At 39.1% G+C, this 204,785-nt stretch overlaps 1 protein-coding gene, 2 non-coding genes and 3 pseudogenes across 11 annotated transcripts; 4 read left to right on the top strand and 2 right to left on the bottom strand.

The window, feature by feature from the left end:
- The first annotated feature begins 2,001 nt into the window (after nt 1-2,001).
- RAPGEF6 (Rap guanine nucleotide exchange factor 6) lies at nt 2,002-193,824 on the top strand. Of its 9 annotated transcripts, XM_056124226.1 has the most exons (30): nt 2,002-2,282; nt 26,326-26,396; nt 28,018-28,074; nt 33,144-33,227; nt 42,027-42,096; nt 53,927-54,070; nt 86,064-86,195; nt 95,731-95,908; nt 98,867-99,003; nt 100,870-101,028; nt 101,590-101,742; nt 105,745-105,909; nt 114,381-114,488; nt 122,122-122,325; nt 123,573-123,681; nt 126,990-127,230; nt 135,153-135,310; nt 137,990-138,004; nt 141,172-141,412; nt 143,710-144,093; nt 154,309-154,520; nt 157,039-157,162; nt 160,484-160,507; nt 165,685-165,905; nt 172,578-172,769; nt 176,587-176,721; nt 183,114-183,342; nt 186,831-187,336; nt 188,913-189,227; nt 190,381-193,824. In XM_056124226.1, the coding sequence occupies exons 1-30, from the start codon at nt 2,214-2,216 to the stop codon at nt 190,404-190,406; spliced, it is 4,863 nt and encodes a 1,620-aa protein (XP_055980201.1). In that variant the 5' UTR covers nt 2,002-2,213; the 3' UTR covers nt 190,407-193,824. The 9 variants fall into 9 exon arrangements, with proteins under 9 accessions (XP_055980201.1, XP_055980202.1, XP_055980203.1 ...); XM_056124227.1 differs by lacking the exon at nt 137,990-138,004; XM_056124228.1 differs by lacking the exon at nt 160,484-160,507.
- On the top strand, nt 11,178-20,799 carry LOC130032999 (deoxyribose-phosphate aldolase-like; annotated as a pseudogene).
- Nucleotides 72,648-72,754, top strand: LOC130033248 (U6 spliceosomal RNA). Its single transcript, XR_008793949.1, has one exon. It is a non-coding gene; the product is annotated as a U6 spliceosomal RNA (small nuclear RNA).
- On the bottom strand, nt 165,118-165,191 carry TRNAT-AGU (transfer RNA threonine (anticodon AGU)). Its single transcript has one exon. It is a non-coding gene; the product is annotated as a tRNA-Thr (tRNA).
- On the top strand, nt 185,027-185,987 carry LOC130032718 (deoxyribonuclease TATDN1-like; annotated as a pseudogene).
- A 3,149-nt stretch (nt 193,825-196,973) lies between the features above and the next one.
- On the bottom strand, nt 196,974-197,111 carry LOC130033210 (uncharacterized; annotated as a pseudogene).
- Between the last annotated feature and the right edge of the window lie 7,674 nt (nt 197,112-204,785).

Below are 204,785 nucleotides of genomic sequence, written 5' to 3'. Positions count from 1 at the left end.
CAAGTTCGGGCTGGAGTACAGCGGGTAGGGCATTTGCCTTGTGGTCCCCTGAGCACCGCCAGGAGTAATTCCTGAGTACAGAGCCAGGAGTAACACCACTGAGCATTGCCAGGTGTGACCCAGAAAGCAAAAACAAAACAAATCCCCACAAAACCCTCACAAGTTCAGGTGACTGACTGCTGCTGAAGTCCAAGCTCATAGTCTTCATACTTTAAAATTTTTCCCTTTCTGGTAGTAGAGATAAGGGCCAGGAGAATTTCTCCATGGGTTGGAAGCCGGCCTCACATGCTAGGGGAAAAGGCAGATGAGATAGAGAAGGGACCACCAAGTAAATGATGCTTGAGGGCTTGCTCAGGATAGGAAATGTGTGCTGAAAGTAGACTGTAGACCAAACATGATGATCACTAGTACCTGTACTGCAAACCATAACACCCAAAAGGAGAGAGAGAGAGTAAAAGAGAATGTCCCTGCCATAGAGGTGGGGGGAAGGCGGGGATGAGGGGGGGTAGCGAGAGGGATACTGGGAATAGTGGTGGTAGAAAATGGGCACTTGTGGAGTGATGGGTGATGGGTACTCGATCACTGTATGACTGAAATGTAAATCACGAAAGTTTGTAACTAACTCATGGTGATTTATTAAAAATTAAAAAATTTAAAAATTAACAAAAACCTTTCCCTTTCAAAATGATTGTATTGGCACTGAAAGTTGATCCTTGAAGAAATGGGAAGAATAACTTTTCGTGATATTAGGTAGATCATTCAGCAGATATGTTTACACACAAGAAAAGTTTACCAAAATGAGTATCTCAGTTCTTTTGTGATCTTGCCACATTGTCTTTTGTTTGTTTGGGGGCCACACTTAGCAGTGGGCTATCAAACTATCACACACTAAATGTAGTATTATGTAAACTTAATTTGTATGTAAACTTAATTTGGTCCAGTTTAAGGATCAGTGGAAGCAAAACCCTTACTTGCTCTCATTACCGGATTTCAGAAATGGCAAATTTCGCAACCTGAGCTCTCGTTTACTCGTGTCTTGAAATAGTAACGTCGTACTAACTAGTGAACTATGCTAACTGATGAACCTAAATGTAATACAGCCCTCAGAAACTTTTTAATTCTGGAGAAATGCTAGCTCTGTAGTGGCTTCAAAGTAACATTGTATGAGCTCTGAACTGAATTTAGGTGTCACAAGATACTCCAGAAAGCGATGGATTCTAGAAATCTGTGCTTCGTTTCCAAATTAGCCTTTGCAGCTAGCTGGCCGCTCGGATAGGGGACAGTAAATAAATGGAATCTGACTGTATTTGGTCTGTTGGGTAGTACACTAATAAAATATAGTGGAAAACAGGCTTCTCGAGTAGGGGGCACCTCCCGTGAGTAGAGCGTCAAGCAGAAGGCTCTGCGAAAGTCTAGGACTATGGACGAGGCCCTGCTTCAAGGAGCACCAGTAGACCTGGGCAGCACCTGTGCTGCGGGCTAGGCAGCTCACTGCCTCAGCCTCGGAACGCCCGTCTCAGAAAATATTGGGGCCCTTTTCATTACAGAAGGGTTTCACGAAAAGAAATGCGGAGTAAAGCGTGTGCAGACTTCCGAGTTTGCCAAATGGCGGCTCTATTTCCGCACGTTCTCGAGGGAGGGGCGTCGGAGTTGCAGAAAGGGAGCGCTGTCCCAGACGTGGTCACGCCCTGGGCTTCCGGATCTTGGCACAAACATAAGCCTCCACCCAAAGGGCCTAGCCTCTGCTCAGCCTCACTAGCTAGCTCCCTCCCTCCCGCCGCGCTTCCGGCCGCTCCACCGGAAGCTGCCGAAACCGCAACTCCGAGACCGATGGGGAGATAAGCTTAGGTGAGGTCTCGCGACTAGTCTCTAAGTCTCACGAAAAGTTGGAAGCCGCTTCACTTCGCCGCCCCAGTCCTTACGTCATCGCGAAGTCACGCCCTTGGGCGTTCGCTTGCGTGCTCAGGCTTGCCGCGCATGCGTGCTTCCCGTCCCTCCGCCCCCGCGCGGGCTTCTCTCTGGCCAGTCGCGCGTGGGCTGAGGCCCTGGGCGGGTGTTGTGAAGGCTTGTTTGCCTGGAGCGCGAACCCCCAGGGCCGACGGGAGGTCCCGTCCTCCCCGGAAAGGGGGTCCTGACCCCCGCCGTAGAGCGAATGAGTTGTCGCGTGCGCTGCTAACGGCAGGCTGGGGAGCACGGGGGCCGGAGCCGCGGCCATGAACTCACCCGTGGACCCCGGAGCTAGACAGGCGCTAAAGAAGAAGCCTCCCGAGCGGACCCCGGAGGTAAGGACGGCCGGCCCGGCGCGCTTCCGGCTGTCCGGAGGACCGCGCCTTGGGGTCCGAAACCTGCGGCAACTGTCCCCTCGCCGGCCCCTCGCACCTGTTGACGGGGTGCCCGCCCTGCGCCCCTCGCGCCGGCCCGGGGCGTCCTCGCGGGCTCGGTGAGGACCGCCTTTCCTGCTCGCGGGCCGCCGCCCCACGCACCCGTCCTGGCCCGCCACTTCCGAGTGTTTTTGACAATTTCGCACCGTTCGTAAATCGTACCTTACGTTGAAGTGTGGGTCTCGGAGCGAGACTGCCCGAGTGGGAAATAGACTACGAAAAGGGAGGTAGACTTTGTAAATAGTTGTCACGTCGAAAGGTTCCTGAAGTCTCCCTGCTTGAAAGTTTCCAAAGTCGGCGTCAAACTTTTCGTTCCTTCAGACGGTGTTGCGGAGGATGCTTATTTAAAAGTTCAGTTCGAGAGGGACTTTTTCAGACTGTCAGTGGGAAATTTTACGGTACTTTATGTTGGAACTCAAGACTTTGTGTCTTGAGTTAGAAAAAATGGCATCAGCGTTAATGATTTTCACTTGAGCTGAAAACTAATTTTCAGGCACATGACTTAAACCTGTTAGTTTTGCAGTCCTTTTAGTGTGCTTAGGTTTGGAGGTTTAGTGTGCTTAGGTTTATGTTTCCCACCAAAAGCTAAAAGAATGTGAGTGTATTGTTAAATTGCTTTATGTATAGGTGGATGTATAAATGAAATGCTTTGGTTAATTCTGAGTTATTTTTAATTTTTTGGATTAGTGTATTTTTCATGTATTTACATCTTCCTGGCTTTGGGCTGACTTTTTAATGACATGATTTTTATTTCAAGTCATAATTATAGTCGAGTGCCAAACTGTTGTGAGAGAATCTTATGCATGTATTAAAAACAAGACAAGTTCTGCCATTGTCCAGTCTTCCTTTGAGACATACATTTATAATCCCATGTTTCCTAATTTCCCTGTAATGATTCTTGAAGTCAGCTGTGAGCTAATTGAAGGCATTCAACTTGGAACAGGTGAATTCAGCCATAGTTTTCATAATAGAAAGTACACAGGCCAGTAATGTGTAATGTAGGTTTTAATTTTAAATACTGGATTTAGAGTTTACAAGAAAGCTTTTTGTTATGTTTTGTGGCCACACCCAGCAGTGCTCAGGGCTAACTCCTGGCTCAGTACTCGGGGATTATTCCTGGCAGGAAACATACAGGGTGCCAGGAATCAAACCAGGGTCGGCTGTGTGCAAGGCTAATGCCCTACCTGCTGTACTCTCTTACTGACCCCTAGATTTGCTTTTTAATTTATTTATTTTTCAATTAAATCACTGTGATATAGACCCTTAAAAAGCTATTGATGATTAGGTTTCATTCGGTGTTCCAACACTTATTCCTCCAAGTCCACTTGGCTTTAATTAGCTGATTTTGAGCCTTTGTGAATTTTCTAAATCAGTCAAAAGTTGTGTTCATCCGTGTGTGCTGTTATAAATACTTTATCTTCTTGTACTAGAATAGCAGCTTTTAAGGAATGTTAAACAATTGTCAATGGTATTCGAACTAGAGACCTAATATCCAGCAGCAGGGTGTTAATTATTTAATTCATTGAATAGTGTACAATTTGGGGTATGATAGTATGACTATTGAAATTACTACCTGAATTTCAGTGATGATTTGTGATAAGTAACTTGATGAAATTTATTTATTTCTGATTTTATAAGATCTTTATTCTTCTCAGTAGATCTTTAAGACCCTATTAAAATTATATTGAACACTTACTGAAAGCTTACAGTTCAGGGTACTAGGATCTATCTGTGAACAAAATACAGGCCTGCTCAAGTGGCGCTTATGTTATAACAGGGAAGAAGTGAGACAAATAAGTAAACAGTAAATAGCATAATGTTAGATGATTTTTGAAAAATGGGAGCAAGTTAAAGGAGTTGAAAACATGAGGCAAGGGTTGGGTTGTAATTTAAGGTGGTCACTGTTGGTGGTGGTGGTTGATCAGAGAGATGGTACAGTAGGCCTGGGCACTAGCTTTGCATATAACCAACCCTAGTTCAAGTTCTGGAACCAATTATGGTCCCCCAACAGTGATCTTTCAGTACAAAGTCAAGAATAGCCCCTGAGTACTGACAGGTGTGACTTGGAGACAAAGTAAATAAAACAAGTGTGCTGGTTGAGAAGATAACTTGATTGAAGCCTTGATGAATGTGTTCGAATTAAGTGTGGGGATGATTATGGAGGGAAATCTTGATCAAATGGACTGATCATTGCAAAGGCCATAAGGTGGGAGTATGCCTAGTGTGTTCATAGGCTAGCAAGGAGCACTGAATGACAAGAGAACAAAGAAGGGTTGTAAATTCTTTGACTTTCGAGTGATTGAAATGGGATGCTTAAAAGATTTTGAAGCAGAGTGATACCACCTTGTTTACTTGTTGATGGTGGTGGTATTTGGACCACTTCTAGTGTCGTTCAGGGCTTAATCCTGCTTTTGTGCTTAGGGATCTCTCCTGGCAGGGCTCTGGAAACATGTTATGCTGGGACCTGAACCTGGGTTGATCTCATGCAAGGCAAATGTCCTATTCTCTGAATTATCTACGGCCTGCCATTGTTTTTGTTTGTTTTTTATGTACAATCAAGTACATCAGGTGATTGTGGGTGTACCTAAGCCGTAGAGTACAAGCCTCTTATGTTTGAGGCCCAGAGTTTGATCACTGACATCCCCACCAGTGTCCTGTTTGCTAGGTCGTATGTGGGTACAAGGGAATAAAGAAACACGCAGGAAGGTTTTATTTTTTTCTGTTTTTTTTTTTTCTGGACCATTGCTAGTGTTGCTTAGATCTTACTCCTGGCTCTCTGGTACCAGGATCGAACATGGGTCAGCTATTTACAATACAAGCACCCTAAATTGATGTTTCATCTTCTGGGCTTCGTTTTGCAGGTTTAACCAACAACTGGTGAATCAGATTCTTTTTGTTTTTGGTGGGGAGGGATTAGGCTACTTCTAGCACTGCTTGGTAATTACTTCCAGTGGTGGGTGTTTGCTTTTTGGGGGGGGGGGGGGGAGGCGGTGGCAGGCATCCTATGTCAGGGATTAAATTGTCTTTGGCTCTTGTGAGGCAAGATTAGCATTACTCCCTATACTGTCTCCGGTCCTGTTTTAAAAATAGTCCTATCCCACTGTGCTGTGGATCTGTGGTACTAAGTTTGAAAAAAAAAAAAAACAAACAACTCAGGGCCTTGCACATGCTATACAGGTATAGTGCCACTTGAATAGAATCCAAGGCCCCAAGATATGTGCATATGATTTCAAGGGTTTCAGTCAAAATGGTGTTAAAGTTACCATCAAAGAGTCTGAGATGCCTTCAAAGAAATGGGAAATGCAGCAGGAGAACAGGTTGTGGGGAGGGGCGAATATGAAATTCAGAACTTATGTCAAGATTGAACTATCTTTTAGAATTCTTGAATAAGATATTGTATACACATTTATAGAGAGAAGACTAGACGGTACATAGAAATTTTATGGTCTTTAGCATGTTAAATTTATTTACTGTTGTGAACTTAGATGAAATTACTAAGATAGTGAAGTTCATTGAGAATAAAACCTGGATCACTTCATCATTCTATAGGTCAGGAGATAAGAGTAGACACCAGAAGGAGAAGGGGCAGTTAGAAACTGAATAAAGAAGGGGAAACCAAGCAAATAAAATGTATAAATAGGGGATGATAAAACTCATTCAGTATTTTATCACTGACTGGATGCAAAACATGAAAAATACAGATAATGATCAGATGTTAAAGATAAGAGGAGACAGGAATCAGTCTGGTAATCAGATGTTTGCATCCTATTATTAATGAATAAAGAACTCTTTAGTTTGTCTCAGAACAAAATTAATGGTTTCTTTATTTTGAACTTTCTGTTGTCGTTTTGTGCATCTATCAACTTAAGCAAAATCTAGTGAGCCAGACACTGAGTCTCGAAATTTGAAAAGTATGCCATTTAGAACTGCATTCTAACAGTTTGAACTTTTCTGGACATTTCTCATTCTTTGAAGCTCTAGCTCTAGCTTCTTCATCATACTGTGCTTCCCTGAACTAGTACTCTGATTTTCTTCTCCACTTCATAAAGTATATTGCTTTATTTTTTTAACTGCTGTTTTGTTTTTGATCTACTCCTGGTTCCTCTCTTGGGATTTGGAGCCCAGTGCAAAGCTGAGGATTGAATCTGTGTCTGCATACAGAGCATATGCTTCCAGTATTTTGAACTATTTTCCTGTCCCTGCAAAAATATTTTGTAATGGGAAATTTTATACCTATAGACTGCATGGGATGATATTATTTTAAAGTAAAGTAAAGGCCCTCCCGTTGTTCATCGATTTGCTCGAGCGGGCCCAGTAACGTCTCCATTGGAGACTTTGTTGTTACTGTGTTTGGCATATCGAATACGTCACGGGGAGCTTGCCAGGCTCTGCCGTGCGGGCGAGATACTCTCGGTAGCTTGCCGGGCTCTCCGAGAGGGGCGGAGGAATCGAACTTGGGTCGGCCATGTTGGCTGCGTGCAAGGCAAACACCCTACCGCTGTGCTATCGCTCCAGCCTACAAAAGTTGTAAAGGTACTCATTTTGAGTTCTTATATGAAAATAAAAGGAAACAGCTAAAATTGAGACTTGAGGGAGACTTTAGGGACCAGGAATATGACTTTAGTGTAGAGCACATGCTTTGCATGTTTGAGTTCCTGGGTTCAGTCTCTAGCAACACATTCTCTGCCCTCACCATTGCATGCTTTACCCCAGTGTCTCACAGTATAAAAAAAATTGAGCCCCTATTAGAAAAAAAAAATTGAGCACCATGAGTTTGGCAGTTTCTCAACTCAGTCCATATTCAACATCATTCTTAGGATAGTTTTTTTTTTAAACCTCAAGATTCTGTGTCTCTGACTTTTTTCACTAAGAACTTAATACCATGGTGTGCTCATATTAAACTATCAATAAGCATGTTAAAATGAAATTTAGAATTTAAGTCCACACATACACAATCATAATAATAGATACTTTCTGAGAAATGTATTGTGGGGCATTCTTGTCATTCTGTGTAATTATGCTATCCTAAATATAACCTACTGCATACCTAGGTTGTATGGTAGAGACTTTGGAACCATTGTCATCTTTGTGATCCATTCTTTACTGAAGTGGTGCAGGCAATACTAAGACCTGAAAAAAATACCTTTAGCAGTGATTATTGATTTTTTTTTTCTTTTTTAGATCTTGGACTCCCTCGTTCAGTAATCTGCTTCAGATAGTTTTTGTAAGCCAGCACCTAGGATTGGAGTCCTTTCTAGTTTCTTCTAATCTAATTACTAGTCCTAATGTTTTGGTCACCAATGTCAGTATGTAGCACTGTCCTCCCGGTTGCTTGAGTGGGTGCCAGTAACATTTCCATTGTGAGACTTGTTACTTTTTTGGCATATTGAATACGCCATGGGGAGCTTGCCAGGCTCTGCCATGCAGGCTGGGTACTCTCAGTAGCTTGCCGGCTCTCCAAGAGGGGCAAAGGAATCGAACCCGGGTCTGCCGCGTGCAAGGCAAATCCCTACCTGCTGTGCTATCACTCCAGCCCAGTGTCAATATACTGTGTAGTTTTTTGTATTTTGAGGTTTTTTGTTTGTTTTTGGTGAAGCAAGATAGTTTTTATTGACACTTTTGTAGATGTGAGGGGAGTGAAAGAGAGGAATTAATGTGTTCAAGAGTGAAAACAGGCATCTTCAGAGTGGAAAAAGCAAAGAGCCATAGGGACAGGCAGGAGAGATATTTGTTCATATGAGAACAAGGGTTGAAGAGCCGTAATATACTGTTAGCGACTGTTTTAAACAATTCAGAAATTTGTACTTTAACTGTTTTCTTTTCCCATTTTTCAAGTCTGTTTTAATTAGTTAACCCATGATCCTAGGGTGGGGATCACTGTGTTTCCAGCCCCACCTTTATTCATCACCCTGGGTAAAGAACAGAGAGGCAGGGTAGAAGCAGCTCAGGTGTTTCTAGGAAACATGCTTTCTGCCTGGCAGTTGTCCCAGGTTTGACATCTAGGTAGTTCTGCCAGTCCTGATCTGGTTCTCGATGGCAAAATGACTGTCAAAATTAGCAGTCTGGTAATTCTTGATTTTGGGATTGATGTCTTTTGCCATGGTGTTAATTCCTAAAGAATGCACTGAAACACCTTGCAGCTCAATGTGATCCTCAGGAGAGTCCTGTTTTTACTTTTGATTTTTTTCTGCTGTCTTCCTTTGTAAATCCATTTGGGCAATAAATATTGACTCTCTACTTCAACTAGTTTGCTACCCTCACTCAGAGGTTTTATTATTTTGCTGCTGATTTTTTGCTTGAATGATTTATATTAGAGTACTCTAAGACTCAGGTATGGTCATATTCTACTCTTGCTCAGATTTAATTTATCTCCCACTTCCTAGATAGAGGTTAGCAGTATAAATTATGACTCAATTCATTTTTTGAGAATTAAAAGAGGTGTTATTCATGTTTATGCTAGAATAACAGGTTAATGAGGTACCTGAGCTTCAGATAAACCGAGCTATATGGCTACATAATCCAGATGGTAACATGGATTTAATTCATTCATTTAACAATGTATGTTTCAAACACAGTATAAGAGTCAAGGTTGTAGAGAGAAACTGGACGTGGTCCCTGTTGTCGTGACTTAGAACACAGACCTCAGAACATGAGTGAAACATTAGCATTATTGTGAAAAAGGTATGTTGGACACTTTGGATTGTGGAGAAGAACATAAAATTCAGTCTTAAATATTGTGAACAGCTTTGTGATTGTTATCAAGGAGGGACTTTTTTCAGGCATAGTGCACAGGAACAAAGGCAGTGGTGGGGTACGGTCATGCATGTTTGTAAAACAAGAAACCTATAATGGAACCTGAGAAAATGTTCTCCAGAAGGTGGTGATACCACCCTCAAAGAGACAGAAAGGGTTTTCCTTTGAGGGGTGAGGAAAATCTGGGTATAATTATATTTTGAGGCTATCCTCAACTCCACTTCTAGCAGAGAAAATTGCATTCCTTAGTTTTTAAAGCAAAATATTTTTTAATCGAATCACTATGAACCACGAAGTTACAAGGCTATTCATGATTGAGTTCCAGGCATACAATGATCCAGCATCAGTCCCTTCACTGTTGTTCACTTCCCTCGACCAATATCCCTAATTTCCCTTCCACTCTCCTTATTACTAATATTCTAATATTACTAATATTCTAATATTCCACTCTCCTTATTACTAATATTCTAATATTACTAATATTCTAATATACTAATATTCCTTAGTATTTAATTGGGATTGGGGGCAATTATGGGGCGGTGGAGTCTGAAAGTACTCTTTTAAAGGAGTGTGATAATGAAAAGTTTTACTTGGTCATATAAAGGAGAACTTATCAAAGTCTTATAAATGGGAATCGCTGGAAGGTTTAACACATTAACACCTGTAGGTACCACGTGTGGTTCACACAAAAAATAAAAAAATAGAACATTTTGTCCAAAGTAGTATTTTCTTTTTCATAAAAAGACTGTTATTAGGATATCATGGAAACTAGGAGAGATGTTCGTAACTATAGGATGCAGCTGTAGTAAAGAGGGTATAGTAAGATACTGAAGAAGTAGACTGTGTTGGTCTAACATAGTTACTACTTGGTGTGGGAGAGTCTAACTCCCACTGACTTTTTGATTAATTTTGAAATTAACTTTAAAAATAAAATGCATATTTGTACAAATATATGTGGGTATCCACCACTGTTACGTTAGAAGCTTACCCATTGCTTCTTCACTAATACTCTTCTTAGGTGAAACCACTGTTAAAATATTCATCATAAACTTGCTCTGCTTGCTTTTAAATCTCATTTAAGTGGAATCATACAATAAGTATTCCCTTTGGCGACCGAAAGGACTATAAGCTACCTTGTTTTTTTGCATATTATCTCTGGACTAGATTTAAAATATACCTTCTTGGGGCTCTCCTTGATTTTATCTGCTCAAGCTATATCCTGATTCATTCTCTGTATGCTATTTTTGGGGTGGAAGATAAGGGGTGAGGGACAGATTTTGTGGCCACACTGAGTGGTGCTTAAAGGCCACCCATATGCGGTGCTGGGGATTGAACCAGGGTTGGCCTAAGTCACATGCAAGACAAGTGCCTTACTTCCTATGCTATTTGTCCCATTCCTGTCTATCTTTTTTGGATTGTCTACTTTGTCTAAGCCTACTTTTGGGATAACTGCCTCTAAGTCCCAGGTACTGAAGGGCAAATCAAGATATACCCTCTGCTTAGGTTTCTCTCAAGCCTTTGCAACAGCATTGGGTCAGTTCTGACAAAACTCACCTGTCACTTCTTGACAACACGTTTATGTGTAGTGCAAGAGCAAATCAGAAATTGAGAAGGATATCTGATTTGTTAACTGTGTGCATTATTATTATAATAGGAGCAGAATTAGAAAAGAAATGCAGTTTTGGAAACTTTGAGGATCCCTACAAGGGACACAACATAGACTGGGGAGATGTCGGTTAAGTATTTGGAATATCAGATCACACTGGGTGGATGGGTCTGAGTTGTTTGGAGAGTCTGCAGCATCTGGTTTATTTGTGAAGCCAAATGAGATTGGTAGGAATGCTTGAGAATGAAATGAAATGAAGAAGTGAAAAAGTGAAGAACAATCAGTACTGGAGAAATAGGACAGAGGTTAAGTTGCATGCTTTCTTTGTGGCTGACCCTGGTTTGATCCCCAGCACCATACAGTCTGCTGTGCATTACTGGGTGCAGACCTGGAGGCCACTGAGCACTGCCAGATTGGCCCAGATAATCCTGGGCACCATGAGGTGCACTGCATCTTCAGACCTTCACATTAGACTGCCAGTCCAGTTGACTAAAAACTGCTGGGAACTCTGGAACCAGCTACTCACCCACCCAACCATGAGGTGGGAAAAAATAGAAAGAGAGGATGCTCTAACAGTAAATGGGATGGGGAAGAAAACTGCAAAGAGAATGGATAGAAATTCTTAAAGAGGTAGGAAGAGAACAGAAGAATACTGTTCCAGGAAGGCATTTCAGAAAGAAGTCCCTGATGTCAGCTGCTGTAGTGAGATCAAGGAAAATGAGGACTGATAAATTCTTTGAATTGCTTCCAGTTGAGTGATTTTAGTGGATTGATTAGAAAGAAAAATGATTGAAGAGAGAATATGACCCAAGAAAGTGAAGGCAGCAAGTATATTATTGGTGAGCTTTGCTTCTAAAGGAAGGGAAAGATAGACTCCTTGATCTTCTGCTTGGTATTATAAGATTAATATTACCCTTGATAAGATTAATGTTACTCCTTGATCTTCTGCTTGGTATTATAAGATTAATATTACATTTCGAACACATGCTTGTAAACTATTTATAAATATCATAATAGTACTTCTCAACATGGGCTATATATTTATCTCTACCTAGGGTTTTTGTTTTGTATTTTAATGCCCTTGATCACTCTTCTTTTCTTGAATTACAGCCTTATGAAATGGTTAAATATTGGTATTTATAGAAAGCTCCTTAAATAACTGTGTTATATAGCCAGAGGTGAGATACATTGCCCTATTCACTGTTCTTTTTTTCCTCTACACATAATAGGAAAGTGTGCTATGTTTTCATGACCCTAGAATTTTGTATTTTGTTGAGCTTTCTTCCCATCTGGGCTTCAATACTAAGAACTTGAATAATCTGAACAAATTACCTAGTTTTAAGTTTCAGTCTGAATGTTACTTGTATATACATAAAGAAGTAGTATATATTAGTATTTAGCAAAATGTATATGATAACAAATACTCAATAAGCTATAGTTATGCGTGTTAACTTGCTTTTCTTCTCTGCTGTTTGGTAAATTCATACTCCTTGTTGATGGGTCCATTGCTCATCTGCAAAATGTATATCCTTCAGTCCTCATTTTTTTCCATTCCTTTTGTTCCCAGGCTACATTGCACTTTCCTCCATTATAATTACTGAACTCTATAGTGATTACTGCATGTTTGTCTCCCTGGCTTAATTGTAAACCGCTTGAAAACAGTGCCTGTATTCTTAATCGCCTGGCTCCCAGTATGCACTACTTAATAAATAGTAGTAATCTCTCTCTCTCTCTCTCTCTCTCTCTCTCTCTCTTGCTTTTGGGTTACAACTGGCATTGTTTTGAGGCTTCTCCAAACTTGATGCTTGAAGTGGCTCCTCTGGTAGTGTTCAAGGATTCATGTGGTACTGGAGATGAACCCAGGATTCCAGTCTGCGAAGCGTGCCTTTTATACCATCTCCCTGGCCTCATAGTAGTGTTAGCTTCTGTTAGTATTTGATGTTCTGGGATAAAAGGACTGATAAAAGTTTGACAAAGTGGCAAAGATTGGTAGTATCTCTTACTAAAATATGAATAAAGTAAAATTTTCATAAATTCGTATTTTGCAAAGAACCTTTCCTTTAAATATAGAAAAGTCATTCATATCTTGAATCGGGAACTCCCCTTCCCTCCCCATGTCTATATAACACCTTTGCAGGAAATGTCACAAAAAGATACAGATGTCAGTTTTAATTTTTTGTGTTTTAATGAGGTTACTTAAAACTGGACATGGGGCCAGAGCAATATAGTACAATGGATAAGGCTCTTGCCTTATATGTGGCTGAGTCCTGCCAGGAGCTGAGAAGAGCCAGGAATAAGCCCTGAGCACTGGTAGATGTGGCTCCAAACTCAAAATTAAACAAACAAAAACAAACTTGAGGGCAGAAATTTCATGCTCAGCCAGAGGATATTGATAATTTTTTACAATCGAAGTATTTTTTTTTAATTAATTTTGTTACTAAGCATGAAAGAGGGAGCTAGAATTAAAAGCACTGTAGCACTGTCCTCCTGTTGTTCCTCAATTTGTTCAAGTGGGCCCAGTAATGTCTCCATTGTGAGACTTGTTGTTACTGTGTTTGACATATCAAATACTTCACAGGTAGCTTGGTAGCTTGTCAAGCTCTTCAAGAGGAGAGGAGGAATCGAACTTGGGTTGGCCGGGTCGGCCACGTGCAAGGCAAACACCCTACCTGTAGAATTTTATTACAATTTGTCTGTTTCAGAATTCATAATAATACTGATGGTTTTGTGGGTTTGTTGGTTAGTTTGCTTTTTTGCTGAATTGATGAAAGAGCAACATTGTAATTTGGGGTCATTTTTGATTGAGTCACTGCACACATCTGAAGGTGGGAGAACAAAGATTATGTTGTCCTTTTCTTCAGTAGATGCAAATTTAAAAGGTTCCTTGAAAAGTTAACTTTTTATGCCTTGCGGAAAGTATTTGACCTTCATAAACTCAACTGGATAGAAATAGAATTTAGATTTATACAGGACCTTTATTATATAACAACTTTGTTAAGAAACTCATCTTAAAATTTTGGAGACTTCTAACTTGAGAAAAAAAACTGGCCATTCAGTTATTAAAACTTTGTTTCTGAGAAACTGAAAATTCCTTGACAGTGAATTCTGCAAAGAGGAGGAGTAAGGAGGCTTGATGAACCTGATTACTTGACAGAGTCCTAGGAGATGTGAACTCTTAAACATTGTGATTAGCATATTGCTTTACCTTTGTCCACCTTTGTCCATAAACTGATAACTGACTGAAAATGAAAACTGAACAAGCCACTTTATTAACAGCTCAAAGTTAGGGATAAGTCACACTATTTGTTCTTGGAGAGAGATATTCTTTGCCAATTTACCATAAACTGAAACTTTAGTGAATTGAGAGTTTTTAGATTTGATTATATGACAGAGACAGTGGGGTTTGTTTTACAGGACACTTACTACATTGAGGTGGCAGTACCATATATCTTGTGTTTGTGTTTATGTACACATACATTTATAGCACACCCAGAAGTAACTTGAGTTGTGGGGTCAAGAACTGGTGAAATGAGTTGCATACAGACAAAGGAACTGAGCTCTAACGACCTACCAACATTGCTCAAGGTTGCAAGATTCGTTTTTGACTTCCTCAGTATGACAGTACTCCACTGTTTTCTCATTATCAGAATAGTAAATTTAAGATTTATATTTTCTGGAGGAGGGCCATAACCAGTGATGATCAGGAGTTACTTCTGGTTATGCACTGAGTAATCATTCCTGGTGGTGCTCAGGGGACCATATGGGATGTTGGGGGAATTGAACCTAGATTGGCCATATACATTGGCAGGTCCCCTCCCCGCTGTCCTCTCTGGCTCTTAAGATTATATTTTAAACTTTCAGCTTTCGTATCAGCATTTGTGTGGATTCCTAAATTTCCCTAAACTACCTGGGTATCCTGCCTGCATGACAGAGCCTGGCAAGCTCCCTGTAGTGTATTCGATATGCCACAAACAGTAACAAGTCTCGCAATGGAGACATTACTGGTGCCCCTCGAGCAAATCAGTGAACAGTGGGACAACAGTGCTACAGTGCAGTGCTACAGTGCCTCTTGTTTAATAGTTCCTACATATGAAGTATTTAAGGGTGCCTTTGTCAAATGAATTTCCAAAGGTTTGTTAGTGTCATAGTGCTGGTTGAAGTTTGAATAATTTATTTTAGTTTTCAATCTGAGGCAGAGGTTTGGTTTTAAATTTTTTTTAACTTTTTCTTTTTAAGAAAGGCAGTCTAATGGCATAATAATATTGGTGTTTTTTTTTTTCTTTTTGGGTCACATCAGCAATGCTCAGGGGTTGCTCTTGGCTTTGCACTCAGGAATCACTCCTGGCAGTGCTCAGGGGACTATATGGTATGGGATGCTGGGAATTGAACCTGATTCAGCCACATACAAGGCAAACACCCTACTCACTGTGTTATCGCTCCAGCCCCTGCTGTGTTTTTGGGTTTTTGTTGTTTTTTTTTTGTTTTGTTTTGGTTTTGGGTCACACCTGGCGATGCACAGGGGTTACTCCTGGCTCTGCATTCAGGAATTATTCCTGGTGGTGCTTAGGGGACCATATGGGATGCAGGGAATTGAACACGGGTCGGCAACATGCAAGGCAAACACCCTACCAGCTGTGCTCTCTCTCTAAACCCTGGTGTGATATTTTTTAAGCATTACTTTTGGAGGGGTGGTTGTGCCACACCTGGCCATGCTGGGGGACCTTGTGCGAGGGATCAAACTGTATTCTGCCTTAGTCCCTTCAATACCTCTAAGTACTATATTTATTTATTTATTGAATCACTGTGGGAAAAGTTACAAAGCTTTCAGGTTTAAGTATCGGTCATGCAATCATCAAACACATTTCCCTTCACCACCAAGAACCCCAATATACCCCCCAACCCTCCCAATGCCTGTGAGGAAGATGAATTCTAGTTAACACTCTATCTATTTTGATTAGATTCATTGTTTCGACAAAAGATACACCACTATTATTTAGAATTTACACCCCAAAATCAGACCTGCTGAAAAGGCATTGTGAAATAATTTGTTTTCTTTTTGGGGGGGGGGGGGAATTCCAAAATTTTTTTTACTTTCTTTTTTTTAAATTTTTTTTATTAAACTTTTTTTTAATAGTGAGACATCATGAGGTACAGTTGCAGACAATTTGTTTCCTACTGCTGGTTACAAGAAGTAAATGATGTCGCGCGGCTGCAATAGTATCCGCGTGATTTTGGATTTCTGATATTTTGTTTATTAAGCCTGGAAGTATTTCTGCCGAGAGATAATTATAAGATAGGTCTCTGTGGCTCTAGAGCCATAGTCATGCTGGAGAGCCGCTTGTAGGGAGCAACTCGTGACCTCGATAGGGCATGAAGGATGAGCCGGGAACGCCCCCCTTCCCATGAGGTTTCAGTACCCCTGTCACGACCGGATCATACCTGGCTTTCCAGAAAGCTCTGAGCCAGCCGCCACCTTGCTGTCCAGAAGGAAAAAGGCGGAAGGGAGCAACACCCTTTCCCTTCCGGGCAGGCATGGTAGCATGGATTAATGCATAGTCCACTCACTTTTCGACCGCAAGCTGCCGGCTCTGCATTAAGTCCTTGTGCTTCTGGAACCATGGCCATGTTGGAGAGCCGCTCATGGGGGGCAACTCGTGACCTCGGTAGGGCGTGAAGGACGAGCCAGGAACGCCCCCCTTCCCATGAGGTTTCAGTCGCCCCTTCATGACCGGTTCATACCTGGCTTTCCAGAAAGCTCCGAGGTGGCCACCACCTTGCTGTCCAGAAGGAAAAAGCTCTAAGTACTGTTTTTAAAATTAAATATAAAAGATTAAAATTCTTTCATTAGAAGGAAAGACAGACAAACTGACAGTTAAAATGCAGCATAGTTAAATGCTGTGATTGTGGTAAATATCAGGAGCTTGGGAGTTTGTAGAAGACTATCAGGAGTGAGGTCTTCCTTGATCGCATCTCTGCACTGCTTTGCGAGCTCGGAAGTTAGCTTGCGGTTGCCTGAGGCATGCGCCAAACCACGCTGGTGAATTAGTTCAAGAGTTTTCGAAGATAGGCGATTTTTTGTGGCTATCTCTCTCTTGGCGTTCCTCGCACATTCATGGAGGTGCTGAACCAGTCGATCGTATTCCTCGTCAATGTTGTCAACAATGGCATCTTCCCATGTTGCCGCAATAGTACCAAAGAGTTCCCAGTTGGTGGTCATTCTGGGAGTTCTCTTTTTGAACTTTGCAGCCCTTTCTCCCCGCTCTGTGAAGTAGAATTTTGCACGAAGGAGATGGTGGTCCGATCCCGTTCGAAATTTTGGGACAACAGCGACATCAGTCAGGCAAAACCGTCGATTGAATATGATGTGGTCTTTTTCGTTGTGGAATCGTCCACCGGGAGACTCCCATGTCCATCGTTTAGATTCTGCCTTCTGGAACTGTGAGTTACCATGAATGGTCTTGGTCGACATGATGAACTCAGACAGTCTCTCACCCTGTTCGTTCCATTCTAGGCCATGGGTCCCGATGTGAAGTTCTTCAGCTGATCTTCTCGGTCCTATCTTGGCATTAAAATCACCCACAATGATCTTGTAGAAGGTGTGGTCTTCTTTATAGAACTTCTCCAGCTCCATGTAGAACTTCTCGATTTCTCTTTCATCATAATGAGATGTTGGTGCGTAGACAAGGAAGATAGAAACTGCAGGCAGTGAGCCACATCTATTCAAATGTAAACGTCCGATTAGGGTTGTTAGGCATTCGAATGAATCAATGCTCTTGGCCAAGTTTGTGTTGACAAGGACACCGACACCTCCAACACCTCTTTTATCGCATGTTCCGAGGAACAATTCTTCTCCAGTGTCGAAAACGGCATGGTGAGATTCGTGCCTTCTTGTCTCGGTCAGACCAATGATGTCGTACTTGATCATTCGCGCTTGTACCATCAGGTCCTCGATGGATGCATCTGATGCTAGCGTACGTGCATTGAAAGTACAGACGATCATTTTTGTCTTCCTTCGTTGTGGCAGCCTAGGTCGGCCTTGAGATTTTGTCGGCCTCTCCTTTCTCATCCTTCTCAGTGCTGCCATGTCGGTGAAGCCTTCAGGGTCAGGTGAATGAGACCAGTTGTAGTTACTGGTTTTGGCATATTGAATACACAACGGATAGCTTGCCAGGCTCTTCCCTGCGGGCGGAATACTCTAGGTAGCTTGCCAGTCTTTCCGAGAGGGATAGAGGCTTTTGGGGCGACCTCTAATCACCCTTATAGGTGTTACCATATTTGAACCCTATCAAATACGGTACGACAATTCCAGAAGATGGGTATTTAGTGTCTTATGATGTGTCGCGCAGCCGCTTTGCGGCCGCGCAGGTCCGGAAAGCATCCTGGAGTGTGGCGACGGCTGGGTAGTGGAAGTAGTGAAAAGTATTTGTAACGCCCGCCTGTCCTTCGCCAACTATAAGACCAAGATGACGACGTCCTGATGGATCCATCACATCCTCCAGAATGGCAATGGAGAAGATTATCCATGACTTCTACTCAAATATCTTCGATAGCCATGTCCACTTGCCGACATACCAAATTCCACAGGATGGATATGTCGTTCCCAACGTTCTCCCTTCCGAAATCAGACACGCCATTTCGTCGGTAAAGAAACAAACAGCACCCGGCCTAGACAAGGTCAGACCTGAACACCTGAAGAACCTGCCGTCAGTACTCATCAGTACACTGGCTCGGCTCTTCACTCGCTACCTGTCTGAATGCAAGGTTCCATCCCAATGGAAAACCAGCAGGACCGTACTCTGTTCAAGAAGGGAGACATCCATGACATTGGCGACTATCGCCCGATCTGCCTATTGTCTGTCATCTACAAGTTGTTCACTTGAGTCATCCTAAATAGGATTGGCAGAACACTAGATGAAGGACAACCATGCAAGCAAGCTGGGTTCCGCAAAGGATTCAGCACCATTGACCATATCCACACGATAACCAAGCTCATTGAGGTTTCTCGGGAGTTCAAGATGCCACTCTGCTTAACGTTCATTGATTTAAAGAAGGCCTTTGATTCTGTTGAGACGGAAGCGGTCATTGAAGCCCTAGCCAATCAGGGCATTCAAGCCCAATACATCAGGATCCTCCGTGAGCTGTATTGTGGATTCACTACCAGGATCTCACCATTCTACAAAGAAGTGATCATTGATGTCAAGAGAGGGGTGCGGCAGGGTGATACCATTTCACCGAAACTCTTCAGTGCCACCCTCTAGAACTTCATGCGACGACTGGAATGGGAAGGAATGGGAGTGAAGATAGATGGTCGGCAACTACACCACCTCCGCTTTGCTGATGACATTGTTTTAATAACACCAAACATCAGCCAAGCGGCACAAATGCTGGCTGACTTTGACCGTGAGTGTGGAAAGGTAGGACTACAGCTGAATCTTACGAAGACAATGTTTATGAGAAACAGCCTCGTTCCTGATGCCCCATTCACTCTCAACGGAACGACCATCTCCGAATGCAACAGCTATGTGTACCTAGGTCGAGAGGTCAACATGACAAATGACCTGGCACCCGAGCTGCGCAGGAGGAAGAGAGTGGCTTGGAACACCTTCAAGAACGTCGAAGAAATAGCTAAGAGGACGAAGAACCTCCGGCTCCGGCACATCTCTTTGATTGCACTGTTCTTCCTGCATTAACATATGCCTCAGAGACCTGGGCCCTACGCAAACAAGATGAGAACGCTATTCAGGTCTCCCAAAGAAGAATAGAAAGAGCTATGCTTGGAATATCACGTTTCACTCAAATGAGAGAAAGAATCCGGAGTTCTGACATCCGTCGATGATCAAGAATCAAGGACGCTGTCTCATTTGCCAAGGTGTCGAAAATCAGATGGGCTGGTCACGTAATGAGATTTAAAGATGACCGCTGGACTAGAGCTGTTACCGACTGGATTCCACGGGATGTCAAAAGACCGCGTGGCCGCCCACCTACCAGATGGTCAGACTTCTTCGTCAAGATCATGAACGAACGGTTTGAGGCTCTTCATGTTCCCGGAGCGAACAGATGCCATTGGGCTACACTAGCATGCGACAGGGACAAATGGAGACGTTACTGGCACCCGCTCGAGCAAATCGACTACTAACGGGAAGTTAAGTGATTAAGTGATCAGGAGTGAAGAGTAAAATGTATATTGGTGTCTTGAAGTTGTTTTGAAAAAAGGGAACCCAGGGAGCCAGAGATACAGTACAGCAAGTAGGACACTTGCTTTGCATGTGGCCAGCCTGGGTTTGATGCCCAGAACCCCATATGGTCCTTCCAACGTTCAGAGGCTCTGCTATAAAGCCCAGTATCCGATTCAAGAAGACCTCTTAAAAGCCTTAGATATGCAAGGCCTCACGACAGCTGCCGTGTGCGTGTACCCGGCCCGTGTGTGCGAGGCTGTGCCATCCCCGTGGCCTCAGTGGACACTGGCTTTTCAGCTAGACAGACTCATTTAAAAACATGTTTGGAAGAGATCCGATTGGCCGTAGAAGATGGAGCCACTGAATTTGATGTGGTGATCAACAGGACTTTAGTGCTGACTGGCCAGTGGGAAGCCCTGTATGATGAGATTCGTCAGTTTCGCAAGGCCTGCTGGGAGGCTCATCTCAAAACCATCTTAGCAACAGGAGAACTTGGATGTCTTACTAATGTCTATAAAGCCAGTATGATAGCGATGATGGCAGGATCAGATTTTATTAAGACTTCCACTGGAAAAGAAACAGTAAATGCCACCTTACCAGTAACTATAGTGATGCTTGGGGCCATTAGAGATTTCTTCTGGAAAACTGGAAACAAGGTGGGCTTCAAGCCTGCAGGCGGCATCCGCACTGCCCGGGAGGTACTGGCTTGGCTGTGCGTGGTCCGTGAGGAGCTGGGCCCCGAGTGGCTGTGGCCTGAGCTGTTCCGCATCAGTGCCAACTCCCAGCTCACCGACATTGAGAGACAGATTTACCATCACGTGACCAGGCAATATGCAGCTTATCACGACCTGCCCATGTCCTGAGTCGCTCAATGGCCCTTTCCCAAGAAGTTCTCTGTGGCAGTGTTTTAAAGCACTCTTTTCTCCATCATTGTTGCTGTTATTTAGTTTTCTTTTCTCAAGGTGGAGGAGGTAACTGATCTTTTCCCCTGAAAGTGTCCGTTGAATTTGATTCATAAAATAAAGGAAAAAAAAGCCCCCCCCCAAAAAAATTTAAAAAATAAAAATAAAAAGTACTGTTAATCCCTGACTACAGAGACAGGAGTTAGTCCTGAGCATCACCAGGTGTGGCCTAAACTCTCCTCTTCGCCCCCCTCCCCCCCAAAAGAGAAGTTGGATGAAGTCAAGGGGAACCTTGATTTCATTGTAGATTGGAATATGTAAAGCTAAATGAAGAAGGGACTTGACACTATATGCTTGCTTAGAAGGGAATAGCATTTGCTAAACTAACAAAATATATTTAGCAAGAACATATAAGTTTCCTGGGCAGCTGGAATATTAGGACAAAAATCAGTATAAAATAGATGAGGCTAGATGCTTGGTCAGTTTCCAGATCATGAGAAAGTCTATTCTTGTTAAGGGACTTTTATATGCATTTTATATGCATTGGGCTACACTAGCATGCGACAGGGACAAATGGAGACGTTACTGGCGCCCGCTCAAGCAAATCCCCGATTAACGGGAAGTCAAGTGATATGCATTTTAGAAACATCATTCTAGCATTATTAATTAATAATGGTTTATAGGGGTCCAGGGTAGAGACAACAAGACTGCTTTTTGTTATCCATTGAGAAGTAATCCGTTTATTATTTTTATTAGGATGATGGACAAAAATATTTAGAACATAGAGTTGAAAAATTTTGGTCAGCTGCAGTTGAAGATAAATACCGTATTTAGGGATCCTTAGAAGCAAGACATGGTCACGGTCACAGTCCTCCCGTTGTTCATCGATTTGCTCGAGCAGGCCCAGTAACGTCTCTTGTTGTTACTGTGTTTGGCATATCGAATACGTCATGGGTAGCTTGCCAGGCTCTGCCGTGCGGGCGAGATACTCTCGGTAGCTTGCCGGGCTCTCTGAGAGGGGCGGAGGAATCGAACTCGGGTCAGCCATGTTGGCCGCTTGTAAGGCAAACTCCCTACCGCATAGCTAAGCTAAATACTGAGTTTCACTTTGGTATTTTGCACTTGAGATTCTGATGAACCTTCACACAAGTTTAAAGTGTTCATTGTGTAGTTTACTAACACTTCTGGGCCTCAAAAAAAAAATTGTGTGCCATTATTGTGTATATGGTTGATGTGGCTATGGATGGAAAGATGTTCTATACTTACTGTGTTTCCCATCAGAAAACAAATGATCGTTTTTGTTTATGGTCCTCACCTCACAGTGCTTAGGGACTATATGGGATGTCAGGGATAGAACCCTGGTTGACCTTATGTAAGGCAAGTGCCCTGCCTACTGTATTTCTTTCCGGCATCTCTTTTTCTTTATTCTGCACAGCCCCTTCATGCTTAGCACTCTTTGAATTGCCAGTGGCAAATAGGGCAGATGTTTCTTCTATTGTTGAAGATGCTTAATTTGATCCTGATCTCTCTTGAAAAGGCATGTGTAGTGGTATAAGTGGTCCTTTAGGTCATAGGTTGAGAGTATGCAAATATCATTTTCTAACAGAGTCATGTATTGACTTTTTAGCATTTATTCATGATAATCCTGCTGAGGCATCTCCCAACCCCTATTTTTTGGTTTGTGTATTTGGGGCATACCCAGCGGTGCTCTGGGCTTACTTGTGGTTCTATTCTTAGGAATTACTCTTCATGCAGTGCTGGGGATTGAACCAGGATCAGTATGCAAGTCAAGTCCTGTTCTATCCCTCGAGCCCATATAAGCCCCATTTTAAGATTTTTGTTTTGTTTTGTTTTGTTCTTTCTGTGTTACAAAAGCAGAGTTTACATGTAACAAAACCATATGGTTCCAGAAAAACTAACTTATTTACTCTCTGGTCATTTCTAAAAAATGTCAGCACTTGATGGAAATAATGTGATACTTCTGTTTAAGTCTTTTAGTCCCTGTCGGAGAACTGTATGTTTATATAACCAAATTCATTCATTTCATTTCATCATCCTGTTAATCGTCGATTGCCTCGAGCAGGCCCCAGTAACGTCTCTTTCATCCTAGCCCTGAGATTATATTCAGGGCTCTTTAGGAGAATGAGACCCATCATTGTTACTGGTATTTGGCATATTTGGTAGGCCACGGGGAGTTTGCCAGACTCTGCCCTGTGGGCAGGCTACATTCGACAGCCTGCAAGTTTGTCCAAAGTAGGAATGAGATAATAAGATGTCGCGCGGCCGCGAATGCGGCCGCGCGGTTCCGGGATCTGGATTTTATAGTCTCTGAGTCTTGGCCGCTACCAAATTATCCCTCTGAAAAAAGATTGAAGGCAGGGGCTGGAGAGATAGTACAGTAGGTAAGGCGCTTGCTTTTCATGTGGCTGGCCAGGGTTTGATCCCCAGCACCCCATATGTTCCCCCTCCCCCCCAAAACTGCTTGAAGTAATTCCTGAGCGCAAGGCCAGGAGTGACTCCTGAGCATTTCTGGGTGTAGCCCCAAAACAAAACAAAAATTGAAGGCAAATAACAAGATAAACTTACAGATATTTGTTGAATTACTTTAGAGACTAAAGCCATCACTTCTCTTCAGAAAATTGACACCATAGATGTCTTGAGCACACAGCTGTGATCATAACTAGAATTTGGTTGTCTTTGACATATAGTAGTTATTTAGGATCTATCGGTATGGTTTGTGGTAGCAGTAATCACTGCCCTGGCATACTTTTTCCGTGGCACTATCCTCCCTAATTTTGCCTCCCTGAAACATTATCCCTTAATTGTTATGGAGAATGAGATAAGTTCAGAGATACCCACTTGGGTGTTTGTACTCTTGACAGCTTTTACCACATACGTCTTGGAGCTAGTGTGGGGATTTTTCTATTGCAAATGTATAAATTCTATTTATAAACTTGGAGTAGGAGAGAGACTTAGTAGGTGGATGTCCTGGCACACATTATTAACCATACTTTCTCTAACATACTATTCATTCAGTTCTGGGGTGTTTATTTGGGAGATTGTTTCTTTTGCCCCATATAACCTCAACTGAAATCATTAGTTCCTTTTAGTTCCATTCAGCTGTGGCAAGTCTGGCCTAAGAAGTTATCACGGAGGCTTCTGGCATCTTTGTGCTATTTTATATACAGCTAACTTAGCCTCACAATATTGAAGGTCTCTGGGTGTTTGTATTTTAGTAGTTATTCATCCTCCTCCTAATTTATATTTTTCATTAGAACAAATCACTGAAATCATGGGAGAAGCAACTTTGGAGTGGGGGATATTGGTAATGTCCCATTGCAAAGGAGCATATAGGGCAAAAAAAAAAAAGGAATTTTAGCCATCTTCAGAAGTCATGCCACATTGCTGTTTTGTTTTCAGAACTTATGGATCTTTCTCATTTCCTCTGTTGTCCTTTCTTATTTTAATTTTATTTCTACCTTGGGCTGGAGCGATAGCACAGCGGGTAAGACGTTTGCCTTGCACAACACTTACCCGGGTTCGATTCCTCCACCCCTCTCGGAGACCCTCTACCGAGAGTGTGTTGCCCGCATGGCAAAGCCTGGCACACTACTCATGACATATTCAATATGCCAAAAACAGGAACAAGTCTCACAATTTGTTGTGAAACGTTACTGGTGCCCACTCGAGCGAATCGATGAATAACGGGAGGACAGTGCTACAGTGCAGTGCTACTCCTTAAAAAAAAATGGTCTTAGACCAGGGATGTTGCTCCTTAGTAATGCTTATATCTTTCATGTACAAGAGCTGGGCATTGAAAATACAAATAAATGCATAAATGAGAGCTTTTTAAAAGTTATCTTTTTTCCTTCTCTGCTACCTCTCACATTCTCTTGTTTGGTTGCATATTAAAATAAGAGAGCAGAGTTTTGGAACAATATGCCTTGGTATTACTTCTGATATTACTCTTTATCAAGAAGATAAGAAGACACATTTTATGTGAATAATTTAGCTTGTTAATATTTGCCATGTGCCAGTGCGTTGTCTAATATGAATGGTAAAACACTTTCTATATTCTCCCTTCATTATGCTATCACCATTAGCTGAAATTATGCTGTTTATTCCTGGAGATTTTTAGTACCTAGTTATCTGAGCAAGGAGAAGAAAAAGGTTCCTACCTGTTTCACCATGTGAGCAATGTGGAATTGTCCCATTAAATGTCATTTTTTTGGTTAGTAGCATATTTTTACCGCATAATCAGTACCATCACAATCTGTTTTTAAGTAATACTGGCAGAAACATTAGAAGAGGGAGAATTACACACTGGTTCTTTTCCAGTGGTGGTCAGTCAGGATGCTTCAAAATCTGGAACTTAAGACTAAGGGGCCAGAACACAGGACACAGGACTTAAGGTCCTGAGTTCCATCCTTAAGCACCACTGGGGATGGTTTGTAACCCTAGTGACCTCCACAGCTGCAAGACCCAAGCACTAAGCCATCAGACGTGTATCAGCTTGCCTGAGTATTATTGGAAGTGGTTGTTGTACCCCTGATTACTTAATAGAAGCCCCCTCCCCTCCTTGGAACTATAAAAAGTTTGAGCCTACAAATGCTGAGACTATGTAATGAGAAATGGGGGTGGGGGTGGAGGAAAGGCAAGACTTGGAAGAAAAGAGAACTGTTTTCATATAATTTGGGGTCACTGGTGGAAAATGACACAGCTATTTAAGAATGAAATAGTCTTAGGACTAACCAGGGAGACAGCTCAATAAACTAGAGCCTGCAGAGCCCTGGGTTTAATTCCTGTCACCATGTGGTTCCCTGAACACTGTCAGAAGTCACCTTGAACGCTGAGCCTGGAGTGGTCTTGAGTAGAGCTGGGCAAAACAGAAAAGGAGAAAAAAATAATCTTTCTTTTGAAATAATTACTTTTTAAGTTTCTGGCATTGTTAGAATAGAAGTCATCAACTAGGCTAAAGAAGAGTTTCTGTATGAGTTGAAAGAATTCTTTTTAGATCTATTGCAATTGATGATTTTATGACTCTTCAATTGTTAAGCTGTCACGAATGAATGGTTGAATGGTTGTTTGCTTAGAATTAGAAACATGGAGTGTGGGGGGGAGGTGTTGGGGCAGGGTTTGCTTTTTTTGCACCACACCCAGAGGTGTTCAGGGCTTACTCCTGGCTCTGTGCTCAGGAATCACCCCTGCTGCAGCTTGAGTTACCAGGGATCCAAGCCTAATCAGCCACCTGCAAGCTAAGTGGCTTACCTGCTGTACTATCTCTGACTCCCTTTATTGTTTATTTTGGGGCATACTCAGTCATTCTGAGGACTGCTTCTGACTCTTTCCGGTAGTGTTTGGAGGACCTTGTGGTTCTAGGGATCAAATTGCCCAGGTTTCCTGTGTGCAGAGTATGCACTTAAGTTCTTTGAGCTATTTCCTCCTGCCCTGTTACATTTTTTAAAAGTACATTTGAAAAGAAATATCAAATATTTTTTGTTTTCCAGGACTTAAATACCATATATTCTTATCTTCATGGAATGGAAATATTATCAAATCTCAGGGAACATCAGCTTAGGTAAGTGTGATACAGTGTTTCTGAATGGGCATGTATTAAGGTGTTGAAATTTGTATAAGTAGGTGCAGAGGCCAGATTATGTAGGGCTTTTTGTAGACTAAGCATAGACATTTGCATTAACCATGAACCTTAGAACATCCAAACGTCAGTTTTGTCATCAGTAAAAATAGTGATAATGAGGTGATCTGTTATACTATTTTTAGGATTAAGTGAAAAAGAACTAAAACAGTATGCTCAGAGTGCTAGTCAGTGTAAAAACAACAAGTGTAACTGTTGTGGTTCATTATTAGTATTTTTGGTTCATTATTAGTATTTATGTCAGATGTTCAAAGACGAAAATGTTAAGATATAATGTATTAAAATAAAAAGAATAGGACTTTTTGTTTGGTGGCATTAGCTTCCTTGAATAAAACTCAAACTTCACAAATCTCATTTTCCTTTTTTGTTTTGTTTTTTGTTTGTTTGTTTGTATCTGGGCCATACCTTGCAGTGCTTGGAGGTTACTCCTGACTTGGCACTCAGGAATACTCCTGGCTTGCTTGGAGGACCGTGTGAGATGCCAGGGATCAAACCCAAGTCTGCCACATGCAGGCAAACACCCTACCTATACTATTGCTCCACCCCCTCATTTTCCTTTTTTTTTTTTTCTTTCACCACATCCGGCGATGCTCCGGGGTTATTCCTGGCTCTGCACTCAGAAATTACTCCTGGTGGTGCTTGGAGGACCATACGGGATGCTGGGAATTGAACCTGGGTCGGCCATGTGCAAGGCAAACGCCCTATCCGCTGTGCTATCGCTCCAGCCCCTCGTTTTCCTATTTTTTAAAATGTGTTTTCTCTCTTGCTATTTTGTCATTATGAAGATATCTGTAAAACCATTTTTGAGGGCCAGAGCAGTATACAACAGGTAGGATGTTTTGCCTTGTATATGGCTGACCCGGATTTGTTCCCTGGCGACCACAGATGGTCCCCTGAACCCACCAGGGGTGATCCCTGAGATGAGGCAGGAGTAAGGTGTTAACACTGCTAGATATAACCCAAAAGACAAAAAACACTCTTGAGTGCTGTTGTAATTTTGCTTAACAATTAATAAAATGTGTTTTCCTTTCATGACTACTTTTATCTATCACTTTTTTCTATTCTTTAACTTTTTGGCTATGGATCAATATTATAATTTGTGTCAAATATTATGAATACAAAGAAAACTAGAACATTTAAAATACTAAAAGTATTTTAAATATTTTAACATTTTAGCTATTTTTAATATTACAAGCATATTTTTGTGTTCAGTGAATTTTTTTTCCCCCAGCAGTTGTTCTTTACTCATCAGTTAAGGAACTTATTGATTAAGGAATGATGTATACTTTTTTCAGAATGCAAAATGTATGCTTTTACTACATACAGAAGAGCATTATTTAGAGTTAGTTGACAAGTTATATGATGTACATGGGAATATTACACTTGTTGCCCTTAATTTTAATTTGTTACTGAAATTATTACATTTTATGTTTATATTTCAAAACTCTGTAAACAGTGAAAATACAGAGATAAACCTGACTTGTTAAGATAATAAAATTTTTAAGCAAAATAAAGATGATTTTTTTGCTATTTAACATTTTAGATTAATGTCTTCAAGAGCACGCTATGAGAGATACAGTACCAATCAAATTCTTTTTTGGTAAGTGTTTACATAATTTGTTAATTGTTTCAGTGTTTTATTTTTTGTTTTTGGTCCATACTCTGTAGTGCTCAGTTTATTTCTGGATCTGTATTTTAAGTTTTTACTTTTAACATTGAAATTCATTTGATTCTAGAATAATTTCTTATAATTTCTGAATAATTGATATATATTCACAAACTATGATGTGTAGAGTACACAAAATGTGTACATTGAAACAAAGTTTAATATATACACATGTATAATTACTATCTAGATGAGCAGCTTTCCTTAAGGCTCTCATTAAGTCCTTTGGAAAAGGTTATCAGAGTTTTTACTTCAATCACTGTATGTTGAGGTTTGCCCTTTTTTTTTTGAACTTCATAAAGATTTTTTTTTTTGTTTTTTATCAGACTTCTTTTAATTTACAAATGTTTAGAATTTTTCTGTGTTTTCATTCATGATAAGAGCTCTGTCCAAAATGAGTACAGAAGGAACTTATCTCATTATAGTAAAAAGGCCATATATAACAAATTCACAGCTAACCCTGTATTCCATGATGAAAAACTGAAAAAGATTTCTCTATGATAATCAGGGTGGAACAATTAGGTATATTCACTTTTACCACTATTATTTGACATAGTATTGAAGTCCTGACCACAGTAATTAGGCAAGAAAAAGAAATTGAAGGGGTTCAAATTGTAAAAGATACTAAACTATCGCTGTTTGCAGATGTCATGATAATATACATACAAAACCCTAAAAGACTCCCAAGAAAATTTAGAAACAGTATACAGCAAAGTAGTAGGCTACATAAAATCAACATGAAAATCCATTGTGTTTCTGTATACAAATAAACCAGAAGAGAAAGAATTTTTAATAGAAAAATTTTACAAGTATGTCAATAAAACATCAAGCACATAGGAATCAACAAAAGAGGCGAAAGACTTGAAAATCGAAAATTAAGTCACTGTTAAAAAGAAATAGAATATGAGGAAATGAAAAAATATTTCAGACTCATGAGTTGGAAGAACTTTCATTGTTCAAATGATCCTCCTAACCCAAAGCTTTGTATAAATTCAGTGCAATCCGTATCAAAATACAACTGGCATTCTTAAAGGACAGAGAAGAAAAGGCTATAAAATTTCTATGGAACCATAAAACTTCTTGAATGGCTAAAACTTCTTTAATAGAAAAAAAATGATGGGAAATATTGTAGTCTCTGACTTTATAAGATACATAAAGGTATAGTAATCAAAACTATACCTTTGGTGCAAAAATAAAACATATGCATAGCATATGCATGCATAGCATACCGTATGGTGCTAGGATAAAAACAGGTTTCATACTAATGGAATAGATCCCAGAAGTAAATTCTCAGATATATGGACAGTTAATTTGCAATAAAAGTTGCTAGGTGTATTGAGTATAGGAAGAAAAGTCTCTTCTCTAAGTGATGTTGAAAAAACTTAGCTGCATGTGAAAAATGGAAAAAAAGTTTTCTCACTGCTGAGAGAAGGGGTCACAATTTAATTGAATTATCCAGAAAATAGCAGTCTAAAGACATAGATGATTATTGATCATTGGTGTCAGGAATTGACTGCAAAGAAGCTTAAGTGATGTTAATGGAAGTGTAAAATTCATATTTATATAATTTTCTAAATTTTCATAGAAATGATTTGTATACTTAAAATGGGTGTTCAGTGGTATACATTCAAGCATCAGTAAACCAGGCTTTTAAAGAATCTTGAGTTACACAAATCTGTCTCTGACTATAACAAAGCTTTTTTTGTTTGTTTGTTGGGACCATACCCATCTATGCTTAGGGTTTATTCCTGGATCTGCACTCAGGAATTACTCCTGTCGGTACTCCAGGGACTGTATATTATGCTAGGGAATTCAACTGGCATGCAGATCAAGCACCCTGCCGGTTGTACTATCCCTTTGATTCAACACTGTAGCACTGTTCTCCTGTTCATCGAGTTACTCGAGCAGGCCCAGTAACGTCTCCATTGTGAGACTTCTTGTAACTGTGTTTGGCATATCAAATACGTCACGGGTAGCTTGCCAGGCTTTGCCATACGGACAAGATACTCTTGGTAGCTTTCCGGGCTCTCCGAGAGGGGTGGAGGGTCGTACCTGGGTCAGCTGGGTCGGCTGTGTGCAAGGCAAATGCCCTACAGATGCTCTATTGCTCCATCCCTTGATCCAACAAAAATTTGTTAAAATGTCAAGTTAATCAAGGTAAACTATGCACACTAAAAGAGTGTGTACAGTTTACCTTGACATGGAAACACCTTGGTAGAGAAGGGAAAGTGGTATAATCAGGTGTCATGAGCAAAGAAAAACAGCAAGAGTAGAATCTAGAAGTTCAGTTGATGTCTTCCTTAAGAACTTTTGTCTTCTTTTCAGTAGTGTGAAACTTTTAAAGGAGTAAGATATGACAAGATTAAGTTTACCTCCCTTCTCTAAAATGAATTATTACTGGATTTGTTTGCAGAGAAAATAGCATGGTCTCACATGAAGTGTTTCACCTGGTGTTTTTTTTTTTATCAGATATGTTGCCAGGCTCTTCTTAAAATTTTTTTAATAATTTTTAACCATGATTTATAAAATTATTGATAGTTGAGTTTTTGACATGTAATATTTCAATACCAATCCAATCCCACCACCACTGTGAACTATTTTCCTTCACCAGTGTTCCTATATTCCATCATGGCCCCCTGCCCCCTAGCCACTTAGAGCGCATGTTTTCAGTGTTGATGGATCTATGTTTTGACTATAGCTTGTTGCCACGGTCATACATTCCCTCCCTCCCTCCCTCCCTCCCTCCCTTTCTTCCTTCAGCTTTTAATTTAATTTTTAAATTTAATTTTATTTTTATAAAGTAGTTCACAATAACTTACTACGTTCAGTACTTCAACACCAATCCCACCATTATACCTTCCCACCACCATTGTTTTGAATTTTCCCAATTAAGACCCAGGCCTGCCCCAAAGGCATGTGGTAAATAATTTTTGTATTGCTTATGAATAATCTGCTTAAAATGATCCAAAGAAATTTCCTTTGAGGAAAATGTGTGACGATTGTTGTATCTCATCCTGGATCCATTAACCCCATTTATAAGAGATTACTAACATGTTGTTACAGTTTGAGCCTTGTGTGCTAATATATATGTATATATATATACACACATATGTATATATATGCATATATATGCATATATATCACTTGATCACTTGACATCTCATTACTCATCAATTTGCTCGAGCGGGAGCGGGTGCCAGTAATATCTTTATTCATCCCCATTGCATGCTGGTGTAGTCCAGTGGCACCTGCTCACTCCAGGAACATGAAGAACCTCCAACCGTTTGTTCAGGGTCTTGATGAAGAAGTCTGACCATCTCATAGGTGGGCGGCCACACGTTCTTTTGATGTCTTGTGAAATCCAGTCAGTAACGGCTCTAGTCCCGTGGTCGTCTTCAAATCACGTTATGTGTCCAGCCCATCTGATTTATGACGCCTTGCCAAACGAGACAGCATTCCTGATTCTCGATCGTCGATGGATGTCAGAACTCTGGATTCTTTCTCTTTCTTGAGTGAAGCATGATACTCCAAGCATAGCTCTTTCGATTCCTCTTTGGGTGATCTGAATAGCGTTCTCATCCTGTTTTCATAGGGCTCAGGTTTCCGAGGTATATGTTAGAGTAGGAACAACAGTGGAGTTGAAGAGATGTGCCCAGAGTCAGAGGTTCTTCATCCTCTTAGCTATTTATTCGATGCTCTTGAAGGCATTCCACACAGCTCTTTTCCTCCTGCACAGCTCAGGTGCCAGTGATTTATCATGTTGAGTTCTCGACTTAGGTACACATAACTGCTGCATTCAGAGATGTTCGTTCCATTGAGAGCAAATGGAACGTCAGGAACTAGTCCATTTTTCATGAACATTGTCTTCGTTTTTCATGAACATTGTCCACTGCAATTCAGCTGCAATCTGACCTTTCCACACTCACGGTCGAAGTCGGCCAGCATTTGTGCTGCTTGGCTAATGTTTGATGTTATTAGAATGATGTCATCAGTGAAGCGGAGGTGGTGTAGTTGCTGGCCGTCTATCTTCACTACCATTCCTTCCCATTCCAGTCGTTGCATGACATTCTCAAGGGTGGCACTGAAGAGTTTCCATGAAATGGCATCACCCTACCGAACCCCTCTTTTGCCATGGATGATCACTTCCTTGTAGAATGTTGAGATCCTGATGGTGAATCCGTAATACAGCTCATGGAGGATCCTGATGTACTGAGTTTGAATGCCCTGTTTGGCTAGGGCTTCGATGACTGCTTCAGTCTCAATAGAATCTATCTATATGTGTGTGTGTATATATATATATTTTTTTTTTTTTAATTTCGATCGGTTGCTTTCTGCCATACATCCCTTCAAATGTTGTGTGCTGCTCTTGGTACATCAGTGGAGATCCTACACATTTCTGGTTGATGAACTGATAGGGCTCTTTCAGTGGTAGGAGTGAGCATTCAGACTTTTTCCTCGATTTATATAAGAATATATTGGCAGCTTTATAATTTCTTTAAACAAATTACATAAAAATTGGGAGTGTGTGAATGGCATCTAGACATAATTATTGCTCTAGCACAATTTAGTGATTTTAACTGCCCTGTATGACATGGTTCATATAAACATAAGGCACATTCCAAAGTCACTGTCACTGTCTTCCCGTAGTTCATCGATTTGCTTGAGCAGGCCCAGTAACATCTCCATTGTGACACTTGTTACTGTGTTTGGCATATCGAATATATCATGGGTAGCTTGCCAGTCTTTGCCGTGCAAGCGAGATACTCTCAGAAATTTGCCAGGCCCTCCCAGAGGGGCAGAGGAATCGAACCTGGGTTGGCCAGGTCGGCCGTGTGCAAGGCAAACACCCTACCCTCTGTGCTATTGCTCCAACCCACATTCCCAAGTAATATTTAATTTTAATGACTGACAATATCAGAATATATATAATGTTATGTATTTCATGTTGACTTTATGAATATGTATATTTCTTTTTCTCATTTGTTTACTTATCATTTTGACAGTTCGGAAACTATTGCTAGATGTTGGTATATCCTGCTTTCTGGATCTGTACTCATGAAAGAGTCCATGGTCTTGCCTCCTTGCAGGTATGTTTACATCTGCTAGTCAATGCATGGCATGCTACAGGCAAATTTAATGTTACAACACTTTATCTCTTATGTTAAAGTATTTTTTGTAAGTTGTGTAGTTTTTCTGGTTGTAGGAGAATGAAACATTTGTAAGAACCTTTGCTTATTGACATTTTTGGAAACACTTTTAGATATTAGGTTGCAGTTTATATTTCTGGGGATATAATCTATTTTATTTACTTCTTTTTCTTCTGTTTTTGGGCCACACCCAGCATTTAGAGTAACTTAGAGCTTACTCCTGGCAGTGTTTGGAGAACCTTATGGGGTGGCAGGCATTGAACTTAGGTTGGTCATATGCAAGACAAGCTTCCTACTTGCTGTACTATCTCTAACCCCATACTTACATATTTTTATGTATTTTTAAAATTTATTTTTAGTACTGTGATTTACAGTAGTGTTACTGGTAGAATTTCATGCATACAATGTTCCAACACCACACCCTCTACTGGAGTGTCTACTTTCCTCCACCACCATTGTCTCAGTGACCCCTCCCAGTCAAGTTCAGTTTTGTAGACCATTTTTCAGGTTCTGTTTCCTTTGGGCATTTATTTCCTTACTATGCCTTTTTTTTTAATTGGAGATATTATCTTTAAATTTGCACCATGACATAGTATCTTAATCTTATTTGATCTGATTTACATTTTTGTGGGTTTGTTTTGTTGAGTACCATACCCCATGCACTCAGGGCTTCTATTCTACTTAGGGATCACTCTTAGTCTTTGGGGGACCTTATGATGCCAAGATTAAACCAGAGTCAAGCTCCTTAAACCTTGTATTACCTCTCCAGCTCCCTGTTTTACAGTGTTTATAAATATACTGCTGTGAATGGTTAGAAAGGTAACATCTTTTTGTTTTATTTATTTTTCATAGTGCTAGGAGCAAACCAGTGTAAGGCTAGGTTCTGCCATTGTGACACGATCCCTGACCCCAAGGGGCAACATCTCTTAATATTCAAGAAATTGGATTTTAGAGTAGCAGACTTGGTTAGAATTCCAGTACTATTACTTGTTAATTAATAATGAGAAATTTAATTTTTCTTACCTGTGAATTGAGGATATTAACAGTGTTTCCATGAGGTTCTAGCAGGCTACTACTCAGTTCTCAAAAGCTTATGAAAGTGACACCTAAGAACCAGACTGCAAGAGTTCTTATCTGTGCTTAACTATTACTTTGGCACGTTACATAACCCCTTTTTGTCTCAGTTCTGTCATTTGTAAAATGGAGGTGCTGATACAACTTTTTATGTAGATTACTAGTTTTGAGGAGTAAAGTTATATTAACTTTATGTAATTATATAGAATGAATAGGCTTGTAAGCTTTATAGTTATTAGATATTTGAAAGTTTTTAAGATAAATTCTGACCTTTAATAATTAAAATTATGAAAGTAGCTTAATTGTTTTTATCTAATTATTAGGTAAAAGAAGGGAGTTATTAGGGAGAGAGGGTGAATATAGTATGAAGAAAACCCTGTTAGCAATTCTTCAGATTTGGAGGAACCTTAAATTATAATTTGATAACATGAAAATGTAATATCAGGCCAGGGAATTTGTCATACCCAGTGGTGTTCAGCTGCCATTTGCAACAGTGAGGCTCTAGCTATCTCCCCAGCTCTCTAAAGTAACTTTCTTTTCCTTTCTTCCTTTTTTTCGTGTCTCTCCTCTCTCTCTCTCTCTCTCTCTCTCTCTCTCTCTCTCTCTCTCTCTCTCTCTCTCTCTCTCATATCCCCCTTTTCCCCCTTCCTCTTCCCTTCCCTCCCTCCCTTTCTCCCTCCTGGTGAGGCCCATATGCTATGCCAGGGATCAAACCTGCATCTGTCACATGCAAGGCAAGCATCTTCATCCTCCCACTGTACTAACTCTATGGCCCCTAAAGTAACTTTTTAATGTTTTCTTTTCCAGTAATGAGAAGTTTTTAGAAGGTTTACAAAGTAAGACTTACGATTGCATTAGATTTATTTAGAAAATGAAATTGATACACAGAAGACTCCTCTACCCTCTGCTAGGCCAGCCCTAAGGCGGATAACAGGGCCTCCTCCTTTTTTGGGGGTGGGGAGGTGAGAGGTTTGTTTCATACCTGGCAATGCTTAGGGTTACTCCTGGCTCTCTGCTCAGGAATTATTACTGGTAGTGCTTGGGGGACCATACAGGATGCTGGGGATTGAACCTGGGTCAGTTGTGTGTGAGGCAAATCCACTCCCCACTGTACTCTCTGGCCCCATGACCTCCTTTACCTTCACAGAAATATCCTACAAGTCAAGATTTTCCTACAGTCCCTCTATTAGTGCACCTCTACTGACAAAGCTAAACTCAGCATTTATTTTCTTTATTGCCAAGTAGATTTGAAACAGAACCAGTACAGAACCAATAGTTGCAGTTGTGAGGCAAATAATCGGTGACGTTTATTTCCTTGGAAATTCAGCTTTCTTATGAATCCTGCTAAAACATGCCACTCTCATCCAACACTCTTATCCACATAAGATATTAGAGGTATTTCATTCTTTCTCCCCGAAATAACATCTATAGTCCTAACAATCATTGCTGGCTATATTACATATTAATTTCAGTGCTTTGGGGGTATTCTGTTAACACTATCCTGTAAAATAAGAAAAATGAAAAATAAGAAAAGTGATTGTAGTCCTTGAGTTTTCAGTTGGTCACAAGTCTGAGATGTTAACTAAGTCTTCATTTTTTACTACCCATTTTATTGTATCTGCCCTCAGTTATGTTTCATGTTACTAATTCGTTCTCATTGGTAAAAACTATTGTCTGTGTAGTTGAGTAAAGCAGTTGTGAACATTTTTGTGCATTTTATGGCACTTGTGAGTGTATTTCTGTAGGATATACCTAGCAGAGAATTGTTGGCTCACACGACATATCTTTATTCAGCTTTAATTGTTCATTGCAAGTTGCATTTCAAGGTGGATCTTACTTATCTTTATAACCTACCATGCCTACAATGTGTGAGAATTCCTGTTTCATCCTCACCAGCACTACTTAGTGTTTTCCATTTTTATATTTTCTTTAATTTTAGTTACTATGTTGTGTGCATTGATCTCATTATATCTTTGATTTGCATACTATGTTTTACCCCAGTTCCTTCCAAAAAAATAAATTCTTGGTAGTTTATTGAAAATATCTTTACCCCACCCCATCATATACCTTGTATTATTCATTCTCAATAATATTTTTGCTTGACTACAAGTTCTTAACTCTGATGTAGGCATAATACAGTTTCTTTTTCCTTTTTTTTTTTTTAATAGGGGCCACAGCCTTCTGTGGGAATCATGTTGTATATCCAAGGCAGATCCTTGAAAATGATATAGACAAGTACTCTGCAGCTTTGGCCCCATCAGTTTCTTAAATATTTCTGTTTCTCGGGTCATTAATCTATTTTCTATCAATAATTATCTATTAATAATCTAATTAGTAAAATTAATAATTATTATATAATATTACTATCATAATTGTTATACTATTAATGCTTATTATATAAGTAATATCGATATTAACAGTAATCTATTAATCTTTCTAGAATATTCTTTCTTTCCTTTAAAATGTAGAGTTATATATAGACTTGCTTTTTGAGTATAATATGGTTTCACTTAACATATTTTTTCATATGGATTCCTATATGTCCTTTTCTTTGCCATTGAGGAAGGAACGCTTGGTCTGCCCTGCCTTCCCCCATTCCATATGTCTTTTTTCAATTCACTTTTTTTCAATTAATTGCCACCTTTTCTGTAAATTGAGTATCTACTTATGTGTGCTTATTTCCAGTTTCCTAATCTATACTATTAGACTTCATCTAACCTGCTTGAGTGCCATATTGTTATAGTAGTTCCATAACATGTCCTGAATTTTAATAAATTGCTTTACAGTATTCTACAGTATTTGTATAATTACTTTAGGTTGCCACAAGTAACGTGTAAAAGATATTTCTATTTCTGCATGTTCAGCTATCATTCTAGCTATTATAGTCACTGTAATAAAAACTGTATTAAAGTATTACACCGTATTAAACATACTGTAAAGCAGTTTTAAGCTTCATTTTCAGACTGATTAATAATACTGAGCACTTTTCTGTCACTGTCACTGTCCTCCCATTGTTTATCGATTTGCTCTAGTGGGCCCAGTAACATTGTGAGACTTGTTACTGTGTTTGACATATTGAATACGTCACGGATAGCTTGCCAGGCTTTGGCGTGTGGGCGAGATACTCTCGGTAGCTTGCCGGGCTCTTCGAGAGGGGTGGAGGAATCTGGGGCGGAGGAATCAAACTCAGGTCAGCCCAGTTGGCCATGTGCAAGGCAAACGCGCTACCCGCTGTGCTATCGCTCCAGCCCATTGAGCACTTTTACGTGTGCTTATTAGACATAGTTCTTTTATATTCTCTTGTAATGTATTGTATTTTCCCCTCCTATTTTAAATTTGAGGAATTTTCCTTATCTTTAATATATTAGTGATGCAAGTTTTTAGGTATTGCACAAAATTTTATCTTACATTTTTGAGTTCGATATGTTTTTCTTGTAGAGTTCTACCAGTGCTTTTTAGACCTTGGATATTAACCCTTTGTTAGATGTGTGATGGGCAAATAATTTCAGTCAGTGGGATTTCTTTGTAATTTTGGTCATCATTTTCTTTGAGGTTCAGAAGAAGCTTCTTAGTTTAATGTAGCTCCGTTTATCTCTCTTTGCTTCTCCTTGCCTGGTCAGTGGTGTTTCATCCTTAAACATGCCCCTAGCTTCAATGTTATGGAAAGTTCTGCCTATATTTTCCTTTTGTAAAATATAAGATTCAAGTCTGATATCTAGGTCTTCAATCCATTTTGATTTGATGTACATGGTGTATGTGCATGTGCAGGGTGTTAGAAAGAGATCTGAATTTAGTTTTAGGGCGTGTGACCATCCAGTTCAGTTGACTTTTTTTCTTTTTTTGAACAAATGTTGACTTCCTTAGTGTTGATTCGTCACAGTACTAAGAGATTCTTTTCTGAAGACTTACTATTCTGTGTGTTACATAGGTTTTCTGCTCTATTTTTCCCTTCTATATTAATAGTATTCACTTGAAAACTAAAGGATATCTTTCTGAAAATTGCCCAAGCAGATATGCATGCTCACACCTTTATTCTTTCCTGGGGAGTGAAGAGTGATTCCATAACACTTGATGGTGCTAAAGGATCATTATTCTGGTAATGCTTGGTTACTACGTAAGATCAAACTTCGCTCTTTATGCAAGCAGGTTCTCAGCCCTTTTGAGCTATCTTTTAGCCCACACATGCATCTTTTTGCACATTCTTGTTCTCTCCTCTCTTTTCTGCTTCCCCCTTTCCTGTACTCTGTCCTGTACATATTAAGAATCTTTCCCCCCATACCTTAAAACCATCTCAGTTGGTAGTAAATGCCAGTTGGTAGTAAAATGTGATATTGTAGGGTCATATTAGATTTTTGTTTTGTTTTGTTTTGGGGCCACACCTGGTGGTCAGTGCTCAGGGGCTACTCTGAGCACTGTGCTTGAGGAACCATGCAGTATCAGGGATTAAATCTATGGTTTCCACATACAAAGCATACGAATAGTAGCCGGTTGTGCTATTTTGTCCTTGCCATAATATTTCCCCCACTCCCCCCAGAGAGCACAGTCATATCTACTATGTTCCATTGTCTTGAAATTGTTCTTTATATTTTGTATGATTGTCCAGTTATTATAGGTGGGAGTGTAAATTTAGTTCCCCTTTATTTCTTTTCTGGGTGGTGAGGTATTGGACTACCTCCAGCCTGTTGAGCTATTTCTCTCTTCTCTGTAGCTTTTAAAAATATATTGTGTGATTAGGCAAACAAAAATACAGTTCTGTTGGGGTTGGGAAGATAGTACAGTAAGTAGGGCGCTTACCTTACATGTGACCGACCCTGCTTTGATCCTTAGGACACTATATGGTCCCCTGAACCCTGCCAGGAACAATCCCTGAGCACAGAGCCAAAAGTAAGCCCCAAGCACAGCCTGGTGTGGCCTCTCTCAAAATATTTACAGCTCTACTATGTAAGAAATGAGGAAGACTAAGATATTTTAATAAAGCGTTCTTTGTATATGAACTTATGCTTTGTGAAGAATTATTTATACAAAATTTATTAAAGCTGCCACATTAAAATACATACTAAGTGATTTTGTTTAATCCAGGCCATCAAAAAAATTGTACTTTTTTAAACCAACTTCTGCCCTTTTTTTGTTTAATTAATATATGTTAGCAGATATTTTCATTTGGTTATTTGGAAATAATTGTGCTCTATAATTGTCTTTGGTTCTTAACTTTCTCTATGTAATATTGTATAATTTCTTCTAAGTGAACTCTGCATATCTATAGATACAGATATAGATATATCTGGGCTGGAGTGATAGCACAGCGGGTAAGGCGTTTGCCTTGCACTTGGCCAGCCGGGGTTTGATTCTGTCTCTCTCAGAGATCCCGGCAAGCTACCGAGAGGAGCCTGCCCATACGGCAGACAGAGCCTGGCAAGCTCCCCGTGGTATATTCGATATGCCAAAAGTAGTAACAAGTCTCACAATGGAGACGTTACTGGTGCCCGCTTGAGCGAATCAGTGAACAACAGGAGGACAGTGCTACAGTGCTATATATATCTAGCATGTTTTATATTTAGCTAGCATGTTTTGCGTTTTCCCACCTTTAAAAAATTTGGTTATCTTTTAAAATAAAAAAATTAGTCCTTTCTGGGTGCCGGGTAGGGCATTTGCCTTGCACATAGTCGACCGGGCTCAATTCCCAGCATCCCATATGGTCCCCTGAGTACTGCCAGGAGTAATTCCTGAAAGCATGAGCCAGGAGTAACCCCTGTGCACCCCGACCCCCCCCCAAAAAAATCAGTCCTTTCTGATTTGTTTAGAAACCTTTCAGGAATATTACAGAGGTGAGGATCTTGCCCTCCGTATGGCTGACTCTGATTTGATTTCTGGCAACACATTATGGTCCTTCATGCCCCCCTGCCAAGAGTGATTCTTGAGCTCAGAACTGGAGTAAGCCCTTAACATAGGCATTTGAGGCCAAAAACTGAACAACAGCAAAACAACATTTTTCTGTCAAAAAATGTAAAAATATCAATGTAAAATACTTTTTTTAGTGCTAATCTCATTTTACATTTTTCCTAGCAATGAGCCAGTCTCCAACACTGTTACTATGATTGTTTTGCTTAAACTATTAGAATAATTTTTATGTTCCATTAGTTTTCTTTACATACTTCTCACACTTCCCTCAATTTGCCATCTTTCGTTAAAATGATACATAAGCTCCAGTGCTTAACTGGACAGGGGAGATGGACAGGGGAGTGGGACTTGGGCCACACTTGTTCATATTTAGGTCTTAAACCTATCTCTGTTCAGGAATCACATCCCATTTGGGGCACCATATTTGATGTCTGGGAGCTGACCAGATTGACTGTGTACAAGTGCCTAAATTCCTATATAATCTCTCCATCACTCAATCCTTTTTTTTTTTTTCTTTTTGAAAAACACCAGCAAATTTGTCAGTGCTTCAGGGTTCACTCCTGGCTCTGCTCTCGGGAAACAGTTCTGACAGGGCCCAGGGTCATGCTGGGGATCAAACCTCCTCAGCCAAGTGAGAACCTAGCTCAGCCACTTGCAAGGCAAGTGCCTTCCCCATTATACGATCTTTGCCCCACCCAACACTATTATTTGTTTGAGGGCCACACCCAGTGGTTAGGACTTCTTACTCATTGTGTGCTTAGGGATCAAACTTTACAGGACTAAAGAAATCATAGTAGAGATTGATCTTCCATCAACCATGGGCAAGGCAAATGCCATTCCTACTGTTAGAGCATTCCAGTCCCAATGTTATTTTAAAAAATAGTAAGAAATCACTTTGGGGGCAAGGGATGTTGCCAAAGTAGTAAAGTTGACCTCTTGTGTGATGCCCCAAATTTCGCCCCCAGAAGCACATAACCAACTGTCAATCAATAACAACTTTGGTAGCACTGCAGCACTGTCCTCCCATTGTTCATGGATTTGCTTGAGCGGGCACCAGTAATGTTTCCATTGTGAGACAGGTTGTTACTGTTTTTGGAATATCAAACACACACTACAGGTAGCTTGCCAGGCTCTGCCATGTGGGCGGTATACTTTTGGTAGCTTGCCAGACTTTCCAAGAGGGATTGAGGAATCGAACCCGGGTTGTCTGCGTGCAAGGCAAACGCCCTACCCGCTGTGCTATAGCAACAACTTTGGTAGTTTACTAAATTTCTTTATTCAAAAGTGAATTTATTAGGTCTTTTTAAAAAAAGATTTAATTCAGCATATATTTGTAGATGTTCAAAATTTGAGATTGGGGGCCAGAGTGATAGTGCAGTAGGCAGGATGCTTGCCTTGCACATGGCCAGCCTGGGTTTAATCCCTGACACCCCATACAGTCTCCCAAGCACTACCCGGAGTGATTCCTAACTGGTCAGCTTCTTAGCTAAACCCATTACTACTGGGTGTGACTCAAAAACAAAAACCAAAAAAAATTTTGAGGTTAGGTATGTATTATAATTAATTTTAGAGACGAGTTCATGGTGGGAATTTAAATTAATTGAAGTAAGTTTTCAGTAATAATTTTTTAGAGAAAGGATTTTTAGAAGTAAATTTTAAGAATATGTGATAGGATCATAATTTCATAGTTAATGACAGAATTTTTTTTATTTTGTTGTTTCCTATATTTTATTTGGCTAAAGAACCTGTTTTTTTTTGTTTTTATAGTTTTGGTAAGCAGTTTGGAGGAAAAAGAGGCTGTGATTGTGTTGTATTAGAGCCTTCAGAAATGATTGTGGTAAGAATGTTGAATTGTTTTTTGATATGCTTTAGTTTCAAATGTAAATGTTTACATGTTTTTAAATACCTAAGGAGTTTTCATTACTGCAGTTTTTCAGATATTTTAGTAAGTATATCAGAAACATACCAAATTTGATACTATCTTTTAATCTAAATATTATTTATCCTTTGAAAGAACTTGAAATATGATACATTTATATATAACTGTCCCAAGTTTGGTAATTTCTCTTACTGCTTCTACCAGAGGAATTAAATAACAGCTTTTAAAAAGGAACTCTGATTTTTTCAAGTAGTTTCTCTTTTTCTGTTCAATTTAGTTAATACTCTTTGAACATCTATGTTCTGTGCCCAGGATTTGAGGGAAAGAATCATTTGATCACTTGACTTCCCCTTAATCGTCGATTTGCTCAAGCGGGTGCCAGTAATGTCTCCATTTGTCCCTGTCGTATGCTGTTGTAGCCCAATGGTGTCTGTTCGTTCTAGGAACACGAGGAGCCTCAAACCGATCGTTCAGGAAAGAATAGGGAAAAGAAAGATTCACAGTTGGGACCAGAGCAATAGGGAAGCAGGCAGGGTGCTTCCCTTGCACATGTCTGACCTGGGTTCAATTCCTGGGGTTCCCCATATGGTCCCCCAAGCCCACTAGGAGTAATCTCTGAGCACAGAGCCAGAAGTAAGCCCTGAGCATCACCAGGTATGCCCCCCACAAAAATACAAACAAAAAAGTCACAATTACCTCCAGGTAAGAAATGGTTTGCTCTTAATCCTTTGACTTTGGTGTATTTAAGGAATAATTTTTTACTTTTTCCTCAGAAAGTGAAAAGTATGTAGTGAAAGTAACTTTAGAAAATCTGACTTTATTTTTAGTAGTAGAAGAATCAAGAATGAAGCTTCTCTTTATCTTGTTGAGATGATCTTTCTAGAAATAACTTAGACTGAATGGATTCATTATCCTACTAGCATGCCAAATATGTGTTCATGTCATCTGATTTGATTTGAACAGTTCAGTAGTGAGGTTGATTTTTTTTTTTTTTTTTTGCCTTTTGGGTCACACCCAGTGATGCTCCAGGCTCACTCCTGGCTCTGCACTCAGGAACCACTCCTGGCAGTGCTCGGGGGACTATATGAGATGCCAGGGATTGAACCCAGGTCAGCTGCTTGCAAGGCAAACGCCCTGCCCGCTGTGCTGTCGTTCCGGCCCCTGAATTCTTTTTTTTTTTTTTTTTTTTTTAGTGTAGGAGTACTGCTCTTTATTCAGCCACTGATTAGCTCATTGAATTGGGCATGAACGCCACCTTTTTTTTTCATAATTTTATTTATTTTTTCTTCTTATATTTATTTATTGAATCACTGTGGGAAAAGTTACAAAGCTTTCAGGTTTAAGTCTCGGTCATACAATGATCAAACACCTTTCCCTTCACCAGCACTCATTTTTCACCACCAATATACCCCCCTCCCACACCTCCAATATATCCCCCTCTCACACCTCCCAATGCCTGTGACACAGATGATTTCTACTTAACTTTTCTCTACATTATTACATTCATTATTTTGATGAAAGACGCACCATTATTGTTTAGAATTTCCCCCCAGCAATCAGAATTGCTGAATAGGCATTGTGAAATACTGTGTTTTCTATAGCTGGTTATGAGAATCATATGATTTTGGATTTCTGCAAAGAGCCAGATAATTATGAGATTTGTTTCTGTGCATCTGATGTTATGGCTGTGCCGGAGAGCCACTCGTGGGGGGGGGGGGCAACTTGTGACCTCGGTAGGGCATGAAGGACGAGCTGGTACCACCCCCCTACCCATGAGACTGCAGTTGCCCCGTCATCGCCAGCTCATACCTGGCTTTCCTATAAGCTCTGAGATGGTGGCCACCTTGCTGGCAGGGGAGAAAAAGGTGGAAGGGAGCAGCACCCTTTCCCTCCCGGGGAGGATGGCACCGTAGTTTAATGCATGGTCCATTCACTTTTCTGCCGCAAGCTGCTGGACTCTGGATTAAGTCCTTTTGCCTCTGGAGCCATGGCCATGCTGGAGAGTTGCTTGTGGGGGACAACTCGTAGACCTCAGTAGGGCATGAAGGACAAGCCGGTACTGCCCACCTTCCCATGAGACTGCAGTTGCCCCGTTACCACTGGCTCATACCTGGCTTTCCTGTAAGCTCTGAGGCGGCAACCACTTTGCGCGGGGGTGGGGGGAGAGCAGCGGAAGGGAGAAACACCCTTTCCCTCCCAGGGAGGCATGGCACAATACTTTAACACATGGTCCATTCACTTTTCTGCCACAAGCTCCGGCCCCTGAATTCTTAATTAAGTATTTTAAATTCAGGGCTCCAATCTGAACCACATTTTTTTTTAATGGTTCTATAGTCATATTGATATTTTCAGTTAGTTTTTATTTTGATTTTCAAAACTGGATCTATCTAAATTCTCCTGAACTGAGTGTTCTAAATTTCATGTAACTGGATTTTAAGTTCCTTTTTAAAAGGCAAAGATTTAGTGTTACTCAGTTTTATAATGGGCTAGAGCAATAGCACAGCGGGTAAGGTGTTCGCCTTGCAAGCAGCCAACATGGCTGACCTGAGTTCGATTCCTCCGCCCCTCTCGGAGAGCCCGGCAAGGTACCGAGAGTATCTAGCCCGCAGGCAAAGCCTGGCAAGCTACCCATGATGTATTCGATATGCCAAACACAGTAACAGTTGTCACAATGGAGATGTTACTGGACCCGCTCGAGCAAATTGATGAACATCGGGAGGACAGTGACAGTTTTATAATATGGCAGAATGTTTCTGCATTAAAAGTATTCAGTGCATATTTGAATACAATTTATTGAGGACCTATGCTATGTATTGTTTTATATTTACCTCCTTTAATTGTTGGTATACTTGGCATATTTTTTTTTAGTTCCCTCTTTAAAATAAGATGAATTGATATTTTAAGTGCACAGTTTGCTAATATTTTACAAATATTCAGAGATACTAAGGACGGCATATTGGTTTTCTGATTTATTAATTTATATTTCTCATTTCTTATGTTGAAATAAAAATGATTTTTACACAGTGTTATTGTTCTGTGTTGATAAAAATAACGTTAACATAAGTTTTGCAATCCTTTCCATTATTTAGTGCACAATTCAGTGTGTTAATCATTAACTTAAGTAGTTATTAGATTTTTCCTTTTTGGTTTGATTTTTGGGAGGAAGCCTTTGCAGTGGTATTGGAGTCCACCAGGGCTACACCCGTTGGTATTCAGGAAGCTATGAAGTGCCAGTAGTTGAACTTAGAGCCCTCTGCATGTCAAGTGTGTGTTCTAGGTCTTTGTACTGTCTCCTCTGAGGATTTATTTCCCCTCTTAAAACTAAGGGAAAGCTTCTACTTTACCTGACCCAAATCTGAAGTTAACCTTTGATCCAAGGAACCTACTTGTTTTTACTGGAGAGTAATAAGTTAGAAACCAAGGACTGATTGTCATTTGTTTGCATTTCTCCTGGTACATTGTTGTTTGTATCCTGGTCCTCCTGTCTATCAATCTAGAAAACATGTCTTGATTTATGTACATACATACTTATATGTGCATTTCTCCTGGTACATTGTTGTTTGTATCCTGGTCCTCCTGTCAATCTAGAAAACATGTCTTGATATATGTACATACATACTTATATGTATCTACATATCTTATGTTTAATTTTTCAATGCCTGATGAATGTCCTCCTGCTGTGCTACTTTCCCATCCTATACATATCTATTTAAAACCAGAGTTTATCCTGACCTTCAAACATTTTTATAATGATATAGGAGGGATAGTATAGTGGGTAAGCTGCTCATTGGCCATGGTTTGATCAAACCCAACATGAGAGCTCCCTGAGCCCAGAGCAGAGCCAGGTGTACCCCACCCTTCCTACCCACAATAAATTGCTTTACATAAGAAACTTGCTTTCCATTATCACTGATATATTTACTTACATATTTGTTTATTGGTGCTGGGGCACACCTGATGGTACCTTAGGGACCATCATCTGGCTTAGTGATGGGGCATACATAAAAGAACACAAGGTGTGTGGAACGGAACCTAGGTATTCCATGGGCAAAAAGCATGCACTCCGTCCTTGAGCTTTCTTCACAGCTTTAAGTCTTATTCATTTGAATGAGTAAGAATGGTTAGCTCTCTTTGTAGTTAAGTGCAGCTAACAAGGATTAGGAGAGAAAATGGTTAATACTGAGATTTGTACCTAATTATTATTAGGAAAACCAAATACTTAGTATAGTCTGTATATCTCCACGAATCATCTATGAAGGGATATATACCTGATTTTTTATTGTAAAAACAAAGAAGAAATTATTATAATAAAAATTAATTGCCTCTACCATCAATATGAGGCAAGTTCATATCAGCACTCCTGGTATGCACTGGGAAAGACAAAGCATTTTTATATTTAATTCTTGCCAGAAATGTGCACCTGAATCTTCTAAGAAATATCAGACAAACCAAATTGAAAGATATAAAACAAATTTTCCTCACTCACTTTAAATATTTCAGTGTTAGGATATTTCAAAAAAAACTAATAAACTATTTTAGTTTAGAGGAGAGAAAAAGAAACAATACAGTGCTCTATTTTGTATTAAATATCAGAGGGGTGAGAGGTACAGCTATAGAGATTTTGACACAATTGGTGAATTTTAACATAATCTATAAATTATTGATTTTTAATTTTAGATTATAATGGTTATATTAGAAAAAGTGGCAAATGTTGAGATACTTTAGGATTAGTAAGCATTACCTTTTTTATTTGTACTCATGTTTCAGAAGAAGGTACACTTTGTGTCTAAAATTTAAAAATCACATAACATCAAGTAAGTGTGTGTGTGTGTGTATTTTTTTTTTTTTCTTTTTGGGTCACACCCAGCGATGCACAGGAGCCATTCCTGGCTCTGTACTCAGGAATTACTCCTGGCGGTGCTCAGGGGACCATATGGGATGCTGGGATTCGAACCCAGGTCGGCCGCGTGCAAGGCAAACGCTCTACCCACTGTGCTATCACTCCAGCCCCTATGTGTATATATTTTTGATAGGTAATTTTAATTGTAAAATGTATTTTATGATGAACAGCTTAATTTTAAATGCTTTATAAATTACCATAGAAATAATTCAGGGACCAGAGAGATTGTACAGTGGATAAAGTGGTTGCCTTGCCTTGTATAAGCTCTTTCTAAAATATGCATAAACTTAAAATTAATGAGTAATTTTAGAGTGAGTACTGTGCTCTCAGTTTATCGCTTTCCTAATAATACTGTCTTTAGTCTTATATTACCCTGTATTTTAATTAAAAATTAAAAGCCTAAATCCTCTAATATTTTATATTAAAAAAAGAGAGGATTGATTGTTTAATTTCTATTTGAGGAATATATCTGAGTTCTTTATAATTTTATATGTTAACGCAGAATGCAAAGCATCCTCTTTTAGAAATACAGACAGTATTGTGTATATTTGTTTTTGTTTTTAATTCACATTTTAGGGCATAAGATACTTTAAGAATTTTTTTAATGTAGAAAAATGCCACAATTGTTGATAAATTCTAGAAAATTGCTGAGATACAAATATAAAATTCAATAGGTATAGAAAATCAATTTATGTGAAAATTATATTATCTGACTGATTTCAGGGTTGTTTAGGATTTATTAAGGATTTGTTAAGCTGTTTATTGCTTTAGGAGATGTCATCCAGAGACTTCTGGGCCAATGAGTTGACTTGATAGTGGCTATGGGAGTTGGCATGGCTGCCAGGGCTTTCAGAACTGTGGGTGATTGGTGGGGGCTACCCACACTGATTATGAAAAACATGAGTGTTCTCAGCCTGGTCACCGAGTACCTGAAATTATTCGCAGATTGGCTTCTGTGTAGAGAATATTTGTTAAGCAGTGGAATTGAGCTCTTGGTTTTGCTATTGTGGTAGGATGAGGGTGCTGCTGTCTGAAGAGCTTCAACTGGTCGGTTATTCGTCCTGCCCACCTCTCCTTTGGTTTTACTTTCACTTATTTATTAAATTTTATTTTCCCCTTACACTATATAAGCACTGGTTTACAAAGTTGTTCATGATGATTTGTTACAGTCAGTATACTAAACCAATCCCATCACCATTGTGCATTCCCACCACCATTATCTCCCAATTTTCCCAACCTCCCCAATAGCCAGCCCTCGATAGTTTATTTTATATTGCGTCTTGTAATTTGCTGAAAGAATTATCAAAACATGTTTCCTCTGAAGAAAGTTAGTGAAGATTATTGTGTCTCACCATGGAGCCATTAAGCCTTTGTATAAGAGATTACTAAGATGTTGTTACATGTTAAGCTTTCTGTGTTGATATTTTGTTAACTGAGATGGGATACCTTCTACATTACATCACATCCAATCTGGTTTGTGAATCCTGGTTTATCAGTGTTGTAGAGTTAGATTTTGCTCCAGGGAGTCCAAAATTTTTAATAGGGAGTTAAAGCTGGAGTTAAAGTTTATAGCTGGGTGGCAGATTTGGGGCATGTGCATGACTGCCAGGGCTTCCAAAAGTACAGGGAGATGGAGGAAGGTAGCCCATCCCTAACTCCATAAGAGCCTGGCTATTTCAGTCATAAAGCCCGCATATCTGAGTTTTTCAACAGAATATTTTATGGATGAGGTTTGTCCCAGGCAGTGAAACATGGCCAGGATCATGGTGACAATTGTGGAGTGTGGAGGTTTCTGGTGCAGGGACTCTGTTTGCTAGGTTCTGGGGTGCACTGAACAACTCAGGCTTGCACATGATCCAGAAGAATCTCTGTAACTGTTGATCTCTTTTGAGATTTATTTATGAGTCTTTGGATTATGGCCAGTGAATGAGCTTACCTGATGCTAGAGATGGCTCTTGGTTTTATCTTCTTGATACTAAATTTCTTACATTTTCATTTATGATATCTACTATTTTCAACTGTAACTTCTTTTCCAACTTTGAGATATATGACTTACAATCTTGTGTAACTTTAAGCCACATAATATATTGATCTGATACACTTACCACAAAAGGACAACCACTATAGCCTCTAAGTGACCACCTTCATGACCATATAATTATTTCATTTTAGCACAGCGGTAGGGCGTTTGCCTTGCGCGCAGCCAGCCTGGCCAAGCTGGGGTCGATTCCTCCACCCCTCTTAGAGAGCCCGGCAAGCTACCAAGAATATCTCGCCCGTGTGCCAAAGCCTGTCAAGCTACCTGCGATGTATTCGATATGCCAAACACAGTAACAAGTCCCCCAAAAAAGGAGACGTTACTGGGCCCGCTTAAGCAAATTGATGAACAACGGGAGGACACTGACAGTGACAGATGAGAAAGTTTAAAATCTGTTCTTTTAGCATTCGAAGTATATTATACTCTTATCACTTATTTTTTTCTTCCCATTCTTCTTATTCATTCTTGGGGCATTTTCCTCTCTCTCTCTCTCTCTCTCTCTCTCTCTTTTCAGCACACAATGCTTAAGCGTTACTTCTGGCTCTGCACTCAAGAATCACTCCTGGTAGTGCTTGGGGGACAATATAGGACTCAATTTTGTTTTAGAGCCAGCTTTATCTAGGGGATTTTGTAATCAAAACATCCCCCCCCCCCACCTTTGTCTTGCACATTTATCTTGTTTTGTTTTGTTTTTAGACCAAGAAGTGCTCAGGGCTTGCTCCTAGCAGTTTGGGAAATGGGAAACTATGTATGGTGCTGGGAAATCAAACCTGACTTGGATGCATGCAAGACGAGCACCTTGTACTGTCTTTCTGGCCTGTGTCACAACATAGCCCTTCATATTCTCTTAGTACTCTTGTTTTTTGTTTAGGATCCACTCTCAATGGGGTATTGAGGTACTCAGAGGCTACTCCCAGCTCAGTGTTCATGGGACCACATGGTGCTGGGGATCAAACCCAGAGCTCCAGTTAGAAAAGCAAGCCCTCCAGACCTCTTAGCTATTTTCTTGCTCCCCTCCCCATATTATTATTTTTTTAAAACTAACTTTCAGGGGAATATTTACTTTTCTTGGGTTTTTACATTTCTGCAATTTGTTGTTATTGTTGAGCCACATCCAGCTGTGCTCATAGCTTACTCCTGACTCTGTGCTCAGGAATCACTCCTGTCAGGCTTCGGCAACCATATGGGGTGCCTAGGATTAAACCTGAGTCAGCTGCATGCGTTCTATTGTCTTTCCAGCCAAGTACTTATGTGTAATAGATTTGCATTGCATCTGAGAAACACTTAGCTTGGGGACATACAGCTTCTATGGTTGATATGCAGTCCTGCTCTTTTTCCAACAGGAAGCATTACTTCATCCTTCAGGACTATTCACTATAAATACAACTCTGGGAAATGGTCTGATTAATGAGTTGTAAGGACTCTGCATTCTTGGCAAACAAAGAATGAATAGTGAAAGTATACTATTTATAGATTAAAACCTCACAGGCAGTAGCATGTATTGGCAATAGGGTAGAGAAACTAAAGCCTTCAGAAATCCCAGCATAAATAGAAATAGTGGAATTGCTTTAAAAGATAGTATAGAAGCTCCTTGGTTAAAACAGAATTATCTATATGACCCATTAGTTCCACTTGTAAGTGTATATCCAAGAAAATCAAGAATATGTTCACATAAAATCTTGGTACAATAGTGTTCATAGCATTATTCTTAGTAGCCAAAAAGAAACAGCACACCAAATCTCCCATCATCTTCGCAAACAAATCACAAACCATCCTGTTATTCATCGATTGCCTCGAGCAGGCCCCAGTAACGTCTCCTTCGTCCTAGCCCTGAGATTTTTTTAAAAAGTGCCATGTTCAAGGCTCTTTCAGAGTTAGGAGAATGAGACCCTTCATTGTTACTGGTATTTGGCATATTGGGTACGCCACGCGGAGTTTGCCAGACTCTGCCGTGTGAGCAGGTTAAATTCGGTAGCCTGCCAGTTTGTCCAAAGTAGGAATGAGATGATAAGATGTCATAATAAGATGTCGCGCAGTCGCATGGTTCCGGGAGCTGGTTTTTATAGTCTCTGAGTTTTGGCCGTTGATGGGATTACATGGCACCAGGGGGCCAGTTGGTGGGTATGACCTCCGCCTACTGGAATTCGGAGGATCTGGGTGGAGGATGCTCAGCCCCGATCCAAGCAGGCTTGGAGATCTCGGCCCCTGGACCCGCATGGCTTTGTTCCTCTGCCAGTACCTTCATGTGTTTGGAGAGTGGTCTCAGCATGGTGGTGGCTGGTTCTGGAGGTCTTCGGCTGCCGGAGCCCTGGTCGGGGTAGGGAGGAAAACTCAACCTGCTCCCCTCCAAGGGGCCCTGACGAGGACAGCCAGGCGCAGGGGGCAGGAGACTCTTGATAGAAGAATTTATAAGATGCTGTACATCCATATCATGGAATACTTTTATCACCAAAAAGGAATCAGTTATTACTAGGTGCATGAATGAGTCTTGAAAATATTTTTAGTGAAAAAAGACAGACATAAAAGGTTATGATGTATTATATTTTTTTCTTTTTTTGTTTTGGGGCTACACCCAGCGGTGCTTAGGGCTTTACTCCTACCTCTGTGCTCAGGAGTCACTCCTGGTGGTGCTCGGGGGCCATATGGGATGCCAGGGATCAAACCCGGTCAGCCGCATGCAAGGCAGGTGCACTGCCTGCTATACTGTCTCTCTGGCCCCCTCTGATTTTTTTTTATATGATAAAGCCAAATAGGGAAATTTACAGAGACAAACAAGATGCTAATGAATGTGAGGTTTCTTTAGGAGAATGGTACAAATGTTCTGGAACTGAAATAATTGCACATTTTATGACTATGTAAGTATTAGTTTTATTAACCCTGTCTTGCAAAGTAAGTGAAATATCAAAAATTTATAAAAAATAAAATGTCACTTTCGGATTTAGTGATAATACTTGTACAATAAAAATTTATACCTGGAGAGCTGCACACCTACCATTCTGTTGGAATTGAGCAAGGCTTTATGTTTTGTTTTATATTATGGAACATTGTATGACTGAAACCCAATCATGAACAGCTTTGTAATGTTCTATCTCACAGTGATTTGACTAAACACATACACACACACACACACAAACACACCTTTAACAAGAATGGCCTATTAAAAACACACACACACAAATCCTAGAAACAGGAATGGCCTATCTCTCTCTCTCTCTCTCTCTCTCTCTCTCTCTCTCTTACACACACACACACACACACACACACACACACAAAACAAGAATTAATGGAGATGTGGAGAAAATTCTCATTGTTGATTGGAATGTAAACTGACACTTTTACACAAAGTTTAAAACTTAATGACTATTTTCTCTTAAGTTTGATTTACGTTCACTTCTACTTTAAAAAAAAAAACTATTGTTTAGATTTCTGCTTATCACAGTGACATTTAAAGATTTTAGAATCATAAACAAGTGAAATGCATGCTTTGCAAGTAATAGGACAGTGTACACCATAAATGATATAACTTGGCAGTTCTGATTTTCTGGTTTGTAGTTCTCCTATCAGTATTTTAAAAAGAATTTGAATCAGAAGGGGGTTACCTGTATTTACTACTTACGGGGAATTCTGCAGTTGTTGAGCTGGAAATCAATTACTTCTCTTAAATTTTCCTTTCAGAAGAGTATATTCACTAATTTAACTAAGATTGACTTGCTCAAGTGACGGAGTAGTAGTATTGAGTATTGATATTTAGTAGTGGTATAGAGTAGTGAAATTTGTGTAGGGTACCAATATCTTCTGCATGACCCCGCACAGCAGAGCCTAGCATGCTCCTCGTGGCGTATTTGATATGCCAAAAACAGTAACAACAGGTCTCACAATAGAGATGTTATTTGTGGCCGCTTGAGCAAATCGATGAACAATCGGAGGACAGTGCTACAATGCTACCAGTATCTTGGAAAAGTTGGAGTGTTTTGGGGGGGCAGAAATAATAGCAGATGAAGGAATCTGAAAATTGTAAAGGGTGTATCTTATGTATGAGAATTGTAGGTATATTTATGCATGAGAATTGTACGTTGTGATCATATGTAAGCTAGTCATGATCTGAATAGGTCTTTTGAGGTTACAGAATAGATCACTGTTGAGATGTGTGTATTCATATAGACATATTTTAAAACCTCAGTAAGTTTGCTTTTTCCTTCATTGAAAGAGACCAGCATTAGGGCCAGAAATATTGCTCAGTGGACATAATGTGTGCTTGCATGCGGGAGGGTCATGTTTGACCCCTAGTACCACATGGTTCCATGAGCACTGCCCAGAACGACTGTCAAGAAAAGAGCCTGGAGTAACCTTTTAGCACTGCAAGGTGTGGTCTAAAAGCCAAAAAAGTAATAAAAATAAAAAGATACCAACTTCATTCCTGGCTATTGCCATACATTAAGACAGATAAGAATAATGTACAAAGCACTTTTGTTTTGTTTAATTAACTGATAATTATAACCATACTTGTACAAGCTATATAAAATCAGACAGTTTGTAATTAAATTACTTAGATGCTGTAACTATTGACTGTTTAGGTGTTACTCTTCATTTCTGGTAAGTGTACTTAAAGGATGTATTTTTATATGAGCAAGAGAGCCTGGAGTAACCTTTTAGCACTGAAAGGAAATTGTGATCTCCAGATCTTTATAGTAATGTTACCTTTTCTAAACTAAGTATTTTCCATGTTGGACTGTGTCCTCAAGGCAATTTCTTGCAAAAAATAAATGAAGCCTTCCAATCTAAGAATCCACAGACTATCAGAAATATGGAAATTTTAGATTTTTCATTAAGAATGTAAACATGTGTTTTAGGTAGAGAATTCCAAAGAAAATGAAGATAATATTTTGCAAAGAGAAATTCCTGCCAGACAGTCTCGACGAAGATTTCGGAAAATAAACTATAAAGGAGAACGCCAAACCATTACTGATGATGTGGACATTAATAACTATCTTTCTGTGAGTATATTTACTATATGTAAGCAGTTTGGGTTCTGTACTTAAAATTTGAGAGCAGGTAAATACATACAATTTATTTAAATATTTCTTAATTAAGACCAGATAAATAAGTACAGTGCGTAAGGCACTTGGCCTTGCATATGGCCAACCCTGGTTTGACCTTGAATACCACACAGTGTCCCCTGAGCATAGCTAAGTGTGACCCCAAAACAAACAAAATTCTGAAAAAAACTTCTTGGTATTTAATTGGGTAGAAATACTCCCATTTGAAATTACATTAGGCTTTTTCAGTTAATGTAAGAAAAAGAAAAAGTTCTTTTTTTTTTGAATTTTTTTTTTTTATTAGTGAAACACCATGAGGTACAGTTGTAGATTTACAATTTTTTGTGCTTGGGTTTCAATTATACAATGATCAGATACCCATCCCTCCACCAGTGCCCATTTTCCACCACCATGGATAATATCCCCCCACCCCCATCCCCCCATCCCCCCCTGCCTCTGTGGCAGGGCAATCCCCTGTGTTCTCTCTATCCTTTTGGGTGTTGTGGTCTGCAAAAGAGGCATTGAAAAAGTTCTTTTTTTTTAAACTAGCTTTAAGTAGTATAAATTATAATACTCTGCAAGAATTCATGAAATAGGGTAATTACATCATGTAATCATGTAATAGGCAATTTTTTTATGTCACTGTCACTGTCCTCCCATTGTTCATCGATTTGCTGGAGTGGGCCCAGTAACGTCTCCATTGGAGACTTTGTTGTTACTGTGTTTGGCATATCGAATACATCATGGGGAGCTTGCCAGGCTCTGCCGTGTGCGCGAGATACTCTCAGTAGCTTGCCGGGCTCTCTGAGAGGGGTGGTAAGGCACAGAAAAGAAATAAAGGCATCAGTTCTTTGCTTAACCTGTGGTACAAATGTATATGCTATAGATCGTTGCAGAAATACATGCTAAAGTTGTTTTCACATGCAAATAACTAAAAAAAGCAGTTGGGAAAAACTTGTAACACCAAAGGATAATTAAGCTGTTTCTTCAGAAGACTTTCGTATAGAGGTAACTTCAGCTTATTTTTTTGTTTTATTTTTATAAAGTAATTCACAACATTTGATTACGTTTAATATTTGAATACCACTCCCACCATCATTACACCTTACCACCACCATATTTTGATGTTTCCATCCCAAACCCCAACCCCTGTCACAAAGCAGAACTGAAATGATTTATTTTGTATTATTTGTTATGAATAAACCACTGAAAATGCTCCAAAAGTTTCCTTAGAAGGAAGTGGGTGAATATTGTTATATTTCACCCAGGGGCCATTAAGCCCTTCTATAAGAGATCACTAACATATTGTTAAGGGTTGAGCCTTGTGTGCAAAGGGCAGGAGTGATAGCACAGCAGGTGGGGCATTTGCCTTGCATGTGGCTGACCCAGGTTTGATTCATCTGCCCCTCTTGGAGAGCCCAGCAAGCTTCGGAGAGTATTCCGCCTGCATGGCAGAGCCTGGCAAGCTTCCCCTGGCATATTCGATATGCCAAAAACAGTAACAACAAGTCTCACAATGGAGATGTTACTAGTGCCTGCGTGAGCAAATCGATGAACAACGGGAGGATATTGCTACAGTGGTATAGTGCTACAGTGCATATATATAAGCACTGTCCTCCTGTTGTTCATTGATTTGCTTGCGCAGGCACCAGTAACGTCTCCATTGTGAGACATGTTGTTACTGTGTTTGGCATATTGAACATGTCACGGGTAGCTTGCCAGGCTTTGCCATGAGGGCGAGATATCCTTGGTAGCTTGCTGGATTCTGAGAGGGATGGAGGAATCAAACCTGACTCAGCCGGGCTGGCCGCACACAAGTCAAATGCCCTACTGCTGTGCTATCGCTCCAGCCACATATATAAAATCTGTAAAGATGTATTTCCCTCTAAGATTGGTTGCCTTCCACTTTAAACTGCATCAAATGTGGTTTGCTACTCTTGGAATATGAGTGGTGTGAGGTATGAGATGTTGCGCTGTAATCCAGAAATAGGTTCACTCATGGGTGAGGCCCCTTCAAGTGTATGGAAAGCAGCCGTGAACATGGCTGTGGTTGAGTTTTGGAGGTTTTTCAGCTCTTGGGGCTGGGTCTCTGGGGCGGGAAGGGTCCTCACCTGCCCGCACTCTAGGATGCCCTGACTGAAACAGCCTGGCGTGGAGTCTGGCCTATGGTGAGTCATTTTATGCTCTCTTCCAAGAAAACTGTAATGAGTTTCTGGATCATGGCTATGGATGAGATTATCTGGCGACAGCCAGAGGTGGTTTATGGACATGGCTGCCAAGTTGCCCAAAACAGGGGGAGATGCAGGGAGGTCACCCATTCCTGGTTCTCTTGAATCTGGAGTTTTCAGTAACTTCAATTTAGACTGAAAAGTAGTTTAATTAAGAAGCATTATATAAGGAAGGATAAATTGAGATGTATTTATCAGGTTTCAAAGTCATACTTCTGTAAAATAGAAGAACAATTGTGAGATTGTAGTAAAATTTCTAAGCATATGTTTAGTTCTTTTGGCTTTGAAAACAAATGTTTTCAAAAAATTGAGCATATCTAAATATTTTCAAAGTATTTTAAGCTTATTCCATGTTAGGAATAAACAGAATTGTTCAGGGAGTTGCTTTTTCTGGAGTGTTAGATTTTAGGCAGCTCAAAGAATCAGAGTTCTACTTACCTGGTTCTATGGGGAGTCACTCATGCATGAGTCTTGGCCCGAGCGTCCAGAAAGTGCCCTGAAACATGATGGTGGCTGGGTAGTGGAGGTAGTAGAGGTCTGCTGATGAGGTATTTATCTGGTACCGGTAGGGTGGGTCTTCTGTGTGTAATTCGAGTGTCGAGAAAACATCCTGAAGCATGGGGCAGCTGGGTAGTAAATGTAGTGGAGGACTCCAGACTCAACGGGACCTGGGAACAGAGATCCTCTGCCTGCTTCCACCAATCTCTGGTAACCCTGGGATTACACACAGAAGACCCAACCTATCGGTACCAGATAAATACCTGATTAGCAGACCTTCATTACCCCCACTACCCAGCCACTGTCATGCTCCAGGATGCTTTCCAGACTGTGTGATGCACGACACATCATAAGACACTTAATACCCATCTTCCAAGATTACTGCACCATATTTGATGGGGTTCAAATTTGGTTTGAACCATGGGAACACCTGCAAGGGCGATTAGAGACCTCCCTAATATCCTCTATCCCTCTCGGAGAGCCTGGCAAGCTACCGAGAGTATCCCACCCACACAGCAGAGCCTGACAAGCTATTTCTGGTGTATTCGATATGCCAAAACCAGTATATATACAATGGGTCCCATTCCCCTAACCCTGAAAGAGCCACCTATACGGCAGCATTAAGAAGGATGAAGGAGAGGCTGATAAAATCTCAAGGCCGAACTAGGCTGCCAAAACAAAGAAGGACAAAAATGACTCTGTACACTGCACGTACACTGGTATCAGATGTATCCATCGAGGACCTGATGGTACAAGCGCGAAAGATCAAGTACGACATCATTGGTCTAACCAAGACCAGAAGGCATCAATCACATCACCCTGTTTTCAACACTGGAGAAGAACTGTTCCTCTGAACATGTGAAAAAAGAGGCATCAGTGGTGTTGGTGTCCATGTCAACACGAACTTGGCCATGAGCATTGATTCATTTGAATGCCGAACAACCCGAATCGACAATTACACTTGAATAGATGTGACTCAGTTCCAGCAGTTTCTATCTTCGTTGTCTACGCAGCAACATCCAATGAAGGAGAAATTGAGAAGTTCTACATGGAGCTGAAGAAGTTCTATTAAGAAGACCAGACCTTCTACAAGATCATTGTCGGTGTTTTTAATGCCAAGATAGGACCGAGAAGATCAGCCAAAGAACTCCACATTGGGACCCATGGCCTAGAATAGAACAAACAGGGTGAGAGACTGAGTTCATTATGTTGAACCATCCATGGTAACTCACAGTTCTTCCAGAAGGCCGAATCTAAACATTGGACATGGGAGTCTCCCAGTGGATGGTTCGAAAACGAAATTGACCACATCATATTCAATCAACGGTTTTGCCTGACGGATGTAGCTTTTGTCCCAAAATTCCAAACAAGATCGGACCACCGTCTCCTTCATGCAGAATTCTACTTCATGGAGCGGGGAGAAAGAACTGCAAAGTTTAAGAAAAGAACTCCCAGAATGACCACCAACTGGGAGCTCTTTGGCGCTATTATGTCAACATGGGAAGATGTAGTCATTGACAACATTGACAAAGAATATGATCGACTGGTTCAGTACCTCCATGATTGTGCGAAGAACGCCTAGAGAGCCATAGCCGCAAAAAGATGCCTGTCTTGGAAAACTCTTGAGCTCATTCGCCAACATGGCTTGGTGCAAGCCTCAGGCAACCGCAAGTGAACATCCGAGCTCGCAAAGCAATGCAGAGAAGCAATAAAGGAAGACCTCAAATCCTGGGAGGATCCTCCCAACACCCTTTATTTGGTGCTCCCTTCTCTATCTGAGCTGCCTTTTCACCTAGCATGTGTGGCTGGCCTCCAAGCCATGGAACAAAATTCTTGGTACTAATCTCGGCCATTCTTGGGTGTTAGTCTCCTATTTTGTTACTTTATGTTCCCCAGATGAATGCAGTCTTTCGATGTGTATCCCTCTCTTTCTGACTCATTTCACTTAACATGATACTTTCCATGTAGTACCACTTGTATGTAAATTTTATGACTTCATCTTTTCTAACTGCTACATAGTACTCCATTGTGTAAATGTACCAGAGTTTCTTTAACCAGTCGTCTGTTCTTGGGCACTCAGGTTTTTTCCAGATTCTGGCTATTGTAAAGAGTGCTGCAGTGAACAAACAAGTGCAGATGTCACTTCAATTATACTTTTTTGCCTCTCTGGGATATATTCCCAGGAGTGGTATTGCTGGGTCAGATGGGAGCTCAATTTCTAATTTTTTGAGAATCGTCCATACTGTTTTCCAAAAGGGTTGGACCAGTCGGCATTCCCACCAGCAGTGAAGGAGGGTCCCTTTCTCGCCACATCCGCGCCAGCACCGGTTGCTTTTGTTCTTGTGGATGTGGGCCAGTCTCTGTGGTGTGAAATGATATCTCATTTTGGTTTTGATCTGCATCTCCCTGATGATAATGATGTGGAGCATTTTTTCATGTGCCTTTTAGCCATTCTGATTTCTTCTTTGAGAAAGTTTCTGTTCATTTCATAGCCCCATTTTTTGAAAGTAGACTATAGACCAAACATGATTGCCACTCAGTGCCTCTTTTGCAAACCTCAACACCCAAAAGGAGAGAGAGAACAAAGGGGAATGCCCTGCCACAGAGGCGGGGTGGGGGGGTGGGGGGTGGGAGGGATACTGGGATCCGTGGTGGTGGGAAATGGGTACTGGTGGAGAGATGAGATTTGATCATTGTATAATTGAAACACAAACACAAAATTTGTAAGTCTACAACTGTACCTCATGGTATCTCACTAATAAAAATTTTTTAAAAAAAAGAGAGAGAGAAGAGCAGCAGTGCTGGCCGATGTGGCAGAAGCTGGGAAAAGCATTCACAACACCCGCCTGTCCTTTGCCAACGACAAGACCAAGATGACTGCCCTCCGATGTCCTGATGGATCTGTCACATCTTCCAAAAGAGCAATGGAGAAGATTATACATGACATCTACTCAGATCTCTTCGATAGCCACATCCACCTGCCCACATACCAAATTCCGCAGGATGGATATGTTGTTCCCAACGTTCTCCCTTCCAAAATCCGACACGCCATTTCATCAGTAAAGAAGCGAACAGCATCCGGCCCAGACAAGGTCAGACCCGAACACCTGAAGAATCTGCCCTCAGTACTCATCAATACACTGGCTCAGCTCTTCACATGCTACCTGTCTGAATGCAAGGTTCTGTCCCAATGGAAAACCAGCAGGACTGTACTACTGTACAAGAAGGGAGACATCCACGACATTGGCAACTACTGCCCGATCTGCCTGTTGTCTGTCATCTACAAGCTGTTCACTCGATTCATCCTGAATAGGATTGGCAGAACACTAGATGGAGGACAACCATGCGAGCAAGCCAGGTTCCATAAAGGATTCAGCACGATCAACCAAATCCACACGATATCCAAGTTCATTGAGGTTTCTCGGGAGTTCAAGATGCCGCTCTGTCTAACGTTCATTGATTTAAAGAAGGCCTTTGATTCTGTTGAGACTGAAGTGGTCATCGAAGCCCTAGCCAAACAGGGTGTTCAAACTCAATACATCAGGATCCTCCGTGAGGTGTGTTATGGATTCACTACCAAGATCTCACCATTCTACAAGGAAGTGGTCATGTCAAGAGAGCGGCTCAGCAGGGTGATACCATTCTACGAAAACTTCAGTGCCACCCTCGAGAATGTCATGCAATGACTGGAATTGGAAGGAATGGGAGTGAAGAGAGACAGTCGGCAACTACACCACCTCTGCTTCGCTGATGACATCGTTCCAATACCATCAAATATATTAGTTAAGTAGCACAAATGCTGGCTGACTTCAACTGTGAGTGTGGAAAGGTCAGACTACAGTTGAATCTCATAAAGACAATGTTTATGAGAAACGGACCTGTTCCTGACGTTTCATTTGCTCTCAATGGAACAAACATCTCCGACTGCAACAATTATGTGTACCTAGGTGGAGAAGTCAACATGACGAAGGACCTGGCACCTGAGCTGTGCAGGAGGAAGAGAGCGGCTTGAAACGCCTTCAGGAGCGTCAAAGAAATAGCTAAGGGACGATGAACTTCCGACTCTGGGCACATCTCTTCGATTCCACTGTTCTTCCTACATTAACACATGCCTCAGAGACTTGGCCCTACAAAACAGGATGAGAAAGCTATTCAGGTCTCCCAAAGAGGAATTGAAAGAGCTATGCTTGGAGTATCACGCTTCACTGAAGTGAGAGAAGGAATCCAGAGTTCTGACCTTCGTTGACGATCAAGAATCAGGGACCCTGTCTCATTTGCGAAGGCATCGAAAATCAGATGGGCTGGACATGTAATGAGATTTGTAATGAGATGACCGCTGGACTAGAGCCATTACCAACTGGATTCCACGGGATGTCAAAAGATCGTGTGGCCACCCACCTACAAGATGGTCAGACTTCGTCAAAACCCTGATGATCGGTTTGAGGCTCTTCATGTTCTTAGAGTGAGCAGACACCATTGGGCTACACTAGCATGCGACAGGGACAAATAGAGACTTTTTGGCACCCGCTCAAGCAAATCAATGAGTAACGGGAAGTCAAGTGATCAAAGAATTAATCATGTTGGGCTGGAGAAATAGTAGAGTGGGTAGGGTGCTTTCCGCACGTGCAACTCTCATAAGTTCGATCCCCTGCATCTTACTTTGCAGTCTTAACTGTAAAATTCTGTTTTCTTTCTTTAGTTCCTCTCCATTTCCCTGTTGTTCCTATAAATGGTGATTGCACAAATACCCAGTTGCATTGTGGTGCTTGCTCACAAGGCCATTGTGTTCCCCCAGAATTGCACCCCTGGTTGAGGTACACAAATTATGGTTATGGCACTAATAATATAAGAATTATTGTAGTGCTCATCAAGGTCATACTCCTAGTTATAGAGCTAGCATGTTTTCGTTGTGGTACTCTATTGGGGTTGAACCCTTTATTGTATTGTTTTCACATACCTGACTGTGGTGTCACTGGAAACTTGTGAAAACTGGAAATGGAAATGCAGAGAGTAGTTACCAGACTCAAATAGCAGACTGAGATTGCACTCCATTCCTGTGGGACTATGGGGATTTAACTCCTCACCATATGCATGAGACATGAGTTCTAAGTCCTGTGTACTTCCTCCAGGTCTCAGCTGTGGGGTGTTCTTTTTCCCCATTTTGGACTGGGAGCACAAGGTAATGTGCCTGGAAAGATTTTTTTTTTATTTTGGTAGCAGTGATTTGTGCTCATGAGTCAATGAATTTTGAGTTCTAAGTGTGGTGGTTTCCCAAATCATCCCACAGAGAGAAGCATTAGACTTTTACACACACATACACACACGCACACGTGCACGTACATGTACACCTATATGTTTTTATATAATAGATTTGTATATTATATATAGACTTGTATAGTAGATACACATTCTATATATATTTCTGTGTATAATATGTATATACCTGTGTAACTATATATAACTCTTCTTTCACTTAGAATGCTTTTACTTCATTCTTTGTTTTCTCAACAAAATATTTATTATCCTCAAGACACAATTCCACATTGTTTCAGGGAAGAATTCCATGATTCTTCCTTTTAGAAGGTTAGGTACACATCTCGGATTCCCATAATATTCCTTGAATATAACTCACAACATTGAGGTAGTTATCCTCTTATCTTCCTTTAGTAGACTTTATATGTTTTTAAAAATCATCTGGGGTGCCAGAGAGATAGCACTGTGGTGCTATCAAGATTCCATCTTATGCACCCCAGATGATCTCTTGATCACCACAAGGAGTGATCCCTGAGCACAGAAACTGGGAATAAACCCTAAGCAAAGCCCAGTGTGGCCCAAAACAAATAAACCAAAAAAAGTGGACCATTATCATGTCCTCAGAGGTAATTACTGTGCACTTTTTATGTCAGCTTGTTTTTGCTTCTTTGTAGCTTCAGGAATGTTGTGTAACTTTTCCATGTTGTTTTGCTATATCTCTAGACTGAAAGGATTGAGAGAATACAGTTGAATTTCTATTATAGTTTCTACATTTACGGATTTGACCAGAGATACTAAAGACCTAAATGGTTCAGTCATTGAACATTGATATGTCTGCAGACAGAGGGACAGAGATAAGGAAAGTAAAGAAGTTCCACCTCTGGTGAAGTTGGGTAGAGCTGTACCTTGGGAGAGACTAAGTGGGATTTTAAATTGTCTTAGGCTGGAAAAGGGAACAAAGACCAGTGGGATTGGTACAATTGGTAAGGAAGAGTGGAATGTAGCCTGGGGCTACCAGGCTTGGGATAGGCCATCATCCTATGTCCTGTCTTCAGTGCAGGAGGGGTCAGGGTCATCTTTGATTTCAGGAATGATGCTAATCTTATCAGCTGTTATTTGGACCCGGAGAAGCCTTACAAACAAGAACAGACTTTTTTCCTTTCTCTTATTTTTTGTGGGGGTTAGGGGGTGTTTAGCAGTGCTGATTCTAGACCAAAAATATTTCCATACAAAGGGCCCGGTGGTGCTGCAGATTACCTTGTCCACTCCATCGTGATGGTGCTGGGAATCCAACACTATTCTGTACAATCTCTCCAACACTCAAACCTTTTCCCCCTTGTAATTCCCTAAGAAGTTTTGCATAAAAACTCTTCAAGGGGCTAGAGAAAGATATAGCAGGTAGGACACTTGCCATGCACATGGCTGACCCAGATTCAATCTCCAGCATCCCATACGGTCCCCTGAGTACTTCCAGTACTGATTCCTGAGTGCAGAGCCAGAAGTAATTCCGGAGTATTGCCAGGTGTTACTCAAAAGCTAAAAAAAAATTTTTTAAGCTTTTTTTAAATAGCATTTACTTAATTTAAGTGTTAAATAATGCAGTTACAGTTTAAAATACTCAGGAGGGTGTGCATAGGTTATGTGCAAACATACTATTTTGCATACTATTTTGTATAAACATTCATAGATTTTGATGATCTAGAGGGTCCTGGAACCAAATCTTTCAAGAAGGATGACTATATATGAGATCCCAACTAGTCTGTTACCCTGAAAAACATTTGTCAGAGACTTCTGTTCCTGTTGTTGTTAGTGAGAGTACTTTTTAAAAAGCCTTTGTTACTCTTACTTATAAAACTTTTATTATTCTATACTTGAAATAAGAACAATCTTATAAAATTTTTATTTTGCATTTGAAGCCTCAACCAGCCTACCCACAGCCAGCCTACCCAGGTTCAATTCCCAGCATCTCATATTGTCCCCCAACCACTGCTGGGAGTAATTCATGAGTGCAGAGCCAGGATTTACCCCTGAGTGTTACTAGGTGTGACCAAAACAAAAAAATGGCAAGCTAAAGAATCACAGAAAATGGATGAGTAAAATTATGAAAAATAAAACTGGATTGATATTAGAACAGTAGTTGGTTAATTACTATGATAACCCCTGGCCCCCTCAATTTTTTGTAGCATACATTTAACAAAGGCTTATTTTCAACAAGGTAATTTTTTTGGTCTAACCTTAGTGATAATTATTATAAAGTACATATAAAAGTCAGTGAATGAGCAACTCTATATGCATTGAGTCAACTAAATGATGACTGGGATGTCTGCCAGAATCTGGTTTTGGAATTATTGATTTGTACACCTTTGTGATGTCATTAGCAAGTCAGTAGTACAACCCAGGTGTTTTATTTAATTTTTGTTTTCATTTTTGGTTTTTGGGTGTTTCTGCACTCAGGAATTACTCCTGGTGGTGCTCAGGGGACCTTATGATGCAGGTATCGAATCTGGGTAGGCTGTTTTCATGGCAGGCTCCCCACCTGCTGCACCATTGCTCTGGCCCCAGCAAGTGTTTAAAAAATGTAGGTTGTGGGGCTGGAGCAATAGTACAGAGGGTAGGGCGTTTGCCTTGCATGCGGCTGACTCAGGTTCGATTCCCAGCATCGCGTATGGTCCCCCAAGCACCGCCAGGACTGATTTCTGAGTGCAAAGCCAGGAATAACCCCTGAGCATTGCAAGGTGTGACCCAAAAAGCCCCCCCCAAAAAAATGTAGGTTGCAAGAATATCTCCAGAGTATGGGACAAAATCGGAGAGTCTATATTTACTTGTATATCTTAGTCTGTTAAATTTCTGGGGATTTTTAATATATATTTCACAATGAACAATTTATAAAGAATTACCAGTAAATGTAATATAATAAAATTATGTATTACACATATTTGTAAGTTGTTAGGAATGTGCCTCAAGCTTTGAGATTATTATTATTATTATTATTATAAAGTTTTGAGATTATCTGTTATAAAATTGTCTTCTGAGTTGGTTCCAGTCTACCTTTTAGCCTTTTGACTATATTATATTGTTGAAATGTCAGTCCTTTGTTCATTTTCTTTCCTTAGAGGTGTGGCCTTAAACACAAAACAAAAAAAACCAAAACTTCCCCACACAAAAAAAATGGGGATATTTTGGTAATGAAATTAGCATTTTTCATTGATTTCTTCTATATGTTTGAATAGCAGTATGGGTCATGTGCTACATTATCCTAACTGCATCCTTAATTCCGTGGTAGACCAAATACAGTTTTAATTTCTGGTCCCTTATGCCTTTGGTACTTCTGATATTCCCCACACAGATTAAGCTATTGGTCTTCCTTTCTTTCACCATCATAATACCTGACACAGTGGAATCAGCTAATTTTTTCATAAGGAATACCTGGACAAAAAGAAATTCTATGGCAGAATTATGAGTCATGGTTTTAAATTTTGAAGACTGTTTTGTTCCTTTTTTTTCCCCATATTTTCCTTACATTTAGTTCATTCTTCTGTCATGTGGTAGGCATAGTATATTTTAGATAGAATGTAATATTTGATTCTAGACTCACAAATGGCCAGTGTAACAAGCACTTCTTTCTTATTAGTTGATTTTGTGATTTTCTCTTATGTTCTCTCCTGTCCTGATGCTCCATGTTTTGTGGGATCCAGAGCATTCTATTTTTGTGTTTTATGCGGTGAGTGGGGTTACACCCAGCAGTGTTCAGGGCTTGCTGTTGACTTTGCACTCAGAGATCACTTCTTGTGGGGTTCTGGGGAACCATATCGGGTGCCACAAATCAAAGTTCGGTATGCCTTGTGTAAGACAAGTGCTGTCCCCAATCCAGAGCATGTTTTAGGAGATCATGACAGTTTATAGGTGAATAGGACCAAATTTAAACAACTTTCTGAAGGTATGTTGAATAAATGGCTCAGTTCTTCACCATACATGTAATAGATTTGATCTCATAAGGTTTTCAGCAAAATGTGTTTTGCTTTTTTCAAGTCATTTTTATCTTATTGATTAAGCCATTTCTATATTAAGAATAGGATCCCACTCTTTTACCTGCTCTTAAGAAAATAGAGGACTTTGGTCCAAATCTGCAGTTATTAAAATCTTGTCATGGAGCATGATTTAGTTTATGTGTACTTCTATGACAGAGTAATACTGGGTGGTATATAAACAAGAAATTTATTTCTCACAATTCTTGAGAATGGAAGTTCAAGGTCATGAATGTCAGTAAGGTAGAATTCTAGTAAGCTTCTCTTTCAGGTTTCAGTTTTGCACCTTTCCCTGTCTCTTCACATGTTGGAAAGAGAATGGGAGCTCTCTTAAAGTCTTCTTCCTAATGATCTGTTTAACCTTACAAATCCCTCTCTTCCTAATAGCATTTTCTTGGATTTACCTGGGTTTGGTCCATGGCATCCAATACAGTTCCCTGGAACCCCACAAGAAGTAATCTCTAAGTGTAAAGCCAGTAGTAAGCCCTGAACTCCTGGTTGTGCCCTCCCCCCCCAACCTCCCCCCCCCCCCCCCCAGCCAAAGCATAATAGCATCTTGGAGATCAGGATTTTAACATAGAAATTAAGAGGGACATAGATACTTAGCACATAATAGCATTACTACATTTGTCTCAGAAACAGCTGTATAGCCTTATAAAGAATCAAGATGCAGTTAAGTAGTAACCTTGATATGAACAGATTTGTAAGAACTAGATCCCTTAGCTTGATGTGATAGAATAGACATTAAAGAAAGAATTAAATGGTCTAGGTTTATGTCCTTTCTTAAGCACTTAAACTTTTTTCTTTTTTTTTTTTTTTGTTTGGAGATCGGTCGCGATGACAGGGATCAGTGACAGGGATCCAACTGTTACCATGCACTCTGGGCCTTTGACTATTTCCCTGGTAGTTTTTCTGGTTTTTTTTGTTTGTTTTGGTTTTTTTGGTCATTTTTAAAATTGTTTATAGTAGTGTTAACTTGCATGGCTTTGATAAACAAAGTTAATAGATCTTCACAACCACCAAGGTCCTCAAGACCATCCATCTCTGTCTCATGTCACCCATAGTCTGATTTGTCCCCCTCTCTTTCTCCACTTCTACCACTATTTAATAATCTTAACTCTACATTCAAAGGAAAAGTTTATCCTCCTTAAATAGTGTCCATTCTCATATATTTCTCTGTATACTACCGATAAGTGAGATCATCTGGTGTTTATTCTTCCTTTGATTTATTTCACTTAACAATGTAAATTATGTAAATGATGCCCTTCAGTCCCTCCAGATTGCAGCAGAGATTCGTTTTTTGTTTTTCTTTTTTTTTTAATCTCTGCATAGTATTCCATTGTTTATACCACCTTTTCTCCCTTCTAGCCATCTGTCATTGGATATCAGGTTGTTTCCACATTCTGGCTATTGCACTTAACACTGCAGTAAACATAGGTGTGAGACATCTTTTTAAATTAGTATTTTAAAATTCTTGACATAGATAATGCAGAATTGGAATACAGGATCATAAGTTCTCTTAATTTTTCAAGTGAAGGAATTTAGTCTTATTTAGCAAGATGCTAGTTGGAGGGAGTACACATTCAGGTTGAGGTGCCAACAAATTGCTAAGATAGAGAAAATGCACCATTTAAGAAATATTGATGGGGTGCAGGCATACATGGCTATGTGCAAGAATCATTTCTAGTGGTGGTTGGGGTACCATATTTGGTGCCGGGAATTAAACTGGGTTCAGCCACATGCAAGGCAAGTGCCTTAACCTCTGCTATCTCTGGCCAAGTTCTTATTTAAAAAGATGATTCCTTACTGTTTCCCAAAGATGCAGAAACAAAGTACATTCCCACCAACAGTGAATGAGAATTCCTTTTATACCACATTCCCAAAAACATTGCCCCCTGCCCCCACCCCCAGATATTTGGTTATATGCCACTCTCACTGGTTGGAGATAGTTTCTCATTGTATTTGCATTTTCCTGCTGAGAAATGATGATTAACATTTTCTCATATGTCTGTTAATTGACTCTGTGTCTTCAGGAAAAGTTTCTGTTCATCTTCTTATCCCATTTTAAAAAGTAGGTTATTGGTTTTTTTTTGTTACTGAACTTTGTGAGCGCTTTATGGATAATGTTGAATATCAGCCCTTTGCCTGATGTAGGTATTTTCTCCCATTTGGTACTGTGGCTTTATTTTAGTCAACTTTCCTTTTTCCATTCAAAAATTTCTGTGTTGTGTTTATATTTGTTTTTGTTGTCTTTTCCAGTGGAGTTGAGTCATCGAAGACACCTCTGAGTTCTGTATTCTCAGAATTCTGCTTATGTTTTTCCGGCAAAAGCCCTCAACAAAATAGAAATAGAGGAACTAGAGAGATAGTACAATAGCATGTTTTGCATGCACTCTACCTGGGTTTGATCTCCAGCATCCCATAAGGTCTCCTGAGCCCCACAAGAAGTGATCCCTGAGTGCAGAGCCAGGAGCAACCCCTGAGCATTGCTGGATGTAACCCAAAAACTTTAAAAAAAATTTTTTTAATTAGATAAAAGGAGTGTACCTCGAGATAGTTAGGTCGTATATAATAAACCCACAGCCAACAGTTTACTAACTGACAGGATATTTTTAGTGCATAATCAAGTATATTATTAATGATACTTGAAATAATTTTAGGAGTAATTTCAGACTGTGTTCACTAGCTTCTTTTCATTCAGTGTTTTTAAATTTTTATTAAAGAACCATGATTTACAAAGTTACTGATAGTTGAGTTTTAGACAAAATGTTCTAGCACCAATCCCACCACCAGTGTCAACTTCCCTGCATCAGTGTTCCCAAGTTCCCTCCTGCCCTTTTCCCTGCCTAGCCTTCCATCTTGTCAGGCACAACGTGAAGTGTGGTTGGTATAGTTTGAATCTCATATTTTTGGTGGTCTTGGATATATAGCTTTACTCCTCCTCCACATTACTAATATATCTGAGGCCCTTAATCCCTGCTCTTCATTACTTCCCTTCCTCATCTCCTTACTTCCCGCCTTCTAACTGGCAATTTTTACAGAATATTTAAGACGCTTGGTTTCTGTATCTGGTGGGAATAGAGCTAGACAGAGATACTAATTCCCTTCTAAAGGGACCAAAGTTTCTCAAAGGATGAGGGAGGGTTTGGGGGAGGTTGGGGTTTTTGTTCTTTTGGTTTTTATGTGTGTTTTGTATGTTTGTGTGTGTGTTGCCAGATCCTGCAGTTCTTATTTATCAAAATGCTAGTTGGAGGGTCACTCCCTACTTGGTGTTTGGAAGTTGCTCCTGGTGGTGCTTGCTCAGAGGTCCATACAGGCCCAATAATCAAACCTAAGCTTCTGCAGGTGAAGCAGGTCTCCAACCCGTTTAGCTATCTTTCTGATTCACTGATCGATGCTATATAAAGAGTTCTTCCTTCATGCTCTTTTCAACCTCCTGAAGGATTTCAGTGCATAAATTAGGTTTAAGGGGGACAGATATACACACACTCAGATCATATGTATAATGCACCGTTGAGTAAATAATTTAAGCATTCAGATTCAAATGCTAGAGGTATAAATCCTGATATTTCTATCATCAGAATTTCAAGTTTAGACTATTTAAGTCATTATCACTGATATATGAAAAAACTGTCAACATTGTGAACTTCACTTTCTATTTGTTGGCTTGTAGATTTAATGAACTGACCCTGATTGTTTTTAAATATTCTGTGTTTGTCAGTTACTTATAGAATGAAAAATTGGGTTAAAAAATAATTTTCTTTTCTAAGAAAGTTTTGCCTGGCGCCTTTACTAGATGTGTGTTCTGTCCTGTCTACTATTGAGAAATTTGGAGCACCACCCCTTAGGATCTGCAGCCTCTCTATTGCTTTTCTTCTTACCTTGCCTACTTTCTGGAGGGCTTAGTGTTTCAGTGTTCTTTATGGTGCTTTGTACCTTATAAACAGAAACAATGAGCAATATATGAAGCAATATATATATATATATATATCCATCCCCTCTGTGAGTGTTATAGCTCCTCAGAAAGGAATTCTGCTTCTCATTTGTTTTGTTGGTGGGTAATGTAGAATTATTGATGCCTGTGTTGTTGTACCTAAGCAGAAGTACAAAAGTCCAGAGACAAAGAAAAAAATACAGGCATGATATTGTAATCAAAATAGTATAAATATCTATATACAGAAGATTTTTAAAAATTTTTTGTGAATTAAAAATAAGCCTCATTGTACAAATGTAGATACATTCAAGGGAACGTTGAATAAATTTATTGTAATCACAAACTCAGGTAGCTGGTATTGCTAGTGAATTTTTAAATGTATATATCTTAATTCTGATCCTATAGCTAACATGATAATTCTAAGAATTTATCCTGCTTATTTGTTCCTCATGCAATATAAATTTTCTCCAGATCTTATTATTAATATTAGTATGAGAGTATTCACATGTTTTTCTTCTATTAGAATAACTTTTAGGAATAAAATTATAACATTTAATTCATTGAGTTTTTTATGAAAATTCTCTTTAATAGTCTTCATATATTGCTCACTGCTAAGTAGTGACTTCTAAAATTACGTTATTGACTAATTGTGAATTTCAGCAGTGGATGTAATAAGAGGATAGGATGTGCCCCTCTGGTTGTCTGGTGAATACTCTCATTTATATGGATCTTCTCAGGGATCAGGAAGATTTCTTATCATACTTGAAACATGATGCACACACAAAAAAAATCTTTTGAAAATTGTTTGAAGCAACTCTGATATTGTGTACCAGAGATCTAAGATTCTGGTTTACAAGTGTTCCAGTGCTGATTTTTTATTGTCTTGTAGTTTGGTTTGTTATCTCTTAGTAATTATGCTATGTTCATAGTTTTTTATGTGATTTTAATAGTACTAGAAAATACAATTTTTCAAATTGGAAAAGTGATACAATCTTTAACATGATCTAGGAATATGCAGTTGGAGACAGCATTCTCAGTAGTTTAATTTTATTAATAAGGTGACTGTTACTAGCCCTGAGTATATATTGCTCTTTTTAGTTGTGGGAAGAATATTATTTTTGAAGAGAAACAGTGCACAATTTAAACAATTTTGCATTAGACTTGCAATAGATAGAATGCAACATGCTTGACTGTATAAGCAAGTGAATCCTTTTGTGCAAGAGTGAAAAATGCTTGATTCAGCTGCACTATGTAAGGGGAAGTAGAAGCATGGTGGTGCCTTTTTATTGTTCCTTCAGTTTCACTGATTCTAATTATAGAAGCTTACATCACCTTAGCTGATGGTGAAGGCTCCCCTCTCCCTCTTTGCTTTTTCTTCTCCTGCACTGAGGCTGTATCATATTTCATAGAGCATATGTGTTCTGCTGGTGGCTTTGACAGTATTTTCAAAAGCATCTTGCTGATCTTTTAGTGGACATGAATGACTCTGTTATGAAGCACAGTTTTTATTACAGAAGATTAAAAGGACAGTGTTGGTGCTCTCTGGCTTCCTTAAGAATGCTGAGAAATGGCTGGAATGCAGTTTGAGAGCATAAATTCCTGAGGGACACCGGTAATTAGAGTTAACCATGTCTGATAACTGCAGATTCATTTTAAATGCTCAAGTTAAGCTTCAGGGTTGGGGGTGGATGTTGGTGGGAGATGAGGCTTGCTGTGATTCTTTTAAAAATGGCTTACATGTTCTTTTTGATAAAATGTCATTTGCTTTCCAAGAGGAATAAAATAATTTTACTATAAAAAATCAGTTTACATGCAGTTGGAACAATAGTATCATGGATTGGGGCACTTGCGTTACATGTGGCCAACCCAGATTGGATCTCTGGCACCCTGTATGGTCCTGAGGCCTGTCGGGAGTGATCCCCAAGTACAGAACCAGGAGTAAACCCTGGACGTTTCCGGGTGTGGCCCAAACTCCCTTCACACCTCCACCCCAACACAAAACCATTTATATATTAACAGACTAAATACTTAAAACTAAATTGTTCAGATGCATACTTTTTTTTAACTTGGTAACTTTCTTTTTTTGACTTCTGATTAAATATTTATTTGTAATTTACTACATTTTAAGTGCAGAAGAGGAATAAACTGTATGAGAGAGATTACCATAGATTTGATAACTGCCTTTCTTGATTCTAAATTTATTTTGCTTCCTTCTCAGTGTGTTACTTATTGAAACAAAAGGTATGTGTGTGTTTTTTAATGACTACCAGAACTTTTTCTTTGACATGTCATATAATCATTCAGTTTGATTTCAGTTCCAATTCCTGTTTTATTTAGCAATATAACTTTATACAGATTATGTAGTTTACAATTTTATGCAACTTGTACAGTTGAAATTTTAATTCTAACAATCACTTTTTTTTTAATTAGTGAAACACCATGAGGTAATAGTTGTAGACTTACAAATTTTTGTACTTGGGTTTCAGTTATACAATGATCAAGTACCCATCCCTCCACGAGTGCCCATTCTCCACCCCCACCAATCCCAGTATCCCTCCCACCCCCCCAACAATTACATTTTAATAAAAATATTTTTAGTGCTAGTTTCAGCAGCCCATATACTAAAATTGAAATGATACAGAGAAGATTAGCCTGGCTCCTGCGCAAGAATGACACACAGATTCGTGAAACGTTCCATTTTTTTTTTTTGCAAACTATAACACCCAGAAGGGGAGAGAGAGAGAGAGAGAGAGAGAGAGAGAGCGCAAAAGGGAATGTGCCTGCCACAGAGGCGGGGGAGAGGGAGAGGGGGAGGGGGAGGGTCATGGCGGGAGAGATACCGGGAACATTGGTGGTAGAAAATGGGCACTGGTGGAGGGATGGGTACTCGACCGTTGTATGACTGAAATGTAATCACAAAAGTCTGTAATAGTAACTCACGGTGTTTCATTTAAAAAATAGAAAATATATTTTTAATGATTTGAAACTTTGCAAAGCCAAAATGCATTGATTTTTTTTTTCTAATAATGTGAAAGATTTTTCTTTGTTGGATTTTGCTTTGGAGCCACAATTGGCAGTGCTCAGGGCTCAGTATTCCTCGCTCTGCACTCAGGGATTACTCCTTGCAGGGTTCAGGGGCTCATATGGGGTGGGGGTATTAAACCCATGCCATCCACATGTAGGCAAGTGCCCTACCCACTGTACTGTCCAGCCCCACATGAAAGACTTTTTAAAGAAAAAAAAATTTATCATTGTAGTTTTAGCATCCTGGCACTTCATCTGCAAGGAGAATATATTAAATGACTCTCCTGTATTGATGATTCCTAGACAATGTCTAGGTCAAGACATTCTCCTTTGCTGCAATTACTTCCTTTGAATTGGTCAGAAAATGAAATGAGATAATGATAAAAGTTTAAAAGTGATGTAAGTGAAAAGTGTATTCACCTAATAATCTAATTTTAGTTATCTGATTATTTCAAAAGATTTTTTTTCAGTAATTTAGTAGGTCATTATTTCTGAAGAAATTATGTAGCATTTGAATACTGTTGGATTCACATGCTAAATATAGAGTTTGGCTTCCTTCATGATATTGCTGCCCAGGGAGATTCAGTGAGAACCCAGTACGAGGTTTACCATACAATTCCTGGGATAGCAAATACTGTGAAATGATTGGTAGGACAAGGAAAAGAATGATGTCATCTTCTCTTTGAGGCCAAATTAAAGGAAAAGAGAATGTTCCTTTATTGAGTTGGTGTTTACTATACTACTAACATATGGCACTAGTGGATTGCATTTCATGCATAGGGCAGCAGTTTTTTAAAGTAGCTAAAAGATGGCTGTCTCCCTTGCTCAGCTTGAAGTCTTTGTGTGGCATCAGCTGATTTATAAAAAGTGAGAAAGCTATCCATTAAGATTTTGCTTTTTAATTGGTAGTAATTTATTCTATTAATGTTATACAGACGTATAATTAATTTTTGGTGTTAAAACGGAAATGTTTATGCAAAAAATGCTTGTAGAAATTTATCTTTTGGAAGAGTTTACCTTGCATAGAAAATGCCTGCTTTAATTTTTCTATTTAAAAAAGCGAGTTAAAACTATATTTTAGTTCATTTATACTTGAATATTGGACTTTTCTTTCATAATTTTACAAACCCTTTGTGTTGAAATTACATTAAAACTAAACCAGTGCTAGGGGACTAGAGAGATAGTAAAGCAGGTAGGAGGTAGGTCACTTGGCTGCATATGACTGGCTTGGGTTCGATATTTTGCACCCCTGCAGTCCTCTGAACCCTTTCCGGAGTAATCTTTTGTTTTTTTTTTTTGTTTGTTTGTTTTGCTTTTTTGGGTCACACCCGGCAATGCACAGGGGTTATTTCTGACTCTGCACTCAGGAATTACTTATTGCGGTGCCCAGGGGACCATATGGAATGCTGGGAATCGAACCCAGGTCAGCCACCTGCAAGGCAAATGCCCACCTGCTGTGCTGTCACTCCAGCATTCCAGGAGTTATCTTTGAGCACAGAGCCAGGTGGCCCCCCCAAAGAGAGAGAGAGAGAAAAAAAACTATACTGGTGCTTGAATTTTAAACATGTATATATTACCTGTGTTTTACGTTTGAAAAACGAGCCATGCTTATTTGAATTGGTAAAATTTAATTTTACACTTAAATGCAGATTTTGTGTATTAAAATTTTTTAAGAACCTTCTAAAGTTTTGTGAAAACTTAAATTCATTAATGATCATATTTTTGAATGCATGACTTTCCTTTTTCTGAATAATGCTTCGTTTTATCAAAGCAAATTCAAATCTGATAAGTAGCAGCATAATTTAGATTGGCAGTATAGTGTTGTTCAGAAAGTGACTCATTCTTTGCCCAGGGGTATTGAAGATCTTTCCCTCCCCACCCTCTTTTGAGGAGGGGCTAATGGCAAGATGTTTCTTTGACAGCCACTGGAGTTCTTTTTTTTAAAAAAAAAACTTGTCTCTGGTTATAATTTTTCTTCTTATGTTGCACATGCCTTCTCAAATTTGTGTTAGGTGAAAAAAAGCAAATCGTCCTTTCACTTTGATTTTTTTCATTGTAATTTTCATAAGTATGCTGCATTGAGTCATACTGACTATATTTTACTAGTGGAAACTATTGTACTTTTACCATTGAGAGACAGCAATATAATCCTTAGCAAAAACAATGGGAGTATTTGCTGTTGATTTCTTATGGCAGAAGCATGAAAAATATGGGTGGATACAAAAGGAATTGTGTTTTCAGATTGGAGAGGGTGTGGCAAGATTTCTTTTTAGTCAGAGCTCAGTTGGAAATAGGTTTAGAAATTTCCTTCTTAGATTCTGTGTTTTACTGACTTCATCTCTTTCGAGGAATTGAATATTGTACTGTAGGGCAGTACCTTATTGCATAGATTATTCTCCCTCAGAGGGATTGGTGCTTGCTGCAGTTTAGTTTAGCTGCTGTGCCTGTGTTTTTCAGCTCTCCTTTACAAAATGAAACTCTATTGTTTTCATTTACTAGTATTCCAGTTTTGATATTTTTAGTGCTTTGAAAAATTATACCTTTCAAAACAGTTATTTGATAAATAGAATTTTTGCAAGCCCAAACCCCTGGAACAGTATTACAAATATATATTTGCCCCATCTGAGATCTAGGCTGATTTATGCATTTGCAATGCAAGTGACTCTTACTGGAGCTAATTATTTTTCTCTTGGGAGGATGACATTGTATTGAATTTGAATAATACTAGAAAATATAACATTGTACAGAATTGAATATTGAAATGGATTGTTTTTAGCTTATAGAGATGCTTAAGCTATTTTAATTTTTCTCACAGAATGTCGCTTGCTGACATGTGTCACTGTAGGGTGTGTGTCTGCCTGTGTGCGTGCAAATTGCTCTTTGGGCTACATCTGCAGATACAGTAGCCAATTGATCTAATGCAGTTTCTGAAGGCTTTCTATACAGGTGATGTCATCCTTTTAGCTCTATTCTCCTCCCACTCTCTTTCCTTCTTATTAGATATTTCATCTTACTGCAGAGCATAGAATCAATAGAAGCTTCTCCTTACAGAGCTGCTCTGAAACAGACAAGGACAGTAGGAATTTAGACACAACATATGGTCTTGTTTTAGCAGAAAATGTAGTGTTTTTGTACCATATTATAAATAAATTTTCAACCAGAAAAGCCAGGCTTAGATAAACAGTACTGCCTTACCGGTACATTAGAACAAGAAGCAATACTGCAGAGCTGCAAATAGTGTATATGAAAAGGAAAAACAGTTAATTTTGGAGATTCTCAGGTATTCTACAGGCCAGACCCGTTAAAGCATTGCTTGATGGTTGATTTTTTTTTTTTACCTTGGTTATTAAGATTATAAAGAAGAAACTTTATTTTAAGGATACAATATTCTGGACTTTTTCTGATGCAGAAGAATTACTGCTGTGCTTGCTCTACAGAATAAAATAAGTTGAAGAGAAGACAAGGCTGTATTATTACAGTGAGAGGAAAGGTTTTTCAGAATCGGAGATCACAGCTTTGCTGCATGTTGCCTTATTTGCTTTGATCGATATAGTGTTAACTGTTACCACTGTGCATGCCTGTTCCAGATGTCTGAGTATGTGTGTCTGTCTTTTCTGAACTAGAAACAAATATCTTGATTTATGGTGATTTGCTTGTTAAAAGTGAACATTTTGATGAAAGCTGTTGCAGTTATTTAGAACAGTACTCTAAGCTACAAAAAGCTCTGGATTTTAGTTTGAAAGGAAAGACTGCTTTTATATAATCCTGCAAATGGTGTGTGATTTGTAAAAAGAAACTTAACAGAATTTTATCAACAAACCTATCCTGTGTGACTCTGATTTGAAAAGGAAGCTACCCTTTCCATCTCAGGAAATGGCTTTTCTTGTTCGCTGTTATGCCAATTGTCTTCAGCCATGGGCCTCCAAAGTAAGTAATTGTTACTTTATTTGTGATTAATAAAGTAGTTATTATATTAGGCTCTGGTAGTTTGAAATTTAAACAACTCTAGTGTATTATTATATATACTAAAAATTTATAACTCTTGAGCAATCTAAATAGCTCAGTCTCATGGCCTTTTGTTTTTCAATTTAGAGGAATTTCCAAAATAACTTAGTGTACCTCTCAGTGTATTTGAAAAATGCTTTATAAATTATCTGTAGGCTAAAAATTAAGTGTATTAAATTATTATCTATATACCCATTCTTTATTTAATTGTGACTATTTCTGTTGTTTTCTGTGATAAAGTGGATGTATTTTTTGCCTGATTTCCTTAATGGTTAATGTTTTAAGTTATATTCTCATCTCTTGTTTTTATAATACATTTTTTTGATAGTTTGCTGCAAGGTAAATCATTATTTTTGTGAATTGTGAATAGTTTTTAGGAGTGAAATAGAAAATAATCATGAAAAATGATTTTATGAAAATATGTTAATAATGTTCTTGAGTATTTTCAAAATACTAGTAAATGAAACACTAGTAACTTGATACTATTTAGGATCGTATTTTAAAGCAGACATATTAAAAAGCATAGTCCTGCACTGTGCTTTTTTTTTCCTAGTTTTAGGAAAATATACATTGCAAATTAGTAAGTTGTAGTAATGGTTTATATAAACTGGAATTTGATGCCACTGATTATCTTTACTGTTACATAAATTTCAAACAGAAAATGGAGTATATGTTTTATAAAACCAAGTGTTTCAGTAAATAATTGTAACATTAGCTATACTAGTTTTTCTAATAGTTCTGTTGAATAGTCAGGCACAATGGAATATTTTTTGGGATGATTTGAAATTGTCTTTGTTTAAAGGTTCTACTGATGGTGACTAAGGGAGAAATACTGTGATAGCATCATGGTGTGCTAGCTCATTGCATCTTTCTGAACAGTAGGTCTGGAAGGACATTTTTATTCACTGTGCAGTACTGCAAACAACTGGTTCAGATGTAGAGATAGAAGCCCAGATACACACTCATTTTGTACTATTATCTGTCAAGCTGTATATATTGCCTCTCCAGTGCATACCACCTGTGGGGCCTATGTAGTGCTGATGCCTGAGAATGGCAGTACTACATTTTAAAGTGACATATAAAGGGAAAATAGATGAGATCAGATGAAAAAGCCTTAACAGAAAAAAGTTAATGATATGTAGAGACATGGGATGATTCTTTTAAATAGGAAAAAAAAATAGTCTGATACTGATAACCAAAGTTTAATTTATTTAATAAGAATAACCAAAGAAGATTTTAAAGATTAAATACTAAAGTTTTATTAAATGCCCGAAAATATCTTAGCAGAATTGTTATTTGCACTTTGTAGATTACTTATGTATGTAAACTACATGTGATTTCCCAACCTTCTTATCTTATGTTACTGTTAATAAATTTTAACTCAGCATTGTGATTAAACACACTGAAGTTGTTATTAATTTTTCATACTTGCCACTTTTGGTTTTCCAATACATTTAACTAATTTCTTTTGTTAGTCATGTATTTTGCTTATGTAACTACTTGCATATTATTATATCTGAATTCATTAATTTTCATATTGAAATAAATAATTCCTGGAACAAGACTGTCAGGAGATGGGAGTGTTGAACATGTTGCCAGCACATACTGCTGATGGCTCACACTTAAATGTGACTTAATTGCAGTGCCAGCATCATATGTGGTCCTTATGTGTCTTAATGCCTTATATTACATTCATCTGGGGTGTGGTTTTTTGTTTTGGTTTGCTTTGGTTTTCGTTTCATTTCATGCTTTGTTTTGTTTTTTGGACCATACTCAGTTAGGGCTTCTTATGCTGAGCTCAGGGGTCACTTTTGGTAGTGCTAGAGGACCCACATATGGTGCCCAGGATAGAACTGGGCCGTTCATGTGCAAGGAAAATGCCTTAGTTGCTATGCTAATGCTCTGACTTAGTTTACATTTATCTTTAAAAATGTTTTGGTGTGTATAAAGTAGTAGTAAATCTTGGGCCAGAGCTATAATAGCATAGTGGGTAGGGTTCATGCCTTGCATAAGGCCAACCCAGGTTTGATCCCTGGCATCCCATGTGGTCCACCAAGCCTTCCAGGAGTGATTCCTGAGCAGAAAGTCAGGAGTAAATCTCTGAGCACCACCAGGTGTGGCTCAATACAATGAAAAAGAAAAAGCAAAAATAGTAAATCTGAATTATTTTAGCACTAGTAAAATTAATACGCTGTTGGTGACCAAGGATCTTACTCAGTTGTAGAGCATGTTTTACATGCATGAGACCCTGGGTTCAAACTCCTCCCTCCTTTCCTCCCCAAAAGTTAATGTGCTATATCTTCTTTCACTTAGTATTTCTAGTGTGAAGTTTGGACTCCATGTAAATCTTGTGCCTTTGTTAAGTAATCTGTTCCTAATGATGAGCTGTATTTTGCTTTTTTCTGGTGTCTGTCTTATCCTTGATGCCATGAACTCTTACCTTGGATTGTATAGTATTTTGTTTTGTTTCCCATTCTTTACAGTTGGAAGTTTTTCTCTTATGTGGAATAATTCCATTAATCTTCACTTGTGCAAAGTTGGGAGCGGGGGGTGGCCTATTTTTTCTTTTTGAATTCAGCTTTTTCTCTTACTTCAGCAGTAAGGACTCTGTATTAGTCTGTGATGTCTCCACATACTTGTGTCATACTTATTTGATCCTGCATTCCAATCTTCTAGTTCTTGTAACTCATTCATTTTTATCAATTGATACTCTGCTAATTCTATATTTCTAAATTTAATCACTATATTGTTCATGTCTAAACTTTTTTTAAATGCTGATGACAGAACATTCTGTGTTAACATTTAAATTTCACGTGCATCTTTGAATATGTTGATTCATGTATATACTTTCATCACAACAGTCCACGTCATAGAATGTCCAGTTCTGTTCTTCACTGTACATCTTTTGTCCCCTGGTTTACCCATGTATTCCTTTCTAATAGCGATTGATCTTATGGCCCAAAAGTTCATATATTAGTTCATATATTTCTCTTTCTCCCTCTGTCTACTACATTTGAGTGAAATCTTACAGTGTTTCTCCTTTTCTACCTTACCTCACTATAAGCATGATACCCTGTAGATCTATTCCTCTTATTGCAAATGACAGGATTTTATTTTTCTTTATAGCACTTAATACTCCAGTATGTCTTCATAACACATCTTTATCAGCTGGTGGATACTTAGGTTGTTTCTAGTTCTTGGCTGTTGTAAATAATGCTGCAATATAAATGAGACTTTTTGTTTTTGTACTTTGAAGATAAATTCTCAGAACAGGGATACATAGCAAAGCCAACTTTCTCTTTCCCTCCCTCTCTCTCTCCCTCCCTCAAGTGGCTCCACCAATTACAGAAATTTACAGTCCTACTAAAAGTGCATAAGATTTACCATACTTTCTCCAGGACTTGTTTTTTTGTCTTTTGTTGTGTGGTTTTTTTATGTCTTTGTGTGTGTGTGTGTGTGTGTGTGTGTGTTGGGGGATGAGGAGTGTTTGTTTTGGGGGCCATACCTGACAGTGCTCAGGGCATACTTACCCATTTTTTAAAAAGTTTCATGGTTTTTTTTTTCAAATTTTAATTCTTAGTTGAGTTTTTTCATTCAATCTATATTTTGGTAGTATTAGGGGTTGACCCTACTGCCTCCCACATGCTCACTGGTGAGCTACTTCTCTGGCGTTGGCCTTAGAGTATTTTAACTTCCTGTCAGCTGACATCTATGTCATTTGTTCTAGTCTAGATGCTCCTATTAGTCTGATGGATTGCTCATAAAGTCTGTATCTTCTTGTGAAATGTAGTGAATATGTATGATTTTCTTCCAAGGTGGTCTTTATTCTTAGAGTTGTTTTATTGACTCAAACTCGTTGTATCTCTTTTCTAATATAGGAAATTTAAGCATTCAAAAATGCTACACTAGTCCTTTACCTCCTGTACCTTTTTCTTTCTTTTTTTGCTTTTCTGCGGGGGGGGGGGCGGGGGTCACACCTGGCAATGCTCAGGGGTTACTCCTGGCCCTGTACTCAGGAGTTACTCCTGGCGGTGCTCAGGGGACGATATGATGGATGCTGAAGATTGAATCTGGATTGATCGCATACGCCCTGCCTGTTGTACTGTTATTGCTCACATTCTTCATATATTTTTCTTGTATCAAAGGTGCTCTAACTTATTTGGGCACCATTCACTTTTCAGGAAAAAATTTAAAAAGTGAATAGCAGCCCCTGAAGTTCTACCTTCTTTAAGCAAACAAACAGAAATTGACCCCTCCTAATTGCACTTGAAGCTACAACTACAACACCCTCTGTCCCAACCCTCCAGGAGGCAGTATCTTCAACTTTGGGAAACACTGTTATATAAATATCCATTTCCAGCTACAGTGACTTGCTTACTCTTTCCTTACATGTGCTTATTTGAATCTCTAGTCTAATGCTCTTTAGGAGTAGTAAGTTATAAGTCATGTATATAATTTTAAACCTCCTAATAACCATAATTTAAAATATAAAAGGTAAAAGCAAAGGCCCTCCCGTTGTTCATCGATTTGCTCAGGTGGGCCCAGTAACGTCTCCACTGGAGACTTTGTTGTTACTGTGTCCGGCATATCGAATACATCACGGGTAGCTTGCCAGGCTCTGCCGTGTGGCCAAGATACTCTCGGTAGCTTGCCGGGCTCTCCGAGAGGGGCGGAGGAATCAAACTCAGGTCGGCCATGTTGGCTGCGTGCAAGGCAAACGCCCTATCGCTGTGCTATCGCTCCAAAATTAATAAAATTAACTTGTAACAAAAATGTAATTACTAAAGTTTGTAAAAAAAAATTTACTTTGCGTTGTAGCATATGTCAATATGACGAGCCACAATCAGGTGCTCAGTAACCACATGTGACTAGTGCTACCATATATAACACTGTAGCCTGGGTCTTTGTCTGTCACTGTTCTTCCTTTATTCATCGATTTTGCTCAAGCAGGCCCAGTAACGTCTCCACTTTGAAACTTGTTGTTACTGTGTTTGGCATATTCAAGACGTCACGGGTAGCTTGCCAGACTTTGCCATGCGGGCAAGATACTCTTGGTAGCTTGCCGGGCTCTCTGAGAGGGGCAGAGAAATCGAACCTGTTCAGCGGGGCTGGCTGTGCACAAGGCAAACACCCTACCACTGTGCTGTCGCTCCAGCCCAGGGTCTTTGTCAATAGTATATATTTGTTTTGATGTTAATCATTTCTGGGACTTATCTCCAACATGATTCTTGCTTTCTACTCACTGTGTAAGAGGGAGGTTTTTCTAAGTCACATCTTTTGGTGGGGGAGGGGGAGGAGGCAGGTGGCAATTTGGGGCCACACCTGGCAGTGCTCGTTGGTTATTCTTGGCTCTGTACTCAGAAGTGCCCATATGCCTTACATCCTGTTCTATCCTTCTGGCCTGCATTTGTTATTTTATCTATTTTTCTTCTCAAACTCCATGACTTTTTCTCAGGCAGAGGTGGGAGGGGTAGTGAACACAGGACCTCATATATAGGAAGTATGTGCACTACTTCTGGCCCTATCCTCATGCATGACATTTAATTATTGTGTTTTGTTTTGTTTGCTTTATGTTTTTGTTTTGTTTGGGGATCTAACCTTGATGTGCTCAGGGCTTACTCCTGGCTCTGTGCTTAGGGATTACTCCTGGTGGGACTTACTCTGCCAAAGATTGAAACTGTGTCATCTGCATTGAAGAAGAGGACCTTACCCCCTGTACTGTTTCTCCAGTGCTAATGTTATGATTAGTTTTTTATACTCAGTGCTTTATAAAGGAACTAAGAGTAATTTCCTTTGTCTTCTTTGAGTAGTAGCTCACAGGAGTTTAAAGGTTTGGGGATAAATCAGGAATCATATATGATGACTATTATATATATTCTTCAGTCTCTTTTTTGTTGGGGAGGGGTCATTTTTTTTCTCTCCCCCCCCCCACCTCCCTGTCTTTCTTTTCTTTGTTGTTGATAATGTTGCAGTGGCTGGGGTTCAGACATATTTTTGACTGTGATGCTCACACACACATTTTTTTTTTTAGCTGTAGTACTGGCTAGGTTTTGCACATCAGTGGTGCTCAAACACTTGACATTGATGCTCACATTATTTCTTCTTCTTTAGTTGTGGTGTTGCACATTTTGCTCACCAGGATCATACTTCCTGACCATGCTTACTCTCACATCTTTTCAATCACAATGCTTACTAGAGGTAAAATCCCTTTGTGATATTTTCAGCATACCTGGCTCCAGTATAGCTGTAAATCACTTATTATTTCAGAGGTGTCAAGCAGCAGAGCTGCCAGGATTACACTGTGCGTGTGGTAATATTGGGGTTTTAAATTCATGACCATACATTTTCAAGACAGGTTCTCTGAGCTGTTTCATGCTGTTCTTCCGAGCCCTTAGTCTTTTTAGATCAGTGAATATGTTTCTTAGTAGTCAGCAGTGCTTCTATATACAGGTAGTCATACTTTCAAAAGTGAATTCTCACAAATTCTAAATGCAGTTTAGAATTTAGCAGTGATACTGTTTTTGTGGACTGGAGCGATAGCACAGTGGGTAGGGCATTTGCCTTGCATGCAGCCAACATGGCCCACTGAGTTCGATTCCTCGGCCCCTCTCGGAGAGCCCGGCAAGCTACCGAGAGTATCTCACCCACACGGCAGAGCCTGGCAAGCTACCCGTGATGTATTTGGTATGCCAAACACAGTAACAAGCCTCACAATGGAGATGTTACTGGGCCCGCTCGAGCAAATCAATGAACAACGGGAGGACCGTGACGGTGACTGTTTTTGTAGTGATTTTGTTTTGGGGCCACACCTGGTGGTGCTCAAGGCTTACTTCTGACTGTGCTTAGGGATCACTCCTTGTACAGTTTTTGGGATCATATGTAGTACTGATGTTTGAATCTGGTTCAGTTGTGTGCAGGATCCTTCCTGTGTACTATTAGTTTGACCCCTGAAATAAAATTCTTTGTAGTGCTTTTGTAAGTGTTCATTCTCAACTCAGTGATCAAATGTATTTTCCAGAATCTTGAGACATTGTATGTCCTTTATGTTAGACTTTCAGTGATAACTTTTGTCTCTTTAACCAGCAGCAATCAAAAGATTTCAGACTATTAATGGCTCTCTAGAATCATAAAATATTCTTAGGAAAAAAGCACCGTGATAGGCCAGATTGTATATGTGTATATTTTAAGTTTTCTATTTATCTTAGTTATAGTTTTCATCTGCATTACCCAAATCACTTATTACCAGGGGAAGTTTATCATGTAGTTTTTGTATGCACTTCTTACAATTACAGTGACTCCTTTTGACATCATATCTTTCAGACTCATTTTCTCCTTTAGAGTTATTATCCTTCCACTGTTAAATGTCTTTTTCTTTAATGTTTTCCTCTATGAAGGGCAACAACAAATCCTATTTCTAGAAGTAAATAGATTTCTCTTTTTAGGGGAAGGGGAGGTGGGGGGACATCTCCAAGTGGTGCATTTCTGGTGATTCTTTGTCAGTCCAGCTCGATGGTTTGAAAGGAGCACCCATAGGTTTTGCAGAGCTGCTTAGTGCTATGGTTCCTAGGACAACCCAAGGCCATATCTAATGGTGCTCAGGGTCCTGTAGGGTCACATCCTGGTGGATTATATGCTGCAGAGGATTGAATCAAGGTTTCACATATGCAACTTGGGAACTTTAAAATTTCCCAAGATTTTTCCAAAGAGTGGAGGATTTAAGTTAGGAATTAGATTATGAGTGATTGTACATAAGACAATTTATTGAAGTGTGTCAGTTTTCATGCACCTATCCCTAGTATTCTCTTCCTCGACTCTAAAAATAAACAGATTTCTCTCAATGTTCCTAAGTAGTTACAGAGAAATTATTTTTTTAAATATATTAAAACTTAATGGCTTTGAATAATAAAACTTAAGTGGCTTTGAAGCACAGAACTGTTAGCTCTAATACATTTTGTGAGTTATTTGGAAATTTTTATTTTACAATATACTGTACAGTATGTTTATATTAAAGATGAAGTAGAATAATTTACTTTTTATAGCACCTGTATCACTAACATGATAGGCATTAAATCATTATTATATTTTATATATATTATGTCTGTTATAACAAAATATTTTAGGAGACAGCTAAAACCTAGTGTAATATTCAGTGAAAAGTTGCTTATTAATATTTCAAAATATTCTGTACAGCCAACTGTTATTTATTGCCTGAAAGTATACTTGTTTCATTAATTTTTTTAATTGAATCACCATAAGATACACAGTTACAAAGTTGTTCATAACTGGGTTTCAGTCATACAATGTTCCAACACCCACCCCTTCACTAGTGTATGTTTCCCACCACAATTTCCTCAATTTCTTTCCCTGCTCACTACCCCCACTTACTTCTATGGCAGGCACTTTCCTTCTCTTTCTCTCTCTCTTTCCTTTTGGGCATTATGGCTTGCAATACAGATACTGAAAGATTATCATGCGTGTCCCTTTACCTACTTTTAGCACTCAGTTCTTGTCCAGAGTGATCATTTTGAACTATTGCCATAATGGTCCTTTCTCTGATAGTATACTTTTAATTCAAGGTACTTCTATACTTCTACTTTATTCTGATATTTTATTTTAGATTGTGTATGTGTGCACTGAAGTGTGCAAGTTTCTAAAATAGCTTCCTGCCCTTTTATAGTCATAACACCTGATGTTTGTAATTGGGAATGAAAGTGGGACCAATATTTTCATCTCAAATACTATTACTACTGTTAATCTCTTGAAAACTTCTTGGTGGACTTCATCTGTAGTCTTGCTTGTCTATTAGATTCACAGTACTACTTTGGAACTTTAAAATTTCCCGAGATTTTTTCCAAAGAGTGGAGGATTTAAGTTAGGAATTAGACTATGAGTGATTGTACATAAGACAGTTTATTGAAGTGTGTCAGTTTTCATAAAGGTAAAGTTTTGTGTTTAGACTATCTTAAATTATTTTTCCTCTTCAGCTTCCAGCAGATCTTACCAAGATGCACATCACAGACAACCCTCATCCACAGGTGACTCATGTATCTTCTAGTCAATCTGGTTGTAGCATCGCCAGTGACTCTGGGAGCAGCAGTTTATCTGACATTTATCAGGTAATACCTTAGGAGTTTGATATACTTACGACATTTTTTTTAATCTGCCAAATATCCTGTGATTGTGCCTGAGGTGGTCATATATCTTTTAATTAAGGTGTGAAATTCAGGCAGTAAGGTCTTTGGGAAATATACTTTATTCACTGTGTCATGTTTGCAACCCTAATTTAAGAGGTAATTTCTTTTGAGGGTGTTTAAATATAGTCCAACAAATGTAATTATTATTTTCTTTCAAATTTATTTTATCCAAGTAAACCCATACTAAAATATAATGTTTGCTTTGGTTAAAAAAATGATTTTTTTTGAGGGGGGGGGGGGGTTGGAGAGATAGTACCATGAGTAAGGCACTTGCCTTGCCCATGACTGACCCACATTCAATGATCACTCCCAGTCTCCACCGAGAGTGATCCCTGAGAACAGAGACAGGATTAAGCCCTGACTACCAGCATATGTGTCCCTAAAACTGAAAAAAAAAGAAAAGGTTCCTGGAACAATTGAACTTGAACTTTTTTTTCTAAAGGCTTATTTTTAATTCATAAACTTTGTCTTCTGTATATAAAAATCATAAAGAAAATTTGTATTTTGTATTGGGAAAGTTGTTCACTTTCTGATAGGCACGAGATTTTTTAAAAAGGTGTAATCTTAATAAACTCTCTTCAATATAGTTTATCCAAATGTCATTTCAGCAGCCAGTCAATATTTAAAAATTTAATGAGTTGCTTTATTATTCATACTAATCCGAAAAGTCAGAATTTACTATAAATGCACAGCATATGTCAATTCAGACTACACACTCTTTTCTTGCTGTTTCTTGGAGACACTTGTCAGAGCTCAGTTCTTAGGGGCTTGGAGGACCATATGTGGTACCGGAGATCAAACTTGTAAGGCAGGTAGGAGCCCTACCCACTGGACTGTTGCTCCAGCCCTGAACTAACCACATTTAAGTACCCAAAAGCCACATGTGACTAGTGACTCCTGTGTACTGAGACTGATATGAAGAAATAGTTCTGTCTGACAAAAACATTTTAAGACTATGGTTTTAATTGAGATGCTCAGATTCTTATGTTTTAGGAAAAAGAGCATTTTTCTGTAGAAGGAAGAAATACGTAAGATGGAAAAATAGCTTCCATTTTGGTTTATATATGGTTTTTCTCCACAAAAATTTGTTGCTGAGACCATTACAGTCTTTATAATTTGGCTGCATGATTTGTAATAGAGAGGACGGAGTTTTAGCCTAGAGAATGGGGCATTTGCCATGCATATGGCTGGCCCAGGTTCTAGTTCCAGCATCCCATATTGTTCCCTTTGTCTACTGGGAGTGACTCCTGAGTGTGGAGCAAGGAGTAACCCATGAGCACTGCCCAGGGTGGCCCCGAAACCAAAAAAGGAAACAGAATAATTTTGTAGTATATCAAGGATTCCCTATATTCAGTTTTTCTTTTATTTTGTTTTTGTTTTGGGACCCCAACCAGTGGTGCTCAAGAGTTTATCATTCCTTGTTCTGCACTCAATAATCACTCCTGGTGGTGCTTGGGGAACTTATGGGATGCTGTGAATCAAACCCATGTCTCTCACTGTACTATTGCTCCAGACTCTAATAACATTTTTTTAAAAGGACAAGAAATTTTTAGGATTTTGGTTGTTATGTTACACTGATAGTGTTTAGGGACTACTAGCTTCATTCTCAGGGAACACTCCTGGCAGTGCTCAGGGGACCATAAATGGTGCCAAAATTGAATCAGGATCAGCTGCATGCAAGACAAGTGCCTTACCTTCTGTACTATTTGTCCACCCCAAGAACAAGAAATTTCTTTTTTGGAGGAGGTAGAATTTGGGCTACAACCAGCATTGCCAAGGGTTTTCTCCTGACTTTGTGCTCAGAGATCACTTATGGCAGGCTTGGGGGACCATATCGGATGCTAGGGATTGAACCCAGGTCTGCCATGTGTAAGGCAAATACACTACCCATTATAAACAATTGTTCTGACCCAAGAATAGGAAATTCTTTTGTTTTTGGCTGCACCCAGTGGTCCCTAGGACATACTCCTTGCTCTGTGCTTAGGAATCATTCCTTGCAGGCACAGGAGACCATGGATGGAATGCCAGAGATCTAACCTCAGTTGCCCCAATACAAGGAAGGCCCCCTACCTGCTGTATTATCACCTTGGCTTTAGCAAGGAAATTATGTACTTGGGGCTAAACTCAGCAGTGCTCAGGTGTTAATCTTGGCTCTGCATTTAGGAATTAGATATTCCTAGTGCTGCTTGAGGGACTATATGGGATGCCAGGAATCAAACCCAGGTTGGCTGTGGGCAAAGCAAATGCCCCTACATATTATACCATAGCTCTGGACCCTGAACAAAGAAATTTGTAATAGTTGTTTTGGGGCCACACTCAGTGTTGTTTAAGGCTACTTTTTGACTGCATTTACATCTGTCCTGGTTGTGTTGAAGGAAACATATGGGGTGCCAAGTATTGAACCCTGAACAACTGCATACAAGGCAAGCGCCTTATACACTCTCTCTTCCTGATCTCTGCAGAAACTTCTGAAGCATAACACTTGCTTCTGCTGGATATCTCTACGTATCTTGAATGATTTTTAGATCTACTCAGTGCACCTGGAGTTCTGTCATCACACCTAGCCCCTGCCCTATTGTTTTGACTACCCCACCTCCCAAGAAGGGCGGGTAGCGCCCATGTTGGAAAATATATACTAAAGAGTCAAGGCCTTGTTTGAGAGTGCTCTGCTCCAGCTTTCTGCTTCCCCTTTCCTCAGTAGTTTTATCTTCAACTTACTCTGTCTTTTTTTGTTTGGGGGCCCATACCCGGCAGTGCTCAGGGCTTCTTCCCAGCTCTGAGGTGAGGGATATGGCCAACTTAGGTTCAGTCCCCACCATTCCATATGGCCCTCTGGACCTGGCAGGATTGATCCCTGAGCACAGAGCCAGGAGTAAGCCTTGAACACTGCCAGGTGTGTCCCCAAAACAAACAAAAAAATATCATCTGTATGCTTGTCAGAATTTCATTTTTCTTTGACTGCTCTCATGTTTTTAAAGTCCTACTTCAAACTGTAAGAATAGTATGACTTGGGGCTGGAGCAATAGCACAGCGGGTAGGGCGTTTGCCTTGCACACAGCCGACCTAGGTTCAATTCCCAGCATCCCATATGGTCCCCTGAGCACCGCCAGGGGTAATTCCTGAGTGCATGAACCAGGAGTAACTCCTGTGCATCGCTGGATGTGACCCAAAAAGAAAAGAAAAAAAAAAGAATAGTGTGACTTTACTCCTTCATTTTAAAAGCTTCAGTGTTTCAGTTATCCAAATTACAGTTTTTATTTCAAATTTATATTCAAGCTCCAAGCCTTCCATTTCCATCTATAATTTGCAAATCTGGTATGGTGTTTTACTGTTCCCCATTTTCCTCTTCTAGGTTTTGGTCTGTGACAAATATATTTGCTTCTCCTTGAGCATGTTTGCCCCTTTTCTAGCCTTTTGTTTTTATTACACTTTTATACTTTCTGTTCCACTTGATGACATTTTCATATTAGCAGTTTCATAAAATTTTAGGTATATTCACATACAAAGATTTCAAAACAAAAGATTTTGGATTTCTTTAGTCTTTCTTAGAAAATCATGTATTGGACTCCCACAGCAATTTTTCTGTTTCTTATTGCTTTTTCCTCTTAGTTCTTAGTGTTGCCACTTGTAAACTTGGCATTTTCATCATCTGAGTCAATTTGTGAATGGAACAGTTTGTTCCCTGTTGCGTGTTGAGTTAAGTTAAGTTATATTGGCATTTTAGAAGTAGTGCCAGCCTAATAAGTTTGTTGTCTTTAGGTGAATTACAGTTTAAAATAAAACTAATATTGTTTCTAAAGAAAATGCAGAGGATGTTTACTAATTGTAAGATTATCCAAGACTAATGAAGTCTTCCTTTAACCTCCTGTCCTGTTATTAGAAATTACAGATTGGGCTAGCCTGGACAGAATTATTGTGAAAGGTTATTCGGTTTTATCCTGACCAGAGAGACAAAGGGAACATAATGACTTAATGAAAACGGTTGAGTGAAAGGAACTGGAACAATAGTACAGTGGAGAGGGCTCTTGACTTGCACACAGCCATCCCAGGTTCAGTCCCTGGCATCCCATATGGCCCCCCAAGTACTGCCAGGATTGATTCTTGAGTAACATCCGAGGTGTGACCAAAAGACAAAAGAAAAAAAGGAGCTGAATAAAAGACTAAAAATGGAAGTAAAGAAAATAAAAACACTAAAAATCTAAAGCTTTTGCTAAGTACTGTTCTCTCGTTGTTCATCAATTTGCTCAAGCAGGCCCAGTAACATCTCCTTCATGACACTTGTTGTTACTGTGTTTGGAATATCCAGTTCGTCACGGGTAGCTTGTCAGGCTTTGCTGTGCGGGTGAGATACTCTTGGTAGCTTGCCAGGTTCTCCGAGAGGGATGGAGGAATTGAACCCGGCTCGGCCGGGCTGGCTGCGTGCAAGGCAAACACCCTACCGCTGTGCTATTGCTCCAGCCTTTGCTAAGTAATTGCTTTAAATTTGAAAATATGGCTGTCTTAAGTTGATATGACTTTATTTGGTATACTGTAGTTCCTCTCATTGTAGCCTTATGTTTATTTGGCTGTAAACAAGAAAAGGATATCCTTTATGGTTTATTTAGGGAAGGCGGAGTCATCACCTCAGAGTGTCTGCATCATTAAATTATTTTTATACATACTCACATTAATGGGCTGGAGCGATAGCACAGCAGAAAGGCGTTTGCCTTGCACGCAGCCAACATGGCCGACTCCAGTTCGATTCCTCCGCCCCTCTTGGAGAGCGCGGCCAGCTACCGAGAGGATCTCGCCCGCACGGCAGAGCCTGGCAAGCTACCCGTGACGTACTCGATATGCCAAAAACAGTAACAACAAGTCTCATGATGGAGACGTTACTGGGCCTGCTCAAAAACATTTACAAAAACTCTTGGTTATTACTAAAGGTAGGGTGTGACAGTTATATAGTGGCAATGATTTTGTACTAAAATAGCCTAGAGATTTTAAACAAGTCTTGATAATTTATTTTTCAAGTTTCTGGTTTTGTTAAATTTTCTTTGGATTTTTTCTCTTCTGCTTAAGTTTTTGTTGTTTTTCGATCTTTATTTGCATGTGCTCAAGGAGTATTCCTGTTTCTGCTCAGGAATCACTTCTGGTGGTACTTAGGGGGACCCATGTGGTACTGGGGATTGAACTGGGTCAGCTGCATGTAAGGCAAATGCCCCATCCACTGTACTATCATCTCTCCAGCTGCATCTATTTGGGTACTCTCTAGTGCCCTTCTTCTGGTTAACATTTTTTAATGATGCATCCCATTTCTCGCCTAATTATGATTGTTTTCTTCTAAATCTATGTGCTTTTTTTGTAATATAAAAAATTGTATAATTTTCATCATCTTTGGATCTTTTGCATTGTCCTCTTTGTTACGACTCCTTTCCACCTATCTAACACATTTTTTCTTTTATTTTTGGTTTTGGGGCCACACCTAGTAGTACTCAGGAATCATAACTGACTATGTAAGGGGACTGTATGCAGAGCCAGGAATTGAACCTGGGTAGGCTTCACAGACAGAACAAGCACCTTTACACACTTACTCTCTGACTCTCTAATACATTTCCAAGTTTTATTATAGGCATTGGACAATACTACATTGTAATAATGCTTACATAGTTTTTAGAGAATTAAGCTTTCTGCTCTGTATCTGCATTCTAAGAAGCATCATGCAATGATTTTGAGTCCTTTTCATTTTCACATCTAACTTTATCTTAAAAACCTAATTTGCATTGGTTTGGTCAAAGGAATTTGAACAAATTTAGACTATATTAAACTGCTCATTCTACTATTTAAATATTTGCAAGGGGTTGGGAAAGTTTGGGCCATACTCAGTCATCCTCAAAAGCTACTCCTGGCTCTTTGCTCAAGGGTGGCAGCACTCAAAATGCCACTGACTCAAGGGTCAGTGGCATTCCAGTCCAGAGCCTTAACCTTTGTACTGTCTAGCCCATGTTTTTAAACACACTTTCTTATTAATTTGCCAGTATGTATCCTTAACATTTTACAATGTAGTATAGTGTTTTCTGTCTCTCTTTTTGGCTAGCATATTCTGTCCCCCCCTTTCTCTCTCTTCCCCCCTCCATTTTTTTTTTGTTGTTGTTGTTATTGGGCCACACCTGGCAATGCTCAGGGGTTGCTCCTGGCTCAGTGCTCAAAGGACTGTATGGCATACCGGGAATTGAACCTGGATCAGCCATGTGCAAGACAAGAACCCTGCCCACTGTAATATCTCTTTCAGCTGTTTTTATTCTTTTTATTTTATCCAATATTGAGAAAAGTTCAGATGAAAGAAAAGTAAATTGTAAGGATGAATTTCCTTGCCTTTGTATGAAGCCTTCAAGGTCCTTAAAAGAGGTTTGTTTGTTTTTTATTTAAACAACCTTCTTTCATTCTTTACCCAGAACTTCCATTCTCCCTAAAGAGCAATCTTCTTGAATGTCTTTATTCCTCAAGCAAATAACAACTATATATGCCTACTTGATTATGTTGTGATCCATCTTTATTTTGGGGACCATATATGGAGGTGCTCTTACTTCTAGCTTTGTGCTCAGGGGTTACTCTTTATCTGTGCTCAGAAACCGTAGTGATGCTCAGGGGACCATATGTGGTGCCAGGGATCAAACCATGGTTGGCAAAATGCAAGGCAAGTGCATTAATTCCTGTTCTATTTCTCCCATGCTTTATGAGGTTTTTTGTGTGTGTGTTTGTTTGTTTATTTGTTTCTGGGTAACACCTAGCAGCACTCAGAGACACTCCTAGGTTCAGTGCTGTGGTGCTCCAGCGGTGCTTGACAGACCATTTGGTACTTGGGATTGAACCCCAGTCCTCATGTGCATGTGTTCCAGACTGTTGAACTATCTTCCCTGACCTTGATTTGGCTTTTATACAGACTTAATCTGAAAGGCGTAAGAATGAGACTATGTTGAAAGAATGGATCATGAAAAAAAATCTAAATTGTGATGATGACAGGGCAGTTTTAAGATCATAAGATAGAATGTCCTTAAAAATTAAATAAAATTAAGGAGATGACTGTTTTAGGGATAAACTGCTACATTAAAAAAAAAACAACATATAGAAAATGTGCCTTGCTGCTTTTTTTTTTTTGGTTTAGTTTCCTGGATTAATATTAGCGTATATAAATATGTAAGGTATTTTGTTCTCTCTCTCCTTTTGGGTGTTGTGGTTTGCAAGAGGCATTGAGTGGCAATCACGTTTGGTCTGTAGTCTACTTTCAGCATGCTTCTCCCATTCTGGGAAGATACTCCCAACACTCTTTATTTGGTGCTCCCTTCTCTATCTGAGCTCCCTTTTCCCCTAGCATGTGTGGCTGGCCTCTAAGCCATGGAGCAAAATTCCTGGCCACAGAGGCAGGGTAGGATGGGGGCAGGGGTGGAGGGTGGGGGGTGGGAGGGATACTGGGATCCGTGGTGGTGGGAAATGGGCACTGGTGGAGGGATGGGTATTTGATCATTGTATAATTGAAACCCAAGCACAAAAATTTGTAAGTATACAACTGTACATCATGATGTCTCGCTAATAAAAATTAAAAAATAAAAAAAAATGTAAGATATTTGGAAAAGTTGTTTTAGCATATATATAATTCAAAATAAACTACTTTAAAGAGGGCTTCTAACCTGCAAGCAGGTTTATGGTTGCAAAAATAATTAGAAATATATTCTATTTAAACCCTGAAGTTCTGCCACCAGAAAATAACTCAGGAGAGCATACCAGTCATGAGACAGAATTTACCCTTTAAGAGATTGTCTTATTTTAAGTATTTTGTGTTGGTGTTTAAATTTGACTTGCTAAACCATCTGTTATTTAAAACTGTTAAAACTGCCGAAATCTAAAGGATTATAAAATATGTGTTAAAAAATATAAGAGAACACTCTTACTTTTTAGTTTCAGAGTCTCAACATAAATTAACTAAAGACAGAGGGATGATTTAGTGATCCCAGATAAAAAGCAGAGGCAGCTCTGGTTTTAGGAAACCTGGATTCTTGGAAGAGTGTCATCATTTGTTACTAGTCTTTCAGATGAAATTGTTTGCAGTTCTTTTGATTTTCCTCCTCCTCTTTTTTGTCCCAGCTGCTCTTTGCTGCATGTGTTGTACCCTTTCTGCTTCTGTCCTGCATGTCCTATTGGTTTGTTGCTGTGTATTTTCATCTTTCTACATTTAATTCTTCTGCTCCTATCCTTCCTTCCATTCTCTTACCCCTCTCCCTGCTTAGTGGTTTTGTTTTTTTCTCACCAAGGCAAGGGATTTCCATGCACTCTGCATTACATTCTTCCAGTTCAGCATTCAGATCAGAAAGGATGCTCTATAATCATAAAAACCTAGAGAAATCAATTTTCTAGACTAACAAAGCCAGCAACAAATATTCCTCATCGGAATATCTGTGTGATGTTTGAAAGGAGGAATAATTCTTCAAAACATCCTTTTCTGGGGAAGCAAGGTAGTAAATATTAAATATAACTGAAAGGACTTAACTGTTTAGATAAGGATTCCATAGTCTCCTCTAATACTTATATAAGTGCTAATTATTATAAAATTCTGCTATATTTATTTTTTTACATCTACTTAAATATGCTTTTTCACTTATTAATAAACAAGTGAGTGTAATATTGATAAATATTGCATTATCATTTCAGATAATTTTCTTAAAGATGTCTCATTTATTTATGAATGACATTTTTAGTTTTCAGATTTTTTTGAAGAATATTCATTCCTTTATAGAATAGGTATCTAAGGTTAATATGTTTCCAATGTTATGCTTGAAAATAAAAGTTTATATTTATTATTTTTCTTGTTGTTTGTGGCTTACTCCCATCTTGGTACTCGGGGATTGCTCCCAGCGTCATGCAGTGCTAAGGGTTGAATCCAAACCTCTCTCAAATGCAGTACTTGCCCTCCAGCCCTTTTCAACCATCTGATTCCCAAGAGTATTTTTTTAAAGATTGAATGGAATATTAGCTCTACTTTTGAACACTGTTAGATTTAACTAAAATTGAGGAAAGTGCTGAATTCAGTCCTTCATGTTTGTTCTGTTTTAACGTATTTTAGGGCTACTCTTAAACTTGTAAACTTTTGTTTGAACCTAAACTACTCTTGGAGATTCTGGGTACTCAAATGATGCCTTTATCTTTCTTGTACATAATGTTTTAAGGAATTTTGTGTTTTTAAGAAAACAAGTGTTGGCTGAAAAGAGTTAATAATACATTTAATGATGATTGAACTACCTGATCAGAAACTTATTTTCTACTCCTATCCATCATCATTGCTGTCACTGGAATGAGAGCCTGTGTTTTGGGTAGTTTTTAAATGTGATTTTGGTTGTGATAACAGCACACAATACTGCCTAATTCTTTTTTGTGATTCTGACTGATAAAACATGAAATGATAAGTGATCAAGATTCTTTTTTGTAGGCTACAGAAAGTGAAGTAGGAGATGTAGATTTAACACGTCTTCCAGAAGGACCTGTTGATTCTGAAGATGAAGAGGAAGAAGATGAAGAGATTGATAGGACAGACCCTTTACAAGGGCGAGATCTTGTTCGAGAATGTCTTGAAAAGGAACCTGCTGACAAAACTGATGATGACATTGGTAAGAAGTACATCTGTTCATAGAATTACTAGCTTTATGTATAATTACTATTGCAGTGTAACTCATCCCCAAAGTTTAGTGACTTAAACAGTACACATTTTTTCCCCTTAAGAATTCAAGGACCAACCTAACTAAGTGGTTTTGGCCCTCTCTCTCATGAGGTGACCATTAGAATGAGAGCAGGGGATAGTCATCTGAGACCTCTCTGAATGGAGCTAGAGGATCTACCTCCAGGGAGATCCACTTGACATTTGGCACAAGACTTCTTTTTTTTTTTTTTTTTGCTATGTAGACCTCTTCAGAGCCTGCACAGATAGCCCTATAGTGTGGTAGCAGGGACCTCCACAAAGCAAGTAATTCAAGAGAAAATGAGGTGGTTACCATGTTTTTTTTGTGATCTTGTCCCAGGAGTCACACCCATTCTCATTTATACCAAATTCTCTCTTATAGAGCATTCCTCATACACTATAGGAGGGGACAGGAATATAAAAAGGTGAAATGAAATTAAATCGCTCAGCATGTTTGATGCTGTCTCAACTTGTAAAATAAAAGCTTTGATTACCTTAATCTTCCCATCCCTTCCCATCACACCCACTTGGCTCTGTTCTAATGTGCCTGTCTGCCTGCCCTGCAGACTTCCCTGCATGAGGTCTGATAGTTCATTTTCCCAGCACCACCCCTACAAGCTTCTGTGTGTTCCTTGGATCCTTGGCAGCACTGCCACTTGGGATCCCTGGTGCTCCAATTAAAGGTGCTATCTCCAGTCCATTTTATCAGTGTGTGACTCCTACTCATCACAGGAGCAGTGTACTGAAGGGAAGGGGGAAAAATAATAGTAAAAAGTAAAGTAATAATGTAATAATTTTAAATTTTACTTCATTAAAGCAGATTTTTTCACCTTCATGTTCATAATGCATTTTATACATGAATATATAGCGGTGTTCAGTATCTATGAAATCTTTATTTCATCTTAAATGAAAGTATCATTTTGGTTAAAACAAATTTTCTTTTATGTCATTTCTTTTCTTTCTCTCTCTCTCTCTCTTTATCTCTCTCTCTCTCTCTCTCTGTCCCTGTCTCTCTCTGTCTTTGTCTCTCTCTGTCCCTGTCTGTCTGTCTCATTTTCTCTGTTTATATTTTGGGCCATTCCTGATTGCATCAGCTGCTACTCCTGGCTCTGTGCTTGGGAATACTCCCAGTGGTGCTCAGGAATGTGTTGCCAGGAATTAAAATGAAACTCAGGGCTCCCACCTCAAAAGCCCGTGCTCCAACTCTTTGAGCCATCTCTTGATTCCCTTTTCTCTTTTTAACTCATTCTTACAGAATGAGTTACTGGAGCTTTGGTTTTTTTTGGGGTTTTTTTTTTTTGTGTGTGTGTGGAGGTTTCTTAAGGCTAACGATGATGTTAGAGTTTATCTTTAACAATAGAGATTACAACTCCAGAGCCATAGTACAGTGGTGTTTGCAATGCACTTGGTTGACCCAGGTTTGCTCCCCCAGCATCTCTTATGATCCCCAAACTTCCCAGGAGTGATGGCTGAGTATCACCAGGTGTAGCCCCTCTCCCCACCCCCCTCCAAAAAATAGAGCTTACTAGGAGCCCAGACAGATTGTATAATGGGTGTATTACTTGCCTTGCACAACCCCAAACCATTCTGATACCTGTTGCCCCATAGGGTTCCTAAGCTCCACCAGGAGTGAAGCCTGAGCTTAGAACCAGAAGTAAGCTCTGAGCCCCACTGGGTATGGCCAAAAAACTATATATAGGTGGGTGGGGGGAAAACAGATTATAATGTCATAGACTGACATATTTATGACTCATTAAGATTTTATTCTAGATAAAATTAAGTAAAACTTTAATTTTATAAATTATATTCATGTCATTTAAACCAGATGATGCTGCTGAACATTCTTTATATTTGTAATGATATAAAATATAATTAAATAACTGGAATTTAGACTTAAGAATTGTATGTGAATTCTTATTTCCTCAAAGCTTTTAAAAATCTGAAGTATTATACCAGGAAAATAAAGCTCAAATGTGATCGGAGTGGATGTTTTGAATTCTTGTAGCCCTAAATTGAATCCCTAGTACCCCTTGACCTCCTCAATGATTACCAGGTGTAATTCTACTGAACCTCAACACAGTGAGCTCAAGCTATACCATATCACAACTGATCCTCGGAGTCCCAGAACTGCTGGAGAGGACCCAAATAGGGCTAAGGGGGTGGGGGGTCTGAATTTAAATTTTACATTTATCTCTGAATAGATAATGCCATAAAGTTACTTAGAATTAAGAAGTTGCCTTTGCAGAGGCTTTGACAAGCCTTCTTTTAGTTTGGGAGCCACACCGAGCAGTGCTGAGAACTACCCTCAGTTTGTTTTGGGGGGGATGTTGGGGGGTAGGGAGGGGGGTTTAGAGATTGTGGGGGGTTGTATGGGGTGGGGTTGTTGCCCCAAATTGAACTCATGGGTAGGCCCTTTAAACTATCACTTCAGCCAGGTTTGACAAATCTTGAACTAGAAGTTATGTTTATTATTTTTAACTTAATTACTTGTTGACATTTTAAAATACCTTTTAAGAAGCAAAACTGGTATATTAAGAACAAAATATTTATTGCTCATCTCTTAAACCAAAGAGCATCACTAATTGTAAAAAGTATAACTGGCATTTCCCTCTGGAAAAAGTAGGGGAAAAATCTCCAATTTGAAATGAAATCTGTGTGCTTTCTGGTTCTCTGGAATTTCAGCCTAATATTTTACCAAATATATACCTAGATTTCTCTGTAAATCAAATAACTTATATTTTAACCAGTAGCTATCTTGTATCTTAATTTGTCTACTGTGACAGTATAAATCCATAGGTTGATTAGGACATTGGTTTCTAGAATCTGGTGTCTTTGAAATGCATTCCCTGATAGTTTCAACACTATATTTTGTTTGTTTGTATTTCAATAGAACAATTACTGGAGTTTATGCACCAGCTTCCTGCTTTCGCAAACATGACCATGTCTGTAAGGAGAGAACTTTGTTCAGTGATGATTTTTGAAGTGGTAGAGCAGGCTGGAGCTATTATTCTTGAAGATGGGCAAGAGGTATGTTAGCAAATACATATTGTACATTATCTAATAAGAAAGCTGATTTGTAGAATATTTTCATTTTTGTAAATCGAAATTCTGACTCTTGAAATTTTGTGATGTTAAAGTGAATATTGTCTGACTGAGGTAATTATTTCTGAACAGGTAAGGTTTAATTACTGTTTCTGCTTTGTTTTGTTGTAATTTTTGTTTCCTACCTTGCATGTTCAGTAGGCAGTAGATCAAATTTGGTTTCATTTATCAAATTATTGAGACTTAAAAAAATCTTACAACATTATGATTAAAATATTTGTGAAGTATTTACTCTTTTTTCTTTTCCTTTGTCTGTTTTTTAAAAGATTGAAATTTATTGATAGCTATGCCTCCTAGTAGACAGCTGCCAGCTGAGGCATTTATATGCTGATTCAAAAGTGCTCAGGTGGCAACTTGAGGATGGGTGGAAGAGAGAATTTAAAGGAAAGATGCTATTTTTGTTGGGAAGTACTTTACTAAATTCCTTATCAAACTGATAAAATTAATATTGAGATACCAGTCAGCGCATATTACCATAAGCTGCTTGTAGGAATATGAATAGCATTTTTGCAGAAATTGTTAGCATGGATATAAATATATTTAACATGAGTATTGTATAATACAAGTTAATATGTAATAGTTATATAATACTTGTTAATATATCGCTAAATCTCTATAGGATGTTACTCCACCTTAAATGTCTTTGATCAGAACACTATGTAAAACAGAATGAAATGACAAAATTTGTATGTTACAGTACATTTAAAATGCTAAAAATTAGAAATAACTAAAATATGACCTAGTAGTAAACATTGCTTAACATTACATAGCCACATCATATTGTATATATTTAATCATTTTATGGAAATTATTTTAGGGCACACATTTCTATAGCTTTTATTTAGGGTAATGAAGGGCTTGGGCCATATCTGGCAGTGCTCAGTGCTATTCCCGGCTTAGTGTTCAGGCAGCTCCCTGTGGCACACTCAAATTGTCTTATATGCGCACACACACACACACACACACACACACACACACACACACTGCATATAAGACAATACCATAACCCCTGTACTATCTCCCAGGCTGCTCTATTGCTTCATTTCTATGCTTCCCACCTACCCACCTCCATATCCTAGAAAACACATGGCACATAGAATATCCTTCAAAAATTGATAGAAAGTTAATACAGCATTAATTTTTTAAAGATAGCCTAAACATTTCAATATAAAATAATGTGAAATGAAGAAATTAATTTTTAACTACGGTATAAATTGGAATTTTGAATAACTTTCTTTTACAGCCTTTAAAAATAAAGTTTTACTTATGTCACAATGATAACAGGATCTTTTCCGTAAAATGTTCCAACATCAAATTCTCCAGCGTTGTTTTTCTGTGAGATGTTTTTAATCTGTTAGATGACTAAAAGTTTTTAAAATTCTGATGTCTTAAAAAGATGAATAGTCTTTCAGAATTAATCTCTACCTAAACCCCCTCCACCCCTTCTTTAATTGTTTACTATATGTCAGACACAGTTCTATGCTCTTAGTATGTATAAATTTAACAAAAGTCTTATGATAGTACTGTTATGAACATTTTAACAATAGAGAAATTGTCAGGCCTTGAAAGGTTAAAGAACTTACCCAGAGTCACTTAGCTAATTAGTGGCAGAATCTGATTTCGAGTTGCAGTAGTTTGTAGTCTTAACCATTTCATTGTTTTGTCTTGTGTATTTGGTCAATTGAAAGTCCTATTTAATTTTTTAAGATTATGTGTTCTGTATATGGATACATTCAAAATTAATAAACATCTTCTTAAAAAGATTCTCAAAATCTTTCTTTTCTTCTGTAGCTTGATTCATGGTATGTTATTTTAAATGGCACTGTAGAAATCAGTCATCCAGATGGAAAAGTTGAAAATCTCTTTATGGGGAATAGTTTTGGTATTACTCCCACTCTGGATAAGCAGTACATGCATGGAGTTGTTAGGACTAAAGTTGATGATTGCCAGGTAAGCATATCTTTTTGGTCATGTTCTCATTTGTTAATTTTAAATAACTTTGTCTATTTTTTATCTTTTTTTAAAAAAAAACCCTTGTTTTGAGAATTGAGAATTTTACAACTTAGTTTTTATGAAGGAACTAAATTTTATGCTCAACTTTTTGTGAATTGAACAGATTAAAAAATTTAAGAATCTACTGAATGTTGATTTATTAAATTTCTTTATATTAGCCAGCTCAGGATTTTATATGTGTGTGTGTGTGTTAATAAGCAAAGGAAAGAAATAGGAACTTCAGGGTTGTTTGTTTCCAGCTTACTCCTGCTTCATGTTTTCTTGAGAGAAGTAGATGTTCACTTCTCTTTTTAGACTAGAATTCAAACAGATTTAGTGTTTTACGTCTCTTTGTATGTGAATTACTTATTTCAGTTTTATTTTCATTAAGGCTTGAAGGGGTTGAATAAGAAAGAACTGATGCCATTTGATTTCTTATCTTTGTGCTCTGCCTTGGTGCATAGTGACATATTTATGTACTACAGATTCATTGATTGTCCCCATGTTATTCTTGGGCAGTTTGTCTGCATAGCTCAGCAAGATTATTGTAGAATTCTAAATCATGTGGAAAAAAATACTCATAAAGTTGAAGAAGAAGGAGAAATTGTTATGGTGCATGAGCATCGTGAACTGGATCGGAGTGGAACCCGCAAAGGACATATTGTAATCAAGGTGGGTGTTTTTACTTTTTATTCTGGTCTCTGATAGTTAAAGCTTTCATCTTGCTCAAAGAGCTCAGTCTACTTTTTAAGTAGTGCAAGATACTTCACATTTTTTTCAAAGATTTTTTTATTAAATCACCGTGAGATATCCTTACAAAACTGCTCATGATTAGGTTTCAGCCATACAGTGTTATAATTCACAAATTTTAGAATGTAAATTAACTGTGTTGATTCTTTTTCTTTTTACTACATAGCTTTTTTATACCTTTTAATGATGAATGGCAGTGCCTACAATATCAGTATGGGTAGGACATTCTAGAATATGCAGGTCAAAATGTTTCTTCAAATCATCTTATGATCCTTGGACAATGGGACTTTACTTTTTCTAAGATAATATTTAGAAAAAAATACAAAGACCAACTTAAAAGCAGAGGAAACTTAAATGAAGATTCAGTGTTTATTGGGTATTTATAACAGTTGAAATAGATATTTCCCTGAATAAATATTTCTCATCTGAAAAAGGGAAATATATGACAGGACTTTATTTGGGCTAAATGTGGGTAAAGAATTAGAGTAAGCACATTAAAGACTCCTCCTATTAACCCCTATATTGTTTACCCGTCTTTAACGTTCTGTCTTCTCTACCCTTTGCTTTTCTACCCTCTCAGTCCCTATCTCTTTAAAGATCTCATGTTTTAATATATAATAGTTATTTTTGAGAGGCAATAAATCCATGACTATTTCTCTTTCAGGCTAATCTTATAAAGTATATATTTTCACTACAAATGCAGGGACTAATACCAGATTTGTTCTTCCTCAGGAATCTGGCTGTTCTTCAGCACTGCCCTAACTAATAAATGTAGCTGCATATGTAGAAATGATGGGGGACTGCTAAGAGCAACTGTTTTTAGCAGGGATATTGGAGGAGTTTTTTTAATGCCCTATTTTTAAATGCTTTCCAACTTGAAGTTACTTGAACAGTACAGAAAAGTAGCAGATTCAGGTTCCCCAACTCTTAATATTTTACTGGTTTCTCCATTTCCTAAAACTTTTGCGATTTCCAAGTGTAATGCCTTCATTGTGCCTTCATTGAAACATGCCCTATACAAATAGCATAGAACTTAATATAAGTGACCAATGATAAAGTAAAACCATTCAGTCCACAAGACTCCACTTAGAGTTTTACTGTCTTACCCAACACCTGTCCCTTTTCCTTTCTGGCCCAGGATTTCACAAGGGGAACATAATTGAATTTAGTTATCATGCCACTTTTGTTTACTCCAGGAAAAATCTTACCCTGGTCATAATCTCTCTAGTTTCGTTTACCATTTTAAAATAATTTTTTGTTTGCTTTTTGGTTTTGTACAGTGCTCAGGGGTTACTCCTGGCTCTCTGTTTGGGGGTTACTCCTGGTTTGTTTAGGACCATAGAAGGTTCCAGGGATCGCACCTTAGTTGGTTGCATGCAAGGCAAGCGCCTTACCCACTGTACTATCTCTCCAGCCCCATCTCTAGTTTTTAAAAGGTTATTCTGTTTCACTCTATATTCTGTTTCTGAAAATGGGAAAGATGTGACAATGCTTTATTTGGGCTAAGTGTGGGTAAAGACTTACTGTAAGCATATTATAGACTCCTCCTATTAACCACTATGTTGTTTGCCTGTCTTTAACTTTTTGTCTTCTCTCCCCTTGCCTTTCCCCCCTCTCTGTCCCTTACATTGTGATTGGTTCCAATGATGAATCCATTTGCCACTCAGAGTATTATAGAAGGTGATAAACTAGGTATTACCTATGGTTGTCCTGTCCCTTACATGAAGTCTGCTCCCCCCACCTTTGAATATTTTTTGTTGTTGTTGAAGTAGTACTGTATACAACATTGAATAAATTTCAGGTGTGCATCACTGAAAATTATACACACACATTATATTCACCATTGAAAGTCAGATTCTGTTTTTATCATACATTTGTCCACCCACCTTCTCTTCTGGTAGTTACTATTTGATGATATAATGTAAAAGTTGGGCTGGAGCGATAGCACAGCGGTAGGGCGTTTGCCTTGCACGCAGCCAACATGGCCGACCCGAGTTCAATGCCTCTGCCCCTCTCGGAGAGCCCGGCAAGCTACCGAGAGTATCTTGCCCACACGGCAGAGCCTGGCAAGCTACCCGTGATGTATTCGATATGCCAAACACAGTAACAACAAAGTCTCCAATGGAGACGTTACTGGGCCCACTCGAGCAAATCGATGAACAACGGGAGGACAGTGACAGTGTAAAAGTTCGCTTTTCTTTTACTTAGTTGATTTATCTCTTTTCTTTGTATAGTACATATGAGTGAAAGCACATGGTGTTTGTATTTCTTTGTGTAGCTTATTTCATTAAGTACGGGATTCTCCATGTGTTGTAAGTAGCAGGATTTCATCTTTGCTTATACCATATCTTTATTCATTCATCAGTCAGTAAAGCACTTAAGTTGTTTATTGTTATTGGTATTGTAAATAATGCTGCAAATAAATTTCAGGAGTATGTGTAGCTCTTCAAATTGACGTGTTTTTATTTTATGGGATAGTAAATACCCCAACCTGGTATAACTGGGTTGTGTGGAATTTTTATTTTTAATTTTATATGGGAATTTCCTTATTACTTTCTACAATGGCTACATAATTTTGCATTTTCACCAACTGTGTATCAGGGTGAAGAACCTACTGACTTCTCCCTAGAGAAATAATGTATTTTGTTAGTATTGGGTAACTATTTTCCCAAAAACAGGTTCTTAGATAAGCATTATTAGTATCAATGTATGTTTGCCATACAGTTGTTCTGATTAATTCAGTTACAAAGATAAAAGCAATGAATTAAAATTTGGGGCTATGGGCAGCAGTTATTTTGGTTTTTATATTAGTGGTTTGTGGGGGACGTTGATTGTATTCTATTGGTTTCATTATAGTGATGCTAGAGTAATGGGCTCATTCTAAGTGGAATGGTGGAGATGGAGAAGCTGGGAACTAATTCAGGTCCTCACACAAGCCAGACACTACCCCACCACTTGAACTATAAACCTGGACTGTAGAAGTTTTTACTTTAAGTTTAACATCTGTTTATTTCCTCCCTATATTTGTACTATGCACACCATTTTGAAAAAGATCTAACTTTGATTTGGAAAATCAAATAGAAGTAGAGAAATGTTTGCATTCTCTTTTATAAATTTGGGGAAAGGCAAGCAGTTAAAACTTGGAATGAATGTGAAAACTATCTATAGAACTTCTGTTTCCTCAAGATGGTAAACTAGCATGAAGAAGCTACAGTAAACGAAACTTCTCTTCTAGGAAGTGACTGTTTTGAACCGAGTGTGTTGTTCCAGAAATTTGGGTTAGAAAAAAAATGAGGATGGTAAAAATCCTTGTGTTGCCCTGAGGCATTCTCACTTTGCAAGCACTAAGTGGCCATAACCATGTCAGAGAAAATCAGCAGAGTTAAGTGCCTAGTTTTGATGAAATGCCAACTGAGAAATTAGCTGAGAGATGTTGTTGGTCTGTTCTATGCTTAACCGTTTTCTCCCTATACGCATGGGTACTAATGTATTGTAATCTAAACATACTGCTATCTTTCATTTTGTGTGTGTGTGTGTGTGTGTGTGTGTGTGTGTGTGTGTGTGTGTGCTGCCAGAGAGGTGGCTAAAGCACATACCTTGAATACAAGAGACCCAGGTTTAATCTTAAGCAACACATGATCTCTTGACCAGCAATCTAGCATTGGTGTGGCTCAAAAAAACAAAATTTTTTAAATGTTGGGTGGGTGGTGGTGGGGTTGTTCCAGATCATCCTGAGGGCTTTATCCATATAAGGCATCCTCTACCACTGAGCTACATCCCCAAACCTGCTGGGCTAAGGATTCTAGAAGTGAAATTCTATTTTTAGTGCTTGTCTAATGGAGCAAAGGGAAATAATCAGCAGGAGTTCTTTAGTTCTTGAGCTATTTATTTACTTTCTAATTATTTCTGTCTGTGAACTTTTAGGCAACACCTGAACGTCTCATCATGCACTTAATAGAAGAACATTCTGTTGTGGACCCAACTTATATAGAAGATTTTCTATTAACTTACAGAACATTTCTTCAAAGTCCATTGGATGTTGGAATCAAATTGTTGGAATGGTTTAAAGTTGACAGCTTAAGGGATAAGGTTGGTTTTAGAAATGATTTTATAAAAAGTGATTTATGAAAGGTTTTATAAAAGTAACTTTAGCCTTTAAATGTAATTAATCAAAACGTTTGAAATTGATAAATGCATATTTCAATAACAACTCAGTTCATTTGTGTAGACAATTATTTTGAAGACAAAATGACATGTTAAAGTAGATAAGAAATATAAAAGACAGAAACTGAAATAAAACTATATAACAGCTAAAATTTAGAAAACCTGAGACCCACGTGTTTTTTTAAACTTTATTAGAATATGGTTTATTAGAATATAGTTTCCGAAGATATTAATAAAGCGTAAAACTTCGTTAGTATTTTAGAAAGATTCTCATATAAAGAAACTTAAATTATAAACTTTAAATTACACATTTTTCTGAGGTAAACTTTAAAATATTTGAAAATGATTTGTCATATTTTGTCTTCTGTAACATGTAAAGCTACATTTAAGAACTTTTTTTTGCATTAAATTTTTGCTGTTAAATGATCTTGCCTTGTTTCATGGGAGTTTATGGAAAGACTATGCATATTAAGGCTAAGTTGTTTTAAGGAAAAATTTAAATTGGGGCATAATTACCTGGTATTTCATTTCTGGATTAAATTTTAGTTTTTAAAGGGTTATACTCAATGATACTTAGGATTATCAGATCATTTCTATCAGAACTTAACCCATTATGCGCTGGAATGTTCAAGGGGGCTACCAGGCCCATATTAGTGGTGCTCATTGGACCATGAAGTTCCAAGAATTGAATTCAGGCATGTGTTGTGCCACTTGAGTTATTTCTCTAGCCCCCTGAGCTAAGTATTAAAGAAAATAAATTAGATTTAGTTGAACCTATGGAATTGTGTTGTTTAGGAAACTGAAGTATCTAAAACTATAGAAATTCTTACCCCCTAGTTCTTTGAAATTACATTTTACTTTGTTGCTGAGAGAAAACAGGATCTGCGGAATGCAAAAAAATATGATTCAAGGACAAATAGCAATCCACATTCAGAAGAACTTAATTGAACCCATATCATATAGAGTAAGTCAGATTTAGTAAAAAAGGATCATAAACTTAAAGACAATAAGTCAAATCAATTTAAAAAAAAAACAAACCTCTTAGTAAAAGGCTAGGGAGATAACTCAAAGAGCTTAGGTATATGTCTTGCATGTGGAAACCCTGGGTTTGGTCTTCAACACCACATACCCACAAGCACCACCGGGTAGGGTGTGTTTGTTTCTTAGGGAGAGGGAGAAAGATATCAAGATCTTAGAAATGAAAATGAAAAATCATGACCTTGGATTTGACTGGTTTCTTATATAAATATGACACCCAGAGTGTAAAGCAAAGCAGCCAAAGAAAAAATAATAATTTCAGCTTTATCAAAATTAAAACCTTTCTACATTAAAGGACACTGTCAGGAAAGTCAGGACAAAGCCATAAACATAGGAAAATATATTTGCAAATTGTGTTTCTATTGTATCCAAAATATATAGAGAAAGAACCCTTTACAACTTAACAAAAAAACAGTTTAAAAGTAGACAAAGGTCTGTCATTGTCCCTGTCCTCCCGTTGTTCATCGATTTGCTCGAGCGGGCCTAGTAACGTCTCCAAAACTATAATGAGATTCTTTTACCACCTACTATATTGGCTAATAAAGGAAAGGGAAATCGGTGTTGCATGAATGTAGATAAATTGGAATTCCCATTCCGTGCTTAAAGGTAATATAAAATGCTATAATTGCTGTTGGAAATACTTGGTAGGTTATTTTGGTTTTTTTGGGTTTTTTTTTTTTTTTTTTTTTGCTTTTTGGGTCACACCCAGCAATGCTCAGGTATTACTCCTGGTCTGCTCGCTTCGGCAGCACATATACTAAAATTGGAACTCCTGGTCTGCACTCAGGAATTACTCCTGGAAGTGCTCAGGGGACTATGTGGAATGCTGGGAATTGAACCCGGGTCAGCCGCGTGCAAGGCAAATGCCCTACCCACTGTGCTATCTCTCCAGCCCCCAGAAATACTGGTAGGTTTTATGTTTTGTTACATCGAATAGTTCAAAATAGAACTTCCGTTATAATCCAGGAATTCTTTTAGGTATATATTCAAATGAACCAAAACGAGATACACAATTAAAACCTGAATACAAATTTTCATAGCCTCAGTATGGCAGTGGCAAAAAGGTAATAGCAATCTTAATATTTATCCAACTGATGAGTGACTAAACATACTGAAATATTGCTCATTCTTAATGAATTCCTGGTATATGTTGTGACATGAGTGAGCCTTGAAAACATTGTTAAGTGAAAAGAGCCAGAATCAAATATGAAATATAAAATAGACAAGATATGTGAAGATAGAGAAGCAAATTAATAGCTGCTTAACGAAAATGAGATTTTCTTTTGGCAATAATTAGTAGAGGTCTTGATAACATTCTGCTATAAGTACGGCTAAATGCCACTAAATTGAATATTTTTAAGTAGTTTAAATCAATTTTGTGTGTGCTATGCCACAAATTTAAAGGTAAAAATTTTTTATTTTTTAAATCACCGTGAGATAGAGCATTACAAAGCTGTCCATGATTGGGTTTCAGTCATACTATGTTCTAACACCCATCCCTCCACCAGTGTAATTTCGCAGCATCGCTGTACCCAGCTTCCCTCCACCCCCCAAAACCACACCCCACCCCCACCTGCCTTTATGGCAGGCACCTATCTTCTCTCTCTTTTTCTTTCTCTCTCTCATTTTAGGCATTATGGTTTGCAATATAGATGCTAAAAGGTTTTCATGTATTTATCACTTTACCTACTTTGAACACTTAGTTCTTGTCCAGAGTGATCATTTCCAACTAACATCGTCATAATGGACCCTTCTCTATCTTAAGTAACCCTCACCCCACACACACACATCCTTGTGGTAATTCCCAACCATTGATCAGTCCTCCTGCCCTGTTTTCCCTGGATATTAGTTTCATACTGTTTTTTTCTCATATACATATATATATATATATATATATATATATATCCCACAAATAAATGCAGTCATTCTATATCTGTCTATATGTATCATTCTGTATCACTCAGTGTGATACTCTCCAAGTCAATTCATTTATGGCAGATTTTATGACATTATTTTTCCTAACAGCTATGTATTATCCCATTGTATAGATGCACCATAGTTTATTTAACCGGTCGTCTGTTCTTGGGCACTCAGGTTGTTTTCAAATTCTGACTATTGTGACTAGTGCTGCAGTGAACATAGAAATGCAGATGGTCTTTCTGCTGTGTGTTTTTGGACACCCTCCTCGCACCAGAGTATATTCCCAGAAGTGGTATTATTGGATCAAATGGGAGCTCAATTTCTAGTTTTTTTGAGAAACTTCCATATTGTTTTTCAAAAAGGCTGGATCACTTGGTTTTCCCACCAGCAATAAATAAAGGTCCCTTTCTCCCTGTATTCGCACCAACACTGGTTGTTCTTTGTTCATTTGTATGTGTGTCAGTCTCTGTGGTATGAGATGATATCTCATTGTTGATTAGATTTGCATCTCCCTGATGATTATTGATGTAAAACATTTTTCATGAGCCTTTTGGCCATTCGAATTGAGAAAGTTTCTTTTCATTTCTTCTCCCAATTTTTTTATCGTGTTGGATGGTATATTTTTCTTTGTCAACTTATACCAATGCCTTGTATATCTTTGGTATTAACCCCTTATCAGATGAGTTTTGTGTGAATAGTTCTTCCCATTCCATAGGCAGTCTTCGTATCTTGGTCACCATTTCTTTGGAGGTGCAGAAGTTTCTTAGTTTAATGTAATCCCATTTGTTAATCTTTGTTTCCACTGGCTTGGTCAGTGGTGTTTCATCTTTGAAGATGCCTTTAACTTTAGTGTAATGGAGGGTTTTGCCAACATTTTCTTCCATGTACCTTATGAGTCAAGTCTGATATTGAGGTCCCTAATAATTTTTTGATCTGTACATGGTGTTAGATGAAGGTCAGAGTTCATTTTTTTTACTGTTGCTGTCCAGTTTTCCCAGCACCACTTGTTAAAAGAGGTTTTCCACTTCATATTTCTTGTTCCCTTATTAAAGATTTGGTGACCATATATTTGAAGGTCTGTGCCAGGGTATTCAACTCTATTCTGTTGGTCTGCGGGTCTGTCTTATTCCAATACCATGCAGTTTTAGTTACTACCTCTTTGTAGTACAGTTTGAAGTTAGGGAAAGTGAGACCTCCTATCTTCATTTTCCCCAGGATTGCTTTTAGCTATTCATACGAGTTTATTGTTCCATATGAATTTCAGGAGTGTTTGATCTATTTCTTTGAAAAATGTCATGGTTATCTTTATTGGAACCACGTTGAATCTGTATAATGCTTTTGGAAATATTGCCATTTTGGCATTGTTCATTCTCCCATTCCATGGGCAGGGGATGTGTTTCCATTTCCTCATGTCCTCTTTTATTCTTGAAGTAGCATTTTGTGGTTTTCTTTGTACAAGTTCTTTACCTCCTTAGTTAAGATGGTTCCGATGTACTTTCTTTTCTTTTTTTTTTTTTCCGGATGTACTTGATTTTCTGTGGCATAATTATGAACAGGATTTTTTTTTAACATCACTTTCTTCTCTTTCATTATTTGCATATAAAAAAGCCACGGGTTTTTGGGTATTGATTTTGTAATTTACCACTCTACTATAAAACCTTAGTGTTTCTAGGAGAACTTAGGGTTCTCTAAAGTATAGTATCATGTCATCTGCAAATAGTTAGAGCTTGACCTTGACCTTTCCTGGTTGGATGCCCTTAATATCTTTTTCTTCCCTGCTATGGCGTGTACTTCCAGTACTATATTGAATAGAAGTGATGAGAATGGGCAACCTTGTCTTGCCCCCGATCTTAGAAGAAATGCTTTTAGTTTTTCCCCATTGAGAGTAATGCTTGCTGTGAGCTAATGACCCCAGCAAGGGTAGATGACTTTGGCTATATTGAGGAAAGTTCCTTCGAATGCCATTTTTTTTAGAGCTTTTATCATGAATAGGTGCTGTATCTTGTCAAAAGTTTTTTTTGCATTTGTTGGTATGATCACGGTCACGGTCCTCCTGTTGTTCATCAATTTGCTGGAGCGGGCCCAGTAACATTGTGAGACTTGTTACTGTGTTTGGCATACCATATACACCACGGGGAGCTTGCCAGGCTCTGCCGTGCGGGCGAGATACTCTCGGTAGCTTGCCGGGCTCTCCGAGAGGGGCGGAGGAATCGAACTCGGCTCAGCCATGTTGGCTGCGTGCAAGGCAAACTCCCTACCCACTGTGCTATCGCTCCAGCCCGTTGATATGATCATATAGTTTTTATCTTTTATTGATATGATTTATTATGTTGATTGACTTGCAAATATTAAATCTTTCTTGTATCCCCAGGATTAATCATACTTAGTCATGGTGTATGATCTTTTTGATGACTCATAGGATTCTATTTGCTGGTCATTGTCACGGACCTCCTGTTGTTCATCGATATGCTTGAGCAGGCCCAGTAACGTCTCCATTTTGAGACTTGTTGTTACTGTGTTTGGCGTATTGAATACGTCACAGGTAGCTTGCCTAGTTTTGCCGTGTGGGCGAAATACTCTAGGTAGCTTGCCGGGCTCTCCGAGAGGGGCAGAGGAAGAGAACCCAGCTCAACCAGGCTGACTGTGCGCAAGGCAAATGCCCTACCACTGTGCTGGTATTTTGTTGAAAATCTTTGCATATTTGTTCACCAGGGATATCAGTCTGTAATTTTCATTTTTTGTGGTGTCTGTCTTCTTTGGGTTTCATGGTGATATTTGCCTCATAGAAACTGTTTTGGAGTGTTTCTGTTCCTTCAATTTCCTGGAAAAGCTTGAAAAGGATTATCAGTAAGTCCTCTTTAAAAGATTTAAAAAATTCTCTAGGGAATCCATCTAAACCTGGGCTTTTGTTTTGGGGAAGACTTAATTACCATTTCAATTTCCTTGATGGTGATTGGTCTATTCAGGTATTCCAGGTCTTGGCTCAGCCTTAGGATGTTGTAAGAATCCAATAATTTAGCCATTTCTTCAAGATTCTCTTGTTCCGTGCCATAAAGATTTTCGAAGTGATCTCTGATGGTCCTATGAACTTCTGCAGTTTCTCTTTTGATGCCCCCCTTTGCATTTCTTACACATTTTATTAGGTTTGCCTCTCTCTCTGTGGATCACACTACTGGTTTATCGAGCTTGTTTATTTTCTTAAAGAACCAGCTCTTGGTTTCAATTGTCTTTTGGTCTGTTTTTGGGATTCCAGCTCGTTGATTTCTGCTATAAGTTTTGTGGGGTTTTTTTTTTTAAGATTTTTTTTAAGAATTCTATGAAGCAAATATTATTTCCTTCCTGCCTGGTTTGGGCTCCTTTTGGGCTCATTTTATTGGTCATTTTCCAAGATATCAAGTTGTGAGGTTGTTATTGATGTGGGCCCTTTTTTCCTTCCTGATGAATGCTCTCTGAGCCATAAACATTTCTATTAACAGTGCTTTTGCTCTGTCCCACAAGTTCTGGTAGCTTGCATCCTCATTCTTATTTGTTTCTAGAAATCTTTTGATTTCCTCTCTAACCCACTATGAGTAGTGAGCTGTTTAATTTCCAGGTGTTTGATTTTATTCTTAATTTCTGTATGTGATTCACTTCTATTTTCATTGCATCGTGGTCTGAAAAAAATATTTTATATAATTTTTATCCTTTTAATTTCATGGGGGATATGTTTTGTGGCCTAGCATGTGGTCTATATTCTAGAATGTCCCATGTGCACTGAAGACCGTGTATTCAGCTATTGGGAGATGAAAAGTCCCATCTGTGTCTGCTACTCCCTCTTCCATTTCTTCCCTCAAGTAAAGAATTTCCTTGCTGAGCTTTAGACTAGTTGCTATATCAAGAGGTACCAAAACTGTGTTGAAAGTCTCCAGCTACTGTTGTGTTGCTATCAGTTTCTTTCTTCAAGTCTATTAGCAGTTGTTTCAAGTATTTCGCTGGTCCGTCATTAGGTGCATATACATTTAAGAGTGTGATTTCTTCCTGGTGTATTAATCCTTTGGTCATTAAGAAATGACTTCACTGTCTCTTATAACCTTCTTCAGCCTGAAGTCTATGTGGTCTGGTAACTAGTATGGCTACCCCAGCTTTTTTACGGGGTTGTTTGCTTGGAGAATTGTTTTCCATCCTTTTGAGCTTGTGTTTGCTTTGATTGTTAGGTGTGTTTCTTATAGACAGCAAAATGTTTGGTTTAATTTTTCTAATCCATCCTGCCACTCTGTGTCTCTTGATTGGTGCCTTTAGTCCATTGACACTGATAAAGATTATTGTGATGGGGGATTTGTGCCGTCTTTATGTAGGAGTCAGGTGTACTTATGGGACTTGTCTAATCTTAACGTCGCCCATTTAGTTACTGTACCAATGGTTTTGTGTCTACGAAGTTCCTGAGTTCTTTATCTGTGAAATTGTGTATTTTTCCTTCAAATCTGAATGAGAGTGGCTGGGTAATGTATTCTTGGTCAGGCATTCGTTTCATTGAGTTTGTTCACTCTATCTCACCACTGTCCTCGGCCTTGAGGGTCTCATCTCATAAGTCTGCTGTGAATTTTAGGGATACTCCATTATAAGCAATTTCCTGCTTTTATCTTGCTGCTTTCAGTATTCTATCCCTTCTATAGTTTTTGTCATTTTGATTAGGATGTATTTTTATTCGGATTTCTTTTAGCAGGTATCAAGTCTCCTGGATTAGGGTGCATGTTTTTCAGCTCTGGGAAGTTAGGATGTTTTAGTACTTTTTAATATGTGTAAGATGAGTCACAGAGTGGTGAACAAGAAACGTCCTAAAGCTGTTCCGTCCCACCTCTTAAGGGCTCTTCTGGGAGGTTCCTGGTTGAGGAGGTACCTGATAGAGGCAAAGAGTTCCTCCAGGGTCCAAGCACCTATCCCCTATGTCCTAGCACTGTTCCCTCTCACTTCTCACGGGCAAAGATACATAATTTTAAAGAACATTATTAGGTACATTATTCTATGAGGCTTTCTATCATTTGTTAGTCTACAACTTTTCCATTAACTTGTGGCATGCCAAATCACAGATTTGAAAATCCACAGTATGTGTAAGAAAGGAGTCTCAAAATATTTTTAATTATTTTATTTTGCTAAACACATAATCAGCTTTAGAAATACTTTTGATATGATTGCTTGTCCTTAGAAGCTTATATTTACAAGATACTTTCTGAAATATATCCCATAACAGCCTTGTGTTTTCTCAAGATAATATCTGCTCACTTACTTTGTATGCACTGAAATAAAAGTTTTAAACTACACCATATTTTCTCATATCTTTTGTGTGCAGGAAAAGAGTTAAAGTTAGTCATAAAATCATCATTTCCCCTGCAGTTTTAGATTTACTTTTGCAGAAACAGTGACTCTCATAACTGTCTGTTACCTCCTTTATGTTTCCACAGGTAACACGGATTGTATTATTATGGGTAAATAATCATTTTAATGATTTTGAAGGTGATCCTGCTATGACACGATTTCTGGAGGAATTTGAAAAGAATCTGGAAGATACGGTAAGGTTCATATTTTTGTTTCATTGACACACTAACCCAAACCAACACTTCTTGACTCTTAAGTTTAATGATGTTATTTTCTGGTAGCACTGTCCTCCTGTTGTTCATGAATTTGCTGGAGCGGACACCAGTAATGTCTCCATTGTGAGACTTGTTACTGTTCTTGGCATATTGAATATGCCTGCCACGGGGAGCTTGCTAGGCTCTTCGTGCAGGCAGGATACTCTCATTTGCTTGCCGGGCTCTCCTAGAGGGACGGAGGAATCAAACCTGGGTCGGCCACGTGCAAGACAAACACCCTACCTGCTGTGCTATTTATTCTCCTTATCAGATACATGATTGAGCTGCAACAGTGTTGTCTGATCCAAACAACTTGAAATTTTAGCAAATAATAATGCATTGCAGGAGTCCAGTTGTTTGAATTAAGATGGGATGGACAAGTTCCTTAGTCTATTCTGCCTCAGCTGTCTAATTTTATAGATTTATAGGTATATTTAATTTGCTGAAAGGATGATAGTGAGCTTAATGAACACAATAATCTGAAAATAAAGCTTGACTTGTAGCAAAAGTTCGGGAACTATAATTATTACTCAGAGTGTAAGTGGATTCCGTTGAATAAAAAGGATGGGTTGGGGATTTTTACCTTTCTCTTTTGTTGGGAGGTATACCCGACAATGCTCAGAACTTACTCCCTCCTGACTTTCTGCTCAGGAATCATTCCTGGCAGTGCTCGTGGGACCACCTGTGGTATTGGGGATTGAACCCAGATTAGCTATATGCACGGCAAGCTCCCTAAACACTGTTAGCTCTCTGGTCCCATTTTGTCCTTTATTGAGTAATTCCTTAGTTCTGTAGCCTTCTTGTTTATGCAGTTCTTCTATGCAAGGAGAATGGACTGACTGCAGAACCTCATTAAGAGGTTCATACTAAGAACCTCATTAAGAGGTTCAAATAAGACTAGTTACTATTATTTGAGCTAAACAGGGATGATCTGTGGAGGTACTTACTAAGGTGTTAATGGAATATGGAAACTATCTTGCAGTCACGTAGAGTTTTTTTTTAAATAATCATTTACCAAATATGTATTGAATTCTATTTTATGCCTTAAGATGCTGGATAGGTTCAGAAAAGATACGTCTTTTTCCCTGCCCTGAAAATAATTTCATCATCTTATTATATAGAATTTAGGTTTACATCTGCTATGTTTTTTGAGAATTGTTCAATATTAAGCTGATAGAGAACCTGGATGATAAAATAGAGAGTTTAAGGAAGATCTTTAATATAGAAATGTAAAGTGGATATTTAGACATATCTTTAAATATTAGCATTTGGAAAGGTGATTCAAGCCTTAAAAATACTGATTATCAAGCCAGTTTCACCCCTGATCTGCGCGGGACGGGCACGGAGGCCCAGCTCTGGTCAACCAAGCTGAACGGCTCCTATTCCAGCCAGGTACAGCCCGCCCCCAAGGGCCTGGGACCCTCTGTGCACATGCACAGCTAGCTCCACCTCCTAGAAAGCCGGTTTCACCCCTGATCTGCGCAGGACGGGCACGGAGGCCCAGCTCTGGGCAACCAAGCTGAACGGCTCCTATTCCAACCAGGTACAGCCCGCCCCCAAGGGCCTGGGACCCTCTGTGCGCATGCACAGCTAGCTCCACCTCCTAGAAAGCCGGTTTCACCCCTGATCTGCGCGGGACGGGCACGGAGGCCCAGCTCTGGGCAACCAAGCTGAACAGCTCCTATTCCAACCAGGTACAGCCCGCCCCCAAAGGCCTGGGACCCTCTCTGCGCATGCACAGCTAGCTCCATCGACGTTCCCAACTCCTCGCTCAGTGCCAGGGACTCTTTCCAGAGCCGCGGCCGCTAACGCGGCCGCCAAATATTTTCCCACTTCATATGCCATAGGAACCATAAGCTACCTTCTTCGATGGAAACCTCTCTAGTTTACCTCAGTCACTAGAAACACAGTAGCCAATAACTCATTAAGATAGTAGCCTATCTTAACTCACACTGCATATCAAGCAGAATAGTAACAGTGAACATGAAGGACTAAACCACACTTTTCACAATGGTAAAGCAACACAAAAGCCCACCAAACTTTCTTATTGAAGAGTCTAGCCCAGATGACACCAACAGTACTGCAGTGTTAGACAACCTCTCTGACAAGGAATTCAGGAGGGAGCTACTTAGGATGCTTAGGGAACTAAAAGAAACAATGGAAAGCAATGCCAATAGAAGACAAGAGGATTTGAAGGCAGAAATGAGGAAACTGCAATCAGAAATGTCAGACCTGAAAAATCTCGTAGGCGAATTGAAAAACTCAGTGGAAGGCCTCAGCAGCAGAGTAACAGCTGCTGAGAACAGAATCAGTGAGCTCGAAGACGAAGTTCAGAGACTCTCCAGAAAAGAGCAGAAAATGGAAAAGAGACTCACAATTCGGGAACAGATGGCAAGAGAAGATCGTGATGAAGCCAAGAGGGGTAACATAAGAATTATTGGAGTCCCAGAGGTACAGGAAGAAAACCTTGATGAAGAAGAAACTGTCAAAGACATCATTGCTACAACGTTTCCAGAGCTGAAGAAAACTTGTGACCATATTCAGGAGGCCCGAAGGGTACCTGCTAGAAGAAATCCGAATAAAAATACCCCAAGACACATTCTGATCAAAATGACCAAAACCTTAGACAGAGACAAAATTCTGAAAGCAGCAAGATCGAAGAAAGAAATCTCTTACAAAGGAGCATCCTCAAAATTCACAGCTGATTTTTCTGATGAAACCCTCATGGCCCGAAAACAGTGGTGGAACATAGTGAAAAAACTCAATGAAATAAATGCCTCCCCAAAAATACTTTACCCAGCGAGACTCTCATTCATAATAGAAGGAACAACATACAGTTTCACAGACAAACAACAGCTCAGGAACTTCATAGACTCAAAACCGTGGTTACAAGAACAACTAAATGGGCTACTTTAAGGCAAGAAAGGCCCCTCAAATACACCAAATTTCAACAGAACAATGGGACAAAATCCCATAACAATAATCTCTCTCAATGTCAATGGGCTAAACGCACCAATTAAAAGACATAGAGTGGCAGGATGGATTAGAAAATTGAACCCAACATTCTGCTGCCTGCAAGAAACACATCTCAATAGTCAAAGCAAACACAGACTCAGAGTCAAAGGCTGGAAAACAATCCTACAGGCAAACAGCTCCCAGAAAAAAGCTGGGGTGGCCATCCTAATATCAGACCACATTGATTTCAGAGTGAAGAAGGTCATAAGAGACAGTGAAGGCCATTTCTTATTGATCAAAGGATCTGTACAACAGGAAGAACTTACAATAATAAATGTATATGCACCTACTGAGAGACCAGCAAAGTACTTAAAACAACTACTTATAGATTTGGAAAAAGACATCAACAGCAACACAATACTAGTGGGAGACTTCAACACTGCTTTGTCACCTCTTGATAGATCAACCAGACTCAAGCTTAGCAAGGACATACTTCATCTGAGGGAAACAATGGAAGAAAGGGACTTAGTAGATATATACAGGACACTTCATCCACAAAAAGCTGAATACACATTCTTCTCAACCGTACATGGAACATTCTCCAAGATAGACCACATGCTGAGCCACAAAACATGCCTCCAAAAAATTAAGAAGATAGAGATTGTATCGACAATCTTCTCAGACCATAATGCGCTGAAATTAGAAGTAAATCACATACAAAAACAGAAAACTAAATCAAACACCTGGAAATTGAACAGTGCTCTACTGAACAACGAGTGGCTTAGACAGGAAATCAAAGAGGAAATCAAAAGATTCCTAGAAATGAATGAAAATGAGAACACGCGTTACCAAAACTTATGGGACACAGCAAAAGCTGTGTTAAGAGGAAAGTTTATAGCTCTACAAGCATTCCTCAGGAAGAGGAGCAAGCACACATAAATAACCTAACCTCACAGCTTAAGAGCTTGGAGAAGGACCAAAAAAAGGAGCACAACCCGAACAGGAGAAAGGAAATAATAAAACTCAGAGCAGAGATTAATGAGATGGAAACCCAAAAAACAATCCGAAAGATCAATGAAACCAAGAGCTGGTTCTTTGAGAAAATTAACAAGATTGATAAGCCTCTAGCAAAACTCACAAAGAAAGGGAGAGAGAAAACCCTAATAAACCAAATCAGAAATGAAAAGGGGGTCATTACAACAGAAACTACAGAAATTCAAAGGATCCTCAGGGAGTACTTTGAGAAACTGTATGCCACGGAACATCAAAACCTCAAGGAAATGGATAAATTCCTAGACTCCTACAGACTCCCAAGGCTGAACCAAGAAGACCTGGAATACCTGAACAGACCTATCACCATCAAGGAAATTGAAATGGTAATAAAAAGTCTCCCCAAGCACAAAAGCCCTGGCCCGGATGGATTCACTAGTGAATTCTTCCAAATCTTTAAAGAGGACTTACTCCCAATCCTCTTTAAGCTTTTCCACGAAATTGAAATATCAAAAACACTTCCAAACAGTTTCTACGAAGCAAATATGACACTGATACCAAAAGCAGACAGAGATACCACAAAGAAAGAGAATTACAGACCGATATCCCTGATGAACGCAGATGCAAAGATCCTCAACAAACTACTAGCAAATAGAATCCAACTACTCATCAAAAAGATCATACACCATGACCAAGTAGGATTCATCCCAGGGATGCAAGGATGGTTCAACATTCGGAAATCAATCAACATAATCCATCATATCAACAAAAGAAAAGATAAAAAGCATATGATTATATCAGTAGATGCAGAGAAAGCATTTGACAATATCCAGCACCCCTTTATGATGAAAACCCTAGCCAAAATGGGTATAGAGGGGACCTTCCTCAACATAATTAAAGCCATCTACCACAAGCCTACAGCAAGCATCATCCTCAATGGGGAAAAACTGAGAGCCTTCCCTCTAAGATCAGGGACGAGACAAGGATGCCCACTCTCTCCACTGCTGTTCAATATATTACTGGAAGTACTTGCAATAGCGATTAGGCAAGAAAAAGATATTAAGGGCATTCAGGTAGGAAAGGAAGAAATCAAGCTCTCACTATTCGCAGATGATATGATACTATACTTAGAGAACCCAATAACCTCCACTAAAAAACTCCTAGAAACAATAGACTTGTATAGTAAAGTTGCAGGCTATAAAATCAATACCCAAAAGTCCATGGCTTTCCTATATGCAAATAGTGAAAGAGAAGAAAGTGACAGGAAGAAAACAATCCCGTTCACAATTGTGTCCCAGAAAATCAAGTACCTAGGAAACAGCTTAACTAAGGAAGTAAAGGATCAGTACAAAGAAAACTACAAAACGCTACTTCAGGAAATAAAAGAGGACACGAGGAAATGGAAAAATATCTCCTGTTCATGGATCAGGAGAATTAACATTGTCAAAATGGCAATACTTCCCAAAGCACTGTACAAATTCTGTGTGATCCCTATTACGATACCCATGACATTCTTCAAAGAAATGGAGCAAACACTCCTGAAAATTATATGAAACAATAAGCCCCCACAAATAGCTAAAGCAATTCTTGGGAAAAAGAAAATGGGAGGAATCAACCTCCCTAACTTCAAACTCTACTACGAAGCAGTAATAATTAAAACAGCATGGTACTGGAACAAAGGCAGAGCTGTAGACCAATGAACAGGGTTGAATATACTGACATTTTCCCCCAAGCATATGATCATCTAATCTTTGATAAGGGGGCAAGAAAAGTGAAGTGGAGGAAGGAAAGCCTCTTTAACAAATTGTGCTGGCATCACTGGGCGGCTACATGCAAATAAATGGGCTCAGAACTCTGCCTAACACCGTGTACAAAAGTAAGATCAAAATGGATTAAAGACCTCAACATCAGACCAGAAACCATAAGGTACATTGAAGACAAAGTTGGCAAAATCCTCCATGACATTGAAGCTAATGGTATCTTCAAAGATGCCACGCCACTGTCTGAGCAAGTGAAAACAGAGATAGATAAATGGGACTATCTTAAACTAAGAAGCTTCTGCACCTCCAAAGAAACAGTGACCAAAATACAAAGACAGTCTACAGAATGGGAAAGGATATTCGCCGAATACACATCTGACAAGGAGTTGATATCCAGGATATACAAAATACTGGTTAAACTCCACAAGAAGAAAACATCCAACCCCATCCAAAAATGGGGCAATGAAATGAACAGAAACTTTCTCAAAGAAGAAATCCGAATGGCAGAAAAGCACATGAGAAAATGCTCTACATCATTAATCATCAGGGAGATGCAGATCAAAACCACAATGAGATACCATCTCACACCTCAAAGACTGGCCCACATTCAAAAGAACAAAAGCAACCGATGCTGGCATGGATGTGGCGAGAAAGGGACACTCCTTCACTGTTGGTGGGAATGTCAACTGGTTCAGCCCTTCTGGAAAACAGTATGGACGATTCTCAAAAAATTAGAAATTGAGCTCCCATTTGACCCAGCAATACCACTCCTGGGAATATATCCCAGAGAGGCAAAAATGTATAGTCGAAGTGACATCTGCACTTGTTTGTTCATTGCAGCACTCTTTACAATAGCCAGAAACTGGAAGAAACCTGAATGCCCAAGAACAGATGACTGGTTAAAGAAACTTTGATACATCTACACAATGGAGTACTATGTAGCTGTTAGAAAAGATGAAGTCATGAAATTTACATACAAGTGGTACAACATGGAAAGTATCATGCTAAGCAAAATGAGTCAGAAAGAAAGGGATAGACATAGAAAGATTGCATTCATCTGGGGGATATAAAGTAACAAAATATGAGATTAATACCCAAGAATACTGAGATCAGCACCAGGAGGATTACTCCATAGCTTATCAGGACCAGAGTAATAGTACAAAGGAGTAGGGCATTGGCTTTGCACCAGCCAACCCAGGTTTAATTCGCAGCATCCCATATGGTCTCCTGAGCACTGCCAAGTAACCCTTGAGCATCTCTTAAGTGTGAACCAAAAAAGCAAAAAAATTAAATATACACACACACACACACACATACATACATACATACATACATACATATATAGATTCTCTGTGCCCTAAAATATTTGTTTGGGTTGTGTGTTGGGGGTGGGGGTACTTCAGGATAACATTTGGCTGTGCTCAGGTCTTTTACGTGACTCTGTGCTCAGAGATCACTCCCTAAGAGGGCTCAGGGGACCATATGGGGTGCCAGGGATTGAATCTGAGTTGGCGACGTGCCAGTCAAACACCCTACCCACTTTACTATGCCTAACTTCTAGTTCTGAAATCTTTTCTAATCTGTTCCTAATAATATTTTTTCTCTTATTTGTTTCTGTTTGGGGTCCATTTTGGGGTCCATGTTACTCCTGGCAGAGATTGGGGACCATATGAAATGAGATGTTTTAAAGGTCATATAACAAGATCTTACTTTTTAAATGATCTGGGATAGCAAAATTTTGTTCTTTACCCTGGCTTATGTATTCTTTACTCTATTTCAGATATATCTCATTCTAATTTTAGATATGTTTTTTAAAACATAGGGAAATAAGTATATTAATATACATTGTTTCCTTTTTGTCTGTGTAGAAAATGAATGGTCATCTTCGATTATTAAATATTGCCTGTGCTGCAAAGGCTAAGTGGAGACAAGTTGTACTGCAAAAGGCTTCCCGGGAATCTCCTCTGCATTTTAGCCTTAATGGAGGAAGTGAGAAAGGATTTGGTATTTTTGTGGAAGGAGTAGAACCTAGTAGCAAAGCTGCTGATGCAGGACTGAAACGTGGTGATCAAGTGAGTAAATGTCCGGCCACTAAAAAGTTCTTACTATAAGTAATAAAATGCTACTTTTTTATCTGGTACTTTTTCAAGTAAGCATAAACTGTCAACTAGCAACTTCAAGTATGCCAGAAAAAATGAATATGTGAGTATTCATGTCAAGTAGTAGGACACATGCCTAGTATGTGAGGCTGATCACCTGCACCACATGCTGCTTTTCCCCCTCCCGCCCAGCATTCTAGGAGTGGACTTATTTTTATAAAAGGGAATAAAAAGTATATAAATGAATATTATGTTAGTTCCTTTTTCATGTTTTAAAGTGGAAGCCTGTCTACCCATAGAACTCTAAAATGTTAAGTGGTCAAGGATTACCACAGAATATGGTTTAAAATTAAATAACATTCAGATATTTGCAGAACTGCATTCATGAACAAGCACTTTTCTTTCTTCTCTCTCCCCCTTCCCTCTCTCTCTCTCCCTCCTTCCCTCCTCCCCCATCTCTCTCTCATTTTCCATTTTTCCTTTTAGGCACTGTGGTTTGTAATATTGGTACTAAAAGGGTGTTATGCATGTCACTTTACCTCCTTTCAGTACTCAGTTCTTGTCTAGAGTGATCATTTCCAACTATCATTGTCATAGTGATCCCTTCTCTGTACTGACTACCCACCCCACTTCCTTTGTGACAAAGGACCAGTCCTCCAGGCATTTGTTTCAACTCTCTTTGGCTATTATTATCATACAGAATTTTTTATATGCCACAAATGAGTGCTATTTTTCTATGTTCATACATGTATAAACGCATTTCATGACTTAACTTATCTTAACAGCTGCGTAGTGTTCCATTGTATAGATGTTCCATAGTTTATCTAGTCATCTGTACTCAGGCACTTGGGTTGTTTCCAGATTCTGGCTATTTTGCATAATGCTGCAGTGAGCATAGGAGTTCAGATGGCTTTTCTGCATTGTGCTTTTGTGTCCCTATGGTATATTCCCAGGAATAGTATCACAGGGTCATATGGGAGCTCAGTTTCTAGTTTTTTGAGCTATGTTTATATTGTTTTCCAGAAAGTCTGGATCAGCGTCATCCCCACTAGCAGTGAATGGGATTCCCTTTCTTTCCACATCCATTCAAGACTTGAGAAGTAATCCTAACTTCTCACAGAAATTATAGTTGTTTGCCTGCAGATATATTTTATTCAAGTATTATAGAATTAACTGATACCATTCATCTTAATTTCTGTTTTTCAAATACTTTTCACAAGATAATGGAAGTGAATGGACAGAACTTTGAGAATATTACATTTGCGAAGGCCCTTGAAATTTTGAGAAATAATACCCATCTTGCACTTACTGTAAAGACCAACATTTTTGGTGAGTTCCATTGTAAGAATAATCTTGATTGTGTTTGTTATTGTAATAGAAAAGGAAAAAGTCATTACAGTGTAGAGGAGAGTAAAATGTGAAAGTTTCTAAGCTCATTAAATATTGTGTGATCATTATGTATTTTTCATTATTTATATCTAATAATTACCTTTTTATCTTAGTAAATTTTAAAATAAGTATACTACTGTAGTTACTCTTAACAGAAGTAGAGCTGTGCAGAGGGAAGTGACAATCTTAAGGCTGGAAAGAAGCTTGGAAGTCATAATTAGGTTTCCACTCCCCCACCCTGCCATTATGCAAATCAATCTTATATTTGAGCTGGCATTCTAAAATAATGATCATTGAATGCCGTATGAGCTCTTTGGAGGGAAACAAATTGAAAGTCACTGAATTACAGATTTTTTGATAACTGCGTACTCTGTATGTAAAAATGTTGACACTGAGCTTATAGTATGTTTTGTATTTATGGTTGAAGCAACAAAAAAGGCTTGCACTTTTAATTAAATCTACTGAGGTTTGTTGTTGTTGTTGTTGTTGTTGTTGTTGTTGTTATTACTAGGAGCTGGAGGGAGAGATGTGGAGAATGTGGAGATAGTGTGGGTTTTGTTGCTGTTACTAGTTTTGTTTTTGTGGTGCCAGGGATTAAACCCAGCCAGGGCCTCAGGCTCAGGCATTGCACAGCCTACATTCCACCACTATGCTATATCCCCAACCCTCTGCTATTTGTCTCTCATTTTTCTTTTAAAGTTTTTTGAAAGGTATTATAATTTAGTTATTTAATGTATATTTAATATATTTTCTCTGAAATTCTGAGAACAGTAGCAGTAAAGAAAAGAAAATCAGTTGAAAAGTATCAATGTAATATTCTTAGGTAGTGAGAAAAAAATATTTTCTAGGTCATTTAGGTTAACTTAGAGAAGTCAGAGTTGAATTTAAAAGCCATGCCTACGGAAAGAGAAGTTTGGGTTTTGGAGTTTTGTTTGCTTTCACACTTTACCTCATTTACTGATTTTGTCATAATGAGAAATGAAACACTTGGCATTCTTTTTAATTGAGTACTTTCGAATTACATCATGAATATATTAGTTCAGCATAGAATAAGCCTTCTCTGTCTTGGGCTTTTAGGAAGTTTGGACTTGTATCTAGAAATTTGGGGAGTTTGAGAGCTTATTCTTTTTCCTACATTATTTCCTGAATTTTATACTGTCTCCACACTTTAGTTTGTCTAGCAATTTTCATATGGAATTGTTAAAGAATTGAATGCCTTTAAGCTTTTTGTGCCTGGAACCTAATGATTACTAACTCCTATTAAATGTCACTGTGTAGAAGGCCAGAGAAAGAGTACATTGGGTAAAGTATTTGCCTTGCTTACAACTAGTCCAGGTTTGATCCCTGGCACCCCATATGGTCCACCAACCACTGTTAAGAGTGATCTCTGACCTCAAAGTCAGGAGTTAGATTTAAACATGGCCAAAAAAAAATGTGTGTGTGTGTATGTTGGGCAACACTGAAAGTACCTCTTAAGGTTGTACATGGAGCAGAAGCCCCTTCTTCAAACTCTTTGAGTGATGAGAAACAATTGTCCAAAAGATCCTAGATAGACATAATAGAGTTGAGATGATAATTTTAAAAGGGGGACCTGTACAGCTAATACCCCCTTCCTCACATCATGTAGACTGTAGTCAGCTATTCACCTCAAGAAAAATACTGCAGATTATCTCATCAGAAAATTAATAAAGCATTTGTTAAAAATTGAGTATTTTGATTTGGAAATAGTGCAAAATAAAGTCATAGTAACTGACATTCTCTTACATTACCGTGAAGCAAAATTGAGCTTGGATTACTCCGAATGAAACTCTAAATTAGAACACCCACAAAAAGGAAAACTGTAATCCAAAAACAGATTTGTTTAGATTTCAGAGTAAACTGTAGTCGGTCACTTTGTGTTAATTAAAGCCGGTAAAGACAGGGTCACCAGGGCTGCACATGTGGCTCTGGTAATTGAATGAGGGCCTTTGCATTCAAAGCATGTATTCTATTCTACCTCTGACACCAGTTTTGCTTCTGGGGCCATGCTGGCTATGCTAAGAGTTTACTCCTGGTTTTGCACCAGGGATCATTCCTTGCATAGCTGGGGGACTATGTGTGGTACTGAGAATCAAAAACAGGTGAGCTGCATGCAAGGCAAGGGTCTTACTGTATTCTCTCTCTCTGGCCTCTCTATTTTTGTAATTGATAAATTTTACAAAACTGAGCCTGATTAGGGCCAGAAATATAGCTTAAATGACTGGAGTGTGTGCTTTGCATGCAGTTATCCTGATTTCTGTATTCAGCACTAAATGATTCCCCAAGTTTTGGTGGCTTCTAGCACTGTACCACTTTGTGAGGCCCAAGCATTAGGGCCAGAGAGATAGTACAGCAGGTAAGGCTGCTGCATAAACCCTAAGCATCACCAGATGTGGCCCAGAACCAAACAAAAAATAAGGCCCAAACATCAACTATCTGACCTACACAGTACAACACGAACAAGCCTGACTCTATATAGTATTTGTTTATCATTTATCATGATATATATTGTGATAAGAAATAACATAAATAGGGGCTGGAGCGATAGCACAATGGGTAGGGTGTTTGCCTTGCACGTGGCCGACCCTGGTTTGATTCCCAGCATCCCATATGGTCCCCTGAGCACTGTCAGCTAATTCCTGAGTACAGAGCCAGGAGTAACCCCTGTTGTATATCGCTGGGTGTGACCCAAAAAGAAAAAAAAGAATAACATAAATAAAACATAAATGTTTCTGTAAAATCTGAATTAAGGTCAGAGTGATAATACAGTGAATAGAGACCTTGCCTTACATGTTGTTGACCCAGGATGGATCCCCCTAGCACCACATACAATTTCCCAACCCTGCCAGGAGTGATTCCTGAGTGCAGAGCCATGAGTAAGTCCTGAGCACCGCCGGGTGTGACCCAAAAGTGAAAATAACAATTGAGTTGATCAGCAGTTATATTAATTAGGAACCCCTGGACTTTTCGGACATGCAGACAGCGTGTCCATTATCCCTAGTACATTATTCCCAGGAACATAGTTTTATCACATTTTGCTACACAGAAATATAATCATGTCTAAAAAACTTAACAGAAGTGAATATATCTGATAAAGGGTAAGTATCAGTTTTATAATGCTTAATGAACAAAGTTACGAAAGTCCAAATAATAGAATGTGACTGTGTCTAGTATTAAAATTTGTTGTTAGTCTTTCTGATGAGAAAAAAAATGTTTGTTTATTTCCACAGTGTTCAAAGAGTTACTTAGTAGGACTGAACAGGAGAAAACTGGTATTCTTCATATTCCCAAAATTGCTGAGAAAAAAAGTAATCGCCATTCAATCCAAGATGTACCAGGAGATATTGAACCAACATCACAGGAAAAAGGAAATAAGAAAGTAAAAGCAAACACAGTTTCAGGTGGAAGAAACAAAATCAGAAAAATTTTGGATAAAACACGATTCAGTATCTTGCCTCCAAAACTATTTAGGTAATGCCAATCTCAGCCACATAGAAAGTTTTTTGTGGTTTATAAGGTTTTTATTTAGGGGAAGAGAGACCAACTCAATTTTTATTTTTATGTATATCTGACTTCATAATAGATAAGCAAATTATAAGAAAAATACTAAATCAGTTTTATAAAATTACCTCTATTGGTATATATGTGTGTGTGTGTGTGTGTATGTATATATATATATATATGTATATATATATATATATGCTGTTACCCTTATTTTGAATTTTAGGAGAAATTGCCAATTATATAATTTTTAAAAATAGTTTTGACCCAATTTAAGTCTTTAGATCTACAAATTTAGACACTTTATATTATTTCCACATTTACTGATTCTAATTACTATTTTTTCTTTCAAATCATCTCTTATAGCGGAATTTATTCCTACCTTAAACCTAGAGCTGAATTTTTTTTTTTAATTTTTATTAGTGAAACACCATGAGGTACAGTTATAGACTTACAGATTTCCGTGCTTGGATTTCAGTTAAACAATGATCAAGTGCCCATCCCTCCACCAGTGCCCATTTTCCACCACCACGGGTCCCAGTAACCCTCCCACACCCCATCCCCCCCATCCCAACCTGCAGGGCATTCCCTTTTGTTCTCTCTCCTTTTGGGTGGTGTGGTTTGCAAAAGAGGCATTGAGTGGCAATCATATTTGGTCTATAATCTACTTTCAGCATGCTTCTCCCATCCTGGGAGAATCCTCCTAACACCCTTTATTTGGTGCTCCCTTCTTGATCTGAGCTTCCTTGCGCCCTAGAGTGTAAGGCTGGCCTCCAAGTCATGGAGTGAACCTCCTGGTATTTATTACATCTATTCTTGGATGTTAGTCTTCTATTTTGTTGCTTTATGTTCCCCAGATAATGCAATCTTTCTATGTCTCTCTCTCTCTGACTCATTTTGCTTAACATGATCCTTTCCATGTAGTGCCACTTGTTTCCTGACTTCATCTTCATCTTTTCTAACAGCTACATAGTACTCTGTTCTGTAGATGTACCAATGTTTCTTTAACCAGTCATCTGTTCTCGGGCACTCAGGTTTTTTCTAGATTCTGGCTATTGTAAAGAGTGCTGCAATGAACAAACAAGTGCAGATGTCACTTCGACTATACATTTTTGCCTCTCTGGGATATATTCCCAGGAGTGGTATTGCTGGGTCAGATGGGAGCTCAATTTCTAATTTTTTGAGAATCGTCCATACTGTTTTCCAGAAGGGCTGAACCAGTCGCCATTCCCACCAGCAGTGAAGGAGGGTCCCTTTCTCACCACATCCTCACCAACTCCGATTGCTTTTGTTCTTTTGGATGTGGGCCAGTCTCTGTGGTGTGAAACGATATCTCATTGTTGTTTTGATCTGCATCTCCCTAATGATTAATGATGTAGAGCATTTTCTCATGTGCCTTTTAGCCATTCGTATTTCTTCTTTGAGAAAGTTTTTATTCATTTCATCGCCCCATTTTTTGATGGGATTGAATGTTTTCTTCTTGTGGAGTTCAACCAGTACCTTGTATATCTTTGATATCAACCCCTTGTCGGATGTGTATTCAGAGAATATCCTTTCCCATTCTGTAGACTGTCTTTGTATTTTGGTCACTGTTTATTTTGAGGTGCAGAAGCTTCTTAGTTTAAGATAGTCCCTTTTGTCTATCTCTGTTTTCACTTGCGTGGCCAGTGACGTGACATCTTTGAAGATAGCATTAGCTTTAATATCATGGAGGGTTTTGCCAATTTTGTCTTCAATGAACTTTATAGATTCTGGTCTGATGTTGAGGTCTTTAATCCATTTTGATCTTACTTTTGTACATGGCGTTAGGCAGAGATCTGAGCCCACTTTTTTGCATGTAGCTATCCAGTTTTGCCAAGCACAATTTGTTAAAGAGGCTTTCCTTCCTCCACTTCACTTTTCTTGCCCCCTTATCAAAGATTAGATGATCATATGCTTGGGGGAAAATGTCAGTATATTCAACCCTGTTCATTGGTCTACAGCTCTGCCTTTGTTCCAGTACCATGCTGTTTTAATTATTACTGCTTCGTAGTAGAGTTTGAAGTTAGGGAGGTTGATTCCTCCCATTTTCTTTTTCCCAAGAATTGCTTTAGCTATTTGTGGGGGCTTATTGTTTCATATAATTTTCAGGAGTGTTTGCTCCATTTCTTTGAAGAATGTCATGGGTATCATAATAGGGATCACACAGAATTTGTACAGTGCTTTGGGAAGTATTGCCATTTTGACAATGTTAATTCTCCTGATCCATGAACAGGAGATATTTTTCCATTTCCTCGTGTCCTCTTTTATTTCCTGAAGTAGCGTTTTGTAGTTTTCTTTGTACTGATCCTTTACTTCCTTAGTTAAGCTGTTTCCTAGGTACTTGATTTTCTGGGACACAATTGTGAACGGGATTGTTTTCTTCCTGTCACTTTCTTCTCTTTCACTATTTGCATATAGGAAAGCCATGGACTTTTGGGTATTGATTTTATAGCCTGCAACTTTACTATACAAGTCTATAGTTTCTAAGAGTTTCTTGGTAGAGGTTTTAGGGTTCTCTAAGTATAGTATCATATCATCTGCAAATAGTGAGAGCTTGATTTCTTCCTTTGCTATTTGGATGCCCTTAATATCTTTTTCTTGCCTAATCACTATTGCAAGTACTTCCAGTACTATATTGAACAGTAGTAGAGAGAGTGGGCATCCTTGTCCCTGATCTTAGGGGAAGGCTCTCAGTTTTTCCCCATTGACCATGATGCTTGCTCTAGGCTTGTGTTAGGTGGCTTTAACTATATTGAGGTAAGTCCACTCTATCCCCATTTTGGCCAGGGTTTTCATCATAAACAGGTGGTGGATCTTGTCAAATGCTTTCTATGTATCTATTGATATGATTATTTGATTTTTATCTTTTGTTTTGTTGATATGATGGATTATGTTGATTGGTTTCCAAATGCTAAACCATCCTTGCATCTCCGGGATGAATCTCACTTGGTCATGGTGTATGATCTTTTTGATAAGTTGTTGGATTCTATTTGCTAGTATTTTGTTAAGAATCTTCACATCCATGTTCATCAGAGATATTGGCCTGTAGTTTTCTTTTCTTGAGGTGTCTTTGTTTCCTTTTGGTATTAGAGAGATATGGGCTTCATAGAAACTGTTTGGGAGAGTTTCTGTTTTTTCAGTTTCCTGGAAAAGCTTGAGAACAACTGGTAATAGGTCCTCTTTAAGTGTTTGGAAAAATTCACTAGTGAATCCATCTGGATCTGGGCTTTTGTTTTTGGGAAGACTTTTGATTACTGTTTCAATTTCCTTGATGTTAAGAGGTCTATTCAGGTACTCTAGATCTTCTTGATTCAGCTTTGGGAGATGATAGGAATCCAGGAATTTATCCATTTCTTGTAGGTTCTCTTGTTTCATGGCATACAGACTTTCAAAGTAGTCTCTAATGATCTTTTGAATTTCTTTGATTTCTGTTGTGATATCCCCATTCTTATTTCTGATTTGATTTATTAGGGTTCTCTCACTCTGTTTCTTTTTGAGTGTTGCTAGTGGTTTATCTTATTTATTTTCTCGAAGAACCAGTAGAGCTGAACTTTTAAATCCAACATATTTCAGCTTCCAAAATGGAATATTTCCAAAACTTCAAGATTTAAAATTTAAGTTAAAATCAGTAAATATTGGAGCCAGAGAAATAGTACAAAGCCAGAGAGATAATAAAATGTCATCCCCTGAACCGCCGAGGTTCATCTCTGAGCACAGAGCTGGTAGTAGGCCCCGAGCATTACTGGGCTTGGCCCAATATTTTTTTTTAAATACTAATGAAAACCACCCATTGAAGTGCCATGACTAGGATTTAGGATATGTTTTGTATATGTTTTGTACTTTAACCTACTTAGAAATCATGAAAGTTCTAAGATGTAGTGCTTAGCACATAGTAAGTTCTTAGTCTTTGTTGAGTAAATCAAAATAGTAGATTAATCAAAGAAAGAAAGAAGCATTGCAAAAGGAAATATTTTTTTTCTTATTGTTTTTGAAACTGTTTGAGGTAATAATTATGGAGCTGAAAAACATAGTCCCTACCTCCAAAGGAGGAACATTTTCTTTTTCAGATATTTATGATATACTTAAGTCTGGGCTGGAGCGATAGTACAGTGGTAGGACGTTGCCTTGCAAGCAGCCAACATGGCCGACCCGAGTTCGATTCCTCCGCCCCTCTCAGAGAGCCCAGCAAACTACCGAGAGTATCTCGCCCACACGGCAGAGCCTGGCAAGCTACCCGTGACGTATTCGCTATGCCAAACACAGTAGCAACAAAGTCTCCAATGGAGACGTTACTGGGCCCGCTAGAGCAAATCGATGATCAACGGGAGGACAGTGATACTTAAGTCTAGAGAAAGCTAAGTCAAGAAACTCTTATTTTTTTAATTTTGCTAGGGAGGTGGAGAAGGCCACCCATAGTGGTACTCAGGGTTCACTCCCCAGGACTGGATGAAATATGGGAGATTGAATCCAATTCAGCCATGCAAGACAGGCACCCTTCCCACTATACTGTCTCTCTGGCCTTCCAAGCAACTTTCTTATCCTCCTAAGAGCTGATTATCTAAAAAAGGAAGCTAGTAGTACCATACTGAGTAATAAATGTTTTTATATGCACAGACAGGAGCCAGTTTAATAGGTTTCTTGGTGGTAGTCTTTTATTTGTTTTGCTTTTTGCTTTGTGGTATTCAAAATTGAGCCCTTTTTTGTGGGGGGCTGTTAGGGAGGCCTACTCCTGGTTCTATACTCAAGGACCATTCCTGGTGGCCTTGGGTCACCATATGGGGTGCCAGGGATCAAGCCCTGCTCAACAGTGTAAAGCAAGAGCCCTCCCCACTGTACTATAACCCCAGACCTTGAACCCAGGTCTTAAGAAAGTTTGATAGTCTTATTTGTATACACCTAGAGATGAAGCATAGATGATAGGCAAATGGTAGATTATGAAGAACATTGGAAAAAATTGCTGATGATAGGGATATCAGGGACTGGAGAGACGGTACAGTTGGTAAGGCGTTGCATTCACTCAGCTGATCCAGCACCCCATATGTTCCCAGGCCCACCAGAAGTGATCCCTTTCTCTTGAAGCATGTACTATTGTTCTTTTATGTCTTTGTGCTTTTTTTTTCCTCCATTCCTGTGCTCTTTTGTCCTGTTTCTCTTTATTGTCTGGCTATCAATAGTCCTTTAGTTTTCTGTTTAACAGTCTGTACACTCTCATTTTGCATAGTTTCTTAAATCTACCTAAATTCTAATTACCACTCCTAATGTATTCTAGTTGTATCCCATATTGGTCATTTTTTTAAAAGGTAAGTATTCTGTGATACTTTTGTACTTGTAGCAAGTACTGGATAGAATGTTATATTGAATAAATATAAATTGATGCTAAACTAATATAAGTACTTTTACTTCTTAGCAATAAATGACATTTTGATTGCTTTTAGAAATTTTTTTTTCTTGCAGTCCTATGTGTTTACAAATGTTTTGTTGATCCTATGTTTTGTTGGACTTTGGGGTTATCTAAAACTTAAAGGAGAGAGTCACAATTCTTTGTTTTTATTCTTTCAGATAGATTTAGAGTTACCTATGTAATGTCTTTAAATATTTTTGTTTGGGTTTGGTTGGTTTTGTTTTTGGTTTTTTTTTTTTTTCCTTCTGTTTTGGGACCATACCCAGTGGTGTTCAGGGCTTACTCCTGGCTCTAGTCAGGGATCATACATGGTACTGCTCAGGGAACCGTATCTGGTGCCAAGGAACAAACCCAGGGTGGCTGCATGCAAAACAAACAATCTGCAATACTACCTCTCTGGCCCCAACTCTAAAATATTTTAAAGAGCATTTTATTTGTGTTTTCGGAGAGCCCGGCAAGCTACCGAGAGTATTCGATATGCCAGACACAGTAACAAAAAATCTCCAGTGGAGACGTTACTGGGCCCGCTCGAGCAAATCGACGATCAACGGGAGGGCCTTTACCTTTTATTTGTGTTTAATATGGCATTTCATTGAGCTGAAGCAATAGCACAGTGGGTAGGGCGTTTGCCTTGCATGTGGCCGACCCAAGTTCGATTCCTCCGCCTCTCTTGGAGCAAGCTACCGAGAGTATCTCGCCCCCACGGCAAAACCTGGCAAGCTACCTGTGATGTATTCAATATGCCAAACATAGTAACAACAAAGTCTCACAATGGAGATGTTACGGGGCCTGCTCGAGCAAATCAATGAACAATGGGGGGACAGTGCTAACAGTGCTAACATGGCATTTCATTGATGTTATTTTGAGATCGTTAAAGGGCGATGACTTTTCTACTCTGGCTCTAATTATTTTTTTTCTTAAATTTTTATTAGTGAAACACACCATGAGGTACAGTTGTAGACTTACAAATTTTTGTGCTTGGGTTTCAGTTATACAATGATTGATTACCCATCCCTCCACCAGTGCCCATTCTCCACCACCACCAGTCCCAGTATCCTTCCCTCCCCCCATCCCCCCATCCCACCCTACCTCTGTAGCAGGGCATTCCCTTTTGTTATCTTTCTCCTTTTGAGTGCTGTGGTTTGCAAAAGAGAAATTGAGTGGCAATCTTGTTCGGTCTATAGTCTACTCTTATCATGCATTTCCCGTCCTGAGAGGAACCTCCCAACACCCTTTATTTGGTGCTCCCTTCTCTATCTGAGCTGCCTTTTCCCCTAGCGTGTGCGGCTGTCCTCAAAAGCTATGGAGTAATCCTCCTGGTACTTATCTCGGCTATTCTAGGGTGTTAGTCTCCTATTTTGTTACTTTATGTTCCCCAGATGAATGCAATCTTTCTGGCTCTTAATTTTTTTCATGTAAAAACAGCTGAATAATTGAACTTGAGAAACCACATGGAATAATATGCCTTTAGTGTTAAGCTTTAGATACTGTGAACTATTTGTTTTTCTTTTGTTTTCAATTTAAATATTCATTTGTTTTCTTTCTATTTGTTACATATCTCTCTTTTTTGTGGATTTTTAGTTAGTTAGGGTTTTGGGGGTGAAGGGATGGTTTGGGGACACAGACTGCAGTGCTCGGGGCTTACTCTTGGTTCTGTACTCAGGAATCACCTGGTGGAACTCAAGGGGCCATGTGGTGCTGGGGATTGAATCTTGGTTAGCCTTGTGCTAGGCAGGCACCCTACTAGCTGTACTGGATTTGTATAAGTACAAATTTGTACAAATACTTGATAGCCTCTTGATTTGGGCGTATAACCAAACTTCATCCCATAACCAAGCTAGATTTTCTCTTAAGAGAGATAGAACTTTAGAGCTAGGGATTTAGTCTGTCTTACTTGTGACCAACTGCTATTTATACTCCAGTGCTATATATGGTTTCCCAAGCACTGCCAGGAGTGATGCCTGAGTACAAAACAGGAATAAGCCCTGAGATCCTCCAGTGTGGCCCAAAAACCATAAGAGAGAGAGCCTTAGAGCAAGCTCAAGTGGTAGAGGGCTTGCTTTGATTGCATGGCATTCTTGATCCTGGCATCACAAAGAGAGCACAAGAACTTTGCTGTGGTGTGGTTTTGCATTAGCTATGTAGGTCCACTAGAATTGCAGATCTCAAAAGACTCCTAAATAATCAGGTTCAGGTTTTTGTTGTTTTGTTTTTACCAAAGCCAACAGAAACTAGTAGAAATATAACTGTCTGCAATCAGGAACAGTTACTTAAATGTCTAACTTAGATTTTATTTCAGTGAATTCCTAAAAACAGAATTTCATCAATTGTTTTTTAATTACTGTAGTAATTTAATTTTTAAAATCACTAAATTTGAACTGGACATTTTATTATACCTTAGTGCACAGAGAGCATAAATGTTTATTATTTAATTACCCTTAAATTGTGATATGTGAATCTTTTTTTGAAGTGATGGAGGCCTGAGCCAGTCACAAGATGATAGTATTGTGGGAACAAGACACTGTAGGCACAGTCTGGCAATAATGCCTATTCCTGGAACACTCTCATCCAGCAGCCCAGATCTCCTACAACCTACAACCAGCATGTTGGATTTTTCCAATCCTACAGGTAATTTTTGTTTGTGATTTTGTATTTCATATTGGTACCAGTTAAGTTTTGTGTAATAAATATTAAATTTGCTGGAAGTCCTCCATTCTCTATATTATGATATAATGAAAACAACTAGAGAGAAGATTTTAGTTTTGTCTCAGCTGGAGTGATATTTCCTTCAGTACTAAAAGTCTATAGTAAAGAGCTTATAGGGTCAGAGAGAGAGAGAGAGAGAGAGAGAGAACAGTGGATAGGACGCTTGCCCTGCATGTGACATACCCAGATTTGATTCTCATAACTGCCTATAACCCCCCCCAGCCCTGCTAGGAGTGATCCCCAAGCACAGTGCCACCTGGTATGGCCTCAAGACAAAAACAGAAGCCCTGAGTAAGCCCTGAGTACCACTTGGGGTGGCCTCAAGACAAAAACAGTATTTTGTTAATTTTTCATAACCCAAATTGTAATAGTAGAATGAAAATAGAAGTCATTTTTCTTCAAGAAGAACTATATTATCCAAGGTATGGAAAAAAATAAGGCAGATTATTTTAATGTCACTTAAATTCCTCTGTGATGCATAGGAATATATTAGTAATTTTCCAGAATTGCTTTTACCCCCTCAATACCTGAGAACTAATATTATTAATGTATTGTTCTTAAAGTACTAATCATTGTTTTTATTGTTTAAACTTTGGCTATATGACATCAAGTTGTCACTGAACTATGTAACCTAAAATTTCATTGCAAGTAAGAAAACTTTGGAGGATTTGATCCCCAGAAACCCGTATATTTCCCCAAGCATCACAGTGTATAACTAACAAAAATAGTAAATATAGATGTCATTACAAAGTTTATCTTTTAGCAATTTAACTACAGTTTCTAAGACAACTTAGTGAAAGCCATTCTTCGGATCATGCTTACCTTTTTATTTCAGTTGCTTCCTAACTAAAGATATTACTAATTCTAGTAATCATTTTGTGACACATCCTACTCTCAAGTGACTCTCCTTGTTCATTCTGGAATGTTAATGAGTCATTAATTTGCTTACAAGTTTATAGTGATCTCAGTGGTCAAAAGATACTAAAGGAGTTAAGGCACTCGCTGTACGCGTAGTTGACTCCAGCTTGATCCCTGATTCCCCAAACAGTGCCACAAGTGACCCTTGACAGAGAGCCAGGGGTAGTTTCTTTGCACTGAGAAGTGAGTCCCCAAAACCAAAAAGAGCAGAACAAAAATTTATAGTGATTTCTGTATTAAAGTTTGTTATGAAATGAAACTATTTCAGATATTTGATGAGAAGTTAATATAGAAATTGTTACCAAGGTATAAAGTTGAATGTTGTTGACCAGTTATGAACATATCACGTTGAATGTTTACCTGTGAGTGTGAAAAAACAAAACAAAACACTAAGGTGATCATAAAGCTAAAAAAAACAAAACTGAATTCAGCTTCTGATACACTTTTAAAAATGTCCACTGGAAGGTGCAGAAGCATTGCAGGAGTGATTAAAGTTTTAAAAAGCCCCCAGGAAAAGCAAAATTGCAAGTTTCTTCTTAATCTTCTTAATCTGTCCATCTAGCAGAATCCAAGAGAGGAGCCTCAGTTGAAAAGAAGAAATGTAGTTTCCAGTGTCTCTGCCCGATCGTGTTGTGTTCAGTTTACACCACATGTAAATCCATCTCCTTACTAGCCTTCTTGTCTAGTTCTTTTCTCCTGAGTATGACATGTGTGTTCCCTCAGAACTCTCTCTCTTTGTCACCTATGTTGTATTTTCCCTGGCTATCACTTTAACTTGTTTTCTTTCCTCAAAGCTGAGCCCAGACATTGCTTCATCTGAGAAGTTCTAGCCCCTGTGCTACATACAGTCATTGCCTCCAGTTCTAGAAATCTCTAGCCCATTTTACCTGCCTCTCATATTGCTTGTCTTAGAGTGACATGAGAATTTATTTTTATGACTGTATATTTCATTAGTCATACATTTTACACAAGTTAATTGTGCATACTTTCGTAAGTTGGCACTTAGGGACATGATTTATACAATGACATATTTTTATGCTATATTTCCCAGGCATATGTAGAAGGGGGCCTGAGGGAGAAAGGGATATTTTGTAGTAAAAGGGAAAGTAAAGTAATGAGAAGTTTAGCTACCAAAAAAGGTGGGGGATGGGGGGAATTAGTTGAAATTGTTAAACTTTAGAAAGTATAAAACTCTTGGTACAGAAATGCAGACCTCTAAAGAAAAATATAGTTCAACTTAATTTCAGATTGACTAATCACATAATTCTCATTGAAAATACGTTGAATGTGTCCTTTTAAAATCGGTTTGCAAATGTCAGTGGTCTTCAGCCCATGTCCCTGCCAGCAAAATAAACCATTTAAGATAGGTATTTAATTTATGAATTATTTTAACCCTCAAATGTATAACTATATAAAAAGCCTTTACATAAGTTTTATGTATTTAAAATTAAATACTACCAAATCCAAATTCAGCTCCTTGAATTACACTAACAGTACTGAAGTTCAGATTAGCTGTCTATATCACATATGTATAGTACCATACATGCAACAGCTGATGTTTATTAATCTGAATCCCAGATTTGTTCATGTTGCATGATTAAAGAGGGACAGAGCTACAGTGTTGTTTGTTTGTTATTCATTGCTGACTTTTTTATGGTTTTACTTTGTTTTTGCTGCCTACAGCTGTTGGTTTTTACTGTAAGTATCTTGAAGAGTCTATGGTATTCTGTTGCTTATATTTATCTTGTTATATAAAAATGTTAAAGCTTATAGTTAAATGAATAGAAAAAATAACTTTTCTGTCCACTTGCAAGGTTGCCAGTAATGTATCCTTTTAATCATTTCTTTGAATAATTCTTATTGTAATTTCTTTGATTAATCCTAAAACTCATGTTGAATCAGCGTATACCTGCTATCCTACAGCTTTTGAAAAGGTTTGAGAAATTTTTTGACCTTAGGAAAGTTGAAGCCTAAAAATTCAGAGAAATGTTACTAAAAGGATTTTGAAAGTGAATTTTTTGGGGTCTGCATCTGAAGTTTTTAGCTTAGACTATATTGTATCTAATAATGCAAACTTTTTTGAATTTAATAAACTTACATTCTTTTAAAGTAACCTTCAAATTGCAAATCTGAGTTTCTTTTTAATCATTTTTTACTGAATCTGTGACATACACGGTTACAAAGTTGTTCATGATTGTGTTTCCATCATACAATGTTCCAACATCTTTCCCTTCATCAGCATACATTTCCCTATACCTTGTCTCCAGTTTCCCTCCCACCTGAAACTAAATCTTAAGTATCTTCATAAATTTGTGATTCATGGTGATTCCCTAAAAAAAAAAAAATCATATGCAGTGGCTTGAGCAAAATCTCTCTTCCTATCTCTACTACAGTCCACAGTCACACACACAAGTACACACAGTTACACAATAATTACTTTTTCCAGTTTAAGAGACAGAAGCGTTCGCAGCAGCAGTTTACTATCATGGGAGAAATTTAGCATTTATTCATAGCATTTGATTTTGTCTTTCTCTTATATACATATAATAAAATTTAGCCTTATCATCATATTGAAGATGGTCTTTGAAGTTTTAGCCCTTTCCATATTACAAGAAAAGGAAGCAAGAATAGGGGCAAGGAAATGTTACTTACATATGCACATCATATGTTCATTTATCTTGTGATATTTGATATTATAATGACAAACCATAAAAGACTGAAGATTTAATTATCTATTTTTAATTTTCCTGTTAGAGTCTCAGTCACGGTCCTCCCGTTGTTCATCGATTTGCTCGAGCGGGCCCAGTAACATCTCCATCGTGAGACTTGTTGTTACTGTGTATTCAATATGTTAGAGTAAATAAAATATACTAGGAAAACTAAGCATTGGTCTCTAGAATAATTCAGTATTTCAAAATTATAAAGAATACTTATGACTCAGTAGAGCAGTGAATCTCATCAGTAACCAAAGAAATAAAATATAAAATCATGACAAAATTTTGGAGAGAGGAAACTCATAGACTTTCAAAATTAAAGAAATACTCAAAGTTAACTTAATAAACTTGTGACGAGTATAACTAAAATTGCTCTTTATGTTCGATGGTAATAAAATATGGAAAACAATTTGACATTGTGTTTTAACACCTTAAAAACCTACATGGAAAGGGCTTGCCTTGTAAGTAGTTGATCTACGTTTAATTCCTGGCCCCACCTTTGGTCCCCTGAGTGTTGCCAGAAGCAAGCTCTGAGCACTGCTGAATGTGGCCCAAGTCCTCCCTTCCCCCCCAACCTCCCCCAATTAAAGAAGTGCAGGACTGGACTGGGGGGCTAGCTCAAATTGTAGTGTACATGCCTTGTACATGCAAAGCTGTAAGTTCAATCTCAGCACTGTATGCTCCTATACCTCCATCACCACCACGTGTGAACATAAGGACCTTCACATTTTTTCCAGTGTGCTTCTGGGACCCAAAATTGTAAGACCTGTACTGCTGTACTATAAATGTCCATGGACCACCCCAAGCTCTGCTGGGTGTGGTCTTTATAAAAATGATAAGCTATTTTTTAAAAATAATCTTGCCCTCTATCTCAAGCTATTTTTCTTCCTTAGGAAATAAACTTGGATAGGGAATTATAATAAGAGAAAATTATATGCAGCCTAAATGTTTATCATTAAGGTTTTGGATAATTAGAAAATATAAAGTATGAACTTAGGAGTCTTTGAGTATTAAAAATTACTATGTCAAAAAGTAATGACACTAAAATGTTTATGTTTTAAATAGACTTCCAAGTATTAATATATTATAACCCTAACTTTAGTCTACTACTCTAATATACTATAAGTTTATTTTAGTATTTTCTCACCTGTGAAGAAAGATACCTTTATCAATAAATGGAACAGATGTCTGTTAGCCTTCTGAAGTAGAAATAGACATTTCATTTTTAGAGGGACTGGTATGTTCCAAACTTCCTGAATATTTTAAAAGTTACTCTTCACAATGCCTTTTCAACAATTCTGATTGTTGGAGGGGGAAATTCTAAACGATAATGGTACATCTCTTGTCAAAATAATGAATGTAATCAATGTAGAGAAGAGTTAAGTGAAAATCATCTGCCTCACAGGCATTGGGAGGGGGATATATTGGGGCTCTTGGTGGGGAATAATGAGTATTGGTGAAAGGAGAGGTGTTTGATCATTGTATGACCGAAGCTTAGTAATTTTTCCCACAGTGATTCAATAAATAAATATAAGATGGAAAAAAAAGTTACTTTCTCAGAGGGCCAGAGAGCTCAGTTGGCTGAAGTACATTCTTTGCACAAGAGCCCTGCGTTTCGTCCGTAATACTACTTGGTCACCATGAACCTTTGGAAGCAACTCCCAAACACTGACCAGGAGTTGCCCCCAAGTACTGCAGGGTGTGGCATAGAATGAACAAATAAATACTTTCTTATAGGGACCGAAGAGGTAATACAGTCAGTAAGCCTCGCACACAGCTGTCCTGGGTTCAATCCCTGGCACCCCATATGGTTCCTGAGCTCACCAGAAGTGATCCCTGAATGCTGAGCCAGGAGTAAGCCCTGAGCACTGCTGGGGTTATTTAAAAACATTTACTTTCTTGTAGCACAGCGGTAGGGCGTTCGCCTTACAAGCAGCCAACATGGCCGACCCGAGTTCGATTCCTCTGCCCCTCTCGGAGAGCCCGGCAAGCTACCGAGAGTATTTGATATGCCAAACACAGTAACAACAAAGTCTCCAATGGAGACGTTACTGGGCCCGCTCGAGCAAATCGACTATCAACGGGAGGGCCTTTACTTATACTTACTTACTTTCTTGTAAGTAACAAAGACATGTTTTTGTATTTATATAGATATTCCTGATCAAGTTATAAGAGTTTTCAAAGCAGATCAACAAAGTTGCTACATAATCATCAGTAAAGACACTACAGCTAAAGAAGTTGTTTGTCAGGCTGTTCATGAATTTGGTTTGACCGGTGCATCAGATACATATTCCCTCTGTGAAGTTTCTGTTACTCCTGAGGGTGTCATAAAACAGAGAAGACTTCCTGACCAGTTCTCCAAATTAGCTGATAGAATTCAGCTTAATGGAAGGTAAGTGACAATATTCAGTTCTAGTTGTGCTTTTGAGAATTCTTAAAGCAAATATTTTTAAGTTTTAGAACCATTGAATGCTCTCAGTGTAAGAAGAGCAGCGTGTCTCTTTCCAGCTTTTCTTGTCTCCATCGTTATGTACATGAAATCTTTGAATGTTAAAACACATAAGGGTTACTTAACCAATGAAAATAAGAACAGCTTGCTAAAGTCTTAGAATGTATGATAGAGTCTAATTCCTTTATTCCACAGAAGAGGAAACTAAGTGATGCATGTATTTAATATATGTTACTAAATGTGTCCATATGTACATGACCATATGTACATTAAACAAAAACATAATTTTCTTTATTTTGTAAATATTTTTTACATTTGTACAGGAAAGCTTGGCATTTTTAAAAATTGCCTGAAATTCAACTATATCAACTAGATTATTTCAGAGGCAGTGTTATTAACTCTAGTTAGCTGGTTAGACATAGGCCTTAAGGGACTTAACTACTCTTTTGCAGGGAGGGTCAGAGTACACCTAACTGTGCTCAAGGATCACTCCTGGCAATGCTCAAGAGACTGTATTTAATCTCTGTACTCTCTGAATACAGGTCAGCCACATGCAAGGCAAGCACCTACCCACTTGACTCCTTATACACTGTATTATTTTTCTGGCCAAGACAACAACTCAAATATATGGCGACATTCAAATTATAATTCTGCTTGTTTGACTTAGGGCATGTTATTTAGTTTCTCTTGAACCTTAATTTCTTTCCTCTGTAGTAAGATGGGTATGGTGATAATATAACGTATCTCATAGAAATGTTAATAGGATTAAATAAGTCAATGAACAGTATGTGCTATAAATATTATTACCCAGATAATTTCATTATTCAGACTATAATGAGTGATTATAATCTGGAATTATTATTCAGATTAATTTTATTATCCAGAATATATTGAATCATCACTACTATTTATGCTACTCTCTTAGACCTTTGAACAGTGAAAAGAAAAATAATTCCCTGACAGTAAAAAGAAATAATAAGTTTATGCTTAGATGAACTTGCATATTAGAGAAGAATGACGTGAAGGCTAAATATGAAGCTTTGTTACTTCTTTCCTAGCATCAGTTCTGTGCAAGATATTTCCAATTGTGATTAGTTAAGTTTTCTTTTGGAGGGGAGGGCACACCCATAGCTGGTCAGGTATCACTCCTGGCAGGCTTGGGGCACCATATGGGGTATAAGGGTTAGAACCCAGTTCTGCCATGAATAAGGCCAAGTGCCTTACTCACTGTACTCTCTCTAGGCCCAGGCTCTCATATTTTAAGTGCCATAGAATTAATGATAAAGGAAAATGAAGCTCTGCTTTGTGGTTACTAATCCTATTTGTTTGAATAAAGGTTTATATTTTATTGGGAGGGAGGCTGTGGGTCACACCCAGTTGTACCTAGGACTTAGGCCAACTCTGGGATCAGGGATCACTCCTGGTGATGATAAGGGACCTGTGTGGTGCCAGGAATTGAACCTGGATCAGCTGTGCACAAGGCAAGCACTTAACTCACTGTACAGTCTCTCTAGCCTCTTCATGTGAATGAAGGCTTATATTTAATAGAGAAGTCATTAGTGGAAGAGTTTCTTCCCCATCCCACTTAGGGATTTTATTCTTTTCTTCGAATTTAGTGATTCCTGAATAGCACCAGATGTGACCCAAAAATATTCCTCCCTCACTTATGTAGCCCAAAAAGTAAAAGTTATAAATATGGAGCCAGGGAAATAAAGAACTGGAATGTATGCCTGGCATGTATTAGATTCCAAGTTCAGTCTCTGCCACCATATGCACCACTTTCAGCACTGCTGATTATATCCCCAATGGTCCCTAAACTCTTGCTGGGGAGGTCCAAAATTAAATGAGTAAGGAAATATCAAGTGACATCTTTAAAGTTTTTTTTTGAGACTAATTAATTTTGAGATTAACTTTTTAAAATACTTTTTCATAAGTTTTAGCAAAAGGTTATTAGTAGTAGAATGGGGGTTTTTTGGACAAAAATAACAAAACTTAGGACTAGATAGATAGTAGATCAAGTAGGGTTTGACTTGCACACAGCTAACCCAGGTCAATCCCCAGCACCCCATCAGGCTCCCCAAGCCCTGCCAGGAGTGATCCCTGAGCACAGCAGGGTATGAGCACCCCCCCACCTCCAACCCCCCCCACTCCAAACCAAAGAATTTTTTAAAAAACCAACAAAACTAGAAAGCACTTAAAAATGTGAAATCACTGATATAGAACATTTTTCTTCCTTTTAGATATTATTTGAAAAATAACATGGAAACAGAAACCTTATGTTCGGATGAAGATGCACAAGAATTAGTTAAGGAAAGCCAGCTATCCATGTTGCAACTCAGTACCATTGAGGTGGCTACTCAGTTGTCTATGAGAGACTTTGATCTGTTCCGAAATATCGAGCCTACTGAATACATTGATGACCTTTTTAAGTTAGATTCTAAAACAGGAAATACTCACTTGAAAGAGTTCGAAGACATGGTAAACCAAGAAACTTTCTGGGTTGCTTCAGAGGTTTTAACTGAATCAAATCAGCTCAAACGAATGAAGATTATTAAGCATTTTATTAAAATTGCACTTCATTGTCGAGAATGTAAGAACTTCAATTCAATGTTTGCAATAATAAGGTAAGTTTGTATAAGTATTTGTGAATATTTTGGGCATATTAGCTATTAGTTTTTGGCATGAAGCTATTTTCTGCTCAGATGGTAAATGGTTAGGAAAAGAAAGATTAACAAATAGCTTTTATTAAATTCTTGCTAGATTTAATATATTTTCCATTCAGATGATACTAACCTTTATTTTGTTTCATCTGTCGTTTATACTTTTTTTTTTTAAATGAATTGTGTGGTTTTCTTCCCATTTTTCCTCTCTTCCCTTTTGAGAGTTTTATTTTAAACTATTTAAAATAATCACGCATGGAAATTTTCAAAAGAAACTGAATGGCATTGTTAAATAACCTTGCCTCCCACTTGTTTCCCAGTCACCCGAGTTATTCTCAAAAGCAACCACCATTAAATTCCTCATTCAAGAGATTCTCCAATCATGCTGCAAAAATACATATTTTGATGATCCAGTTTTATTGTTAGGAAATTATTCTAAATTAGTATTGATCCCGTGACGTATTCGATATGCCAGACACAGTAACAACAAAGTCTCCAAAGAGACATTACTGGGCCCGCTCGAGCAAATCGATGATCAACAGGAGGGACTTGACTTTACTTAGTATTGATAAAGCTACTTCCTTTCTTTAACAGTTCTGAAATACTCCATTGCATTGTTAAATGTATAGCTTCTAGCTTTTGACTGTTTCTTTTTCCTGGAGAATTTAGTATGTTTACATTGTTTACTTATTGTCATGTAGGATTTAACTAATGTCATCTTCCTTCTTTCTGGCTGTAGTTCCTTTGTCATACCGTGTTTCTTAGTAAATTTATTTTCATGGTAATATTCATCATTCATTCATCATCCTGTTATTCGTCGATTGCCTCGAGCAGGCCCCAGTAACGTCTCTTTCATCCTAGCCCTGAGATTATATTCAAGGCTCTTTTAGGAGAATGAGACCCATCATTGTTACTGGTATTTGGCATATTTGGTGCGCCACGGGGAGTTTGCCAGACTCTGCCCTGTGGGCAGGCTATATTCGATAGCCTGCAAGTTTGTCCAGAGTAGGAATGAGATAATAAGATATCATAAAAAGATGTCCTGATAAGATGTCATTCGCGGCCGCGCGGTTCCGGGAGCTGGATTTTATAGTCTCTGAGTCTTGGCCGTTGATGGGATTACACGGCGCCAGGGGGCCAGGTGGTGGGTGTGACCCCCGCCCACTGGAATTTGGAGGATCTGGGTGGAGGATGCTCGACTCCAATTCGAGTAGGCTTGGAGATCTCGGCCCCAAGATCATGCATATTACCATGGGCCGAGATCTCCATGGTAATATGCAAAAATAAAAATAATTTTTTATTTTTTGGTGAATATACTGTAGGTTTTTATTTTGTAGTTACTGTGAAACTTATTTGAAACTGCTCACAGATGTGACTGACACTGATACCTTCTTCAGTCACATAGTTACTCTTTTGGTGGGCCAAGAGAAATAGTACAGTGAATAAGGCACTTACCTTGCTTTGCATATAGCTTACCAGGATTTCATCCCTTGCATTATATATGGTCCCCTGAGCATCGCCAGGAATTAGCCCTGAGCATAGATAGGGGTTGCCCAAGAAACAAAAAAAGGAATACAAAAACTACCACTTTATTCTTTCTGTTTATTATTATTGTTGTTGTTGTTGTTGTTGCTGCTGTTGTTATTTGAAGCATTGTGATTTTCCAGTACTGTTAATGGTAAGATTTTGTGCATTCAGCTTTCCAACACCATTTCCTCCACCATAGTATCCACTTTCCTCTACCATTGTCTGAGGGTCCCCTTCCAACCACTCTCCACCTCTAAGTTCAGTTTTATAAAATCACCTCTCAGGTTCTGTTGTCTTTAATCATTTACTGTTACCATACTATTTTTCTTTATATCTCACATATTCTGTATATGTCCCTCCACTTCTGGCTGACTTCTTTCAGCAAGATACCCTCCAGTTCCATCTATGTAGCAACAAATTGCATGATTTCCATTTTTTCTTATAGCTAAGTAGTATCCCATGTGTATATGTACTGCAGTTGCTTTATCCATTCTTCAGCTTCTGAACTCTTGGTTGACTCCAGAACTCCAGAAATCTTACTATTGTGAATAACACTGCCATGAATTTAGATGTACAAATGTCTTTTCAAACTAGTTAGTGCTTTTGTGTGAGAAGTGAAATAGATGTTTTTAATGTCATAATTTTTATTTCACAAGATAGTCATGTAGGTATAATTATAGTAGGTATAATTACTAATTATATAATCTTGTCTTTTACCCTTTTTTAATTTGTTTATTTCTGGTTATTGGGTCACACCAGGAACCATACATGGTATCAGGGATTGAACCTGGATTAGCCTCATGGAAACAAAGTTGCTATACTATCTCTGCAGCCCTTCTCCTTTAGTCTTTATATTAAGTGGCTAAAACCATTCTCAAAAACGCTGATTTTAGGGTTTAACTATATATTTATTTTTATGAGAAGGTTGTGTATTTCATGGTAAGTTGGGTCATTTTATTTCAGGCTGAAGAATTCCTTTCTTTATTACTTGTAAGGTAGGACTAGTATTGATGAGTAACCTCAACTTTGTTTTTCTGGGCAAGTCTTTATATTCTGTTATAATGTTACCAGATAGAGCATTTTAATTGCCAAGTTTTTTTTCCTTTCAGCACTTTAAATATATCATTCCACTTTTCCCCCAACCTTGAGAAACCTTCAGATCAGGTTCTTTAGCAGGTTACAAGCTTTTTCTCCTGATGACTTTAGAATTCTTTGTCGTTTTTTCATTATTATTAATTTGAGGGAGGGACTGTAACTAGTGATGCTCAAAGCTTACTTCTGTCTCTGTGCTAAGGGATCACTCCTGGCCATACTCAGGAGACCATATGTTGTGCCAGGGATCAAACCCTGGTGAAACACTTGCAAAGGCAGGTGCACCAATCACCATACTACCTCTCTCGCCCTTGTCTTTGATTGTTATTGTTGTTGTTTTGTTTTGTTGTTTTATTTGGTTTATTGGTTATAGTTTTGGGGTCACAGCCAGCAATGCTCAGCCTTAATCCTGGCTCTGTGCTTAGGGATCACTCCAGGCGAGGCACCATATCAGGTGCCAGGAATCAAACCCCAGTGAAGCATGCAAAGCAGGGGCCTCACCTGCTGTATTTTGATTTTTAGGTTTCATTACAATATGTTTTTAAGAAAGTTTTTTTCTTTTAGTAATTTCAGTAATGGGTCCGTGTTATTTTCATCAGTGTGATTGTCCATATCTCCGTAGGTTTGGAAAGTTTTACAGTTGTCTCCCTCCTTTCTTCTGAAACCACTGATTTGGATACTAGATTTTACCTCAAATCTGATGGTTTCAAAGTTACTATTGGTATTTTCTGTTAGTAATGAAATCATTGATTTCTTCAACCCAGAGTATCTTTTGTTTTCTATCTTTATTAAACTTCTTTTGATTGTGAAATATTTTCTAATTTTATTTTTTTCTTTTGTTTCACTGATTTTTCTTATAACAACTGTTCTTAAAATTTCTCTTAAGTTTTATATCTGTGTCAGTTTTATTACTGGAAAATTTTTCTGAACTTTCGCTAATGTCATATTTCCTTGATTTTTTTTCATATTACTTGGAGATTTTCTTCCTGCCTACCCACTTTGCCTTTGAAGTAAATCATATCCAAATTTTATTAGGTGTCTTCAGGATTCACTTTGTTAGAGATTATGAAGCTCAGAACTGTATGGCTCCACTAATTGAATTTTTCTTGCTCCCTCTTGTGGTGTAATTTTGCATTTTGAATGTTTCCTGATTTTATATAACCTTTTTTGTTTTCCTTAAGGTGGTGCTACTGCACAAGTGTTATTTTACCTTTTTGCTCCTCATATGCTTCAGACTATTTTCTCTACCTGTTCTTTCTTAACTAGAGCTTACTTTGGGGACTCACACAGGCAGCCACAGCAGTGTGAGTGAAACTATTGGTTTGGTACTCAGACTGTGTGTCAGTTGAGTGTCCAGAGGTGAGATTTGTCGACTGGTTCCTGAGTAGTTTTAGATTTCAGTACCAGTGGGAATCCTGGGTATTTTTCTTTGTTTTCTTTTGTTTTTAATACACTTTAATACTGTATTAAAATCTTGCGTGTTGTTTTACCAGTCTGCTTTCTCACCCCAGTCATGGAGCATTCATCATTATGCTCGATTTTGCCAATGAGAAATGAATGTCTTTTGGTGCTGTCCTGTGTATAGCTCAGGCAGCCAGGCCCTCAGCAGTCTTCCCTTTTCCCTTACAGAGAAATCAGTCTTCTGTTGCAGCTCTAAGGTATACTTCCTTGAAGGAGGTTTCATACTAACAAAGTTAAGTTGTTCCCTTTTGCCTGTATGCCCAAATTCCTTGCTTTGTTTCATTCTGACAGAGGGCCAGAAACCTTGACTTCTACGAAGGTAGCTTCCTTATATGATTACCCAAGTCAGAGTTCTGCAGGAGTTTTTAGACCATAACCAGAGTGGCCAGAATCATTTCAGTTTCTCTTGTTTTGTTTCATGGTCATTAAGAAAAATGCCTGACTATTATAACCACTATACAGAGCCATAGTATGGCAATTATGGCACTTGCTTTACAAGTGGCCCATCCAGTTTCAATTCCTGGTACCACATGTGATGGTCCCCCAAACTTCACCAGGAGTGAGCCCAAATACATTGCCAGGAGTAAGCCATGAGCTCTGCTAGGTGTGCCTCCTCCCCCGCAAAAAAAAATTAATTTGCCTGTTTCTTTGGCTATTAAGGAGAGAAGATTTTAGTTTAATTTAACAGGTGGTTTAGTAAATGATGCTGTTGTAGCAGGCACAGACCCTTGGGTTCTTGTCCTCTGGTATTCAAGATTGAAAGCAAGGAATTTAAAAGCACATGGTCAGGGACTGCAGCAATACCACAGCGGATAGGGGCGTTTGCCTTGCACGCAGCCGACCTGGGTTCGATTCCCAGCATCCCATATGGTCCCCTGAGCACCACCAGGAGTAATTCCTGAGTGCAGAGCCAGGAGTGACCCCTGTGCATTGCCGGGTGTGACCCAAAAAGAAAAAAAAAAGGACATGATCAAATTTAGAGACGTGCCAAGATTATGGGAGGGACTTTCTAAAGAGGAGAAAGGTGAAAAAAGCCCTCCTCCTTTTGTAACCTTTTAATAAAGGCGGGTGGGTCAGCATTTCTTAATTATGTTCCAAGAATGCTGATGATCAAAGGGAGAGGATGGATGATTTCTCTTCTGGTGTGGAAATCAGCAGGGTCTACATGCCAGATTATTAAGCATCCCAGGCTGCGCTTGGGAGATTTCATACTTTCTGTTCTCTTGCTTAGGGCTAATAAGCATTTCCCTAATGTATAATTAGCATATTTCTAATCTCCTCTGTCTGTGCTGGATCTCATAATTCATGCAGAGGAACTAACCTTTGTGAATGGATGGTGATTTTGTTAGGACTGATAAAACAAAATTGAGTTTTTAGTCTCTCATGCTAAGAATGTCACTCTACCTATTTTCTTAGATAGCTCCCCAGGTTTGTTTTTTGTTTTGTTTTTGTTTATTTTTTCTGTTGTAACTTGGTTAAAGTGGAGGGCAAGGGAAGTAGCCTCAAGAAAACAGTGTTTCACCTGTTTGCTTGACCCACCTGGGTGACCTGGGGAAGTTCATGGTGTGGTTTTGAACTGACTTAGTTGGCTACAAGCACGTCCCCACCACTGTCGTTCACCTCCTACCATTCCCACAAGGCAATTGTTAAGCTGCAGCTGAAGTCCTTGTTCTGCACAGCACAGAACCTGGTCCCCACCTCCCAAGTTCTTGGGCTGGAGCTAGAAATTGCTCTTTTCAGGAAAAGGAAAGATTCTTAACCTCAGCATAGATATTCTGGCATTGTTACCTTTCCTTTCAGAAAAGAATACCAGGAGGTAGAAAAATAGTCTTTTTGAAACAAGTGTGAGGGGAAAGGCAGAGAGAGAGAATTAAGAAAGATAAATGTTCAAGTGAGAACATGGGCTTCTCCAGAATGGAAAAAAGCAGAGAATGACTTTTGGGAGATTATATACAATTCCTCCAAAAATGACCTGGCCTGCAGTTCTCTGCATACATTAAAATTTACCTGGGTGTTGTCATATGGAAAGCTTTGGCTTCTAGAAGGTTCTTTCATATTTTATCCTAATCTTGTTTTATTTGGGGCCACACCCAGCTCTGCTTCAGGATCACTCCTGACAGTCCTCAAGGAACCCCATGGGATGCTGGGAAATCGAACGCTGGTGCAAGGCAAGCACCCTACCCGCTGTACTATTGCTCAGCCCACCCCACCCCCCCCAAACCATGACCTTTAGATTGTCCTATAGCTTCTTCCTTTCTCAGAGCATTCACCTTTCTCTAGGTGTTGCCTTAGTTTCTCAAATAGCTCAATATGTGCATCTCAAAGGGATGTGTTTCTTATGCCTTTGAGCTCCTTTAGGGGCAGTCAGTATTTTTTATTAGTTTTTCTTCCCAAAATTTAGGGTGGGGCTGCTGTTACCTGCAACATTTCTATATCCTTGCTATCACCTTTATATGTGAATCGATGTTGTACAAGTGGTGGTACCATTGCCTCTGTGTGTGATGTGGGGGTAAGGAGTCAACATTAGTTGTAGCTTCTGGTACAGTTGAGTGCTGCTTCCTTTGCTTAAAGCAGGTGGATTTTCTGGGAAGGGGGTTCCCACTGGTTTTATCCTTAATAGTACCAAATGATTATGGGAGCTTCTGATGTGGACATTTTTACATCTTTTGTAGTTTTCTGGGATTGTGTTATGTATGTAATCTAAAGGTTGAATTCTGTTTCTAGAAAGTTTTCTCAAATTGTATCCTAAATTTTCAATTCCATTATTTTTGTTTCCTTCTTAAAAGATACCAGTTGTGTAGATTTTAGATCTCCTTTATTGTCACACTTACTTTATATTCTTTAACCCTTAATTCTATTTTTATTAATCAGTAAGGCTCGAGGGGGCAAGATTAAAATGTAACTAGGAATGAGAATCAGAGTAGACAAAATGTCAGAAATGGAAGACTGCTTCAGTCCCAGAACTTTCAAGGGTTTTGTTAGCACTGAATTGATCATCCTTTCCTTTGTGTTACTCAGTTTTAGTTTTGGTGCCATTAATTTTGTTAACAGCTCCCCTAAACTCTTAAATTATTGTGTTACTCTGCATTTGATGATTAGGTGATCAATTGGTTCACTTGATCACTTGACTTGCCGTTAATCATCGATTTGCTCGAGTGGGCACCAGTAACGTCTCCATTTGTCCCTGTTGCGTGCTAGTGTAGCCCAATGGCGTCTGTTCATTCTAGGAACACAAAGAGCCTCAAACCAATTGTTTATGATCTTGATGAAGTCTGACCATCTGGTAGGTGGGCGGCCACATGGTCTTTTGACGTCCGGTGGAATCCAGTCGGTAATGGCTCCAGTCCAGCGGTCATCTCTAAATCTCATTACGTGTCCAGCCCATCTGATTTTTGACGCCTTGGTAAACAAAACAGCGTCCCTGATTCTTAATCGTCGACGGAGGTCGGAACTCCGGATTCTTTCTCTCATTTGAGTGAAATGTGATATTCCAAGCATAGCTCTTTCAGTTCCTCTTTGGGAGACCCGAATAGCATTCTCATCCTGTTTGCGTAGGGCCCAGGTCTCTGAGGCGTATGTTAATGCAGGAAGAACAGTGCAATCAAAGAGATGTTCCCAGAGCCGGAGGTTCTTTGTCCTCTTAGCTATTTCTTCAATGCTCTTGAAAGCGTTCCAAACCGCTCTCTTCCTCCTGCACAACGTAAGTGCCAGGTCATTCATCATGTTGACTTCTCGACCTAGGTACACATAACTGTTGCATTCAGAGATGGTCATTCCATTGAGAGCGAATGGGGCGTCAGGAACGAGGCTGTTTCTCATAAACATTGTCTTCATAAGATTCAGCTGTAGTCTGACCTTTCCACAGTAATGGTCAAAGTCGGCCAGCATTTGTGCTGCTTGGCTAATGTTTGGTGTTATTAGAACAACATCATCAGCAAAGCAGAGGTGCTGTAGTTGCCGACCATCTATCTTCACTCCCATTTCTTCCCATTCCAGTCGTTGTATGATGTTCTCGAGGGTGGCACTGAAGAGTTTCGGTGAAACGGTATCACCCTGCCGAACCCCTCTCTTGACATCGATGATTACTTCTTCGTAGAATGGTGAGATCCTGGTAGTGAATCCGTAATACAGCTCACGGAAGATCCTGATGTATTGAGTTTGAATGCCCTGATTGGCTAGGGCTTCAATGACCGCTTCCGTCTCAACAGAATCAAAGACCTTCTTTAAATCAATGAATGTTAGACAGAGCGGCATCGTGAACTCCCGAGAAACCTCAATGAGCTTGGCTATCATGTGGATATGGTCGATGGTGCTGAATCCTTTGCGGAACCTGGCTTGCTCGCATGTTTAACCTTCATCTAGTGTTCTGCCAATCCTATTCAGGATGACTCGAGCGAACAGCTTGTAGATGACAGACAATAGGCAGATTGGACGATAGTTGCCAATGTCGTGGATGTCTCCTTTCTTGTACAGTAGTACAGTCCTACTGGTTTTCCATTGGGATGGAACCTTGCATTCAGACAGGTAGCGTGTGAAGAGCTGAGCCAGCGTATTGATGAGTATTGATGGCAGGTTCTTCAGGCATTCAGATCTGACCTTGTCTGGGACGGGTGCTGTTCGTTTCTTTACCGACGAAATGGCGTGTCGGATTTCGGAAGGGAGAACATTGGGAACGACATATCCATCCTGTGGAATTTGGTATGTGGGCAGGTGGACATGGCTATTGAAGAGATCTGAGTAGAAGTCATGGATAATCTTCTCCATTGCCCTTCTGGTCAGTTGGTTAATCCCAGGTTTTTATTTGATCATGGGTAACATCTTTCTGTTTTATCTTTTTGTTTTGCTTGTAAACTTTTGTTATAGATCATTCTTTTGAATGACATGTGTTTTGTGTCATTCAAATTTTGCAGGTATTTAATGTGAATGGGTATCCAGGGAAGTGTTCCCCACTAGCATGATGTGAGGTTGTATGTATATTATTTCACTAATGGGTTCTTTGCCACTAATGAAAATTGGCATTTTGAAGCTGCTTACAGCAGCACAGTTTTTCCTTTTTTTTTTTTTTTTATGGCTTGCCAAAATGTTTTACAATTGTGTATCCTCTCAGTCTTGCTTTCCTGGACAGTATGAGGTATAGAACAATGTGTAGGGAGTATACCAGAGAGATGGTTCAGGAGGTAAGGCACCTATCTTTTGTGCTGTTCACCCTGGTTTTTATCTCCAGCCTACGTGTCATACCCTGAGTACCACCAGGGGCATGTAGCCAACCCCAGTTTTATCCCCGGCACTAAAAGTCTACCAAGAACCTCGGGTTGTGGTCCTGAAGGGCTCCAAGAACTACTGGGATACCCAGATAATTCCTGGTATGACATCCTCAGATGCTCACATTGACCTGCTAGCCTGGTTGGCCAGTAATCGCTGGATCCCATGGGTCTCCGCTTGAGCATCACTTTGGAGATGCCCCACTTTCCCCCCTCCAAAAAACATGATAATCTTAATTTTTAAGATCTCCTTTATCTTGTAGCAATAGCACAGCGGGTAGGGCGTTTGCCTTGCACGCGGCCAACATGGCCGACCCGAGTTCGATTCCTCTGCCCCTGTCAGAGAGCCTGGCAAGCTACCGAGAGTATTCGATATGCCAGACACAGTAACAACAAAGTCTCCAATGGAGACGTTACTGGGCCCGCTCGAGCAAATCGATGATCAACGGGAGGGCCTTTACCTTTACCTTTTATCTTCACACTTATTTTGTATTCTCTAACCCTTCATTCTATTTTCATTGATCAGTAAGGCTTGAGGTAAGGTAAGTCACAGCTTGGGTGTGTGATTTTTTTTTTGAGGGGGCAGGCAGGAGGAGTGGTCCTCAGGGCTTACTACTGGCTCTGCACTCAGGGATCACTCCTATGATGCTCAGGGCATCATATAAGCTGCTGAAGTTTGAACCTGGGATGCAAGGCAAAGCAAGTTCCCCATACTTGCCTTCTCTTTTCAGCCCATTATTTTAGCTTTATTACAGAAGCTTGGTATATATTCTTTAATGACCTGATCCATCTTTTTCCCCCATGTCCCTTTCTAATGTTTGATTCTCATCTTTGGCAGTGGCTTGAACTTGGCATGTGTAGCGCGACTCAGAGGAACTTGGGAAAAATTACCAAGCAAGTATGAAAAACACCTCCAGGATCTACAAGACCTTTTTGATCCATCTAGAAATATGGCAAAGTACAGAAATATTCTTAGTAGTCAAAGCATGCAGCCTCCCATTATTCCACTTTTCCCTGTTGTCAAGAAAGATATGACATTTTTACATGAAGGTATTTTATATTTGAAAATTAGTATGTTTAACTTCACTTGATTCTGCAGAAATGTGATTTATTTAATGTATTTTCTAGATTAATCATTACATGTTACTAAAACCTTACCATAGTTAAATGGAACAAATTACAGAAATTAAAAACCAGTAGTGTTAAGAACAAATTTAAGGAGCCAGAGAAATAATACAGTGGTTAGAGGGGCCCTTCCCTACATGTGACCAACCCGAATTCTATCACTGGTATGCCATATAGTTCCCTGAGTGATCTGTGAGTGCAGAGACAGGAGAAAACCTTGAGCATTGCTAGATGTGGCCCAGAACCAAACTTAAGGACTCATGCTGAATATTCAAACATAAGTTTGACTTATACCAAGGTCAGACTGGTCATGTTAGTCTTATGTTTAGCATATATTTGCTTCTGATTTTAACTAAATTACCCCATACATACATAAAAGTGTCCAGAGTAGGTGAATAATGTAATGACTTATGGGAAAGTGTAAATGCCCGTGTAACTAATACCCAGTAGAAAATCCTATCAGTGTCCAGAGAGAGAGAGTGGGTAGGTAGCTTGCTTTGGCACTGAGCCAACCTGGGTTTAATACTAGCACCAAATGGTCCCTCCATTTATGGTCCGTTGAGCCACACCAGTAGTGATCCCTGAGTGCAGAGGCAGGAGCAAGCCCTGAGCACAGCTGGGTTTGACCCAAAAAAACAACACACATCTCCACCTCTACTCCCCCTCCGCAAAAAAAATCAGAATCATTGCCAGTCTTTCCCCAAAAGTAGCTGCTGTCTTCTGATACTGTTATTTAGTTTTTGTAAGTTCTTGAATTTACAGAAATAGGATCTTAGAGTGCCCTCTTAAGGTTTTAGCAGGGAGTTGGAGTAGAGATTCTTTGATGTTTTTTAATATGGCTGTACTTCATTTTCAATATTAAGTATAGTATTCCTTACATAGTGAAATACAATGAAGTTATTCTTTTGCAAGTCCACTATCTACATTATGAATAATTCTGCCATGAATATCCTTGTATATTACATTATGCTTGGCCACTATCTACATATTATGAATAATTCTACCATGAATATCCTTGTATATTATATTATGCTTGGCTAAAGTGTGATGTTTACTCTTTCCAAAGAAAAGTAGACCATTTTCAAAGTCTTTTTCGAGAACATAATAGCATAAATATATATATATACATATATATATTTAATTACAGGGCAAAGGAAATAGTTCATTGGTCAGGAGCATGTCCTTTGCATGCACTGGTACAAGATTTGAACCCCAGTCCCACGTGATCTCCCAAGCAACTAGAAATGGCCATAGAGGCCCCAAGCACTGAAGGACCCAAACTATTCTGTATTCTTCATATGCTCAAGCATTGAGCTGACTGGCCAAGAGTGGCCACTGGGCCCTTGTGCCTTGCTTGGGAGGAGCCCTCCAGATATGTGTGTGTGTGTGTAATGACCTTTTGATGAGTATATGTGTTAATCATTAAAGTCATAAATTTAAATTCTAGGAAAGAGAAGTGAATAATCAAATGGAAAGAGAATACACCTGTGTGTCAGTCTTAGTTTTCACTGTTGTCATTTTAGAAAATGAATTCCTACTTAATCCCTGTCTATTCTCATCTTATTTATTTTTTCAAGAGAAATCAGAAATTCTGTGCTATAACTTTTTTCTTTTATGATGGCAGGCATAGTACCCAGAGACTTACATATTATGAAAGATCTTTTGCTTCTTAAATGTTGGTAGCACATTTAACAAGTCATTTTATGGTATTTTAAACCAAAGAAACGTTATTGGGTTCATTAAACTCAAAGATGTAAATTTAAAAGGGGGATGTTGTTCCTAGAAGTTCTTCAGAACTTACTTCTGACTCTGTACTCAGGGATCATTGCTGGTGGGGCTTGGGGGACAATATGTAGTGCTGGGGATTGAACCCAGATTGACCACATACAAGGCAAGTGCCCTGCCTACTTTATTTTTCTGGCTTCTAAAATCTAAATTATCAAGTATTATATCCTGCTGCCCAAAAGAATCAATGCAGGCAGCTACCTAGATGACTAAACATCTTGAGAGTTACATTTTTAAAAATCCACTTCTTTTCTTCTTTTAGTGTTTAAGCCATTCCTGCAAATGTTCCAAAGTCATTCCTGGCTGTGCTCAGAAGACCAGCCAAGGTTGGAACCTGAGGCATCTGAATGCAACAGCATACATTCAGTCCATTGAGTTCATGCCCTAGCCCTGGAACTTTACACTTTATAGGGCTATCATAGCATGTGAAATAGATTTTAGCAGCTGTGCAGTTTATTGCTTTCCTGTATTCATAATTATTCATGTAGTAATTCCTCCCCTTGCTCATTCCCCAGAATCAGGATGGGTTTATTAATTTTTTAACTAAAATTATTTTTAAAGGTTCTGATTTATGTATGCCAGGAATAGTAATTTGATTTCTGCTACCCATTTATTGATTCTTAATGTTGAAAGTTTTAAAATAAGTTTCATTCTATAGGAAATGACTCCAAAGTAGATGGTTTAGTAAATTTTGAGAAGCTCAGAATGATTGCCAAAGAAATACGTCAAGTTGTTCGAATGACTTCTGCTAACATGGATCCAGCTATGATGTTCCGTCAGAGGTATGGATTGCAGTGTGTGAAAATGTTAGAATGGCATCAGGGTAATAAGATTATAAATTATTTTTATCTTTTCTTGGCCATATTTCATTTGTTATGCACTGTACTAAGTATTTTACCGTGTGTCAATCTCAAGAAAAAATGTTTATCAAAGTAACCTTAAAGTTCATTGGTATTGAATTTTTTGCATAGATAGGAAGAAATTAAAGCTCAGAGAAGTTAGGTTAAATTCCCAGTTACATAATTTGCTGAGGTTTGACCTTGTTCTGTTACTCTTTTGAATACTTGAATAATTCTTAGTAGTTAAATATCAACTGACTGAAATACAAGAAAATTATTGATCTTTACTATAGTTCTCAAAGAGAAGATGCTATTATCTGGTTTCTGTATTTTTTCCAGTCTAATTTGTAAGATATTCATCTGTGAAGATTCATTTGTAAGATTTGTCTTAGTTTTACTAAATATTCTTGAAGTTCTATTTCTATGTAATTCATACCTCATAGTCTTCTAAAGTATAGATACATATATTTTTATTTCCTTGCTTTCAGACCAGAACTGGCTTTGCTCAGGGATTGTGCCTGCCAGTTCTACAGGGTCTATATGCAGTTCTAGGGATTGAACTGGGATTTTCTGCATGCAAAAAAATTGCCTTATCTATTCAGTCCCTTGGGTTGGCCACCTGCAAGGCAAATTACCCTACCCAGTGTACTGTTAATCCAGCCTTTCTATGTAAAATCTCTAATAGAATTTAGAAAGTGCTTTTTTTCTGTTTTTGCTTTCGTTTGAACCCACACCTGGTGATGCTCAGGGGTTATTCCTGACTTTTCACTCAGGAAACACTCCCAGAGGTGCTTAGGGGGAACCATATGAGATGTCAAGAGTTGAACCTGGGTCAGCTGCCTGCAAGACAAGCATCTTTCTCACTATATTATCTCTCCAGCCATAGAAGGTGCAAATTTAAGCATCTTTCATCTTTAATTAAGATGGAAATTATTTGTATTTCATATTAGCCTGATCTAAGAATTTTTTTAAAATTCATTTTTAGGCGACTGTAGTGATAACACAGCAGGTATAGCACTTGCCTTGCATATGGCCAACCTGGGTTCAATTCTCAGAGCCCCATAAGGATGTTAATCTGTACCTAGTAACTTTTATGATTTCCTGGTAACTAGATATTAAGAGTTTTAATTTTTTGTCTGTTTTTCTTCTGGGCCTATGTGTATGACCAGAGCGATGTGTAGGGTATTGGTCTTGCACATAAACAACCGGAGTTCGATCCCTGGCACCTAATGTGGACCCCCTGCCACACTTCTAGTGTGGCAGCAAAAAAAAAAAAAAGAAAAAACTCACTAAAATGAAGTATTCACTGATTCATGTTTAATTGCCTGCGTCATAAAAAAATATGGCTCTTTAAAAGTCAGAAATTAAATAAGGGGCATCAGATAGGCAGTATAGTTGGCAGGGCGCTTGCCTTTTATGCAACCTACCCAGGTCCTATCCCCATCATCCTATATGGTCCTCTGATATCTGCTGGGAATGATCCTTGAGTGCAGAGTCTGCTGTAAGTTCTGAGTACCACTGAGTGTGGCCTCTAAGTCAAAATAAAATGAAAGTCAGAAATGACTTTTTATCACCAAACAGAATCAAAGTGTATCAGGATTGAGCTTTTTTGTTTTATTTAAGACACTATTGAGTAGTTTTCATTTTTCTAAGTAGTTAGTTAGATGGTTGTTTTAAAGATGTGGAAAAGGTGTGAGGTCTCATCCCAGACTATTTTCAACTGTCCCTGAGGATCACTATATGTGAAAGCAGTAAACAGTAAGAACGGGGACCAAAGTAAACCCTGTGGAATATTGTGTTATTTTCAGTTTTTGTTTTTGTTGTATGTCCAGTGGCCCTTTCTGCTTCCCTGTTGTCTTATGTGGACTTCCATATTCTCACATCTTTCTACTTTATTTTCTGAAGACCTAATCAATTTATCACCCTGTCAGATGAATCGCTAATGTAGTGCTGGTTATGTTTCAAAAATAAGAGGCTAGAGCTAAAATACAGCAGGGAAGGCACTTAACTTACACAGGACAAACCTGGGTTCAATTCCTCATGGTATTATCCCTGAACATAGAGTCAGCAGTAAGATCTGCTGCTGGGTGTGGGTCCAACCAAACTGCACCCCCACACACAAAAAGAAAAATGAACAAAGAAGAGAATGGTACACAAATAATTGCAACTGACTTTTCTGGGCTAAGTAGTGTAGGGGAAAAGAAAATTTTTGTAAAACAGAATTGGACTGGACTTTTGAATAATTATTTGTCAACTGTCCACCTGATTGTCCTATATTATCTTGTATAGACAAAGTAATCACTCTTACGTGAACAGTAATTAATTTGCTACCTGAAACCATGGACCTCCATTGACTTGAGCTCAGTGGATTCAACACTACAGGTACACTGAGTCCAGAGACAAGAAGAGATGTTCACAGAAAGATGGAAGATTTTTACGATATATTTTTACTTTTAGTGAATTTACTGATCAAATTTTCTTATAAAATGTTTTTGGAAATTTCTGCTCTTAAGTTATAAATTTAATGTCCTTTTATAATTTCATCTTGTCACTTAAATAAATGACTCAGAAATCTTTTTAAAAGATGCTTAAGGGGCTGAAGAGATAGTATAGCAGGTTAAGGTGATTGCCTTGCATGCAGCTGACCTGAGTTTGAACTGCTGCACCTAATATAGCCTCGTGAGCCCCACCAGGAGTGATCTCTGAGTGCTGAGCCAAGTGTAAATAAATGCTGAGAACTGTTGAGTATGGACCAAAAAAACAAGGATGTTCAGCTTTTTTGTGACGTTTGGGCACTTCCTAGAGTGATCCTGAGTCCTCCACACCATCTCTTCCCCTAGTTCTGCCAAGCGTGGCAACTATGAAAAACAAAAACATTTAGAAATTTGAAAAAATCTCCTTGAACTTTCTGTTCTTTAGTTTCCTTCCTGAAAGCTTTAAACTTAATTCAAAATGTGTAGTTCATAAGTAATTTTACTTAACATAAACCTCGATGTATTTAAATACCATTGAGTATTTAAAATAGTCTCAAAGCTTACTACGTCTTTTTTAATAGTGTGGGGGATTTTGACTTTCAGTACACAATCATACCTTATTTTACTTTTTTCTTGCATTCCATAAAAGTCATTTTATAGTTAAGTTATATTTTTTCCTGGTAAAAAAATTCTATTCTGTCTCCATAGTTCCTCTGACTTTCAACTGTTGTCTTTTTTCTGTGCTTTCCTATTCAAACACGTGCTTCAATGTTGTGGCTCTTGCTTACAGGAAGAAGAGGTGGCGGAGTCTGGGGTAAGTGTAGAGATGAATGCAACTGTAATAAAGGTTGTGCAATTCTTAACATAAACTGCATCCTTTTCATTAATGCACGCACATAAGATAGCATGCATTCTATTAACTCTGTCAACCTATATTCCTGATAAATGCCTATTGCTAACAAAGTGAAAATAGTGACAAAACTTTTTCCATGCCCCTCTTTTCATTATTGATGTCCCATAAGTCCCTTTTAATTTACCAAGGTCAGTTAAATGATTACAGTAAATATTTGTTGTGTGCTTGCTAGCCATTGTTTTAGACACTTTATTTAAATTATTTAAATGAATTATCATTTTTATAAATTATTTAATTGTCCCAGCACCCCATGATATATGATATATAAATAGATACTCCAGTAGTTGTGACATGTAAGATAGAGTTGTTCACCTTTTTGGGTGGGTTTTTTTTTGTTTTATTTTGGTTTTTTTTTTGGTTTTTGGTTTTTTGTTTGTTTTCGGACCACACCTGGCAGTGCTCAGGCCTTACCCCTGGCTCTGCAGTCAGGGATAATTCCTTGTGGGCTTGGAGGACGATCTGTGGTGGAGAGCCAACCCATGTGGGCTGCAGACAAGGCAAGCACTACCCACTATACTATCACTCTGGTCCCACAGTTGTCCACTTTTGGGGGGGGGGCAGGGGGACTTGGTTTGGGGCCAACCCCAGTGGTGCTCAGGGATTACTCCTGGCTTTGCACTCAGGAATAACTCCTGATGGTGCTCATGGGACCATATGGGATGCCAGGGATCAAACCTGGGTCGATCACGTGCAAGGCAAGCACCCTACCCGTTGTACGTTCTCTCCTGCCCAGAGTTATCCACCTTTTTAAAGCTTACTAATTGATGGACCAATACAAAAGGTATTACAGGATAAGTGCATTTAAAAAAATAGATGAGGCCTCTATAAAAGTTAGATTTTCTTGTGTTTTTCCAATAAGAAGGAGCATTTATCCAACTATATTGGCAAATAATTAAAATAGAAGATTTTAGTTCCTCAGATTCATTTTTTTATTTCAAACCTCTATAATTGTTCAAGTCTCCCTTATCTGAAAACTGTTTAGAATCAAAGTGCCACCTTTGTTGTTATGCACATTCAATCTATGAATACATGATTCATTATTTTTTAGACTTAACAGAATGTTTAGGATCTTCTAAATCATCTGTGTAGTCCTTTCATTTTGTATAAGTAGTAGGATGTTTTTACTACATTCAAGGATTTTTGTGTGAGCCACTTTTTAACTTGACTCTTGTTTGTGGTCTTGTTTTCTGTTGAAGTTTTGATGAACTTGAATTTCCTTTTACTTTTCTTCCTCTCTTCACTGTGTTTGTAATGTATTTTCTTTCATGTTATATATTTGTTTTGGTCTTTCCTGGTTCTTCTCACTAAAGATAGAAATTGATTATTTGCATTACTATTATGAAGAAGACTTGAATTGTATATCAGTAGAAATTTGGGTGTTTGACTTATTTAGCTATTCAACTATAGTGTTATATCCATGCTTGCATACAGATATTTTTACATCAGGACATTTTCTGTTTTGGAACTAACTGTAAGATGCTTTATAACCATTTATTACCACTGTATTATTTTTTGTTTTCTAGGACTTTGTATTCAAACTCATGGGCATCCTTTTTTGTCAGATAAGATATTATTAAATATTTGTATTAAAATTTGGGACTGGAGGGCCAGAGAGATAGCACAGTGGGTAAGACGCTTGCTTTGCACGAGGCCAAACTGGGTTCAATTCCCAGCACCCCATATGGTCCCCAAGCACCAGTAGGAGTAATTCCTGAGTGCAGAGCCAGGAGTAACCCCTAAGCATCACTGGGTGCTGTCCAAAAAAAGAGGTATAAAATTTAGGGTTGGAGCAATCGTACAGCAGGTAGAGCTTTTTGCCTTGCCTTTGACCCCCTCAGTTCAATCCCTGGCACCAAATAAGAACCCCAAAATAGAGCCAGGAGGAAGTCCTGAGCACTTCCAGGTGTGACTCAAAACCCAAAATAAAACGTGATTCAAAATGTTGGGAGAGTTTCCCTAAATTTCTTTGAATCTTAGTCATTAGAAATTGGATGTCAGTTTATGTATCTTTTAAGAAAAATATTGATTTTAGTTATGTAAGGTAGATTACAGCAGTTTCTATATTAATGTTTTATGCTTGTAATGCTGCTTCACCTGAAGGAGCACTTTTTAAACACATAAATCAATTATCTTGTTCACAATTCATTAAAAGGAAAATATACACAAATCGATTTAGAGCTTTCTAGTATTTCCTGATATTCAGAATATGAATCTTCTGAATAACTTTTGGTTTAGTTTCTAGGTTTTCATCCCAGTACAGTATATATATATATTGAGCCATCAGTATGATAGGTATTGTAGAGCTGGTCTCTCGGCAGACTTTGCAAGTATTTAAAGCTAGTCTCTCTTTGACACCTGCCTTGGCAGTGTTGTTGAACTTAGCAGATTTACTCCCTCTTTATTATGTGGTTCCTGGAGATTAAAAGAATAAATTAATGCAATTGGGTTTTGTGTTGAACCACTTGCTTTGTAAGTTTTGAAGTCCCTACATTTGTAAATAATGACAATTACTTTGCAGTTTGTGCTTGACCAGTAGTAATTGAAAGATGTTAATCAATATAATATACACCCCCTATTTCATGTTTTCAAAAGAAAAATATGCTTTATAACTTTGTTTCACTTAATTTACAGTGTAAACATTAGGATTTTAGTGTTTTAACTGGGTATGTTAGCATTGCAAAATAGTTTATCAGTGTTCTATATATTTAGAACATTTTTGTGTAAAATTTCTTTTAGTTTTAAAAATTTGTTTTTTAAATAAAATTACTTAAATGCCATGATTTACAAAGTTGCTCATAGTTGTTATGGTTTTCCAATATTCCACCACCAGTCCTACCGTGGGAGTGACTTTCCCTTCACCATGTCCCCATTTTCTGAGCCACTCCCCAACCTTCCCCACTTAGGAGGCACACAATATTTTATACTTCTTGTTACAATGAAATAGCTAATAAAAGTATTAAAAATACTTCAGTAAAAAAAAAATTGTGGGACCTGGAGTGATAGCACAGCGGGTAGGGCATTTGCCTTGCACACGGCCAACATGGGTTCAATCCCCGACATTCCATGTGATTCCCCAAGCACTACCAGGAGTAAATTCCTGAGTGCAGAGCCAGGAGTAACCCCTGAGCAACAATGGGTGTGACCCAAAAAGAAAAAAAAATTGTGAAAATAGTTATATCTCACCACAGGGTTATTAGATCCTTGTCTGAGGATTTTCTAAACTGTTGCCCGGTGAATCTTCTGTATGTTTATTAAGTTTAGTTGGCTTCTCTGTTACTTTTCCATCTGGTTTGGTGTGCTCCTACTGAATTTCAGCTTTGTAGAATTTGGAGCTTTCACGTACTCGACCATGTTGTTCAGAAATTTCAGGATCTGTAGAACTGGGCACATGAGTTATCATGCCTGTGACTGTAGGGGAGGCCTCCTGCCCCCAAGAAGACTGGAGTTTTCTTAGTTTAGTGTCTCTCTACAGAGATTATAAGTGAAATTGTGGAGTTGGGCCATTGGCATGGCAACAGCAGTGGGACATGGGTGTGGCTATCAAGGCTTTGGCAGGACAGATACTCAGCCACCTCTCTCCTGAGAGCACCGCAGGGTTTTCATCCTGAAGACTGGTGTGTTCATGAATTGTAGTGGTTTGGTTTGCATTTCCTCAGAGATTTCTTCATGAATCTGCAGAGCAGCAAGTATGGGAGATGAGCATGGCTCAATGTTAGGCTAATTTAGAAAATCCATTGAGGACTTAGTTATTTTTAGATTGCAGCCTTTAAAGTTACATAGTGGACTGAGGCTGTGGCTCAAGTCACAAAGAGGTTCTGGGTTCCATCCATCCGCTGCAAAGAACAAGTAGAATTTCTTCAGAATTGTTTTTGCTGTTTTCTACTGATTTTAAATGTTGTCTTGGTAGAAAGTTTGTCCAAGATAGTATGGTGTTAAGAGATAACTTGGAGTGTGGCTATTCCTACTCATCTTGTGGTTCCATTACATTCTGAAGCGTTGCAACAGAAAGTCTCAGATCTCTAGTGTATAGTCTATGTTTCCTAATCACTCCTTATGAAAGTGGGAGCATTCAGGAGCTTTTTATTACATTTCTGAACTGATTAGATTGAATTTTAAATATAAATGCTTTTATCTTTCTTATTCACTGTTCTCACTTAATTTTTCCCAAAATCCAATTACTGGTAAAGTTGATTATTGTGCTAGATAGGAATGGTGATGGAGATAGCTTGTCCAAAGCAGCACAGACAAGAAAAGCTGCTCTAGAAATCTCTTTGCTGAAAAACACTGGTGCAAAATCTTACTGAGGATGGACTTGTCCTGGCCTAGACCATTGCCATATCTTCATATTGTCAATGTTTACAGGGCCAGAAGAGTGCTTTCATTTGTCATAATTGTGCCAGGAGTTACATGGGCACAAACAAAGGGCGTCACAAATTCATTACTTGAGGGAGAAAGTTTTTGTTTTCCTTTTTGAATTCTGTACTTTTCCAACTGCTTGGTGAAGCGCGTGAAGGCCCCACTGGGATTCGAACCCAGGATCTCCTGTTCACTAGATAGGCGCTTTAACCAACTAAGCCATGGAGCCACACCGGGGGCGACATCCACGTTTGCGTTCCAAGGGCTGGAGCGATAGCACAGCGGGTAAGGCGTTTGCCTTGCACACGGCTGACATAGCCGACCCGGGTTCGATTCCTCCACCCCTCTTGGAGAGCCCGGCAAGCTACCGAGAGTATCTCGCCCGCACAGCAAAGCCTGGCAAGCTCCCTGTGACATATTCAGTATGCCAAAAACAGTAACAACAAGTCTCACAATTTGTTGTGTGATGTTACTGGTGCCCGCTCGAGCGAATCGATGAACAACGGGAGGACAGTGCTACAGTGCTACAGTATTTTTCCAAATCTCGAAACTCAGAACATTGCCATGTGTGCCATATTACTTTGCATTAATGCTCTTCATCTTTTAACTCATTTGCACCAGCATGCATTAGCATTAACAGAACAGAATTAATCATCACTGATTAAATTTGCCTTAATTCTTAACCTTTACTACCCCTTATTGTGATCTCCATCTTTCTACAGGTCATTGAGTCAAGGCAGCACAAACTCAAACATGCTTGATGTTCAAGGAGGTGCCCACAAAAAAAGGGCACGCCGTAGCTCCCTGCTCAATGCAAAAAAGCTATATGAAGATGCACAGATGGCAAGGAAAGTAAAGCAGTATCTCTCTGGTTTGGATGTAGAGACAGATGAAGAGAAATACCAGATGATGTCATTTCAGTGGGAGCCTGCATATGGTACTTGTGAGTAAAGTTTTTACTGTGTAACAACAACTGTGAAGTAGAAACTTATTTCTTTAGTTTTCCTTAAGTACCAAGAAAATTAACTTTTACAAGTTTACTGACATACTCAACCATAATATGGTATTTTTTGGTGGTGAGGGAGGGGAGTGGTAATGCTTGAGCCAAACCCTGCTCAATTCTGCTTAAGGCAAAATTCCTGATTCTGTCTTCAGGGATCAAATACAGGTAGGCCAGTGTGCAGGACAAGCGCCAAATCCCTGTATCTCTTTGGTCCCTGACAGGCTATTAATAAAATATTAGTATATATTAATAATGTAATATATACAGTGTTGTATAATTGATTATATTAATTTGATATGATTACTAGGATTACTGTGCTGGAGCGATAGCACAGCAGGTAGGGGGTTTGCCTTGCACACAGCCAACGTGGCCAACCCGAGTTCAATTCCTCCGCCCTCTCGGAGAGCCCAGCAAGCTACCAAGGGTATCTCACCTGCATGGCAAAGCCTGGCAAGCTCCCTGTGACTTATTCGATATGCCAAACACAGTAACAAGTCTCACAGTATTACTGGGCCCACTCAAGCAAATCGATGAACAACGGGAGGACAGTGATTAGAATTACTTATTAATAAAATAATATCCTTTTATTCCTATTATCCTGTGCTAGAAATACGGAAAGAAATTGTTCTTTAAAAACAGAAATTCCTGGGCCAGAGAGATAGTACATCACATTGCTGAGTTTATTTTATTCCCAGTACCATATATGCTCCCCTGAGCCCCTGAACACTGCTGGGAGTGTCCCAGAAAACGAAAATTAAAAGAAAATTCTTATGAAAACTGGAACATTTGGAGGAGGCCTTTTATTTAAGAACATTTTTACCTTTAGCTCTTAATGAAGACTAAAAAAAAGTCAATTTTTACCATTCTTTATTTGCCAGGTAGTGGCAAATTCTTTATTTTTTAATAAAGAATTTATTTTTAATAAATCTTTAAATTCTTTCCACTACCTGGCAAATAAAGAATTAATCATCAGAAAGCATAGGAAGTATAGTTTCTTCCTACAGGTCATCGTGTCAAGGCAGCACAAACTCAAACATGCTTGATGTTCAAGGAGGTGCCCACAAAAAAAGGGCACGCCGTAGCTCTCTGCTTAATGCAAAAAAGCTGTATGAAGATGCACAGATGGCAAGGAAAGTATAGGAAAGTATAGAAAATTTAAAGAGTTTAAATTTGAAATTATCAATGTAGTATTAATAAGAAAAAAAAACAGAAGCCCTGACACATTCTGATAATGTTAATATTAAGAAAATGTAAAGGAAAAAAGAGAGCCCCCTCTCAGTAATGATTTAGGCTGAAGGGGCCTTTTTTTTTCCTTTTCTGGGCAACACCCAATAATACACAGGGTTTATTTGTAGCTGTGGTCAGAGATAAGTCCTGACAGGACTTGGGGGTCCATATGCCATGCTGGGGATTGAGCCCAGATTGGCTGAGTACAAGATAGGCACAGCACTGCTGTGCTGTCTGTCTGGCTCTCACTAATGATTTTTGGGGTTTTTGTGGAGATGGGGGAATAGGGGAGTGGTTTGTTTGGAGTTTTCTGGGTTTTTTTTTTTTTTTTGGTTCGGGCTTTGGGGTCACACACAACAGTGCTCAGGACTTTTCTCCTGGCTCTGAGCTCAGGGATTACTCCTGGTGGTATTCAGAGGACCAGATAGGGTGCCTGAGGTTGAACCAGGGTTGGCCCCATGCAATCAAGGCAAACACCTGCTGTACTATCTCTCCAGCCCAATTTGGGGTAGAGGGATGGGGGGGTGGCACACCCAGCAGTGCTCAGGGCTTACGCCTCTCTCTGCCCTTAGAACTCACTCCTGGTAGGCTTAGGGGACCATATGGGGTAAAACCCTGGTTGTCTGCATGCAAGGCAGATGCCCTAATCGCTGTCCTATCACTTGGGCTCCAGTTTGTTTTTTCAATAGAGGACATGTGCAGCTGTATTAGGCCCTACCAGTGCTACATCCTACAGTACTCACGGGCTACCAAGGCTATTCCCAGTGGTGCTCCAGAGAACCTGGAGTGCCTGGGGTCAAACTTATGTTCTTAGAAATGCTAGAACTGTATTCAACCACTTTACCATTTCTCTGATTCAATTATTTTAAAATAGAAATTACCTAATAGGGTGGGGATGTGACTCATGCGGGGTTCAATATGCAGGGTTCAGTGGGCACCCACATTCGAGACACCATTCAGCAGCACTGCATGAAATACTGGGAGGTAGCACCTACACCCTGAGTTAAAAAGCAAGTCCACTCGTCCTTCACGCCCTACCGAGGTCACGAGTTGCCCCCCCAAAAGCGGCTCTCCGGCACGGCAGTGGCTCCAGAGGCAAAAGGACTTAGTCCAGAGCCTGGCAGCTTGCGGCAGAAAAGTGAATGGACCATGCATTAAACTACAGTGCCATGCCTCCCCAGGAAGGAAAGGGTGTTGCTCCCTTCCACCTTTTTCCCCCCTAGCAGCAAAGTGGCCGCTGCCTCAGAGCTTATTGGAAAGCCAGATATGAGCCAGCAGTGACGGGGCAACTGCAGTCTCATGGGAAGGGGGGCAGTACCGTCCCATCCTTCACGCCCTACCGAGGTCACGAGTTGCCCCCCACAAGTGGCTCTCCGGCACAGCCATGGCTCCAGAGGCAAAAGGACTTAATCCAGATCCCAGCAGCTTGCAGCAAAAAAGTGAATGGACCTCCCAGGGAGGGAAGGGGTATTGCTTCCTTCTGCCTTTCTCCCTCCCCCCTCCCCCCTCCCGGCAGCAAGGTGGCCGCCACCTCAGAGCTTGGAAAGCCAGGTATGAGCCAGCGGTGCCAGGGTAACTGCAGTCTCATGGGAAGGGGGGTGGTACTGGCTCATCCTTCACACCCTACCAAGGTCACGAGTTGCCCCCCATGTGAGGCTCTCCAATACAGCCATAACACCACACATACAGAAACCAGTCTCGTAGTTATCTGGCTCTTTGCAGAATTCCAAAATCATTATATGATTCTTATAACCAGCTATAGAAAACAAAGTATTTCACAATGCCTTTTCAGCAATTCTGATTGTTGGTGGGGAAATTCTAAACAATAATGGTGCATCTTTTGTCGAAATAATGAATGTAATCAATGTAGAGAAGAGTTCAGTGGAAATCATCTGCCTCACAGGCATTGGGAGGTATGGGAGGGGGTATATTGGGGTTCTTGGTGGTGAAAAATAAGTACTGGTGAAGGGAGAGGTGCTTGATCATTGTATGACCGAGACTTAAACCTGAAATCTTAGTAACTTTTCCCACAGTGATTCAATAAATAAATATAAGAAGAAAAATAAATAAAACTTTGGGGGAAAAAAGTAAGGTGGATTTCATGCCCAAATCAATCGGCTAATCAGTGGCTGAATAAATAGCAGTCCTCCTACATTAAAAAAAAAAAAGTCTGGAGTTAAATTGCTTTTATGTTTAATCTCTTGATTTGTACCTGTGTTGGCTGTGTTTTAGCAATTTAGATATCTGCAGAGAATTGATTAGTTTTCAGAGAAGATGGAAAGGTCTTTAGTAAAAAGATAACATTCAGGGACCAGAGAGATAGTACAGCAGGGAGGGTGTTTGACTTGCACACATCTGACCTAGGTTCAATCCCCAGTACCACATATGGTTCCCCAAGCCCAACAGAAGTGATCCCAGAGCACAGAGCCAGGAATAAGCTCTGTGCATCACCAGGTGTAGCCAAAAAGAGAGAGAGAGAGAGAGAGAGAGAGAGAGAGAGAGAGAGAGAGAGAGAGAGAGAGAAAGAGAAAAGAAAAAAGGTAATACTTATTTTTTTAATTTTTATTAGTGAAATGCCATGAGGTACAGTTGTAGACTTACAAATTTTTGTGCTTGGGTTTCAATTATACAATGACCAGGTACCCATCCCTCCACCAGTGCCCATTTTCCACCACCACGTATCCCAGTATCCCTCCCACCCCCTATTCCCCCTGTCCCACCCTGCCTCTGTGGCAGGGCATTCCCTTTTGCTCTCTGTCCTTTTGGTGCTGTGGTTTGCAAAAGAGGCATTGAGTGGCAATCATGTTTGGTCTATAGTCTACTTTCAGCATGCTCCTCCCATCTTGGGCGGATCCTCCTAACACCCTTTATTTGGTGCTCCCTTCTCTATCTGAGCTGCCTTTTCCCCTAGCATGTGTGGCTGGCCTCCAAGCCATGGAGTAAACCTCCTGGTACTTATCTCGGCTATTCTTGGGTATTCGTCTCCTATTTTGTTAGAAAAAGGTAATACTTAGATTCATTTAGTTGATAAGCCACTGTAAAAATCTCACACTCACGAAGAGCTGTGTAAGCCCCTCACGTGCACAGGAATTACACGTGAAAGGATGTTCTTGGGGTCTCTGGGAGGCTATCTCTCGCCACTTGCATTCGGTATTCTTGAGCTGCTTCTCCACCCTGGAAGGCTGTTGCCTTGGACGGACGAAGGAAGAATGAGGGCCAAGCTGGTTGCTTATTCGTTGCCGTTTATTCAATCCCTCATCTCTCCCAGCTCTCTCCAACCCTGTCTGTGTGTGTCTCTCTCTGTCTAACCACGCAATTCTTCCAGCTGTATCTGTCTCCTCTCTCTCTCTCTCCTTCAGTCCATCAACCCAACCAACAATCCAACAGTCAGTCCATCCCTTTCTCCCCTCAGCTGCTCTTTTTATTCTCTCATCACTCCTCCCCACGAGAAGCGTGATCAAAAATGTTTTTCCAGTCTTCCCAACCACCTTCAGCCCATGAGGACAAAACAGCCCTTAAGGTCTGTTTCTCTTCTCCTTAGACCTACAGCTTAATTACTGTTTTTAATTCTCCTTCCTAATATTTACCGGGCAGGAGCAATATCACAGCAGGTAGGGCATATGCCTTGCATGTGGCCAACCCGGATTCGATTCCTTCTGTCCCTCTCGGAGAGCCCAACAAGCTAGCAAGAGTATCCCGCCTGCATGGCAGAGCCTGGCAAGCTCCCCATGGCATATTTGATATGCCAAACACAGTAACAGCAAGTCTCAGAGTTGGAGACATTACTGGTGCCCACTTGAACAAATCGAAGAAGAACGGGAGGACAGAGCTACAGTGCTAATATTTACTATTCTGTATGGACACAATAATAGACACTTTTAGGCTTGTAGGGTGACTCTCTTGGGGACATCTTACCACAGATTCAGACTACAGTGCTCATGCCAGATCATCCCTAACCCCAGCAGGGTCCAAATCTAATTATTACTTTTGGATCGTGACAGAATTTGTCCATGACCAAGCTCTTAATTTATAGTTAAACATTAGGGCACTTTGGCCACGCCCATTTCGATGCCAGGGTAGCTCATAGCTCACCGCTTGCCCTGAGTCCATCCAGTCCCTCATTGGGACTCTGCTTTTGGGGACCTAGAAATAAGGGCAACTGAGGCTTAAGTCAAGAGACCAGATGTCCAGGAGGTATATTATCTGGAGTCAATCAGCTCCCAAGCCACATGCGTGTCTTTTTAACTGTCTTCCTGTATCCATACAAAACAGTTGCTCTGAAATAACTAACCATGCAAAAGACATTAAGGAGAAGAGAAAGATAATATTTATAAGTAGGAGTCTGATCAGGAGATAAAGATAATTGACAGGTTGGGGGGCAATCAACAAATACAAGCTCCTAGCAGCCAGGAAGGAAGGGCAAACCACCACCGTGTAACTGCAAGACTAAGAGGTTCCCAATTTTTAACTTTGTGGAATGTTCTCTATGTCTTTTAGCACAAGATATCCTTTTCTCACTAGAAATAACTAATTTCTATAGCTGATCATTTTGCAAGATCGTTCATATATGCTGTGAGATTGAATTTTACATGAAACCATCCTGAATAACTTAAGGATTAAAAGTACTGCCTGACAGAAGTTCTTTCCTTTGAGCTATAGTATTGACTTCATTTAAAATAGAGACAGCGTTTTGTTTCTTCAAAAGAAAAAAGTGTGTGCCACAGATCATCCTCGTCATATACATCTAAAGATTATGCGCTACCACTGAGCTATCCCTGGTCAGCATTTTTCTTATATTAGAGCTCTTGATTTTTTTAAACTTCAATTTTTATTTAGTCATTGTGATTTGGGCTGAAGCAATAGCACAGCGGGTAGGGTGTTTGCCTTGCGTGCGGCCAACCTGGGCTCGTTTTCTTTATCCCTCTCTGAGAGCCCGGCAAGCTACCGAGAGTATCCCGCCCCCACGGCAAAGCCTGGCAAGCTACCCGTGACGTATTCGATATGCCAAAAACAGTAATATGAAGTCTCACAATTTGTTGTGAGACATTACTGGTACCTGCTCAAGCAAACTGATGAACAACGGGAGGACAGTGCTACGGTGCAGATTTTAATACAGCCATTGTTGTCAGTAGTAATAATTTTTCCTTTAAAATGTAGAATTAGGGGGCTGGAGCAATAGCACATCAGGTAGGACGTTTTCCTTGCACACGGCTGACCTATGTTCGATTCCCAGCATCCCATATGGTCCCCTGAGCACCACTAGGGGTAATTCCTGAGTACAGAGCCAGGAGTAACCCCTGTATATCGCCGGGCGTGACCCCCAAAAAACTCTAAAACAAAAAATTAAAATAAAATATAGAATTAAACTCTCTTTCATTTCTTTAGTGACCAAGAATTTAAGTGAGAAAAGATCTGCCAAATCATCAGAAATGTCTCCAGTGCCCATGAGGTCAGTTGGCCAAGCAACTAAAGTCCACTTGCATCAGCCGCACAGAGTAAGCCAGGGGCTCCAGGTGCCAGCTGTTAATTTACACCCCATCAGGAAAAAGGGACAAGCAAAGGATCCTGTCACATTGAGTGAGTATTCACAATTAATACTGCATTCGTTTAACTGAGGTTTTCAGGGGAATTAAATGAAAATTAGAATAAAAACAGTTGTAAATTCTCAGATCAACTGTCATGGTTTATATAAAATAATCTTTACTTTTATGTCCAGAAAAAAAATTGCTACCATCTGGGAGTGCATCCATGGCCTCCTGCTTCCTCAGCTCAGCTTGACGTGGAGGCGCCTGCAGTGGGGTGTGGGGTGGAGGTGGGGGATGCTTTTTTTCATATACCTGTTTTTGATCAAAGCATATTTAGTTCACTTGCTAACATTATAAATGAGTCCTCCGAAAACTTGAATAGCAGGACACTTGGATACAAAGGACTTTTCATTTGGTTTTTTGTTTGTTTGTCTTGGGGATATAACTATCAGACTCTACTCTTAGGGATCACTCTTGGCAGGGTTTGGGGGACCATACAGGATGTTGGAGATCAAACCCATGTCAGCCACTTGCAAGGCAAACACCCTACCTGCTGTACTGTCATTTCAGCCCTTGCCCTGGATACATAGGACTTAATTCTTTTCAAAGTGATTCATGATGATTCATCATCCTGTTATTCGTCGATTGCCTCGAGCAGGCCCCAGTAACGTCTCTTTCATCCTAGCCCTGAGATTATATTCAAGGCTCTTTAGGAGAATGAGACCCATCATTGTTACTGGTATTTGGCATATTTTCAATTACTTTTCAAAGTAATTCAATCAATTGTTTGCTATAAATACAACTTCAAAGAAGTAGCTTGTTCTAAAAATGAATAAATGTTGTTTTTCATTAAGAGTACTTAAAAAAGCATAGTTGCTTAGAGGGATTATACAGTCTCAAGGTTCTTGCATCCAAGCCTGCCTGTTTTGATCCCTGGCAGCTCCTCAGTATCTCTGGGGAGTAAATCCTGGGTACTGCCAGATGTGGCCCAAATCATTATGCCCCCCCCCCCCCACCGGGCCCCCCAAAGAAACCCTGTTTTGTAAATAAGAAGGCAAAGTATTTTAAGATATAGAACATACTTTTCCTCTGTATGAACATATTTAATAGAACTTTGCGAATTTTTTTTATTTTGTTTTGAAATCCAAATCTTCCCAATGTTGAGTTTGTCATCAGTATCCACACAGATAGATGATGATCTAATGTTAATTGCTGCATTGTCGGGGATATATACCAAACCTGTTTTAATTCTAATATGAAGTGAAGGGGATAAGTTAGAAGTCTTCTGAGAAAACTTTTTGGTGAGAGAATATGTAAGCACTTTTTCATTTATTTTTGTTTTAGGGCTACATTTGGCAGTACTCAGAGCTTTCTCTTGACTCCGCATTTAGGGATCGCTCCTGGTGGGCTTGGGGCATTTTGTAGGGTATATCAAGTGTGAGTCGTCTACATGCAATGCCAGTGCCTTACCTGCTATACTGCCTCTCTAGCCCCTACATAAGCAGTCTTAATGACTAATCTAGAAGATGGTAATTAAAAGAAGTTGCTTCAGGCAGAGGAAAATTTTGATCTGTGCCAAAAGCTATAAGCAGTTGTTGCCTTTATTTGTTTATTTATTTATTTATTTTGGCTTTTTGGGTCACACCTTGCAATTCTCAGGGGTTATTCCTGGCTTTGCACTCAGAAATTACTCCTGGCGGTGCTCGGGGGACCATATGGGATGCTGGGAATCAAACCCAGGTAGGCCGCGTGCAAGGCAAACACCCTACCCGCTGTACTATTGCTCCAGCACCCAGTTGTTGCCTTTAAGTACAAAGCTGCAGGGGAAGACTTTTGAAAAACAGTAATAATTAAAGCTAATACTGACGGAATACTTACCGAGGGCCAGGCAGAGTTCTCATTCTTTATTAATTTTTCACTCTACTAATTCCTTGCTTGGGGTGCCAGGGATCAAATCTAGGACCTCACACATATGAAGCATGTTTACTCTACTGCTGAGTTATATCTCGAGCCTCTTCATATTTTATATATTGTGTTTTATTTTCTTCTTTCTGTTTTTTTTTTTTTTTTTGGTTTTGGGAATCACACCTATTGGTATTCAGGGGGTTCAGTGCTCAGAGAATTGTGTGTTATTGAGGATCAAACCTGGGCCTCCTACCTGCAAAACGTGCTTAGCCCACTGAGCTCTCTCTCGGCCACATTTTATCTTCTTAACAATCCTTTAAGTTAGGTAATACTTAGATTTTTACAGAGGAAATGGAAGGATCCCAGTTACATGTTACCAGTATGTGATGGAGCTGGGCGTCAAGCTTAGTCTAAATAGTTCTAAAGTTCTTGCTTTTAATGATTTAGCAAAGTAACTTCAGAAAAGAGGGCCAAGCCTAGCTCTGGATTCTGGATTTCGATGTTAACAACTAGGAGGCACTGTTATAGGTATCAGAAAGTCCTCTTCCTTCTTGTTGTTATGTAGTTGTTAATTATATGATAAATATGTTTATATTAAGAAAGTGTGACAAATAGTGTGAATATACTGTGATTGCAGTTTTTCTTTTTTTAACATTAAAGGGCGACTTATTACTATGCCAAATCCTTATCAGAGTTGCTCATACTTTACTCGGTAAGAGCAGTGTTGATTGCCTTAAATTTTTTTAAGAGAATGCTTTTTTTAAAAAAAGCATTTTTTAACCATTGCTCACTTTTCTGGCTTTTTTATTTTGTTTTGTTTTTTTGGCTTTTTGGTTCACACCTGGCGTTACACAGGAGTTACTCCTGGCTCATGCACTCAGAAATGGGTTGCTGGGGATCAAACCTGGGTCAGCTGCATATAAGGCAAATGCTCTACCAGCTGTACTATCACTCTAGTCCCACCTGTTGGAAGTCTTAGAAGGTAGCAGTAGCACTGTCCTCCCATTGTTCATCTATTTGCTTGAGCAGGCACTAATAACGTCTCCATTGTGAGACTTGTTGTTACTGTTTTTGGCATATTGAATACGCCACAGGAGCTTGCCAGTTTGAACATTACTTTGTCCAATAGCTGCCGTGTGGGTGGGATACTCTGGGTAGCTTGCCGGGCTCTCAGAGAGCGATGGAGAAATCAAGCCCAGGTCGGCCACGGGCTGGAGCAATAGCACAGCGGGTAGGACGTATGCCTTGCAACAGAGAAGATATGGATTTTAAATTCCCTTGACCAACAGAGGTCAGGGTGAGGCAGAAGGCAGAGGCAGTTCTGAGATGTTGGTACTGTCACTACCTGTGGCACCTGGTATTACAGGTTTATAAAGGAGATTCTTGGGCTGCCAATCCAGCCCTTTTCAAGAGTACTAAATTCACACTTTTGGAGAGAGGTCAAAAACAGAATTATTATTTTATATTCAGAATTGAAGTCCAATGGAAATATTCTTACACAGTTTGACATAACTTTTGTCTAATAGCTGGCCCTATATAAGTCAAAGTGAGCAGTGGTTGGGGCTGGAGTGATAGCACAGCAGGTAGGGCATTTGCCTTATTTGATTTGCATGCAGCCAACCATGGTTCAATCCCTGGCACCCCATGTAGTCCCCTGAAGCCACCAAGAGTAAGCCCTGAGCACTGCTGGGTTTGCCTTCTACCCCTCACCCTCCAAAATAACAAAAAACAAACCCTGCTGTATTTAGATCTGTATTGACTAGCTAAATTAGAACAAATAACCTAGTGGTGAGAACCTATGTGTTTAACCTATTTAGTTGCTGTTTTTGTCGTTTATACATTCATACATTTATACACATTCCAACTGACTATGCATATCTTGGTTTTGGTTATATAGTAATTTTGGTAATTATAGATATTTTACAGTGAATTACTTCTTATTTGCTCCTTTGGTTTATTTCTAGGTACAAGTTTGCCTCAGAAAGTTTTAGGAACAACTGAGGAAATAAGTGGTAAGAAACATATAGAAGACACTATTTCTGTAGCATCATCTTTGCATTCTACTCCTCCTGCATCTCCTCAAAGTTCACCTCGCAAAGGTAAGACAGTGGTTCGAGCTACCTCTTATTACTCAGTATAGCCCTTTATGACACGTATTTAGCTTTTAAATTTATAGTAATAGAATATATGAAGAAAAGTGCAACTTTTAATATTTGTTGAGCTTTTGTAATCTGGATTGAGTTACTCAGATACTTTCCAGGTATTACGTATCATACAGCTAAGATTCCTGTACTCTTTGCATTTCTTTTCAGAGGATAAGTCATAGAAGTCAGAGTTATCTTCTTAGGTGTACATTCATTATTTCAGTGGAATTTTTGTAAACAAGAACTTCCACAATAAATTGCTTTTAACTATAGTACTGGGAAAAAGAAAAATATTTAAGTTGATCCATTCCTTTCTTCAGGTATGGAGGATTGCTCCCTTTTCATTAATCAAGGATCTAAAATTACATGTCATGGAGCTGGAAAGATAGGACAGCGGCTGACCCAGGTTCATCCCAAGCACCCCATACGGTCCCCTGAGCCCCACTAGGAGTGACCCCAGAGCACAGAGCCAGGAATAAGTCCTGTGCACCAGTGTGGCCCCCAAATTCAGCAAAATAAAATTATCTGTGTCCATACAGAATTTTATATTTATACCTCTATAGACTCGAGATAAAAATCAACTTGCACTTACTCATTTACCCATTTTCGTATTGCAGACTAAAGCTTTTCTTGACTAGCCTGGGTAGAGCACATATAGATGCCATTAACTGTGCATGTCATATTCTAAATGGTATGTAATTTACACTGGCCTCTCTATACTCAATATGGACCTTTATGGGATCAGGGAGACTTCCTAGTTTTGGTATTAATAGATTTTTTAAAATTCACATTTTTACCTTTACCACATTTTTAAATTACATCTTGAAATAATCACAGTAGAGGACCGTACATGATTAGAGATAAGAATACTTTAAGAATTTTAGCAACAATGAAGTTTTCAGATCCATCCTCAGTTTATGTTCTGTTCTCTCACTTTAGGACTCTTTAATTTTTGTCAACTATGGGTCAGTAATGTGATACGGTGATGTCAGACTTGAGCTTCAAATCCTGACTCTCACTGATTTATAAATATTGGATTTTCTTTTATTCACGAGGACCCAAATTCAATCCCCAGCACCACATGCACCCCAGCCCTTGCCTGCACAGCACTGTCAGGTATGGCCTTAAAGAGCCTCATCACTGCAGGGCTTGAACAATATTTCATCAGCAGGTTCTAGCATTGAACCGTCTGATCCATTTGGCTGAGTATCACTGGCAGTTTCAGGAATACCCCAGGTACCATAAGCTTTGCTTTAAAAGACCCCCCCACACACACCCTGTATCACTAAAGAAAAAGATGGAGAAAAGACCACCTATTTTAGAAGCATCCTGTAAGAAAAAGCATAATAAATTTTAAAATTTTATAAAGCTTGATACATGATATCATATTTGTGTAGTAAATGAGCATATTTATTTCTTTTCCTTCTTGCTCCACCCAGGCAATACAAATTTATTACCTGTTCTTTCTCCCCTTTCACATAGCCAAGGGTGGCAAGAGTTTTTATTCAGTTTTTACTGAGATACTTAGTCAAATACAATATAATATGTAATATATATGTATATGTGTATGATTTTTGATCCTATTTACTATATGTATTTCATACATGATTTTGTGAAACACGGAGATGTTATGTTGTCCTGTCTGTAGTCCTATTCAGTGTTTGTTCCATCTTGTCTCACTGAGGCTGGGAAAGTGAGTGTCCAGTTAGTAGGTGGTCAAGGTGATCCCTACCCACCTCTATATCATCAGTTCCTTTGGGAGGTCACATTGTAGACAATTCTCTAATTAGAAAACTAATAAAATCAAATCTGGTATTTAATGTTAAACTGACTTTGAGAAGACTTGGAAAAAGAAATTTCCCTGGTGCATTTATTCCCAACAGAAATCTACTCTTACCATTGGAGTAAAAACAATTTTTTTTTCATTTAAAATTTTATTGAATCACTGTGAGATAGTTACAAGCTTTCATGTTTGGGTTACAATCACACAATGATCAAACACCCATCCCTCCACCAGTGCACACTGCCCACCACCAATATCCCTGGTATATGCCCCCTTTCCCACCCTCCCCCTGTCTCCATGGCAGACAATATTCCCCATACTCACTCTCTACTTTTGGGCATTATGGTGTGCAATACAGACCCTGAGAGATTATCATGTTTGGTCCTTTATCTACTTTCAGCACACATCTCCCATCCCGACCAGTTCCTCAAGCCATCATTTTCTTAGTGATCCTTCTCTATTCCAGCTGCCTTCTCCCCTTTGCTCATGAGGCAAGCTTCTTAAACAAATTATTATTTTTTTTAATATCAGTATGTGGCCAGCAGTCAGTCATTGTGTTCATAGATTTGTGAGCCTTTTCTTCAGAATTCTTATTGACCCCATTTTAGAATTATATTTCTATTTATTTCTGTAGACAGGTTTTTGTTAGCAGTCTGTGTCAAATAAAATGTCAAAATCTAAGAATATATTTTTTAAGGATCTGTTCTAGTTCTTGCTAAATTTTGGAATTCTTTAATTACTAACAAAAATAAGACTTATCTTGTGTTTTCACAAGAATTAAGGTTTTTTGTTTTGTTTTGTTTTTTAGGGGAGGGGTAGCTTAAGTTTGGGAGTGGGGGGAGGCCTTATTTGGCAGTGCTCAGGGTTTACTCCTGTATCTATGCTCAGGGATCACGCCTGGTAGGGCTCAGGGAACCATATAAGACTCTGGGGATAGAACCAGGGCTGAACACATGCAAGGCAAGCACCTTAACCACTGTATTATTTCTCCAGCCCCAAGTAAGCAATTTTAAAAAGTGATAAGTAAGGAGGTATTAACCTTTTATCTTTCCCCGTACTTAAGGAAGTCATCTCTACCTTCAAGATATAAAAAAATTGAAATTTTGCTTTATAAATAACGTTTATGCTAATTATATCTATACCTGGTTTTACTAAACTTTTTCTAAGTGGAATTTACCTAAAAATTCTAGGTAATAGTAATTTTTAAGGTATAATTCTGACTCTCATTCTCTTGTCATATTTTTCCTTATGATTTTACCAACTTGGCCATCAACATTTTGATTTTTCTTTTTTTAACCAGCTTGTTTTAATCAAGGTAATCATTCTCCTGTATTCTGTCATACAATGACTGTTTTTATGCTATATAGTAGATACCATACATTAAATTATATGCTGCTAGATTTTTATTTAAGAGATTAATAGTAAAAATGTTATATAAACCAGACTTAATTGTGACTAATTGGAAAGAATTAATTTACCATGACAGGGTTTTTGCATCTCTCCCTCCAGTTGGCAGTATCATATCTGATCTCAGCATCCTGCTGCATCTCTCAGGGTCTTCCTCATCCCCTCCCCGTGAGTCCAGCACCAAGATCAGTGGCCAGAGCTGCCCCGGAATAGGTGGGGTTTACTTGCAAAAGAAAATCCTTCAGATAACCAAGAGCACAGCCAAAAGAACAGACAGGATCGAGAAGGCCACTGAGGAGAATAGAGACAGGACAAGTTGTGAGAACACAGCCAGAAAAAGAATGACTTCCCCGTTTAGAAGATTTAGGGAAAGAACTCTTTCAAGGGAGAGACTAGTCAACAGCAAAAAAGAGGACGCAGAACACAATCAAGCTACAGAAAGCTGTGAGAAAGTGAAGGATGTTGGAAGCAACATCAAAGATGAGAAAGGGACTGACATCTTCAAATCAAATAGCCGAGGCAACAGTAAAACGTTAAACTGCTTCTATTCGCGATTCAAGTCTAAAAGGAGAAAGACACTCTGATGCAATTACTTACTCTAGTGTTAAATATGTTTTTATTTTATTAATGTAAATATAGTAAGTCATTTGTAAAACAAAGCAAAGGTAGAGACTATTAACATTTTATAATTAGTGTAATAGGATCTCTAGCAACAAAGTCATATTGATTTAAAGTGCCTTATTGTACTTAATGTTATTTTCCTACTGTTAGTAAACATTATACTCTGTTTTCTGTACGTGGCTTTATTTTTCCTACTAATACTAATGGATCTATGAATGACCTAATTAGCGGGCTCTTTTTAGAAACTAGTATTTATTATTAAAGTCCTAGTAACATTCTGATCAAATAAAGGGAAGAGGCGTGTTCGGGAGGCAAGACGCTCACCTTTTCTACTTTTACTTTTTAATTAAATTATATGGTGGGCTTCAGAGTTTTTACATTTTTGAATGTTGTTTCTTTTGGTGCCACACCCAGCAGTGCTGAGGGAGAACTACTCCCCATCGCTCCTGGAAGTTCATGTAGTGGTGGGTATAAAATCAAGGGCTCCTGCCTGCAGATTGTGTACTCCAGACCTTTGAATCATCTTCCCAGCCCCTACATACCCTTTCTATATTATTTGAATTTTCTGTACCTGAAGAGAGGAGAAAAAGAGATAGTTTTAACATGGCAGGTTCAAAATCCTCTAGAAAACCTGCTAAAACATAAATTTGCTATGTCCCACCACAAACCACCTAAAGTTTGAACTGCAAGAAAAAGACCCAAAACTTGTATTTTAATTTGCTTTCTTAGTAATTCTCAGAATTGATGGTATTTAAGAAATAATATTCAGACATAGTGATAAAATCTTTTTTAAAACAGCAAATTAAGTCTGTATAGGTTAAAAAAATTTTTTGAGCAATTTTTTTACTTTTTTGTTTGTTATGGGATCACACATGGCAGTGATTTGGGGGGTTCTCCCAGTTGTGGGGGGGGCTCTGCTTCAGCAGTGCTCAGGGGGGACCTGACTGTGCTGGGGATTGAAGCCAGGCATCCTGCATGCAAATCATGTGCTCCAGCCCTTTGAATCATTTCCCAGGCCATATTTTTTTTAACTTACTTACCATATCCATTTCCCTGATGCTCTTGAAATTTGACCAATTGGTTCATGAAGAGACCTGAGAAATAGAAAGGAAGTCAGGAATCTGCTTGTCTAAATCTGTCCTGTGCCTGGCCCCAGTAACAGAACATAAACACACATCTTCTGCATCTTCGTTTCTCTTTCTGAAGTAGTTGCTTAAACTAATAATAAGGTTTCAGCACATTTTTCTTTAATGACTTGAGTTATATGTGAGTTAAAAGCAGTTACTCTTAATGAGATATGTAGGGATTGATCTGAAGGTTGTATACCTATTGAGATTCTCAGTGAACAAGAAGATAATTGCTTCTTTGGGATCTATTCCTTATTAAGATTACTGCAGCTATTTTGAAAATAATTTTAAACGAAAATTTATCAAAGCATATGTAACTACTTGTTATACTGCAGATTTGGTTTTGGATTCTTCCACTTCATGCCATCTCCACTCCTTCATCTCACAGAAGGCAAAATGAAATCTTTACCTATCTTTGCTCTAGAGAGTTAGTAAGTCAGCCATAGGACATTTTAAAACAGATGATGTGGGCCGGGGAGTTAGTATACAGGTAAGGTGTTTGCCTGCACATAGTCGACCCATATTCCATCCCTGGCACTGCATATGATCCCCTGAGCCCTGCCAGGAGTGATTCCTGAGCAGAGTCAGAAGTAAGGGCATCTCTGGGTATAACCCCAAAACCAATAAAATAAAGTAATATTGTTTTTTCATAACATTCTTATTAATTTGTCAGTTAAGCTATTTAATCTTTTGAAAAATTGAAAAGAAAATTGGGTCTTAAGATTAAATAAAAATCTAAAACACTTCAGTATTTAAAATTTTCGAAGTAATTGCTTTCAACTTGGAGCAAGGCTTCTTAGGCGACATAAGTAGGTAAGTATATGTAGTTTGAGAAACAAAAATAAAATTACTTTCCTTGAGTCTTAACTCCCCATATATACCCCTATCTCAAGGTGGTACTTTGGCTCTCAGAAGGCTACAAAATATTTATGTTAAATAGGGCCAGGAATGTAGCTTGGCAGTAGAATTAGAGCACTTGCTTTGCATGTGTGAAACCCTGGGTTCAATACCCAGCACTGCAAAGATAAAATTTTTTATATTAATCAAAGGAGGGAACCAGAGACTAAGAAGAAATTGAGAAACTCATGATGTATATTTTTTAATGTTTTGTGTAATATATATCTTACTCCTAATATTGTTTAAATGTTTATGATATTGTTAGAGCTTGGGAAAGATGCCTTTGGACTAGTTTCAGTAGTACTGGATTTGGATTATTTCTTGAATTTGAGGTTGGATTGGTAGATGAATATGTATAGAAGATTGGGACCTTTATGTCTACATAGATGGAAATTGAGATTGCTACTCACATTGTCTTATTTTTTGTTTGTTTTCCTTTGCCCTCCCCTTGACCACATATCTTTACCTCTTTTCTTATTTTGTAGTTTGATCTATTGTCTTTTCTCATTCAGGTTATTCGCTTATTCCGTCAGCTAAATCTGACAACTTATCTGACTCCAGCCACAGTGAGATTTCTTCCCGTTCCAGCCTTGTGAGCAATTGTTCTGTTGACTCCATGTCTGCGGCTCTGCAGGATGATCGGTGTTCTTCCCAAACAGTGGCAGTCCCTGAATCCGCTGGAGCATTGGAAAAAGCAGAACATTCCTTGGGAATAGGAAGTCACAGTCATGTTGGGTCTGGGTAAATATCCTTTGCCTTTGTTCGTACCAACAAGATCCAAACGAAGTGGCCACTTGTAACAGGCATACAGTACTCCCCAGCTTTTATCTTTAACACCCCACCTTCACCATAGTGTAGTTACAAAGAGGATCCATGAGAACACATGAGGGCCAATACTGATTTTCTGGGACCAAAGCCACAATACAGCAAGTAGGGCTTTTGCCATGAACAAAGATGACCAAGATTCAATCCCCAGTACCCCATAGGGTCCCCTGAGGCCACTGGGAGTGATTCCTGAGTGCAAAGCCAAGAGTAAAGTCCTGAGCACCACCGAGTGGACCAAACTCCCCCTCCCCCCAAAAAAAAGAATTTTCTATACTAAATTGATATGTAAATACTATATTGAAAACTATATGGATACTCACTCTTTAAGTACTGGTAAATTCAAATAACTTTCAACGGAAGTAAAATTAAGTGGCCATTGATATGGGGGTGGGGGATATTTCTCAATTTCTGGCTTAGGGTTCAAGTTGCTAAAAAAAGATTATGTCTTGTGAAGTACTCCCAGTGCTTTCTAGGCAGGGTGGGAGAATAGAACCAGTTCTTCATTCTTACTCTTCTAAAATGTGATTTGAACAGTAATAATTATTAACTAGCACAAGTCAATTTAAAATTTAACTTTTATTTAGAATTAAGCAAGTGGAAAATTTTGAGATGCTGAGAAACTTTATTCTGATAAATATTTTTAAGTCGGGTGTACTTTGGTAAAGTTGGTGTGCTTTTTTGGAGTGTACAGGACTTATATTCCTGGCTCTGTGCTCAGGAATCTCTCCTGGTGTACTCAAGGGATATACAGTGCTGGAGATCAAACCAGGGTCAATTTCATATGAGACAAGTGCCTTAAACTATTCTCATCCCAAATTTCGAATACTTAAATATGAAAAATTTGAGATTCAATAAGGTATCATTCCCATATCTGCAAAAATTTCTAAATTGAATCTTAGACCAGAGACCAACAAATTTTTTGATAAAACTTAACATAGAAAATTTTTAAAAACTTTTGCAAGTCATAAAATGTATTACAGTTGCTCAACCTTGCTGTTACTGCACCAGAAGTCTTAGTTTGTAAATAAATAGTCATTGTATCCAAAAAAAACTTTATTCTATACCAAAAAAAGGACAACTGAGGCCATATTTGTTCATTGACCCTTTGCTCTGTACTATAAACTAAGGTTTCAGAAATTTAAAAAGAATTTTTTAGTAAAGGATCTAGTAGCAAGTATTTTGGGCTTTTTGGGATATGTATGATCTTTCTTGTTTCTTGAAGTAATTCATTTTGCTTAAACTCTTTCAACACAAAAACCATGCTTTACCACACAAAACAGTTTTCTCTGACCGTGGTCCATGAGCTTTAATTTGCAAACCCTTGCCATAAACAGAGTACATTTTGTAATAGGTAGTTGAGGATGTTACAGTTACTTTGTACTATGCTAGTCTAATCTCAGACGTAGCACTGCACTGTAGCACTGTCCTCCCGTTGTTTATCATTTTCTCAAGCGGGCACCAGTAACGTCTCCATTGTGAGACTTGTTACTGGTTTTGGCATATTGAATATGTCATAGGGAGCTTGCCAGGCTCTGCCATGCGGGGGAGATACTCTCGGTAGCTTGCCAGGCTCTCCAAGAGGGGCAGAGGAATCGAGTCGCTTTAAGTTCATGGATATTGGTATCAGCCTGACCGATCCTGTATTCAGAGGAATTTATAGAGGAGTTCAAAAGCATCAAGATGACTTACAGGATGTAGTACAGTAGCTTTCCAGATTGGTGTTAAAAAGTTTGTGATTACAGGTGGAAATCTCCAACATAGTTAAGATGCTCTGCATTTGGCATAAACAAATGGTATCCTCATATTTTACAAAAAAATACAAATTATGTTATTTTGAAGAAGTCTTTCTGAAAACTGCTTTCAGATAAGTTCTTTAGTACTGTTGGATGCCATCCTACAAGATGTGATGAATTTGAAAAGAATGATCCTGATCATTACTTAATGGAATTGCTGAATCTTGCTGAGAATAACAAGGGGAAAGTTGTGGTAATAGGGGAATGTAGGCTTGATTTTGACCAACTACAGTTTTGTCCAAAAGATACTCAGCTCAAATATTTTGAAAAACAATTTGAATTGTCAGAACAGACAAAACTACCAATGTTTCTTCGTTGTCGAAATTCACACGATGAATTTTTGGACATAATGAAGAGAAATAGAGATAGGTGTGTTGGGGGAGTGGTGTATTCATTTGATGGGACCAAGGAGGCTGCAGCTGCTTTGATTGACTTAGATCTCTATATAGAATTTAATGGTTGTTCACTGAAAACTGAGGCTAATTTGGAAGTTTTGAAGTCAATACCTACTGAAAAACCAATGATTGAAACAGATGCACCATGATGTGGAGTCAGAAGTACTCATGCTGGATCAAAGTATATTAAAAACCTCCTTTCCTACCAAAAAGAAGTGGGAACATGGGCACTGTTTAAAAGACAGAAATGAACCCTACCAGATCATTCAAATACTGGAGATTATGCCAGCAGTGAGAGATGAGGATCCTCTAGAATTAACTAATAAACTATATGACAACACCATTAAAGTATTTTTTCCTGACATGTAATTGGCATATCATGGGCTGGAGCGATAGCACAGCGGGTAGGATGTTTGCCTTGCACACAGCCAACATGGCCGACCTGAGTTCGATTCCTCCACCCCTCTCAGAGAGCCTGGCAAGCTACCGAGAGTATCTCGCCTGCACGGCAAACCCTGGCAAGCTGCCCATGAAGTATTCAATATGCCAAACACAGTAACAAGTCTCACGGTGTTACTGGGCCCGCTCGAGCAAATCGATGAACAACAGGAGGACAGTGACAGTGACTTCCGATAATGTACATACAATAAAGGAATTCCTTGGAATGAGAAAAAAGAAAATAAAAAGTATAATTGCTTTCTTTAATTTTTATAAATTCTAAGTCTGTACCCCTGGATAGAATCTAGCATTATATTAGCCAGTATTAAACATGTATACTTAATTCATTTGAAGCTGCATCTTTCATTTTCACTTAAAATAAACTCAAGAAAAAGAAATATCAGAAGAACTCTTATTCGGTATTTCAGAATTTTTTTTTGGGGGGGGGAGTGCTCACCTTGCTGTGCTCAGGGTTCACCCATGGCTCTGTGCTCAGGGATCACTTTTGGCAGATTAGGAGACCCTCTGGGGTGCCAAGGACCAAACTTAGGTCAGCTGTGTGCAAGGCAAATGCACTGCCCACTGTACTATCACTCTGGCCCCCATATTTTAGTTTTGTCAGTATTTTTCACTGATTGGGTTTTTGTCTTTTTTCTCTTGGTTATTTTGGTGTGAACACTTGTAATGCAAGTTCTGTTTATTGTACTTGGTAACATTTAGAAAATTTTTCCAATAAGCTAATACATTACTCTTTTATTCTATTTTTCTCCAACTTTAGGTGGACACACTCAAAGCCACCTCTAATCAAAAGTTTAGCTGTCTCATCTTCTATGAGTAGTGAAGAGATTTCTCATGAGCATGTAATTATAGAAGCAGCCGATAGTGGTCGTGGAAGTTGGACTTCGTGTTCAAGCAACTCTCATGACAACTTTCAAAACCTCCCAAACCCGAAAGGCTGGGATTTTTTGAACTCATATCGACATTCCCATTTGGATGGACCCATTGCTGAAGTTGAACCCACTGATTGTGAGCCTTATTCGTCTCCCAAAAGCTGTTCTAGAACTTGTGATCAGTGTAAAGAAAACCTTGAGACTAATCAGATAAGACAGAGTTGGGCCTCTTCCAGTTCTCTTTCTGACTCCCTTTCTGAACCAAACTATGGAACAGTTAAACGAAGAGTTTTGGAAAGCACCCCAGCTGAGTCATCTGAACGCTTGAACCCAAAGGATGACACTGACCCTGTTTATAAAACTGTTACTTCAAGTACAGAAAAGGGCTTGATTGGTAAGTTGTGTCAAATCTTTATCATCTAGAGATTTAAAGGATAAAAATAATGATGGTGAGCATGTTGATTGAGAAATTCTGTTCTTTACAACCACTTTGTTCCTGCAACAGTTATTTCAAAAAAAGCTTGTGATTTCTCAAGAAATTTGGAGCAGTATTCCAGCCTAATAAAAATGAAAAGACTAGTATGAAAATAATAAACAGGACTAGTTTCTTGGTCCTATACTTGAGATATGGTGGGGGCCTGGGGGGATTTTCATCAAGGAAAAATTACGTCTTTTGACCCCTTGCACAGCAAAAATCTTATTCCCCCTCCCAGAATCCATCCTACTTCTCTGGTCCCCAGTCTTCGTTTCATTTTTTGTTACTATCATTACTATTATTTTGGGCCATACCTGACAGGCTCAGGGCTTGCTCCTGGCTCTGAGCCCAAGAATCACTTTTGGCAGGGTTCAGGTAAAACTCAGGTCAGCCATGTTCATGACAAGCACCTTACTCACTATACTATCTCTCCAGCTCCCACTCCCCAAGTCTTCATTCTTATTTGTCTTCTGTCAAGCTGTGTGTCCTTTCTCTGCTCCATCTTCTTCACAGAGAAATAAAACTTCTTTCTGACTTTGATACTGCATACGATTTTTACATACAGAGTTTTCGAAAGTTCAGTACAAACAAATAGTTCTCGACAAGGAAGAGTTGGTGTTAAGATTATTTAGTGGTACTTTTTATTCTGTTTGTATATAGGCAATGTTTGTGTTTCAAAATTCAGTTGATATGATCAAGACACTCACAAGCATTAGTCCTATGGATCCTGAGGATTGGTGTCAGTTTCAAAGAACTTCCTCTTTATCTTATTTCTAAGGAATTTTTGTAACTTTACCTTTAATCCCAGGGTTTACAAAATTAGGAGAAAATATTTTAAGTCATTGTTATGTTTAATGTTCCTTTTAAATCATACATTAAGTCAGAGAAACTTCTAGGTGGATTTTTAAATTGCAGGGAGTGGGGGGCGGTTTAGTTCAGTTAATTACAGAGCAGAAGTTAGAAGTAAGGAGTTTGGAGGAGGTTGTTTCTGTTGTACCAGGAAACAAACTTACTTCTAGGCTAGAACTGACTACCAAGGAATGCCACAGAACTCAGTAGTTCGTGTTCTGATGAAAGTAAAAGTAGAAAAAACAAAATGTCATTTCTGTGAAAAATTTTCCTGATTAACAGAGGTTAGATGTTATTTTAAACTCTTAATCTATTTAGACTTGGTTGTTGTTGGGACTGGAATTCCTTGAGGAATTGTCATATACACTTTTGTGATGTGAGGGCCAAACTGCAAAAGGAACCATGTCATCAGTGTCATCTTCAACTCTCTCATTCTCTTTATTATTTACAAAACAATGTAATTTATGTATATTTTTAAGGTTTGTTAATTTATAAAGCTTTTAAGTTATTTTGATCTGTCATTGTATTCAAATATGTTTTGTCTGTTTTTAAGTTACATTTTTGTCATGATTTAATAAGTGTTGGACTGTTTTCAAAAAATTTATTTTTTTGCATTAACATTTCCATTACTTATTTTTCATGCCAGTGTACTGTGTCACCTCACCCAAGAAGGAGGATAGGTATAGGGAGCCACCTCCCACTCCTCCAGGATACATGGGGATTTCTTTAGCGGACCTAAAGGAAGGACCCCACCTACACCTAAAACCACCAGATTATAGTGTGGCAGTGCAAAGGTCAAAGATGATGCATAACAGCCTCTCTAGACTGCCACCAGCCTCTCTCAGTAGCAACCCTGTGACCTGTATTCCATCGAAGACTGTAACTCAGCCTCAGAGGCGTAATTTGCAGCTATCCCATCCTAAACTTGCAGATGTGACTGATGCTGATAGCGAAGCAGATGGTATGTTGACAAAATAGTTTACTGCCTTTTAAATGAATTAAATACAAGAAATAGCCTTTACTCTGGTAATGTTTTCTTTAAATACCCTTAGGAATCTTTTTTTAATCCCTATATTAGGTTGGTGTGCCTTTTTTTTTAAAAAGGAGAAGGTAAGCTCCTTTTTGTGTGCTGTTATGCTTCTTCCAGATCAAATGGAATATTGTTACTTGATAGATTAACAATATAATAGGATAATTTTGAGAAGCGGTGCTTGCCATTAGTGAAGTTGTATTTGACATTACTTGAAATTGTAAGTATCAAAATGGCAAACTATTTGAAATCATGTTATGGATATATTTCCCCCTATCAAGCAGAACTTCTAAGTGATACTTTTGGAGCTGTGACGACAGTTTAAGAATGATATGCTTTATTAAAAATAAGTTTCATTCTTTTAAGCAGTAAAAAACAGCTAAGTGGGCTGGAGCAGTAGCACAACAGGGAGGGCATTTGCCTTGCATGTGGCTGACCCAGATTTGATTCCCAGCATCCCATATGGTCTCCTGGGTACTGCCAGGAGTAATTCCTGAGTGCAGAGCCAGGTGTGACCCAAAAGGGGGGAAAAAAAAACCTAGGAAATTTTAGTTTAATTTTAGTCTACAGTATGATTAGAATTCACTATTATAATTAGAATAAAACTGAACCTTGGGACTGGAGAGATCGTATATGGGTAGGGCATCGCACATCGCTGACCCACGTTCAATCCGCAGTACCCCATATGATCCCCCAGCACCACCAGCAGTAATTCCTGAGTGCAGAGCCAGGAGTAACCCCTGAGCATTGCTGGGGGTGACCCCAAAAGCCAAAAACATAAAACTGAACCTTGAATGGGATGTTTGAAAGTTTTCTTTGTTCAGTTGACAAGCTTTGTAGTTTTTTGGTTTGTTTTGGGGACATTCCTGATTCTATGCTAGGATCACTCCTGATGGTGCTTGGGGAACCCTACAGGGTGTCAGGGATTGAACCCGGGCTGACGTTGAGCAAGGCAAACACCTTACCAACTATACTCTCTCACCAGCCCCCAAATTTACCGATTTCTTAAACAGATAACTAAATTGTTAGTAGTTGTTCATTCATGTATGTGTTTACCACTTAGTTGTGTTTCTGTTATTTCCAGAAAACGAACAGGTTTCTGCAGTTTAGCCTATGGATGACAATTTGAAGACTGTTGAAGATTTTGGAGGAAGGAGAGGTGTGAGCCACCTCTGCAGGCCATTGTGGACAGCTTTCAGCTACTACTAATCTAGAGGTTTTATTCCCTATACTTTGAGCAAAGTGCTAGCTCTGAATCATGCTTCCTTTCTTTAAATCCCTAGAGATGTATAGTTTTCTCAGCTTTGAATGTTGTGCCTGGATATCAGTCCTTACTTTGCACACCAGACATGCCTTGGGACCACAGTTACTAGAACAAATTCAAACTCAGAGTCCTGTCTTTGTATATCACTATTACCTTTTCTTTTAACAAAGTTATTTTTAAGTAGTAATACTATTTCCAAGTCATAGCTAGAACTAATGAACAAAATCCATATACCCTTGCCAATACCAAGGATATTCTTATGTATTTGAAAGTAACTTATTATGTGAAATACTACAATTTTGTTTCTGTTAGGAAGCTCTCATTAATTGATGTTTGTTTTTTACACCATAAAACTGGTTTTGGTCTCAGCAAACAGAAGTCATCTTTTTACAGGATGAAATGCGTGATCTATACAGAGACATAATCTATAATTCCAATGCCATGCAGAGTTTTAAGGTTTTGGGTGAAATCTGACACCATTTGCTATTGAAGTATTAGAACTAGAAATACTGCCATCTTGCTGCTCATGATTTGAAAGGAGAAATATAGCTGCAACGGGGATTTTTTGGTCTCTGAGGGAAAAGAAGGGAATGGGCTAATGGGATAGATAAGCAATCCTAATCCAAAAATGAAATTTTTATGTTAACTTAAATACTGATTCATCCTGAAGTTAAAAGTTATGGTGCATCTAATTGTAATTTAAAAGTCCAGTAAATCAAGAATGAGTTCTAGAGAGTTCTACTATAGAAACCAAGTGATAAAGTTCCATTTTTAAAAGAAGTGTAATCATAGGTGGTGTGATTATGAAGATTAAGTTAGCTTTATATTGTGTGCTTGCGGTGAAACTCATTATCCCAAGAAAGTGTATAATTGAAAATACTGCACCCTTGAGATAAAGGAGATGCATATTTTAACAGCCTATTTGGCATGACACTTAAGTATTTAAAATTTCAGTGACTATTTAGTGAATTAGCTAGACTTTGCACAACTTAATAGTTTCTTTCTTCTAAAATTTTTTTTCTATATTGTTCCTTTGTTTTTGTTTTGAAGGCAAGAGACTTTAATGAATTTATTTAATTTCCAATCAAAAAGCCAAAGCCATTAATGTGCACTTCCCATATCAACTTGGAGCCAAAATGGATTCACTTCTGTGTGATTGTATGTGAACAAAGAGAATTTAATTGATGCATGACTTCCTTTTAGACCATTTATCCTTATTTTTTCTAGTTATTTTTATATCTCCTTGTTTGTCTCCTTCATTGTAAAAGCAGAAGCCAGTCCCAAATGGAAAATAAGTTCATTTTTTTCTATCAAAATGATTATCTCAGGCTGGAAAGATAGTGTAGTGGGTAAGATGTGCCTACCTTGCTCATAGCCAAACCAGGTTCAGTCCCCACCACCACATAGAGTCACCTGAGCACTGCTAGAAGTGATTCCTGAGCACGCCTGGGTGTGACCCAAAAACAAACTAAAAAACAAAGATTATTTTATGTTAATTGCATGATGGAAAAAATTCCTTCGATAAAAATATTGAGATTTAAGCCAGGTATGTTAAATAAGGCTTGTGAGCTCTGTTGCTGAGTTGGTTCTTTGAAGTGGAAATAATGCCTTGTTCAAAAATTCCTGGATTCAGAAGTCACACTGGAGTGACTTCACCTATAAGTAATGGTCCTCTTTTCACAAGTTTTCCTTCACTGGTTTACATGTTGTTTTCATGTCCAGAACAAAACAAAATGTAAGATATTTTTGCTATAATCATCGTTTTTTAATTATTATTATATTATTTGTGTGTTTATTCTCACCATTTTATGTCCATCATCACAGGAAAAGGAAATGTGCTTTTTTGCACAGTATCTGTTTATTTAGCAAGTCTTTCTAACCAAATGGAAGCCTTACCTTTCTATGTGTTTGTTGGTATTCATAATACCTGCACAGGGAGTCACAGGCTTGTGGTTTGGGCTTGTAGCTGCCTTTATTTTCTCTAACTTGAACTGTGAGTGTTTGGATCAGCTGATCACATTGATCAGGAACTAAAGCCAAATGCTTTATAGTTTTATATGTATGTAGCCCCTTAAAAAATGTGGACCTTAACTTTTAATTTTAGTTTTTAATTTAGGGGTATTCTTACCTTTTCTTGACAAGAACAAGAGAAGCTTTAACCTGTATTTATTCCAGTTCTACATTCCCATTTCTTTTGGGTTACCCTTAATATTTGTAACTGTAATAAGGGGATTAGTGCTTTCATCCCACCACAACTTTGAATCTGCCAGGGCTATTGATTGAAGCAGGAAATCCTCAGTGCAAACTTTGGCTATGTAATACTTTTCAACAGAACAGTCTCTTAATAATGAAAGATTTAGAGAATTAATCCAATATATACTTCTTTAAAAGTGTATGGTGATTCATAGATTCTAACTTCCTTCAAATGATTGCATTCAGTGTGATCTATGGGGAGAAATCTCCCTACATGGTTGTTTATGAGGAGTCCGGGGATGTAATTCAGTGGCAGAGCACATGCCTTCCATGTATGAGACTCTCGGCCAGGGATCCCTGGCAGCACCATGAAAAAAAAAAAGAGTTTAGTAGGATAAGTCACATTGTCATCATTTGTGTCACCTCTTTGAGAATCTTTCTCAGAGTAGAAACATAGTTTTTATTGGGATTTCCAAGAATAAGACGAATTTTTATAAAGTGTTCCTTTCCAAAAAAGAAGAGTGGAGTAAGAGTTTCCTTTTCTTTATAACAGTGATTATTGTTATTCTTAAATATCTTAAGTTTCAAAAAAATCTGATATTAAAGTAAGTGTGTCCCTTAATACTAAGGGATAAACCTTCAGAAAGTGTCACAGTGCATTTTTAATTTTAGACTTGAACCCCACTTCATCTTTAGCTTTTGTTGTGCTTTCTTAAGGCGTCTTTATTTTTGATATACAAAGTGCAGTTATACTTGATCTTTTAAAATTGAAATGTGAGCTTATCAGTAAAAAACAAAAAAACCTGCACAGTCATAATAATCAATAGCAATTATACTGCACAATTCAGTGATTGTAAAGTATCCTGTAACAAGCAATGTTTGTCTCCTATTTTTTGATACCTCTTAAACTTATGTCTTTTAGAAAGACAGTGCCTCTGTATGCTTTTTGTATTTTTACTGAGTGTAAATATTTGTTATATTTTTGGTTAAGAGAATGTAAAAGTACCATTTATTATTATCATGTCTATTAATACATTGATGGAATCAATAAAGAATCTACATTAACCTTCTGGTAAATGAATTTTTTTTGGTGACCAATTAATGATTTCAAAATAAAAGAAGTGGAATTTTTTTCAGTAAAGAAGAGAAGTATGGATTTCAACATTCGTTTGGATCTACTGCAGCATGCCAAAGGCCTACTGCTTTAGGAGGCAGGAGTATAAATGCTCCACTTTCTTACAGGATTAGGTTCCAGGACTGTGGCAAAGAAGGAAGTTTCACAGCGGGTAGGGCGTTCGCCTTACAAGCGGCCAACATGGCCGACCCGAGTTCGATTCCTCCGCCCCTCTCGGAGAGCCCGGCAAGCTACCGAGAGTATTCGATATGCCAGACACAGTAACAACAAAGTCTCCAATGGAGACGTTACTGGGCCCGCTCAAGCAAATCAACGATCAATGGGAGGGCCTTTACCTTTACCTTTTACCTTTACTCATTTCTGAAAATCCTCCCAATCCCCCCTATTTTTCCATGGTCAGTAAGACATCTTCCCACCTACCTACTTCCAACACACATACCAGGTTTTCCCAGGCCATTTCTTCCCCTGACCCTCTCTCCACAATACACTAAAGTATTCCTTTACTTAGGACATATGTATTTATAGGTGATATAGGACCAAAGATGGAGGGTTTTGCGCACTGTGATGATCGTATCAAGACCATAAATTGTAACACTGTTATAACCACATTACCTAAAGTATGATAATAAATTTTATAAAAATTAGACATGAGGGGCTGGAGCAGTAGCAGAGTGGGTAGGGCGTTTGCCTTGCACGCGGCCGACCAGGGTTCGATTCCCAGCATCCCATGTTGTCCCCCAAGCACCACCAGGATTAATTCCTGAATGCAGAGCCAGGAGTAACCCCTGTGCATCGCCCAGTGTGACCCCCCCCCAAAAAAAATAGACATGAGTATTATGGGTTGAATAACAGCTACCCCAAACTGCCAAATCCTGATCCCCACAAGTTTTCAGTATGTTTTCAGTATTTCTGTATTTGAGTAAAGGTTCTTTGTGGGTGTAATTAATCTTTCTGAGATGACTAGACTACATTGGGTTATGTCCATATAAGAAAAAAATGCCCTTGCAAATGAGAAGTGAAGGAAGAGAGCCATCAGAGGAGAAGACAGGATGAAGACAGTCCAGAGGTATAAGCAGAAGCCGAGTGCCACTGGCCACAACACTGGCAAACATGGAAGATTCATAGACCACTTGGAGGAAATAACCACCCTCCACCCCCCAATCATCTGGATTTTGTGAGGTATTGCTAAGCCATCCAATTTGTGGTCATTTTCTTTGGAAGCCCTAGGAAACCCCTTATTCCTATTTGATGTTGGGGACCTTAGAACATCAATTAAAGGATAAGGTGATCCATAAGTCATCCTCAGGAAACTTCTCCCCACCCCCAATTCTCCCCATTTCCCCATCCCACAGTGGTTTCTACAGCATCCTACAAAGTTACTTCTGTGCTTCTCCAAGTGATCACCAAAGAGACATTTCCGTCAAACTTCCCCCCCTCCCCCACACCCTATCCCCCACCCCTGTTTCTGACATTCTGGCGTATATACATTCTGGGTATACTAATGACTTACTGTGGTTTTAAATTTAATTCCTGTAGTGGGTAATAATGCTAAACAGTTTTTCGGGTATTTACTGCTAATTTGAATATTCTCATGGGTTATCTGTGTAGGTCTCAATAGAATATTGAAATATTTAGGTTACTTTTAGAATACTCTCTTGTCCAGCAACCTTGCGTAAGTCTTTTTCTTTTTTCTTTCCTTTCATTGTTATTTGTTGTAATGCCTAGATGTTACATATTAAGTTGTGGTAGCTTGCATTCAGCATGTGGGATATCTGGGGATTGAACTTGTGATTTAACAGCTTGATGGCAGGCTCTTTATCCATGGAATGTCTCTGAACCCCACTCGGATTCATTCTAAGTTTCTTTTTGAATATTTGTTTTCTGTATTATTTTCTGCTCATGAATTTTTGTTTTTTGTTTTTGGACAACACTGGTGTTGCTTGGGGCTTATTCCTGGCTCTGCACTCAGGGATCACTCCTGGTGGGGCTTGTGACCACCTGGCTCTGTACTCAAGGATCATTCTTGGGGTTGTATGTGGTGCTGAGGATTGAATGAGGATTGGCTACATGCCGGGGCAGCAAGGGATTGAACCGTGGTCAGCCATGTGCAAGGCTAGTGCCTACTTACTGTACTATCACTCCTGCCCTTGTAAATACTTGTAGAATTTATTTCCAGAGAAATAGTACAGGGGGTTGAGCTGCTTGCCTGTACACGGGCAATGCCAGAATTAACCCCTGAGCACAAGAGCCAGGGGTAAGCTCTGAACACCACTGGGTGTGTCCCAAACTCCCCCCCTACACACACACACACACATCCACACACCACCACCAACAGCACCACATTTTTAGTCATTTTACATTTCTTTAGTCACTTGCTTTATTGTACTGACCAGTGTAGAATGCCTTTGTTCTAATATTGGGGATTTAACCAACGAGTATGATTACTCTAGGAATTTTAAGGTTATCTTTGCAAGTTTAAGAACATTTCCCACCCCCACTTCCAGTCCACCAACACACACACACACACACACACACACACACACACACACACACACACACAGTTTTCTGGTCTGGGGTTGAACTTAAAAAGTTCTGACAGTGTTTAAAGGCTCTTCTCTTAGGGATCAGTCACTCCTAGCAGGGTTCAGGCCCGCATGGGGTGCAGGGAACTGAACCCAGTTTAGCCTTGTGCAAAGCATACACCTACCCTCTGTATATACTATCACTCCAGACCAAGTTTATATATAGTTTGCAACATAGGTTTGTGGTGTTGAATTTTGTCAAATTTATAGAAAATCTGTTCAGTTTTTTTTAACTTAAATTTTTTCAATGTTTTTCTTTGATAGGGATTTAATGAATAGATTTTTTTAGTGTATAACCCTTTCTTGTTCTCTGTTCCTCCCCTACCTCTTTGTCTACTTGACTAGGTTAATCCTGATGGTAATGGATTTTTTTATATATAAAATCTCAGATTATTCTTTAATGACTATTTTAAGAGTTTACAATTTTTTTTTTAGATTTTTATTAGTGAAACACTATGAAGTACAGTTGTAAATTTACAAATTTTTGTGCTTGGGTTTCAGTTATACAATGATTGAATACCCATCCCTCCACCAGTGCCCATTCACCACCACCTCTGATCCCAGTATGTATGTGTTGCAGGCCGAAGCCTCTTCCATCCTTGTCAAGGGGAGTGCTAACCGTCTCTCCTTTCATACAACACGATTGTTTTATTTTTTTAATTAAAAAATAAAAACATTTTAGCCAGGATTCAATGATGGGGTTTCATGCATTCAGCATTCCATCTCCCCACCTGCCACCAGAGCCCATTTCCCTCCACTACTGTCTCGTCTCGGTGTTCCTTCCTAATCCACTCTCACATTTCACTGTCTGGGTAAACTCCATTCTGAAGATCAGTTCTTAGAGTCTGTTGTTATTTTTGTGTATTTCTATATTTTTATTTTGCAATTTTTGGTTAGAATTTTTTTCCCTATGTTTAAGAGATGGAGCAGGAGTAGGGAACCCTTTTCTTCCAAAAGCTGTTAAGATATTCTCAAGCTGTACAATACAGACAGATAGGCCAAAAGCACCTAAATGTCTGTCCCTTTAGGTACCAGGACCAGATTACAGGATTTTATGGGCCTTATAGTCTCTGAGTCTTGGCCGTTGATGGGATTACATGGCGCCAGGGGGCCAGGTGGTGGGTGTGACCCCCGCCTACTGGACTTTGGAGGATCTGGGTGGAGGATGCTCGACTCCAATCCGAGTAGGCTGGGAGATCTCGGCCCCGGAACCCGCGTGGATTTGTCCCTCTGCCAGTACCTTCAGGTGTGCAGAGAGTGGTCTCAGCATGGTGGTGGCTGGTCCTGGAGGTCTTCGGCTGCCGGAGCCCTGGTCGGGGCGGGGAGGAAAGCTCAACCCGCTCCCCTCCAACGGGCTCCGGTGAGGAATAGCCAGGCGCGGGGGCAGACTGCACTGTTCTCGTCCGGGAGCTGGATTTTATAGTCTGCCCCCGCGCCTGGCCGTTCCTCACCGGAGCCCATTGGAGGGGAGCGGGTTGAGCTTTCCTCCCCACCCCGACCAGGGCTCTGGCAACCGAAGACCTCCAGGACCAGCCACCACCATGCTGAGACCACTCTCCGCACACATGAAGGTACTGGCAGAGGGACAAAGTCACGCGGGTTCCGGGGCCGAGATCTCCAAGCCTACCCGGATTTGGGCTGAGCATCCTCCACCCAGATCCTCCAAATTCCAGTAGGCGGGGGTCACACCCACCAACTGGCCCCCTGGCACCGTGTAATCCCATCAGCGGCCAAGACTCAGAGACTATAAAATCCAGATCCCGGACGAGAACAGTGCAGTCTGCCCCCGCGCCTGGCCGTTCCTCACCGGAGCCCGTTGGAGGGGAGCGGGTTGAGCTTTCCTCCCCGCCCCGACCAGGGCTCCGGCAGCCGAAGACCTCCAGGACCAGCCACCACCATGCTGAGACCACTCTCCGCATACCTGAAGGTACTGGCAGAGGGACAAATCCACGCGGGTTCCGGGGCCCGAGATCTCCCAGCCTACTCGGATTGGAGTCGAGCATCCTCCACCCAGATCCTCCAAATTCCAGTAGGCGGGGGTCACACCCACCACCTGGCCCCCTGGCGCCGTGTAATCCCATCAACGGCCAAGACTCAGACTATAAAATCCAGCTCCCGGAACCGGACATCTTCTCAGGACATCTTTTATGACATCTTACTATCTCATTCCTACTTTGGACAAACTTGCAGGCTATCAAATGTAGCCTGCCCACAGGGCAGAGTCTGGCAAACTCCCCGTGGCGTACCAAATATGCCAAATACCAGTAACAATGATGGGTCTCATTCTCCTAAAGAGCCTTGAATATAATCTCAGGGTTAGGATGAAAGAGACGTTACTGGGGCCTGCTCGAGGCAATCGACGAATAACAGGATGATGAAATGAAATGAAATGGGCCTTCCATGGCCCACAATCAGAATGTCCCCACCCCCTGATACAGGGTCGATATCTTTGGGTTTTTTTTGTTTGTTTGTTTGTTTTTTGTTTTTTTTTTTGTAATGCCCATAGGTTTTGCAATTGATATTTAAAAGGCCTGGGCTGGAAGATAGTAGTCTTGCACATGACCGATCAATCACTAGCCAATATCGTCCCCCTTGCCTGCCAGGAGTGATTACTGAGTTAAGAACCAGGTGTAACCCCTGAGCACTGCCAGGTGCAGCCCCAAAACCAAAAAAAAATAAAAGTTCTTCTGAATATACTAGGAATTGTTCCTTCCTTGTCTGCCGTCTGGAGGCCACACAGTGAACTGGTCTACTTCCACCTCAGTGGCTTCCCACAACATCTTTATCTTAGGAATGTTGCTGAATTCTGTCCGAGGGTCTCCTTCTTCTCCTGATAACTGAAATATTTCTCCAGACATTCAGCTGGGACAGTGCTAGGGTTCAATTCTCTTATTTTCTGTGTTCTCAAGGACTTTCAGTAAGTGTCCTGAATAGCATTGTTTCATACTTTTGATCTTTTACATGCTTCTTGCAGGAGGTGTCTGTTGTTACATATTAATCAAAAGCAGAACTCCCAATATGAAAATGTGGGAGTTAAGAGCTTTACCCAGCTGTGCTCCAGGCATAGTCCTGGCTCTGTGCTTAAGGATCACTCTTGGGACTGTATGTAGTGCTAAGGATTGAATGAGGATTGTCTATGTTCAGGGCAGCAAGTACCTTATCCTTGTAATGGTATGGCTCTAAATTTTGATTAACCATAGCAGACACAGGAAATTTCACCACCCCAAAAAAAATTAGTAAAAACACAAATGATTTAACTAATGTCATTAACAAGAATGAGCTTATGTAGAACTCTACAAAGAGTTGTAAATTTTATATTATTGGGGGGTAAGTATGAAACTTATCAAGGTTAACTACTGTTAAGGAACAGCGCAGAGTCTCCTGCCCCTGCGCCTGGCTGTCCTCGCCGGGGCCCCTTGGAGTGGGGCGGGTTGAGTTTCCCTCCCCGCCCCGACCAGAGCTCCAGCAGCCGAAGACCTCCAGAACCAGCCACCACCATGCTGAGACCACTCTCCACACGCATGAAGGTACTGGCAGAGGAACAAAGGCATGCGGGTCCCAGGGCTGAGATCTCCAAGCCTGCTCTGATCGGGGCTGAGCATCCTCCACCCAGATCCTCTACCTTCCAGTAGGCAGGGGTCACACCCACAAACTGGCCCCCTGGTGCTGTGTAATCCCATCAATGGCCAAGATCCAGAGACTATAAAACCCAGCTCCCGGAAGCGTGCGGCCGTGAATCTCATTCTTACTTTGGACAAACCCGGCAGGCTACCGAATGTAACCTACCCACACAGCAGAGTCTGGCAAACTCCCCATGGCATATCCAATATGCCAAATACCAGTAACAATGATGGGTCTCATTCTCCTAAGCCTGAAAGAGCTTTGAATATGGCACTTAAAAATCTCAGGGCTAGGACGAAGGAGACGTTCCTGGGGCCTGCTCGAGGCAATCGACAAACAACAGGATGGCCGTGATAGTGATCCTGAAGGAACTAAAACTTCAAAGAATTGAACCCTTGTAAAGAAGACTTTTTGTATTCAAATTAAGTTAAAAATTGGTAACAAATTACAGAATTTAGAAATGAAGAAATGGGTAATTCCTACCCACCTAGGAATATAGCTCAGTGGTAGAACATATGCTTTGCTTGCATATACCCTGGGTTTTATCCCTGGAACCTTCCCCCAAGTATAATTTTTAAGAAATTGATTTCTATTTACAGTGGAAATCATTTTGAAGAAATTATAAAGACTATATGGTTATCAAATATTTTGTATCAATTTAAAACCATACTTGAGAAGTTTATAACCTTAAATGCATATAATCAGAAAATTGAGTTAAAAATGAATTAGTGGACCGGAAAGACTGTGCAAGAGTAAGGTACACACAGCTGACCACTACTCAATCCCCAGCACTGCATATGGCCACCTGAACACCATATGATCCTGGAGTGATCCTGTAGCACAGAACTAATTAAAAGACATGAAAAAATATATAATAAAAATTCTTAAGGAATAAGTTGATGTGTTAAGACAGCAGGTAGGGTCCTTGCCTTCTATGTGGCAGACCCAGGTTCAGTCCCCAGCACCACATATGGTTGGTTCCCTGAGCCCACCAGGAGTGATCCCTGAGCACAGAACCAGCCTTATGCCATCTGGGTGTGCCCAAAAACCCTCTGTACCACCAAAGAAGCTACAGGGTTTTAGAGATTTTTTTTTGAGTAGTAATAGTAACAACTAATTGAAGAAAATTATTTTTTTAAGTCCACATTAGGATAGAACAGTGAGTAAAGTACTTGCCTTGCATGCATGCAAAGCAGTAAGTTGCTTCTTTGAAAAGACTGATGATTGAATTCTTGGAGAAAATGATCATGGAAAAAGAAAAACGGCAGAACTAGGAATTAAAGTTCATTATGGTTACAGCAGAGCCCAGAGTAATCATTGGGCACCAGTGGGTGTGGCCCAATAAATTCCTTGTGTGAAAATTTTAAAAGGAAAATAGTTGATGTATTTGACAATTTAAAAGTGTTAAATGCTTGCCAAAAATGTCATTCAACAACAACAAAAAAAGACCATTGGGAAATAGATTATAATTCATATGGCTTCTATATACCAAAAGAAAAAGATCTCTCAGCCTCCCTGCCTACTCTGATAGGATCCTGGCGACCAAGAGCATCCACAAGGAAGGCCCAGGTATGCAGGTTCAGGACTAAATCTCCAGGCTGCATGGTGGCAGAGGACCTGGGCTGTCCGTCCCCAGGTCCCCGCCCACCCAGAAGATTGGCTGCCACGCCCAGTTTGCCTCCGGATGCCATCTTAGCGTATCAACAGCCCTAGCCCAGAGACTCCCAATTGAATCCCAAAATGGACTAATGCCATACAGAGATGTCTCTGGGACGCAACTATTTACAGTCTAAAAATTTACATTTATGATGGCGGCCGCGCGAGGTCTCATGATATTCAAAATGGAAAATAAATTATCTAGCATCTGCTCCTGGCAGGTAGGCTTAAATGGTGGTGGGAAAATTTGAGCAAAACATAAATGCCCAAAATTAGAGAGTATTGGGGAAATTGTTTGCCATAGAGGCAGGGTGAGGACTGGGATGGGTGGAGGGAGATACTGGGGACATCGGTGGTGGAAAATGTGCACTGGTGGACGGATAGGTATTCCATCATTGTATGGCTGTATCTCAAACATGAAAGCTTTGTAACACTATTTCACAGTGATACAATAAAAGAATGTGGCGTTCATGCCCAATTCAATCAGCTTAATCAATGGCTAAACAAATAGCAGTACTACATTATTTTTTTTAAAAATTTAAAAAAGAGAACTCTTGTTTTTTGTTTTCGACCACACCCATTGTTGCTCAGGGCTTACTCCTGACTCCATTCAGGAATCACTCCTGGTACACAAGGGATCATTTGGGATGTGTGGGATAAAACCCTGGTTGGCCTTAGCTGCTACACTTTCAGGCTCCAGGAAAAGAGCCCTTCTCTATAAAAGTTAGCAAAGGGGGTAGAGTGCTAGTGAAGGGGGTAGGGCACTTTCCTTGCATGTAGCCAGCCTGGGTTCGATTCCTAGCACCCCATTTAGTTCCTGGAGCCCATCAGGAGTGATCCTGAGCACAGAGGAGTAAGCCCTGAAGGAGTAGGTGTGGGCCAAAAACTAAAAAGAGGAATTTTAAAGAAAAAATTAGCCAAAGAAACTTCGTGGAGGAAAAATTGCCCAGTTAGCTGTGGAGTGTTGCTGTGGAAAATAGGAAGTACAGTGAAATACTTTAAGTCTATTTTAATAGATGTATTTCTTAATTATAGCTGGGAGAGTAGACTATACACAGTGAAGCCACTAGATGGTGCCACAATCCACTATGACCTGTTAAAGTGTTTGACAAGATGAGCCAGTTAGTTTCAGCCATCTTTCCAGTGTATTTGCAATTCATAGTGGAGACTATCTAGGAGACCCCTTCAGTGAAATAACAAAATTGATGAATTTATAGTTAGAGAAATAATTTTAGATTTACATTTGGATAATCTTTGGGCAATATTCATCTGGATACAGCTAATTCTTGGCATAGTTTCTACATTTGTGGGTTTGGGGTTTGCAGGGTGGGATGGGGGGGGCGCACACCCAGAGGTGCTCAGGATTTAACTCCTGGCTCTGTTCAGGAATTAATTTCTGGTGGTGCTCGATGGACCACACACAGTGGTGCCAGGAATTGAACCCAGGTTTGCTGCAAGCAAGGCAAGTGCCCTACTCACTGTACACTCTCCAGCCTGAGTTTCTACATTTGGACATAGGTTTTAGCATAAATAATAAATAATTTCCTACAGCATTCCTAAGAAAAAATATTTTAGAAAATAGAAATAACTCTGTATAGAAATAAACACCAGGTAACATTCCTGAGAAAACCACTAATGGTCTCATCTGAACAGCTGCTTGGTTTTTGTTTTGGGAGGTAACCATACTTGACCATGCTTCCTCCTGGTTCTGCACTCGGTGATTACTTCTGCAGGGCTCAGGTGACTTATAGGGTCCCAGGGATCTAACTCATTAACCATGTACAATGAAAATGCCTTATTCACTGTACTGTCACTTTGTCCACTGCTTTGGTTTTATGTGTTCAACTTTGCTTTTTCATATTCCAGGTTATTCGTGAATTTGTTATTTCTTTTTCCTGACTTATTTTTCATTAACCCTGTAATTTCTCCAAATTGTCATTAATGGTAATATTTCATCTTTTTCTAATAGCTGAGTAGTATTTTATTATGTATATATATATATATATACATAGATATCCTTTACCAGTCACCCATCATTAGTATTTATAAGCACAAATTTTATGGGTGAGGAACATAGACAGGGCTCACTGGGGCTAACCTGTCTCTATTCCACAACGACTGATATCTTTGTTAAACTATGCAAATACTGAGGGTGGAATTACTTGAAGGCTGTGGTTGACAGTTACTGCCCTCAGTTCCTTCCCAAGTGGACCTCAGTGTCAGCTTTCCTTACGGGGTTTAGTCTTTTCCCTTAGATCATGGAGACTGAGTGTTGAAGTTAATCATCCTGAGAGCTAGCAAGCTGTATCACTTTTTATCCAGTTATCCCCTGAAATTCTGCAGCAACATTTTACCACATTATATTCATTAGAGCATTCTCAGTGTCTCCCAAGGTTAAAACACAGGAAGAGAGGAAAATACTCTGGATGAGACCGGTGAGATTCTGGGAGAAAATATTTTTGTAGCCATTGTTTGAAAAAATAAAATCTTCTCATGATCACCTTGTATAAATGTGATTATTGGTGGGGACTGTAGCTGATTTCTAACTTCTAAGACTGTCAGAGGTAATGATTTATCATTCCATGATTGTTAAGACTCCCATCATGGCTCTCTGCCCTTGGAGGAACCCGCATTCTCTCTTGAGCATGTTACTGTCTCTCACACTCTCTCCCCCTTCACACCTTCAAAACCTCCAAATAAAATGTTTACTTCAAAAAAAAAGACTCCATCTTGTCCACACATTAGCTTTAGCTCTAAAGACTTTTGGTGTGCTGGTGCGAGCAGCTCTGTTGAGGAAGCTCCCACTGCAAGGGAGTACTAGAACCAAGCAATGCCTCCGGTGTCAGCAGGAAGCCAGAATCTTCAGTTCTACCAAGAAGTGAGTTCTCTCCCAAGTGAGTGAGCTTGAAAAGTAGCTTTTCCCCAACATAAATCTCCACTGGTTTCTCGGCTCAGCTGAGAACCTTGAATGAAACCTTATGAGTGAGACCCAAAGCACAAGACTCAGTCAAGGGGACAAGACTAGCTCAGTACTATTT

Source organism: Sorex fumeus, unplaced genomic scaffold, assembly GCF_029834395.1.
Source record: "Sorex fumeus unplaced genomic scaffold, SorFum_2.1 ptg000051l, whole genome shotgun sequence".
NCBI classification, from domain to species: Eukaryota; Metazoa; Chordata; class Mammalia; order Eulipotyphla; family Soricidae; genus Sorex; species Sorex fumeus.
The sequence above is the reverse complement of the archived record's forward strand: the minus strand, read 5'-3'. Positions and strand labels throughout refer to the sequence as shown.

What these genes read in the sequence shown, in the direction of transcription:
- RAPGEF6 (XM_056124226.1), top strand. Translation starts at nt 2,214, where the DNA reads ATGAACTCACCCGTGGACCCCGGAGCTAGACAGGCGCTAAAGAAGAAG. An exon ending in AAAGGATCCTGTCACATTGA is followed by an intron (nt 172,770 to 176,586) that starts GTGAGTATTCAC and finishes GTTTATTTCTAG; the next exon opens with GTACAAGTTTGCCTCAGAAA. An exon ending in TACAGAAAAGGGCTTGATTG is followed by an intron (nt 187,337 to 188,912) that starts GTAAGTTGTGTC and finishes TTTTCATGCCAG; the next exon opens with TGTACTGTGTCACCTCACCC.